The sequence below is a fragment of the Bos indicus x Bos taurus genome, chromosome 7 (genome assembly GCF_003369695.1).
Source record: "Bos indicus x Bos taurus breed Angus x Brahman F1 hybrid chromosome 7, Bos_hybrid_MaternalHap_v2.0, whole genome shotgun sequence".
In the NCBI taxonomy this organism is placed as follows: Eukaryota; Metazoa; Chordata; class Mammalia; order Artiodactyla; family Bovidae; genus Bos; species Bos indicus x Bos taurus.
Window position 1 is genome coordinate 58,695,033 of NC_040082.1, and position 266,010 is coordinate 58,961,042.

General features: G+C 40.4%; 1 protein-coding gene and 3 pseudogenes across 17 annotated transcripts; 1 reads left to right on the forward strand and 3 right to left on the reverse strand.

The window, feature by feature from the left end:
* Positions 1-6,491: 6,491 nt before the first annotated feature.
* LOC113895258 (protocadherin alpha-C2) lies at positions 6,492-216,460 on the reverse strand. 17 transcript variants are annotated; one of them, XM_027546238.1, is made up of 5 exons: positions 201,047-203,590; positions 44,260-44,318; positions 40,927-41,015; positions 9,105-9,206; positions 6,492-8,664 (listed from the first exon to the last, which is right to left on the reverse strand). In XM_027546238.1, exons 1-5 carry the CDS (start codon positions 203,429-203,431, stop codon positions 8,594-8,596), a joined length of 2,706 nt encoding a protein of 901 aa, XP_027402039.1. In that variant the 5' UTR covers positions 203,432-203,590; the 3' UTR covers positions 6,492-8,593. The 17 variants fall into 17 exon arrangements, with proteins under 17 accessions (XP_027402039.1, XP_027402037.1, XP_027402025.1 ...); XM_027546236.1 differs by lacking the exon at positions 201,047-203,590 and adding an exon at positions 128,429-131,630; XM_027546224.1 differs by lacking the exon at positions 201,047-203,590 and adding an exon at positions 55,746-58,967.
* LOC113895260 lies at positions 66,691-69,171 on the forward strand (annotated as a pseudogene).
* Positions 216,461-224,747: 8,287 nt separating the features above from the next.
* LOC113896258 lies at positions 224,748-225,372 on the reverse strand (annotated as a pseudogene).
* Positions 225,373-226,128: 756 nt separating this feature from the next.
* On the reverse strand, positions 226,129-226,792 carry LOC113895261 (annotated as a pseudogene).
* Between the last annotated feature and the right edge of the window lie 39,218 nt (positions 226,793-266,010).

Below are 266,010 nucleotides of genomic sequence, written 5' to 3' on the forward strand. Positions count from 1 at the left end.
GAATCCAGACTGGAAAAGAAGAAGTAAAACTCTCACTGTTTGCAGATGACATGATCCTCTACATAGAAAACCCTAAAGACTCCACCAGAAAATTACTAGAGCTAATCAACGAATATAGTAAAGTTGCAGGATATAAAATTAACACATTGAAACTTCCCTTTAAAACCTCGTCCTCTAACCTGCAACTTGGAGATGATCTTAGGACATTAGTCCACCATAATCCCAGGTTGCTGGCTTCCCAAATAAAACAACTTCATCATTTCTACTAACACTTGTCTCTCGAGTATTGACCTTTCAAGATGAACAGTGAGCAGCTGAACTTGGGTTTGGTTACCAATCTCTTCCAGTTACACTAAAACCCATACAGAAAAGGCTCCAAGTCTGCTACTTGGGGAGTTAGTCAAACTTCTATCAATGTGCCCAGAGAACCAGGATCAATAACATGTGGGCTCCTTTTCAGAAAAATGGAAGACAAAATCTTGTGTGCTCTGGTTTGGCCTATAGTCACTATGAGGACTGAAGGGTGGAGTTCTGAAAGCAAGGCATTCAGCCCACTCTTCTGGATGATTTCAAAGCTCCTGATCCAGCAAGCCCTCTGGGACACAGGCCTAATGCACTATGTTCCTTCTATTGAATTGTCAAGTCTGCATTTATTACAGTAATTGTCCATCGCACAAATATATGGACTGAACATCGATTCTGAGCTCACACGTTGTAATCTACCTAATACATCTGCCGGGCCAAATAACACCATCAATTTTTCACTCTGTTTTGAAGCCAGACTTGCTGCTCAGATTCTTAAAGGCATCTCATATTCTGGTAAATAACTGACACCTGTTTCCTGCCAGTCTCAGCCTATCAATAACCACTGTTGTGGCTGGGCCAGCCCTTATGGTACTTATTATGACTACAAGACACCCTCAGCAATAGTCACCAGGAAACCTTGAGGGGGAAAGGCTTAATACTTACAGATCCTAGAAATCACATAACTAGGGCCACAGTGAGAACAAGGGAAGAGAGAGAAAGCAAAAAACATATGTGCACCTTAGCATTCTGATTTTATTGGAGTCAAGGGTAGAGGCCTGGGGTTTCTGAGCTTACTCTTTATTGGTAAATTTAAAACATAAGGAGGGAATTGAAAGCACAGAGGTGGAGGAAACTAGGCCCAAACGGTCAGTTATCAAAATTGACCAAGATCTCAAAATCGAGAGAGGTAGGGGGCAACCTGTCTCTTTAGTCAAGTGGCTGCTGCTGCGTTTACTCAGGACAGGCATCTTTGAAATGGAGGCCCCTTTAAAGTGGATGCCTCTGCAATCAAAGCTGAAGTCAGGCACCTGTCAGGGTTTATACCACAATGAAGTAAATCAGACCAGTCAAATCATCATCTTCTGATAGAAGAGATGGGGGAAAATTGCAACTTTATGGTAATCAAAGAAATACAGATTAAACAACAATGTTTTGCTTATATTTTCAAAAAAACGAGAATGACTGATAACATTCAATGTTTAGCCAGGTGTAGAAATTCTTTTTATGTTACTTTTTTAAACTTTATTACTTTTTATACATGTTGTTGTTTAGTCACTAAGTTGTGTCTGACTCTTTAGGACCCCATGGACTGTTGCCCACCAGGCTCCTCTGTCCATGGGATTTCTCAAGCAAGAATTCTGGAGTGGGTTGCCGTTTGCTTCTCAGGGGATCTTCCCAACCCAGAGGCTGAACCTCCATCTCTTGTGTCTCCTGCACTGGCAGGCAGATTCTTTACCACTGAGCCACTAGGGAAGCCCCAGAAATTCTTATCAACTGTTGGTGGGAGTATACTGCAATTCTAAGAGCCAATTTTGTAAAATATATAAGAAGTTTCATGTGTATATTTTTTACTTAGTAATTCCACTTTTTGGAACTTGTGCTGAAGGAAAATTGGACAATATGCCAAATGTGGTAAAAGAATATTCATTAGAGCTCTGTTTACAGTAGTAAAACTGAAAAACCTTTAATATTAACAGACTGGTTAAATAAATTAGTGTAGTTATATCATAGAATATATGCAAATAACTTAAAAGATTTATATTTATGTGGGAAAAAGCAAGTTACAGAAAGACTAGTATGACCCTCTAAAATATACATACATATTTATGGGAAAAAAATGCATCTCTCACTCTGAGTGTTCCCTTCTGTGCAAAGGGAACCTAGACGCAGTCTTACCTCTCTATACTCCTATATGCATGCTTCCTCGTCGAATTGCAGTGATTCATTTGATTGGCAACGTGGGGAAGTTAAAACTGACAGGAATCAAACTTTGGTCCGCTGATCAGTAAGCAGGAATGCCAGCCTACAGGCACCAGGCTGTAGTGAAGGAAAGAACGATGCTCAGCAAAGACACTGAGCAGTTAATGCTCAAAAGAAGGGTCTGGAAAGAGTTTTTAAAGGCAATTAAGGGGGGGGGGGGGGGAGGTGCCGTAGGGTGCATGGTCAGCTCGTGCATAGTTCTCTGATTGGTTGATGGTGAAGTTACAGGACGGTGTCACAGGTGTTTACCATTATCAATCTTTGGTTCCAGCCAGCCTGGGGCCAGTGGTCATCAGGCAGTTAACCTCTCCCATCTGGTGAGGGTTTCAGTAGCTGCACAATAACTCAGGAATGTGCATCCAACTGTTTTCTGTGTCCTTCTGGGGCAACAAAAAGATTCTGTGACGGCTATTTGGCTGATTTAGTGTTTAAATGGTTACCAGTACTCCTGACCCCACTGCTATTTTTTATTGTTACTATCTGTTCACATTCTTTTAATCATTAACTCTTGAGCCAGCCTCTTGTGACTCAGGGGAGGCCTGGGAAAGGAAAACTTTTTTACATACAGCAGGCCGGTGGAGGACATGGTGGATCTGTCCTGAGAAGGCCCTGTAATGTCCAACTCAGATACAATACTTGACTCAACTGTGCCCCTTTTCTGCTTGGAATTGTGCTGCCTACTGGGAATACCACCTCATTTCTGCTCCTCCAGGTTGTCTCTCCTGCCTGATACTAGGAGGGAAACCCTGAATAATTCCGGAGTTCATTTAGCAGTCCCTACTCTGGCACCCACACTAATCAACATCCTCTAATTCATCTTTACATGAATCAGAGTAACATTTTTGCCTTCTATTCGTCTTATTTATAAGTTTATTCATTACTCTGGACAAGGAAGAAAGCCGCTGTTTATCAGGTACTTTCAAGCACCAATATGCATTGAAAAAAGCGTGGAAGAACAGACTTCAAACTCCTTAATGGTGCTCTCTGTAGATACTTTACTTCCTAAATTCTTGGCTTCTGCATATTTTATTTTAAAAATATATGTATATATAATTGTGTTCTATTTTCAGAACCAATAAAATCAGTATTAATGTTTCTACTTTGATTAAAAAGAGGAATAAAACATATAAGGATGATATACTACTCTATGTGAAATAAGCTTTCTATAAGCTTCCCAGGTGACTCAGTGGTAAAGAATCCACCTGCAACGCAGGAGACACAGGTAGAGTCAGGTTTGATCCCTGCCCTGGAGAAGGAATTGGCAACCTACTCCAGTATTCTTGCCTGGGAAATCCTGTGGACAGAGGAGCATGGCGGGCTACAGTTCATGGGGTTGCAAAAGGGTTGGACATGATTTAGCGACTAAACACCAACAAAAGTGAAATAAACATGGCCTCCCTAAACTATACTACTTATGACTGTCAAGAATATAATGAAATAGATAATGTTATTCACTCCTGGTGGCCTCTGGTCTTTCAGTCCATGGTAATAGAATAATGACTTTGCTTTGTCATTGACTAGCTATGTGACTTTTTGAAAGAGTCATTTCCCTTCTTCAATTTTCTCATTTATTAAATAAGTTCCCTTTAGGCTCTAAGGTGCTATACACTGATGTTTAGTATATATTTGGGTAATTAATGTCAGCTGTTAGCAAGCTATTAAAATTGTGTCTAAGTGTCTGACTCTTCTTTATGGGGAACTCTTTCCCAGCCATAACCCACTGGCCCATGGCTGATGGGTCCAAGAGTGGCCACCTGACTGAAGGTGATCCAATCAAGTTTTCTCACCATGAAGAATTTACAAAGGGGATTTACAAAGAGAAGGTAGGTTTTTGTGGACCACTAGAATCAAGGGTAAATAAATTTAGAAGCTATGGAAATGAAAAGAAGAAAAAACTGGTCTGTAGAGATAAGGAAGAATAAAACAGACTATGAAAAATAATTAAAGATAAAGTTAAAAAAATTTTTTTTAATATTTCTTCTGGCTTTCTAGTCTCTGGTCCCTTCTGGAGGCCCAGCTGCCTTCCTATTCTTAGTTTCAGTGAGGCAAACTTGTAGCCTCATACTAGACAGTCCTTTTTATCTTAAATTATTAATAGATAGAGCTAGTCTTTTTAACCTGCAATCAAAGAATCTTTCCTACAATGTACATCTAACCAGCAGAAACAGACTTGATCTTTAGCCTCTTGGCCCTAGCATCCCAAATTTATGCAAAGAAACTAAAATTACTATCAGATTTAAACTCAGTCTATAAAAACCCACCTCCCTGTCCTACAAGCAACCCTAGGCTTGATCCAGTACTGCTCATTCCAGCTGTACTGTGTGCTCAGTCACTCAGTCATATCCGACTCTTTGCGACCCTCTGGACTGTAGCCCACCAGGCTCCTCTGTCCATGGGGATTCTCCAAGCAAGAATACTGGAGTGGATTGCCATGCCGTCCTCCAGGGGATCTTCCCGACCCAGGGACTGAACCTACATCTCTTAATGTCTTCTGCATTGGCAGGTGGGTTCTTTACCAGTAGCTTCATGTGGGTAGCCCCCATCCCAGCTATAGCTCCCTAACAAGCCCAACATCAGTGTTTCAAAACTGGTGCAGGGGACAAAATTTTCCACCCAGAATGCATCTCTTTGGCATGGGGATTAATTTAGGCTGATTATTTTTAAGAAACTGAAGACTCAGGAAGTCTCTTTTTTTACTTCCCACTTAGCTGCCTAAAGAATTTAGATATAACAACATTGTAAACCAACTACACTTCAATTAAAAAAAAAAGATAAAGGGCCTGTTTGCAGAATAGTACTGTCATCAGACATATGCAAAGAAAAACTAGGGGGAAATTGGGCAGGGCCTAGATAGAGATTTCTAGATAGAGATTAGAGTCCATTCTGTGTCCCATTGTCTCTGCAGGCCCAGCAAATATTTGTTTACCAAACGTTTGCTTTTCTATCTCCATGTGAATTGCCTTCCTCTCCTTTAAAGTCCCAAACCGCTACCCCCAACATCCTCTTTTGTCTTTAGCCAAAGATGGTGTTTAAGGTGAGGGTTCTGGGCATTTTAGTGAGTTACTCAGTTTTCCTGGGTCTCTCCCACATAGACCTGGTATTAAACTTCCGTTTGACTTTCTCCTGTTAATCAGTCTCATGTCGACTTTGTTCTTCGATTAGCCAGAAGAATGTAGAAGGATAAAGGAAAATTTCTTCCTCCTGGACACATGCATTTCAATCTACAATTGGAAGAAGAAAAGTCTTGGGGTGAAATGGAGCTCCTAGGAAATGATTTTGCATAAGTAGATGAAAACAATTCTTTCTCACCTCTCTTTCTTGTGAACGTCTATTCTGTTTTTCATCAGTCATCTATATAAATAGAGCCATAATCGACTGCTCAGTGCTAAAAATAAGTGTATGTTCAGATAGAGGACTGCAGTTATTGCAGGAGTCATGTAATAGTCATAAAAGCCTTCCCCATTTCCTCTTTGGGATACACCTAGACCAGGTTTTATAAAGTTCGGCAACTAAATTTATCATTGCATATAAGTGCTATTTGTTGTTTCTAGTAGCAAAAATCTGGATATAACCCAACTGTCCATTAATAGAGAAAAAAAATGAGTACATTATGACATTATGATCTGGCTATCATATGGGATTTGTACAGGAATTAAAAAGAATGACTTAAGAGTTGACCTGGAGGAATCTCCATGTTATTGTCAGTTTTTTTTTTTTTTAAAGCACATGCTCATAAAATTTTAACTACAGAAGGAAAATATCATCTATTTGTTACAAAACATGTACTATGAGCCTACCTATTACACAGGCTGGCATACACCTGTACTCAATAAAAGTTCATTTCTTGGGGGCATTATTTGATTTCCCAATTGTGGAGAGATGCAAGAGCTAAACAAAATATGAACTAGATGACTGGAGGGCTCTAGTGATTAAAATTGGTTTGTTGGAATTCTTATTAGAGAAGACTGAAATGGTATACTGGGATGTGACCCAGAAATCTCCTGGCTGCCTGTTCTGGTGATATTGTGGAATTTGATTCTTGATTCCATTGGGTGTCGTGCCTTAGTAATAAACATAATAGCCAGGGAGACAGCCAGAGAGTGATACAGTAAGTTTCACACTGCAACCTTCTTCAATAATAATAGCTAATGATAATCAGTGTTCTATTTGCTCCTACTTTTATACTTAGAAATGACCACCATTTCTTTCATACCACCATTTTCCATTTATTAGCAATACAGAGGAAATACCAATAGCACCAATCAAAAATGAATCCACATGATGTGTTTTATCCTTACAGCTGTAATAACTAGTAACTAACATGGATTGGAAAGCACTTTGCAAATGTAAAAAGTGCTGTACACATACATTATAATTATCATCATTAATAAATTAGCCCGATTCTCCTAGTATTCAAAAGGCACGTAAGGTCAGATACATGGGTTTCAGTGGGGCAAAATGATCACAACCTACAATGTAGCAATGATTCACATGTGTTAGCAATAAGTTTTACCCCATGCAATCCTGCAGAGCTGAAGTTACACACCCTTCAAAAAATGGGAGAATGAAGCTAAAAGTAGACAAAACAGGTTTGTTTTTTTTTTAGATTTAATGCTTTTGCTTTAATAACAGACTCCTACCTCTTTTATGTTAACTTTTAAAAGATAATATAGTTCATCAAACTTCTTAAACCATACATTTAAACAAAATTAAAATTTCTTATTTAAGGTTGGCAGTAAATTTCATTATTTTCTATGAGCTGATATTCCAGGTATTGTTAGAATTTCAAAGCATTCTGCAACTTCAAAGAGGTCAAATTGGTAAATTTTGTGCTTGCACACACCCTCAGGGAATATCTTCAGTATGTATTCCAGAATTGTTACTAGAAAAAAACAGCTTTATCCATTCCCTTGCCAGCCAGAGTCTTGGCAAGAGATGGCACTTGGCTGACCACAAATAAAATTCCTTGAATCACCAGTATCTTGATTTAAGAAAGAAATTTTACTGTATCTTTCATACACAAAAGCTGATTAACAATGGTTAAAAAAACACTACTCCACTTTTTTCACAGGTGTACAAAAGGAAATATAATGGAATTACATTCAACAATAAAGCTTAAAGTTCACTCTAGGTAATAGTTGCAATAACATTCACATACACAAGCACAGAGTAAATATATTTCAGGAGTCTTATAATAGCATACAGCATACATATGGGAGATTGAGTTCAGGTAATATCATAGGTGTTAGCAAGATTAGCAATTCAGAGTGTTATAGAAAAGGAAAACTAAACCAAAGAGAAGGTGTTGGCTAGCACTCCAAGACAAATCACAGAATTCGAGGATTGAAAAGTCTGCTCACTGTTATGTACGAGAAAACAATATTTTTCTTCAATTTCTGGGTCTTGATAGAGTTGGCTAGAGAAGGTTGTGTATTCAAAGTGCACATAATTGTGTTTTAGAAAAGAGAGAGAGAGAGAAAGATCCTTTTATTTAGTAATTAATACATGCAAGAGGCAGCCCCAGAGTGACCTGAAAGAGTAAAGCTGTGATTGGCAGGTGGCCGGTATAATACAGATGTTTCAGGCAATTCTCTTAAAGCACTTCTGTAGCAGCAATGATCATTTAAATGGCTGTAGACGGAATTCTCTTTCGAGGATAGTTTAGGGGAGTTGTATTAATCATATTTCTCTTTAAAGATTTATAGTTATAGATTTGCTCTTTTTTAAATAAATCTATCAAACAACAAACAGCATAAAGTGAGGTGTTGGGGTTTTCTTTTGCTTTTGCATATGTGTTGTTGGAAAAGGACCTGACCTTTTCATAACATTGTGTGCAAAAGAATTTTTAATAAAGTGAGCACAAGGACATATACAGGAAACACATCAGATCTGCTTCTGTTGCCCTGGTTGGCCCCCCATGGAACACTGAACTACAGGCTTGTAGGTAAAAATGCAGGTTTTAGGTATAATGACACCACAGCCAAGAGACTTAGGGACTCCCAAAGCCTTGTCAGTGGAGGGAATTTTGTCTGCTAGAGGGTGGCCACCACCTCTTGAGTTGTAAAGATTTAGAAAGTCTGGTCCTTTTTCATTTCATCCTTCCCATTGTTGATTTGCCTTTGTTTCCCAACCCTCCTAGTCTAACCTGGCCCATCCCAGCCAACATCTGACACTCACCTATCCCCGGTGGCCACACATACCCAGTAGCCACAGACACTCAAGCTGCTCAATCTCAAAACCTTTCAGCCTGCCCTGCAAGTGTCATCAAGACAGGATCCCCGGAGCACAGGGCAGAGAGTCCAACCTCTCACTGGCGGGGCTGGGAAGCCTCTCCTTTGCGGCGGAGGAGAAAGGAAACTTGGGTCTGCTTTTTAGGTTCTGCAAACAAGCCAGAGTGGAGAGAAAGAGTTAACACCAGACTTAGCAAAGCTTTTAAGACAAAAACCTGTTAAATGTGATCTAGACAGACACAGGGAACTTTCTGCAGATTTCTGAGGTCTATAAGAGAGGGTCTGTGTGGACAGGAGAAAGGAGTAGGGAGTTGCTACATGGGAGAGATCTGCCATTATTACAAAAATTGGCTAAGTGGCTTGTTTCCATTAGATGACCTCACTGGTCACTGTTGTCAGTCGTGCTGTTCCCTTTCTCTTTTTTCTCCTGGGTCTTGTTACCCTTCTTCTTTTTCTTCTTTTTCTTGGTCTCCTCCTTTTTGCCGAAGGTTATGAAGTCACTTTTGTCAATTTGGCTGTTAGTAGGCTCCTGCCGGATGGAGATGATTGCAGGAGATCCTGGGATAATGAATTTGTCTGGCAACTCACCGGGACCAGATTGTTTGGGGTTGCCTGGTCCATATTTAAAGGTCCAGCTGTTGCTGTTGACACCAGCCCCGACTGGAGGGGACACCTCTCCTGCCTCTGGTTCTGCAAGACAAAACACTGCAAGTCAGTCACAGAGTCAACATATGTCTTCCATGTGCCACACTGAACACAGGAGAGGCTGCACAGACAGGCACAGCACCCATGAAATCATGGGTTATTTCTTCAAGCCTAGGGCAAGGCCAGTGTTTGGAAACAAGCAGGAAGGCAGATTTTTTTCACCACTGGGTCCATAAATCTAAGTTTCTAATAACATATTTTTGGTTCTTTGTGAAGAATTCCCTAAAGAATATCTAGTTGTGATTATCCTGCCTGGGAGTGGGGCAAGAAATGTACTGGATTAAAGTAGAATATGCAATAAAATACCCAGGGATAAATTTAACCAAGAAGATGAAAGACTGATATACCGGAAACTTTACAACATTTATGAAATAAGTTGAAGAAGACAGAAACAAGTAGAAAGATATTCCATGCTCATGGATTAGAAAAATTAATATTGCTAAAATGCCCATACTACTCAAAGCAATCTATAGATTCAAAGCAATTCTTATCAAAATTCCAATGGCATTTTTCACAGAAATAGAACAAACAATCCTAAGATTTGTATGGAACCACAAAAGAACCCAGTAGCCAAATTCTTTGTCTTTGTTTGTTTGTATTGTATTGTTTGTTTGTATTGTTTTTGCATTGCATGGCATGCAGAATCTTAGTTCCCTGACCACAGATCAAATTCATGCCCCCCTGCAGTAGAAGTGCAGAGTCTTAACCATTGGACTGCCAGGGAAGTCCCAGCCAAAGCATTCTTGAGAAAAAGAACAAAGCTGGAGGCATGAAGCTTCTAAACTATATTATGAAGTTAATTAATCAAAACAGTATGACATAAAAAGACACAGAGATAAATGGAAGAGAATACAGAGCCCAAAAATAAACTCAGGCAAAAATGGTCAATTGATGACAAACAAGCCAAGAATATACAATAGGAAAAGAACAGCATCTTCAATATGATGCTGGAAAAAATGGACAGCCACATACAAAAGAATGAAACTGGGCCTCTATCTTACACCATATACAAAAATTAACTCAAAATGGATTACAGATTTGAACATAAGACCTGAAACCATAAAACTCCTAGAAGAAAACATAAACAGTAAGCTTTTTACCATCAGTCTTAACAATGATTTTTTTAAATCTGATAACAAAAGTAAAAACAAACAAATTATATTACATCAAACTAAAAAACTTCTGCACAAAGAAGGAAGCCAACAAAATGATAAAGGCAACCTATGGAATAGGAGAAAAAAATTGCAAATTCTACATCTGATAAGGGGTTAGTATCTAAAATATATAAAGAAGTCATAGAATTCAATATCAAAATAATCCCAAACTATCTGATTAAAAAGTAGAAAGATGATCTAAATAGACATTTTTCCAAAGAAAACATACAGATGGCCAGCAGGTACATGAAAAGGTGCCCAATGTCACTACTCATCAGAGAATTACAAATCAAAACCACAATAAGCTATTACCTCACACCTGTTAGAATGGCTGTTACCAAAAAAAAAAAAAAAAACTAGAAATAGCAAGTGTCGGTGAGGGTATGGAGAAAAGAGATCCCTTGTGCACTATTGGTGGGAGTGTAAATTGGTATAGTCACTATGGAAAAGAATATGGAGGTTCCTCAAAAAATTAAAAATAGAGCCAGCATATGATCCAGCAATTCTACTTCTGGGTATGTATCTGAAGAAAGCATAAACACTATCTTGAAAAGATATATGTACCCCATGTTCATTGCAGCATTATTTACAGTAGGCAAGATATGGAAGCAATTTAAGTATCTACTGGTTCATGAATAAAGAAAATGTGATGGATATAAAGTTCAGCCATAAAAAAGAATGACATCCTACCCTTTTTGACAACAGGAATGGACCTCAAGGGCATTATGCTAAGTGAAATAAATCAATACTTAAATATTTGACAAAATAACACAGAGAAAGACAAATACATATGATCTCACATAAATGGCATATAAAAAAACAAAGCAACTAGCTTATAGATACAGAAGACAGACTGGTGGTTGCTAGAGGTGGGTGCAGTGATGGTGGCGATGGTGAGGGTGCCGAAAGGTACAAACTTACGGTTATAGTATAAGTTAGTCGTGGGGATGTGATGTACAGTAACTATAGTTACTAACACTGTATTGCATATTTGAAAGCTGCTGAAAGATGAGATCTTAAAAGTTCTCATCATAATAAAAATGTTTTTGTAACTATGTGTACTGACAGAGGTTAACTAGTCTTATTGTGATCATTTTCCTACATATACAGGTAGTAATCCATATTGTATACCTGAAATTGATACAATATTATGTGTCAATTATATCTCAATTAAAAATAAAAGATATATATGGGTGCTGTGCTTAGTCACTCAGTCATGTCCGACTTTTTGTGACCGCATGGACTGTAGCCCGCCAAGCTCCTCTGTCCATGGATATTCTCCAGGCAAGAATACTGGAGTGGGCTGCCATGCCCTCCTCCAGGGGATCTTCCCAACCCAGGGATTGAACCCAGGTCTCCCACATTGCAGGTGGATTCTTTACCAACTGAGCCATCAGGGAAGCCCCAAAGTATTATAGGACTGAGAGGCAAAAATCATTAATCACACTTGAGAAATTCAAACAAGATTCCAGAAGAGAAGTGAAATTTGTGCTGATATTTAAGGAAAAAGATTATGCATCCACAGGGGTTCCCAATGCAAGAATTTCCCAAGAGTCTTCTAGTGGAAGACACACCTAAAGTACACCAAAGACATCTAGAAGAGTAGAAGTCAGTGCTGGGGAAGAAGAGTAATGGTCTGTCTGGGCAAAGTGATCCCAAGGGCCATGACACTGGAACTCTGTGGCATCACAGAAGGCTCATGTATCTGACAGTGCTCCTTTGGAGAAGCCATGAACCACCAGACAAATGGTTTATGTTTGACTGTAGCTTGGGATTCTCTACGTGTGCTATCTCCATCTCCCTACCTCCCATCACTTGTCAATCTCCTCTAATTTGGCATCCTTGAGCACTGCTTTTCTAACACTGCTCACAGCAAGCTCACTAATTGTATTATTTCCAAAGCCAGTGATCACATTTTAGTCACATCTTATTGAACTTCTCAACAGCATTAGTTTCAAACCTTCTTGAAACATTTATTTATTTATTGGCCATGCTGCATGGCATCCAGGATCTCCGTTCCTTGACCAGGGTTCAAACCCGTGTTCCCTGCATTGTGAACACAGAGACCTAACCACTTTCCCACCAGGGCAGTCCTGAAAGACTTACGTTTAATGAGTTGTGGCTCAGAGGTTAAAGCGTCTGCCTGCAATGCGGGAGACCCGGGTTCGATCCCTGGGTCGGGAAGATCCCCTGGAGAAGGAAATGGCAACCCACTCCAGTATTCTTGCCTGGAGAATCCCATGGAGGGAGGAGCCTGGTAGGCTACAGTCCATGGGGTCACAAAGAGTCGGACACAACTGAGCGACTTCACTCACTCAGTAAAACTATTCTCCTGACCCTTCTCTCGGGCTGTTAGTTTCTTCACAAGATACTCATCTAATACGCTTGGGTTTGGCCCTAGACTTTTTCTTCTTCTTCTTTTCTTCTTCTTTCTCTTCACTCTCTCCTTTTGGGATCTCAGCCTGTCCATGGGTATACACACCATCTAAATATGCTGATGAGATACAAACTTAAAGTCCACAGGTCTCTCCAATCTCATGTATCCAACTGCCTGTCTGGTATCTCCTCTTGGCAGTCTCATGGGCATCTCAAACAGAAGCAATCTGAAATCAAACTCATGATTCTTCTCCTCTGTTCCCTTCTAAATCTCTCATCTCAGTCGATGATACTCCATTCACTCCAATGCTCAAAGCAGAAATTCCAGAGTCATTATTCATTTGTCTCTATTCTTCATTCTTCATTTATAATATACCAACACTTGTCATTTCGGCCTCCTAAATGTAACCAGTGTCCTCTTCTCCCCAACTTCACTGCTGCTACCTTTTTTCAAGATACCACTACTCTATCTTGCTTGTGAATTACAACAATTACAGCCTCTTCCTTGCTCAAACTGCTTCTACTTCTGCCTCTCTCTAAGCTTCCACACAGCCCGAGTTACCTTTATTCCTTTAAGTCTTTCTCCCTTTTAAAAGTACTGAAGTATAATATACACACAGCAAAATCCTTTAAAAATAGAAATTATTTTATATCATTCCCCTTACTTAAAATTATTTGAATGTTTTCTATTGCCTTGAGAAAAAAAAAATCAAACTCCTTAACATGGTATATAAGGCCCTTCAATAACCTGTTATTTTTTAATTCTCCAATTTCATCTACAAATCTCCTTCTTACCACTATCGTCCAGCCACACAAGTTTTCTTTAAATTCCTTAATACCCCTTGGGATTGTTATTGCCTCAAGGCCTGTACACATATGGTCTCCTTTTGCCTGAATGATCTCCCCTTCATGCTTAGACTCTCATTCTTCAAGTCTGCGCTTAATTGGAACCTCTTCAGACAGGCACTGTACAGTCATCCTAGCCAAGCTGCACCTCCCTTCACCTCTATCTCTATCACTGTAAAGTCCAGAGAAGCAGAAAATATATCTGTTTTATTCACCAATGTGTAGCCAGTGTCTAGCACAATTCCTGTCCCATAACAGGTAGTTGATAAACACTTGCTAGATGGATGAATGAAAGGACTGATGTGAGAAATGGAAGTGGTGCCAGTTCCTCAGGAGCTCAAACAACTTCCCTCTGCCACACTTGGGAGTCCCTAAAGACAATCAGGAAATGCATGTGAAATGCCGAGGCTGTCTCCAATGTAAGAGCCCAAAAAATGGAATCACACACAGGCAATATACAAGGCACAGCTCTCAGGGCTAGAAGGGCAGGGTAAGGATACTGCAGATTTAGTCCAAATACCAGCAGACAGTAGGGAAAGGGGATAGAAGAGTTTCTTCTAGCCCATAAACTCCTGTGCTTCACCATGCTTCCCTGACAGAGCTGACAATATAGCTCTTTGGAAGAGGGCATGTGTGTGTGCAAAGTCACTTCAGTTGTGTCCAACTCTTTGCCACCCCATGGACTGCAGCCCACCAGACTCCTCTGTCCATGGGACTGTCCAGGCAAGAATATTTTAGTGGGCTGCCATTTCCTCCTCCAGGGGATCTTTCTGGCCCAGGGATGGAACTTGTGTCTCTTACACTGGCGGGCAGGCTCTTTACCACTACTGCACCTGGGAAGCCCGTTGGACAGAGAGCAATAGATACTTTGTCCCCAAGACTAATTTCTCTGATTCACCGAAGATAATCAGATCTGCAATTGCGCTCACCCAGAATCTGCCTGTTGACCTTTCAATTACAGGCCTACCTCTGAGAGACTGAGACAAAAGTGGGAAATGTATTTAAAAGCCCCTGACTTGGTGTCTAAGAGAACTGGGTTTCAACACCACTCCATAGTCCTTCAATTGCTCTCAAAGCCTAGGATGGAAATTTTTTCTGACCACAGCCAGGACCCTGCATGAGGCCTTCAGGATGGTCATCTGGAGAAGCCAAGCTCAGAGATATTTTTATCTTGTAGAGTTAAGGGACCTGAAAGACCACGCCTATTGGCAGAGACAGCTCCTCATAGCCGGACTGCTAAGAGTTAATGAGCTTCTTTTATATGTCACTGAGCTTCTGCGCCTGTGCTGGGAGTCTTGGTTGGGTCTGACTCAGCCTCCACACTAAGAAGCAATCAGAGAACCATTCAGGTACATCCTCCCATATTCAGCTTCTGCAGAGCAGAACAGGATCTGGTTTCTCCAGCGTCTCCCGGGTCCTTGTACTCAACCTATTCAGGCCAATGTATGCGCAAACATCTCTGAGGGTTCGTTTGGATGAAATAACGGCTTAAAGGATCTGACAAACAACATTTACTGACCTCTTCATTTGAGTCCCTTTTGACCAAGAGCACTGAAACCCTTGGCTGACTTTTTTTTATAAAATTCTGTGACTTTGGGGGCAGAATCAAGGAGATACTTGAGGACAGTATCTCATGAGACAGATGAGAAAGGAAGATAAGTAAAAGATGAGAAAGGAAAACATACCTTTTCTGCCCCTAACCCCAGCCCAGGGCCAGTCCCAGGTCAGTCAAAGGAATGCTTCCTCTTTCTGTACTGTCTCCCTTCCCCTTCCTGGGACCTCCCACAGGTCCCCTCCCCTCTGCTCCCAGGGACCCAGCACACTGGCTAACAAAGACAAGACTGAGACAAGCCACAACCCAAATTAATGGATCTACTAGAGTCTTAAAATTTTTAAAGAGATGGGAATACCAGACCACTTTACTTTCCTCCTGAGAAATCTGTATGCAGGTCAAGAAGCAACAGTTAGAACTGTATATAGAACAGACTGGTTCCAAATTGGGAAAGGAGTATGTCAAGGCTGTATATTGTCACCCTGCTTATTTAACTTATATGCAGAGTACATCATGCGAAATGCCAGGCTGGATGAAGCACAAGCTGGAATCAAGATTGCTGGGAGAAATATCAATGACCTCAGATATGCAGATGACACCACCCTTATGGCAGAAAGTGAAGAGGAACTAAAGAACCTCTTGATGAAAGTGAAAGAGCAGAGTGAAAAAGCTGGCTTAAAGTTCAACATTCAAAAAACTAAGATCATGGCATCCAGTCCCATCACTTTATGGCAAACAGATGGGGAAACAAAGAAAACAGTGACAGACTTTCTTTTCTTGGTTCCAAAATCACTGCAGATGGTGACTGCAGCCATGAAATTAAAAGACACTTGCTCCTTGGAAGAAAAGCTACAACCAACCTAGAAAGCAGGAGACAGGAGGAGAAGGGGACAACAGAGGACAAGATGGCTGGATGGCATCACTGACTTGCTAGACATGAGTTTGAGCGAGTTCCAGGACCTGGTGATAGACAGGGAAGCCTGGTGTGCTGCAGTCCATGGGGTCACAGAGTCAGACATGAGTGACTGAACTGACCTGAGTCCTCTAAAGAGGGCTTCTGACAGACATCAGCCCTTCCCTGACATTCAGATTACAACCTAATGGAATTTAAAAGTTTAATAGTGAAAGTGTTAGTCTGCTCAGTTGTGTCCAACTCTTTGCAACCCCCATGGACTATAGCCCACTAGACTCCTCTGTCCGTGGAATTCTCCAGGCAAGAAGACTGGAATGGGTTGCCATTTCCTTCTCCAGGGGATCTTCCCAACCCAGGGATTGAACTCTGGTTCCCTGCATTGCAGGCAGATTCTTTACTGCCTGAGCCACCAGGGAAGCCCCAAAAGTTTAACAGAGTATGATCATAATTATACGTTAAATATAGGTTTTGCTTTTTTTTTTTTTAATTGTCTGGTTTATCCACAATAGGTAGGGATACTTTAAAAAATTCAAACAACACACTTTTTTTTTTTTTTTAACACAAAGACATATAGATCTGCAACTTTAAAAAAAAACTGCCTTCTAGGGGTAGCTGACCACTTCATTTAATTCATTAATCCAAGGGGAGTTAGGCACTCCCCTTAGGTAAGCATTTCCAACTTTCTTCTTTCATGCTAAACTAACTCTGACTGGAGTTTAGCCTCAGTGACTAGGAACGATTAAGCTGGAGGTTTTGCCAATGCAGATGCCAGGGAAGGTCCTAAAGATTGTGAAGCAAATGCCAGACTTGTAAACTCACCCCCAACTCCCATTCTAATCTGTTTGTACAATCAGTTAAGGCCAGGAGCAGTTTATCTGATTTATACTGACTTTCAGTTCAACTCAGTTCAGTTCAGTTCAGTCGCTCAGTCATGTCTGACTCTTTGCGATCCCCTGAACCGCAGCATGCCAGGCCTCCCTGTCCATCACCAACTCCTGGAGTCTACCCAAACTCATATCCATTGAGTCGGTGATGCCATCCAACCATCTCATCCCCTGTCATCCCCTTTTCTTCCTGCCCTCAATCTTTCCCAGCATCAGGGACTTTTCAAATGAGTCAGCTCTTCGCGTCAGGTGGCCAAAGTATTGGAGTTTCAGCTTCAACATCTTGGATCTCCTTGCAGTCCAGGGGACTCTACTTAACAGAACCACCCACAGTCATTTTGACTATGCATACTACTTTCAGGAAAGTTCTTAGAGGGGCAAACCTGGAGAATGTTGGAGGGATTTTAATTCTCTTTTCCTCTCTTCCTCTTGTTTTGCTCTTCTAAACTGAGGGCTTGCTCTGGTTCTATCACTTAAAGGTACCTGTGTGTGTGTGTTTATCACTCAGTCATGTCTGACTCTTTGCAACCCCATGGCCTGTAGCCCCCTAGGCTCCTCTGTCCATGGAATTCTCCAGGCAAGAATACTGAAGTGGGTAGCTCCATTCTCCAGGGTATCTTCTCAACCCAGGGACCAAACCCAGGCTCCTGCATTGCAGGCAGATTTCTTTACCATCTAAGCCACCAGGGAAGCCCTTAAGGGTACCTAGTCCTAGGCAATTTATAGAAAAAACTCTGAGCATCAGGTGCCTCAGGCATAAAATGGAGGTGATCACCTTTCTGTCTCTATCAGTCATGAACTAGTTAGCATTTACTCTGCCTTCCTCTGTGTGTGGCACCCAGCTAAGCAGATTTGCATGCAATATAATTTCTACTCTTCACAAGAACCACAGGAAGTAGATATGACCAATATCTATGTCTGCTTTATAAATATGTCGGTTTTATAAATGAAGATACTGAAGATCAATCAAGAGTTACTAACCGTGGAGCTTTGGACTCAAATCTAGGGAGTCTCACTCCAGTCATGAGACCCACATGCTGAGCTGTATAGGAATGCTGTGTGAAAACCCTGAGGCATTATACAAGTATAGCAATTTCTACGGCTATATCTGTTTAGTCACCCGCTTGAGAGATGGCGATGCAGGCAGGAGCTTCTCTCTAAGCGAGCAGAAGTGGAAAGACTTGTGCAGCTGGGGGGAGGGGTGCCTGCGGGAGTGAGGGCTCAGCTCAGGAAAATCACCGCCCAGCCTGCAGGTTTCAGCCCCTCCCCTCCGCGCCCCATTCATCCTTTTGTTACCATCTCTGGGATTCTGGTGCTGAGGTTAATAAAGAGCTTCCAGGAAACCCATCATTTTGATTAAAGCCAGGGACTATCTTGCCAGACAGCACTCTGGAGCCTGCCTACCGCCTACTCCGTTCTGTCGGTGCAGCCAGCAAAGGCTATTAAATGATTACAGGCGTTTCCGGCTCCGCTAGACAACTCCCCTGGATTGCTTGTTCTCCCGAGGGCTTGGGCTGCTGCTGCTGCCTCTGGCTGCCCAGGGAAGGGTCAGGGCACAGAAGGATGCGCAGATTCTGGGTTTGAAAGTGAACATCCAGGCTTTCTGCACAGCGACATCTCGCTTCTCCTGGACTTCTTCCCCACCCCTCCAGCCACTGAGGCCTTTCAAGCAGCTCCAATTTCATTGGAGCCTTCTGCAGCTTTGACCAACCATTCCATCTCCCTCTCTCTGTGTGCCTGTCTTTCTATGTGTGTGTGTGTTTGTGTGTGTGTGACAGAGAGTGTGTCCGTTTGTCTTTCTCTCTCTGTCTCTCTCTCTCTACCAGAACTTGGCAGATTGCAGAATTATACATGTCCAGCCTGAATACATGCTCAGACCAAAAGGCAAAAAGTATCTGCCAGCAAACCCACTGAAAGATTAGGATGTAAAACATCTCCAGCTCCCTCCCCACCCCCTACTCCACCGTCAGTGGGGTCTATGAATTGCTTAGACAAGCTCCACCTCCTCCCCCTTGCTGGATCCTTTATGAATTGGACAAAGTAAATCTGAGTAATTACAGCCCACAAAACACAGGAGAATGACGGTTGGAAACTCAAATCCTGTCCAGAATCATAGAGAGGGGAAGAAAGCTGAAACCACCTGGGCGAGCACTAACAGCATTTCCCCACAGCTTCTTCGTCCTTCAGTTGACAGTGGAAGGAATTTTCCATGGAAACTGGAGAATGTAAAAATATTCTTCCCTCTTCTCTTTAAGACTTTAGGCTCTATAATCAGAGTACTAGGTCTAAATCTGGCTACATCATGTAAATTATGTGATGTTTAGCAAATTATTTAATTACCTCTGGGCTTCAGTTTTCATGTGTAATAGCATCTACCTCATAGGGCTGTTACAGGATTAAATGTAATTATCCTTGTATGTGTGTTTAGCTGCTCAGTCATGTCTGACTTTTTGTGACTCCATGGACTATACCCTACCAGGCTCCTCTATTCATGGGATTTTTCAGGCAAGAATACTGGAGTGGGTTGCCATTTCCTTCTACAGGGGATCTTCCTGACCCCGGGATCAAACCCTCATCTCCTGTGTCTCCTGTGCAGGCAGATTCTTTATCTGCAGAGTCATCAGTTATCCTTAGCACATAACACAGTGCCTGGCACAAAGTAAAAGTCCATCACCATTTTACCTGTTAGTAAGACCAGAGTAACAGAAGACTGATGTGTTGAAGGAATATCAATTGATTGCTTACTATGGGCCAAGTACTTTATTAAGTACTTTGCATATATATATATATATATATATATATATATATATATATATATATATATAAGATTTTCAATTTATAGATAAGGAAACTGAAGGCTTAAATTACAGCAAGATTATCTGCCTTAACTCAAACAGCAATTGGGTAACAAAGCTGAAAAATTATTCTTGTACTGATTCCCCAGCTCAATAGTAGAATTATTAATGTTTTTACTTTTATTAAAGCCTTGGGGATGGGGGAGAAGACAGAGCTGAGCTGATTCACAGGCCTAGCATCCTGATCCCCACAGTAGCTGGCAAAGGATGGTGTGCTTGTGTGATCAGAGAGTAAGCTTGGTGATGGAGAACTAATCTGATAGCCACTTCCCAGAGGCTGCCACTTCTGGGTGTTTCAGCCGCTCTGGGTGGGTTGAGAAGACTGTGTGGCTGTTTGGTGCCTCAGGCCACAGCTGGGCTAATTTTCAGTAATCTTGAAGCGGAAGAGATAAATACAGTGGCATATTTTTAAAGCCACAGCTCTTGCTTTGTGCCCAAAATAACTCTGCCATTTCTAGGTTAAGACTATAAAGACATCACGTGCTGAGAACCCAGATTCAAAAATTGGAATGGCTGGTCTCAAATCTCCCTAGCTCTCCACAGTCAGCTAAAAAATAAATAAATAACATTTCTTCTGTGACCCCCCTCACCTAAGAGGGCTCAGACTACATGGTTTTCTCTACCTTATTTTCTCATCACTAATGTCCTCCAGGGTCTTGGGAGGGCAGTTTCTTCTTACAATGCCCCCTGCTTCAGCTTCTGTTATAACCAAGGGTAGCAGAGTGCTTGAAATGAATGTTTGGGGGTCACATATTTTGAGTTGAATCCTAGTTTTAGCACTTATTTGTTGTATAACCTTGAGCAAGCCACTTGGCCTCTCAGTATTCTTTCACATGTAAAACAAAGATAATAATATCCATCTAATGGGACTGTGATCAGTAAAAAGAGACACTGCTCATAAATCACACAGAATAATATTTAGCACACAGAAACTGAAATAAAGGATACATATCATTACTACATGGTAGTCCTCTAAGGAATCTGACTCTTCTAACAACTGACTCCCGGATGCAGAGCTTCCTGAAACTCTTTTCCAAGGGCCTTCCTCTCATCAGGCTCTGCCCCTCCCAGGGATCATTAAAACCAGCTAGCTGTGAAGTCTTCCAGCTTAGAAACGGTTGCTAGGTAGGGAACCATTCTCCAGAGCCTCTGAAACAGGCAGAATGGAAGCAGCTTAGACAAGGTGGATGGCACCTTGGATTAGGTATCAAAAGCCTTGGGTTCACATTGCAGCTCTGCTATTCTGCTTCCTACTATTTTCTACTACACTATGTGGGTGACACTGACTTGTAATTTCATCTATAAAATGGAAATAGTAGTGACCTCCAAGAGGCACTGTTATCCATTCAACTAAATTTATTTATTACATACAATAAAGCAGATGTGGTGCTAGACATTAGGGTATAGGGTTATGAATAATACTTGGACAGGTACCCTCCCCTCAGAGAGTTATAGTGTAGAACAAGACAAGTAAATGAATAAATACAATATTGTTTTAAGGAATAAACAATGTAGAGAAACTCTGACATTGTTATGGCATTAAACTCTCTAGAGAGAGTGTGTGTAGAGGTTAAGAGCACAGGCTGAGAAGTCAAAGAGCCTTGCTTTGGATCTTGACATTTACTAGACAGATGTGTGACCTTAATTAACGCTAGGTGTCTCAGTTTCCTAAATATTAAAATAGGTGTAATCTGCTATCGGAGAAGGCAATGGCACCCCACTCCAGTACTCTTGCCTGGAAAACCCCATGGACAGAGGAGCCTGGTAGGGTGAAGTCCATGGGGTTGCTAAGTCGGACACAACTGAGCAACTTCACTTTCACTTTTCACTTTCATGCATTGGAGAAGGAAATGGCAACCCACTCCAGTGTTCTTGCCTGGAGAATCCCAGGGATGGGGGAGCCTGGTGGGCTGCCATCCAGGGGGTTGCACAGAGTCAGACACGACTGAAGCGACTTAGCAGCAGCAGCAGCAGCAGCAACCTGCTATATTTAAAATCAATAACCAACAATGTCCTACTGTATAGCACAGAACTCTGCTCAATGTTACCTGGCAGCCTGGATATGAGGGCTGTTTGGGAGAGAACGGATACATGTATATGTATGACTGAGTCCCTTTGCTGTGCACCTGAAACTATCATAACATTGGTAACCGGCTATACTCCGATAAAAGGCTTTTAATAAACAAAATAAAATGAGTATCATAACAGACTTATCTCTGAGGTGGTTATACAGATTAACAGATTTAATACATATAAAGTGTTTCCTGGTAGCTCAGCTGGTTAAGAATCACCTGCAATGCAGGAGACCCCGGTTTGATTCCTGGGCTGGGAAGATCTTCTGCAGGAGGGATAGGCTACCCATTCCAGGATTCTCAGGCTTGCCTGGTCGCTCAGACATTAAAGAATCCACCTACAATGCAGGAGACCTGGGTTCAATCCCTGAGTTGGGAAGATTCCCTGGAGTGGGGCATGGCAATCCACTCAAATATTCTTGCCTGGAGAATCTCCATGGACAGAAGAGCCTGGCAGTCCATGGGGTAGCAAAGAGTCGGACACAACTGAGTAACTAAGCACAGCACAAAATATTTAGAACAATACGTGGCTTGAGTGCATAAAACATGGTATAAGTGCTCAGTACAAGTGAGCTGTTACTACTGTTAGTCACAAATAAATTCTCTCCTTTCTCTGCTCCAGGATTCTCAACCCTGAGGGCTAAGTCCCTGGAAGATGGTACCAATGAGTGAAGTGACACAGAGGTGAGGGTTAGTGGGAGTGTATAGCCTTTGACTGTGTGGATCACAATAAACTGTGGACAATTCTGAAAGAGATGGGAATACCAGACCACCTGACCTGCCTCTTGAGAAATCTGTATGCAGGTCAGGAAGCAACAGTTAGAAGTGGACATGGAACAACAGACTGGTTCCAAATAGGAAAAGCAGTACGTCAAGGCTGTTTATTGTCACCCTGCTTATTTAACATATATGCAGAGTACATCATGAGAAACGCTGGACTGGAAGAAGCACAAGCTGGAATCAAGATTGCCAGGAGAAATATCAATAACCTCAGATATGCAGATGACACCACCCTTATGGCAGAAAGTGAAGAGGAACTACAAAGCCTCTCGATGAAAGTGAAAGAAGAGAGTGAAAAAATTGGCTTAAAGCTCAACATTCAGAAAACGAAGATCATGGCATCATGAAGTCTTTTACTTCATGGGAAATAGATGGGGAAACAGTGGAAACAGTGTCAGACTTTATTTTTGGGGGCTCCAAAATCACTGCAGATGGTGACTGCAGCCATGAAATTAAAAGACGATTACTCCTTGGAAGGAAAGTTATGACCAACCTAGATAGCATATTCAAAAGCAGAGACATTACTTTGCCAACAAAGGTCCATCTACTCAAGGCTATGGTTTTTCCTGTGGTCATGTATGGATGTGAGAGTTGGACTGTGAAGAAGGCTGAACGCTGAAGAATTGATGCTTTTGAAGTGTGGTGTTGGAGAAGACTCTTGAGAGTCCCTTGGACTGCAAGGAGATCCAACCAGTCTATTCTGAAGGAGATCAGCCCTGGGATTTCTTGTACTTTGGCCACCTCATGCGAAGAGTTGACTCATTGGAAAAGACTCTGATGCTGGGAGGGATTGGGGGCAGGAGGAGAAGGGGACGACAGAGGATGAGATGGCTGGATGGCATCACTGACTTGATGGACATGAGTCTGGGTGAACTCCAGGAGTTGGTGATAGACAGGGAGGCCTGGCATGCTGCGATTCATGGGGTCGCAAAGAGTCGGACACGACTGAGCGACTGAACTGAACTGAACTGAACTGATAACAAGTGCAGTCAACCCCAGATATGAGAGTGCCAATTTGATATGTTCATACCCTATCCTATATATACCAGGAGCACAAAAAATATGCATAAGAAAGTGTACTCTCAAGAGGGAGAGGATATATGTATACATATACATATATATGTGTGTGTGTATATATATATATAGCTGATTCACAATGCTGTACAGCAGAAACTAACACACCATTGTAAAGCAATTATCCTACAATTAAAAAATATTTTTAAACTTAAAAAATAGAATGTGTACTACCTTGTTTGAAAAACATATATACCAAAGGGAAATTTGATAAATAACTTATAATATAGACATACAACACAGTATGCTCTTATTAAAGAACAGTGAGACAGGTCTATATGTAGTGTCTTGGAAAAGCATTTGTTAAAAAATAAAAATAAGCTACATACTCAACAGATCAGATCAGATCAGATCAGTCGCTCAGTCGTGTCCGACTCTTTATGACCCCATGAATCACAGCACGCCAGGCCTCCCTGTCCATCACCAACTCCCGGAGTTCACTCAGACTCACGTCCATTGAGTCAGTGATACCATCTAGCCATCTCATCCTCTGTCGTCCCCTTCTCCTCCTGCCCCAATCCTTCCCAGCATCAGAGTCTTTTCCAATGAGTCAACTTGTCGCATGAGGTGGCCAAAGTACTGGAGTTTCAGCTTTAGCATCATTCCTTCCAAAGAAATCCCAGGGCTGATCTCCTTTAGAATGGACTGGTTGGATCTCCTTGCAGTCCAAGGGACTCTCAAGAGTCTTCTCCAACACTACAGTTCAAAAGCATCAATTCTTCAATGCTCAACCTTCTTCACAGTCCAACTCTCACATCCATACATGACCACAGGAAAAACCATAGCCTTGACTAGACAGACCTTTGTTGGCAAAGTAATGTCTGCTTTTCAATATGGTATCTAGGTTGGTCATAACTTCCCTTCCAAGGAGTAAGTGTCTTTTAATTTCATGGCTGAAATTATCCCATTTTGCTTTCTGAAAGCCTACCTATTTTTAATAAACATAGAAAACACATTCATACATCAATTACGTAACTAAAAATTAATTTGAAAGATATTTGGAAGACTGAACTCTAGTATTAATATAAACTATGGACTCTGGGTGGTGACAATGATCTGTCAGTATAGGTGTAACAATGCACGGCTCTGGGTCTGGTTATCAATAGTGGGGATAGTGCAGTTTGGGGACAGAGGCATTTGGAAACCTTCTGTACTTTCCACTCAATTTTTCTAGGAACCTAAAATTGCTCTAAAGAAATAAAGTTTATTCAAAAAATATCTTTGGAACATACAGACACAACTGTTAATGGTGGTTGCCTCACTGAAGGGGAGTGGGTCTGAGGGAAACGTGAATATTTTTGCATAAATGATGCTGCGTTGTTTAATATTTACATCAACAATGTAAATGCACACTGTTTTATAATATAGTACTTTATAGTTAACAAAAAATCTGGGGGATACACACTAAAAGCATTTTTAGTGGTTATTTCTGGGGAGAAAAGGAGTGAGGTGCTACTCATTTTATTTCAGTTTTTACAGGTTTAATTTGTTATCATTTTTGTCCTTTTATAATTAGAGAGAGAGAGAGATTAAAAAGAATACTAGGGCTTCCCTGGTGGCCCAGTGGTAAAGAATCTGCCTGCGAATGTGGGAGACACGGGTTCGATCCCTGACCTAGGAAGAGCCCACATGCTGCAGAACAGCTAAACCCCTGCACCACAACTTCTGAAGCCTGAGGGCCCTAGAGCCTGTGACCCGCAACAAGCGAGGCCACCGTAATGAGAAGCCTATGCACCCCACTCGCTGCAACTAGAGAAAAGCCCATTCAACAACAAAGACCTAGCATGGCCAAAAATAAGCAAATAAATAATTTTTTTAAAAACAGAATACTAACCCACTCTACTTGATCAGTTGCAAGTTCAAAAACTAGCTCAAAACACTAGCTGAGACAAAATATCCCTGCCCCAGGTAGCCTGGACCCAGGACCAGCTACATAACTTGCAGGGTTCACTGCAAAATGAAAATGGGGGCCCCTTGTTAAAAAAAGATTAAGAACTTCAAGATGGCAAAAGCAGAGTATTAAACCCAACAGGGCCTTTTCCAAGTGCAGGGCCCCACGCAGCAGCCTTGCCTGGACCCGAGTCCCTTACTGGGCTCCTCCTCCAGCACCACCAGCTGGCAGTGACCCCTCACAGTGCCTGTCCCACCTGAAACTGTGTGAGCCACCATCGTGTCGCTCAGCAAGAACACTGCTTCTGGTTTTCAGATTTTTCTTCTCTGCCTCCCTTCCTTACTTTGTCACAATCTGCGCTTCTTAAAACTTGGCAGCAATCCCAGGCTCTGTGTTGCTGTGTCACTTTGCAGCCTTGAGCAACCATTTCTGGACAGCCGTGGTATCTCTGCACTGAGGGTGTAAAATGGAGGTGCTGTCTGAACACTGCAGGGAGGAGAGCAGGGGAATGACTGTCATCGGAGAGAAGCCTCTCCTCTACCACCATCTCTGATTCTGTGCACTCCAAGACCAATCCATTTCCTTTAGCAAAGACACTGGGAATCCTATTTACTGTGCTAAGTGCCAGGAGTATTAAAATTGAGAAAATGGTAACACTTTTCAGTGCTTACCATGAACTAAGCACTGTGCTAAGCATTTCACAGGCATCATCTCATTTAATCCTTACAGCAGCCTACAGTCTTTCCTTTTTTACATATTAATAAATCTGAAGCATAATGATGAAGTGGTCCCACAGGGAGCAGAGGGACTATGCAATGCCACACTGCCTCCCTTAAAAAGCTAACACAAGGCAAAATTTAAACAAGCCTTCCCTTCATTCCACATTTTCTTAGACATAATTAAACCAAGTCCAGGAGAATTACCTAAGAACATTTCCAAGGACAGTCCCTTTTACAAAAATGCTGCATTCATTACCCTCTTGGTCCCACATTTCTAGACACTCAAGAGTTTCTAACTCCTGGTTTAGGTGGAGAAAAACATTAGGTTGATAGCTCATGAGTTTGTCTTGACATATTACAGGATAGTTTTTGCAGATTCAGCAGAGCTAAGAGGCTCAATAGAGGCTCTATTCTTAAAAAGAAAAAAACAGACCTTGAGGCGGCTCTCCACTGCTAGCAACTGAATGAAAGTTCTTCTTTAGCAGGATTGTGGAAGCCCAAGAAAATCTGACTCTGGTCTTTCTGATCTCATTTCCCAACAGTCTTCCACGCCACCCTTTCCATTAAATGTATTCATTCTGTTCACCAATATGCATTCTGGTTTGGGGGCACATGTATTCTTTTCTTTGTCTGGAACTTTCTTCCCGCAATCTATGTACCATCCTTCAATACAGTATTGAATGTCACATACTTTCTGACCTGGTCCCCTAAATTCCCAATTCCATCTTCTGGGCTCCCACAACATATCTGCTATTCATGGTTGCTGAGGGAGGGTTTGGGCTCTGTTAAATAATTAGGAGATCCCTCTCAGGAAACATGAACCAGCTGACCATGTTTACATAGGGTTTGTATGGATTACAACACAGATAGTCTCTGGGTCCCATCCTGGACTGACAGGCCCTGGTGGTTTGTCCCAGCTTCCTTCCCCTCATTGTACCTGCTATACATGGCACTCAGAGAAGGCAATGGCACCCCACTCCAGTACTCTTGCCTGGAAAATCCCATGGATGGAGGAGCCTGGTGGGCTGCAGTCCATGGGGTCGCTAAGAGTCAGACACGACTGAGAGACTTCACTTTCACTTTTCACTTTCATACACTGGAGAAAGAAATGGCAACCCACTCCAGTATTCTTGCCTGGAGAATTCCAGGGACGGGGGAGCCTGTTGGGCTGCCGTCTGTGGGGTCGCACAGAGTCGGACACGACTGAAGCGACTTAGCAGCAGCAGCAGCAGCTGCATCACCTAGAACAGAGGCTGGCCTTAAGTAGGTACTTAACAAATGCTTGTTTAATGACAATATAGGAGGTTCCAACCAAATTCTATATTAAAGCCAAGCCAAGGAAAGTTTCATTCGACAGGATAGTCTAATACTTCTTTGTGTGTGTGTGTGTGTGAGTGTGTGTGTGTGTATGTGTGTGTGAGAGAGAGAGAGGAAGAGAAAATATGAATGGATGAATGAAAGAATGGGCATTTTAAAAGAGAATGCCGACAGTGGTGGTGGTTAATGGGAAAGTTCTAGGGACCTGTCAGGTGGGTTTTGTAAGGACCTTCCTAGTGCCCTTCAAATCACAACCATTTAGAACATTAGTACCCTGGAGGAAAGGTTGTGACCTTGAGTGAGAAAAGACCAAGGAAGCTAATTTATATCTCTAAGTGCCTAGAATTTGAGAGAGCACACTGAAAAGCTCATCTTCCCTATAGAGATTTCCCCCAGGCAGATATTTAGAATGAATTTACACTTGGTCCAACAGAGGAAAACTGACATGACACTGATCGTTGGCTAAACACAACGCCACTGGCTGCAGATTGAGGGACAGCAGTCAGATCAACATCTTAGTGACACAAGGAGCCTCCAGGGGATGCTGGCCTCCAAGGCGGCTCCTCCATGGGTCTCCTGGCTAATCACTGTCAGAGGCAAGAGGCTGATTTAGTCTCCAGTCAGAGCTGCTGAGGGTGCCAGGACACTCTAGGCTTTGGAAGTGCTTAGCCTGTTAGGATCTCAAGGAGGTAGCTAGTGTGAGAATAGATTTGTTATGCAAAATGCTCCTAAAAAACAAACAAACAAATCCTGAGTGCATGTGTATCCACAGAATTGGCCTACAATCACCCTGACCCCTGCTCCTGACACAGGAGGCATCGCTGAGGAAAGGTGACATTTAGAAATAGTGACTAAAGTACCCCTTCCCGCCCACAACCCCCAACACGTACATATACATGGATCAGGCTCTATACTTTCTTCTTCAAGAAAGTCCTAGATATATATTTTAATCTGCTTTCACCTAGACACAGATGCTAGATCCATACAGGGCACGTGATGGGCAGTGCCCTGCCTCCTGGCATCACCCTGGGGACAGTGACTTTTCTGCCAGGGCTTTAATTGACTCTTTCCTGTGAATGACCCAAAGAGGCCTGTCTTCTGACTGCTCCGTGACTCTTAGGAAAATACTCTTAAGCCTGGGACAAAACAGTACATCAAATCCCTTAACATAACAATGGATGGGGACTTTCCTCCTCTCTCCACATTTCCAGCTCTTCCCACAGAGGAGGAAACACCCACCAACCATCCTTCCAACCTCACAGCAATGTGCTAGGAAGGGACTTTTCACGTTTAGCTCTACTTCCTTACTTACTCTTCTCAGAAAAGTTGTCTCATTGGGGAGATTATCATAAGCTAAAGTTTAAATGCATTATATTTCCTTTTTTTTTTTTTTTTTTGGTTGTGCCGCAGGCCACAATGCAGGATCTTAGTTCCCCAAGCAGGGATCAAATCAGGCAGTGAAAGTACCAAGTCCTAACCACAGGACTGCTGGGGAATTCCTCAGATTGTGTTTCCTGATTGGGCCAAGTTAACATCAACAGTTAGTTTTCTTTAATGACATAGTGAAGTGAAGTGAAAGTCACTCAGTCGTGTCCAACTCTTTGGGACCCCATGAATAGTCCATGCAATTCTCCAGGCCAGAATACTGGAGTGGGTAGCTGTTCCCTTCTCCAGGATCTTCCCAACTCAGGAATTGAACCCAGGTCTCCTACATTGCAGGCGGATTCTTTAGCAACTGAGCTATCAGGGAAGCCCTCTTTCATGGCATAGCTCTTACCTAATTTTTTGTCTGCTCCAGCTCAGCCTCCGTTTGGTAATCAAACCAGGACAGGTGCCCCTCCTCACCAAGGGAGAGTTCTTCCATTCTTGACTTTCTTCGTTGCATTCAGGAGCTTGGAAGCCCTGTCACAGTCTCCAGAACTTCTTTACCAATAATACGCCTGATTCTGAACTTTGATTCTCTCAGTTGGTCCCATGCATCTATTCCTAATTAGCCAAGATTTGGAGAGGGAGGGGGTGATGAATTCATCTCCAGCACACTGTTGACAATTGATAGCTTTCAAAAGGCCTTTAAATTCTAGTTCACACTGACTACACCCTCTTCAGGGTCCTAATTTGCACCTAACTTTACCTTCACCTACACTGAAATTTACACACACACAGACACACAGAGCCACCTCTGCCTGCACATGGAAGATCCTGAGATAGGCAGGATAATGGTGCCCCAAAGATGTCCACAGGCTTCCTCAGTGGCTCAGTAGTAAAGAATCTGCCTCCAATGCAGGAGACGTGGGCAGGAGATGAGTGTTCGATCTCTGAGTCGGGAAGATTTCCCTGGAGGAGGAAATGGCAACAACTCCAGTATTCTTGCCTAGGAAATCCCAATCCGTGGGGTCAAAAAAGAGTTGGACACAGCTGGGCAACTAAACAAGAACAAAGATGCCCTCATCCTAATTCCTGGAACCTATGACTATGTTATGTTACATGGTTAAAAAAAAAAAAGAAAAGCACTTTGCAGATGCGATTAAATTAAGGATCTTGAGCAAGAGTGGTTATCCTGGATTATCTAGGTGAGCCCAATGTAGTCACAAGGGTCCTCACGAGGGAAAGAGCAAGGTAGGAGAGTCAGAGAGTGAGGTTTGCAGATGCTCTGCAGTGGCCATGAATATGGAAGAAGGAGCCACTGAGCCTGGAAATGCAGGCAGCCTCTGAGAACTGGAAAAGACAAGGAAACATATCCTCCTTTAGTGCCTCTTTCTGGTTTCCAGAACTATAAGGTAATAAATTTGTACTGTTTTAAGTCACCTAGTTTGTGGTCATTCGCTATGGCAGCCATAGAACTAATATAGATTTTGGGATCTGGAAGTGGGGTGTTGCTGTGAAAATTACCAACAATGTAAAAGTGGCTTTGGAACTGGGAAACAGACAGAGATTTGAGGATTTTGAGGAGCATGGTGAAACTGTCTTGATTACCTTGAAAAGGCTGTTAGTAGAAATATGGACATTAATGACTCTGCTAGAGAGGACTCAGAAGTGAGGACGATGGTAGGGAAAACATACATTGTAAGTGCCACTAGCAAACTGTTGTGGAAATATGGTCTTGAAGATGCTGCCAGTGAGGGCTCAGATGGAAATGAGGAACATGTTATTGGAAACTAAAGAAAGTAGATCCTTGTTACATAGTGCAGGAACCCACCTATACTGTGGCACAGTAAAACCCATTTTGTATGTCTGACCTCCAGAACTGTAACATAATAAATGTGTATTGTTTTAAGTCACAAAGTTTATTGGAACCTATTACAGCAGAAATGGGAAAGTAATTCAGACCCCTACAGTTTACCTGGAGCTCAGACAGTGAAGTTTTCTCCAAATTACCAAACGATTTCCTTTATCTGGCATGTGGGACAAAGGAACTGTGGTGTGTCATTTAAATGCATAGAGTTCAGCAGCAGGCAGACATGGGTTCAAATACTGCCTTAGCCATTGTTATTCACTGATGAGTTCAACAAATATTTATTAAGCACCATCATGTACTAGACAACTAGCTCAACACTGGGAATATAATAGTGAGCAAAAAACACTAGATGTAAGAAAGGATGAATATAAGGAAGTCATTTAATTCCTACAAGCCTCAATTTTCCTAATCTAGAACAAGGGAATGATAATTTCTGTCTTGTTTAAGTAGGCAAGGCATATAAAGTGCTTATCGCAGTCCTCAATAAATAACAGTAAATATCAAGTCTTCCTTTCTCTTGTTCTAAAATACTATTTCCAACAACACAAGGGGGCAACAGGATGGGATTTAAAGACTTTGAAACTTCAATGACAAAGACCCTACAAATGACCCTCCACATCTCCTTACAAATAGGCATTAGCTGAGGGAAGGGGACTTCTTGGCTCATCAAACATGGCTCCAAGCTCCCAGGCTCAAGGGCATCCACCTCAGTCTGTTTACACATCCAGTGACCCCCTTCTCCCCACAAAACTCTGACATGGAGCTTGGCGTGCATCTAACGTAAGTCAATTACATTGGCTGAAGCTTCTAGCCTTGTCACGGGCCTTTAGGTAACAGCAGGTGATCAAGGCAACACATATGACATATGTGTGTGCTTGGATAAGAAAGTATCTATGATGCAGAGTCAAAGAAAATAAAAGCAGGAATGTCACCTGACTGCTCAGCGTGGCCCATGATGCCACCCTAGAGCAATAGCTCTGGACACGGGACTGGGCCAATGTTGGAAGTAAACCCAAGCTGGCGGGCTTTCTTGGACCATCAACAACAAACTTGTTTGTTCAGACCTTCTGTACAGGACAGGCTGTACTTACTTTTGAAGTTTGTTTGGTTGTTTTTCACATGCAATTGCAGCTATAATCTGGAGGCTTAGGGTACTCTGTTTGGTATTCAGTACTTAAAGGACACAACTCTAGTAACAACAGACTTCTCATTATTCCTGTCATGTTATGGATTCAAATTTGGTTTCATGAACGTTACCTTTTCCTACCCTAACCTTCTACAGTTAACCTCTTGAATCTGACTTCTACAAAGCTCTCCATTTCCTTTTTTAATACTAAGCAGAAGCACCTTTTCCCCCTTTATCTCCTTTAGAATTGCCATCACGACTGCCTTCTCCCATCCTTCACCTAGCCCACTGCCTTGGAGTCAGACCCGTCTAGGCAGGGAGCTGCTGAGGAATCTCTTGGTCTCACTGAGCTGCGAGTGACACGGCATCCATCTCTGCTCCTTGTCCTTTCTCTGACCGTGGGTAACAAGCTCTGAGGGCTGAGTCAGAGAGGGGCTCCTCTCCAACCCACAGGCTCACTTCCAGGCCTCCTGGCACTTAACTCTATTATGACCTTCCCCTACCTGGTCTCCAGCCAGTGCTTGACCTGAATGCGTTTCTCCAGATTAGGCAGTGACCTTCTCAACTGCAAAGTTGACTGCCTCTGAGAAAATGAACTTTTCAAGTTCTTTTGGAATCTGGACTGAGTTACTCTGAAAATATTTGTCGTTAAAGATCCATGCTGTTGCTGGGAACTGGCTTTCATTTCTAGTTCACTAGAATCAGTGAGGCTGAGGGCAATGCCTGCTAGAGCTGCAAAGCTGAAAGGCATTACAAGTTATTGCTACCCATCTGCTCTCAACCCTGGCCGTAAATAGGTCTTTCTCATCCAAGCACCTCCCAGGAAGGAGCTCCAAGCCCACCAGTTCCATACAATCCAAGATGAAGTGTGGACTCTCACACAACACTTCTGCTTCCCCACAAAGCTCTCAAACACACAGGTGGCCTGTCATCTTTGAGCCAAGTCAGGCAGCAGAGTTGGTGACACCCCCCCCCCGTAGTCTTTTGACATCTCCCCAGTTTAAACTTCAATTTCCCTTTCGAAAAAGGACTTAAAAGTTCAGCCACCAAGGACAGTGTATAGAGAAAGCTAGAAGGGAAGGTTACTCAGAAAGTCTCCTGTTCCATGCAACACTCAAATAAAAGAAGACTGAAGTGTATTATTTTCTAAAGTCATATGCAAAAATTGTTTTTCACGATCAAGTTTGCAGGGACCAGACTGCACTCCTCCTGAGGCTCGTTGGATGGATCGATGATAACCAAGGGAACTGTAATCAGTCTCCATTTCCTGGCCCTACATTAGCTGCTTCTCTGCATCTGTGGGGCTGAAGGAAACCGTGGCCTAAGGCAACAGATCCTGCTGCTCCTCCCTCCTCAACACACTCTCACTCTCCAAAATACATGCTCAGGATCACACATCTCAGTGCACAAGGGATTCCATTTTCAGGAGGCACAGGATCTGTTGTGGGCCTCTGACATGGAAGAAATTCTTGTACTATGTATCACGGCCCCAACCCTGACTGTATACTGCCTACTGAGCCTGGAAGAATGGATGTAGGAAAATGAGAGCGGTGTGGGGAATACAGAGTGGAGAATAAGAACTATCTCAGAATCTATTTATTCAACAGAAACTTTTCAGAAAAAGAAGGAAGTCTTCCTTCTAGTTTTTAATTTCACTTCAGTCGCTCAGTCGTGTCCGACTCTTTGCGACCCCATGAATCGCAGCATGCCAGGCCTCCCAGTCCATCACCAACTCCTGGAGTTCACTCAGACTCACGTCCATCGAGTCAGTGATGCCATCCAGCCATCTCATCCTCTGTCGTCCCCTTCTCCTCCTGCCCCTAATCCCTCCCAGCATCAGAGTCTTTTCCAATGAGTCAACTCTTCGCATGAGGTGGCCAAAGTACTGGAGTTTCAGCTTTAGTATCATTCCTTCCAAAGAAATCCCAGGGCTGATCTTCAGAATGGACTGGTTGGATCTCCTTCCAGTCCAAGGGACTCTCAAAAGTCTTCTCCAACACCACAGTTCAAAAGCATCAATTCTTCGACACTCAGCTTTCTTCACAGTCCAACTCTCACATCCATACATGACCACCGGAAAAACCATAGCCTTGACTAGACGAACCTTTGTTGGCAAAGTAATGTCTCTGCTTTTGAATATGCTATCTAGGTTGGTCATAACTTTCCTTCCAAGGAGTAAGCGTCTTTTAATTTCATGGCTGCAGTCACCATCTGCACTGATTTTGGAGCCCCCAAAAATAAAGTCTGACACTGTTTCCACTGTTTCCCCATCTATTTCCCATGAAGTGATGGGACCAGATGCCATGATCTTCGTTTTCTGAATGTTGAGCTTTAAGCCAACTTTTTCACTCTCTTCTTTCACTTTCATCAAGAGGCTTCTTAGTTCCTCTTCACTTTCTGCCATAAGGGTGGTGTCATCTGCATATCTGAGGTCATTGATATTTCTCCCAGCAATCTTGATTTCAGCTTGTGTTTCTTCCAGTCCAGCGTTTCTCATGATGTACTCTGCATATAAGTTAAATAAGCAGGGTGACAATATACAGCCTTGACGTACTCCTTTTGCTATTTGGAACCAGTCTGTTGTTCCATGTCCAGTTCTAACTGTTGCTTCCTGACCTGCATACAGATTTCTCAAGAGGCAGGTCAGGTGGTCTGGTATTCCCATCTCTTTCAGAATTTTCCACAGTTTATTGTGATGCACACAGTCAAAGGCTTTGGCATAGTCAATAAAGCAGAAATAGATGTTTTTCTGGAACTCTCTTGCTTTTTTCATGATCCAGCGGATGTTGGCAATTTGATCTCTGGTTCCTCTGCCTTTTCTTTTTCCAGTTTTTCATTTACATGACATTAAAAATAGAAGGTGCCAAGTGTGGTGCCAAGTGCTCTTTAAGAAGGAGCTGAAGAAAGTCCCAGACAGATGGAGCTAGCAAAGACAAACTTCCTGGCTTCTCCTGGGTAGAGGATTCTAATTCCCCTTCTCACAACACCGTGCTCCAGCCCTCCAGGCCAGGTCAGAACACACAAGATAAGCTACACAGAGAACTCCAGCAGACCTGATGAGCTCTACACCACCAAGAGGGTAAAAGTGTATCTTATACAAGGACATATTTTTCTGGCTGCTAGAGACGCTAAGGCAATCTGGCACTCCTGGGCTGTGAGATGCAAGGTGAGAGTGGAGGATACTGATGGGAGGGAGCTGCCCCACCCATATAGATCGTTGATTTCATTTTTTTTTCTCCCTGATAAAGATATGCACACATCTCCCAGGACTATCGTTGCCATGACAACAGCAGAAGTTGAGGGTGAGCAGGTTAGTGGAACAGCATGCTTTTTAAATTCTCGGACAAGGCCTGAGGCTGCAGTCGCTCATGAAGTGGAAAAATTCATGTTGGCAGTGCTCCTAAATGGATTCCCCCAAATTTAAGGATCATGACTTCTTTCTGGGGAAGAATCAAAGATGAAGTCTCTGTGGAGACCTTCTGCGGGGAGTTGATTTTGTCAGGAAGGTGGGAATCCCTAAGACAAATAAGAGCATGAATCTCCCTATGAAACTAGGGCACGTTAACTGTCCATTTTCCACAGAGTAAAGAGATGCAGCAAACCAGGGCAAAAACAATCCCCTAAGGGCACAAAATGGTGCTTTTTAAAGTCTGCTCTATAATAAAGCCTTCCCACAGAGACTACTCAGAACAACTCAGACCTAAATTCTGACGTTGAAAGGTAGACTCATACCTTGAAAAATCCTAAAAATAACCATCGTTTACTAAACATTGCTCTCCAGGCTCTGCAGATGTGTGTACTGTCTCATTTAATTCATGCATCAACCCTATAAGGTAGACACTGTTATCTCCATTTCAAAAAGAAAGAAACTGGGACTCAGAAATAATGGTCCTAGGAACATACAACCTCTGAGTGGAAGAGCGAGATTTCAAATAGGGTTACTCTGACCCAGAGCCTGAGCTCTTAGTTATTGGCTCTTTGATATGCGGAAGGCTTCCTGTTTCTAGTAAGAATCATAAACAGACGCATGAACAGAGGCCTTCATTGCATGGTTTCTGAGCCTCCAAAGGTATGAGACACCTCAGGAATATGCCCTCAACTCTCGACCAGTCCTCAACCTTGGAGGGTTCATCAGGGTCACTTAGAGGGCCCCTTAAAACACAGATGGCTGGGCCTCCGCCCAAGATTTTTGGATTTGATGGGTGTTGTCAGTGTGGCTCTGGGAACCATCCTTGCAGAAGCCCTGTGCAGTCACTCTAAACTAAGCTTGTCTAAAGAAGCCTCAGGGCCTGAGTTGCCGCACCTACCTAATTAACCTTTCACTGTTCAGCCCCAGGTCCCCTGGGGGTATTGCTTGAAAAGCTATAATGTTATCTTTGGCAGTGCTGTGCCTTTTGGAATTCCCTGAGCTCTTTTTGAAAACAGTGAATATCTCCCACTCCAAAAATAATGTACTGTTGCCTTGAGTAAATCCTGAGATCCCATGAAATGTGGAAAGAGGAGCCCGGAAGAACCAGTGTGAGGGCAAAGCAGCCAGGGACCATGAAGCCAGACTGGCTCTCTGGAAGGTACAGACAAGGCTTTTCATAATCTCTTGGGATTCCCTCTAGGAACTGTCACAAGAGGGCACTCATTAAAACCTCTTCAGAGATTGCACACTAAGAACGTTTAAAGGGTTGTAAGCGTGAATGGCTGGCCCTTTAATGCCCCTCCCCCCAACACACTCCTCCATCTGAAGAGGAATTGTGAGCTGTGCACTCCCCACCTCGGCTCCTTTTCTTTCCCTCCTCAGTCTCACTGAGCTGCTAAGGAAATAAGAAGCCTGTGTTCCAGATCTGCTCACACAGAGGTGAGGCTGGAGAAAGGGGCCAGGAATTGGGATTACCGGATTTAATGCCTGCCTTGTTTATCCTGCGGGAAACATCACCTGGTGATGTCCCCTCTGACCCTTTTAGAGCGTGGCATTTTAGCCTCAGCTTCTGGGGACTGTGACAATAAATGAACAGTTTCATGACAAGGCCAAAGGATTCATCAGTGGAGGAAAAACAACTACAAAGAACACATGCAAAGGAGGACTGGGTCACAGCAGCCCTCTCTCTATTCCCACGGCTGTTGCCGGGGTTGGTGTGAGAAGGTGCTATTTCCAGAGAAGCTCTCAGACGCAAGTGTGCGGGGACTCGGGCACCAGGAGGAAGCCTTTTGGAAGCAACTACACCATCATCATGAAGCACTAAAGGCAGCAGAATCTGTGAAAGGCAAGCTCTACCTAGAAATGAAAACAACCAAGCGTTTTGGAGCATGTCGATGAATTCTCCAGGAGGGTGGCTGGGGTGGGGAGGCGAGGTGTAACGGGACTGCACAGATACCAGGATGACCCAGACTACTTCAGAGGCTCTGTATCTGGGCTCAGAAGTGAGAACTACTGAATGCTGCCCACCATGCTACCATCTAAGGCCACAACAAAGACTGCAGGAAACAAAAGTAGGCCAGAAAAAAAAGGAGTGAAAAGATTAGACATTTATTAATACTATATGTCAAGTGCTATATTCAGCTCTGTCTTCTTCAGTTATCATGGCAAAATTGATGTTATTGTTATACCCAATTTACAGATGGGGTAACAAAGAAAACATGAATTTAACCAATTTGTTTATGCTCACCCAGCAAGTAAGTTTGGAATTGGAATTCAATTCAGATCTGACTTTAAACCATAATCTTAAATCTTTATCCCGTGTTCCCTCCAAACAGTGCAGAACTATTTTGAGTCCTAAGACTCTAAAATACCCAAAGAACAGAGCAGAACACAGAGGAGCATCTCTCTAATGTCCCATCACTGGTGCAGAGGTGTGCTGAAAAGTACGGGAGGCCACCCATGGAAGACAGAAGCTCTGTCCAGCTCAGCCCATGAAAACTGACTCATGCGTCAGCAGCCAGGGATCGCCCCAAAGAGAAGGGATTATCCAAGAGGGGTCAGGACAGCAGGGAAGGGGAGCCATGGTGGCTCCTTCTCTATCTTCTGTCAAGAAGATGGGTTCCTTCCTCCTACACTGCTGGTGGGAATGTAAATTGGTGCAATAAGGCAGTTCCTCAAAAAACTTAAAATAGAGTTGCCATATGATCCAGCGATCCCACTCCTCGGCATACATCCAGATAAAACTATAATTCAAAAAGATACTAGCACCCTTGTGTTCACAGCAGCATGGTTTACAATAGTCAAGACATGGAAGCAACCTAAATGTCCATCAACAGATGAATGGGTCAAGATGTGGTGTATATGTATACAACAGAGTACTGCTGCTGCTAAGTCACTTCAGTCGTGTCCGACTCTGTGCGACCCCATAGACAGCAGCCCACCAGGCTTCCCCGTCCTACTCAGCCATAAAAACGAATGAAAGAATGCCATTTGCAGCAGCATGGCTGGACCTAGAGATTATCATACTAAGTGAAGGAAGTCAGAAAGAGAAAGACAAATACCATATGATCTCACGTATATGTGAAATCTAAAACATGACACAAATGAACTTACCTACAAAACAGAAACACATTCACACACAAAAAGAACAGACCTGTGGCTGCCAAGGGGGAACAGGGCTAGGGGAGGAATGGATTGGGGGTGTGGGGTTAGCAGATGCATACTATTATATAGAGAATGGATAAACAACAAGGTCCTACGGTATAGCACAGGGAACTATATTCAATATCCCGTGATAAACCAGAATGGAAAAGAATATAAAAAAGAACGTATGTATAACTGAATCACTTTGCTGTACAGCAGAAACAACCTTGTAAATCAACTATACTTCAATAATTTTTTTTAAAAGATGGGTTTTTAACATTGTTTTGAATTTGAAGGACAATCCTGGGCCAGATGCAGATAAAATAATCTATGAACAGTTCCTATTTCCCACTTGCCTAGGAATATACAGCAACTAGCACCATCAATGAAAGGGAGAATGTATTCAAAGTTAGTTCTGGACTCACCAGCCTGACCTGCAAAGTCTCTATGAGAACAAGAAAAACCCTGAAATGGAGGCAGGATGGTAGGGGTGATTTCATGGCACTGCTTTGATTGAGCAGTTCTCACCTCTCAAATGCCTCCCATCCTGCAACGCTTGGCAGTCTAAAACCACTTCCTCCTCCACCATGTTATGCCATCACTGGCACTGGGGGTGCAAATTTGTCAATGAACTATTTTATGTTCTCCCCCTTGCCATCTGGAATATTAGCTCTCTAATGAATTGCTTTAACTTAGGCATTTGTTTTTTTGACAAATGTGACTTTTAGTTGAATTATACAACATTCATAAATAGCAAATGCTGGCTTGTTAGAATCAACAAAAACTCTTAAGAGCTGCCAGCAAAAATGGGCCCTTAACTGCACATGTTACTTGCACAGCCTAATCATTTGAAAGGCACCAGATTATTTTTGGAAAGAACTTTTTACACATACACTTATATAATCTGTTATATATGTGAATATATATATATATATATATATATATGTTCGAATCTGGGTGGATTCTTGCAAGCCACCCATGCTATGAATAGAAGAACTAGATACACTTGGATTTGAAGTTAGATACACTTAGGTTTGAATCCTGCTAAGTCGCTTCAGTCGTGTCTGACTCTGTGTGACCCCATAGACAGGAACCCACCAGGCTCTTCCGTCCCTGGGATTCTCTAGGCAAGAACACTGGAGTGGGTTGCCATTTCCTTCTCCAATGCATGAAAGTGAAAAGTGAAAGGGAAGTTGCTTAGTCGTTTCTGACTCTTAGCGACCCCATGGACTGCAGCCTACCAGACTCCTCCATCCATGGAATTTTCCAGGCAAGAGTACTGGAGTGGGGTGCCATGGCCTTCTCCGAGGTTTGAATCCTACCTTACCATAAACTATGTGAACCTGGGTATGTTTCTTAACCTCTCTGTGTCTCTAGTTCCTCTTTTGTACACCAGAGATAATAAATCCCATGCAAGACTGTCTCAGGGAGTAAATGAGATCATGCACTGGCACAGTGTCTGGATACAGTGTGTCTCAAAAATTAGTAACTATTATCACCACAATGATGTTCTATTTATAGAGGATTATGCTAGACAACATTTATAATCTCTGTATTTGTTCCTTTCTGAAAATTGCCACCAGGATGTGTCTCCAAAGTCATATTTACATTATATGACACTGCTTTAGTGACTGGGCAAGATAAGGAAAATAAGGAAATGTGAATTTGGGAAAATTTTTAATGCTCACCCAGCCACTGGGTTCTTGATGTCACCTGGCAGATTCTCTTTCCTGAAAGTTTGGATTAGGAATTGGTTCCCACTGGTCCTCTGCACTAAGAAACTGCAAGACTGGTCACATTTGGCAATGTGCATGTCAAGGCAATAAAAGGCAGTCTACTGAAAGATGCAGATGTCAGGAAAGAAGGAGGCCTGACTGTGCCTTGAAGTCAGACAGAGTGGTGCCTTGGTTCTGACAAGTTTTCCACTTCCACGAGAAACTCCATTTCATCAGTCTATCTACTAATCAATCTATCAGTCTCCGTTTTGTTTACTACTTGGAGTGGATTTCCAACATCTTTAACCAAAAGATCTTTGCTAACAGTGTCATCTCTGTGCATGAGGCCACCAGATCTTGTCTGTGTAGCTCAGATAGACTAAGTATTTGACGTGTACCTGGTTATTGCGGAAAAGAAGTTTATGCACACACATGCCCTTATGTTACCTGTTTCCAACCATTGAGGTACATTAAGAAGAAAATCAAAATACTTGTGTATAATCATGTACTTAAGGAAGTCACACATGTAAGGAAAAGAAGAAAGAATTAAAAGAGAGCCAATGATATTCCTGGTCTTACAAAAACAGGTCATCTGATGACTTTCCAGAACTCAAACAAGAAGGGAGAGACCCTGGGTCTTTACCTGGTGTCGCACTGGATACTGTTGGCCACTGCTGATCGGGTCCCCCTGGACCAGCCCGTAGAATGCCAGCCTCCTCCAGGTGCACAGAGCTGAGTAAACACATAGACCCAAATAAAAGTTAGACCACAAATGTCTTTCCAGCTCTCCTTCCACCCTCAGAAAGTGCTTACATCTCTGGAGGCAGGACTGCAGCTAACAATTTCTACTTGTGCTTAAACTGAAGCAATTACTATTGAGCAGTCACCTTGCATAAAATGCAAAAGCATTGCTGACTTACTGCCTGCTACACCATGCAGGAGATAAATGTGTTTTATCTTTATACCAATTTTGGTTTTCATTAATGCCGTGTGGTGTTCATTAAATCTAACAGGAAGCCCATCATAGGGCTAAAAAATGCCATTTTATCATCTTAATGCTAAAGCAGATGAAGAGAGCTTATTTTCAAAAGCCCCAAGTTTCTTTTGCTGGTTCTCTGATTTCTGGGTTTTCTGTAGGGCAGAGGAAAGCACAAACATTATTTGCTGGTAACTACAGTATTATTCCATGGCTTCCCTGATGGCTCAGAGGTTAAAGCGTCTGCCCGCAATGCGGGAAACCTGAGTTCGATCCCTGGGTTGGGAAAATCCCCTGGCGAAGGAAATGGCAACCCATTCCAGTATTCTTGCCTGGAGAATCCCATGGAGGGAGGAGCCTGGTAGGCTACAGTCCACGGGGTTGCAAAGAGTCGGACACGACTGAGCTACTTCACTTTCACTTTCACAGTATTATTCCATACTTAAGGCTACAGCCACCGTAGCCTTAAGTATGGAATAATACTGTAGTAACCAGCAAAAAAAGGAAAGCACAGTATTATTCCAGTTTTGCCCAATTATTCCCTAACTTTATTTTCTGTTTCATCACTCTTTATTTTTCCTCAAAGAAAACCCACCCTACATATCCTGGGACTAGAGAAAGTTTATCATCACCACTCATGGACCCCAATTCAGAAGAGATTAACTCCACATGAAATGCTGCAAAGGAGTGAGACATGAACTGGGAGATCCTTAGAGGTAAGCAGAGATAGCATGTAAACTGTTCATGGGCAGAGAGAACATCATATTCATTTATGTATGTGTAATGTAAGCACATATGAAACTCTCAAATATCTTTTGGATGAAGAAAGGAATGAATAGAACCCTAAGAATAAATATCACCCAAGAAAACCCCCAGCAAAATAAGAGAACTCTCTGAAACTAGACATTAATTCACCTTGGAAATTAAGTTACTGAAGTAAAACTTGAGGACGACTGCCTGAAGGGGCCGTGTGACTCAGCAGAGCAGGCAAACCTGAAATATTACAGAGAAGGTCTCTAAACTCAACATTCTTTTCCTTTTTTTTTTTTTTTTTTGGCCACATCATGTGGCCTGTGGGATCTTAGTTCCCTGACCAGGGATCCACGCGCCCTTGGTGGTGAAAGATCGGAGTCCTAACCATGGGACCACCAGGGAATTCCCAATATCTTCTTACCCTTCGACTTCAAACAACATATCTAGTGGAAATTCACTCCATAAGCTCTGCTCTATTGCTGTTCTTGCCTTCATCTATATCCTAGAATCTTCCCTTTTTTCCAAATATTAATATCCTTCAGGTACTGCTGATGGTGTTGCTGGAGCCTACCAACAAATTACATGGGTTCAATTAGATTCTCTCTGAAGATATAACTACCCTGGGAACCAGCTCAGCTCAAGCAGAATTTTCAAAGGACAGGTATACAGTATCTGAGGCTAGAAAGGTCAGGAAGCCAAGCATATGCATGAAAAAGATGAGTATTACTTAAGTTCACAACTTAACATATGCTCATGTACTACACTGTGAGGAATAAATAACTTTTAGTTTTAATTTTTATTTCCTCTCTTATCCTACTTGAATTTTATGACATCTTAGTTGAAACCTGAATAGAAGCACATATGGCTTTTTTTCATTTGAAAATGGAATAAGGAAGTGATATGTTTTAGCATTTTATTTTAATATAGTTTTAAAGGTGAATCTTATAGCTTTGGTACTTTTCAAATAAAGTACTAATTCAACTGGGAGATAAAGAGTTGGTAACATAAACCATATTTTTTCCTATCATATAGTCTACCACAATAGCTCAGATGCAGGAAAAAGCATAAGATAGCTTCTAACAAGTAGAAAGAATATTTCTGAAACCTAGTATGCTGGCATCTGCCCAAGTGTTTCTGGCCTAAAATTATGACCAGATTCTAGTGCAGTGTCTCACCAAGCCAACTACTGATCTTCAGTCTTCAACTGATCACTTCTTGTTCAGAAAGAGCACCTAATATAAGGATTTCTGCTCAATGTGAAATGGTTGGGAATATACTGACTTATTTGAATTTAATACATTTTTCATGGGTTAAAACCAATTTCTCATTAACTCAACACATACTTTGTAAACTCTCTCTTTAGAAATTGATCAAGGTTTGGTTAAAGATCTACTCAAAAGTTGCCCAGATAACTCTGGAGTTTATTTCCTCTTTAAAACTAAATTATTCTGGTGGTAGTGAACATTAGTTGCTTGGTGCTCTCCATTTGGTTTCCCAAAGACACTCACAAATAATGAATCTTTTATTTGGCCCTGTAGCATGAATACTAGATCAGGTCTGGGAATAATTGTAGCTAATCAATTACTGTCAAAGAGACAAAGTAGAGAAGGCAAAATTATATTTAATCTGAGTCTTAGAGTAATGCTATTACTCTAGGTTAATTTAAAAGTAAGCTTGATTTGGTCTCCAGGTATTCAATAAAGGCCCTTCACGTGGCTCATCCTCTGAGGAGTCCATGCCACTGAGGGCAGGCAATAAGACAGCAACAAGATGGAAAAGATAAGGAAACGCTAATAGGGGTGAACATGGACAAGAATAACAATTATGTGGCTAATAGGATATAACAGTCAATGTGTGATGGAAAACCAAGGTGGACAACATGAGCATATATTATACGATATACTCAAGTCCCAAAGCATCAGTATTAGTTATCATTTTATGGCAGGGTCAGAAAGCATAGATAGAAAAAGGATAAAAGATGTTGAAACTACTTCCTTATAGAAATTTTCATGAGAGAAAGTACACAGCCGCCTGTCTGTGACTTTACAGGGCACTCTTATTTGGCAGCACTAGATAAGCATTTGGCAATGACCACTTCCAGATACGGAGACAAAAATAAGTTCATTCCCCTGGCAAAGCATTTAGGCATCTCAGTTTTGACAGCTGCTTCCGGCCTATGAAGACAAGAGTTTATCTGAATCACACAGTTACAGTAACTTCTGACAGAAGGAGGAGGGAAAGACATACCTGTGCATTCCTGCTCTCAGGGAGGCAGAGTAACGCCAGTCAGGGTTGGGCTGTCGTGGCTGCAAAATCACAAAGGGAGTTTCTGTTAATATGGCAAAACAATGATCTCCTAGTGATGATGTTCATCGGTAAGTTGGTTCTTAAACATCTCCATGCATCTATTGAAAATATTGAAGTTGCCATTTCATATGCAACTCTAAGATAATATCCACACATACAGCACTTCAAAAGAAAATTAAACTAGCTCATCAGGGTCCATGCACAGATTAAATATCATGGAAAACAGAATTTAATGATGCTGTGAGGACCAGCTTTGGCTTTGCCTTGCTCCAAACAGGTCTATGTATTAACATGTATTATGTTAATGTATTAACAAATACACACTACTGTGTCTATATAAAATAGATAAACAACAAGGACTCACTATACACCACAGGGAACTCTATTTAATATCTTGTAAAACCTAAAATGGAAAATAATCTGAAAGAGAATACATATGTATAACTGAATCACAGTACACCTGAAACTAATACAATATTGTAAATAAACTATACTTCCATTAAAAAACAAAACACATGTTCTATGTTCCTAAGGCAGCACTTATGGAAGGACAGTTTGTTCTGAAACAGGAAAAGCTTTCGCTGCTTTTGCCCTCAAATGCCCCATTAAGGCAACATCCCCAGTTTGGTATTCTAGTTTATAACAGGGCACTACACAAGTTCTGCTGGTCTGGCTGGACTGCAGAGCACTGCAATCTGCTGCTGGCTTTGCAGACTGCAGCATGTTTGACCCTGGACGGATGTGCCCAGTCATAATGCCAACAACTGATAACAGCCTCTTCTGCTGATCGAAGAGGAATACAAGGGAGAGGAAAACAAACCGTGGCAGGGTTTGACCTTGTTGTGCTGCATAATCCTTTTCATAAAATTGTACTTGTTTCCTGCTCCTCTGAGTGCTCTGCCTTCTTATTCAATTACTGTTCGCTAAGCTCTGCTTAACAGGGAGCAGCTGAGACCTAAGAAGAACATGACTCACTCTGCACCACCTATGTGTTGCCCTGTGTCTGCTGCTGCTGCTAAGTCACTTCAGTCGTGTCCAACCCTGTGTGACGGCTCTGGGCTCCCATAGACGGCAGCCCACCAGGCTCCCTTGTCCCTGGGATTCTCCATTTCCTTCTCCAATGCATGAAAGTGAAGAGTGAAAGTGAAGTCACTCAGTCATGTCCGACTCTTAGCGACCCCATGGACTGCAGCCTACCAGGCTCCTCTGTCCATGGGGTTTTCCAGGCAAGAGTACTGGAGTGGGGTGTCATTGCCTGCAAACTGTCAATTCAGAGTAAAGGGGACACAGAGGAAAATGTGGGTATCAGAAGACTGTTCTGGGAGTTATGTGCTGAGTAGGAGCTACTCAGGAGTCACTGGGGACAAAATCAATCACCACCACTATTCTGGTAACAACTAGCAAAATTTGTATTAAATAAAACCTGTGACAGATATTCCTCTTGATGTGTTTTCATGAACAGAGATTAAAGTACTCCTGTGAATCTATAAAAATGGTACTGATGAACCTATCTGCAGGGCAGGAATAGAGATGCAGATGTAGAGAAAGGACTTATGGACACAGCAGGGGAAGAAGAAGGTGGGACAAACTGAGAGAGTAGCACTGACATGTATGCACTGCCATGTGTAAACCAGATGGCTAGTGCGGAGCTGCCGTACAGCACAGGGGACCCAGCCTGGTGCTCCGCGACGACCCAGAGGGGTGGCATGCGAGAGGGAGGGCAGCTAAAGAGGGAGGAGATGCACATATACATATAATTATGGCTAATTCACAGTTTACAGTAGAAACCAACACAACATTGTAAAGCAATTATCCTTCAATTAAATTTTTTTAAAGTATTTGGAAAAAAATAATAAAGAAGTCCTGTCACTGAATACTGAAGTCTATTTGAATGGAAAGATGAAGAGATAGAGGTTGTATTTTGTATTTTCCTCTGGACTATAATCATCATGTTTGGTAGACACAAGGCCACAGTAATGTCAATAAACTATTTCTAAATGTCAGTAAGTCTTGATCCTGTCATTCTTATAGTTCATTCAAGGGATACACAGTATCTCATAAACATATTTCTCCACAACATCCAGCGAAGAAGTGATCAGAATCTCAACTTCCAGGCAGACTTTGGGATGGTTAGATGATATTCTGAGATTTAGCCAAGTCAAGGCCCGGACAAAGCTACAACTCTAGGATATTTTTGCCTCAAAAGTTCCCATACACTAACTGCCCTCTCTGGTCCCTTCCATTCTGTTGGCAAGATACGAACATACAAGCTGCTTCACCCTTGATTCTTGAGTTCACAAACTGCTATTGATGTTCCTCATAAAGTAGCATAAAACTATCTACAGATGAAATGAAGGGTGCACATTTTCTATCAGTGGTAGTAGAGGGAGCAACAGAGAAAATAATTGCAACCATTTGGTAAACCTGAAAAATTATCAAAATACTTTTTATTAATCATGTCATCACCAGATTTCCCCTGACAATTGGTAGCACTGGTGTCAGCTTGTCAGCTATGAGACCCTTCCTTCAAGAAAGACTCTGACATCTGTTGAGTAAATGCTGCCAATTTTTCTATGACCGGGTAACATCCATGATGAAAACTGCTGATCTTGGGAACAAAATCACCAACTTCATTTTGCTGAAAGGCACAGTTCTAGCAAGATTGACCAGGAAACTCAGTCCATTACATAATCTCACTTCTTCAGCAACGTGTAATTTGTCATGCTGCTATTTTCTATACTAATTCTTTGGTGACACAATGCTTCTGAGATTTATTTGCCAGAATCATAGTTATGATACATCTTACAGCAATGAGATCAGGCAAGGAAAAGGTAAGGAAGAAAGTGCTTAATATGTTTTATGTATCCACACAATACTAGGCAATGGGATAAGCACTTTATACATATTACTGCATTTATCCTAACACCTTTGTTAGACCATAATCTCTATGAAAGGGATTATATCTTTGTTTATAAAACATACAGATAGTCTCAAATATTCATAATAATAGTTATATCCTCAGAAGCTAGCAAGGTTCAGGTATTGGATAGGCTTTTAAAATCCTTTCAAATAAATTAACTACCAAGCAATGGCAACATTATCATACTTAAATTACAAAAATTAGAAACCTGGAATTTCAGAGATTAAATTGCCTGCCTCATAAGTAGGTCTGGCTGATAGTCATGTTTAGGTATCCCTAATGTGAAAGTCATTATACATTATATTATACAGTGGAAGTGACAAATAGATATCAAGATTTAGATCTGATCGAGTGCCTGAAGAACTATGGATGGAGGTTTGTGACGTTGTACAGGAGGCAGTGATCAAGACCATCCCCAAGAAAAAGAAATGCGAAAAGGCAAAATGGTTGTCTGAGGAGGCCTTACAAGTAGCTGTGAAAAGAAGAGAAGCAAAAGGCAAAGGAGAAAAGGAAAGATATACCCATATGAATGCAGACTTCCCTATTCGCAAGGAGAGATAAGAAAGCCTTCCTCAGTGATCAGTGCAAAGACACAGAGGAAAACAATAGAATGGGAAAGACTAGAGATCTCTTCAAGAAAATTAGAGATACCAAGGGAACATTTCATGCAAAGATGGGCACAAAAAAGGACAGAAATGGTATGGACCTAACAGAAGCAGAAGATATTAAGAAGAAGTGGCAAGAATATACAGAAGAACTATACAAAAAAGATCTCCACGACCCAGATGATCACAATGGTGTGATCACTCACCTAGAGCCAGACACTCGGGAAAGTGAAGTCAAGTGGGCCTTAGGAAGCATTGCTACGAACAAAGCTAGTGGAGGTGATGGAATTCCAGTTGAGCTATTTCAAATCCTAAAAGATGATGCTGTGCAAGTGCTGCACCCAATATGCCAGCAAATTTGGAAAACTCAGCAGTGGCCACAGGACTGGAAAAGGTCAGTTTTCATTCCAATCCCAAAGAAAGGCAATGCCAAAGAATTTTCAAACTACCACATAATTGTACTCATCTCACGCACTAGCAAAGTATTGCTCAAAATTCTCCAGGCCAGGCTTCAACAGTACATGAACCATGAACTTCCAGATGTTCAAGCTGGATTTAGCAAAGGCAGAGGAACCAGAGATAAGATTGCCAACATCCACTGGATCATTGAAAAAGCAAGAGAGTTCCAGAAAAACATCTACTACTGCTTTATTGACTATGCCAAAACCTTTGACTGTGTGGATCACAATAAACTGTGGAAAATTCTGAAAGAGATGGGAATACCAGACCACCTTACCTGCCTCCTGAGAAATCTGTATGCAGATCAAGAAGCAACAGTTAGAACTGGGCATGGAACAAGAGACTGGTTCCAAATTGGGAAAGGAATACATCAAGGCTGTATAGTGTCACCCTGCTTATTTAACTTCTATGCAGAGTACATCATGAGAAATGCTGGACTGGATGAAGCACAAGCTGGAATCAAGATTGCTGGGGAAAATATCAACAACCTCAGATATGCAGATGACACCACCCTTATGGCAGAAAGTGAAGAAGAACTAAAGAGCCTCTTGATGAAAATGAAAGAGGAGAGTGAAAAAGTTGGCTTAAAATTCAACATTCAGGAAACTAAGATCATGGCATCCAGTCCCATCACTTTATGGCAAATAGATGGGGAAACAGTGGTAGACTTTCTTTTTTTGGGCTCCAAATCACTGCAGATGGTGACTGCAGCCATGAAATTAAAAGATGCTTGCTCCTTGGGAGGAAAGTTATGACCAACCTAGACAGCATATTAAAAAGCAAAGACATTACTTTGCCAACAAACGTCCATCTATTCAAAGCTATGGTTTTTCCAGTAGTCACGTATGGATGTGAGAGTTGGACTATAAAGAAAGCTGAGCACCGAAGAATTGATGCTTTTGAACTGTGGTGTTGAAGAAGACTCTTGAGAGTCCCTTGGACTGCAAGGAGATCCAACCAGTCCATCCTAAAGGAAATCAGTTCTGAATATTCACTGGAAGGACTGATGCTAAAGCTGAAACTCCAATACTTTGGCCACCTGATGCCAAGAACTAACTCATTTGAAAAGACCCTGATGCTGGGAAAGATTGAAGGCAGGAGAAAAAGGAGACAACAGAGGATGAGATGGTTGGATGGCATCACCAACTTGATGGACATGAGTTTGAGCAAGATCCAGGAGTTGGTGATGGACAGGGAAGCCTGGCATGCTGCAGTCCATGGCGTTGCAAAGAGTCAGACATGACTGAGCGACTGAACTGAACTGACTGTGAAAGTCTGTGTTTTAAATAAATTTGCATGGAATGACAGATATACTTTTTTCTCTTTTTTACTACTGACTGCCCCCAATATTGATTAATTTTAAAATGATATGAAATTAAAGGTAAAAAAATGTACATGGTTTCATCTGAACTTGGTTAAACTTGGAAAAATTGAAGCTGATAGGTTGACTACTGATATACCTGATACAATGAGACATATGTTTAGTTCTCTAATACTTGGATGGTACATCCCTGGGCTTTGCTTAAGTTCTATAGGTAAAAAGCCCCAGTATGTTGTTTCAAAGAGTAGTCCTTCAGTAGAATAAGTCACAAAATTCCAGAAGTGGAAAAGCTGAATTAAGTAGTTCATGCAGGTGATGTAGTACTGAAAAACAAGAATCCATTTAAATTTCTATCAAGATTATAGCTGAGATTTTATTTGCCCTGTAGTGGTATTATTTATTATTTATACTATGTAATATTTGAGCTACAAAAGGGTGAATCACCTTTTCCAGGACAGATACTCTATGCCATTCATAAAATCATAGGACTACTCAGTGAAGTAAATGCTATCTTCTTATCATGGAAATCCATGAAGCTATCAATAAATGGTTGTCTGAGAAACAAAACTACACGTAGCATCTTCTTTTCCTTCCTAGTAGGAATCTATTAAAGATGTATCCACTGCAAATTTTTCAGTGATATTTTATGAACACTAATATAAATTATGATAGGCAAAACCCAAAAATGGCCTCCAGGATCCCTACACCCTGAGTGAATGCCCTGTATAATCTCTAAGACTGAATATGATGGGCCTTACTCCATGATTAAGTCATACTATATGGCACAGTTGGCTTTGAAAAAAGGGAGATAATATAGGTGGTGATGATCTAATCATTCCAGTCTTTAAATCTGGGTGTAGAGATCAGAGACAGAAATCAGAGACATCTGAAGCATGAGAGGGAGTCCACAAGAGAAAATATTTTCCACTGTTAAAATATTCTCCAGCTCTGAAGATGGAGGGGGCCATGGGGCCCCCTGTAAGAAAAGAGGTCTGTGGGGTCCCCTTCTTTCCCTGTAAGAAAACAGGGAGCTCAGTCCTCAAGGAACTGCATTCTACCCAACAACTTGAATGAACTTGGAAGCAGATTCTTCCTTGGAGTGTCCAAGAGAGAACTCAGCCTGGCAGACATGTTCCTTTCAGCCTTGTGAAAACCTGGGCGGAGAAGCCAGCCCCAATGGGCAGGTAATAATTGAGTATTAGTTTTAACCACTAATCTGTGGTGACTTGTTACAAAGCAATAGGAAATGAATACATAAAACTGTTGGTCATCAAGGCAAAAAGGAATCTAACGTTTAAAATAATCACAAATAAAATAATCACGTTAGTCTTCTCATAAATCAAAATGCAAAGATGATAAGTATGAGATTTCTAGGTGAACTGTGATCACACTCAGTGGCTCAGTCATGTCTGACTCTGTGTGACCCCATGGACTGTAGCCTGCCAGGCTTCTCTGTCTATGGGATTCTCCAGGCAAGAATACTGGAGTGGGTTGCCATTCCCTCCTCCAGGGGATCTTCCTGGTCCAGGGATTGAACCCTCCACTAGTGCCTCCTGAGAAGCCCCTCTAGGTGAATAGTTACTTCTAAAAACAGTCATTTATAACCTTAATCCACAGAGCAGGAAAATAAAGTACACATAACTTTGTACAACAGAAAATGCTAGGTCTGCTTCACTCTGGATGCACAGCCTGTGAGCACAGTTACTTTTTCACTCACAGTTTCACTTCCCTGGAGCCCAGAGTTTTGACCCTGCAAGGCCAGAAAGGAACCAGTGTTGCTCATGTGCCAAGGAACTAATATTCTTCTTCAATTTTTGTGATTTTGGAGATTTCTTCACATTTGTCAAATTCAAATCCTCGAAAGAAAAAAGGTTGCATAATTTTTAGGCTAGCATATTTAAAACACTTCAGAGGAATTCTCTTGACCTTTGATTTTTGAAATCATGCTTTTAGATTAAAATACTCAAAATATTATCATACAAATAAGCCAAATTTATATTCATACTATAATATGCACAGGAACATGGAGCCAGGTGAAATTTACAAAAGTCACATTCAAAGACATCTGTAAATCCCCACAGTTCAGCTAAACCTCTGGCTTGCTGGTGGTAATTTTTCCTCAAACATTTGCAAACTGACATCATCCTGACCTCTCACTGAGAGCAAAACTTGGTGGCCAACCAAGGCAAGTATCCAGAATCGACTCTGCTATTCTGTCAAACAGACAGCATGCCAATAGACAATTTATAATATGCCAGGCTGTGTCCCTGCAGAGTGTTCTGAGTTAGACCAGATGCCCGTGTGCAGGCTCATTCCTGGGTCAGTACAAAGGGTAGGCCAATGACATTCAAGCTACAGTAAACAGATTTCTTCAACAATCAGAATATGTGCAAGATAAAGAGACTGAGAGGAGCTCAGCCATAATTCCATCTGGCTCAGCTGATCTGTAGAAAAGGGGAGGAAGGGGGTAATGAGAATACATTATTGTATTCTTAGACCAAAGAAACCTTTTCTCACAACAGCCCTATAAGCAAAACAGAAGTGGCAAACAAAACAGCCCCACCCATTCAAAAGTGACCATATGAGGATGAGACATTGAAATGGAAGCTCAGACACAATTTCTTTGCCTATTTTGACCACTGTGCGGTTTTTAATGAATTCACTACAATGGCACTTTACACAAAGTGTACATTCTGATCCAGGGCAGAGTCAGTCACCAGCTAGAAGAGTCAGTCCTGTGGGAAATAAATTAGGTGCCACTGAAAGGAGGGTTACTTTCCAGGTTACTACATCTGGAATTAGAGTGAATATGTACATACAGCAGCAAAAATAACTGAAGACTTGGCAACTCCAAATTGCTTTAAAATAAGTGAAAGTGAATGTAAATATACCTTGTTTCTGCTACTCTCTTGTGATTTCTCCATCTTGGGCCAACCAGTCCCAGTGAGGCCCAGCTGGACAATTCTGACCAGAGCGCTCAAAGTGACTCATCAGCAGTCACAAGTGCAAGGACCACAAGTGCACAGAATCCACATAAGCTTTGGTTTCTTTTCTTGGTGATTCTGAAGAGGGTGCCAACTACATTCAATACTAGGTTTTCAGATCTCTCCAAAGAAAAATTCTGCCCCATTGTTAAACAGTTACTCCAAAAACCTCACTGCACAAGTGGCTCATGAAATAAACTCACTGGGGGATAAAATCTACTGAAAGATTAGTCTGGTGTTAAATACTGATATTTAATAAGCAACAAGAGAAACTAGAGAAAGTATGAAGATAAAAGATCTGTCGAACAGGTTTTATCAATGGTAAAACAAATAAAAATATGCTAGTTTGGTAGTAACATTTTTTACTCACTGATCCTCCCATTGGTGACCTACTTTTATGCAAAGAATTCCTCTTTTTCCAGAGCAGTTAAGTGACACTACTAGGTGAATCAGCAGTAGCCTAAATGCCTGAGTATCCCATATCAACAGGAATATAAACAATGAGACTTCTATCTACAACATTTCAAACAGCACAGTCTTTAGAGTTAGACAGACATGACTTAAAATACCACTAGTAGAGTGACTGTGTATGTTACTTAACCTCTGTTTCCTCATATGCTAGATGTTGATAAGTATTTGTTTAATATATGACTTACAGGTAATGAAACCATACATATATTGCAGTACAGAATATTTTTATATATAGCTGGGTGGTCAGTGAGCACAAATTCCTGATTCATCTTTTCCAGTCCCCAACTAATTTTAGGCACATGGAATTAATTGCACCCCAGGACTCTCCTGCCATCTGAAAGGACTGGGTAGAGAAGACAGAAAGCCTAACGTAAGAATTTAACAGGTTGATCTAGCAGTGATGACTTTCAGCGTTGAGTGGTTTCTGTCCCCATTTTGCCATGCTATGACAACATGACTCACTCTCCCTGTGTAACCACAAGTATTCCAGGAGCTGCAGATAGGCAGTGAATTTCCAGAAGTGTCTGGCAAAAATTTGCCATTATTAAAATCAAGCACTCTCCTGGCAAAATCCCACAGGAGTAAGCACTTTTCTGACATAATTTTCTCCCTAGATTAAAGATTTGTGAACCAAAGCACATATTAACACACAGGTCAGTGTGAGACAGAAATAGTTCACATATCAAATTGTCCTATGCTTTGAGTCAGGAGAGGGAGGGTAACAGTTCACTCCCCTCGCTTCTGGCTCACAGCTGGTAGCAAAGCTCGCCTGCCCTGCTCTCTGTAGAGAGGCCCACGACGACTTCTCAGTAATTTGTTCAGCAAATGTCTACAGCATCCTTATTTAAAATTAAGCCCTTCTGCTGCTGCTGCTAAGTCGCTTTAGTCGTGTCCAACTCTGTGCAACCCCATAGACAGCAACCCACCAGGCTCCCCTGCTGCTGCTGCTGCTGCTGCTGCTAAGTCGCTTCAGTCGTGTCCGACTCTGCTACATGCTGCCAAAAGCTATGATCTAAAGAATTCTAGAAACTCCTTGATTCCCCACCCCCTGTTCTTAATCTGCAATCTGCCTCTGGTGACTGCTCAGCATTGGCTAACACCAGGCTCTTCAGATAAATCTACCTTCAATGTACATGGAAATTCTCTCAATCCATCTCTGTTCTACTCTGTGCTTATATATTAATTTCCTGAAGATGAGCATGAATTTAGAATGTGAAACTATGGATAAAAAGACAACAATATGTCAATGAAAACACATCACAAAAATATAGGAGGGATAAATACTATTAATTCATTTTGCAGTACCTCTGAAAGTCCTAGCTACAAAGTAGTTGTTTGGGAAGAAACAATTTATCACTATTTATGAGATAAAATTTTGACTTCTGAAATCCTATTTAAAGTATCACAGAAAATTCATGTGGAGACAAACATACTACACAAAACACATGCAGTATCCAACATAAACATCCTTCATATAATGAGCAAACTAGCCTTAGGCCTACTTAAAACTTAAAACTAGTGTATCTACTAACACCTGTCCTTTGTGTACAATAAGTCCCACTTTCCAAGGCTTTTGTAGCTACATTCAGTAAATGAATGTGTGCTTTGGAATATACTCAAGTATTATTTAAAGTATTATCATTTAAGTGAAAGATAGGAGGGCCTTGAAGAGGCTGCTTCACATCTCATCAAAACCTTAGAAACTGTTAAGAGGGAATCAGACCACACTTACTCTAAACGCAGGGAAATCCTCTTACAATGAGTTCACACAATGCCAAGAAAGGTGACTAAGGGCAGTATTCTTCCCCCCTTTCTTTCTCCCCAACCCCAGCTTGTCCTAGGCTTCACCATACCCTCACATCCCTAGTCCACTCATTCTAACATCTCCATGGCCCAACCAGACAAATTGGTTCCCAGCCTTACCATCATTCATCTCCTCTGACAGCCCCTACAGAAGAGTTACCACAGCAAACAGCCAAAACAAATTTTGACTTTGGCGGGGGGCGGGGGGGGGGTCCACATTCTATGGTCTCATCAACTCTGATAAGAGTTTCTAGCAGATCATATCACATTAGTACAATGCAAAACTAATATTAGAAATATTAACTGGATTAACTAATATGAACTAATATCCAGAAATATTAACTAGATACTTTACATTGTAGATAGTCCAAGGTATAAATAGTATGGAAAGCATACAGAGGCGAACACCATAACCCTGAAGTCTAAGAACTTTGAAAAAACAACACTCCTCTAGGGTTTCAAAAGAGAACTTTCCCTGTAGATGACACGGCACAAGCCCTTCCTCCTTGAGTCTCATAACATCACTCCCTATAGCACCATCTTATTCTCGGGCCTATTCTATTTCTCTACAAAGCTGTGCTTGAACATCACACACTTAAGACAAACCCTCATTTCTCAAACAATTTTATAGTCAAGTCTTCATATATCTGAAGAGAAAGGGGAAATGAAAACAATTCTCTAGTGCTATGTTTCTAGAGAGGAAAACACATTCAATTATAACCCAGTCACAGGTACTACATATACTCAGTTTACCAGATAACCCTTGTCATTGATAATAACTCAATAAAGCCAACCACATGATAGTGGTGGAGGGGGGTGAAAAATGCATGACTTTGTGGAAGACCCCTTGACTACCATCTCACCTCATTTTGAGAAACAGCTTCATTTTTTAGTATAATCAGGTTCCCAGCACTCTGCCCACTTTGGCCTGTGAGGTGCCTCCTGTCACCTGCCGCTGCTTGGGCTCCCCCAGGTCCCGGTCCTGTCTGTGCCCCTGTGTTGTAAAACATGAAGGTATCGCTCCCTGAGCCTGCTGTCAGACAGGCCTTGTAGCAGTAGGTCTTGGTGAGGGAGCCGTTCCCTCGCACTTCGATGAAGTGAGGCTGCACTTTGAGGCCAGGAGGTATCCTGGCGTCAATGTTGTTGTTGGCCTGCTTGTAGAGTTCTGCAGGGCACCTCTCCCTCACTCCACAGAAGCCTCCACAGCACGTGGTGCCATAAGCAGTGTAGCGGTAGCACTTGATGATGCTCAAAACAATGATTGTCAAAAGAAATATAAAAGACACTGTGCTTAGTGCTATTATGAGATAAAGTGTAATTTCAGAGTATGTCCGAGGACTTTTCACGTGTCTCTGAGTGTCAGGGAGGATTCTGGAAACCCTATCCACCACAGCTACTGTAATGGCCACAGAGGCTGACAACGATGGCTCTCCATTATCTCGGACCACCACGGTCAGGTTGAAAGTGGTTCCAGTCTCGTCTCCCATCTTCCTGGTAGTCCTAATTTCTCCTGTGTGGAGCTCTACTTTAAAGAGGTCCAGGTCAGAAATCTGGGACAGATGGTAAAAGAGCCAAGCATTTTGCCCAGAATCTGAGTCCATGGCTATGACTTTAGTGACCAGGTAGCCAGCAGGGGCAGTTCGAGGCACCATTTCAATGGCTACTGATGAATTGGTTGAGGTAGGGTACAGGATGTGAGGGGCATGGTCATTCACGTCCACTACATACACATTGACGGTCACAGTGCTGCTCAGTGGTGGGCTCCCATTGTCTCGGGCCTCCACAATCACAAAAAACTCCCGAAACTTCTCATAATCAAAGGAGTTGACAGCATAAAGGCTGCCACTGGCACTGTTAATGGAGACATAGGAAGTGACTGGCAGCCCTTGAACTTCCCTCTCCAGGAGGGAGTAGGTCACCTCCGCATTCTCCTTTTCATCTGGGTCCGTGGCTTGCACAGTGCAGAGCAATACCCCTGGCAAATTGTTCTCCTCGATGTAGATGGAGTAGGAGTCCTTTGGGAAGCTGGGGGGATTGTCATTGATGTCAGAGATCTCAACCTGCAGTGTCCGCTGGGACGTGAGCTGTGGTACTCCCCCATCAGTGGCAGTCACTGTGATGTTGTAGGCAGCCACCCGCTCCCGGTCCAGGGGTCCACTCACCACCAGCGTGTAGGAGTTTCCAAAACCATTCAGTCGGAAAGGCAGTGCGGCCTCCAGTCCCAGGCTCACTTTCCGGTTGGGACCCGAGTCTTGGTCATTGACACTGAGAAGGGCCACAACAGTGTTGGAGGCAGCGTCCTCAGGCACCGGGCTGTACAGATCCGTGAGCACCACCTCTGGTGCGTTATCATTCACGTCCACGATATCCACCAGCACCTTGCAGTGACCCACCATGGGCACCGGACCCCGGTCAGTTGCCTGCACATAGATCTGGTAGGAGGAGGCCTCCTCGTAATCCAGCGCTCCGCTGACGCGCACTTCCCCCGTGCTGGCGTCGATGCTGAAGAGCTGTCTCTCCCGGTCCGACGTGTAGCTGCTCAAGGAGTACGTGAGCTCGCCATTGGAGCCCTCATCCGGGTCGGAGGCATTCAGCTTCACCACTAGCGTACCTGGGGGCGAGTCCTCTCGAAGGTGGACGCGGTAAGTGGACTGGTCGAAAGCGGGAGAATTGTCGTTAGTGTCCAGGACTCGCACCGAGATCTGCGCGGTGCCGGAGCGGGCTGGGCTGCCCCCGTCCACAGCTGTGAGAACCAGGTGGTGCAAGACTGCCTGCTCGCGGTCTAGGCCCTTCCGCAGCAGCAGCTCCAGCACCTTACTGTTCTCTTGCAGGGGTTTCAGGTCCAGCTCGAAGTGCTCATTGGGGCTGAGCTCGTAGGTCTGCACCGAGTTGGTGCCCACGTCGGGGTCCTGGGCGCTCTCTATGTGAAAGCGCGCTCCAGGGGCCACCGATTCGCTTACCTGCAGCTGGTAGTCGGGCCGCGGGAAGCGGGGCGAGTTGTCGTTGATGTCCAGCACCTCCACCTCCACGGCGCTCACCGCCACCGGGCTGTGCGCCAGCACTTCCAGACTGAGCAGGCAGCGAGGCCGCTGCTCGCACAGCGCCTCCCGGTCAATGCGCTCGTTGACGAAGAGCGCTCCATTGGTCAGGTCCAGCTCCAGGTAGCGCGGGCTGGGCGCACCCAGGTGGTGGATGCGCAGGCAGCCCGGCCCCAAGCGCCGCAGCTCCAACCCCAGCGCACGAGCCACGTTGCCCACAGGCGCGCCGGGTGCCTGCTCCTCCGGCACCGAGTATCGCAGCTGGGAGGCCGCTGGGCCCGGCAGCAGCAGGAGAAGCTGCAACAGCGGCAGCCAGGACATGGGCGGCTGGAGTCGCGGATGCACTGTCTCCCCGGGTCTGATGCCCGCCAGCTCCATAGCCACCGGCCACGGCGGAGGCAGCCGGGCAGGGCCGGAGGCAGCAGCTTCCCCAGCCTTGCTCCACGCCCCGGCCGCGCCTCCGCCTCCGCTTGTGCCGCCCAACGCCCGCTCCCCCACACCTCACGTGCCAGCAAACACTAGCAAATGCCGGGGGCCGCTCCCCTCGTGGGCCCTCCGGAGGGCTCCTGGCCCCGCCGCCAGCCCTGACTCCCCATATCCCAGCTCTTCCGCTCGCCACCGAGTCGCTCTGGCTTCGCTTCCTTGCCGCCGCCGCCGCCGCCGCCGCTGGTCCAGGGGGAGGGAAGAGGAAGCAGAAGGGGAGGGGGAGGAGTGCTCAGCAAGTCCGGCTCCGATTCCGCACCGAGGTGGCGGACGGCGACCGACCCGGTCAGCCCAGTCGCTCCAACCACTCCAGCCCCAGCTCCTGCACGCCGGACCCGCCGGATCCCGGCAGACCGCGGGAACACGGCCACTCCCTTTCTCCCAGCCCCCACTGTCCTGTTCAGCCCGTCTCCACGGTCCCTCGGCTGCTGCACGGGTCTTGTAAGCAGATTCTAGGAAAGACTGCTAAATCTCTAGGACTCGAGCTATCAGCTCCCAGGGAAAGATTTCCAAGCGCAATTCAAGAAAATACACCGAGGGCCTCGGCTAAGTACTGGTATCTGGGCGGCGGCTTCACGTTCAAAGAAACAAACGCCAGAGAGGCACTCTGGAGGATGAGGAGAATTATTTCTCTGACCCCAGCATTTTCCCTGAATACTCCTAAATACTGCAGAAAGTGTTCAACTTCTAGAGCAGAGGGAGGGGGTGGGAAGTGCTGTCCTCTTTCGCGGAGCAGACCTAAAACTAGCATCCTGGGATCCAACACTCCTGGCCGAATGGCCTTTACTTTGAATGTGTGCCTTGGCAAATAACCAATATTTCAGGTTTTAAAATTCTTTAAAATATTGGTTCCATGAGGCTGCAGGCTAAGCTCTTACTTGACCACTTTTGATCATAGTGGGGAGAATCTGGTAAAATTTTAAAGAGTTTCTTCCTTCAAGCTTTTCCTCATTTTACTTCAAATCTTTATCATTTATCACCCAAAACATTTTCTTTGTTCTTTCAAATGATTTCATATTTTTTCTTTAATGAATGACAATGTCAAGAGCCTGCAAAACCATTACATCAAGATTGTTACTCTTGATTTCCCAAGCCTGTCCAGAAGTTGGAATCCATTAATGCTTTGCAGTGAAAAGTCTGCTGTTATTAAGCAAAATGTGGGAGGTTAGGATTTATCTTACACTACCAGGCAACAATTTCAATGGCTGCAGCTCATATTCCATAAATACGAGGCTCCTCTACACCTGCTGGTCTCTGCAGGTGTAATACACACCTTGTATTGCTGCAGAGGCAACAAAAGGATAACCAATTGCCTTCAGTGAACAGAAAGGCAAAAGGATCAGAAAAAGCCTTTCTGTGCTGTGTCATTGCCTCTTCTTCTCTGTTCTGAGCATCCACTTTCCCCAGGCCTTCTCATCTATTCTGCAAGAGTTTAAAACTCATTGCCCCACTTGTTAAAAAAAAAAAAAAAAAAAAAAGCACTCACTCCTCTTCTTTCAGCATCCTCTCACCCCTTGATCTTCTGCTGTGGGTCATTTCCTAGCTATGAACTGCAACAAAACTAGAACAAGACCTGACATTTGACATGCTTTGCTCCTTCAGGGGGTGAAGGGGCCAAGGCACCCAGGTTTCAAAGGCCTGGACTAGGGCATCTCTTCTTCCCACATACCAGGTGCACCCTCTGACAACTCCACAACCTAACTCATTTTATTCCAGAGAAGCTCCCAGCTTCCTTCTATCTCTTCCTTCTATGTCTTCCATGTGTTGCTTCTTATTTGCCCTCTTTGTTCCCTCAAGGGTGCAGAGAGGGAAGCAATTTCCATCGCATTCTAATTCTATCTCCTTTCCTAGGCCTCTGGCTTCTCCCTCTGTCAGCTTCCTTCCAAAATGTCCCTATAGTAACTCTGTCTCTGTTTGCTGTGGTAATTTGATCTCAGAAAGCCTTAAACTTTCAAGTGCATGAATTGTAGGTCTGGCCTATGTCTTCACCCATTACTTATTTCTGAAAATAAATGGCTTATAAGTGGAATCAAGTTATAAGTTGTCAGGAAGAATGACCTTTTCTTCCCTCATCTCCTCCCAGGCTTTCATAGTCACTGCCACCTCTGCCCACAGCTCGGGAACCTGGTCACTAGGCATTGACCATGCATGGACCTGTGCCCCTGACAAGATCACAGGCTCTTAAGGAAGAGATGAAAATGACAGAGGTTTGGTAATGTTTTTAATGGAAGCCCCCAAGTGTCAACTCAGGAGAAAAATCAGGCCTCTTCTCTTAGTAATCTTGTCATCTTCCAGCAAGGACATCTGCCAGGTTGTCCATCTTGATGTGTCAGGATCATAAGCTTCAGCTAGTGCTCACTCCCTCAATGGCTGAGAAGGCAAACAGCACCAGTGCAAATCAGCCACCTTTTCAAAGATACACTGAAGAGATGGTGTACTCTGTATTTGGCACTACAATGATTTAGTTCCTCATATGTTGTACATGTCTCATGCCAACCTTACTAGTTATTGGAATGGGATTGTTTAGACTGCTGGCAGGTGCCCTGTCCATGAATATTAGTACTAATGCCTCAGCCATACCACTATGCACTCCTTCCTTTCCTCAGACCTTCAAGAACCTCTACAGAAAAGCAGAGTAGCACAGTGTAGTAATACAGATTTTGAAGTTAGTCACACCCCTGCCAATGACTAACCATGTGGCCTTGGTCATGTTATATAACTTAAACTTTAGCTTACTCATTATAATTGGGGAAGACAAATTTAAGTAAACTCATAGAATCATTACAATTACATGAAATGATATATATAAAACAATCAGGGAGATTAAAGAGGTACAAACTTCCTCTTATAAAATAAGTCACAGGTATGAAACATACAATATGGGAATATAGTCAATAATAATGTGATATCTCTGTATAGTGACAAATGCTAACTAGACTTATTGTGGTGATCATTTTGTAACACATAGAAATATTGAATCACTGTGTTGTGTGCCAGAAATTAACATAGTGCTGTATGTCAATTATACTTCACAAACACACGAACTCATAGAAGAAGAAATTAGATTTATGGTTACCAGAGGTGAGAGGGTAGGAGAGGGGGAGTTAGATGAAGCCAGTTAGAAGATAGGCTTCATACAAACTGCCAATTATAAGGTAAGTACTAGGGATATAATGCACAAGATGATAAATAATATAATTGATACTACTATATATTATATATGAAAGCTGTTAAGAGAGTAAATCCTAAGAGTTCTCATCATGAGGAAAGAAATTTTATTTTTCTTTCATTTTCTATCTATATGAGAAACTGGATGTTCATTAAACATTGTAGTAATTATTTCATGATGTATGTAACTTAAATCATCATGCTGTACACCTTAAATTTATACACTGCTGTATGTCAGTTATATCTCAATAAAATTGGAAAGAGAAAAACAACCTACATAGTAATTGACAAATGTTATTATTATCATTATTATCAAAATGCAACAACTTCTTATCATCAGATAACCTCCTTAATTGACAGTCTGTATATAGCATGGCCCTTTAAAGTATTGAACAAAGATTAGCACCTGTAACTATGCCAGACAGGAAGTCGGTGATGATGGGGAAGATGAATGTGTACCAAAGTTGACCTTATCCTATATTTTGAAAACAAAAACCAGTCCTTTTCTATATCACCAAAGAAAAGGGACTTACGTCATGAGAATTCCTTCAAGGGATTTGTTTCCTCACAAGAGATTCACCTTTTTTAAGATATGTGAAAATACGCTAGCAACAGAGTACAGAACTGTTGCCAAACATGCTGTAATATCTAACACCCAGTGTAGAGACTGGCACAGAGGTACTTAATAATGTTTCTTGAACAGAACTAAATTTACAACTTCACTGTACAATTATTAAAAATAGCTTCATCTTTTCTCTCCCCCTTTCCAAATCTTATCTATATTTCAAGATCCATCTTAAAACCTACCTAATCCATGAAACATTGTCTATTCTAAACATAAGGTCTTTTTATTTCTCTAAATGCTGACATTCAGAATTCTAAACGTGTCATTTTTTAATTCATCCAAATGCTTTAATATTATTTCTTATATCTTAATTATAACCAACCTACAAGCAGAAGCCATGTTGTATGTGTCTTTATCTTCTTCACAGTGTAGGAAACCTCTCAATAAATAAGTGATGGGTGTTTCCACTTCTTCAGATCCTTTTTTAGCAGATATAAGAAGAGCTATCGCTTCCCTTTTTCCCCCCCAGATCTCATGGTGAGAGGGTTCAACGGTCCACAATGATTTAACTTCCTTTAAAATTTGAAATTCAAAATATTTCAAACCTGGAACTAATTCTAAAGTTGCTGGACTCTTTAAGAAAGGATCTGCTCAAAAGTATTTTATTATCACTCTTTCTACTTTATAATTATAAATTATATATAAAAAAGATATTCCCCATAACAAAGAAAGTGACATGATATGAGAAGCACCACACACACACACACAAAACATGATTTTGTTTACCCCCATGTTAGCCAAGAACTCTGAAATAGCCTCCCTTAATTATATCCCTCAATTGTATCTGTGAAATGCATCTATCCTGAGGTCATTGGACACAGGAGCAAAACCAATCAGAACACAACCCAATTAAGCCTCTGAGAAAATACTGGTGCTTAGTGAACTCTCCTAATTCACATAAACTTTCCTTTATTATTAGTGTCATTACAAATCATTTTACTTTGGGGAAGTAAACAATCTAGAATCTTTTGACCACAAGGTGTTCTCATTAGTTGGATCAGGCTTTGGGCTGACCAATATGGGAATATCTGTCAAATAGGGAAGGTTATAATTTTCAGTTTTAAGGTGTGTATTTATGTTGTTCCACCAACTGAGCACATGACATACAATTTAAAAACAGAGACAAATGAACTTCCCAATGTTTAGTGTGGTCCAAAAGAGTTTAAAAATTCCATCTTATTATAAAGGAACTGCACCTCTGATCTTTATACATCTAGAAAAAGAAAATGTTTACAAATATGATTATAGCATTCTTTACAGGTACAGCATCCAATGACTGGAGAGATAAAAAAAGATTTTTCATTTAACATGATGGTTGAATTTTTTCCATAGTCCCTTTCCTCCAGAGGGAATGCATTAGCTTTTAGGGAAAGATCCTTTAAGTCTTTAGTTCTAAGAAATTAATATACTGTTGATTCGAGACTGAGGCATCTGAAAATTGCTTACAATAAACAAAGGAACTCAAACTATCTTTGGATAAATAATAAAAAGGGAGAAATACACTAAGAGCTTGGGGCAGATAGTGTAATATAACAGATAAAATCAAACTATTCACTTATTAGAGAGCTTTGCTTCTCTATCACTATTTTCAATTGAGATGGCCTACTAAAAATCACAGAATGTTAAAGGTTGAGAGAAATTTAGAAAGTATCTCACCCAAATTCTTTACTTTTCATTGAGCAAAATGTTTAAGTGGAACTTGAACCTCAAGATCAGTGAGGAGATAGGAAACATAAAAGTGCTAAAAGTAAGCCAAGTAATAAATGATCTTCCAGAGTATTAGCGGAACTTACAGATGTGACTAGAGTACCAAATTTCCTATTTTTTTAAAAGTGCCATTGAGTCTGATATAAATTCCTTCAAAACTATTGTTACTAAAGTAACTGTTTTTGAGCACTTAGAGACAAAGGCATTCATACTAGGGACCACTTTGGCTTAACTGAAAACTGGTAACATCAAACCAACCACATAAACTTTTAAAAAAAATCCACATGGGCATTTTAGATTTTCAGTTGCTAGAATAATTGACAAGGAAAATGCTATAGGCACAGTCTATTTGGAATTCATGAAGACATTAAATAAAGTCCCCCAATATCTCCTTACAGACAAAAGGAAGGAAGGAAGGCTATGGACAGTGTAATTAGATGATTTCATAATTATTTGGATAACAGTGACAAAAAGTGTTTATTAATGGAATGTTTCAGCCTGAAAGGAGAATTCTTGTAGGTGACCGCAGAGATTCACCATTGGTCTTAGCAGTTAGTTATTCAACATTTTATCAATGACTCAAACCAAGGAAGCATCAATAGTCCACGCCAATCCAGCAACAAGTTGAGCATTCTGGAATGAGAATACCAACTGCCTGGAGTAAGCCATGTTTCTAATTCACTAAAATTAGAACCAATATTCTATTTGAGACTCAATGCATGCCAGAAATTGGTAAGTTTGTATTTAAGTTAATTCCTGGCTTCTGGTATTGCCATTAAAACCTGTTCCAAGTTTCCATTCATCACTCAAGGCCTTTTATTTTAATAGAAAAACTTGTTTTGGCCCTGTTTCTCCTCTTCAATTCTTGGGATTTTAGCCATAGAATAAAATAAGACGGTAATTGGCACTAAAACAATACCCTTGTTCCCAAGTGGGTTTTAGCCAAAGCAGTCATCGATTTGTACACATTTTTTTTTTAATTTCAAAAAATGTAGATATTGGTGAGGTACCTGGAATTGGAACTGTTTTCCAGGATTGACCTGTTTGGTCTAAACGAAGGTCACAGTGTCTTCTTTCTATACCCATTGTGTTTGCTGCTTAGAGAAAACAAATATACACCTCCACCTAAAAAGGGTGAATTCTCAAAAGTATCTGTTCATATATACAGAGTGTCAAGTAATTATTGGCTTTTTGGTTCCTCCTTGCCATGTTGATGCCTTAGCACTACGTTTATATATTGTTTCTATACACATTATTTCATTTAATGCTCACAAGAGCACAGTCCCCAATCAGGTTGGTACTGATGAAGAAACTAGATACCCAAAAGGTGAAGAAATTTAACAGAATCTTCAGGAAGCTCTTTTCCATGCCCTTTTTTCTTGAGCTAGAAATACCACCTCTGACCACTACACATGCACTCTTAATTAAGAATTATGTTACTGCCTCCAGCAAAAAGTTCCAAGTATTTTATATGAGCTCCTATCCAATTCCTTTTACAACTATAATTTTTTGATCTTTTAGAGACTTCAGTTGGAATACATACATATACACACACACACGTGTGTGTGTGCGTGCTAAGTCACTTCAGTCGTATCCGACTCTGTGCAACCCTATGGACTATAGCCTGCCAGGTTCCTCTATCCATAGGATTCTCCAGTCAAGAATACTGGAGTGGGTTGTCATGCCTTCCTCCAGGGGATCTTCCCAACCCAGGGATCAAACCTGTGTCTCTTATGTCTCCTGCATTGGCAGGCAGGTTATTTACCACTAGGGCCACCTGGGAAGCCTACACACGCACACACACACACACACATACACACGCACACACACACGTACGTGCACACACACACGCACACACACACACACACACACGCACACACACACAGTGGTTGGCCTTAGCAAAACTGCAATACAAAACAGATTTGTGTTTCATTTCTTCTTTCAGTACCATCTTCCCACCTACAATATTGTGCCTAAGTAATTGGGTTTTACAAATGAACCTCTTTTTTGGCCATACTACATGGTTTGCAGGATCTCATCTACAATATTCTGCCTAAGTAATGGGGTTTTACAAATAAATTGGCTTAGGGATCTTAGTTCCCTGACCAGGGGATGAACCTGGGCCCTCTGAAATGGAAGCACAGCATCCTAACCACTGGACGACCAGGGAATTCCCAGACTTTTCTAATATCTCATTAGTGTATTTGTTGTGATGGATATTGTTAAATAAATTCTTCAGCAGTTATGTGTACATTATAAGGTGGGTAAAATATAAATTCTCTAAATTAGCCAATTTAAGATGTATCCTGTGATATGAAAAGATCATTAAGGTATTTTGATGAGCAATTACTGTTATCTAAAACTTTTATCAAAGTTAGAAACCTCTCAGAGTTCCAAGACACTTATAGATTCTTCATTTTTGTGGTATCCTCAGAACTTTTTACAATGGATCTTTTAGGTGGTAAGATTCTAGGACTAAATTCCACTAGCAATTATAGACCCAACTCCACTTGAAGGTTTTTAATCACATCATATGCTTAGGTCATGCACCTAGGGAGGGTCCTCTTATAATAATCCTGCTTGCACCAAGCAAGAGTTCGTGTACAGGTGGGTCCTTTGCCTGAGAGGCCATATTTTGCTCCAGAACAAATTAGTTCAGGACTCCTCTCCCCCTCACTCCCCCTCCAAGGAAAATAAAATAAAACTTTACAGCAAATGGAAAAAAAAATAATCCTGCTTAATGTAAAACCAGACTCTTAAGATTCAAGATCTGGCTCTACTGTTTATTATGTGTCCTTGGGAAAGGTTTTCGCATGCTCTCTCTCTCTCTCTGTAGATCTCAGCTTAGTAAAATAGGGGAAAACAGTACTTACTACCAACAGTTTCTGCTAGGCATTTATTGAGATAAAGCATGAAAAATTTCCATTTTATGCATTTTCAATGATTATTAGCCAGAAAAAAAGAGGGCACAGCATAGGGATAGAAGTCTCATAAAATTATCAAAATAACCTGAAGAGAAAGGAGGGATGAGTGAAAAGAGCAAAACTCCAAGTTTCTGCATTCTCTTTTTGCATTCTTGACTGATGGAATTGAGGAGAAAAATCTAGTACTGAGAAGAAAAATCTAGTAGTGGTTCTATTTATTTAGCGTCTCTGATCTAATGGTCTCAAAGATCTTAAAATCACAGGATCCCCACCAGCTTGCCTACCCTCCATGGCCGACAAGGAAGCAGCCTTTGATGACGCAGTAGAAGAATGTGTGATCAATGAAAAATACAAAATATGGAAAAAGAACACTCCTTTTCTTTACAATTTGGTGATGACCTATGCTCTGGAGTGGCCTAGCCTAACTGCACAGTGGCTTCCAGATGTAACCAGACCAGAAGGGAAAGATTTCAGTATTCATCGACTTGTCCTGGGGACACACACACGTCAAATGAACAAAACCACCTTGTGATAGCCAGCATGCAGCTCGCTAACCATAATGCTCAGTTTGATGCTTCACACAAAAACAGTGAAAAAGGAGAATTTGGGGGTTTGGGCTCAGTTAGTGGAAAAATTGTATTAGAAATCAAGATCAACCTTGAAGGAGAGGTAAACAGGGCATGCTATACACCCCAGAACCCTTGCATCATTGCAACAAAGACTCCATCCAGTGATGTTCTTGGTTTTGGCTATACAAAACATCCTTCTAAACCAGACACTTCTGGAGAGTGAAACCCAGACTTGCATCTCTGTGGACATCAGAAGGAAGGCTACAGGCTTTCTTGGAACCCAAATCTCAGTGGGCACCTATTGAGTGTTTCAGATGATCACACTGCCTGCCTGTGGGCCATCAGTGCTGTTTCCAAAGAAAGGGAAAGTTGTGGATGCGAAGACCATCTTCACAGGGCACACGGCAGTAGTAGAGGATGTCTCTTGGCATCTGCTCCATGAGTCCTCTTTGGGTCAGTTGCTGATGATCAGAAACTTAATATCTGGGATACTCATTCTAACAATACTTCCAAGCCAAGCCACTCAGTTGATGTTCACACTGCTGAAGTGAACTGCCTTTCTTTCAGTCCTTATAGTGAGTTCATTCTTGCCACAGGATCAGCTGACAAGACTGTTGCTCTGTGGGATCTGAGAAATCTGAAACTTAAGTTGCATTCCTTTGAATCACATAAGGATGAAATATTCCAGGTTCAGTGGTCACCTCACAATGAGACTATTTTGGCTTCCAGTGGTACTGATCATAGACTGCATGTCTGGGATTTAAGCAAAATTAGAGAGGGACAATCCCCAGAAGATGCAGAAGATGGGCCACCAGAATTGTTTATTTATGGTGGTCACACTGCCAAGATATCTGATTTCTCCTGGAATCCCAACAAACCTTGGGTGATTTGTTCTGTATCAGAAGACAATATCATGCAAGTGTGGCAAATGGCAGAGAACATTTATAATGATGAAGACCCTGAAGAAAGTGTGGCTCCAGAAGGACAAGGATCTTAGATCATGTCTGCACTTTTTGGACTCCCCTGTTCTTTCTCTCAACTCTGAGACTGATTTAACACTGGTTTTGAGACACAGACTTTGTTTGGTTATCCCTCTATAATAAATTCTATCAACAATGTTATTAGTCCAAACAGAAGGTATTTTCTAAACATTAACTGGTGGCTTCTTGATTCAGCAGAGCCACAGACTTATACTTAAATTTTCTTTAGGAATTTTCTAGTAACAGAGGTCTAAAAGTAGCCACAAAAAAGGGGGAGTATTGTGTGCGGTTATTTTTCTTCTTATGCTATACCCCCAAGTTTTTCAGACTCATTTAAGTAAAGGCTAAAGTGAGTAAGAAATAGAGCCAAGTGAGATAGGTGTCTGAGCCATGAAGTATAAATACTACAAGATGTTGTTTTTATTCAGGAAATAGAGGAGATTCAAGTCATACAAATTCCTACATGCCGAGCTCTCCAGGATGCACATTTTCTTACACAGACCAGTCCCCTCTCAGTTTCTTCAGTTAAGTCAAAACAATGTGTTCCTCCTTCCCCATATATTTTTGCTTGTTAGTGTATTTCTTGAGCTGTTTTAATATTATTTCTTTACTTTCTGTGAAATGGTTTTTTAAAAAAACTTGGGAATACCAAGTTGTAAAGGTATTCCCTTTACAACATGGTTGTAAAACCATGTTTTTACCTGACAGTTATACCACAGGTAGACTGTCCAGTTAAGTTGAGAAGAGTGATTCAATAGCTTGTATTTGTTTTTAAAATTAAATTAATCCTGGATAAGAGTTGCTTTTTTTTTTTTAAGGAGTTAGTCCTTGACCACTAGTTTGATACCATCTCAATTTTGGGTGACCTGTTTCACAGCAGGCCTGTTACTCTCCATGACTAACTGTGTAAGTGCTTATAGTGGAATACATTGCTTTTCTACATTTAAAAAAAAAAGATCTTAATATCATTTAATTTATACATCTACAACTTGAAGTGGGTTAATGCCTACTTTAGCCTTCCAGCCCTGAGTAGAAAAATATGTATACACACATGCATACCAAACTTTCCAATTAGTTAACACTTTAACTTGAGACTTTTTCTTTATCTAAATCTATTGGGGAATTTTTCAATAAACTCAGTAAACCAAAGACAGTAAGGTAGTAACCTTAATGAAGATATAAAACCAAAGCACAGAATGGTTTGATAATTTACTAGAAATAAGAGTTGGTTTCAAGCAGATCAATGGCACCCCACTCCAGTACTCTTACCTGGAAAATCCCATGGACGAAGGAGCCTGGTAGGCTGCAGTCCATGGGGTCGCTAAGAGTTGGATATGACTAAGCGACTTCACTTTCACTCTTCACTTTCATGCATTGGAGAAGGAAATGGCAACCCACTCCACTGTTCTTGCCTGGAGAATCCCAGGGACAGGGGAGCCTGGTGGGCTGCTGTCAATGGGGTTGCACAGAGTCGGACACAACTGAAGCGACTTAGCAGCAGCAGCAGCAGGGGGGAAAATCTCACTTTCTCCCTTTCAAGTTCAACGTTACATCTATTATAACAGAACTGTCACCCTAAGATATTCAATATCCTTTATAATTAAAATTTCATCATAGCCTCCCATGATTGGTTTTCTGCTATACTCTTAAGCTAGACTACTATTCCTCTGATCCAATTATCATAAGCTCATTTGAAATCTCAACTGTATATGAAACATTTATTGGTTCATAAATCAGTGTATACATAGGATATACTAGACAGATATGTCTCCTAGGATATGTAGGTTTAGTGCTCCTTAAGCTAGCAGGAGTTGAAAAATAAAGAGGATTTTCAAATTACAAAAAAGTCCTTCTTTCCAAGTGTCAACAATGATGTGTTAAGAAAGTAGCTGCAACCCTGAAAAAATAAGACCATGAGTTTCCTGAGTGCACATCCCTGGATGAGAAACTAGCTATAATTCTGAGAACCTGGCAATTTTAGGTTGGGGGTAGGGACAGAAAATTAAATTATCATGGATTATTCCCTATGCTTATTTCCCCCCAATATATTTTTTAAAAAATCATGGAGAAATTCAATAATGTTACAATACATAGCCAAATTAAATTATCAAATTTAATTCTCATTAAAGAATTTGTATATGCATCAAGGTTACTGAGCTAACATTAAAAAGCAAATGGAATAAACCTTATAGGCAAGCAGGAGCACTTTATAATCCTCCATCAATCCTCATTCATCATTTATCTTAATGGCAGAAAAGTCTGAATATCCAGATAAAAAAATTTCTTTTGTTCCCTAATTTAGATGAGTTTAGTAATCTTAAACTTTAGCATACATAAGAATTTCTCTTTAAAGTGGTACCAATACAACTAGGGAAAATGTACTTGGAAAGATTTATGTGATTTGCAAGTTTTTACTAATTAAACATGTTATTCACCACACACATACACTTTGGACCCTAACCCTAGAGTAATATGTGACTGCACTGTATTTCCATTTATTTTATCTATATGCTATTTTACTATTAAGGCTCATAATTTGTAAACAAGAAAACTGCCTTATGTTAGGGTGTCAGAATCTTATTTGGAGAAATAATTCAGAGCTGAACAATCTCAGTCATTCTTATTAAAAGAAAAATTCTTTTTTTCTGATATTGGGAACCTTTTCATTCATTCAAAATTTATTGAAAATTTACTTTGTGACAAGAACTAAACACTAAAGCTCTGATGCCCTTTCCTGGTATCTCATATACTTTTAATTTATTTATTATATTAAAGTTATATAATAATCAACTAAGGAAAAAACATCTGGGGATCACTAGCAAGTAAAAGTATATTTGTTATACTGCTGTAAAAAGCTTTTATTGTATATGTATGTGCTTTTTGAATAAGTGAATATAGTATGTCCATACTTTTAGGTTTTAAAAAGATGTAAATTTTGGTTATATTTCCTACATGAAATTTTATTTTTTTCTTGGTTTTCTATTTATTTTATTTAGGTTCAATAACATTAAAAAATACATGCTGCTTGTACAAAACTCAATTCATCCAGAAAAGGCAAAAAAAGTGAAAGTCCCTTCAAATCCCATTCTCCTGTACACTACATCATTAATAGATAATTGTATATTCCTCCAGACTTTTATGTATACATAAATATGTACATTATATATATTGCCCAAGTGTAACCACATTCTACATACTACCGTTTATTTTTACTTAACATTTATGATGTCACCACAGATAACTCTGGGGGGTTTTGTTTATTTGTTTTGTTTTTTGGCCCTGTGGTGCTACCTGCGAAATCCCAGTTCTCTGACCCAGATTGAACCCGGGTCCTTGGCAGTGAAAGCACAGAGTTCCAACCACTGGACAGCCAGGGAATTCCCCAGATAACTCTGTTTTACTCCTGGTAGTGGCTGTATAATATTCAGCCATTATGAATACTTCATAATTTATTTTTACTATATGATTGAATATTTAGGTGTATTTCTGAAAGTGTGTGCATGTATGTATGTGCTTATGTGTTTATTTTGAGAGGTGCTTAGTTAAAAGTATGCACATATAAATTTTAATCAGACATGGCAAAATGCTTTCCTAAATTTCTGTGCCAATTTACACTCACAATCAATAGTAAAAGTGCCAATTCATTACTTCTAATTTGTCTTTAAAATTCTTAGTTCATAATACAGTAAAGAAACACAGAATCATGTTCACAGCAATATTTTGTTTTCCTTATAAAAGGTCTCATAATTATTTCATATTACTCCTATAAATTACACCTAAATTCTCATTGAGAAAGTTAGCTTACTTCTTTGAATTTATTTCTCTTAAGCTGACTTGTTTCATCGTACTGTTTTTACTTATTTATTTTTATCTTTTGGTCGCACTGCATGGCATGTGGAACTTAGTTCCCCAACCAGAACCTATGCCTTCTGCACTGGCAGTGTGAAGTCTTAACCACTGGACCACAAGGGAAGTCCCCACATCACAGTGTTTTTATGTCATTTTTACCCTATATCCAGTAGGGTTAGAAGTTGTTCCTTTAAGAATATACATTCCTTAGCTGTATAAATCTTAATTATATTGAATTGCTTAATAGTGCTTTCGGGTCTACTATATCCTTCTACTTTTCTGTCTGTTCATTCTGTTAATTTTTGAGAGCTGGATATTTAAACTCCAACTAAAAATCTTAATTTATCTACTTAAAAAATAATTATAATATATAGTGGAACTGTATGTAACTTTGTTATGTATTTTCCAAGTCTCTTGTAAATGTGTTATCATACTTTCATAATTTAAAAAATAAAGAATATTTAAGAAAAGAAAATACATTTCTTGATATCTAACTCTCTCAAACATTCATTCAACCCTTTATCTGGAGATAAATAAATTATTAAGTTTAATTCCTGGATTAATGTGATATTTAAGTAAAATCTTTAAAGAAAAGGTCTGAAGCTGAATCCAGTATACCTAACTAAGCTCATGATAGGCCTTCTGAACGAATACATACAGTAACTTTCTGAGGGCTCCTGAGAGTAAACAAAAGCAAGGAGATCTGGTGGGGAGCCAAAATTTGGAGAAAGGGTTTAGCATGGTGTGAGCTTCCTGTTTTTGTTGCTTTGCTCTGAGGACAGGCCATGGTTGTGGCACAACATGAGGAAGCTAGAGCTCTGACAGATAGACCTCATTTTCTCAGGCATGAGGAATTAATGAAGAGTTAGTAGCAACCACAACAATTGGAGGAGAGAAAGATCCTTAAGTGGAGAGAGCCAGATAAAGGGAATTCTTCACACATCTCTGTAGACCCCTTAACACATATAGAAAACCAAGGCTACAGCTAAAAGAACTAAACTTAAATTTGAACTACTGCCCATCACAAGCCAGAGAAGTTTTGTATTTTCAGTCTAATCATTTATTCTCTCCTAAAACAAAAACATGAACACCCTTCAGAAAAATGTAACACAGTACAGAGTCTCCACAACACTTATAATATCCAGGATACATTCAAAATTATGTAGCATACAAACAACTAGTAAAATGTGATGTGTTTTCAAGGGTAAAGACCACCAGGCAATGAAACCTAAGATGATGCAGGAGTTGAAATTAGCAGACCATGACTTTAAGGTAGCTACTCTAACTATATTTAATAACATGAAGAGCACCATGCTGGTAATGAATGAAAATAAAGAAAATCTGAGCATAGAAAATATTAAAAAAGAACCCAGTGGAAATACTAGTACTAAAATATCATGAAATAAAAATTCATTGAGTAGGCTTAATAGAAGAGTGGAGATAATAGAAGAAAAAGTCAGTGAACCTGAAATTAGAGTAAGAGAAATGATCAAATCTGAAGGAGAGAGAGAAAGAATTGAAATCAAATAAACAGAGCCTCACAGACCTACACGACAATGTAAGAATATTCTAGAATAGAATATAGGATATCTAGAGAATATAGGACATATATTCCTATATATGAGGATATAGAAATATGACTATTAAGGACAAAAGTTAAACTCTACAATGATAAAATCAGAAAATATTCAAAAGTTTCATATGTAGGTGATAGAGTTCAGAAAGAGAGAAAACAGAGAATAGAGCCAAAAAATATTTCACTTTATTAGGAATTAAGGACAAAAATTTTTCCAGATTTGGTGAAAGACATAAATTTACAGGTTTAGTAAACTCAGGTAATCCCAAACAGGGTAAATATGAAGAAAACCACAAGCAAGCACATCATAGTCAAATTTCTGAACCAAAGATAAGTAGAAAACCTTGAAATCAGTACACCTTACCCCCCCAAAAAAGGTAACAAAAACAATCGTATCATAGAAAGGTAACAATGACTTAAATGATTGTAGACTTCTCATCAGAAAACACAGAGTTTAAGGTCTTCCCTGGTGGCACAGTGGGTAAGAATCCACCTGCCAATGCAGGAGACATAGGTTCAATCCCTGATCTAGGAAGATTCCACATGCTGCAGAACAACTAAGCCCGTGTGTCACAACTATTAGCCAGCACTCTAGAGCCTGTGCTCTGCAACAAGAGTAGCTACCACGATGCAAAGCCCTTGCACTGCAATGAAGAGTAGCCCTTGCTCTCCATAACTAGAGAAAACCCATGCAAAGCAAAGACCCAGCGCAGCCAAAAATAAATAAAAGAAAACACAGAGGTTAAAAGACAGTGGAATAAAATCTTTAAAATGCTGAAGGAAAGAAAAAACTATCAATTCAGAACTCTTTATCAGTCAAAAATGCAGTAGAAATAAATATATTTTCCAATAAAGAAAACTAAGAGAAATCACTGCAGCAGATACACATTAAGCTTTTTCAGGCTGAAGTGAAAAGATACTACAGGGAAATTAGACTCTTTGGAAGCAAATAACTGCACTGAAAATGCTAAATGTCTGGATGAATAAAAATGACTTTTTATCTTCTTAACTTCTCTAAAGCACATAATGACTAAGCAAAATTTATAACTGTATCTTGTGTCTTGGTTTAATATTGTATAAGTTTAATACAAATGAAAACTATAGTGTAAGCAATGACATGAGAGAAGCTGAACAGTTTTATATGGTTACAGGTTACTATGTTACTATGTTCTATGAAAGTAGACCACAAGTAACTCTAAGTAGACTGATAGAAGTTAAGATACATACTATAATCCTTAGAGCAACAACTAAAATATGCAAATATATTTAACTAAAAATATGTATATCCAAAAATTAAACAGAATTCTAAAGAATATTCAAATAATTCAAAAGAGACAAGGAAAACCAAAAGAACAAATTCATAGTGGAAAATTAAAGACAATATATTAGAGAATACAAATTCAAACATATCAATAATCACACAAATTAACTTCAATCAAAAGATAACAGTTACCAAGATGAATAAAAGAACAAGAACAAAACATATTCTTTCTACAAGGGCACATTTTAAATGTAAAGAAACAGAAAGTAAATGGATGAGAAGAGATATGCCATGCACACAGTAAATATTAGACTGCAATGGCCAATTTAATATCAGATAAAATATACTTCAAAAAAGAGTATTCAGTTCAGTTCAGTCGCTCAGTCGTGTCTGACTCTTTGTGACCCCATGAATCACAGCACGCCAGGCCTCCCTGTCCATCACCAACTCCTGGAGTTCACTCAGACTCACGTCCATCGAGTCAGTGATGCCATCCAGCCATCTCATCCTCTGTCGTCCCCTTCTCCTCCTGCCCCCAATCCCTCCCAGCATCAGAGTCTTTTCCAATGAGTCAACTCTTCGTGTGAGGTGGCCAAAGTACTGGAGTTTCAGCTTTAGCATCATTCCTTCCAAAGAAATCCCAGGGCTGATCTCCTTCAGAATGGACTGATTGGATCTCCTTGCAGTCCAAGGGACTCTCAAGAGTCTTCTCCAACACCACAGTTCAAAAGCATCAATACTTCGGCACTCAGCCTTCTTCACAGTCCAACTCTCACATCCATACATGACCACAGGAAAAACCATAGCCTTGACTAGATGAACCTTTGTTGGCAAAGTAATGCCTCTGCTTTTGAATATGCTATCTAGGTTGGTCATAACTTTCCTTCCAAGGAGTAAGCGTCTTTTAATTTCATGGCTGCAGTCACCATCTGTAGTGATTTTGGAGCCCGGAAAAATAAAGTCTGACACTGTTTCCACTGTTTCCCCATCTATTTCCCATGAAGTAAAAGACTTCATGATGCCATGATCTTCGTTTTCTGAATGTTGAGCTTTAAGCCAACTTTTTCACTCTCCACTTTCACTTTCAAGAGGCTTTTGAGTTCCTCTTCACTTTCTGCCATAAGAGTGGTGTCATCTGCATATCTGAGGTTATTGGTATTTCTCCCAGCAATCTTGATTCCAACTTGTGTTTCTCCCAGTCCAGCATTTCTCATGATGTACTCTGCATGTAAGTTAAATAAGCAGGGTGACAATATACAGCCTTGACGTACTCCTTTTCCTATATGGAACCAGTCTGTTGTTCCATGTCCAGTTCTAACTGTTGCTTCCTGACCTGCATACAGATTTCTCAAGAGGCAGGTCAGGTGGTCTGGTATTCCCATCTCTTTCAGAATTTTCCACAGTTTATTGTGATCCACACAGTCAAAGGCTTTGGCATAGTCAATAAAGCAGAAATAGATGTTTTTCTGGAACTCTCTTGCTTTTTCAATGATCCAGCAGATGTTGGCAATTTGATCTCTGGTTCCTCTGCCTTTTCTAAAACAGCTTGAACATCTGGAAGTTCATGGTTCATGTATTGCTGAAGCCTGGCTTGGAGAATTTTGAGCATTACTTTACTAGCGTGTGAGATGAGTGCAATTGTGTGGTAGTTTGAACATTCTTTGGCACTGCCTTTCTTTGGGATTGGAATGAAAACTGACCTTTTCCAGTCCTGTGGCCACTGCTGAGTTTTCCAAATTTGCTGGCATATTGAGTGCAGCACTTTCACAGCATCATCTTTCAGGATTTGAAATAGCTCAACTGGAATTCCATCACCTCCACTAGCTTTGTTCGTAGTGATGCTTCCTAAAGCCCACTTGACTTTACATACCAGGATGTCTCGCTCTAGGTGAATGATCACACCAATATGATTATCTGGGTCATGAAGATGTTTATTGTACAGTTCTTCTGTGTATTCTTGCCACCTCTTCTTAATATCTTCTGCTTCTGTTAGGCCATACCATTTCTGTCCTTTATTGAGCCCATCTTTGCATGAAATGTTCCTTTGGTATCTCTAATTTTCTTGAAGAGATCTCTAGTCTTTCCCATTCTATTGTTTTCCTCTATTTCTTTGCATTGATTGCTGAGAAAGGCTTTCTTATCTCTCCTTGCTATTCTTTGGAACTCTGCATTCAAATGGGTATATGTTTCCTTTTCTCCTTTGCTTTTTGCTTCTCTTCTTTTCATAGCTATTTGTAAGGCCTCCTCAGACAGCCATTTTGCTTTTTTGCATTTCTTTTTCTTGGGGATGGTCTTGATCCCTGTCTCCTGTACAATGTCACGAACTTATGTCCATAGTTCATCAGGCACTCTATCAGATCTAGTCCCTTAAATCTATTTCTTACTTCCACTGTATAATCATAAGGGATTTGATTGAGGTCATACCTGGATGGTCTAGTGGTTTTCCCCACTTTCTTCAATTTAAGTCTGAATATCTCAATAAGGAGTTCATGATCTGAGCAACAAAGATATATTTCATAAAAATAGAAAGATCAGTAAATCAGGAAGATTGTAATAATCATAAATGTATACATATGCCTAATAGTAGAGCCTCACAATGCATGAAGCAAAAATGGACACAATTAAAGGGAGAACAATAATAATAATAAATACTTTAACACTGCTCTCAGAGCAACTACACAAAAATAAGACCTAAATAATTACTTATAACTTGTAAATCACTACACCTGACAACTGCAGAATACACATTCTTTTAAAGTACATTTGGTACATTCACCAAGATAGACTGTATACTGAGACATAAAAAGAAAGTGAAATCACTCAGTCGTGTCCAGCTCTTTGCGACCTCATGGACTGTAGCCCACCAGGCTCCTCTGTCCATGGAATTTTCCAGGCAAGAGTACTGGAAGTGGGTTGCCATTTCCTTCTCCATGGGATGTTCCCGACCCAGGGATCGAAGCCTGGTCTCACACATTGCAGTCAAACACTTTACCAAATAAACTTCAAAAGACTGAAATTAGGAAGAGTATCTGCTTTGAACAAAACAGAATTGACTAGAAATCAAAAGTAATAAGATAGCTAGGAAAACCACAAATACTTGTAAACTTAAAGACACTCCTAAGTAATCAAAGGGCAAAAGAATAAATCAGAGGGAAATTGAACATATTTTAAAATGAGCAAAAATAAGAATACAATATATCAAAATTTGTTGAATGCAAATAAACAGGTTTTAGAGGGGAATTTGTAGCCTTAATTTTTTCTATTAGAAAGAATTTTAAAATTAGATATAGAATATACCTAAAGGATATAGAAAAATGCACCCAAAAAATGTAAAAAGGAGCAAAGTAAACTTAAAGTCATAGAAGAGTTCAAATAATAAAGATGAAGAAAATAAAACAGAAAGCAGAAAAATAATAGAAAATGCATCAAAAAGGTCAAAAGCTGGCTCTTTGAAAAGATCGACAACATTGATAAACTTCAAGCTAGACTGGTCAAGAAAAAAACAGAACACAAATCATCACTACCAGGAATAAAAGGAATGCTATTACTATAGACTACACAGACATTAAAAGATGAGAGAATACTATTAATAATTTTGTGCTAACAAACATAACAAATTGGAAGAAACAGACAAATTATTTGAAAAATACATCTTAAGACTACCTCAAGATGAAATAAATATATGAATAGTGTTTCCATTTTTAATTTAAAAATCTATCAAAGAAATTGAAGTCTTTTTATTGGGTCAGATAATAGCACAGCCTGACAAAGATATCACAACAGAAAGAATAGAAAAGAAAAAAATGAGAAAATCACATAAAGATATCTTGTGCAAACATGGATGTAAAAATAACAAAATATTAGCAAATCTAATCCAACAATATGCTTAAAGACAATAATCATGTCTAAGGTTTATCCCAGGAATGAAAGGTTGTTTCAACATTCAAAAACAATCAGTATAATTTACCATATTCGTAGGTTAAAGAAGAAAACTTTATTTTCACTTCAATTGATGTGGAAAAAAAGTTTAACAAAATTCAGTAACTACTCATGATAAAATTCTGAACAATCCAGAGGGAGGAATTTCCTCAATTTGATAAAGCATTTATAAAAAATCTATGACTTCCATAATACTTAACGGTGAAATATTGAATACTTTTGCCCTAAAGTTGGAAATAAAGCAAGGATGCCTGCTCTTATCACTTCTATTCACTACTGTACTATAGGTCCTGGTGCTGCTGCTGCTGCTGCTAAGTCGCTTCAGTCGTGTCCGACTCTGTGCGACCCCATAGACAGCAGCCCACCAGGCTCCCCCATCCCTGGGATTCTCCAGGCAAGAACACTGGAGTGGGGTGCCATTTCCTTCTCCAATGCATGAAAGTAAAAAGTGAAAGTGAAGTCGCTCAGTCGTGTCCAACTCTTAGTGACCTCATGGACTGCAGACTACCAGGCTCCTCCATCCATGGGATTTTCCAGGCAAGAGTACTGGAGTGGGTTGCCGTTGCCTTCTCTGAGACTATAGGTCCTAGCCATTGCTATTAAGTAACAAAGAAAAATATTAATGTAATCCTGGAAGAAAGAAGTCTCTATTTCCAGATGATACAATTAGAAAATCCTAAGGAATATTATACAGCTCATTTCCAAACTTAGAAAATTACAATATCAAAACAATTTACTCCTGGTGAAAGAAAAAACATACAGATCAAAGGGATGAAACAGAGTCCAGAATACGGTCAGCAAAATATGGTCCATTGATTTTTGATAAACATGCCATGATAATTGAAAAGAGTAGGTCTTTTCAATAAATGGCCTTTGAATGGAGAAAAATAAATCTACATTACCTCACACCATCCACAGAAATTAGCTTGAATGGCTCACAGAACTAAATCTAAAAGCTTCTAGAAGAAAACACAGAGAAAATTCTTTGTCAACTTGGAATAAGCAAAAGTTTTCTAAGGAGAACACAGAAGACATAAATCATAAAATAAAAAATAGTTTACCATCATCAAAATTTAAAACTTTGGTCTTCAGAGGACATTATTAAGAAAATGAACGGGTAAACGGGAGAGAGTATCTGCAATACGTATATCTGATATAGGACTTGTATATAGATTTTTACAATTCAGTAATAATGAGGCACACAAACCAATAAAAAAAGGGGAAAGTAATTTTAACATACTCCATAGGACAAGACATACAAGTGGATGCACATTTTTTAAAATGCACAAAATCATTAGGGAAATGCTAATTAAAACCACAATTGAATAACGGTTCACACTCATTAGAATGGTTATGATAAAGGACCTTTTTAAAAAAGACTGCCAAACGTTTGTGAAGATGTGGGGCAACTGGAACCCCTATATGGTTGCTAGTGAACATGTGAAATGGTGCACACTTTGACAAACAATGTGTCGGTTTCTTAAAATATAACCTACCATAGAACGTAACCAATCTACACAGAAGTCTTTTTCTTAATAGCTAAAAATTAGAAAAAACATTCCATTGACAGGTGACTAGGCAATAAAAATGTCATATATCCTACAATGGTATACTACTCAATGATGAAAAGGAATGAACTACTGAAAATACCCAGCAATATGAATGAATCTCAAAATCAGTATGCTGAGCTAAAGAAGGTAGATACAAAAACTTCTTCCTGAACAATTCCATTTATACATTATTCTAGAAAATGCAATCAATTTATAGTAACTGAAAGCAGATCAGTGGTTCTTTGAGGCCTGAGTTGGAGGGAGAAATAACTGCAAAAGAACCAGAGAACACTTTTGGGAGTGGTGAAAATATTCTATACCTTTAGGTTAGTGGTAATTTCAAGAATGTACACAATCACTAAAATGCATTGAATCAGGGAATCTAAAAAATAAACTAGTGACTATAATAATAATAAAAAAAAACAGGCTCACAGATGTAGAGAACAAATTACTGGTTAGCACTGCAGAGAGGGGAGGAGGGAAGGGCAAAGTAGGGACAGGTGATTAACAGGGAGAAATTCTTATGTATAAAACAAATAAGCTACAAGGATATACAGTACAACACAGGAAATAGAGCCAATATTTTATAATAATTATAAACGGAACAAATCCTTTAAAAATTGTAAATCACTATGTTGTACACCTGAAAATTATATAATATTGCATATAATAAACCTCAATTTTTCAGAACAAAACTCACTGAATCAAATACTTTAAATGGATATAGCCTATTAAGATATAGCTATATCTATACTATACATTATAACAATACATTATAGTTATTAAGATAACTATAATAAGTTGATAAAAAATAAAGCCATAAAATATCACTATAAAATTTTAAGGTTCTTACACAAGTGTCGCAACTGGCCTTATGTTTTAAGCCTGACCAAATTATCTGGAATACTGGAGTGGGCACTATCCCTTCTCCAGGGGATCTTCCCAACCCAGGGATCGAACCCAGGTCTCCCACATTGCAGGCAGTTTCTTTACCAACTGAGCTACTAGGGAAGCCCGGAAGTACTTGATAACAACCTTTAAAGAAAAAAAGGAATTATTCCCTTTCCTTAAGGGCTTCCCAGGTGGCACTAGTGGTAAAGAACTCACATATAATTAACTGCTTGTCTAAATTTAGATTAATATCTTGGGGGATCCTGGTGATTATAGAGTTTTTGTGTAATATTTTTAATATTATTTTAGCTGTAAAACAAAGTCTATTGATGTTACAAGGAGAAAATAAAATTTTCAAACACAAAAATGTGATTTAAGTTTCTTCTGGTCTTGTATTTCCAAAAACCCTCAAATAAGCTGTTAAACAGGAGAATATTCAGCCATTACATGGACCAAAAAAAAAGCTCTTAAAGTAAATTCCATCAAACCATTCTAGGGCACAACCTTCAATTGGGCATTTCAAGAGAACTATAGATAAAATATTAACTTACAAATGAATCACAGAAGGAATAAATAGTGGATTTCAGAGGAGAGACAAATTAAGTGAGGCAGATGGCAGCTGATATATATGTAAACTGTAGATTAAATTTTCACAATTTATTCCTGTTCATCTAAATAGGTAGAATATCATAGCTACAAATATTAACGTGAACTACTATCAACTCCTCACTTACTATAATGACTTATGTAAATCTTCTTGCTTGGTGATAAAATCTCATATATGAACAAAGTGTTTCTGAGCCCAAGGGTCATAGATTATGAAAGACACCATAAAAGAGGCAAACACTAGTGCTATGTCCTCAAAATTATAAGGTTCTCTGCTTTCCACAGAGGTGAAAAGAGTGCCATGATAATTCAGATATATTTGATTTTCAGTTGAATGAAGGTTGAAAGGCATTGCAAGTCATCAATTGTGATTCAGAATGAATCCAAATACATGACTATAATCTTCTGAGATTATAATCATAATCCTTGATGGTAGAGGACAGGTGCTTGGGAGGAACATTTAGTCTTACACACATTAACAATTAACAGTCTTGCTCAGGCTACTGCCATTAATCTAAAGAATATATCTTTTAAAGGTTTTGATGGAGATATAGAATATGCCCTCCTTTCTAAGAGAAGAAACCAAATGTAAACCCTTTTATCTATTACATGACATTTTTCAAGTCAAAAGAGCAGGAATGGGAAACTATTAGCAGTTATGTTGTTTACATCCTGGGTGTCTGTGTTATTTCTAGTTACTGATCCGGGGACTAGACAAAATCTGGCTCAGCTAATTAATTAACTTGCAATTATTATTGGACATGACTGAACAGTATTTTCCAAAATAGTCCCAAATGTGGCTAGAAATAGGGACAAAAAATAATATGTCTGAGTAAGAATAATTCATGACCCACAACTATTACAGAAATAGATCCAGCAAAAAGAGCTAAAAATACTAATTAGTAATTAGACTTTGAGAAGTCAAGGATTATGTTGTAACACCAAAGATAACCACCAAAATGATAATGAAAAGAATTTTTAAAGTTTAAAAAACACAAAAAATGTCAACTTTCAAGCTAATAGCAGGATGTCTTCTATGCATCTTCCTAAGGAATTTATCTGAAAATCAAGCAAAGATCAATGTACAAACTTGTTCACAGCAGTGACATTTATAATAAACACTAGAATCAAATGTTTAGCATAGGAAAATTATCTGTGATGAACTATCATACAGTCATCTAAAATGTTGACCTCTATAACAAAAAAGAAACAGATTCATAGAGAACTAGTGGTTACCAGCAGGAAGAGAGAAGAGGAGAGGGGCAAGATATGGGTAGGGGATTAAGGGCTACAAACTATATAAAACAGATTAGCTACAAGGATATGTTGTACAACACAGAGAATAGAGCAAATATTTTACAATAACTACAAATGGAATACAACATTTAAAAACTGTGAATTGCTATGTTATTCATCTGAAACATACATTATTATATATCAACTATATCTCAATAAAAACATAATCATTTAAAAATGCCTGTACTTTCCTACATTTTACTATATTCTATAATATATAAGTTATTTATATATTATTTCAACTATTTTTAAAAATACACATGGAACATGGTTTTTTTTTAAAAGAGCTGTAAACATATAATTGTGACTGTACTTAGGTTTTGGAACTACAGGTAATTTCTTTTTATAAAACATCTCAATGATCATGTAGTACTATTTAATGGAAAAGTTCTTTTTAAACCTTTTTCTCAACCTTATCAGCTACATATTTCTTAATGGTAAAATCTGATATTCTAAACATTGAAGAATCTTACCTGATTCTTATTTATTTTTCTAGCCTCAACTTCTTGTTTGCTTACACATATACAATATTTTCTGACCAAATCAAAGTATTTTCAGTTTCTTTTATGCTTTCTCATTCCTCTAGGGCTTTATGGGTTTTGCTCTGCCTGAAATACTCGTTCACCAATCTACCTCCTTGCTTCCCAAATCATCCATTTCAGTTCAGTTCAGTTCAGTCACTCAGTCGTGTCCGACTCTTTGCGACCCCATGAATCGCAGCACGCCAGGCCTCCCTGTCCATCACCAACTCCCGGAGTTCACTCAGACTCACGTCCATTGAGTCAGTGATACCATCCAGCCATCTCATCCTCTGTCGTCCCCTTCTCCTCCTGCCCCCAATCCTTCCCAGCATCAGAGTCTTTTCCAATGAGTCAACTCTTCGCATGAGGTGGCCAAAGTACTGGAGTTTCAGCTTTAGAATCATTCCTTCCAAAGAACACCCAGGGCTGATCTCCTTCAGAATGGACTGGTTGGATCTCCTTGCAGTCCAAGGGACTCTCAAGAGTCTTCTCCAACACCACAGTTCAAAAGCATCAATTCTTCGGCGCTCAGCCTTCTTCACAGTCCAACTCTCACATCCATACATGACCACTGGAAAAACCATAGCCTTGACTAGATGGACCTTTGTTGGCAAAGTAATGTCTCTGCTTTTGAATATGCTCTCTAGGTTGGTCATAACTTTTCTCCCAATCATCCATTAATCCTCTACTATAGAGATATCGTACATGGGAAGATCTCTCTACATGTCCCCACCCTCAACCAAACAACATACTAAGTTAGTTGCTTTCCCTCTGCATTCCAGGGTAGCATATATTTGTTTCATTGTAGCTCTAATCTGTTTGTATTATAATTGATGGTTTACCTGTTTATTGTTGACATATCTTTCACTATTACGGATTATATCTTATCTGTCTCTACATTTTGAATGTCTCATGCTTTAAAAAGTGTGTCAGATGGAGTGACTAGAATAAATAAATATGGAAATTGTATGTCAAGCAAAGTCACAAGTGCCACCTTTAATAAAATTTTATTATCTGAATGTTTTTATTTGCTCTTTATTGAAATATGGTTGATTTACAATGTCATGTTAGTGTCAGGTATACAGCACAGTGACTCAGTTACATAGATGTAATGTGTGTGTGTGTGTATTCTTTTTCAGAGAATAGGTTATTGTCTGAATGTTTAAGTGAAAGCATGTGCTCTCTTGGTTCATAGTAGATCTAATGTACGAATTACTTTTTTCCCCCAAATCAGTAATTGCTGGTTCTTTACCACTAGTGCCACCTGGGAAGCCCAAAATAGTAATAAAAGATTTAAATCCCCCAATGGCAACCCACTCCAGTGTTCTTGCCTGGAGAATCCCAGGGACGGGGGAGCCTGGTGGGCTGCCGTCTATGGGGTCGCACAGAGTCGGACACAACTGAAGCGACTTAGCAGTAGCAGCAGCATAAAACATTTCAATACTACTTAGATGCTAATATGCTGGTGATAAAATTGTATACTATGAAATCTCAGGTAATGGAAGCTTAAATTATTCAGAGCAGCCATCTTACTGAAAGCAAGGAAATATTCTAGATAAAATATTAAAACAATTATCTTAAAAGCACTGAAAATCTGATAAGATAGCGAGAACTGCTAAGACAAAGTCTGGAGGAAACCTAAACCCAGAGAGGCAAGCAGAATTTTGAATTTGCTTTTTGTTTTGAAAGCATCTGCCAACATAAACTTGGCTGTAAATCCAGATAATTTGTAGGATAAGGAAGACAGAAATTAAGGACCAGAAAGTACATAAGAAGAGGAATCTTATAGGATCTCCAAACTACAGTAATCTGGAACCCAAGGACCATACCCTCCAGGAGATGGTGTAACAAAACTAAACCTATCCACTGCTGGGAAATTTCACTTGGAGCCAACCAAAACAGAAGGAAAACAGGAAAGGAAAAAAAGTCTTATAAAGTTGTCATTGGATACTGGATATCCTGTAGATTTTCAGCTGGGTATACATAGAGCCTAAGTCTCCAAAGATCCTCAAATCTTGAACTTAAGGTAGCATACAACTAGTAGCATTCAGACACTGGCATGTGTGTGTTCAGTCACTTCAGTCGTGTCTGACTCTCTGTGACCCCATGGACTGTAGCCTGCCAGGCTCCTCTATCCATAGGATTCTCCAGGCAACAATACTGGAGTGGGTTGCCATACTCTTCCCCAGGAGATCTTCCTGACCCAGGGATTGAACCAGTATCTCCTGCATTTCCTGCATTGCAGACAGATTCTTAACGCCTGAGCCACCTGGGAAGCCCCTCAGACACTAGCAGATGTAAATAAAAATCTATCCTGAAGGTACTTTCATACAAGATCTCAGGATATCCTGAGAAATATTATTTTCAGGGTAATGACCATCAGAAGTCAGGGGAAATCTGCAACACATGGAAATATGGAGCTGTGATAAAAAACTAGTTGATGCAGCACTCAGCAGAAACATACTTTCAGACTGCAGACTGTAGAAATATCAGAGATTTAATATATTTAAAGAAATAAAAAGCAAGTTTGAAAATCTTTTCAGAGAAGTAAAATAAATTTAAAATAACCCAGCAGATATTAACAATCATATTAGAATTTTTAAATGAAAAACAGAATAACTAAAAATAAAACTCAAGGGACACTTCTAGTAGAATATTAGGCATAAAAGAAGACAAAATTAGCAAAATTGAAAGAAAAATAATAAGAAATTACTCACAAAAGAGCACAATAAGACAACAGTGAAACCCAAAAAGTAGGATAAATTTAATGTGCCAAAGTGAAGGAGATGCTTACCTAGAATTCCATACCCAAGGAAAAATATCTATCAAGAATGACATCATAGACAAACAAAAACTAAAACAGTTCATCACCAACAGAAGTAGAGATAGAGTTATTTCATAATGTTAGAAGTTTCCACTTAACAGAAAAATATTACAAATCTAAATTGGGTTAAGTATCTAAATAAAATAAAAAGCCTAAAAATATATGAAATAAAAATGTGACAAAAATCCAAGAAGAAATAAACAGTTCATTTACAATGAGACATTTTAACATAACTTTTTCAGTCACATAAAATAAGCAAATAAAAAGAGTAAAAAAGAATGCAGAATATTTGAACAACACAACTGGCAAAAGACTTAATAGACATATACAGAGTACTTTTACAGGCAATTTTATAATATTACCCCTTTCATAAACACAGACATTCATGAACATTTACAAAAATCAACCATTCACAGCCTGACATGCTGTCAGACACGACTGAGGAACTAAGAATGCATGCAGGAAAATTTGTCATGGATTCATTGAGATTTCTTTTATGATCCAGATTACACTTAATTTTCTTACATACACCACATGCTCATGTGTATTTTAAAGATTTTTCATTTTGCAATTACTGGGTGGTTTTATATGCACACACATACATGCTCATTAACCCCCTTATTCAAATTCTCTGTATTCTCATTGTTGTGGTTTTTTTTTTTTTTGTCTCCTTATTCTGTTTCTGAACAAAGTATGTTAAAATTTCCCATTCTGGTTATAGATTTCTATATTTCTGCTTAAAGTTTAATTGTTTTTGCTTAAGGTACTTAAACATGATGTTATTAACACATTAAATTTTATTATTGTTTTATCTTCCTAATAGACTAACCCTTTTATTATTACATAATGCCCCTATTTATATCCATAAGGCTTCTTGCCTTCAGGTCCACTATGAGTGATACCTGTTGAGTTAGCTATACAGTTTCCTTTTGATAAGTGTTTACACGGTATGTCTCTTTCCATTCTTTTACTTCCCACTTTTTCTTATCCTTTTTGTAAGTGTGTCTCTGATAACTGACATACGGGAGTATAATTTCTAACCAGTATGACCATTTTTGTAATCGGAGTGTTTAGTCTATCTACATTTAACGTAACTACTGATATACCTGGATTTTAATCTCTACTTGTATTTATCTTATCTAATTTGCCTTTCCCCTACTTCTAGCCTTCATTTGGACTAATTAAGTATATTTTTATCCCATTTTCTCTCTGCTACTAACTTATTGGCTACTTTTCTTTACTATCTTAAATGGATTTTCTTAGAAAATACAACATTCATCCTGGACTTATTAAAGTCTAATATAATTTTTACTTTCACTACTTTCAGGACAATGTAACGGCCTTAAACCCTTTTAATTCCATTTACCTCCTTCCATATTTTTGTTGTTGTCCTCATATATTTCAGTTCTTCTTATATTTTAAATTCTACTGTGCATTATTATTGTTTTAGTCAGTAAATATTTACTTCCTCTTCTTTCCTCTTGTTCCCCTTCCTTCCTTCCTATATTTCTGAGCTTCTAATTGGGAAAATTTTCCATAAAGAAATCACTTACTATTTCCCTCAGTGCAGATCTGATTGGGATGCATTTCTTCAATTTTGTTTCATTTGAAAATATTTTATTTATTTCTTTTTCTTAAGGATATTTTTGCTGGGTATAAAATTCTAGGTTTTTCAGGTGTTCTTAGATCCCTTGAAGATGTCATTTCATTGTATTCTGGCTTTTATTTTTCCCTTGAGACTTCAGTTGTCTGTCTTCCTGTTGCTCATTTAAAGGTAATGTTTTCTTTTTATTTTCTGGCAGTCAAAAGATGGCTCACTGAAAAGCCTAATAAAACCAACACATCTACAGCAAAGCTTATCCAAAAAAAAAGAGAAATAAAAAATACCACACTAGCAATACAAAAAGAAACATATGGTTCCTATGATTTCAAAATAATAAGAAGAAATATTATGAAACAACTTTAAGCCCACACTCTATAAATGTATTTTCACATTTATTTGAATGCACAAAATTATTGAAAAACACAATGAAGCAACTGTTATAACTAGAAACAGAAGATCTGTATAGTTTCATATCTATAACAGATATTTATTTATAATTAAAAACTTTAATGCAGAGAATGCTAGTCCAAAAAGGCTTCATTCTGAATTCTTCCAAATGTTTACAGGAAGGGGGAAAAAACCACTGATTTACATATACAAACTTTCCAGAGAACTGGAAAAAAGGTAATACTTCTCAATTTACTATATGAGACCAGCATAGTTTTGATATCAAAACCTGAGAAAAACATTATAAGAATGAAAGATTACAAGTCAATTTCTATCATATACACATTTTTTAAATTCTCAGCAAAATGTTAAGAAACTAAATCTAGTGATATAAAAAGAATAATATATCACAACAAACCTACATTTATGCTAAGAATGCAAGATTGGTTTGTTACTATTAAATCAACCAGTATCTGGAGACAAAAACAAAAACAGTGATCTTAAAATTTATGGGACACAGCAAAAGCAGTTCTAAAAGGGAACTTTACAGAGATACAAGCCTACCTCAGAAAACAAGAAAAATTTCAAATAAACAACCTAACCTTACACTGAAAGGAACTATAAAAGAATAACAAAAAGACCCAAAGTTAGCAGAAGGAAAGAAATCATAAAGATAAGAGAAGAAATAAATAGAATAGAGTCTAAAAAAAATAGGAAAGATGAATGAAACTAAGAGCTAGTTCTTTGAAAAGATAAACAAAATTGATAAACCTTTAGCCAGACTCATCAAGAAAAAGAGAGGAGCCAAATAAATAAAATCAGAAATGGAAAAAAGTGACAACTGATACCACAGAAATACAAAAAATCACAAGAGACTACTATGAACAATTATATGTAAATAAAATAGACAATCTAGATGAAATAAATAAAGCAAAAATAAACAAATGGGACGACACCAAACTAAAAACATTTTGCACAGCAAAGGAATCTACTGACAAAATGAAAAAGTCACCTACTGAATGGGAGAAGATATTAATATTTGCAAATGATATATCCAATAAGTGACTAATATCCAAAATACCTAAAGAACACATATAACTCAATATCAAAAAAATGATCTGATTAAAAAATGGGCAGAGGATCTGAATAGGTATTTTTCCAAAGAAGACATGCAGATGGCCAACATATAAGAAAAGATGCTCAAAATCACAAATCAGCAGGGAAATGCAAATCAAAACCACACTGAGATATCACCTCGCACTTGTCAGAATGACTATTATCAAAAAGACAGCAAATAAGAAAGAAGTATGCATGAGCATGTGAAGAAAATGGAACCCTCATGCCCTGTTCATAGGAATGTAAATTGGTGTACCATTATGGAAAACAGTATGATGTTTCCTCAAAAGATTAAAAACAGAACTACCATATAACCCAGCAATTCCACTTCTGGATACTTTTCTAAAGAAAATGAAAACACTAATTTGAAAAGATATATGGACCCCCTATGTTCATTGCGGCATTAATCACTATTAATATCCAAGATATGGAAGCAACCTAAGTGTCCACCAATAGATGAATGAATAAAGAAGATGTGGTGTGTGTGTGTACACACACACATATATATAATGGAATATTAGTCATAGAAAAGAATAAAATCTTGCCATTCATGACAATCTGGGTAGATTGTGAGGTTGTTATGCTAAGTGAAATATGTCAGACAACAACAAAAACTGCATGATTCCACTTACATTTGAAAAACAAATATTAAAAAGATGAATAAACAAAATAGAATCAAAATCACAGATATAGAGAAGAAACAAGTGGTTGCCAGAAGGGAGGAGGGTGGGAAATGAGTAAACTAGGTAAGGGAAATTAAGAGGTACAAACTTTCAGCTACAGAATAAATGAGTCACAGGTAAAAAATGTACACTGTGGGAAACACAGTCAATAATAATACAATACCTTTGTATGGGGACAAATGGTAACTAGACTTATTATGGCGACCGTTTCATAACATATACAAATACCAAGTCACTATGTTGTGCACCAGGAATTAACACAGCACTGTAGGTTAATTATACTTCAAAAACAAACTCATAGAAAAAGAGATCAGATTTGTGATTACCAGAGGTGGGGGTAGGGAAGAGGGGGAATTGGACAAAGGTGGTTCAAAAATACTTAATCTTAAAAAGCCCTAGTTTTGAAAGCAATTTGAAACAAATGAATCTAACTCTATGTAGTTTGTGGCTTAACTACACAGAGATGAACTATTCCAAGATACTTTAAAACATGATAATTTATACAAGGGGCTTCCTTGATGGCTCAATGGTAAAGAATCTGTCTGCCAATGCAGGAGACATGGGTCCAATCCCTAGGTAGGGAGGATCCCCTGGAGAAGGAAATGGCAAACCACTCCAGTATTCTTGCCTGGGAAATCTCATGGACAGAGGAGCCTGGCAGGCTACAGTCCATGGGGTCGCAAAAGAGCTGGACACGACTTAGCAACTAAACAACAATTTGTACAAGCCTAGTAAAATGCAGCCTACAAATGAAAAGAATGGCAAAAACATTAAACTGTTACTGTAACCACATTGTTGGTGTAGTGCTGGTACTGTTCTCTGAGTCTGTTCTTTTAGTGTGTGGTAATAAATTAGTAATTATGTTGATATAAATGAACACTAAGATTTTTATGGTGGGAGAAAGGAGATACAAATGTAAGTGTAATGAAATTAACTAAAAACCTTATAGTTCTTAACTTGAATTGGAAAGATTAGTATGAATTTGTGATTTTACTTTTTTAAAAACGCATATCCCTTAGTTCGGTAACTGAAAATACCTAGAAACGTTGACTCAGTCCTGTAGGAATGAGCACACCTACCACCCAGATTATATTTCTAAATAACATCTCCCACAAAAAAGAATTGAAGGATTCTTGGGGAATGGTTGGTTCCAGGTCCGAGACAGGAAATTTACAAAATGAATCTGGGTATTTATAACACCAGAGAGCAGACATTCTCTTAAAAATGAATGAAATGAATCCCTCACTGCAAGGAAAATGAATGATAGTATTTGTTGCAAATACTAAAATTTAAGATTTTGAGTGACAGTCATAATTTTGGAAAACTTTCCTCTACCATGGTAAGCCTGTAGCTTCCCAATACTAAAAGACCATCTGATGAGAGCAATGGTGGTATTGATAAATATTATTTTTTATTGCATAATAAAATGTGTCCACATTTGGAAGATCCGTATAACTCAGAGAGCCAACATTTCCCAAACAACCAATAGTTGTTGTTGTTCAGTCATTAAGTCATGTCTGACTCTTTATGACCCCATGGATTGTAGTCTACGAGGCTCCTCTATCCATGGGATTTCCCAGGCAAGAATACAGAAGTGGGTTACCATTGCCTTCCCCAAACAACCAATAAACCTGACTTTAAAAGTATATAGTGGAAGGAAGGGACAAATGGTCTAAGCGCTTTAATATTCACCTTGTAGACTGTTCCATATTCACTTACTACATGAAAAAAAAAAAACTAGCTCAAATCTAGAGTTTAAATTTTAAAAATGAGATATGAGTACATACCACTATAATGATGAAAATGTAAAAGGCTGGTAATACTAGTAATACTAATTATTCAAGAATGTGAAGTAACTAAAACTCTTAAGCTGGTGGGAGAATAACTTGGAACAACTAATTTGGGAAACCACTGGCAGTATCTATTAAAGTTGAGAACACTCATACTACATAAACAAGCAATTTCTACTACTAGATACACTGTTAACAGAAATGCTAATGTGTGCACCAAAAGACATAGGGAAAATGTCCATAGCAGAATTGTCTATAATAACAAAAATAAACTTGAAAAAATGTCCATCAACAGAAACATGGATAAATAAATTGTTATATACTCATACAACACGATAAACAGCAGTTTAATGGATGAATTATTGCTACACACAGCAGGCCAGATGAACGTCACATGTATAATATTCAATTAAACTAGCCAGACACAAAACCATAAGCATACTATATGATCCTATTTTTATGACATTGAAACTCATTACAATAGTGATATTTTCAGATGAGAGTAATGAGGTATTAGTGGTTCAGTCATGTCCAACCCTTTGCAACCCCCATGGACTATAAACCACCAGGCTCCTCGGTTTATGGAATGCTCTAGGCAAGAATACTGGAGGGGGTAGCCATTCCCTTCTCCTGGGATCTTCCCAATCCAGGGATCAAACCCAGGTCTCCGTGCATTGCAGGCAGATTCTTTACTGTCTGAGCCATCAGTGAAGCACAATGATAGAGGAGGCTGAGGGGGGCTTGGGGTGCTGGTAATGCTCTTCTACTTCCTTATCTCTGTGGTGACCACATGATTGCGTTGGCTTTGATTATTCAGCAAGCTGTACATGTATGATATATAAACTTTTATGTATAATAATATATGAACTTTTATGTATGTTATACTTCAAATAAAATTTTAAAAATAAGATTTACATGAATCAGCTAATACTAAGTGGAAATTTTTTGGCTTTAAATCCATAAATCCATACATTAAAAACAACAAAACCTGAAAAACAAAAAGCTAGAAATCAAATAGCAAACTGAATATAAAGAAATATGAGAAGGTAAATAATGTTAAGAGCAGAAGTCAGTGAAATAGAAAGCAAATATACAAGAAAGAGAATCCCCAAAACTTAGTTAGTCCTTGAAAAGGCTAATTTAATAAGTGACTGCCGAGTCTAACCAGGAAAAATGAGAGCTGACAACAACATTAGGATTGGAAAGAAGAATATCACTACAGATCCTGTAAATGTTAAAAGATTACAAAGAGGATATTATAAAAAAAAAACTTTATGCCATATTTAGTGTATATTTTAGCTTAAATATTTGAAAACTTAGCTAAAATTAATGTATTTCTGGAAAAGAGAATTTATAGAAATGAAATAAGAAGAATAAAATAACTAATATTTCTTTTATAGTAAAGAAATGTGATTTCATGATTTTAAACTTTCCCACAAAGAAAACTTAAGGCACAGAGAATATCCTTAGTGAATTCTATGAAGTATTTGAGAAAGATATATCACCAATCTTAACATGACCAGAGACTAGAAAAAAAGGAGAGGAAAAAAGAAAAACACTTCTAACTTGTTTAATAAGGCCAGCATAACCTTGATAGCAAATCCTTAAAAGAAAGGAAAATGACATGCCAATCTCAAGTGATGAATACATTATTAAGATGTCTTTATTGGTTGTTTTTATTTTATAAGAACATCATTTTGATTCTAAACAAAACAGCTATAATCTTTGCTTAAAGATTCCAAAGAGTAAGCATAATGTACCTGAATTCAGAGAGTACATTTTTGAGGTATGTCAATAGAGTTCAGTTATGAAAATAGTGTATGTGTACATGGCAATCAGATGGCTCTAAGAACAGCCAACAATTTGAGTTGGGACAGAAAGACTTTTCTCTTTCTCTGCAGCACAGAAGACTACATGATCTTATATTCATCCCTAGATTCTAAGACAAGTTCCAGATGAATATATAACGACCTTCTGTGTTTAAAGATTGAGGAGGAAATTCTTATCCTAATTATTTTTCATATGGGACTTACCTGGTGGCTCAGATGGTAAAGCGTCTGCCTACAATGCAAAAGACCCGGGTTCAATCCCTGGGTCGGGAAGATCTCCTGGAGAAGGAAATGGCAACCCACTACAGTATTCTTGCCTTATTATTACCAATTATTTTTCATAAATGCAGTATAAAAGAGACATGTAACTTATTTATATCTTGACCCATTCTCTTCTCATCAATTAAAATTGGAAACAAAGTGAGCAACCACCTTTATCATTAAGTTTTGGTTTTAAAGAATAATCCTTACGAATAAATTCTTTACTTCCCATACTTTAGTCAGAATCCTAGATTGTGATCTATATTCATTTGACATTCTGCCAAACGCTATTTCTGATATTCACATTATATGCATTTGAGCAATATAAAAACCTCTTAGTAATTCAGTCTACTTTCATCCCAACCCAGCTAAAGAGTATTTAGTCTCTGAAATATTACTGCAAATATTGAAGTAAAATCAATAGGTCATTAACATTAATGATGAAAATCAATAGTCATTAACATTATCGAAATCAATAGGTCATTGATTGATTTCAATGACCTATTAATCAATAGGTCATTGATTGATTTCAACGAAAATCAATAGGTCATCAACATTATCATATATGCTGTCAAAACTTTCCCACTCATACATCTCCCCAAAGCATTGCTTTTCTCTTTTCTATTCAAGTTATGATGCTCTTCTCTCCTTGTCACTAGTTTGAAGTTTCCATATCATACAAAGAATACTATTGTGCTGTCTCCATATATTTGAATCTGAACATATTTCATATAGCCTGCATGCTTCCTTAGATTCTGCACTCTAAAGTTTTTCAAAGTGTGGTTATCAGCTTCAAAGTCAAAATAGATATAAAGAAATATCCAGTTAACCTATGGGCAAGTCTACTTGGGGAATATATGTTAGCAAATAAAAACACCCAGAATGCCAAAAACAGTCTACCATTTGTCATTAACAAATGACACTGCAAAGGGGAAATATCTTATGCCCCATAGATCCTGGCAAAAGAGAAGTTGCTTTAATTTGGTTTAGTTTAATTTAGACTGGTATGTTAAAAATATAATTTTCATGTGAAATTTTTAATAAAGTCAGTTTATGCTGTTGTGCATTTTTGGGACACTAATATTTACTATCTTTAAAAACTGCCAATGCAGTTTTTAATAGGAAGTAGATATATCACAGATATCATCTAAAAAATTATCAAGAATCTTAACAGAAAAAAATTGACATGAGACTCATATTGCTTAGCTGTTGCACAGTAGGTCAATTTTGTTTCTATCTGTTAAATATTATCAAAGGAGAGATACAGATAAAATGTTTTCCTGAATTTCATAAGCTTTATAAACTATACTAATGTACTCTAAAATAAGAGAAAAGAGCTTAGAGTAGAACAAAATATAAGTACATATGCATCAACATGATTCTGTGTGATTCAGACACAGTTAAAATTATGAAATTGCAGGCTTTTCAAAAGACAGATCATTTCTAAAACTGAAGCAACAAATACCTTATTTCTAGAATTCTGTAGTTGTTCTTAAGGCATTCAATGAACACCATGACAAGCATTCTCTTCTAAAGCATCAAAATACTGGATCAATCTGCACTTGGAGGAAAAAGTAAGTGATAAATGCCTGTGTTGAATTACAAATACTCCAGCTTCAAAGAAGTTATTTTTGTCCATGTTTTTATACAACAAACTTTCTTTATATGTAAGGAAATGTCCAGCCCATAAAAATTAACAATGAACCACCTATAAAGCAAAATATCAACAATGATGGGAAGATTGCTCAACTGGATGGATGAGATGGCACAATAGTCCTCCATGTCTAAACAGTATATATCTCTGTTACTTTATCACTCACATAAATTTAAACATTCTGTGGCAGGGGACATATTCCTCTGTTATTAGCTATATTCTTTCCTTCTAAGTGGATAATTTTCCTTCTCTCAGATCATTGATCTTCCTAATGCTTACTTATGTTTCCTCTGCAGTCTAGTCAAAAGGTTTCTCTCAAACCTTAGTGAATTCTCTTAATAGAAGGAGAGTTTATACATTGTGTTTTGATACCTGAAATACTAATATTTTGTGCACCAATTTTCTCCCTTAAAATTAGCTGCACTTTAATTTTCATTCATGCAAATTTCACAATAATTATGTGCATTCCTGCTAATCACTTTGTCCTCTACAGAAACTGGACTGGTATTTAGCCCCAGAACACAGCATTGATGTTGTTCATGCTAGCTCTAGACCAGAAAATCCCTGTTGTATTGTTTCATGATTATATATCATAAGGAAGAAAATAATCATTGAAATAATGTATTTGAAAAAGGCCTTTAAACTGCTACTACTACTAAGTCGCTTCAGTCGTGTCCGACTCTATGTGACCCCATAGACGGCAGCCCAGCAGGCTCCCCCGTCCCTGGGATTCTCCAGGCAAGAACACTGGAGTGGGTTGCCATTTCCTTCTCCAATGCATGAAAGGGAAAAGTGAAAGTGAAGTCGCTCAGAAGTGTCCAACCCTTAACGACCCCATGGACGGCAGCCCACCAGGCTCCTCCATCCATGGGAGTTTCCAGGCAAGAGTACTGGAGTGGGGTGCCATTTAAACTGCTAGCTATATATAAACATAAAGTAAAAAAGTAAATTTTTATTTATATATTAAACAGTGTTATCACTCAATTCATAGATTCACAAATTGAATCATTTATTCATCAACAAGTATTGACTAATCATATAGTATATAACGGATTCCATTGTATCATGCTGTAAATATTAAATATGCAAAATTATAAAAGGTGCAAATCTATTTTATTTGCGGTTAACATCATTATTTGAAGTAGAGTAACTTATAACCCAATTTCCCCCTTATTATCTGAAATGGTAAAACATTCCCTTCATTCCCTTCCCTAACTTCTGCATACCTCCTTCCCTTGTATCCATGATCTCTATGAGAAGTCACAAAGTAATACTGGAAAATTGCTAATCCAATTGCTCCCACTTCACTTAGAAAGTTTTGAAATACCAAGGGCCACTATAGATGAACTGAAGTATTTGAATAATTTAATCTTTCTTAGGTGCTGCTGCTGTTGCTGTGTGTGCTTGGTCATGTCCAATTGTTGCAAACTCATAGACTGTCAAGTCCCATAGACTACCTGCCAGGCTCTTCTGTCTATGGGGCTCTCCAGGCAAGAATACTGGAGTGGGTTGCCATTTCCTTCTCCAGGGGATCTTCCTGACCCAGGAATCGAACCCGGGTCTCCTGCATTGCAGGCAGACTCTTTACTGACTGAGCTACGAGGGAAGCCTTCTTAGGGGCATTACACCTTAACATGGTATTTTCTTATTTCAAAGTTTACTGGCTTCTAAAATAATAAGAAAATTAAATCCAAGTTGAATGGACTTTGAATGGGAAGTACACCTTGAACACACAAATGTTTCTGACATGGCAATTACGCATCTGTCTTCTTTGTGAAATGCATCAATAAGAACACATAATAAAAGATTGTCAAGTCCTATACCCAACTGTATCATCTTTCTGTCAGTACAAATAAGTGCTCTGAGACATGCTTATTATTTCTATATATTTACAAATACTGTGTGGAACTATTATCTATGTTTTGGAATACCATTATCAAAAAAAACTACTTTGTCAAAATGGTATTCATTGTAAAATATAGCCTAGGGAATATGTTGCATTTTATTAAATGGTATAGCATTCACAATCCAATTCACTGCCATCTCTACGACAAAACCTTCTCTAATTCCCTCTTCTCTGTCTAGATGTTCTCTCTCTCCCTTCTTTGAACATCTGTTATGATTTATTTTTACATGTTTTAGGTTATCATCATGTTTAAATCATGTATTTGTTATGGTTTGAGTAAATGTCTCATCATCCATGATATTAAGTTTGTATTACGCAAAGACTCTTCCATAATTTTCATTCTCACCTTAGGTATCAGAATGCCTTAAACATATCTTTTGCTCAAAATATGTTTTCTAATGAAAGGATATTTATTTCAAGTAATTCCTTAAATAAATTCATAAAAGGAATTATTCAAAGACATCCCAGGTTGTTTATTACCTGTTCCAGAAACTTTGGTGGTTTATTCTTTTCAATTTTAGAACTTTATACTGTATTACTTTAATTGTTCTTTAATAGGTTTGAATTTCTTACCCTGGTTTTTCAAAAATAAACTGTAACCTCCTTCAGGCCAAAAATGATCTCTTTTAACACCTGGATCTTCCCAGAATCCTTAGCACAGGGGATGCTGAGCCAGAGTGTTCAATTCAGTGGATTACATGCTACCAAAGACTCACTGAAATACCTAGTGACCATCTCCTGGTCAAGGGAATCAAATTCCATAAAATATGCTTACCATGGCATTGACATTTGCGTGATCCCCTTTCCTATTCCGAATCTGGAGACAGGATATTGGCACATTCAGTTCTACCCCAGAGGCCAGATTTCTCAGGACAGCAGCACTGTATTCCCCATGCAACAGCAAACTGTTATTATCATAACCAAGTCCCAGGGAGGCCCAATAGAGATAAGTATGAGAAAGTCTTTCGACTGTAGTGACATCTATTGTGGCTGATGACATGCAAGGATTTGAAGCCACCTTGCTTCCATACCTCAGCTCCTCTGGAGAGTGACAGCAGCTCTGAGTGCAACAGCCTGCACTCTGGCTGAACTTGCTACACACAAAGAAAAGTAAACACCCCAGAAATAAAAAGGAAATACAGGCCAGGGCAATTGTTAAATACAGGTTCTGGGCAGAAAGGTGCCCTCCTGTTTCCCAGCCATCTTCAAAGTCTGGAAGGACCTGAGGGGCAGAGCTGCTCAACAGCACACCCAATGTGACAGAGGCAGAAAGTGATGGGTCTCCATGGTCCTGAACCACCACCACCACCTTCTGTTTAACTGCATCAGTGGGAAGAACTAAACGAGCAGTACGGAGCTCTCCCATGTTGGCTGAAATTCTGAAAAGGCTCGAGTCAGAAGCCTTAAAGATGTAGTAGGAAAGCCAAGCATTGGAGCCACTGTCTGCATCTTCTGCTACCACTTTTGTGATCAAGTGTCCTGTTCTGGCAGAGCGGGGCACGATTTCCACTGGGACAGAGCCATTTTTGGGCAAGGGAAACAAGATGACTGGAGCATTGTCGTTCCTATCCACCACAAACAAGTTCACAGTCACTGTTGCACTTCTGGGAGGAAAGCCACCATCCCGGGCTTCCACTTGGAAGTGAAACCCCCTGAGCCACTCAAAGTCAAAGGAAATTTTGGCAGTGATAGCCCCACTGGATGAATCTACTTCCACCAAGCTAGAGGCTGACTGTCCTTCAGAGATAATATCCAACAGCTCATAGAAGACAAGGCCATTCTTCCCCAGATCTGGGTCCTGGGCAAACACATGTCCTAGGGAGGCTCCAGGGGCATTGTTTTCAGCCACAAAAAGTTCCTGTTTCGATTTAGGAAAGCTTGGTGTGTTGTCATTCACATCAGCAACTGACACAGTCAGTGTCCTGCGAGTGCTAAGTGGAGGTGAGCCACCATCCGAGGCAGTGATCAGAACCTGGTATTCACCGACTTGCTCCCGGTCCAGCGGCCCATCAGTCACCAAGCTGTAGTAGTTGCCAAAGGAAGCCTTCAACTTAAAGGGGCCGCCACTGTACATGCTACAGGTGACTTTACCATTGGGACCAAGGTCTTCATCCCTTACATTAAGGAGAGCAATCACTGTGCCAGTGGCGGCGTCCTCGGAAACGGGACTGGAGAGAGTGAGAAGGTTCACCTCAGGGGCGTGATCGTTCACGTCAGTCACCTCCACCAGCAGTTTGGCGGTGCTGGCTAGACTGAAGGCACCTTCATCCCTTGCCTCAATGTATGCCTCCAACAGCGTTTCAGGAGGACCTAGTGAAGCAGCGACTCGCACTTCCCCATTTCTAGGGTGCACGTGAAAGTGGTGTCGCAGCTTGGCTTGGGTGCTATTGCTTAAGGAGTACCGGATTTCCCCATTGGAACCTTCATCCGGGTCCGAGGCTTGCACTCGGAATAACACAGTCCCATTGGGTGCAGTCTCTGGCACCTCGGTGCGGTATACTGAGCGCTCAAATACAGGTGCATTGTCGTTTGTGTCCACCACGACGATGATGACTTGTACCTCACCGGAGCGAGCTGGCAGCCCGCCGTCCCGAGCGGTGAGCACTAGCCGGTGGGTGGCACGTTGCTCCCGATCCAACGCTTTCTCCAACACCAGCTCTGGGAATTCGCTGCCGTCGACCCTCGAACCCATGTCCAGGCGAAAGTGCCGGCTGGGGCTCAGGCTGTAGCTTAGCAACCCGTTGCTTCCCTCGTCGGCATCTTCGGCATTAGGGAGAGTAAAGCGGGCTCCGGGCATAAGGAACTCAGGAATACGGAATTGCACGTCGCCGGCAGGGAAGTGAGGCGAGTTGTCGTTGATGTCCAGGACGTGAACATGGACCTTGTGCAGCTCTAGCGGGTCCTCGAGCACAAGCTCATAGATCAGGACGCAGGCAGCTTTGGCCCCGCACAGCCGTTCGCGGTCCGCCGGCTGTCGGACCACCAAGTTTCCGCTGGCCAGATCAACCCCGAAGTAAGTCTCGCCGCGGCTGGAAAGGAAGCGAAAGTTCCGCAAGGACAGAGAGGCCGCTGACAGCCTCAAGTCCTGGGCAACACTGCCTACGGCTACGCCCCGTTCGGTCTCCTCCGACACTGAGTATTCGAGCTGTCCGGCTACAGAGCCGCAGGAAACCCACAAACATAGAACCGCCACCCTCCAGCCCACCATCCCCCTCCCTCTCGGCGTCCTCGCTCCACCAGCCGTGACCCGGGACCATGCTCCGGACTCCCGGAGAGTGCGAGCCGTGGTAAAAGGAAAAAACCGAAGGCCGGTCGGCCGCCGCTGCCCGCTGGAAGTGCAGAGACAGCCGACGTTCGCCTTCCGAATGCCGTAATTGCCCGGGACCGGCCGGCTGACAGCAAGGCTTGCTAGACTGGAGGTTCAGCAGCCGTCTGGGAAAGCGGAGCCTGCGGGAGCGGAGGAGCGCAGCGCCGCCTAGGGGTGCAGAGGCGAGGGAAACTGCCGGGCTCCGGAAAGAGCGGTCTCGGTTGCCCGCCCACTGGGAACTCGCCCCGCGCCCAGGCAGCGAGCGCAAGGCGGGGCAAAGAGATGCTCCGAGAAACTAACACACCTTCCCTTAAACTGCGTTTCCTAGGACAACGCCCTGACTGCCGCAGTCTTAACGTCTACAAACTCTACCTGAAGACGGCTTAAAACTGGGGCTGAGCTCGGCTGGGCGTCTCTCAGCGATTATTTTGAGAGCTGAGCATCGGATCCCGGGCGCTCGGACCCACTGACTCCCTACAGTGCCGGCAGAGGGAGGAATTCCGAGAGGAACCGCCGGGCCGACACCCTGGGAGGCGGGACCACGACCATGAACCACTACGCCTTCTAGGCTTAAGGAAACAGGAACCCCCAAACCAAGTGCTATGGTGCGTTCCGTGCTGGATTCTCAGCCTCTCCGCTGAGAGTTTAAGTCTCTCCTGCACTTTCTTATATCTCCGGAGACGCCAAGATTTCTATAGCGAGAACCAGTGAGGGGCATATGGGGATCATTCCCCGGCACTCTCGCTTTTCAAGGCACAAAACTAGGCGAGCGCAATTCCGGCTCAACGTTCCCTCTTTTTACCAAATCAGCAGCTTTTCTGTTTTCCCCAGGAGCCCCTAAGGCGAGTGCTCGGCAAGCTCTGGGCGAGGAAAGTGGTTAGAAGCTAGTCAATATCAAGCATCAGAAACTCAGAAAGATTGACAGCTCACCCCCAAACTGGACCTGGATGTACAAAATGAAGGGGGAAATACTGAGATACTCCCCAGAGCGTGACCAGGAAACTGTTCTTTAAATATGCTCTTATTCAGAAAACAGCACTGAATTGGTGTAAGAGCAGACCTGATGCCCGTCGGTTCCCCAGCTTTGTTTTTAGCCGGTCTTCGGCACGGAAATTGGGACAGTGATCTGTTCTATGAAAAACAGCTCTTGGCCACAATACTTCCAAATTCCACCTACAATAGCACCCTACAACCAGTGGCTTCTCCTGAGAGGGTGGAGAGCTGAAAAGGCTTAAACACTAAACACTAAATTCCTCACTCAAATCCTTCTTTTGATACAATTTCAGTATCCAAAGCCCCAAGAACCAAAATTTGAAAGACAAAAGTTGAATACAGATAAAGAAGTGAAGCTCTCAGGGCATTATATTTACTGGTCAGAAAACTGCCTAAACATATGGCTAATTACTGAAGCTGAGTACTGGATACGTGGCGTTAATTACACAATTCTCTCAACTTTACTGTATGCCTGAATATTTCTCTAATAATTTTTTTAACTGTCACTTAAAATGTAGGTGGGGCAGGCAGGGATAAACAGGCACCTCCAGCTTTCTGGTTTTAAGGCTAAGTGGGATTGGTAACTTCACTATGCCGCTAAACACCAATCACCTCCTCTGTCCATCACAAACCCACCCCTTATTTCTTCCAAGGAAGTAGGGCAGGCTGCCTCTTGTTGTTGTTTTAGTCACTAAGTGGTGTCAGACTCTTTGGGACCCCATGGACTATAACCTACCAGGGTCTTCTCTCCATAGGATTTCCAAGTCAAGAATATTGAATGGATTACCATTTCCTTCTCCAGGGGAATCTTGCCAACCCAGGGATTGAAACTGCCTCCCCTGCAGTAGCAGGTAGATTCTTTTACCATTGAGCTACCTATTTATTTTATTTATGAGCTGCCTATTTATTTAATGTATATTATAATTATAACAAAGCATAAATACTTCTATTATACTTCAGTTTTTAAAATAATTCTGCTTCAAAGCCTATCATAAAGTAATCATTGAAATGTGGCATGTCAAAAGTTACTCCTCTGCTATCAAGGACTATAAAATGAAAAATAATATATATCACCCCTGCCCTTGGGTTTCCTTGGTGGCTCAGTGGTAAAGAATCCACCTGCAATGCAGGAGCTGCAGGAGACACAGGTTCAATCCCTGGGGTCGGGAAGATCCCCTGGAGGAGGGCATGGCAATCCATTCCAGTAATCTTGCCTGGAGAATCTCGGACAGAGAAGCCTAACAGGCTACAGTCCATAGCGTCACAAAGAGTCAGACACAACTGAAGCAACAGCACGCACTCAATATTTATTGATATAAACTGTTTTGTGGGAAAGTAATATTTAGATATCTAAATATTTGGATATCCTGAAGATGAGAAAGTCTAAAAACTTTTTTCCTGTGTATAATATTACTGCTGCTGCTGCTGCTAAGTCACTTCAGTCGTGTCTGACTCTGTGCAACCTCATAGATGGCAGCCCACCAGGCGCCCCGTCCCTGGGATTCTCCAGGCAAGAACACTGGAGTGGGTTGCCATTTCCTTCTCCAGTGCATGAAAGTGAAAAGTGAAAGTGAAGTCGCTCAGTAGTGTCCAACTCTTAGTGACCCCATGGACTGCAGCCTACCAAGCTCCTCCATCCATGGGATTTTCCAAGGCGAGAGTACTGGAGTGGGTTGCCATGTTAAAATCATGAATTAACTTCTCTATAGCAGAACCCTTCCTTTCTAATATTTCATTTTGCCAGTTCGTGGGATTTTCTATAGTGTCTCCTAATTCAAGTATTTTCAAGCTTTTAATTAGGTCCAAGTACAACTTTAAGAGGACTCTGTGCAAAAACATTGTTCTGATTTCTGCTTGGGTTCTATTGCAAAGACTATTACTATAAAGCTCTCCCACCAAACTTGGCTGTAATCTGTAAATTCAAGAGATTGCTAGTCATAATGCATGAGTTCATGTTAGAGATCCTGAAGCCAAACAAGAGAATGATCTGAATATCCACCAGAGTTTGTCAGTAAAATGTTATTGTACTTAAGATTTTCTTAGTAATTAAGATTATTCTTTTGGGAGTATATTCTGTACTTATGGGAAGTAAATTAAAAAACTGGACATCACAATCACATTAAAGCAATTTTCATCCCATAATATTGCTTCATGAAGGTTTCAAATCAAGCCTAACAGAGTGTGAATTGTTTGAGGGTAGAGATCTGTATCACTCAATTTTGTCTCTGAAATATCTAGCTAAGCTCCAGGCACATAAACTAAATGGCTCAACTACTCTCAGTACACAACAGCCTATGTCAATCATTGTTTCTTTTTTAACCTGAACACTTTACCAATAGCACATTACTACAGAACTTCTCAAGTTTGTACAAAGTTTTTCTCCATAACATAATATTATATAAAGTGTCTCAGACATTTTTTTCATGAATCTTCACTCTAATTAACTCTATGCTGTGTTTTCTTACTCCTTTTTATAACTATGCTAATTTTTCTAGAATTACCTCTTTATAAAATCTTACTCTATTTCATCTTCAAAGTATAGTCCTCAGAACTTAAAGTCATGCTCCAGATTGGTCATAATATCCAAGAAGATGAGATCTTGCCTTTTCATTCTAAATACTCCATATCAAGTAAGGGTCTAAACTTGCATCTGGTTCTTTAACAGCCACATCACATAACTTTTTTATGATGGATTTAAAGCTAAAATTCATACGTGGTTTTTTCCTAGATATTATTAAGCCACAGATCAAAAAATCCTAGACTTTTACATTTAATTTTTTAAAGTCAAATTGGCTGAATGTCATTGTATTAAGAGCTAGCCAGTCTGGTTCAATCACATATTTTACATATCAAATTTCATATTCCTACATATTTGGTAAGCAGTCACACCAGATCTTCCTTTGAGCTGATGAAAAAAATTTCATCACATGTGGCTGAAAAGGAAGGCTTGCAACCACTACTAATCACCCTATCTGACATCATTTTTATAGGAGTGCCTAACCTAAAATAAAGATCTGACAAAGGCACTATCAACATTCACCAAAAAAGAATCTACATAAATCTCACATTATATTATAGTTTCAAAACAAAGTATTTCCAGATCATAATTATTTATATATTTTTTTAATTTTGATAAAAATTTCACAGCTATCACCCCCCAAAATAGCCATCTTTATTTTAAACAATAAAAATATCAGAATTATTGCCATGAAAAATCATAAGCATAACAGCATGTAATAGCTATTATTCAATACTGACTTGGAAATTCTAGACAACACAAGATAAGGAAGTGTGTGTGCATATGTGTGTATGTTAGAGAGGAGGATAAAATATACTGTCACTAATAGATGATAAATTTTTAGGTAATAAAATTTTCTATTCATAAAGTCCCAGAGAATTAAAGAAAAATAAATAGAACTGAAAGAGAGCTCAATGAGATGACTAAGTTATAAAACATAGTTTTCCTACATATCTGCAATAACTAGACAAAAAGAGGGATTTCAATCAATTATGGATAAATGAAAATGGATTTCTTCTCCATAAAACCTACCAAAAACAACAGAAGAATAGCCAACAAAAAGTAAAATTGTGTCTTTGATTAAACTCCTTTAAGCATTTGAACTTCAACAATAGTATATATGAAGAGAAGTTACCAAGTGCTAAGAAAATTGGACCAAGATGCCAGAAAATGCTGAGAGAGTATTCTTGCCATCTTGGGAAGAGCTGGTAGATTAGAGTTTTCCAAAGTAGTACTTCACAGTGAGATGTAAAACAAAAGATCCCTTATTTGAAACAAAAATATCTAAGTGCCTAAGTTAAATCAGGCAGGGCTTTTCCATAATCCTATTTGTCAGCACAAAATAGGAGAAAAAGCAGGAGTGAAATGCACTAGTGAGAAGATGCACAATTATTTCAAGAGTGAACCTAAGTATGTGCTAAAATTAAGAGAAAACTGTGGAGGACAAATTGCTCTGCAGCTGCCAGTTCTCATTATTGGGAGATATGTAAAAGCTAAGGTATACAGAAACCCCTCTAACAAATGGTAAACAGGAAATGCTCACTTTAGTCCAGAGCACTACTGGCCCATCCATCTACATTTCCACCTGAAGATAGCTGGTCCTAAAGGAACTCCTCTCAAAGATAAATACTAATCAAAAAAGATCCAATGCAGGACCTATATAAATATTACAAGAAGGAATAAGAAAATAAATATGAAACATAACAGATAATAACACACAGATCTCTAAAGGTCTCTAGTTAAAAGATGCATGAAACAATTTTAAAGAGTCTCGGAGAATTAAGAACTCAGGGATACAGAATTTCAAAAAAAAAAATGAAAATGCCACAGAAGACCATGAAAACTGAGCTGATACAACTCATGAAATAAGTGGAAGAGAAATATAAAATCAGAAATAATAGAATATAATAGCAGAAATTAGAGCCACATTGGAAATAGTAAAAAAGTGAACAAGCTCTGCTTGGTATTAATACATAGTCAAGAACAATAAGAAACACTTGAGAAGGCTGAGAAAAGTACGTAGAAAGAACAAACTTCCAGTTTCACCTCCAACACGTAAAGAGCTTAGAATTTATCACTTTTTTTCTTGTAATAACAAGAAAAGCTGGATACATGACTTTTCCTGAACCCATCAGAGAACTGAGTTTACAGGAAAAACCTCTACTATAAAATCTGGAAAGAAAAAAGTGAAAATGAAGTCACTCAATTATGTCCAACTCTTTGTGACCCCATAGATTGTAGCCTACCAGGCTCCTCTGTCCACGGGATTTTCCAGGCAAGAGTACTGGAGTGGGGTGCCATTTCCTTCTCCAGAGGATCTTCCCAACCCAGGGATCAAACCTGGGTCTCCCGCATTGTAGGCAGATGCTTTACTATCTGAGCCACCAGGGAAGTCACCAAAATCTGGAGAAATAAGCAAATGCAGAGAGTCAACCAAGATCTGTTTCCATGGAGCAGAAGCCTCTAGAGGCACAGCCTGGTAGGAACACCTAAATGGAAATTTTGACAAATTGCTGGAGGCTGAGTTGTGGATTATCTTAAGAGTCAGAAACTCATGGAGGTCACAGTTGAGGTGAAGGGGGAGCATGCCTACTTTTATGGACTTTACTTTCAGGAATCCCACTACGTTCTCAAAGTGAACATCCAAGAAAGATCTCCTTGGCTCTGGCAGGGAGAGACGAATAGTACTCCTTCTGAGGTAGGCCCAGAAGCTTCTCCTTTCTTCTTTTAAAAAACCAATTGTATGTAACAATATATATAAACATATTTCTGGGCTTATAATATATAGAAATGAAACAAAATTGCCAATTATAGTACAAAGGAGGTAGATGGAAGAACAGCTGTAATGGATAAGGAAATTCCAATGCAGGGCAATAAATTAACAGAACCAGAAATGGGAAATGAGAAACACTATAAATACATAATTGCTTTCCTTTTTCCCTCAACATCTTTAAAAGACATAAAATTATATAATGTAATAATTGTTAACAATGTACTTACTGTTGGGCTTGTAATATACAGAGATGTGTATTACTTTCCTGTAGCTGCTGCAAAAAAGTTACCACACATTAGGTGGCTTAAAACAGTTTTTCTCATAGTTTTGGAGGGGAGAAATTCAAACTTAAGGTGTTGGCGAGGCTGCACCCCTTCTGGAAACTCTAGGAGAGATTTCATTTCTTGCCGCATACAGCTTTTGATGGCTGTGTTCATGACTCCACTATGCTTCTATCTTCACATGGCCTTCCCTCTGCGTCTGTGTCCTCCCTTATTCTCTCTCTTATAAAAAAACACTTCTCTTTGGAATTAGTGCCCACCTGGGAAATTCAGGATAAACTCCTCATCCCAAGATCCTTAACTTAATTACATATTCAAAGTCCTTTTTTTCCCCAATAGGTCACATTCACAGGTTCCAAGGGTTAGGAAGTGGACATACCTTTTTGGAGGCCACAATTCAACCCACTATAAGATGTAATACATATAATAATAGAACAAAGAAGAAGAAAGAAAAAGAGTTATATAGGAGTAATATCTTTATACCTTAATAGATTTAAGTTAATATAAATCTGAAGGAGATATTGATATTATAATGTATATAATAAACTCTAGAGAAACCACTGAGAAAATAACTCAAAAATACAGTTTAAAACCCATTAAAGGAATTAAAATGTTACATTTGAAAATATTCACTTAATAAAAATATTGGTAAAGGAGGAATATAAAAACAAAGAAGAATTAAGACATAAAGAAACCAAAAGTAAAATGGCAGACAAGAGGCAATTGCAGAGCAGTTTGCCTATATGCACCCCTCTTGTGCCATGGTAGAAAGACTTTTTTCCTTCCCCATTAAAAATAGATACAACAGGCACAGTGGAAAAGAATCCACCTGTCAATGCAGGGGACAAGGGTTTGATTCCTGGTCTGGGAAAATTCCACATGCCCCAGCACCACAACTACTGAGCCTTCACTCTAAAGCCCATGAGCTGCAACTACTGAGCCTGTGTGCTATGACTACTGAAGCCTGCAGTGCCCTAGAGCCTGCATACTGCAACTACTGAACCCTCATGCTGCAAGCAATGAAGCCCACATGCCTAGAGCCCACCAGGCTCCTCTGTCCATGGAATTCTCCAGGCAGGGATACTGAAATGGATTGCCATTCTCTTCTCCAGGGGATCTTCCTGACCCAGGGATTGAACTCATGTCTCCTACATCACAGGGGGATTTTTTACTGTCTGAGCTATCAGGGCAGTCCTACTATATGTAAAACATGGAATTCCCTGGTAGTCCTATGGTTGGGACTCTGTGCTTTCACTGCCAAGGACCTGAGTTTGATCCCTGGTTGGGGAACTATGATTCCACAAGCCACAGTGTGGAAAAAAATAATAATAGATAAAATAAAATAGATAAACAACAAGGATTTACTGTAACAATTTTTACACAGGAAACAATTGTCTATAATGAAAACTAATCTGAAAATTTATATGTATATATATATACACACACACATACATACACATTATGTGGGCTTCCCAGATGGTGCTAGTGGTAAAGAATACGCCTGTCAATGCAGGAGACAAAAGAGATGCGGATTCGATCTCTGGGTCAGGAAGATCCTCTGGAGGAGGGCACGCCAACTGACTCCAGTATTCGTGCCTGGAGAATCTCCATGGACAGAGGAGCCTAGCAGGCTAGATTCTAGTTCAGTTCAGTTGCTCAGTTGAGTCTGACTCTCTGCAACCCCATGGACTGCAGAACACCAGGCTTCCCTGTTCATCACGAACTCATGGAGCTTGCTCGAACTCATGTCTATTGAGTCAGTGATGCCATCCAACCATCTCATCCTCTGTTGTCCCCTTCTCCTCCTGGATTCAATCTTTCCCAGCATCAGGATCTTTTCCAATGAGTCCACTCTTCGCATCAGGTGGCCAAAGTATTCAGGTGGCCAAAGTATTCAGCTTCAGCATCAGTCCTTCCAATGAATATTCAGGACTGATTTCTTTAGGATGGCCTAGTTGGATCTCTTTGCAGTCCAAGGGATCCTAAGAGCCTTCTCCAACACCACAGTTCAAAAGCATCAATTCTTCAGCGTTCAGCTTTCTTTAAAGTCCAACACTCACATCCATACATGACTACTGGAAAAACCATAGCTTAGACTAGACGGACCTTTGTTGGCAGGGTAATGTCTCTGCTTTTTAATATGCTAAGATGGTCATAGCTTTTCTTCCAAGGAGCAAGCATCTTTTACTTTCATGGCTGCAGTCACCATCTGCACTGATTTTGGAGCCCCCCCACAAAAAAATTCTCTCACTCTTTCCATTGTTTCCCCATCTATTTGCCATGAAGTGATGGGACTGGATGCCATGATCTTAGTTTTCCGAATTCGAGTTTTAAGCCAACTTTTTCACTCACCTCTTTCACTTTCATCAAGAGGCTCTTCAGTTCTTCTTCACTTTCTGCCATAAGGATAGTGTCATCTGTATATCTGAGGTTATTGATATTTCTCCTGGCAATCTTGTTCCAGCTTGTGCTTCATCCAGCCCAGAATTTTACATGATGTTCTCTGCATGTAAGTTAAATAAACAGGGTGACAATATACAGCCTTGACGTACTTCTTTCCCAATTTGGAACTAGTCTGTTGTTCCATGCCCACTTCTAACTGTTGCTTCTTGACCTGCAGACAGATTTCTCAGGAGGCAGGTAAGGTGGTCTGGTATTCCCATTTCTTTAAGAATTTTCCACAGTTTATTGTGATCCACACAGTCTAAGGCTCTGGTGTAGTCAATAAAGCAGAAATAGATGTTTTTCTGGAACTCTCTTGCTTTTTTGATGATCCAGTGGATGTTGGCAATCTGATCTCTGGTTCCTCTGCCTTTGCTAAATCCAGCTTGAACATCTAGAAGTTCATGGTTCACATACTGTTGAAGCCTGCCTTGGAGAATTTTGAGCAGTACTTTGCTAGCATGTGAGATGAGTGCAATTGTGCATTGCCTTTCTTTGGGATTGGAATGAAAACTGACCTTTTCCAGTCCTGTGGCCACTGCTGAGTTTTCCAAATTTGCTGGCATGTTGAGTGCAGCACTTTCACAGCATCACCTTTTAGAATTTGAAATAGCTCAATTGGAATTCCATCACCTCCACTAGCTTTGTTCATAGTGATACTTCTTAAGGCCCACTTGACTTCACATTCCAGGATGTCTGGCTCTAGGTGAGTGATCACACCATCGTGGTTATCTGGGTCATAAAGATCTTTTTTGTATAGTTCTTCTATGTATTCTTGGCACCTCTTCTTAATATCTTCTACTTCTGTTAGGTCTATACCATTTCTTCCTTTATTGAGCCCATCTTTGCATGAAATTTTCCCTTGGTATCTCTAATTTTCTTGAAGGGATCTCTAGTCTTTCCCATTCTATTGTTTTCCTCTATTTTTTGCATTGATCACTGAGGAAGGCTTTCTTATCTCTCCATGCTATTCTTTGTAAATCTGCATTCAAATGGGTATATCTTTCTTTTTCTCCTTTGCCTTTCACTTCTCTTCTTTTCTCAGTTATTTGTAAGGCCTCCCCAGACAGCCATTTTGCCTTTTTGCATTTCTTTTTCTTGGGGATGGTCTCGATCACTGCTTCCTTTACAATGTCATGAACCTCCATCCATAGTTCTTCAGGCACGCTGTCTATCACATCTAATCCCTGAAATCTATTTGTGACTCCCATTATATAATCGTTAAGGGATTTGAGTTACGTCATACCTGAATGGTCTAAGGGTTTTCCCTACTTTCTTCAATTTAAGTCTGAATTACTGAAATAAGGAGTTCATGATCTATGCCACAGTCATATCCTGGCCTTGTTTTTGCTGACTGTATAGAGCTTCTTCATCTTCAGCTGCAAAGAATATAATCAATCTGATTTCAGTATTGACCATCTGGTGATGTCCATGTGGAGAGTCTTCTCTTGAGTTGTTGGAAGAGGGTGTTTGCTATAACCAGTGCATTCTCTTGGAAAAACTGTTAGCCTTTGCCCTGCTTCATTTTGTACACCAAGGCCAAATTTGCCTGTTACTTCAGGTATCTCTTGACTTCCTACTCTTGCATTTCAGTCCCTTCATTGCAGATGAAGAGGACATCTTTTTTGTGTGCTAGTTCCAGAACATCTTGTAGGTCTTCACAGAACCTTCAACTTCAGCTTCTTCAGCATTACTCGTTGTGGCATAGACTTGGATTACTGTGATATTGAATGGTTTTCCTTGGAAACAAGCAGGGATCATTCTGTCATTTTTGAGACTGCACCCAAGTAATACATTTCCGACTCTTTTGTTGACTATGAGGGTTATTCCATTTCTTCTAAGGGATCCTTGCCCACAGTAGTAGATATAATGGTCATCTGAGTTAAATTTGCCCATTTCAGTCCAATTTAGTTCAGTTCAGTTCAGTTCAGTTCAGTCATTCACTCATGTCTGACTCTTTGCGACCCCATGAACAACAGCACACCAGGCCACCCTGTCCATCACCAACTCCCGGAGTTTACCCAAACTCATGTCCATTGAGTCGGTGATGCCATCTAACCATCTCATCCTCTGTCTTCCCCTTCTCCTCCTGCCTTCAGTCTTTCCCAACATCAGGGTCTTCTCAAATGAGTCAGTTCTTCACAACAGGTGGCCAAAGTATTGGAGTTTCAGCTTCATCAGCAGTCCTTCCAATGAACACCCAGGACTGATCTCTTTTAGGATGGATTGGTTGGACCTCCTTGCAGTCCAAGGGACTCTCAAGAGTCTTCTCCAACACTAAAGTTCAAGAGCATCAATTCTTCGGTGCTCAGCTTTCTTTATAATCCAACTCTCACATCCATACATGACTACTAGAAAAACCATAGCCTTGACTAGACAGACCTTTGTTGATAAAGTAATGTCTCTGCTTTTTAATATGCTGTCTAGGTTGGCCATAACTTTCCTTCCAAGGAGTAAGAATCTTTTAATTTCATGGCTGCAATCACCATCTGCAGTGATTTTGGAGCCCCCCAAAAATAAAGTCTGACACTGTTTCCACTGTTTCCCCATCCATTTCCCATGAAGTGATGGGACCGGATGCCATTATCTTTCTTTTCTGAATGTTGAGCTTTAAGCCAACTTTTTCACTCTCCTCTTTCACTTTCATCAAGAGGCTTTTTAGTTCCTCTTCACTTTCTGCCATAAGGGTGGTGTCATCTGCATATCTGAGGTTATTGATATTTCTCCTGGCAATCTTGATTCAGCTTGTGCTTCCTCCAGCCCAGGGTTTCTCATGATGTACTCTGCATATAAGTTAAATAAGCAGGGTGACACTATACAGCCTTGATATACTCCTTTTCCTATTTGGAACCAGTCTGTTGTTCCATGTCCAGTTCTAACTGTTGCTTCCTGACCTACATACAGGTTTCTCAAGAGGTAGGTCAGGTGGTCTGGTATTTCCACCTCTTGAAGAATTTTCCAGTTTATTGTGATCCACACAGTCAAAGGCTTTGGCATAGTCAATAAAGCAGAAATAGATGTTTTTCTGGAAGTCTCTTGCTTTTTCAATGATCCAGCGAATGTTGGCAATTTGATCTCTGGTTCCTCTGCCTTTTCTAAATCCAGCTTGAACATCTGGAAGTTCACAGTTCATGTATTGCTGAAGCCTGACTTGGAGAATTTTGAGCATTATTTTACTAGTGTGTGAGATGAGTGCAATTGTGCAGTAGTTTGAGCATTCTTTGGCATTGCCTTTCTTTGGGATAGGAATGAAAACTGACCTTTTCCAGTCCTGTGGCCACTGCTGAGTTTTCCAAATTTGCTGGCATATTGAGTGCAGCATTTTCACAGCATCATCTTTCAGGATTTGAAATAGCTCAACTGGAATTCCATCACCTCCACTAGCTTTGTTCGTAGTGATACTTCCTAAGGCCCAATTGACTTCACATTCCAGGATGTCTAGCTCTAGGTGAGTGATCACACCATCGTGGTTATCTGGGTTGTGAATATCTTTTTTGTACAGTTCTTCTGTGTATTCTTGCCACCTCTTCTTAATATCTTCTGTTTCTGTTAAGTCCATACCATTTCTGTCCTTTATTGAGCCCATCTTTGCATGAAATGTTCCCTTGGTATCTCTAATTTTCTTGAAGAGATCTCTAAAGTCTTTCCTATTCTATTGTTTTCCTCTATTTCTTTGCATTAATTACTGAGGAAGGCTTTCTTATCTCTCCTTGCTATTCTTTGGAACTCTGCATTCAAATGGGTATATCTTTCCTTTTCTTCTTTCCTAAAATGTCAGTGTTCACTCTTGCCATTTCCTGTTTGATCACTTCCAATTTACCTTGATTCACGGACCTAACATTCCAGGTTCCTATGCAATATTGTACCTTACAGGATCAGACTTTACTTCCATCCCCAGTCTCATCCACAACTGGGTGTTGTTTTTGCATTGGCTCCATCTCTTCATTCTTTCTGGAATTATCTCTCCACTCTTCCCCAGTAGCATATTGGGCACCTACCAACCTGGAGGGTTCATCTTTCAGTGTCATATCTTTTTGCCTTTTCATACTGTTCATGAGGTTCTCAAGGCAAGAATACTGAAGTGGTTTGCCATTCCCTTCTCTAGTGGGCCACATTTTGTCAGAGCTTTCCACCATGACCCATTGTCTTTGGTGGCCCTACATGGCATGGCTAATAGTTTCACTGAGTTAGACAAGGCTGTGGTCCATGTGATCAGTTTGCTTAGTTTTCTGTGATTGTGGTTTTCATTCTGTCTGTCCTCTGATGGATAAGGATAAGAGGCTTATGGAAGCTACAGTCCCTAGGGTCTCACACATGCATGCATATATATCTGAATCACCTTGCTATATACCTGAAAATGTTGCAATATTATAAATCAACTATACTTCAATAAAAATAAAAAGAACTTTTTAATTGGAGTTGGATAGGTGCCACATGATGAGCATGCTCCAAGCAGAGCATCCGTTGAGCCTGAAACAGGGAAATGTAGCCCCGCATTGTATATATACCTAGCAAAGGCTGTATGGACTCTTCATCTCTTGATAAGGAAATGTTCCATTCCTTATCAAGACCCATTCTATTTTCTTAGGTATAATTTTTTGTTGTAAGTTCACATATTTAAATAAACAACTCATTTTTGAAAATGTACAAACTGTGTAGCCATAACAATCCCACTTTAAAACAATTTTATTACTTTATAGCACAAATGTTTCTCAAACTTTATTGACTACATTTGACAATACCTTCTTTTTTAAAATAAGTTACATATGTACACCATACTGGTTCGCAGTTATTATAAAATACTGGCTATTTTCCTTGTGATGTGCAATATATCCTTGTAGCTTTTTTATTTTATATATAATAGTTTGTACCTCTACAGACTACTATGTTTGATTCCCTCCCCTGTTCTTATCCTTCCCCATTTCCCTCTCCCCACTGGTAACTACTAATTTGTTTTCTATATCTATAGATATATTTCTTCTTTGTTACATTCATTAGCTGGTTTTATTTTTTAGATTCCTTAAATAAGTAATATCATATAGTATTTTTCTTTCCCTATCTGATTTGTTTTACTTAGTATAATACACTTAAGGCCCATCCATGTTGTTACAAATGGCAAAAGTTCATTCTTTTTTATGGCTTCATCTTCTTTATCCATTCATCTGTTGATGGACACTTAGGTTGCTTCTATTGGCAACTGTAAATAATATGCTACCATGAGGGCTTCCCTGGTGACTCAGACAATAAAGAATCTGCCTGCAATGCAGCAGACCCGGGTTCTACCCCTGGGTCGGGAAAATTCCCTGAAGAAGGGAATGGCTACCCATTCCAATATTCTTGCCTGGAGAATCCCATGAACTGAGGAGCCTGGCAGGGTACAGTCCACTGGGTCACAGAGTCAGACACGACCAACTAATTAAGCACACACACATGCTGCTATGAACACTGGGGTATGTGTATCTTTTTGAATTCATGTTTTCATTTTTTTAAAATATATATCCAGAACTGAAATTGCTGGGTCACATGGTAGTTGTGTTTTTAGTTTTTTGAGAATATATCATGCTGTTTTCCATAGTAGCCACCAACTTACATTTCCACAAACAGTGTACGTGGGTTCCCTTTCCAAGACCCATTTTTATGTAGCTGAATGAGGGTTGAAAGACTGTGCACATGAGACTTCCCTTCTCAACACGTCATAAAACAAGCTTCAATAAATTTTTAAAAATTGATGCCATACAAAGAATATTCTCTGACCACAATGATATGAAACAAGAAATCATAACAAAAGGAAGTTTGAGTAATTCACAAATATATGAAAATTAGATAACATATGCTAAAATAACCAATGGGTCAAAGAAGAAAGAACAAGGAAAATCAGAAAATACTCTTGCTGCTGCTGCTGCTAAGTCGCTTCAGTCATGTCTGACTCTGTGTGACCCCAGAGATGGCAGCCCACCAGGCTCCCCCGTCCCTGGGATTCTCCAGGCAAGAACACTGGAGTGGGTTGCCATTTCCTTCTCCAATGCATGAAAGTGAAACGTGAAAGTGAAGTTGCTCAGTCGTGTCAGACTCCTAGCGACCCCATGGACTGCAGCCTACCAGGCTCCTCCGTCCATGGAGTTTTCCAGGCAAGAGTACTGGAGTGGGGTACCATTGCCTTCTCCAGAAAATACTCTTAAATGACCAAAAATGGAAACACAACATATGAAAACTTATGGGATGCAACTAAAACAATGCTTATAGAGAAACATACAGCTATAAATGTTGACATTTAAAAAGAAAAAATACCTCATTTCAATAACCTAATCTTCTACTTTAAGACACAGTAAAAAGAAAAGCAAATCAAATCTAAAGCAAGCAGCTGCTGCTGCTAAGTCGCTTCAGTCGTGTCCGACTCTGTGCCACCCCAGAGACGGTAGCCCACCAGGCTCCCCCGTCCCTGGGATTCTCCAAGCAAGAACACTGGAGTGGGGTGCCATTTCCTTCTCCAATGCATGAAAGTGAAAAGTGAAAGTGAAGTCGCTCAGTCGTGTCCAACTCCTAGTAACCCCATGGACTGCAGCCTACCAGGCTCCTCTGTCCATGGGATTTTCCAGGCAAGAGCACTGGAGTGGGGTGCCATTGCCTTCTCCGAAAGCAAGCAGAAGAAACAAAATAATTAGCATTAGAGCAGAAATAAATGAAACTAAGAATGGTAAAACAACAGAGTAAGACAATAAAGCCAAAAGTTGGTTCTTTGAAATTATCAACAAAACTGGCAAAACTTTAGCTAGGTTGACCAAGAGAAAAAAAAACAGAAGACTAAAATTACTTAAAACCAGAAATGAAATAAGGGGCATTATTATTGATCTCACATAAATAAAAAGGTTTATAAGAGAATACCACGAACAATTGTATGCCAATAAATAAATAGCTTATATAAAACAGACAAATTTATATAAAATACAAATACAAAACCTGAGTCAAAAAGAAATAGAAAACCTGAATGGATCTATAAAAAGTAAAGAAATTGAATACATAATGATGGAAATACACACAAAACGAAAACAAACAAATAGGGCCAAAAGTTACTATGAATGAATTCTACCAAACACTTAAGTAAGATTTAACACCTGTTCTGTACAAACTCTTTCAAAAATAGAAGAGAAGTAAACACTTCATGTTGAGGGCAATATTACCCTGATACCAAAACCAAAGACATCACAAGAAAAAAACTAGAGACCAATATCTCTCATAAGTATAAAAACATACATTCTCACCATCATACTAGAGAACCATACTCAGTAAAGAAATTATTCACTATCACCAAGCTGGAGTTATTCCAAGAATGCAAGGTTGATTTAACATCTGAAAAATCAATAAATATAATGCACCACAGCCAACATAATATTCAAAGGTGAAAAGTTAGAAGCCTTCCTGCTAAAATCTGGAGCAAAACAAGAATGCCCACTCTGACCACTTCTATTCAACATAGTATTGGAAGTCCCAGCTACAGCAATCAGACAAGACAAAGAAAAAAAAATCCAAATTGGAAGGTAAAATTGTCATTATATGCAGATGACATGATACTCTATAAAGAAAACCCTAAAGAATCCACATGAAAACTATTAGAACTGATAAATGAATTCAGCAAGGTATAGGATACAAGATTAACATACAGAAATCTAGTGCATTTTTTTATACTAACCATGAAATATCAGAAGGAGAAAGTTTTTTAAAATTCTGCTTAAAATCAAATTAAAAAAAAAATACCTAGAAATAAACCTGACAAAGGAGATGAAAGACTTACTCACTTAATGGGAGCTATAAAACATTGACAGTGAAAACTGAAGATGATTCAAATAAATGGAAAGATATTACATGTTCTTCGATTGGAAGAATTAATATTGTCCAAATGGCCATCCCACCCAAAGCAATCTACAGATTTAATACTCTGCCTATTAAATTACCCATGATGTTTTTCACAGAACTAGAACAAATAATCCTAAAATTTATATGGAACCACTAAAGATCTGGAATTGCTACAGCAATCCCAGGAAAAAGAACAAAACTGGTAGCTTAACCCTTCCAAACTTCAGACAATACTATAAAGCTACAGTAATCAAAATAGCATGGTATTGGCACAATATATGGATTAATGGAACAGAATAGAGAGCCCAGAAATAAACCCACACACGTATGGGCAAAAAATCTTTAACAAAGGAGGCAAGAATATACAATGGAGAAAAGACAGCCTCTTCAGGAAGTGGTGTTGGGAAAGCTGGACAGTTACATGTAATCAATCAAGTTAAAACACTCGCTCATATCATACACAAAAATAAATTCAAAATGGTTTAACAACTTAAATATGACACACCACCATAAAACTTCTAGAAGAGAACATAAGCAAAACATTCTTGAACATAAATCATAGCAACACTTTCTTAGATCAGTCTTCCAAGGCAAAAGAAATAAAAACAAAAATAAATAAATGAGACCTAATCAAACTTACAAGCTTTTGCACAGAAAGGAAACCATCAATAAAACAAAAAGACAAGCTATGGAAAGGGATAAAATATTTGCAAACAATGTGACTGACAAGGGCTTAATTTCTAAAATATAAGAACAGCTTATATAGCTCAATATCAAAAAATAACTAACAACTCAATTAACAAATGGACAGAAGACCTAAATAGACATTTATCCAAAGAAGGCATACAGATGGCCAAAGGCACACAAAAAGATACTCAATATTGCTAATTATTAGGGAAATGCAAATCAAAATTACAAAGAAGCATCACCTCACACCAGGCAGAATAACCATCATCAAAAAGTCTACAAATACTAAATGCTGCAGAGAGTGTGGATAAAAGGGAACCTTCCTACAATGTTGGTGGGAATGTAAATTGGTGTAGCCATAAAGGTAAACAATATAGTTTAGTTTATCTAAACACAGTTACCATTGTCATTGTTGTTGTGTTATACAGCAACTAATGTTGTTGTTGCTTAGTCCCTAAGTCATGTCCAACTTTTTGCAATCCCGTGGATTGCAGCACATCACGTTCTTCTGCCCTCCACTATCTCCTGGAGTTTGCTCAAACTCATGTCCATTGAGTCAGTGATGCCATCCAACCAACTCATCCTTTGCTGCCCCCTTCTCCTTTTGCCTTCAATCTTTCCCAGCATCAGGGTCTTTTCCAATGAGTCAACTCTTTGCATCAGGTGGCCCAAGTATTGGAACTGCAGCTTCGGCATCAAACATTCAGGGTTGATTTCCTTTAGGATTGACTGCTTGGATCTCCTTGCAGTCCAAGGGACTCTCAAGAATCTTCTTCAGTTCAGTTCAGTTGCTCAGTCATGTACAGCTCTTTGCGACCCCATGAGCTGCAGCACGCCAGACTTCCCTGTCCAACACCAATTCCCAGAGCCTACCCAAACTCATGTCCTTCGAGTCAGTGATGCCATCCAACCATCTCATCCTCTGTCGTCCCCTTCTCCTCCTGTCCTCAATCTTTCCCAGCATCAGGGTCTTTTCAAATGAGTCAGCTCTTCACATCAGGTGGCCAAAGTATTGGGAGTTTCAGGTTCAGCATCAGTCCTTCCAATGAATATTCAGGACATAGTTCCTTTAGAACTGACTGGTTGGATCTCCTTGCAGTCCAAGGGACTCTCAAGAGTCTTCTCCAACACCACACTTCAAAAGCATCAATTCTTTGGCGCTCAGCCTTCTTCACAGTCCAACTCTCACATCCATACATGACCACTGGAAAAACCATAGCCTTGACTAGATGGACCTTTGTTGGCAAAATAATGTCTCTGCTTTTTAATATGCTGTCTAGGTTGGTCAGTGGACATGAGTTTGAGTGAACTCCAGGAGTTGGTGATGGACAGGGAAGCCTGGAATGCTGCAATTCATGGGGTCACAAAGAGTCGGACACGACTGAGCAACTGAACTGAACTGAACTAGGCTGGTCATAACTTTCCTTCCAAGGAGTAAGTGTCTTTTAATTTCATGGCTGCAATCACCATCTGCAGTGATTTTGGAGCCCCCAAAATAAAGTCTCTCACTGCTTCCACTGTTTCCCCATCTATTTCCCCATGAAGTGATGGGACCAGATGCCATGATCTTAGTTTTCTGAATGTTGAGCTTTAAGCCAACTTTTTCACTCTCCTCTTTCACTTTCATCAAGAGGCTCTTTAGTTCTTCCTCACTTTCTGCCATAAGGGTGGTGCCATCTGCATATCTGAGGTTATTGGTATTTCTCCCAGCAATCTTGACTCCAGCTTGTGCTTCATCCAGCCCAGTGTTTCTCATGATGTACTCTGCATATAATGCTTGCTGTTCCACATAATGCATGCTGACTCATAGCTCAGTTGGTAAAGAATCTGCCTGCAATGCAGGAGACCTGGGTTCAATTCCTGGGTCAGGAAGATCCCCTGGAGAAGGAAATGGCAATCCACTCCAGTATTCTTTCCTGGAGAATCCCATGGACAGAGGAGTCTGACAGGCTACAGTCCATGGGGTCGCAAGAGCTGGACATGACTTAGCGACTAAACCACCCACCACCACCACCACCACTTTGCATATAAGTTAAAAAAGCAGGGTGACAATATACAGCCTTTGACGTACACCTTTCCCAATTTGGAACCAGTCTGTTGTTCCCTGTTCAGTTCTAACTGTTGCTTCTTGACCTGCATATAGATTTCTGGGAAGGCAGGTCAGGTGGTCTGCTATTCCCATCTCTTTAAGAATTTTCCACAGTTGGTTGTGATCCACACAGTCAAAAGCTTTGGTTTAGTCAATAAAGCAGAAGTAGATGTTTTTCTGGAACTCTCTTAATTTTTCAATGATCCAATGGATGTTGACAATTTGATCTCTGCTTCCTCTCTCTTTTGTAAATCCAACTTGAACATCTGGAAGTTCACAGTTCACGTATTGTTGAAGCCTGGCTTGGAGAATTTTAAGCATTACTTTGTTAGTGTGTGAGATGACTGCATTTCTGCAGCAGTTTGAGTGTTCATCAACAACTTAAGTGTTTATCAACAAATTACTGGATAAAGAAAAGGTGGTATAAATATATGCAGTGGAATGTTACTTACTCAGCCAAGAAAAATAATAAAATAATGCCATTTTCAGCAACATGAATGGACCTAGAATTTGTCATACTTCGTAAAGTAAGTCAGATAGAAAAAGACAAACATCATATGATATCACTTGTATGTGGAATCTAAAAAAATGATACAAATTAACTTATTCACAAAACAAAAACATTCTCACACAGAATACAAACTTATGGTTACCAAAGGGGAAAGGCAGGGATAAATTAGGAATTTGGAGTTAATAGATATATACTACCATATATAAAACAGATAAACAACAAGGACCTCTGTATAGCACAGGGGACCATATTTAATATCTTGTAATGTTGCTATCCAGTACTTTGGCCACCTCATGCGAAGAGTTGACTCATTGGAAAAGACTGATGCTGGGAGGAATTGGGGGCAAGAGGAGAAGGGGATGACAGAGGATGAGATGGCTGGATGGCATCACTAACTTGATGGATGTGAGTCTGAGTGAACTCCAGGAGTTGGTGATGGACAGGAAGGCCTGGCGTGCTGCGATTCATGGGGTCTCAAAGAGTTGGACATGACTGAGCGACTGATCTAATCTGATCTGATCTGAATGTTGCTATTAGTCACATCTGACTCTTTGCAACTCCATGAACTAAAGCCCACCAAGCTCCTCTGTCCACATAATTCTCCAGGCAAGAATACTGGAGGAGATAGACATTCCCTTCTCCAAAGGATCTTTCTGACCCAGGGATCGACTCAGTCTCCTGCATTGCAGGCATATTCTTTACTGTCTGAGCCACCAGAGAAGCCCATTTTATTTTCTTGGGCTCCAAAATCACTGTGGATAGTGACTGCAGCCATGAAATTAAAAGACACTTTCCCCTTGCTGTCAGAATAGAAAGTCCCAGCCCTAATTCACCCACAAAAATACTAATTAGTAATGATATGTGTAATGAAATACCCTTACAAGAATTCCATAATCAAGTTAAGAAGTTGGAGTACCCAAATGAGTTTAAAACTTAAACAGCTGTATTGGAACAAATAAGAAGAGTAATTTTACTTTACTCACATCAGCCCCTCCCAGAAATTGGCATAGCTCAGCACCAGGAAAAAACACCCTGGTTCACTCTCCTATCATCAAGGGGAAGGAGAAGAGTAGAGCGTGCGTCCAATGCTTCAGCTCCTTGGAGAACTTCATGAGGGACTAGTTTCTATATATGGCCCTACTCAGAGAACTGATAGAACTGGCATAGTTTGGATGCCTGGGAGTCATGAAGAATAAGCAACTTCGCTGCTAGCAAAAAGGCAGCTAGCTCCTTTAGGAAGGAGGGAGAAAGGGTGTGAATCCAGCCCTTCTGGGTTCTGGAGGGCTGCTCAAGGAATTAGTATCTGTCCCACTTGACTTGAAACTGTCCGGGAACCACCATAGTTTAGATGCCTAATGGCCACTGAGAACAAACAAGAGTAGCTTGCTGCTGTAGAACCAGAAAATTTGAAATGCTACAGAAAGACAGTAGAAGGAGCAAGACAGATCATTTAAAAATATCTGATAAAGAGATGTAAAAAGAAAGAAAATAGTGAGCCCGCACTCTAGAACCCACAAGCTGCAATTATTCATCCCATGTCCTGCAACTACTGAAGCCCATGCACCTGGAGCCTGTGCTCCACAACTAGAGAAGCCACTGCAATGAGAAGCCCACAAACTGCAAGTAGAGAGTAGCCTCCACTCGCTACAACTAGAGAAAAGCCCACACAGCAACTAAGACCCAGCACAGCCAAAGATAAATAAATACCTTTTTTAAAAAATGAAGAAAGAATGGTGAGAATTTCCCAAACCTGGAGAGGGGTTTGGACATCCAAGTCCGTGAAGCCTCTAGGTTACCTCAAATTTTCAATGCAAGACAATCTTCTTCAAGACAAATTATAATAAAACTGTATAAAATCAAAGAAGCAGCAAGAAAAAAAAATTATCTTATATAAGACAACTCTCATAAGGCTATCAGCAGATATTGTAGCAGAAGCATTGTATGCCAGGAAAGAATGGGAGGATATATTCAAAGAGCTAAAAGAAAAAATGCCAACTATGAAAACTTGACCCTACAAAGCTGACCTTCAGAAATGAAGATGAGATAAAGACTTACCCAAACAAACAAAAGCTGAGGGAGTTCATCGCCTACTATTAGATGTGCCTTACAAGAAATGCTGAAAGGAGTTCTTCAAGCTGAAATGAAAGGCAGCTAACTAATAACATGAAACCATATGAAAATACATGATACACTGGTAAAGATAAGTATATAGTCAGATTCAGAATAATCTAATACTGTAATATGATGGTGTGATAACCATTTAACTCTAGTGTAAGGGTTATAAAACAAAGGTGTTAAGAATAAATATAGCTACAATAATTTGTTTATGGTACAGAATATTAAAAAGATGTCAATTATGGCAACAAAAACAAATTAAGGGGAGAGGAAAAAGAGTAGAGTTTTTTAATAAGATCAAAGTTATCAGCTTAAAATAAACTGTTTTATCTGTAAGATATTTCAAGTAAGCCACAGGGTAACTACAAAACAAACAAAAAACTATAGTAGACACATACACACAAGATAAAGAAAAGGGAATCAAAGTATACCCCAATGGAAAATCATCAGTTCACAAAAGAAGATAGCAAGAGAGGAAGAAAAGAACAAAGGAACAATGAAACAACCAGAAAACAATGAACAAGATGGTAATAGTAAGTTTTTACTTATCAAGAATTACTTTAAATGTAAGTGGATTAAATTATCCAATCAAAGGGCCCAGAATGGCTGAAAACGTTTAAAAACACACACACACAACTACAAGCTGCCTCCAAAACATCCACTTCAGCTAATACCCAGGCTCACATTCTCCAGGACAGATCAGATACTAGATCCAAATCAAGGGTAAGCAAATTTTAAAAGACTAAAATCATATGAAGTATCTTTTCCAACCACAATGGTTAAATATGTGGAAATTAAACAACACTTTTCTGGAAACCAATGGATCAAAGATGAAATCAAGGGAAAATTCAAAAATATCTTGAAACAACTGAACATGAAAACACAACATATCAAAACTTATGAGGTGGGGTTCCCTGGTAGCTCAGTAGTAAAGAATCGATGTGCCAATACAGGAGATTAGGGTTCAGTCCTCGGTCTGGCAAGATCCCACATGCTGCAGACCAACTAAAGCCCCTGCACCACAACTACTGAAACTACTGAAGCCGCCATGCCTAGAGCCCATGCTCCACAACAGGCGAAGCCATCACAATCAGAAGCCAAAATGCTGTGACTGGACAGTATCCCCCACTCGCTCACGCAGCAACAAACATAAATAAAAAAATAAAATCATATTTTTTAAAAAACTTATGAAATACAGCAAAAGCAATGCTAAGAGGGAGGTTTATTGTGATAAATGTCTATATTAAGAAAAAATGATCTCACATATGTGGAATCTAACAAACTTATAGATACAGACAACAAATTAGTGGTTGCCAGATGCAAGGGGTGGGTGCAATGGGTGAAGGTGGTCAAAAAGGACAAACTGACAGTTATAAAATAAATAAGTCCTAGTGATATAATGTACAGTATGGTGATAAAGGACAGAAATGGTATGGACCTAACAGAAGCAGAAGATATTAAGAAGAGATGGCAAGAATACACAGAAGAACTGTACAAAAAAGATCTTCACGACCCAGATAATCACGATGGTGTGATCACTGACCTAGAGCCAGACATCCTGGAATGTGAAGTCAAGTGGGCCTTAGAAAGCATCACTACGAACAAAGCTAGTGGAGGTGATGGAATTCCAGTTGAGCTATTCCAAATCCTGAAAGATGATGCTGTGAAAGTGCTGCACTCAATATGCCAGCAAATTCGGAAAACTCAGCAGTGGGCACAAGACTGGAAAAGGTCAGTTTTCATTCCAATCCCAAAGAAAGGCAATGCCAAAGAATGCTCAAACTACCGCACAATTGCACTCATCTCACACACTAGTAAAATAATGCTCAAAATTCTCCAAGTCAGGCTTCAGCAATATGTGAACCGTGAACTTCCTGATGTTCAAGCTGGTTTTAGAAAAGGCAGAGGAACCAGAGATCAAATTGCCAACATCCGCTGGATCATGGAAAAAGCAAGAGACTTCCAGAAAAACATGTATTTCTGCTTTATTGACTATGCCAAAGCCTTTGATTGTGTGGATCATAATAAACTGTGGAAAATTCTGAAAGAGATGAGAATACCAGACCACCTGATCTGCCTCTTGAGAAATTTGTATGCAGGTCAGGAAGCAACAATTAGAACTGGACATGGAACAACAGACTGGTTCCAAATAAGAAAAGGAGTACGTCAAGGCTGTATATTGTCACCCTGCTTATTTAACTTATATGTAGAGTACATCATGAGAAACGCTGGGCTGGAAGAAACACAAACTGGAATCAAGATTGCCGGGAGAAATATCAATAACCTCAGATATGCAGATGACACCACCCTTATGGCAGAAAGTGAAGAGGAACTAAAAAGCCTCTTGATGAAAGTGAAAGAGGAGAGTGAAAAAGTTGGCTTAAAGCTCAACATTCAGAAAATGAAGATCATGGCATCCGGTCCCATCACTTCATGGGAAATAGATGGAGAAACAGTGGAAACAGTGTCAGACTTTATTTTTGGGGGCTCCAAAATCAGTGCAGATGGTGACTGCAGCCATGAAATTAAAAGATGCTTACTCCTTGGAAGGAAAGTTATGACCAACCTAGATAGCATATTAAAAAGCAGAGACATTACTTTGCCAACAAAGGTTTGTCTAGTCAAGGCTATGGTTTTTCCTGTGGTCATGTATGGGTGTGAGAGTTGGACTGTGAAGAAGGCTGAGCGCCAAAGAATTGATGCTTTTGAAGTGTGGTGTTGGAGAAGACTCTTGAGAGTCCCTTGGACTGCAAGGAGATCCAACCAGTCCATTCTGAAGATCAGCCCTGGGATTTCTTTGGAAGGAATGATGCTAAAGCTGAAACTCCAGTACTTTGGCCACCTCATGTGAAGAGTTGACTCATTGGAAAAGACTCTGATGCTGGGAGGGATTGGGGGCAGGAGGAGAAGGGGACAAAAGAGGTTGAGATGGCTGGATGGCATCACTGACTCGATGGATGTGAGTCTGGGTGAACTCTGGGAGTTGGTGATGGACAGGGAGGCCTGGCGTGCTGCAATTCATGGGGTCGCAAAGAGTTGGACACGACTGAGCGACTGAACTGAACTGAACTGATGGTGATTATAGTTAATAATGCTGTATTATATATTTGAAAGATGCTAAAGAAAGGATCTTAAAGGTTCTCATTGAAAAAATTTTTGTAACTATGTATAGTCATGAATGTTAACTAGATTTATTGTGGTAATCATTTCACAGTATACACAGATACTGAATCATTACATTGTACACCTGAAATTAATATCAATTATACTTCAGTTTTTTAATTAAATTAAATTTAAATGTTTTTAAATGAATTAATTAATGAATGTTCAGTATAAAACTTGGGAAGATATCCCTAAATAAACTTAAGAGACTTTAAAATCCATAACAGGAAACAGAGAAATTTTAAAAATACTTTTATATGGCAAAATATATCCTAAACAAATCAATATATAGGAGGAAAAATATCTGTGATATAGATGGGAGATAAAAGCTAATTATTAACAAAGAACTTTCCCAAATTGAAAAAACAACCAAAAAATTTAACTGACAAATCAATGAAAACCAAATGCTGATGACATTATGCTCAGGAATTAAAATTAAATAAATAAAAAAAATAAAATACAGGAACTAAAATTAAAGTAACAAAGATACCATTTTATATATATCACATTGGCAGAATGTAAGGCCTCTATTGCTTTTAAAGATAAAAGGGAGAGTGCTCAAACTTCTTGGTGGAGATGAAAAGAAATTCAAAATTTTGGGAAAGTAATCTAGAAACATATATTTAAATTAAAATTATTCATACTCTTAGATTCATCAATATCTGAAAATGAATTTTATACAAATAAAGGCACAAATATTTTAGGAATATGTAAAATGATATTACAGCATGGTTTGCTGTTGCTAAGTCGCTTCAGTCGTGTCCAACTCTGTGTGACCCCATAGACAGCTCACCAGGCTCCCCCATCCCTGGGATTCTCCAGGCAAGAACACTGGAATGGGTTGCCATTTCCTTTTCCAATGCATGAAAGTGAAAAGTGAAAGTGAAGTGGCTCAGTCGTGTCCGACTCTGAGCAACTGCAGCCTACCAAGCTCCTCCGTCCATGGGAGTTTCCAGGCAAGAGTACTGGAGTGGGGTGCCATTGCCTTCTCCACAGCATGGTTTATGAGGGCAAAAAAACACAAAGTACTCATCAACTGGTGAATAACTGATAAATTATATAAATGATATCATATAAATGGTACATCCACACTATAGAGTACTACACAGCTATTAAATGAATCAGGGATTTCCACAAAGTACTGGTGACTGTGAAATGTAAAATGCAGTATCTATGCTAACAAAATTTCCAAAAGAAACAATAATAAAAACCCACCACATGTATGCATGTATGTGAATAATGTAACTGCAAATAAAAATGTTAAAGGAAAATCATAAAGTTTTTCAGATTGTATACAGACAGGGGAATGGTGATGTGCCAGAGTAAAATAAGGAAGGAGCAAACAAAAAAGATTCTTTAAGAAGGAAGAAAAATGCATCTTTAAAAAAAACTTTATGTAAAAAGTTATGGCCACATTCAAAACAAAATCTGTATGTGGGCATATCTATAAATTTTAAAGACACAGATTTTAAAATGTTTAATTATGGTTTTCTAGATGCTTAAGTACTCACAATGTGGAGTTTCTTGAAAAATGCTTATGTAAGCAATAAATATTTTTAAACTGTCAAGAATTCAACAAAAGCAAATAATTAGCATTATGACCAATACTGTGTTTTTTTACTAATATTTAATTTGAAGATTAATGGAACTCATGATGTCAGTAACACTCATTAAAACCATAATGACAAGTAAATTAAAGAATGACCTTAAAACTGAGATTGAAGAATCTTAAAACTGTGAGGGTGGCTAAAACAGCAAGAAAATTTAAAATATGACCTCACCTTTTTCAACTGCTCTAATTCTGCTTCTATTTCCCCTGGTCCCTCCGCAGAACTCAGACAAGGAGGAAGACTGGGGCTGAAGGCCATGAGGTCGGTCTTGGGAGGCCCCTCCCCAGAGCACACCCTCTGTCGCCTCTCCTGCGAGTAAGACCAGCTCCCCACCGCGCTGGAGCACACCAGCCTGGGCTTCACGGGCCCGCACGCGCCCTCGCTGGGCGGCGCCGAGCACCGCAGCGCCGTGTACAGCAGCAGCGTGAGTACCAACAAGCTGGACACCGCGCAGATGGCGATGATCAGATACACGTTCACATCCACTAACGCCGTCTCTGCGCCAGCTGCACCAGACAACGCCCGCGAAGAGGCCTTGGGCGCCTGGCCGCTGTCTTCCAGCGACAGCAGCACGGTAGCCGTGGCCGTCAGCGCCGGCTCGCCGTGGTCCTTCACCAGCACCAGCAGGCGCTGGCGCGGCGCGTCCGCCTCGTCCAGGGCACGCGTCGTGCTGATCTCGCCGGTGTACAACCCCACGCGGAACGGGCTGCGCGAGCCGCCCGCCGCCGGCTGCAGCTCGTAAGACAGCCACGCGTTGTAGCCCGAGTCAGCGTCCACCGCGCGCACCTTCGCCACCACGTGGCCCGCGTCCACGGACCTGGATACCACTTGGCTCACCGCGCTGGGTCCTCCGCTTGGCCCAGGCGGCAGCAGCGCGGGCGCGTTGTCGTTCTCGTCCAGCACGAACACCTGCAGCGTCACGTTGCTGCCCAGGGGCGGCACGCCCGCGTCGCGCGCGCTCACCTGGAACTGCAGCAGCTCCAGCTCCTCGTGGTCCAGCGGTTGCAGCGCGTACACCTTGCCGCTCTCCGCGTGCACCGACACGTAGCTCGACAGCGCGCGCTCGCCCACCCGCCGCTCCACCAGCGAGTAGGACACCAGCGCGTTCTCCTGCGCGTCCGCGTCCCGCGCCGAGACCGTGAAGATGTGGCAGCCGGGCGGGTTGTTCTCCTTCACGAACACCGTGTACTCGGGCTGCGGGAAGGCGGGCGCGTTGTCGTTCACGTCGGCCACCTCCACGGACACGCTGGCGGTGGCCGACAGAGAAGGTGAGCCGCCGTCCCTCGCTGTCACCACCACCTCATAGTTCGACGCACTCTCGCGGTCCAGGACGCTGTCCAGCACTATCGAATAGTAATTCTTGAAGGTGGACACCAACTTGAACGGGTTGTGAGCCATCAGGGAGCAGGTCACCTGCCCGTTGGCGCCGGAGTCACGGTCGGATACGCTGACCAAGGCGATGACAGTGCCCACCTGAGCGTCCTCTCTCACCGGCAGAGCCAAAGAAGTGATGGTAACTTCTGGAGCATTGTCATTTATATCTACTATTTCCACCAAAATGGTACAATGACCCGCCATTGGAATATTCCCCTTGTCAATCGCTTCCACGGATATTTCGTACAATTTATTTTCTTCGAAATCCAATTTACCTTTTGTCCTAATTTCTCCACTGTCGGGATTTATGTAAAACGCATATAATATTGCAGGTGATACAGGTCTTCTAAATGAGTAGGTTATGTCTGCATTTGTACCATCATCAGGGTCTGTGGCATTTAGTTTGATCACTAATGAGCCATTAAGTGAGTTCTCTAACATTCTCACTTTATAAATTAATTGGTCAAATTCTGGTGCGTTGTCATTCACATCCAGGATTGTAATCAGCAGCTGAACTGTGCTGGTCAACTCGGGTTTACCTCCATCACTAGCTGTCAATAATAAACTATGTTCCTGAATTTCCTCTCTGTCCAATGATTTCCTTAACACAAGTGATAACGAAGACATTTGTTCACGACTGTTTTGTGTGTCCAAAGTGAAATAATCGTTGGGATCGACTCGGTACGTCAAGGCGGAGTTTACTCCAATATCTGCATCAGATGCGCCATCTAGCGGGAACCGAGTTTCCGGAGGTCTAGATTCAGCAATGATTATTCTTTTTTCACTTTCTGGGAACACAGGCGGGTTGTCGTTAATATCTGTAACTTCCACCTCCACATGGAACACCTGCAGCGGCCGGTCCACGATCACCTCCAGGTGGATGCTGCACTCCGCGCTCCGTCCGCACAGCTCCTCCCGGTCGATCCGAGAATTCACAAACAAAATGCCATTCTTCAGGTTTACCTCCAAAAGGTCCCCGCGGCCTTTGGACGCCACCCGAAACAGGCGGGGCACCAGCTCCGCCAGCTCCAGTCCTAGGTCCTGGGCGATGCGGCCCACGAAGGTGCCGTGTTTTGCCTCCTCGGGAACCGAGTAATGGACCTGGCCCCTCCCCGACTCCCAGGCTGCGAGAAGCAGAAGCGAGAGCAGCAAAAGCCGAGCTCCTGGGCCTTCTCTCCAGGAAATCAGCATGGTACACTCAAAAGCCTTTAAAGATATCTGAAGTCTATAGGCTACCTTACTTCAAATGCCCCTCAAGGTCTAATTTTACGGCCTTCTATTGCGGGAGGATTCGCGGAGGTTTTCCACTATCTGTCCAATTTTCTCCAAGAAGGAAGGAGCGGAGGCGCTTTCTTCGCGGAATTGTTTTCAGTGAAGAGCGACACCATGCGCATGAATGTGTAAGTGTAATAACGACTCAGTTCATAATTTCCGTTGCCGTAGGGGATTTATTTTTTCTTCTTGCATTTCATGACATTTTTCACTCTAAATACGTAATGGAAGATTAAATGTTTTTCTCTCCAGCAACAGTAAATCACTGTATTCTGTTCAGCATTGGCTTCTAGTTGAAATCGGTTGATGAGTTCCATCTTTCCACAAAAACATTTTTGCATGTGTAAAACGTGGTGCAGAATTTGTAAAAAGAGGTAGTAGTCCACATTCGCTTTTGGAAATCAGACTCTAGTTCTTAATAGCTTTGTAGATTTTGGTGGGACTGTCCTTTTCCTGTAATATTTTTGAGACCTACTCACACAACTCCCTTGACTCCAAGCAGAAACATAACGAATCACATAAGAATGAAATAAATGAACATGGAAAATTCGGTAACTGATATACCAGATTTTAAATGATACAATATTTTTAACTTTCCCCAAACATGATTGTAAATTTGGATAAAATATTTGTAGTGAAAGAAAATGTCCATCAATGTAAATATGAGTTTGTATGTGAGTGTGTATGTACATAAACACACAATATTGACCATTTAGATATAACAATACTTTGAAGTCCTGGATTTTCTTTGTATAAAACATGCCAAGAACTAGTATCTCATGTATTTGCTATAAATGGAATTACTACCAGTAGGTTAAACTTCCCCTTTCTTTCTCCCTAACTTATACCATTACTGGGGAATTTCCTACTATCATTTAAGTTGACTCTGATTTTCCAAGTAACAACAAGTAGATACAGATGTTAACAAACCTCTAGCAAGGAAGAAAGGGAGGGAATCTTACTTTTATCTTTACCAAGTCACCAAGTTCCATGCCAACAGGGCTAGGAAAGAAAAAGTATAGCTCCATAACTCTCTTGCCTGTTTTGTGCCCAACTCTGCAGGAAATAAGAGTTGGGTTCATTTCTGAACCTTTGCTCGCCTCTGAAAATGTGAGTATTTGATACTCTCTCACCATCATTCTCCTCATTGCTCCATTACTTTTATTAACACACCTTTACTTTTATAATGGGAATAGTTTCTTGATTCTAATTGTTCTTGTCTATTAGGCCCTACTTTGTCTTTTTTACCTCTCCATCTAACCTAGAATACACAGTCAACCATTTAAAACATGCCTTTCCAATGGTTCGGGAGTTTGCTATTGACATGTACACACTGAAATATTTAAAATGGGTAACCAACAAGAACCTACTGCATAGCACAGGGAACTCTGATCAATATTATGTGGTAGCCTGGATGGGAGGGGAATTTGGGGGGAGAATGGATACATGTGTATGTATAACTGAATCCCTTTGCTGTCTACCTGAAACTATCACAACATTGTTTATTGGCTATACTCTAACACAAATTAAAATTTTTAAAATTAAAATAAAACATGCCCTTTCAGATACCCTATAGGTACATATCTTCTTATATCACCTCTCTTTAACATTGTCTTTACCTTTCAATACACAGCCTAACTATTCATTTTCTCAATGCTTTCTATTGAACTCCTCAGTTCATTAGCCACTTAACATTACTATATTCTCTACAAGTTTATGCTCACCTTTACCTCAATTGACCCCTCAAGTGAATTCATAATTCCTGCCCATAGAGATTCTTCCATACTTTCTTCTTTTTTCTCAAATTCCCAACCTCATTCCAACCATGTGGTTCTCAGATGACTTACCCAGAAAGATAAGTCATCAAATACAAACTCAATGGCTCTCTTCTTATGTTGACATTTCTCTTTATATTCTCTATTATTCATTCACTACTAAGGAAAAATCGTGCCACTTTTAAGGCCAACCCTACTGTCTTAATTTTTTTCTCTATTCTCATTCATATGTTTCATCTTCATCTTCATTCCTTCTCTGCCTGTCTGATTTTCAGTATCTCCCTTTTTACTTACTTCTTTCCCTCACATTAAAAAACACTCTGGAAAGGCTTTGTGTGGAAGAAAATTACAAGATGTAAAATACACTTTTAGAAGATTCACCCAATAATTGTATCAGAGCAGTAGCATGCCATAATGGGTTGGTGATCCTCCAAAACTGGGTTTGTGTCACTTTGCCTGATCTATGTGGCTTAAGTTTCCGACTTCTTATCAGTAGAATGCTAATAATAAATATTATACCTGCACTGTAGGGGTGATTTCATAACTAAATGAGATAATACAATTAAAGATCTTAGAACAGGTCCTGGAAAAAATAGGGGGTGATAAATATTCTTTGGTTGTGTTGGGTCCCAGACCAGGGATCAAACCCAGTCTTCCTGCTTTGGGAATGCAGAGTCTTAGCCACTGGACCACCAGACAAGTCCTGAATAACTATTCTTATATTTATGGAATCAAATCAATGTTACTAATTGTAAGATGTGTCATTATTTGTGTGCTACCAAGAAAAAGAATCAGTTAAATTGTTATAAACTATTAATTATAAGGTGCATCCTGCTTTAGATAGATATTACAATATTTTAAATGGCATATTTTATGTAAATAACAACAGTACTGCAGCCAATCACAATGGAAAGAAAGGTACTCTATGGGAGCAATAACAAATTACTCATTTTAGAATTGATAACAATTTTTATTATTGTTATTATACTTGAAAGGGGATTGTACTGCAACTAGATTGGTGATCAAGAAGACTATTTTACAAGTCTATGCATGTAAAGAGCAGTAAAGGAATCTAGTTTATGATATCTGGGAACTCTCTACACTAACCTTGCAAATTTCATTTAATTATGAAATTGAGTACAAATTAAAAATAAATTTATCAGAACTTAGTTTTTACTCAAATGTACTTATTTCTTTTAAGGCTAGAAATTCATAGATAATATGAAAAATTATAGAGCCAGGAAACTTTAAATCTGGTTATCCATGGCCTCCATTTTATCCTCTCCAATTATTTAATGCTTGAAATGCTGAAAATAATTGGAAAAGATTAAATGGAATGCTGGGAAAGAGTGAAGGCAGGAGAAGGGGACGACAGAGGATGAGATGGTTGGATGGCATCACCGACTCCATGGACATAAGTTTGAGCAAGCTTTGGGAGCTGGTGATGGACAGGAAAGCCTGGCATCCATGGGGTAGAGAAGAGTCGGACGCGACTGAACTGAACTGAATGCTTGAAAATTTGGGCTAATACATGAAACCTACAAAATGACTAACATACTTAAATGATACCAAGGACTTACTTCACTGGAAGGATTTAAACAATCTTCTCCAGACGCTGGAAGACAGGGACTGAAGGCCATGAGGTCGGTCTTGGGAGGCCCCTCCCCAGAGCACACCCTCTGCCGCCTCTCCTGCGAGTAAGACCAGCTCCCCACCGCGCTGGAGCACACCAGCCTGGGCTTCACCGGCCCGCACGCGCCCTCGCTGGGCGGCGCCGAGCACCGCAGCGCCGTGTACAGCAGCAGCGTAAGCACCAACAGGCTGGACACCGCGCAGATGGCGATGATCAGATACACGTTCACATCCACTAACGCCGTCTCTGCGCCAGCTGCACCAGACAACGCCCGCGAAGAGGCCTTGGGCGCCTGGCCGCTGTCTTCCAGCGACAGCAGCACGGTGGCCGTGGCCGTCAGCGCCGGCTCGCCGTGGTCCTTCACCAGCACCAGCAGGCGCTGGCGCGGTGCGTCCGCCTCGTCCAGGGCACGCGTCGTGCTGATCTCGCCGGTGTACAACCCCACGCGGAACGGGCTGCGCGAGCCGCCCGCCGCCGGCTGCAGCTCGTAAGACAGCCACGCGTTGTAGCCCGAGTCAGCGTCCACCGCGCGCACCTTCGCCACCACGTGGCCCGCGCCCACCGACCGCACCACCACCTGGCTCACCTCGCTGGGTCCTCTGCTTGGGCCGGGCGGCAGCAGCGCAGGCGCGTTGTCGTTCTCGTCCAGCACGAACACCTGCAGCGTCACGTTGCTGCCAAGGGGCGGCACGCCCGCATCGCGCGCGCTCACCTGGAACTGCAGCAGCTCCAGCTCCTCGTGGTCCAGCGGTTGCAGCGCGTACACCTTGCCACTCTCCGCGTGCACCGACACGTAGCTCGACAGCGCGCGCTCGCCCACCCGCCGCTCCACCAGCGAGTAGGACACCAGCGCGTTCTCCTGCGCGTCCGCGTCCCGCGCCGAGACCGTGAAGATGTGGCAGCCGGGCGGGTTGTTCTCCTTCACGAACACCGTGTACTCGGGCTGCGGGAAGGCGGGCGCGTTGTCGTTCACATCGGCCACCTCCACGGACACGCTGGCGGTGGCCGACAGAGAAGGTGAGCCGCCGTCCCTCGCTGTCACCACTACCTCATAGTTCGACGCACTCTCGCGGTCCAGGACGCTGTCCAGCACTATCGAATAGTAATTCTTGAAGGTGGACACCAGCTTGAAGGGGATATGGGGTGGTGTGAGTGAGCAGGTCACCTGTCCATTGGCGCCGGAGTCACAGTCGGACACGCTGATCAAGGCAATGACAGTGCCCACCTGAGCGTCCTCCCGCACTGGGAGCGATAGCGAAGTGATCATTACCTCAGGGGTATTGTCATTCAGGTCTAGAACTTCCACCAGGACCGTGCAATGACCAGCCATGGGCGGAATCCCTTTATCAATAGCGTTAACCTGGATTTCATACTCATTATTCTCTTCAAAATCCAGTTTCCCGTAAATTCTAATTTCACCTGTTTGTGGATTTATTAAAAACATACATTTCTCACTCAGTGGCAGAATCGTTCTGATTCCATAGGAAATTTCTCTGTTTGGTCCTTCGTCTAGATCAGAAGCATTTAGTTGAATGATTCTGGTGCCGTTTGGGACATTTTCAAACAGCACCACTTTATAGCCAGGCTTATCAAACTCAGGAGCATTGTCATTAACATCCAGGATGGTTATTTGAATCTGAACAGATTCTGTTAGCTGGGGTTTACCGCCATCCAGAGCGGTCAGCAACATATTAAGTTCTGGTATTTCTTCTCTATCCAGTGACTTCCGAAGAATGAGTTCAGGCAATATACTTTTGTCGGTTTTCGTTATTAGTTTAAGAGTAAAATACTCATTTAGACTTAACCTATAGGTCAGAAGAGAGTTTAGGCCGATATCCGCATCAGAAGCGCCCTCTAGAGGAAAACGAGTCTCCAAAGGCGCAGATTCAGAAATGAGTAGCTTTTGTTCTCCTCTGAATACTGGCGGGTTGTCGTTAATGTCCTTCACCTCCACCTCCACATGGAACACCTGCAGCGGCCGGTCCACGATCACCTCCAGGTGGATGCTGCACTCCGCGCTCCGTCCGCACAGCTCCTCCCGGTCGATCCGAGAATTCACAAACAAAATGCCATTCTGCAGATTTACCTCCAGAAGGTCCCCGCGGCCTTTGGATGCCACCCGGAACAGGCGGGGCACCAGCTCCGCCAGCTCCAGTCCTAGGTCCTGGGCGATGCGGCCCACGAAGGTGCCGTGTTTTGCCTCCTCGGGAACCGAGTAATGGACCTGGCCCCTCCCCGACTCCCAGGCTGCGAGGAGCAAAACCGAGAGTAGCAGGCTCCGAGCTTCGGAGCCTCCTCGCCAAGAAAGCACCATTGCAGATAAAGAGATCTCTGAGGTGAGACTGTCAGTTTTAAGGGATAGTTCGCCTGCCAACATTTATGACCAGTCTCCCCTTCCGTAAGTATATCTTCAGTAAATTTTACCCAGCCTTCCGGTCAATATGGAGTCTATCCTATTTTGTGGATTGTTGGAATCTGGACTTGGAGACAGTTTTCCCTTTTCACCTTTTGAGTATACAGCGACATCATGTGACTGATTATGTAAGTACAAGAAAGAGCCTGAGGTTCTTTTTGGTTTAGCCACTTCTTGGTTCACTTTAAATCTGTTTCAACTTTTTGGGTAGTTTAATGGATCATTTGCAAATACCTATTTATTTAATATATATAATATTCTTAACAAAGCACAAATACTTCTATTATACTTCAGTTTTAAAAATAATTCTGCTTCAAAGTCTATCACAAAATAATCATTGAAATGTGGCATGTCAGAAGTTACTCGTTAGCTAGCTCTCATGGAAAATAAAATGAAGAATAATATACATCACCCCTGCCATTGGGCTTCCCAGGTGACAAAGTGGTAAAGAATCCACCTGCCAGTGCAGGAGATGCAAGAGACTTGGGTTTGATCCCTGGGTGGGGAAGATGCCCTGGAGTAGGAAATGGCAACCCACTCCAGTATTCTTGCCTGGAAATTTTCATGGACAGAGGAATCTGGCAGGCTACAGTGCATAGGGTCTCAAAGAGTCACATGACTGAGAACACTGCCCTGGCCCTTATATTGCTTACAATTCACATTCATAATGATTTTTATCCTTCACAAGCACTTCATTCTAAGTCTTTATGAGAAAGCCAAGAATTTCCTTGTCTAGTAAAGGAGAAAATATTTCATTCGTATAAATTATTTTATTCATAAATATGGCCAATATTAGAATTCATCATAAATACGGAAGATGTTATTTTTGGTTCCTTGATGCTCACATGTGATGACTTTTCATACAACTGCTCTCATTCTTATAATATGTTGAAAAATGAATTGTGGGTGCAGATTCTAGAATATTTTACTCTAGCATGATTAAAGCATTTTCATGTAAAATGTTGAGTCAAAACCTCCAAATTTCACGGTATTCTGAAGTGGTAGTAGAGCACTAATCTGAAAAAGATCTTATGAAATGTTTTGGAGCCCAATCTCATTAACTAAAGTCAAAAGAATATGAACTTCATAGTGACCATTTTGTTTCCCTCTATATCCTTCCTTCTAGGCCAGTTAGTAGTTATATAAAATAAGCTTCTCTTCAGAAGACCACAATGGTGACTATGATTCAAGGGAGAATCAAAATATTTCCAATAATTTTATTCAGTAATTCAAGACTAGCTTTAAGGGAAAACAAAACACAGATAAGATCCTACAGCTAGTTGTAAAAAAAAAAAAGTAAGCATATTATTTAGAAGTTCATCTAAATTTAAATCAAAATCTTTAAACCAATAATTTCTCACCATTCTTTAACGCATAATAAAGGAAACTGAGAAGTGAAACTTTTAAAGAGCCAGAAAATAATAACCAAGAATGATTCTACAAGTATAAAATAACTTAAATCAACTACCACACTCACTCTGAATTAATGAAACACATATTTGAATTTTGATGCTATGGGACTATTCAAACTGTCTATCACCATCAAGCTTATTCATTTTATATCTTCCATTTTCAAAAATGTCAATGTACCATAATTCACAAGGAACCTTATTGTAATGTATTCAGGAGACCCAATGCATTCTCACTCACTGTTAGACATAACTAAATGATTAAACAGATATAAAAATCCAAAGTTAGCTCAATACTTAAACAATCAAACTACAAAATAGAATGAAATAACAATTTTGCATTCTAGAATGTAATCCTGAAATTTAAATTAAGTATAAAAGACACTAAATTTGTAGAAATTCATCCACATAACTTGGAATTATCTAAAATGTGTATTGATTACTTATATATTATGCAATAGTAACAATTTGCAAACTTTTAACCTGTACTTAAAACATTCTAATATGTTTTATATTAAATTAAAATGATGTTGAGTCATTCCAAGAAGTTAGTTTGGAAATGGGTAATAATACATGCCCTACAAAACATTCACATTTATTTATATTTACAAACTTTCATAAATGATATGATTAATTACTTTTGAGCCTGAAATAGTTTATATTTTAATCTTATTGACTAATTTCGAATAAAGAATGTTTTTAGACAATTAATCTTGACATACAAAGTTTCATAAACAGAGGCCCAAGGATGAGCTTCAGCATGGAGTCCTTGACTATTATGCCAAGTGGGTTGCTGTGTAATTTTAAAGGGAGAATGACTTTCATCAGCTTCTCAAAAGAGGTCAGCAATTGCACCATCCTACATGTGGCTAAGAACCACTGAATTAGAAGGATGACCTAGAGGCAAATGATTTTTGCTAGAATCTTCAGATGTGGTACACGGGCATGTATATACATGGGTATACTACATGGAAAGAAACTTTTACAAATGCCAGCAATAAAGCACTTAAGGATAGGAAATTTAAAATGAAAGAAATTGATAAATGTCAATAGGCTTCACTTTGATAGAATTAACTTTTTCTGTCTAGATAAATCCAGAAACTAGGAAATAATGCCAACTAGCATAGAAGGCAATGGCACCCCACTCCAGTACTCTTGCCTAGAAAATCCATGGATGGAGGAGCCTGGTAGGCTGCAATCCATGGGGTCGCAAAGAGTCTGACATGACTGAGCAACTTCACTTTCACTTTTTACTTTCATGCATTGGAGAAGGAAATGGAAACCCACTCCAGTGTTCTTGCCTGGAGAATCCCACGGACAAGGAAGCCTGGTGGGCTGCCGTCTATGGGGTCTCACAGAGTCCGACACAACTGAAGTGACTTAGCAGCAGCAGCATATATTGCAGATGTTAGAGGCCTATATGCATGCCTTTAGCAAGTTTGAATGACTTGATTGAGGAATGTTAATAACCTTATTTGCCTAGTTACTCTGGCAGCATAAACCTGGGAGCTTTGTTTAAGTATATAGTAGATAAATCTCTCCCCATTTCAGAGAACAAAATTAAAAATGGACAGAAATTTTAGTTATATTATTTCAATGAAATAAGCACACTAGAACAAAAGACTGCATTCTTTTACCACAAATAATATGAAAACAGGTTTTATCTTATTGTTAGAGTTAAGACTGAGGATTATTTAATGGACAATAGACGTATGATGAACGCCAAAGAATGCTCAAACTACCACACAATTGCACTCATCTCACACACTAGTAAAGAAATGATCAAAATTCTCCAAGCCAGGCTTCAGCAATACATGAACCGTGAACTTCCAGATGTTCAAGCTGGATTTAGAAAAGGCAGAGGAACCAGAGATCAAATTGCCAACATCCGCTGGATCATAGAAAAAGCAAGAGAGTTCCAGAAAAACATCTATTTCTGCTTTATTGACTATGCCAAAGCCTTTGACTGTGTGGATCACAATAAACTGGAAAATTCTGAAAGAGATGGAAATATCAGACCACCTGACCTGCCTCTTGAGAAACCTACATGCAGGTCAGGAAGCAAAAGTTAGAACTGGACATGGAACAACAGACTGGTTCCAAATAAGAAATGGAGTACGTCAAGGCTGTATATTGTCACCCTGCTTATTTAACTTATATGCAGAGTACATCATGAGAAACGCTGGGCTGGAAGAAGCACAAGCTGGAATCAAGATTGCCAGGAGAAATATCAATAACCTCAGGTATGCAGATGACACTGCCCTTATGGCAGAAAGTGAAGAGGAACTCAAAAGCCTCTTGATAAAAGTGAAAGAGAGTGAAAAACTTGGCTTAAAGCTCAACATTCAGAAAACGAAGATCATGCCATCTGGTCCCACCACTTCATGGGAAATAGATGGAGAAACAGTGGAAACAGTGTCAGACTTTATTTTGGGGGGCTCCAAAATCACTGCAGATGGTGATGCAGCTATGAAATTAAAAGACGCTTACTCCTTGGAAGGCAAGTTATGACCAACCTAGATAGCATATTAAAAAGCAGAGATATTACTTTGCCAACAAAGGTCCATCAAGTCAAGGCTATGGTTTTTCCAGTGGTCATGTACGGATGTGAGAGTTGGACTGTGAAGAAGGCTGAGCACCGAAGAATTGATGCTTTTGAACTGTGGTGTTGGAGAAGACTCTTGAGAGTCCCTTGGACTGCAAGGAGATCCAACCAGTCCATTCTAAAGGAGTGTTCTTTGGAAGGACTGATGCTAAAGCTGAAACTCCAATACTTTGGCCACTTCATGAGAACAGTTGACTCACTGGAAAAGACTCTGATGCTGGGAGGGATTGGAGGCAGGAGGAGAAGGGGACGACAGAGGATGAGATGGTTGGATGGCATCACCGACTCAATGGACATGAGTCTGGGTGAACTCCAGGAGTTGGTGATGGACAGGGAGGCCTGGCGTGCTGTGATTCATGGGGTCACAAAGAGTCGGACACGACTGAGCGACTGAACTGAACTGAACTGAATGTTCAAAACCAAAAAAAAAAGAAAAAAAAGAAAGAAAAGAAAAATCCTTTCAGAACTAATTAAGAGTGTTAAATTTTTGATACAAGCCTGAAGTGACAAGAATCATTCATCTAATAATGTGAAAATCTCAAACCTAAAGCTTGTTTAAAAAAGCAAAGAGGATGACTAAAATTTTAAAAATCCATAGTGATTATCTACAATAATTAGGACTAGAGATGATGAAGTAATTTGGGTAGATGAGTTGAAAGTAAGAAATTATTTCTAATAAAGTGATGATAAAAATGTCATTCTTGAATCTTTTTTTTAAACATGTTCTAACAAAACATTAGGAGAAATACGATATTTACTGGCTATAAAGCCTAATACTTTATATGATTAAACTGGATATGTGTATCATTTGGCATTTCGCTAACAAACGTTCTTTAAAAAATACTCAAAGTATAAGACATCCATGAAATAAACTGGATTTTTTTAAACAATCAATATAAACTTCAAGAAGAGGGAAAGGATTTATAGAACTCACCAGACCAGAATGGTTTGATCCTGCCTCCTGCCTTTCTTCTCCGACTTCTCTATCCAGGCCCGGAGGTAGGCTGGGGCTGAAGGCCATGAGGTCGGTCTTGGGCGGCCCCTCCCCAGAGCACACCCTCTGTCGCCTCTCCTGCGAGTAAGACCAGCTCCCCATCGCGCTGGAGCACACCAGCCTGGGCTTCACCGGCCCGCACGCGCCCTCGCTGGGCGGCGCCGAGCACCGCAGCGCCGTGTACAGCAGCAGCGTGAGTACCAACAGGCTGGACACCGCGCAGATGGCGATGATCAGATACACGTTCACATCCACTAACGCCGTCTCTGCGCCAGCTGCACCAGACAACGCCCGCGAAGAGGCCTTGGGCGCCTGGCCGCTGTCTTCCAGCGACAGCAACACGGTGGCCGTGGCCGTCAGCGCCGGCTCGCCGTGGTCCTTCACCAGCACCAGCAGGCGCTGGCGCGGCGCGTCCGCCTCGTCCAGGGCACGCGTCGTGCTGATCTCGCCGGTGTACAGCCCCACACGGAACGGGCTGCGCGCGCCACCCGCCGCCGGCTGCAGCTCATACGACAGCCACGCGTTGTAGCCCGAGTCCGCGTCCACCGCGCGCACCTTCGCCACCACGTGGCCCGCGTCCACGGACCTAGACACCACCTGGCTCACCGCGCTGGGTCCTCCGCCTGGCCCGGGCGGCAGCAGCGCAGGCGCGTTGTCGTTCTCGTCCAGCACGAACACCTGCAGCGTCACGTTGCTGCCCAGGGGCGGCACGCCCGCGTCGCGCGCGCTCACCTGGAACTGCAGCAGCTCCAGCTCCTCGCGGTCCAGCGGTTGCAGCGCGTACACCTTGCCGCTCTCCGCGTGCACCGACACGAAGCTCGACAGCGCGCGCTCGCCCACCCGCCGCTCCACCAGCGAGTAGGACACCAGCGCGTTCTCCTGCGCGTCCGCGTCCCACGCCGACACGGTGAAGATGTGGCAGCCGGGCGGGTTGTTCTCCTTCACGAACACCGTGTACTCAGGCTGCGCGAACGCGGGAGCGTTGTCGTTCACGTCGGCCACCTCCACAGACATGCTGGCGGTGGCGGACAGCGAAGGCGAGCCCCCGTCCCGCGCTGTCACCACCAACTTATAGACAGACACGCTCTCACGGTCCAGGGTGCCGTCCAGCACTAGTGAATAATAGTTCTTGAACGTGGACACTATCTTGAAGGGGACGTTGGGCGTTAGAAAGCAGATTACCTGTCCATTGTCACCAGAGTCTCGATCAAATACACTGATCAGCGCAATAACAGTGCTTGGCTGAGTGTCCTCTCGTACTGGTAGAGACAGGGAAGTGACAGTGATTTCAGGGGAGTTATCATTGGCATCTAAGATTTCAACCCAGACTGTACAGTGACCTGCCATTGGGGGATTCCCCTTATCTGTGGCCTGTACTTCAATTTCATAAAACTTGTTTTCTTCATAGTCTAAAGTTCCATTGACCTTCACTTCTCCGTTATTTTCATCTAGTGTAAATAAAGGTTTTCCCTTGGGCTTAATTGACATCAAGGAGTATGTTACCTCCCCATTGACTCCTTCATCTTGATCTGTGGCATTTAACTGTATCACAAGAGTTTCTTTAGCTGCGTTTTCCATCAACCTCACCTTGTATTCTGATTGTTCAAATTCCGGATCATTGTCGTTAATATCCAAGACGCGGACGAAGAGTTCAACAGTGCCAGTGAGCTCCGGTTTCCCTCCATCTACAGCCGTCAGCAGTAAATTAAATTCCGGAGTTTTCTCTCTGTCTAGAGACTTCTTTAACGTTAGTGACAGTTTTTTAGTCGGCTTACTATTTATTAGTAATTCTAAAGAAAAGTACTCATTTTTACTTAGTCGGTAGGTCAATTGAGCATTCTCTCCTATATCCGCATCAGAAGCTCCCTCTAGAGGAAAACGAGAGTCAGGTTGTTTAGATTCAGAAATCAGCAGCTTTTGTTCTCTAAGAGAGAACACGGGCGGGTTGTCATTTATGTCCTTCACCTCCACCTCCACATGGAAAACCTGCAGCGGCCGGTCCACAATCACCTCCAGGTGGATGCTGCACTCCGCGCTCCGCCCGCACAGCTCCTCTCGGTCGATCCGAGAATTCACAAACAAAATGCCATTCTGCAGATTTACCTCCAGAAGATCCCCGCGGCCTTTGGATGCCACCCGGAACAGGCGGGGCACCAGCTCCGCCAGCTCCAGTCCCAGGTCCTGGGCGATGCGACCAACGAAGGTGCCGTGTTTGGCTTCTTCAGGGACGGAGTAGTGGACCTGGCCGCTCCCTGCCTCCCAAGCTGCGAGGAGCAGAAGCGACAGCAGCAGTCGCCCATTACCCAATCCACTTCTTTGAGTCGCGGACATCTCATATACTGACTTCCAAAATATGATACTTTACACTTACAGTACCATAGACTCCAGTTCCGGGTGAAATATCTTGCTGAATCTTTGAGAAGTTTCAAAGGATCCTTTAACGGTAGCATCCGGCATGACAGAATCTTTAAATGGGGAGTTCCTGGCAGCTCAGACTAACCCTTGAATGAACTACTTCCTCCAAGTAAAGAGCGACACCTTGTGCCTGAAATTGTGAGTATTGTACCCTACATTCAACACCATAGAATTTTACTTGAAGAGAAAAAAAATAAGTTCACGTGTTTCAAGCTATTTTATCTCCCAAATATTTCCAAAGTGCTTATTTGTGGAGCATTCAGATTTTAGGTCATATTGAAATTGATGGTATATGGAAAATGGCGTTTTTTTCTTGATTAACATCAAACTGAAATGTTTGTTCCTATGTTTGATTTAGAGTGCTTTTACTTATCTACACGTATACACACTGAGAGAGAGAGAGAGAGAGAGATCAATTCTATTGGTAGCTTTATGAAAAAAGAGTCAAACATTTCCTCATATAAAAATTGTTTTACTTCTAGTCTCCCTTGTTACTTCAGCTGCTAGGAAACTCAAAGACAAATTTGAAGCTTTAATAACAATTCTTTAGTCTTTAGGCCTACATATTGTATTTTTATCTATGTGCACTATGTGTACTTGCTTTCTATTTATATTTTTCATTAGTTCTTATTCTTTGTTGTTATTTACATTTAATTGTGTTCCTGTTACAAGAAACTTTATATCCAGTAAAGAACAACAAGAAAAACAAAAATATATTTCAAATTTGGTGATTTAAGACATGGAATTCACAAGAGAAAAGTCTATTGATGTAAATGAAATTTATATTTGGCATATATGATTTCTCATGTAAGCTGCATTGCTAACAATATAATAACAGGTTATCAAAATGATTACTTTGTTACTTTATGTAATGGTGTCAGTATATGAAAGACTACTTCTTTCATACTGAACTTTTTTACCATTCAATGACATAAAAATTGCCATGAAAACTTCTGTGCCATATTGGTATTTCCACTCAACAACACTGGCTTTTATATATTTATCAAGATATAGTAATGAAAATAGCTGACCAATTTCTTCTTTTAAAAAATTCTGGGTTTGAGATTGTAAGTTTATCCAAAATAAGGGAAATTATTTTTAAACACTTTGTCTCTAAGTGCCTAATATTGTGCTAAAGAAAACAGAAAATAATCGATTTAACCAAAAGCTAAATGACCTTAGTGTTAATGGAAATTCAATTTCATAAAATATCAACTAGAAAATTGGAACTGATGAATTTTCATTGCCTGAAGTTGTAATTTAGTTACTTGTCCTTTATTGTTTCATATTACTTTGAGATTTGAGGAAGGAAAAAAGGGTACAGTGAAAGCTGAGAGAAGAAAGTGATTCAGGATAAATATCACTCTAGCTTGAGTATTTTGTTGTACAGTTCTGATGGTTCATATCCAATCTAAAAATACTACAGTGAAAAAATTGCTAGTATTTGTATTGTTAACATTTTCTTTTATCTTGAATACACACATATGTTCTATTGCTAATTTCAAATCTTGTTTCATTTATTTCAAATTTGTTCTTTTCCCAACATTATTATTCTGCTAGAACTGTCTTTAAAGTAAATTTAAAATTCCTTCTTAAAAAACTAACAAAACAGACTGATGACCGTTTGTGACACTGAATTCTGTTATGCATCTATTAATAGAAAACAACCAGTCAAACAGGCCTATTTTCAAAGTATACCATTAGGCTAGAGAAGAGTAGATCTAACATGATATTTGAAGCCTGTCAGATTTGGCAGAAGAAAGAAGCAACGGACTTCCAACCACTTCCCTAAGTAAACTTGAGATTGAGATGTTACATGCAATGTGAAGTTTTTAAAGGTAGAGAAATAAATATGAGAAAGTTTATCTGAGAGATTATATTACATGTCTAAATTCAAACCAGATGTTACACAAGTATATTAAGTGACACTGGAAGACTACCAAGTCATAAAAGAGTTGGATATATCATATGAACCAATGTCACATCTTTTGCATTTTGTCTGTGATACTTCAGATTTCATCAACTAGCTCCTATAGAATAGATTATTGTATCTTTGAACTCATCTTTGGGAATGGGCCTGAGATCTGGTAACAGGCTGGTGCCAAGAAATCGCATCTATATAGTTAACATTGATTTTGTAAGATTGACTGAAAAGACTAAGGAACTTTGACCCTGACCTTTTCAAAATCAATATGGTTAGTCTTAAATTCCAGCTGTATGTCCTGCTAGTCAAGTATGTTCTGCCAGTCCTCATCATCCACTAATATTCCATAATATATCTAGTACTACTATTTATTGAAAACATAGAACCAAAAATAAATCTTGAAGCCACTCTTGGAAACCAGTAGGTTTTTCAAAATTAATGGATTAGAAGTACCATTCAGCATTGAATCTACAAAACTACAGAACATAAGCAGTGATGTTCACTCTGTGCTATCATGACTCACTGAAATATACAGTTATTTGATCACAGATTATTTGTTCAATTGGCACAGTCTCTCAGGCAACAGTAAGACTGAAGAAGAAAGAAAGACCCACACATGTTCAAAGATTTTTATGGGAAATATACACCTTTAAAGCTATTACTGAAGTATACAATTTTGGAAACACTTACTGATCCTTCACTGGTATTTAGGATCCAAGAAATAATCATATTACCACATATATGTGTCAAAACATAATTATTGTTGTATTAGTATAAAAAGGATAAGTATGCGTGTGTGTATGTATGTGTGTGTATATATATATATATACATATATATACATATATACATATATACATATATATATATATATATATATAATTTGGGTTTGGTGTTCTGCAAGACTGTAGCAGAGCACAGTCTTCTGCTTTTCCTTATATATTAAATGATTTTGCTTATTTATATCACTTCCAAACAAGTGATTAACAGTGCTTATTGGACAACCCTTAATTATTAATAATGTAAATCTCCTATCTCAATATGGCATTGACTAAGACAAATGATTATGATGACCATGAACATTCTGAGAAAAGAATCACTTACCAACATAAAAAAAAAATCTTAATTCCTACCTCAGTTATGGTATTGTTCCCTGGTGGTTCAGAGGTTAAAGAGTCTGCCTCCAATGCAGGAGACCTGGGTTCGATCCCTGGGTCGGGAAGATCCCCTGGAGAAGGAAATGGTAACCCACTCCAGTATTCTTGCCTGGAGAATCCCTTGGACGGAGAAGCCTGGTAGGCTACAGTCCATGGGGTCACAAAGAGTCAGACACGACTGAGCGACTTCACTATACTATAATCATGAAAATAATCATGGAGGTTTTTCCTAAGTAAAACAGGAGAATTAACATGTATACAGCTTGTGCTTGATTTTTCTAGCCAGAGCTATGGTTGGATGGCATCACCAATTCAATGGACATGAGTTTAAGCAGACTCTGGGAGACTGTGAAGGACAGGGAAGCCTGGTATGCTGCTGTCCATGGGGTTGCACAGAGTCAGACACAACTGCACAACTGAACATTAGATGAAAGATTTACTCTAAAAAGTTGTACAGTTAATAAAAGAATGGCTCTTTAAGAGATGTGCATTTGAATATCATCTCCATCATATATTAACTGGATGGCAATGGACAAGACAGACAAGCATCTCACCATCTCTTATCTAATCTTTAGAACTTGGATAGTTGAATGTACTTTACAAGTTGCTGTAAGATTTAAATAAAATTATTATTTAAGCCCTTTATATGATATCTTACAAATAGAAATATCTCAAATAGTGGTGGTTGATTATAGTTAGTGACCAATGTTGTATCCTTGACTCGTGTAGTCTGTAGCTGTGGATAAAGAAGATTCCAGTTCCATAAACCAAGATATGACTTTTCCTTTTCTGAAGATTTCCTAATGTTCATCTTTATGGAAATCATCCTACTTTCTGGGTAGAAAATAGCTATCTCAGAATTTCTATTAACTTTACCCTATCTATAATGTGGTCCTCCACCTACATGTAAATATATCATATATAATTTATTTCTCCATACCATACAATTAAAGAATCTCTAGTCTGCACAATTAAGCCAAAAAGAACAAAATCAACTTCCACATTATTTGATTCACACCCTTACAGCTCTAATTTCAAGTTCTCTGTGACCTCTTTAGGGAAAACCATTCACATGAATATAGCATTGGAGCAAAAAAAAAAAATTTGTATCAAACGTATCTAAAGTACACAATGTTTAAAAAAAATTTAAGTACACAATGTTAAATTTTGAAATGTTGTCAACAGCACCATTGTCAAGTGGAAGTGCCTTTATAGATATTCCATGATTATTAGGCTTAAGTTATTTAAAGCAATGTTATTTTGAAGTCCAAGCTGCTTGGTGAACATGGACAGAAGTATCACAGTTCTGCAAGTACGAGAAGACATGTTTGAAACTCAAAGGACAAAGGAGTATGAATTTTCCCATGGCCTCACTATAGGTACCATGAATGCAAGAAATAGAAGTATAATAAATGCTCAAATAAATCTTCCAAATAAAAATCAACAAATTAATGTGGAGGAGAGCAGCAAGCTATCGGGCAATTAGCAAACCCATCATTATATTAGAAAAAAATTTAGTTTGTATATCTCAAGCATTTGAAGACTATGAAGAAAGGGAGTTTAAATCATGAAGGAATTAAAGGCAAAAAACTAAAATCATACCCAAAAGAAAGGCTAAAATTCTACCTACTTTATGAAAGAAGCATGCTATTGATTATAAAGAAATGAAATTATTTATAAAATTAAGCCACCTTAACAGCCCATGCCTGACAGTAATACACAAATTTATAGAAAGGTAAGAATTCTACCATGTTTAAACTCAAATTAACCAAATTATGGAACTATGCATTATTATGGAAAATTTGAAGGCACAAACATTAGTGGAGGGCACCAAATAATATAGAATAAAAAATGAACAGGAAGAATGAACTTACTGCAAAATTGAGAAGTAGAATATTTGAGCCTCACCCACATGCTCCATTTCCATCAGTGATACTTTCCTTCTTGGCTGACTTAGCCTTGCTCATTTACAGGAAGGTGTGACAGTCTACTTCATTATTACTATTATTATTATTTCCAACAACTAAATAATATTCTCAAGTGTGTTTAAGAAGATTGTGGTGAAAAGAAATAAAAATGACTGGACTTCCATTGTGCTTTAGAATAAACCATCACAAGAAAAAGACAACAAATATTTCAAGCAATGGACTTGTAGTAATTTGTTGGTGAACTACTACGTGATTGACATTAATAGGCATGATACGTCCCAGAATTACTGTACTTACATTCTCGCAAAACTCCTGTTGGTCTCCAATATCTCCAGAATTCAAACCTGGGGGAACACTAGGACTGAAGGCGATGAGGTCGGTCTTAGGCGGCCCCTCCCCAGAGCACACCCTCTGTCGCCTCTCCTGCGAGTAAGACCAGCTCCCCACCGCGCTGGAGCACACCAGCCTGGGCTTCACGGGCCCGCACACGCCTTCACCGGGCGGCGCCGAGCACCGCAGCGCGGTGTACAGCAGCAGCGAAAGCACCAACAGGCTGGACACTGCGCAGATGGCGATGATCAGGTACACGTTCACATCCACTAACGCCGTCTCTGCGCCAGCTGCACCAGACAACGCCCGCGAAGAGGCCTTGGGCGCCTGGCCGCTGTCTTCCAGCGACAGCAGCACGGTGGCCGTGGCCGTCAGCGCCGGCTCGCCGTGGTCCTTCACCAGCACCAGCAGGCGCTGGCGCGGCGCGTCCGCCTCGTCCAGGGCACGCGTCGTGCTGATCTCGCCGGTGTACAGCCCCACGCGGAACGGGCTGCGTGCGCCATCCGCCGCCAGCTGCAGCTCATACGACAGCCACGCGTTGTAGCCCGAGTCAGCGTCCACCGCGCGCACCTTCGCCACCACGTGGCCCGCGTCCACGGACCTAGACACCACCTGGCTCACCGTGCTGGGTCCTCCGCCTGGCCCAGGCGGCAGCAGCGCAGGCGCATTGTCGTTCTCGTCCAGCACGAACACCTGCAGCGTCACGTTGCTGCCCAGGGGCGGCACGCCCGCATCACGCGCGCCCACCTGGAACTGCAGCAGCTCCAGCTCCTCGTGGTCCAGCGGTTGCAGCGCGTACACCTTGCCGCTCTCTGCGTGCACCGACACGTAGCTCGACATCGCGCGCTCGCCCACGCGTCGCTCCACCAGCGAGTAGGACACCAGCGCGTTCTCCTGCGCGTCCGCGTCTCGCGCCGAGACCGTGAAGATGTGGCAGCCGGGCGGGTTGTTCTCCTTCACGAACACCGTGTACTCGGGCTGCGCGAACACGGGCGCGTTGTCGTTTACGTCGGCCACCTCCACGGACACGCTAGCCGTGGTGGACAAGGAAGGCGAGCCCCTGTCCTTCGCGATCAGTGTTAAAGCATATTCTGACACTTTCTCTCTGTCCAGGGAACTGTCTAGCACTAGCGAATAGTAATTCTTGAAGGTGGACACCAGTTTGAAGGGGACATGTGGTGTTAGTGAGCAGGTCACCTGGGCATTGCTACCTACGTCACGGTCGGTTATACTGATTAGAGTGATGACGGTCCCTAGTGGAGCATCCTCTGGAATAGAAAGCAACAGTGACGTCACTAGTAACTCCGGAGCATTATCATTGATGTCCAAGACTTCTATCAAGACTGTGCAGTGACCAAACATTGGAGGATTTCCCTTGTCAACTGCTTCTATTTGAAGTTTCCATAATTTAGTTTCTTCGAAATCTATTTTCCCATTTACTCTTATTTCTCCGCTGTTTGAATCTATGCGAAAAGAGGCTTCTGTATTAGAGGAAACATCAGTTGCAAAGGAATAAAGAATGTGGCCGTTTGAACCCTCGTCCAAATCTGAGGCGTTAAGTCTAATAATCAGTGTGCCATTTCTTGCATTTTCCAGTAATTTTATACGATGAACTGCTTTGTCAAAAACTGGGGCGTTGTCATTTGCATCCAGCACTGTGATGTTTATCTTCACAGTGCCTGTCAGTTCAGGTTTGCCCCCATCCGTTGCTTTGAGCACCAAGAGAAGCTCTGAAGCGACTTCTCTGTCTAAACGTTTTTTTAGTACTAGTTCGAGCGGTTTTTCCTGCTCATCGTTGCTCGGTACTTCCAGAGAGAAATACTCGTTGGGGATCAGTCTGTAAGTCAACAGAGCGTTCTCCCGGATATCTGCGTCGGAGGCGCCCTCTAGTGAAAAATGAGACTCAAGAGCCCTAGCTTCGGAAATAAAAAGATTTCTGTGTGTCGCTGGGAACACAGGCGGGTTGTCGTTAATGTCCTTCACCTCCACCTCCACATAGAACACCTGCAGCGGCCGGTCCACAATCACCTCCAGGTGGATGCTGCACTCCGCGCTCCGTCCGCACAGCTCCTCCCGGTCGATCCGAGAATTCACAAACAAAATGCCATTCTGCAGATTTACCTCCAGAAGGTCCCCGCGGCCTTTGGATGCCACCCGGAACAGGCGCGGCACCAGCTCCGCCAGCTCCAGCCCGAGGTCCTGGGCGATGCGGCCCACGAAGGTGCCGTGTTTGGCCTCCTCAGGGACTGAGTACTGGACATGATTGCTCCCAGTCTCCCAGGCTGCGAGAAGCAGAAGTGAGAGCAGGAGGCGCCGGGCTCGCCGGCCACCAGATCCTGAAGCTAACATCGCTCCTGGTTAGTAAATCACATTTTCTGAGTAGAAATATGTAGTCCTTTCGAGATCTTTCTTTTGAGTCTTAGTCCTGATATCCCAACTAATCTTAACAATTTGGGTGTGTGTATAGTCTTTAAAGCACCGGAACAGTGACGGGTCTTTCTGTTCCGGGAATAATCTACTTTTTTCCGTTAAAACAATCCTCTCCTTGGAGAACAACGACATCCTGTGGGTCAAAGTGGAAGTGCGTTTGGCGTTCATTCCATTTCTTTCACTTGCTTGGCTTCTTCCTTGATTCCTTCATATTAGTCTGTTTTTGTCAGCCTTTAATTCTTTCATTCCTTGTGTGTGACCACTAACTCTTTAAAGGTGGTTTGGATTTAGAAGTTAGAATTCCAAGAAGAGTTCTATTTTTGATATAGACATCTAAGAGAATATACTACTGCACTATTACGTATATGAACGTGAAAAAAATCCGTGTTTGTGAGTTACTAGTGATACGGTTTTTTAAAGACTTTCAGAACTTGATAATTTTGAATGGCCTCTTACTAAGTTTATTTAATTGCTAACACTATAATTTTCTACTGCTTAAACCTTATACTGTGTTAAATTACTCTAAACATTTAGTCCAGTTGTGTACAAGATAACTCAAAATGCCAACTGTCTGTTACCTTCTCAACATGATGATGTTTGGAATCAATGCTAATATGCAACTTCTTCTAAGTTGTCCAAAAACTTACTTACTCTGATGTTAATGAATTCACCAAATACTGACTCCTGGAAATATGAAACATGTTTATCTTTGTCTCATTTAAAAGTTTTTTTCAATTACTAAATCTGCCCAGGGTGAATGTCATCATCTCCATCCTGAAGGTCAACTTAAATTTGTGTTATATCCACTGTTATCTGTAGAAATAATCTTTCTAATCCCCCCTAAAACCATACTGATCAGAAATCCAAATTGTATTTGTCACTTTGTTCATACCCATTTTATTCCAAAGTTGGCTTAAGGAGACTAGGGTGTAAAGAGCATTCTAAATATCATGTAATCAGTCAATTTTGTTTTCCTCTTTTATCTCAAATTTTTTTAAAACAATGAAATTTGCATAACAATTATTCATCGATTGCAATAAAGCTTATCAGTGTTGTTTTAGAAAAAATGTTTTAATCATTCTCAAGATTGATAAGGAGCTAACTATCCAATATTTGAAATCTTTCCAGGAAGAGGACAGTCATTTGGAAAATCCCATTTCTCTCCTTAAAAAAATTATAAGTGGTTATGCAAAGAAATCTCACATTTCATGTAAAAGTGAGCTACAATATTTATTCTGAACATATTATAAAATAGTGAGTCAATAATTATAACTCTATGCCAAAGATTTTTCATTCTAATTACTTCTCTTTTATTAATTGTGGAAACCATAAATTCAAGACCAACATATTTACCTAGAAGACAGCAGGAAAATTTTAGCATATAGGTGTGACTAAATTCAGAAAGAGATATGACAAGGAAACAAACCTCTGCATATTTGCTGATAGAAATACTCCAGTTCCTATGGGAATGACTCCATGCTGAAGATCTGTTCCACTTTTGGCTTCAAGAGTTGCTTCATTGATTAAGAACATATGAAAGATAGCTTTTAAAGCTCCCACATATCAAGGTTATCATATAGCTAAATCACTACAGTATATTAATAAACCTGTGGGTTCTTCACTCATCTTGAAACAGGCTATCACAAATGCTAAGCCATTGAGAGCCAGGAATACTAATAATTTGCCTCATTTTAATGCCATCTAATACAGAGCATGTTAAACAGAGTTATAAAAATAAGATGTTATAGTTTCAAAACAAATGGACTAACTCCTTTTTTGGCAAGAATGTTAAAAGCAATCCTTGGGGATTTCCCTAGTGGTCCAAAGGTTAGGATTCAGTGCTTCCTCTGCAGCAGGCTCTGGTTCCATCCCTCCTGGAGAAATTAAGATCCCTCCCTCAAGCTGGGTGGCTCCCAGAGGGAGGGGATGAGAGTAATCCTTGACTCAGGAAATTTATATGACTTCATTCTAAAATGTCAGTCCTTCTGAATTGAATGAAAGAAACTGTCCACAAAGTTGTTAAAAATATTTATGTTGGGCTTCCCTGGTGGTTCAGTGGTAAGGAATCTGCCTGCTAATATAGAAGATAGGGGTTCCATCCCTGGTCTGGGAAGATTCCACATGCTGCCAAGCAACTAAGCCCCTGCACCACAACTACTGAGCCTGTGCTCCAGAGCCCTGAAGTGGCAATTACTGAGCCCATGTGCTTCAACTACTGAAGCCCATGAGCCCAAAAGCCTGTGCTTTGCAAAGGGAAGTCACTGCAATAAGAAACCCATGCACAGCAATTAGAGGGAAAGCCCTAATCACCACAACTAGAGAAAAGTCTACACAACAACAAAGACTCAGTACAACCAAATATTTAAAAAAATAAAAAATAGATTTATCTTAATAACAGAGCCACTGGAAGACATTGTCACATTAAAATTTTAAATCAGTAAAAAAATAAATAAAAATGAAAAATATTTTGAGTCCAAAACACTTAATTCCATTTATTAGGACATATTTTATGAACTATCTCCCAGTCTACATACTCCAAGGTGTAAACACTGAAGTTCAAGTATGCATTAAAAGTTATGTTGCACTACACATATTCTTTATTTAAGGAGCAAAACCCACATTTTTATCACAGAGGGAATTAATCATAGCAGTCTTTTTGTTAATGCAATAGAGTTATTTAAATTTTAGATTTAATAATAAAGTACTTTTCTTACAAATATTTGTAACATTAAAAGATACTGGTTTTTGGAAAAAAACATTAAAACCTGCAACACACACCAAATATTTGTACTGGAAAATATAAATGAATTTAGTATACATGGCATTTACTAAAAATTGAAGTATCAATCAAAAGGTGATGCAGAGGGCACTGTAAAGAAAATATAAAGTGAATTTTTAGAAAAAAAACAATATTACAAAACTTATTACAAGAAATCTTTGAGATATTTTATAGAAAGATATGTTCTTTAGACAAAAGAAAGATACTCCAAGAAATATATTTGAGGCGGGGAAACGGGATAAAATATTCACGCAGCAAAGCATGAAAATAAAAAGCAATAACCCACCTTGATAGAGTGGTCGCCTCCAATAGATTGTTCTTCCACTTCCACCTCTGGTTGCGGACACGGAGGAAGACTGGGACTGAAGGCGATGAGGTCGGTCTTGGGCGGCCCCTCGCTGGAGCACACCTTCTGCTGCTTCTGCTGACAGTAAGACCAGCTCCCCACCGCGCTGGAGCACACCAGCCTGGGCTTCACCGGCCCGCACGCGCCCTCATTGGGCGGCGCCGAGCACCTCAGGGCCGTGTACAGCAGCAGCGTGAGCACCAACAGGCTGGACACCGAGCAGATGGCGATGATCAGGTACACATTCATATCCACTAACGCCGTCTCTGCGCCGGCTGCACCAGACAACGCCCGCGAAGAGGCCTTGGGCGCCTGGCCGCTGTCCTCCAGGGACAGCAGCACGGTGGCCGTGGCCGTCAGCGCCGGCTCGCCGTGGTCCTTCACCAGCACCAGCAGGCGCTGGCGCGGCGCGTCCGCCTCGTCCAGGGCACGCGTCGTGCTGATCTCGCCGGTGTACAGCCCCACGCGGAACGGGCTGCGTGCGCCACCCGCCGCCAGCTGCAGCTCGTACGACAGCCACGCGTTGTAGCCCGAGTCCGCGTCCACCGCGTGCACCTTCGCCACCACGTGGCCCGCGTCCACGGACCTGGATACCACTTGGCTCACCGCGCTGGGTCCTCCACCTGGCCCGGACGGCAGCAGCGCGGGCGCGTTGTCGTTCTCGTCCAGCACGAACACCTGCAGCGTCACGTTGCTGCCCAGGGGAGGCACGCCCGCGTCGCGCGCGCTTACCTGGAACTGCAGCAGCTCCAGCTCCTCGTGGTCCAGAGGCTGCAGCGCATACACCTTGCCGCTCTCCGCGTGCACCGACACGTAGCTCGACAGCGCGCGCTCGCCCACGCGTCGCTCCACCAGCGAGTAGGACACCAGCGCGTTCTCCTGCGCGTCGGCGTCTCGCGCCGACACGGTGAAGATGTGGCAGCCGGGCGGGTTGTTCTCCTTCACAAACACCGTGTACTCAGGCTGCGCGAACGCGGGCGCATTGTCGTTCACGTCGGCCACCTCCACGGACACGCTGGCCGTGGCCGACAATGAAGGCGAGCCCCCATCTCTCGCAGTCACCACCACCTCATAGTTCGCCACGCTCTCGCGATCCAAGACGCTGTCCAACACTAATGAATAGTAATTCTTGAAGGTGGACACTAGTTTGAAGGGGCTTTCAGGTGTTAGTGAGCAGGTGACCTGCCCGTTGGCGCCGGAGTCACGGTCGGACACGCTGATCAGGGATATGACAGTACCTACCTGAGCATCCTCTCGCACCGGGAGAGCCAAAGAAGTGACAACCACCTCAGGTGAATTATCATTTTCATCCAGGATTTCCACTAGGACGGTGCAGTGACCAACCATGGGTAGGTTTCCTTTATCTGTAACATCTACATGAATTTCGTAAGTGTTACTATCTTCGAAGTCAATGGCATCATTGATTCTTACTTCTCCCGTTCTTTCATTAATTAAAAATTTCCTTCTTATGGTGGGTGGAACCAAAGAGCTAAATGAATATATTACTTCCTTGTTTATCCCTTCATCCGCATCAGAAGCATTTAGCCAAATGACTAATGTTTGGTTCGCTGAATTTTCATACATCTTAACTTCGTACACGGTTTGGTCAAATACAGGTGCATTGTCATTAGCATCTAACACCAGGATCTGCAGAGTAACAGATCCGGTAAGTTCAGGTTTGCCTCCATCAGTTGCCGTTAATAACAACCGAAGCTGAGGGTTTTCTTCACGATCCAGCAGTTTGCTTAAAACAAGCACTGGTAATTTGCCTTTGTCCTTTTTGTTTATAATATCAAGAGTGAAAAACTCATTTGAACTGAGTCCGTAAGTAAGCATTGCGTTCTCTCCAATATCCGCATCAGATGCGCCTTCTAGAGGAAATCGAGAGTCAAGCGGTTGAGATTCCAGAATTGAGAGCTTTTGCTCTGAGGTGGAGAAAACCGGCCGGTTGTCGTTAATGTCCTTCACCTCCACCTCCACATGGAATACCTGGAGCGGCCGTTCCACGATCACCTCCAGGTGGATGCTGCACTCCGCTTTCCGCCCGCACAGCTCCTCCCGGTCGATCCGAGAATTCACAAACAAAATGCCATTCTGCAGATTCACCTCCAGAAAGTCCCCGCGGCCTTTGGATGCAATCCGGAAAAGGCGGGGCACGAGCTCCGCCAGCTCCAGCCCCAGGTCCTGAGCGATGCGACCCACGGAAGTGCCGTGTTTAGCCTCCTCCAGGACCGAGTAGTGGACCCGGCCGCTCCCAGCGTCCCATGCTGCAACAAACAGAAAGGAGAGAAGCAGGCGCCGGGTGCTCAGACCGCTGGGTCTGTTGACCAACATCATACCCTTCTTCTGTTTTACAAATCAATAACTGGGTCATCTAGAACACACCCACACGCTCCAAATTTTCCTATTCCGTATCTTACATTCAATTTTATCAAAATGGCTGAGATCTCCGAATGTAGCTCCTTCCTCGTCCTTGAGAAACAGGATTGAGTCTGTTCTGAAAAGCCATTTTTGTGGAAGACAGCGACATCCGGTGGCTTAATGTGTAAGTACAATTCCATGAGTTTAACAACTCATTCGTATCTTTTCATCCTATTTTCACAAATTCGTATCTTTATGAACTTTCAAAGACACATTATGTTTCTTTTGTATATAATAATGATCATTGTCCATATGCAGTGCAGCATTTTCTTTAATGGAAAAGCACCCAGAAGTAATTCCTTCCAACCATGATTGTCATTAGTTAAATTTGAAGACAACTTTAGTATTTGTATAATACTGAGTGTACTAGCATTTTGTTGGATAACGAATTTAACTCTCTTCAACTTCTAACACAATTCACTCTCTTCATCATTATTTTTATATTAAATAAACCTTATTCAGACATTAATTTCAATCATCACTTCTCTGTGAGGTATTTGCAACTTCTAAATGCCAATCATCACTAGAATGCAGAGAGAAGGTCACAGGCTTCAACATCAGAAATTCCTCTCTTTTTATTCCTAGTCTTCAACTTACTAGCTGTGTGACTTAAGGAAAATAATTTAACCTCTACATCTCAGTTTCCACTTTGATAACATTCATAGAAGATTAATAATAATATGGTGGTTGCATGAATTATGATATATTAAGTGCCTAGGATAGTACTTTAAGGAGAGTGAGTGTTTCATAAATGGCTGTTACTCTCAGCTCACTTCAGCCACATTGTATTCATAAGGCTCAAGATCAAAATTGGCTCTTTGGGAAAAACTGTTACCTATAGAATGGTGTCACCCTATAAAGCCTTTACTATTGCTACTGCACAGGCTGAGCAGTGTTCCTATCTTTAAGGAACAGAAAAGTGCTTATATTGAGAAATTAGTTATACTGGGAGAAGTTTCAGTTTTTTATACACATCTTACATGAGCAAAAAATCTTAATTGTGATTTAAAATAAAATAATGTTATACTTTGATTTCTACTTTCAGAGACAACTAATTTCATCCTTGTCATATTTATGTTTTTTCAAACACCCCAAATATAGAGTTTTGGCATTATCTAATAATTTTGTGTTTCAATAGTTTTTCATCACCTGTGGTAAAAATATTTTATCTCAAAATTCCTGGAATCAAATATTCAGTAACTGAAATTCTCAATTAATACATCTACAATAATGATAAAACCTGAAGTTTCTCCTTTTCCAAAAAGGAAAACTTAGGAGTTTTGTCTGATCCAAAGGATAATTTCTTTGACTATGTTTTTATTTTTAAAAGAAATCAATAATTTTGAACTCTTACAGTTATTAAGAGCTGGAAAATAGAATATTTATGAATATGAAAATTTATAGGAATGAGGGTCAGTTAATTCACTGATGTATGTATGCTGCTAAATTCTGATTTTATGGTCCTATACTCCTTTAGAATGATTCTAGTGTCAAAGTCTATTCAAATCCTGATTTTAAGAGTTACTTTTCTTACAAAACATAATAAAAATTTAAATGAGTTCATCTATCCATACATAATAGCAATGTTCAGTGTGAGCTGTCAATACTATCTGGAGTCTAAAAATAAGTTTATCATTGATTAATCATCTCAACACAAGATAATGATATGAGGTAAATTCTATTGCTGTTAATGAGCATTTTTGAACCAATTAATAGCATAAATGTCCCAATATAAATCTCCAATAATGAATAAAAAGTAGTGTAGTTAAGTTACATCTTGTCAAATAATAAGAACTTACTTTCCCAAGCAACTCATTAGGGCTATTGCATCTAAAACTTCAGTTGGATAAGAGTTAACTGGAATGTTTGCTAAAATACAAATTTTACTGGTAATTTCAGAAATTTGAGATGATGTCTGGGAACCAGAACGTTCAGTTTTGAGGATAGGCTGACCACAGACCCCAGTCTGCCTGGATACCCTCTATGTTTGTCTGCATTCTTGTATAAATCTATATAGTGCCCCTTTCACTTTCAAAAGTGTCTAAATGTCATAACTTTAGTTAGCCCTATCTTGACACTACAATTCAGGGACTGGCATAGGGGAGCTTCATTGTTGGTCTCATGATTCTAGCTTAAAGTGAAGAAGGTTACCTATAGATAAACAGAGGGGTAGTTACTAGGCAGGCGAAACACTGAAATGTCTTCCAAGCTCTCACCTCTCTGTTTTGGACTTTCCCCCTGTTTTGGAACTTCCCAGTTCCCTGAATTATACTGTGCTCGTGCTTCCTGTGGAGAAGGAAATGGCAACCTACTCCAGTGTTCTTGCCTGGAGAACCCCAGGGATCGGGGAGCCTGGTGGGCTGCCATCTATGGGGTCGCACGGAGTCGGACATCACTGAAGTGACTTAGCAGCAGCAGCAGCATGCTTCCTGATGACCCGAAAAATCAATTACTAAGATGTTTACTGATTTGAAAAATTTCACACAATGATAACCCATGTTCTGGGAGGGAATAAAGATTAGTATAAGGGACTAAATTACTAATTATATTGATACAATTAAAAATGATAAAGAATAAAATGTATAATTATAGAAGATGTAGTAAGTACTTAATGAATAATATTAGGTCTAAGATACTAGAAGAGTGGTGGGAATTTGGGGGGGGGAGGAAATGACATTTCTAGTATCCCTCAATCCATATAACATAATCAAATACCTGGACCCACATATAGGTGGCATATGGAAACTGAAAAAGTGCACAGACAGAAATAATTGAAACTATAAGTCTGGATTTAAAGTGTGTTATGCCAATAGACATAGGTTTTATGACGAGTTCTGAAAATACTCAAGTTTTGAAATAAATAGGATGGAAAAAAAGTAGATTGCTTTGTTCAGTTCAGTCGCTCAGTCGTGTCTGACTCTTTGTGACCCCATGAATCACAGCACGCCAGGCCTCCCTGTCCATCACCAACTCCCGGAGTTCACTCAGACTCATGTCCATCGAGTCAGTGATGCCATCCAGCCATCTCATTCTCTGTCGTCCCCTTCTCCTCCTGCCCCCAATCCCTCCCAGCATCAGAGTCTTTTCCAATGAGTCAACTCTTCACACCAGGTGGCCAAAGTACTGGAGTTTCAGCTTTAGCATCATTCCTTCCAAAGAAATCCCAGGGCTGATCTCCTTCAGAAGGGACTGGTTGGATCTCCTTGCAGTCCAAGGGACTCTCAAGAGTCTTCTCCAACACCACACTTCAGAAGCATCAATTCTTTGGCGCTCAGCCTTCTTCACAGTCCAACTCTCACATCCATACATGACCACAGGAAAAACTATCACCTTGACTAGACGGACCTTTGTTGGCAAAGAAATGTCTCTGCTTTTCAATACGCTATCTAGGTTGGACATAACTTTCCTTCCAAGGAGTAAGTGTCTTTTAATTTCATGGCTGCAGTCACCATCTGCAGTGATTTTGGAGCCCAGAAAAATAAAGTCTGACTCTGTTTCCACTGTTTCCCCATCTATTTCCCATGAAGTGATGGGACTGGACGCCATGATCTTCGTTTTCTGAATGTTGAGCTTTAAGCCAACTTTTTCACTCTCCTCTTTCACTTTCATCAAGAGGCTTTGTAGTTCCTCTTCACTTTCTGCCATAAGGGTGGTGTCATCTGCATATCTGAGGTTATTGATATTTCTCCCGGCAATCTTGATTCCAGCTTGTGCTTCTTCCAGCCCAGCGTTTCTCATGATGGACCCTGCATATAAGTTAAATAAGCAGGGTGACAATATACAGCCTTGACGGACTCCTTGTCCTATTTGGAACCAGTCTGTTGTTCCATGTCCAGTTCTAACTGTTGCTTCCTGACCTGCATACAGATTTCTCAAGAGGCAGGTCAGGTGGTCTGGTATTCCCATCTCTTTCAGAATTTTCCACAGTTTATTGTGATCCACAGAGTCAAAGGCTTTGACATAGTCAATAAAGCAGAAGTAGATGTTTTTCTGGAACTCTCTTGTTTTTTCCATGATCCAGCAGATGTTGGCAATTTGATCTCTGGTTCCTCTGCCTTTTCTAAAACCAGCTTGAACCTCAGGAAGTTCATGGTTCACATATTGCTGAAGCCTGGCTTGGAGAATTTTGACCATTACTTTACTAGCATGTGAGATGAGTGCAATTGTGTGGTAGTTTGAGCATTCTTTGGCATTGCCTTTCTTTGGGATTGGAATGAAAACTGACCTTTTCCAGATTGCTTTGTAGCATATACCAAATGTGTTCTTTGGAAAAAAGAAAAGCACTGAAGTGTTTTATTTTAAGAGATTTTACTAGCACATTTATGGTTATATGGTGGCTCTACTCTCAAAGCCATTCTGATTTTCCTCTGCTGAATTTTTAATTAAGAAATACCTTGTAAAACACCTGACACAATAAAGAATAAAATCCCTGAGTAGAAATACAAGGTGCATTACACAACTACAATGCAAGAATAAAGGAAGTTTTTAAAATATAAATTAGAAAAGAAAATGAATGTTCAGACTAACCAGAGTATGGAGAACCACCAATTTGAAACTCACAATCCACAATCCAAGAATTGTAACTTTAACATGTAATAAATTTAAAGGTGCACAACCTCATCTACAGACTTCTGTCTTTTGGACTATTGAAAGAAAAAAAAATCCTCTTCTAAACTGCTTAAGTTCCATACAGTTAATTTCAAGAGAATTCAAAGTGCAGAATGTAGAATATATTTTAATGCTTGAGCATTATTATATCACTAACAGAAAAAAATTTAAAAGCAGAAAGTCTTCTTGAGGAAAGAGAGTACTTTTCAGGAAGTATTTTCAATGATAAAACATGACTTTCAGGAAATTTTCTAAGTGGTAGAAAAGATTCTTAACCAACACTTTCTTGTGAACTACATTGTCAGACAATGTAAAAAAAAATTTTTTTAACAAGAGGGAATGAGTTATATTTGAAACACTTACATTCAAAATGAGATTCCTAAAGTAAAGCATCTCTTTTCTAGGCATAGAGGAAGGTGCTCATTGAAGTTACAGATACTAATTATTGCTGACCACCATGTCTCCAAAAAGGTAGACAACTAAAAAGTTAACAAGGTCACGGTTACTCATATACCTGCTATAGTAAAGTAAAGTAAAAGTAAAGTTGCTCAGTCGTGTCCAACTCTTTGAGACCCCATGGACTATAGCCTACCAGGCTCTTCTGTCCACGGGATTTTCCAGGCAAGAGTACTAAAGTGGGTTATCATTTCCTCCTCCAGGGGATCTTCCCGACCCAGGGGATCAAACATTGCAGACAGACTTCACCATCTGAGCTACCAGGGAAGCCCACTCACTATACCTGCTATTGGGTTGCTTAAAAACAAAAGAATTAAGACTACAGTACCATGCGTAGTTTAGAATGGTGTTTCCATTTACATAAAGTGTAACGACTAAATTTGTTTACACCTAATAGTTTTCAGGTAAGGCGGCAACAATGGATCAGGAATTCAATATGACTCCCAGAACAGGTTCTAAATAAAATGAATTCAGTCCCAATAAATATCTGTTTAGTGCATGGTTTATAATAATTCTCTATTAAAGTACAAACAAAAAAACTCAAAAAAATAAATAAAGGTATTCACTTTCTGCAAATAAATTTAAACATTCTGGCAGAACTAGGATAAATGGATGAAAACTATTCTAATATACCTTAGAAGATAATTAAGATATTTTTCAAGACAGAATACAAAAATGAACAAATAAAATATTAGAATAACCCACCTTACCAGAGGAGTCCAAAGAAGCCTGTGGATCATTGGCTACAGATCCAGGACACGGAGGCAGGCTGGGGCTGAAGGCCATGAGGTCGGTCTTGGGCGGCCCCTCCCCAGAGCACACCCTCTGTCGCCTCTCCTGCGAGTAAGACCAGCTCCCCATCGCGCTGGAGCACACCAGCCTGGGCTTCAGGGGTCCACACACGCCTTCGCTGGGCGGCGCCGAGCATCGCAGCGCCGTGTACAGCAGCAGCGTGAGCACCAACAGGCTGGACACCGAGCAGATGGCGATGATCAGGTACACGTTCACATCCACTAACGCCGTCTCTGCGCCGGCTGCACCAGACAACGCCCGCGAAGAGGCCTTGGGCGCCTGGCCGCTGTCCTCCAGCGACAGCAGCACGGTGGCCGTGGCCGTCAGCGCCGGCTCGCCGTGGTCCTTCACCAGCACCAGCAGGCGCTGGCGCGGCGCGTCCGCCTCGTCCAGGGCACGCGTCGTGCTGATCTCGCCGGTGTACAGCCCCACGCGGAACGGGCTGCGTGCGCCACCCGCCGCCGGCTGCAGCTCGTACGACAGCCACGCGTTGTAGCCCGAATCCGCGTCCACCGCGCGCACCTTCGCCACCACGTGGCCCGCGTCCATGGACCTCGACACCACCTGGCTCAGCGCGCTGGGTCCTCCGCCAGACCCGGGCGGGAGCAGCGCGGGCGCGTTGTCGTTCTCGTCCAGCACGAACACCTGCAGCGTTACGTTGCTGCCTAGGGGCGGCACACCCGCGTCGCGCGCGCTCACCTGGAACTGCAGCAGCTCCAGCTCCTCGTGGTCCAGCGGTTGCAGCGCGTACACCTTGCCGCTCTCCGCGTGCACCGACACGAAGCTCGACAGCGCGCGCTCGCCCACCCGCCGCTCCACCAGCGAGTAGGACACCAGCGCGTTCTCCTGCGCGTCCGCGTCCCACGCCGACACGGTGAAGATGTGGCAGCCGGGCGGGTTGTTCTCCTTCACGAACACCGTGTACTCGGGCTGCGGGAACGCGGGCGCATTGTCGTTCACGTCGGCCACCTCCACGGACACGCTGGCCGTGGCCGACAACGAAGGCGAGCCCCCATCCCTCGCAGTCACTACTACTTCATAGTTCGCTACGCTCTCACGATCCAAGGCACTGTCCAGGACCAGCGAATAGTAATTCTTGAAGGTGGACACTAGCTTGAAGGGGACATGAGGCGTCAGAAAACAGGTCACCTGTCCATTTTCACCTTCATCTCCGTCAATCACACTGATCAGGGCGATGATTGTCCCCAGCTGTGCATCCTCTCTGATGGGGAGCCAGAGAGTTTTGATAGTCAACTTAGGAGCATTGTCATTAACATCCAAAACTTCCACAAGAACTGTACAGTGACCAGTCAGGGGTGGGTAGCCTTTATCAGTCGCCTCTACTCGGATTTTGTAGGTTTTTCTTTCTTCAAAATCGATGTGTCCTGTAACTGTAATTTCCCCACTTACAGGGTCTATGTAGAACTTAAATTTTATATCAGGAGAAGCGTCACTAGAGAATGAATAAATAATATCCGCATTCAAGCCTTCGTCTAAATCTGAGGCGTTAAGTTTAATTACCAACGTTCCATTAGGGACATTTTCTGCTAATTTCACAGCATAGAGTGTTCTATCAAAAACTGGAGCGTTGTCATTGGCGTCCAGCACGTTGATGAGTAACTGAACGGTGCCAGTCAGCTCAGGTTTGCCTCTGTCAGTGGCCGTGAGCACTAAATGAAGTTCCGGAGATTCTTCCCTGTCTAAAGGTTTGCGTAATACAAGACTGAGAGGTTTTACCTGTTGGTCGGTGGTTGGTACCTCCAGAAAGAAATACTCACTGGAGCTCAGCCTGTAAGTCAACAGAGCGTTCTCCCCGATATCTGCGTCGGAGGCGCCCTCTAGTGGAAACCGAAAGTCAAGCGGCCTGGATTCAGCGATAAACAGATTCTTTTGTGTCCCCTGGAACACAGGAGGATTGTCGTTAATGTCCTTCACCTCCACCTCCACATGGAACACCTGCAGCGGCCGGTCCACGATCACCTCCAAGTGGATGCTGCACTCCGCGCTCCGCCCGCACAGCTCCTCTCGGTCGATCCGAGAATTCACAAACAAAATGCCATTCTGCAGATTTACCTCCAGAAGGTCCCCAAGACCTTTGGAATCCAACTGGAACAAGCGGGGCACCAGCTCTTGCAGCTCCAGCCTTAGGTCCTGGGCGATGTGGCCCACGAAGGTGCCGTGTTTGGCCTCCTCCATAACTGAATAACGAACCTGGCCACTCCCTGTCTCCCAGGCTGCGAGGGTGACAAACAACAGTAGTAGATTCCGGTTCCCTTGGTTACCTTGACTTGCGCACAGCATTTCAAATAGTCGAGCTTATTTCTTCTTAGCGAAAAATTTCTCAATATTAAGGGAAATCTTCTGATTCCGTCAGTTCCATCCTGCTGTGTTCGTCATCGTTCTGCACTAGGAAACTATAAAAGACTCTAGCATATTTCCTAAGCCTCAAAGATGGCTGTCGCCTTGGATCAGAGAATTTCTCGGCGGAGAGTGACATCACGTGGCCCAAAAAGTAAGTACATACTCCATGGCTGAACATTTTACCTTATCCTAAGAAATTTTACTTCCTTCTCTGAATTTTTTCTTAATCATTAATGAAATAGAGAACAGTATTTGAGTCTTGTTGGAGGCATTCTAGCAAATTAAGTACCTCTAAAAGTTTAGTATAAACCAAAATTGTGAACTTTTGTCATCTGAGAAAACATTCCACACAATTTTAAAATAATCACAGAAATGAAGTAAAAATAAAAATGATCGAACAACCAGGAATTTTAAAGTGGAAGATTCTTTCATCTTGTAATTCAGGATCTTCCACATTTATAGATTTAGGGTTTTGGCTATAAGATTTTGGTGACTATTTCCAGGGTCTCTAGGAAACCCTACCGTTGAGAAAGAAACTCTCACATGTCTGAAAAAATAATTTAGGAAATTGAGCAATTAACTGAGTATTTTCTTAAGTAATTTTATGAATTGAATGTATGTAAAATGAGAACAGAATTTGCTTTATTATATAGTGTACCAAGATACTATTTTATATTTTTATTAGAAATTATATAACTTGTTTCCATAAGTGTGTTGCATGCCTATATCTATATAGTTCAATTTTTCCAAGCCTTAATATTTATGAATATTTTTTTAAAATCCCCAATATAGTTTATATTCTATCTTTTCATAATATATTTTAATTTCATTTTTGTTCATCTTTAGTACTTAGGCCAGTTTCCAGTTTTGAAGCTATGCTTGGGATTCTTCCTTCTTAGTATCTACTTAACAAGGAAAGTTCACTTGTGAATTCTGCTCTCATTTCAAACAGCAAATAGATTACTCGCATCTAGATTTTAGTGCCTCTCAAGAGTAAAAGTGTAAGTCAACTATACTCCAATATAAATTTTTTAAAAGTTTAATTGGTAGAGGAAAAATTATCAGTTTATGGTGCCACTGATGCTTCTATATATCTTTCTTTTCTTTCATATTCCTATAGCAAGCTAAGAAACATTTTTACCTAATGCTGTTATCCTTGATTATTGCAGTAGCTTCCTAGATTTTCTTTCCATCCAAACTTTTGAAATACGATGTTGACTCCTTTGCTTAAAATCTTTTGCTAGCTCCCAACTAACTTCTGAAGAATCCAAATTTCTTAATCTACTACTCAAAGTGACTTAGTCTAGTACTCAAAATTAAGAGATATTTTCATATCACTTTTTTGCCTTTATTTTATGTGAACCATATGTTTTCATCAAAATGGATTATTCCAAGTTTCCAGTCAACTGAGGCCTGTGGGTGTCTTCAAGTTTGCTTAATTTTCTCCTTCACAGAAGTGTTCAGGGGAAATTTACTCGTTTGAAAACACCATGACCCTTCCAAGTGTTCCTTTAAAAATGCAAACAAGGAATGATTTTCTTTCAACTGCAGCCCCACTTTTATACCTGTTTTAATATCTTCTTTTAACTTGTATGACTCATGTGTTTTTTATCTCAAGCTTTTCAAAGTCAGAGGCTGGGTGTTCATAATTCAGTGGTTTCTGGCATGTCATGGTCTTAGAATCCTCTAAAGATCTCTAAAGATCCTCTAAAGATCTATTAATGTTTAATGAAGATAAATAGCTATATTTTAAAAGTTATTCTATAACACTCTATATATAAGGCTTACTTCCTTAGTTAGTAGGACGTAAGTACTACTAATTTTTAAATCATCAATAAGACATATTGTGTATTTCTTTTTAAGGAAAAGGAAGCACTACTAATGGAAAAGAACAAAGATTTCAAACACATTCTCAGACTTCTGATTTGAAGCAATTTATAAGCATGGAAAAATACATCACTGTCCACACAAGATTGTCTAGACTTTCCCTAAGGAGGTTTTATCTAAATAACTTTCTAGATCCAAAAAGATTTTCTATACCCAGAGTGCTAATTGGACTTTCCAAAACCTGTAACAACTGACTTTTAGATGAATTTTTTATTCTACCCCAAAGAATTCAAAGCATTGAGACATTCTAGGTTAATCTGAAAATAACTTCACAAAAGACGATTTTTACATAAGAGTAATATGGAAGGTCATAATGACTTTCAAATATTTTAGTTTTTCCATTTCCAAATATGAACTCCTTGTACTTTTGAATAATAGTAATCAGATTTTCTTATGCACATAGTACTTGCCATAGTTTTATAAGCAATTTTATAAGTATTTACTTATTTGATACAAAAATTCTATGCAATAGAACTCATTCATCATTCATAGGATGTGAAACCAAGGAATTGAAATAACAGATGCTTTAATAAATGTTATATGAAGAAAAATTCATAGAGATGAAATTTTGATACAAGATGCTTCAGGGTTCACAGTATTTAATAACTGAGCTCTGGTGCCTTTCAGTTAAGAAATATTTAATAGCTAAAAGCTCTGCATTAATAAAATAGTGAAAAACATTAAAATACAGATATAGATTTTGACTCCCTCTTTGTGACAGGCATACTTCCAAATTGAAATTCAAATACCAATTAGAGAGTTGGAGGAACACAGAACTAAAATGATTGAAATTATGAGAGTTGTCAAGTAAATGGTAGGTGGTGGAAACAGTCTTTGTTTCTAATTAAGGGATTTTTAAAAAATAAACATTTAGGAGGAGAATTGAGTGATTAAAGTTATACCTGAGAATCAGATAAGCTTGGAATAGGAAATCTAAGAGTACCATCACTTTCACAAGGTTAAAACTCCATACTTGATTCAAGCAGTACAATAAAAATAAGCATATATAACAATACACAGCCATTTAAGTTGAAGACTAAAATTTAATTATTCCTTTTATGTCATGTACTTTTAATAACCAAATATAGGCAGTGATGGCATGGTAAGAAATATAAAATAAACTGCAAAATAACACTGATTTCAGATTACTTACAATTGATCAAAGGAAATAACATGAGATCACAAATTATTATATTGCTGACCATAACTGATAATAAGATGAAGAAATATGTTAATAACAAGTTATAAGAATTGAGAATACCAGAAACCCTTCATTCTGTTCCATTAAATTCCTCCATTTTCTCCAAAGGAAGATGCTCAAAATCTATGGCTGTCTGATTAACATCAAGGCAGGTCAAAGAGTTATAAGAAAAAATATTTTAAAAAGACAAGAAGAAGCAAAATAATGAAAAAATGAAATGGCAAACTAATAAACCTTCTTGGACTTTCAAAATTTTGCTCTATAACACTAAAAATCTTTACTTGAATTAATGGGTCCTAACATCTGCATTGGAGAAGGCAATGGCACCCCACTCCAGTACTCTTGCCTGGAAAATCCCATGGGCGGAGGAGCCTGGTAGGCTGCAGTCTATGGGGTCGCTAAGAGTCGGACATGACTGAGTGACTTCACTTTCACTTTTCACTTTCATGCATTGGAGAAGGAAATGGCAACCCACTCCAGCATTCTTGCCTGGAGAATCCCAGGGACGGGGGAGCCTGGTGGGCTGCCGTCTATGGGGTCGCACAGAGTCGGACACGACTGAAGTGACTTTGCAGCAGCAGCAGCAACATCTGCATATTCTATGTAATGAAAATTTATAAATTTATCAGTTGATCACCAAGAATGGCATTAATACACACTTCTTCTATTCAAAATATTTTTCTAAGTCATATAGAAAATAAAAATCAATGCAAAATATTTTCCCACACTACTCCAACTCATCTACAAAGGGCTGATAGTAGTTTATTCAATATTAATAATTAGAGTTAAGTAGATTTTTATCAGTCTAAAAGCAATTATTTACTATACTTACATCCTCAAAACATATTAAATGATTGACATGACAAAAATTATCTGATAGTAAAGTACATATCTTGAAACGGTAAAACGATCTATTTGATATTGTATTGAGAGGATATTGTATTGTGAGTTTTTTGTGTATTTTCTCCTTGGGGATTTTTTCTTTGTTTGGCTGAGTAGTTTGCAGAATCTTATTCCTCCTATTAGGGATTGACAAACTTGGGTCTCCAGGAGTGAAAGCACTGAGTTCTAAACATTGGACCTACAAGGAATAACCTGATAGTTCCTATTTTTATTATTCCTGTTTTGTATTACCTATTTTTATAACTTCTGGTCTATAATAAATATAGGATGAAAACATTTAAATTTTGAGAAGAAATTATTATTCTTTATAACTAAAGAGATACCAAGGGAACATTTCATGCAAGATGGGCTTGATAAAGGACAGAAATGGTATGGACCTAACAGAAGCAGAAGATATCAAGAAGAGGTGGCAAGAATACACAGAAGAACTGTACAAAAAAGATCTTCATGTCCCAGATAATCACGATGGTATGATCACTGACCTAGAGCCATACATCCTGGAATGTGAAGTCAAGTGGGCCTTAGAAAGCATCACTACAAACAAAGCTAGTGGAGGTGATGGAATTCCAGTTGAGCTATTCCAAATCCTGAAAGATGATACTGTGAAAGTGCTGCACTCAATATGCCAGCAAATTTGGAAAACTCAGCAGTGGCCACAGGACTGGAAAAGTTCAGTTTTCATTCCAATGCCAAAGAAAGGCAATGCCCAAGAATGCTCAAACTACCTTCTCACATGCTAATAAAGTAATGCTCAAAATTCTCCAAGCCAGGCTTCAGCAATATGTGAACCGTGAACTTCCTGAGGTTCAAGCTGGATTTAGAAAAGGCAGAGGAACCAGAGATCAAATTGCCAACATCCGCTGGATCATCAAAAAAGCAAGAGAGTTCCAGAAAAACATCTACTTCTGCTTTATTGACTATGCCAAAGCCTTTGACTCTGTGGATCACAATAAACTGTGGAAAATTCTGAAAGAGATGGGAATACCAGACCACCTGACCTGCCTCTTGAGAAATCTGTATGCAGGTCAGGAAGCAACAGTTAGAACTGGACATGGAACAACAGACTGGTTCCAAATAGGACAAGGAGTCCGTCAAGGCTGTATATTGTCACCCTGCTTATTTAACTTATATGCAGGGTCCATCATGAGAAACGCTGGGCTGGAAGAAGCACAAGCTGGAATCAAGATTGCCGGGAGAAATATCAATAACCTCAGATATGCAGATGACACCACCCTTATGGCAGAAAGTGAAGAGGAACTACAAAGCCTCTTGATGAAAGTGAAAGAGGAGAGTGAAAAAGTTGGCTTAAAGCTCAACATTCAGAAAACGAAGATCATGGCGTCCAGTCCCATCACTTCATGGGAAATAGATGGGGAAACAGTGGAAACAGAGTCAGACTTTATTTTTCTGGGCTCCAAAATCACTGCAGATGGTGACTGCAGCCATGAAATTAAAAGACACTTACTCCTTGGAAGGAAAGTTATGTCCAACCTAGATAGCATATTGAAAAGCAGAGACATTTCTTTGCCAACAAAGGTCCATCTAGTCAAGGCGATAGTTTTTCCTGTGGTCATGTATGGATGTGAGAGTTGGACTGTGAAGAAGGCTGAGCGCCGAAGAATTGATGCTTTTGAAGTGTGGTGTTGGAGAAGACTCTTGAGAGTCCCTTGGACTACAAGGAGATCCAACCAGTCCCTTCTGAAGGAGATCAGCCCTGGGATTTCTTTGGAAGGAATGATGCTAAAGCTGAAACTCCAGTACTTTGGCCACCTGGTGTGAAGAGTTGACTCATTGGAAAAGACTCTGATGCTGGGAGGGATTGGGGGCAGGAGGAGAAGGGGACGACAGAGGATGAGATGGCTGGACGGCATCACTGACTCAATGGACGTAAGTCTGAGTGAACTCCGGGAGTCGGTGATAGACGGGGAGGCCTGATGTACTGTGATTCATGGGGTCACAAAGAGTCAGACACGACTGAGCGACTGAACTGAACTGAACTGAACTGTTAACTAAAGTCAGATATGCAGACGACATTACTCTAATGACAGAAAGCGAAGAGGAACTAAAGAACCTCTTGATGAGGGTGAAAGTGGAGAGTGAAAAGGCTGGCTTGAAACTCAACATTCAAAAAACTAAGATCGTGGCATCCTGTTCCATCACTTCATGGCAAATAGCCATGTGGAAATAGTGACAGATTTTATTTTCTTGGGCTCCAAATTCACTGTGGATGGTGACTGCAGCCATTAAACTAAAAGACACTTGCTCCTTGGAAGGAAAGCTATTACAAAGCTAGACAGTGTCTTAAAAAGCAAAGATGTCACTTTGCCAACAAAGGTCCAGATAATCAAAGCTATGGTTTTCTCAGTAGTCATGTATGCATGTGAGAGTTGGACCATGAAGAAGGCTGAATGTGGAAGAATTGATGCTTTCAAATTGTGGTGCTAGAGAAAACTCTTGAGAACCCCTTAGACAGCAAGGAGATAAAACCAGTCAATCCTAAAGGAAATAAACCCTGAATATTCATTGGAAGGACTGATGTTGAAGCTCCAATATTTGGGCACCTGATGCGAAGAGCCAAAGAGCTGACTCATTAGAAAAGACCCTGATGCTGGGAAAGATTGAGGGCAAGAGGAGAAAGGGACAACAAAGTATGAGATGGCTGGATAGCATCACTGACTCAATGGACATGAGTTAGAGCAAACTCCCAGATATAATGAAGGACAGGGAAGCCTGGTGTGCTGCAGTTTATGAGGTTGCAGAGTTGCACATGACTTAGCAACTGAAAAACAACATAACTAAACTGCTTGATATACCAATAGAGAAACTCTATATAAATACAGGCTTCCCTGGTGGCTTACACAGTAAAGAATAACCCCAAATATGGGAGACCCGGGTTGAAAATAGTACATATAGAGTTGTAGATATATCTGTATATCTATATACCAACAGTAAGAAAGAGAAGAAAATGAAATGAAATGTATGGACTCTGATCTTAAGTGAGTAAATTAAAACTAATCACCAAAAAATACTTCAATATTATCAGAATATACCATGTGAAGGTTAAAAAGTACACACAATATGTAATTATGAAAATTAAATGCTATGTGGAGGAATACATATACACTGGATGTTCTGAGTGTTCATAAAGTGAGGTATTACAAAGGATAAAATCATATCCAATAAGAAATTCATCCAAGGAAAATTTTAATTTGACCAGAAATCTAACTTGGGGAAATAGTTAATAATGTCTGATAGCACTGAGAAATTGCAACTAAATTTACTATATGTATGTATATAAAATTATCATCTTTTACACCTTATGGGTGAAGAAGGCAATGGCACCCCACTCCAGTACTCTTGCCTGGAAAATCCCATGGACGGAGGAGCATGGTAGTCTGCAGTCCATGAGGTCACTAAGAGTTGGACACGACTGAGCGACTTCACTTTCACTTTTCACTTTCATGCATTGGAGAAGGAAATGGCAACCCACTCCAGCATTCTTGCCTGGAGAATCCCAGGGACCGGGGAGCCTGGTGGGCTGCCGTCTCTGGGGTCCCACAGAGTCGGACACGACTGAAGTGACTTAGCAGCAGCACACCTTATGGGGAATGTTATACAACAACTATTTCTCAATAAATCTGGGGAAACTAACGATTAATTGTAGATATTTATAAACCACAATAATGTTTGAATATAGAACTGTGAAATTGGCAATACATTTTAAAAAGAAAATATATGAAATAGTTTTAAAGTAAATTTGAAATTTCATTGTAAATAATTATAATATAAATGTAAATAGACTTACTTCCGTGCAATGATCAACATTTAAGTCTTGCTGTTTGCCTATGGCTTCAGCACCTGGGAATGGAGGCAGGCTGGGGCTGAAGGCCATGAGGTCGGTCTTGGGCGGCCCCTCCCCAGAGCACACCCTCTGTCGCCTCTCCTGCGAGTAAGACCAGCTCCCCATCGCGCTGGAGCACACCAGCCTGGGCTTCACGGGCCCGCACGCGCCCTCGCTGGGCGGCGCCGAGCACCGCAGCGCCGTGTACAGCAGCAGCGTGAGCACCAACAGGCTGGACACCGAGCAGATGGCGATGATCAGGTACACGTTCACATCCACTAACGCCGTCTCTGCGCCGGCTGCACCAGACAACGCCCGCGAAGAGGCCTTGGGCGCCTGGCCGCTGTCCTCCAGCGACAGCAGCACGGTGGCCGTGGCCGTCAGCGCCGGCTCGCCGTGGTCCTTCACCAGCACCAGCAGGCGCTGGCGCGGCGCGTCCGCCTCGTCCAGGGCGCGCGTCGTGCTGATCTCGCCGGTGTACAGCCCCACGCGGAACGGGCTGCGTGTGCCACCTGCCGCCAGCTGCAGCTCGTACGACAGCCACGCGTTGTAGCCCGAGTCAGAGTCCACCGCGCGCACCTTCGCCACCACGTGGCCCGCGCCCACGGACCTCGACACCACCTGGCTCACCGCGCTGGGTCCTCCGCCAGACCCGGGCGGGAGCAGCGCGGGCGCGTTGTCGTTCTCGTCCAGCACGAATACCTGCAGCGTCACGTTGCTGCCTAGGGGCGGCACGCCCGCGTCGCGCGCGCTCACCTGGAACTGCAGCAGCTCCAGCTCCTCGTGGTCCAGCGGCTGCAGCGCGTACACCTTGCCGCTCTCCGCGTGCACCGACACGTAGCTCGACAGCGCGCGCTCGCCCACGCGTCGCTCCACCAGCGAGTACGACACCAGCGCGTTCTCCTCAGCGTCCGCGTCTCGCGCCGACACGGTGAAGATGTGGCAGCCGGGCGGGTTGTTCTCCTTCACGAACACCGTGTACTCGGGCTGCGGGAACGCGGGCGCATTGTCGTTCACGTCGGCCACCTCCACGGACACGCTGGCCGTGGCCGACAGCGAAGGCGAGCCCCCATCCCTCGCAGTCACTACTACTTCATAGTTCGCTACGCTCTCACGATCCAAGGCACTGTCCAGGACCAGCGAATAGTAATTCTTGAAGGTGGACACAAGCTTGAAGGGGACATGAGGCGTCAGAGAACAGGTCACCTGTCCATTTGCTCCAGAATCTCGGTCAGACACGTTAATCAAGGTGATGACTGTGCCTGGCTGAGCATTCTCTGAGATAGGAAGGGACAGGGAAGTGACTGTCAACACTGGAGGATTGTCATTAGCGTCCAAAACTTCCACAAGAACTGTACAGTGACCAGCCAAGGGTAGGTAACCTTTATCAGTCGCCTCTACTCGAATTTTGTAGGTTTTTCTTTCTTCAAAATCGATGTGTCCTGTAACTGTAATTTCCCCACTTACAGGGTCTATGTAGAACTTAAATTTTATATCAGGAGAAGCGTCACTAGAGAATGAATAAATAATATCCGCATTCAAGCCTTCGTCTAAATCTGAGGCGTTAAGTTTAATTACCAACGTTCCATTAGGGACATTTTCTGCTAATTTCACAGCATAGAGTGTTCTATCAAAAACTGGAGCGTTGTCATTGGCGTCCAGCACGTTGATGAGTAACTGAACGGTGCCAGTCAGCTCAGGTTTGCCTCTGTCAGTGGCCGTGAGCACTAAATGAAGTTCCGGAGATTCTTCCCTGTCTAAAGGTTTGCGTAATACAAGACTGAGAGGTTTTACCTGTTGGTCGGTGGTTGGTACCTCCAGAAAGAAATACTCACTGGAGCTCAGCCTGTAAGTCAACAGAGCGTTCTCCCCGATATCTGCGTCGGAGGCGCCCTCTAGTGGAAACCGAAAGTCAAGCGGCCTGGATTCAGCGATAAACAGATTCTTTTGTGTCCCCTGGAACACAGGAGGATTGTCGTTAATGTCCTTCACCTCCACCTCCACATGGAACACCTGCAGCGGCCGGTCCACGATCACCTCCAAGTGAATGCTGCACTCCGCGCTCCGCCCGCACAGCTCCTCTCGGTCGATTCGAGAATTCACAAACAAAATGCCATTCTGCAGATTTACCTCCAGAAGGTCCCCGCGGCCTTTGGACGCCACCCGGAACAGGCGCGGCACCAGCTCCTCCAGCTCCAGTCCCAGGTCCTGGGCGATTCGGCCCACGAAGGTGCCGTGTTTGGCTTCTTCCAAGACCGAGTAGCGGACCTGGCCACTTGCTGTCTTGCAGATCGAGAGAATTATAAAAAATAGCAATAGCTGCCGGTTCCCCAAGTCGCCTAGATTTGAGTACATCTCAAATTATTGGGATTTTCTTCCAATCAGTGTATCTTGTTCCAAAATTTAGAGGAATCTTCTTATCCCCTCTTTATTTTCATGATGTGTTCGCCATTGTTCAACCTCCGAATATTAAAACAGAGTGGAGACTCTTTCCAATGTGACTTAATTCTGTCTTGAATTGAGAGAATTTCACAGTAAAGAGCGACATCATGTGGCCCAAATAGTAAGTACGAATTAAAAAATCAGCTTTGTATTATTAGGACACGAGGTTTTATTTCAACCTCTGAATTTTTCTTTATTTTTCTTAAAGTGTAGGACCATATTTCTCATGCTTGCTTAAGGCCTTATTAGAAGATTTATGTGCCTAATATTTAATATGACCATAATTGTGGCTTCCTCATGCCTTGAAAATATGTTCTTTACAAAACGTTTAAAATTAGGATAAAAATATTAATGACAAATTGAATTATGTTAGCAATACTAAATTTTAAAATCCTTAGTTCACAGTTCAGAAAATTCAATTTTTCTGAAATAAAATTCAATTTATTTTAAGAAAATTCCTGGTCTCTCTAGGGACGCAGGATCTCAAGAATCTAATGGAAGAAAAACTTAGAAAGGTTGTTTGTTTGGGGAAGCAAGGAATATAAGGAAATAATCCACATTCTTTTCTTAAGAAAGCAGACTTTAATCAAGCTTGTGGTGTTTTATCCTTTTTACTTCCACTTAATAGAGTGAGGTGTTTTTTTTAAAAAAATATTTCACCCCTATGTTCCCAATGCAAGTAAAATAATTAACATCTGTATTCTAATGCTTTCCAAGTTTTACCTGTGCCTAAATGGGTTTTAAATATTATTGCTGTCCTGAATTATTGCCATAGCTTCTTATTGTTTCATCTTGTCACAACTCCTTTATCCTTCTCTTAATCCTGGCAGTCATCTTAGTGAAAAACACCTTTTATTCCTATTGATTCACATTTTTTATAGCTTTCAAATAATGAGAGGTGAGTCAAAATTTCTTAGTGAAGTACTCAAATTACCCAAGAAATTTTTCTCACATTATTTTTCCTGCTTTATCGCATACTCTTTCCTATGGGAATCATATGTTTTAACCAAAACAGACTATTCTCTATGTCCAGGCACATTTGGGATTTTGTATGTACTCATTTCTTTAAGTTCCTCTGTTCCCAAGAATACCTATTATACTCAGTATTCTCTCAAAGGAAACTTTTCCATTTACAAACCGCTAAAAATATCATACCTCTTGAAGGGCTTCTTCAAAAAGAAAAATAGGCATTTATTTCTGTTCAATCCACTCAGAGTGATTTACATTTCTTGTACCTGTTATAATATTCAGCCTTCTAAGATGATCATATTTATGTATGACAGGTATCTTTATTTTTCTACCAACTTCTTGAAGCCAGGGCCTGGGTCTTGTTAACTCAATGATTCTTGTCACAGCATCATTTTCAAAACTTACAAAAATTAACACTACTATCCATTTCTTGCATGTAGAGAAATGGTGAATACTTTAAATCATAATACAGAATGAATAATGAAAGCATTAAATTAGAAGAAATAAACTCTCCATGAAAAGGAGCCCACCAAATAAAAGTCAAACATAAATACAGGGTTTTCAGTGTCTAAGAACTCAGTGCACATTTTACATGAATTTACTTGGTCAAGTTCCACATTCTATTAAATTATTGTCAAATATTTGGATCCCTGATAAGCTGAGCAATAACATGGGTATCATATGGTAGTTGAAAGAGTGTGAAATTTCCCCATTCACTTTTTCATCCCAATCAGAAGTATTCTGGGCCTCACTGGAGGCTCAAAGGTAAAGAATCTGCCTGCTAAAGCAGGAGACATGGGTTCAATCCCTGATTCAGGAAGATCCCACATGCCCAGAGCAATTAAGCCCATGAACCACTACTATTGAGCCTGTGCACTAGAGTCCAGGAGCTGCAAATACCGAGCCCACCAGCTCTAGAACCTGTGATCTGCAACAAGAGAAACCTCTACAATGAGAAGCCCATGCTCCACAGCTAGAGAGTCACCCTTGCTCCCAAAAACTAGAGAAAAACCCACACAGTAATGAAGATCCAGCAAGGCAATAAATAAATAAAATTTTTAAAAGAAGGATATTAGTTATCAGGATAACTATTATTATGTACTTTGTCTCTAAATAGTTTAAAAGGCCAACAGTAAATGAGCACTACAGACTCTTGGACTCTTGGAATCACCAGGCCCAAAAAGGGATATAGATTTAAGATATGATGAAGACAGTCATTAAACAAAGTGGATAATCAAAAGTGTTGGCTAAACAGAAGCATCAAAGAAGAGAGATAGAAGGAAAGGAAGGAAGGAGGAAGCTGAAAGATAAAACTATAATAAAGTGATGTTGAAATAATATATCAATTAAAATGAGTGTGAAATAACTCTCCTGAAGTTCAAATGCAAAGTAATCAAAGTCTACAATATTAATAAGGAAAAATACTACCAATGCATTTTTTAATGTATCACAAATGGTTATCTAAGGAAATTTTGAGTTTTGAGACAAAAATCTTGACATGTAGAATGATGTTTTAATAATGTCTGATTCCACTCTACTCAAGTTTAAAAAACCAGAGATTATAATAATTAACGAAGAAGAAAAGATGTATATAATGCAAAATTACTCAATTGGTTGAAATAGGAAAATTTAAACATAAACCCAAGGAAAATAATCAAAACAGTTTTTAAAAATCAACTGTTAATTATGAAAACTCAGACTTACTTTGAAAAGACAGTCATCCTTTAAATCCTGATGCTCGCCCATATCCGCCACTACTGGACAGGCTGGTAGGCTGGGACTGAAGGCCATGAGGTCGGTCTTGGGCGGCCCCTCCCCAGAGCACACCCTCTGCTGCTTCTGCTGAGAGTAAGACCAGCTCCCCACCGCGCTGGAGCACACCAGCCTGGGCTTCACGGGCCCGCACGCGCCCTCGGTGGGCGGCGCCGAGCACCGCAGCGCCGTGTACAGCAGCAGTGTAAGCACCAACAGGCTGGACACCGCGCAGATGGCGATGATCAGGTACACATTCACATCCACTAACGCCGTTTCTGTGCCAGCTTCACCAGACAACCCCCGCGAAGAGGCCTTGGGCGCCTGGCCGCTGTCCTCCAGCGACAGCAGCACGGTGGCCATGGCCGTCAGCGCCGGCTCGCCGTGGTCCTTCACCAGCACCAGCAGGCGCTGGCGCGGCGCGTCCGCCTCGTCCAGGGCGCGCGTCGTGCTGATCTCGCCGGTGTACAGCCCCACGCGGAACGGGCTGCTCGCGCCACCCGCCGCCGGCTGCAGCTCGTACGACAGCCACGCGTTGTAGCCCGAGTCAGAGTCCACCGCGCGCACCTTTGCCACCACGTGGCCCGCGCCCACGGACCTCGACACCACCTGGCTCACCGCGCTGGGTCCTCTGCCAGACCCGGGCGGCAGCAGTGCAGGCGCGTTGTCGTTCTCGTCCAGCACGAACACCTGCAGCGTCACGTTGCTGCCCAGGGGCGGCACGCCCGCGTCGCACGCGCTCACCTGGAACTGCAGCAGCTCCAGCTCCTCGTGGTCCAGCGGTTGCAGCGCGTACACCTTGCCGCTCTCCGCGTGCACCGACACGTAGCTCGACAGCGCGCGCTCGCCCACGCGTCGCTCCACCAGCGAGTACGACACCAGCGCGTTCTCCTGAGCGTCCGCGTCTCGCGCCGACACGGTGAAGATGTGGCAGCCAGGCGGGTTGTTCTCCTTCACAAACACCGTGTACTCGGGCTGCGCGAATGCGGGCGCGTTGTCGTTCACGTCGGCCACCTCCACGGACATGCTGGCCGTGGCCGACAGCGAAGGCGAGCCCCGGTCCCTTGCGGTCACAACCACTTCATAGTTAGCCACCTTTTCTCGGTCCAAGATGCTATCCAGCACTAGTGAATAGTAATTCTTGAAGGTGGACACAAGTTTGAAGGGAACATAGGGCGTCAGAGAGCAGGTCACCTGCCCATTGGGACCTGAGTCCAGATCGGACACGCTAATTAGGGCTATGACAGTACCTAATTGAGCATCCTCTCGGACGGGCAAGGATAAGGAAGTCAACGCAATCTGAGGGACGTTATCATTTTTATCCAAGACTTTCACTAAAACGGTGCAATGACCAGCCATGGGAGGGTGGCCTTTGTCCGTCGCTTCAATACGGATTTTGTATAAATTCATATTTTCAAAATCTAAGTTCCCTTGAATAACTATTTCTCCAGTATTCGCATCTATTCTAAACTGGTTACTAACAGTGGCTGGAACAAGATTATTAAAAGAATATGATATTTCCCCATTCGCTCCTTCATCCCTATCAGAAGCATTCACTCGGATAACTATTGTTCCGTTATCTGAGTTTTCAAAGATTTTTACTTCGTATTCAGATTGTCCAAAACTGGGAGCATTGTCATTCACATCCAGTACGGTAATCAGCAGCTGAACAGTGCCAGTGAGCTCAGGTTTGCCTTGGTCAGTGGCCATGAGGAGTAAGTTATGTTCGGGCACTTCCTCTCTGTCCAAGGATTTCCTTAACACGAGCCCAATTTGTGTACTGTCATCACTGTTTGTTTTCACATCCAGTGCGAAATTTTCGTTGGAAGTGAGTCTGTAGGTTAAAATAGAATTTGACCCCACATCTGCATCCGATGCGCCCTCTAGTGGAAACAAAGAATCTGGCAGCCTAGATTCGGAAATCAACACTCTTTGTTCCTTTACCGGGAACACAGGCGGGTTGTCGTTAATGTCCTTCACCTCCACCTCCACATGGAACACCTGCAGCGGCCGGTCCACGATCACCTCCAGGTGGATGCTGCACTCTGCGCTCCGTCCGCACAGCTCTTCCCGGTCGATCCGAGAATTCACAAACAAAATGCCATTCTGCAGATTTACCTCCAGAAGGTCCCCGCGGCCTTTGGATGCCACCCGAAACAGGCGGGGAACCAGTTCCGCCAGCTCCAGTCCCAGGTCCTGGGCAATGCGACCCACGAAGGTGCCGTGTTTGGCCTCCTCCGGGACCGAGTAGTGGACCTGGCCGCTCCCTGCTTCCCAGGCTGCAAGAAGCAGAAGCGAGAGCATCAAACACCGGGATCTCAGTCGACCTTCAGATGTAATAACCATTTCAAATACTTGCTGGTTTATTTCCATCAGGAAATCTTGTCTAGGCATTAAGATGAAATATTGTATGATCCCGAGTCTGTTAATTCCATTCTTCTGCGACTGCCATCATTCAGCACTCTTGGAAGGATGCAATAATGGGAGGAATGGACTTGAATAACAGCTCGTGTATTCATGGTAGACAGCGACATCATGCGGCTCCAAAGGGTAAGAAATGAATTCATGCTATATATATTATACATATATATGTCTTTTGCCTTACTTTTATAGTAAATCTCCTCATGTTTATAAATATCTCATTTGCCTTATTAGTTTAGAGTAAGAGTTCAGAATACTCAGAGTGAAACAACTTTCCTTCTAGTAATGTAAAAACTGTATCAACCAGTTTAGAAAGTTTAAGTGGGAATTAGAAGTGCAAATTATCCTCCATATTTTGTGTAGAGAACATGTGCATATATTTCTGTCACAAGATATGCTATTATATTTTGCTCTGATAAAAGAATGTAATTTTAAAGTAAAAAATTTTACCCAAATTTTAAAGACCTTATACATGATCAAAGTTCGTTCTTTCTTTGTTCAATGAACATCAACTGCTCCTAATAATGTTTCTTTTATTTAATAATGGAGGATGAAAATTTGGGAACATAATCTTTACAGCATTTCTTAATTTCTCTACAGCTTCCATTAGGTCTCCCCCTCAAAACGTTTTCCTTTGCATACTTCTCCATCACTGCAAAATCTTGTGGAATTTCTACCTATTGTGCTTTGCTGCTTTGATCCTTCAGCTGCTCCTAAATGACCTTATCCTTTTCTTTCGACTTCAAGCTCTTACATGATTTCATTAAAATGTTCTTATCCACTTCCAACATTTCAAGCAAGACTTTTATTGAAGGTATTCCCCAATTCACATCTTCCTTCCTCTTTTCAATGGTTGTGATAATCATTTTTACCTATACATGCTGATAACTCCCAGAAAATAATTTTATTACAATTTAAAGGTTATGAAGATAAATTAATAATACTCCTCAAATTCAAACCCTTAAATTCACCTTTTATTTAATGGCATTAACATTTTACATGTCACCTCTGTGGATTTTTTTTTTAATTACTCCATGTCCCCTACTTGTCCTATTCAAAGTTGTAATATAGCCCATCTGTCTTTTCACATACCACCATATTTATCTTCATGGGTACAGCTTTTATTGGATTGCACTAAACAAATAAATTCCAAGATGTTAGAATCACTTCTATGTGACCTGAGATGTGATCACAAGCCAACATTTCTGGTGTTATTTTTAACTATTTTCCAATATGATCTCTATTTTGCAGACAACATAGATCACTTACTTGCCTTCTTCCTCAATACAATCTTTGTTCAATTTTTAAAAATTATCTACACCTTTACCTGTAAAAAATGCTCCACTCATATCAAAGTCATACCAAAATGTCAATTTTACTATGAATTCATCCTTACTGTCATCAACTGTAGATAATTAAACTCTTTCTCTAAATGATACAATGAAAGTCATAAAAAGATTTTTCAAATAAACACACACCAACACTCACCCTTCTCCAGAATTCTGATATACTTGTATAATCCTCACAGACAACTGTAATACAAAGTATCCCCAACATGAGAACACCTTACATAAATTACATAACATATCCTATATCTAATATTTATACTGATAAGTAGTAGTTCTTATCACTGACTTTCTATTACAATTATTTTTAGTAAGTAAAGAGTTCATTTGCTAACCAATACTAAGCCCCCCAAGCAAAAGATTCCTTTGCTTACAGGAAGATAAGCCTTGACAAAATCTATATTGCCATATAGTCTTGTTAGTTGAAAGTTTTCTATAGTGGTTAAGGTATTTCATAAATTGCTGCCCTAAATGAAGAGTCTCTTTGAATACCAACATCTAACATAGTTAAAGTATCAACTTTCTCTTTCTATTGAAGTTCCTAGCAATTTCCATAAGGTTGCTAATATAATCTGATTAATTGGAAGAGTAGCAATAATTCTATTTATTGGCTCCAGGTAGAAAATTATACAATGTTACTGAAATAATATATGCAAAATAAGTTAATTTGGAAAAGGGAAATACTGGTCTCCTCATAAGAAATATCTTATATTTTTGTTCAGTTATTAACTCAAATAGTTCATCTAGTCAAGGAAAAAGATTATGTACAGAAAAAAAGAAGTTTATTAACAGCTTCCTCCCCAGCAAAGAAAAATTTTAGTTATAAGTCAAAGAGTTTATATTTCAAAACTCAATTAACTTGATTTTTAAAAAGCTGACAACTGGTAACTACAAATTCACACAATGATGAGAATGCCTTCTCCATTTATAGGACTTCCCAAAAGTAATGAGGTATTAGAAATGTTTAAATAATATGTTATAAATATATTTAAGAATTAAATATATGTGAGAATATATAGAAATAGAAAAAGCAATAAAAAGGGAAATTGGCATTTTGTCATATGAAACGTGGAATATTTATTACTGCCTAAGCCCATACTGTTTTTTCAAAAAGTGTAGAAAAATAGTTCTCTGTATTTGATATGAAGAGCACTATTGCCTATATCAGATAAAATGTATGGCTCTGTTGTAAAAAAATATATTAGTAAACAATAAAGTCAAGAGGGATGTTTATATCATACAGTAGTTTTTAATCTAAAAACAAAAGGCAACAATAAAAGCAAATGTCTTCTAACTAAAAAAGAAAAGTTAAGATTTTCCCAGCTGTGGGAATTCACAATTATTTCTCACCAATATAATAATTTGTGAATTGAAAAATAAAAAATAAGAGCATAATTAATCATTCCTCCATTTAACATTGGTGTTGGGAATTATGATACAGCTGCAAAATGGGACAACATGGACTAGAAAAAAGAGTGAAAAATCTCCTTAAGTAATAGACAAACTATATTAAATGAATGAGGAAAGGAAAATCAATACAAACATTATGTTTTAAAGTGGAAGAAAAGAGTTTATTTGTATATAAAAAATTCTCTAGGAGAATAACCAAGAAATTAGAACATTTGAAATATTTGAGCAGGTATATGGTGGAGAGTTCTGACAAAACGTGGTCCACTGGAGAAGGGAATGGCAAACCACTTCAGTATTCTTGCCTTGAGAACCCCATGAACAGTATGAAAAGGCAAAAAAAATGACACTGAAAGATGAACTCCCCAGGTCGGTAGGTGCCCAAAACACTACTGGAGAAGAGTGGAGAAATAACTCCAGAAAAAATGAAGAGATGGAGCCAAAGCAAAAACAATGCCCAGTGGTGGATGTGACTGGTAATAGAAGTAAAGTCCGATCCTGTAAGGTACAATATTGCATAGGAACCTGGAATGTTAGGTCCATGAATGAAGGTAAATTGGAAGTGATCAAACAGGAGATGGCTAGAGTGAACACTGACATTTTAGGAATCAGTGAACTAAAATGGACTGGAATGGGCGAATTTAACTCAAATGACCATTATATCTACTACTTTGGGCAAGAATCCCTTAGAAGAAATGGAGTAGCCCTCATAATCAACAAGAGAGTCAGAAATACAATACTTGGGTGCAACTTCAAAAACGACCAAATGATCTCTGTTCATTTCCAAGGCAAACCATTCAATATCACAGTAATCCAAGTCTATGTCCCAACCAGTAATGCTGAAGAAGCTGAAGTTGATTGGTTCTATGAAGACCTACAAGACCTTCTAGAATTAACACACAAAAAGATGCCCTTTTCATCATAGGGGACTGGAATGCAAAAGAGGTCAAGAGATACCTAGAGTAACAGGCAAATTTGGCCTTGGAGTACAAAATGAAGAACGGCAAAAGCTAACAAAAGAGTTTTTCCAAGAGAACACACTGGTCATAGCAAACACCCTCTTCCAACAACACAAGAGAAGACTTTACTCATGGACATCACCAGATGGTCAATACCGAAATCAGATTGATTATATTCTTTGCAGCCAAAGATGAGGAAGCTCTATACAGTCAGCAAAAACAAGGCCAGGAGCTGACTGTAGCTCAGATCATGAACTCCTTATCGCAAAATTCAGACTTAAATTGAAGAAAGTAAGGAAAACCACTAGACCATTCAGGTATGACCTAAATCAAATCCTTTACAATTATACAGTAGAAGTGACATATGGATTCAAGGGATTAGATCTGATAGAGTGCCTGAAGAACTATGGATTGTTCTTGTACAGGCTCATGTACAGGAGGCAGTGATCAAGACCATCCTGAAGAAAAAGAAATGCAAAAAGGAAAAATGATTGTCTGAGGAGGCCTTACAAATAGCTCAGAAAAGAAGAGAAACTGAAGGTAAAGGAGAAAAGGAATGATAAAAGCAGCTGAATGCAGAGTTCCAAAGAACAGCAAGGAGAGATAAGAAAGCCTTCCTCAATGATCAATGCAAAGAAATAGAGGAAAACAATAGAAAGGGAAAGACTAGAAATCTTTTCAGGAAAAAGAGATACCAAGGGAACATTTTATGCAAACATGGGCACAATAAAGGACAGAAATGGTATGGATCTAACAGAAAGAAAAAGATATTAAGAGGTGGCAAGAATATACAGAAGAACTAAACAAAAAAGATCTTCATGACCCAGATAACCACACTGGTGTGATCATTGGACTAGAGCCAGACATCCGGGAATGTGAAATCAAGTGGGCTTTGGGAAGCATCACTATGAACAAAGCTAGTGGAGGTGATGGAATTTCAGTTGAGCTATTTCAAATCCTAAAAGATGATGCTGAGAAAGTGCTGCACTCAATATGCCAGCAAATTTGGAAAACTCAGCAGTGGCCAAAGGATTGGAAAAGGTCGGTTTTCATTCCAATCCCAAAGAAAGTCAATGCCAAAAAATGTTCAGACTACTGCCCAATTGCACTCATCTCACACACTAGCAAAGTAATACGCAAAATTCTCCAAGCCAGGCTTCAACAGTTATGTGATCTGTAAACAATGGAAACAATGAGAGACTTTATTTTGGGGGGGGGCTCCAAAATCACTGCAGATGGTAACTACAGCCATGAAATGAAAAGACACTTGCTCCCTGGAAGAAAAGCTATGACCAACAAAGACAGCATATTAAAAAGCAGAAACATTACTTTGCCAACAAGTTAAAGCTATGGTTTTTCCAGTAGTCATGTATGGATGTGAGAGTTGGACTATAAAGAAAGCTGAGCACTGAAGAATTGATGCTTGTGAACTATGGTGTTGGAGAACACTCTTGAGAGTCCCTTGGACTGCAAGGAGATCCAACAAGTCCATCCTAAAGGAAATCAGTCCTGAATATACATTGGAAGGACTGATGTTGAAGCTGAAACTCCAATACTTTGGCTACCTGATGAGAAGAACTGACTCATTGGAAAAGACCCTGATGCTGGGAAAGATTGAAGGCAGGAGGAGAAGGGGAAGACAGAGGATGAGATGGTTGGATGGCCTCACCAACTCTATGGACATGAGTTTGAGTGGACTCCAGGAGTTGGTGATGGACAGGGAGGCCTGGCGTGCTGTAATCTATGGGGTTGCAAAGAGTCAGACACAACTGAGTGACTGAATTGAACTGAACTGATTAAGTGGCTTGATGTTGGAGGTGGAATGGACACATTTAAAACATTTTAAATCATGAAATATATTTTATAATAAAAATGAATAAAATTAAGCCACTAGAGCTAAAAATTTTAAATTATAAATATCAAACTCACCATGAATATGCCAAGGCTAACATTTAACAAGACTTAAAAGAGTCATTCAATGCACAAATATTACTAGAAACACTAATTCAATTTGTGTACTGTCACCCTGCTTATTTAACTTATATGCAGAGTACATCATGAGAAACACTGGGCTGGAAGAAGCACATGCTGGAATCAAGATTGCCGGGAGAAATATCAATAACCTCAGATATGCAGATGATACCACCCTTATGGCAGAAAGTGAAGAGGAACTCAAAAGCCTCTTGATGAAAGTGTAAGAGGAGAGTGAAAAAGTTGGCTTAAAACTCAATATTCAAAAAACGAAGATTATGGCATCTGGTCCCATCACTTCATGGCAAATAGATGGGGAAACAGTGGAAACAGTGTCAGACTTTATTTTGGGGGGCTCCAAAATCACTGCAGATGGTGACTGCAGCCATGAAATTAAAAGACGCTTACTCCTTGGAAGGAAAGTTATGACCAACCTAGATAGCATATTGAAAAGCAGAGACATTACTTTGCCAACAAAGGTCCATCTAGTCAAGGCTATGGTTTTTCCAGTGGTCATGTATGGATATGAGAGTTGGACTGTGAAGAAAGCTGAGCACTGAAGAATTGATGCTTTTGAACTGTGGTGTTGGAAAAGACTCTTGAGAGTCCCTTGGACTGCAAGGAGATCCAGCCAGTCCATTCTAAAGGAGATCAGCCCTGGGTGTTCCTTGGAAGGACTGATGCTAAAGCTGAAACTCCAGTACTTTGGCCACCTCATGCAAAGAGTTGACTCATTGGAAAAGACTCTGATGCTGGGAGGGGTTGGGGACAGGAGGAAAAGGGGACGACAGAGGATGAGATGGCTGGATGGCATCACCGACTCAATGGACGTGAGTCTGAGTGAACTCCGGGAGTTGGTGATGGACAGGGAGGCCTGGCATGCTGTGATTCATGGGGTCACAAAGAGTCAGACATGACTGAGCGACTGAACTGAACTGAATGAAATTTCTCAAATAGGGGCTTCCCTGGTGTTCTAGTGGTTAAGAACCTGCCCTGGAGTAAGTAAGCCTGTGGGCCATGACTACTGAACCCACGCTAAACAGCTCTCTAGTCGCAACTACTAAGGTTGGCACATCCTAAAGCCCATGCTCCGCAACAAGAGAAGCCATAGCAGTGAGAAGCCTGCGCACCACAACTAGAAGGTAGCACTCTCAGAAACTAGAGAAAGGCCAAGGGCAGCAAAGAAGACCCACCACAAACGAACAAAATCAAGCAAACCAACAAAACCAAATAATGGATAGTCAGTGGAGGAAAAAAGAGCAAGTTGACACGACATGTTACAATATTTCTATGTAGTTACAATACTGGACGTTGACAATAAATGAAAACACCAAGAATGTATCTTACAAGTATCTTCCTATAACACTTATTAAAATTTGAAAATTGAAATGTTCACTAAAAATTTAATTATGGAAACATTTTCTATGGTGAACTGAAAACCAGTTCATTAACTCAAGCCTTTAAACCTCATAAAAAGGGCATTGTTACTGAAATAAACAATATAGTGCAAAGCAGTTGTCTTCAACAAAGTAAATTTTAATCATAACTGTAAGTATAGAGAAATTAATTAGTACCAAGAGAATTTATACCTAAAAGGATACAATAACTACTTATAAAGCCATACTTTAAAAATGAAAAGAGAAGATAAAGGATATTAAATATTTAATATTAAATACATAACGAAAATCTGGAGAAGGCAATGGCAACCCACTCCAGTACTCTCGCCTGGAGAATCCCAGGGACGGGGGATTCTGGTGGGCTGCCGTCTATGGGGTCGCACAGAGTCGGACACGACTGAAGCGACTTAGCAGTAGCAGCAGCAGCACATAATGAAAATTTTCTATAAGGTTTTTGAGACTCACTGTGTCCGTAGAGATAGGACCCTGAGGCAGGCTAGGACTGAAGGCCATGAGGTCGGTCTTGGGCGGCCCCTCCCCAGAGCACACCCTCTGTCGCCTCTCCTGCGAGTAAGACCAGCTCTCCACTGCGTTGGAGCACACCAGCCTGGGCTTCCCGGGTCCACACGCGCCCTCGCTAGGCGGCGCCGAGCACCGCAGCGCCGTGTACAGCAGTAGCGTGAGCACCAACAGGCTGGATACCGCGCAGATGGCGATGATCAGATACACGTTCACATCCACTAACGCCGTCTCTGCGCCAGCTGCACCAGACAACGCCCGCGAAGAGGCCTTGGGCGCCTGGCCGCTGTCCTCCAGCGACAGCAGCACGGTGGCCGTGGCCGTCAGCGCCGGCTCGCCGTGGTCCTTCACCAGCACCAGCAGGCGCTGGCGCGGCGCGTCCGCCTCGTCCAGGGCACGCGTCGTGCTGATCTCGCCAGTGTATAGCCCCACGCGGAATGGGCTGCTTGCGCCACCCCCCGCCGGCTGCAGCTCGTACGACAGCCACGCGTTGTAGCCCGAGTCCGCGTCCACCGCGCGCACCTTCGCCACCACGTGGCCCGCGCCCACCGACCGCGCCACCACCTGGCTCACCGCGCTGGGTCCTCTGCCTGACCCGGGCGGCAGCAGTGCAGGCGCGTTGTCGTTCTCGTCCAGCACGAACACCTGCAGCGTCACGTTGCTGCCCAGGGGCGGCACGCCCGCGTCGCGCGCGCTCACCTGGAACTGCAGCAGCTCCAGCTCCTCGTGGTCCAGCGGCTGCAGCGCATACACCTTGCCGCTCTCCGCGTGCACCGACACGTAGCTCGACAGCGCGCGTTCGCCCACGCGTCGTTCCACCAGCGAGTAGGACACCAGCGCGTTCTCCTGCGCGTCCGCGTCTCGCGCCGACACGGTGAAGATGTGGCAGCCAGGCGGGTTGTTCTCCTTCACGAATACGGTGTACTCTGGCTGCGTGAACGCGGGTGCATTGTCGTTCACGTCGGCTACCTCCACGGACACGCTGGTCGTGGTGGACAAGGCAGGCGAGCCCCCATCTCTCGCAGTCAGCACCACATCATAGTTCGCCAGGCGCTCACGATCCAAGTCGCTGTCCAGCACCAATGAATAGTAATTTTTGAAAGTGGACACCAGCTTAAAAGGAACATCAGGCGTCACAGAGCAGGTGATCTGTCCGTTGGCACCAGAGTCGAGGTCTGATAGACTGATCAGGGCAATGACAGTGCCCAGTGGAGCGTCCTCTTGCACAGGCAGAGATAGGGAGGTTATGACCATCTCTGGGATATTATCATTTTCATCCAGCAATTTCACTATTACTTTGCAGTGTCCAGTTAATGGGAATGAACTTTTATCAACAGCATCAATATTAATTTCATATAAATTACAGTCTTCGTAATCCAGTTTTCCTGTAACTATTATTTCCCCACTATTAGAATTGATCGCAAATTTAGATTTTACATTGTCAAGAACAAGGTTGTTAAAGAGATACATTATTTCCTTATTAATACCCTCATCTGCATCTGAGGCGTTCAGTTTAATAACAAGTGTCCCATTCGGTGCATTTTCCAGTAATCTGACATTATAAACTGATTTATCAAATTCTGGAGCATTATCATTCGCATCCAAAACATTGATCAATAACTGAACTGTACCTGTTAGTTCAGGTTTTCCTCCATCAATTGCAATCAGCAATAAACGATGTTCTTGCATTTCTTCCCTATCTACTAGTTTCTTCAAAACTAGTTCTAAAAAGTTTGTTTCCTCTTCGTTTGTTTTAACATCCAAGTCAAAATACTCATTTGCTTGTAACTTGTATCTCAATTCTGCGTTTCTTCCGATATCCATATCAGACGCGCCCTCTAGCGGAAACCGGGAATCCGCTCTTCTTGACTCTAGTATAAATAGTGTTTGTTCTTGTCGCAAGAACCTTGGCGGGTTGTCGTTAATGTCCTTCACCTCCACCTCCACATGGAACACCTGCAGTGGCCGGTCCACGATCACCTCCAGGTGGATGCTGCATTCCGCTCTCCGCCCGCACAGCTCCTCCCGGTCGATCCGAGAATTCACAAACAAAATGCCATTCTGCAGATTTACCTCCAGAAGGTCTCTGCGGCCTTTGGATGCAATCCGGAAGAGGCGAGGCACCAGCTCTGCCAGCTCCAGTCCCAGGTCCTGGGCGATGCGGCCCACGAAGGTGCCGTGTTTGGCCTCCTCGGAAACAGAGTATTGGACCTGGCCACTCCCCGACTCCCAGGCTACGAGGAGCAGAAGCGATAGCAGCAGACGCTGAGATCCTGGACTTTTTCTCTGAGAATATACCATCGCAAATTTGTATCAACTTTCAAATACCTATTGCACTACCATATAGCTCTTGGAAATTTAATTCCCAATTTTATACAATTTTGTATTTGCTCACCTTTTATGCTTCAGCAGCAGAGTGAAAAAATGGAGTGGCTCTTTTCCTTTCTCAGGAAAATAAACTCTCTGTATTCCTTTGTTGTTTAAAAAAAGAAAAACACTAAACTTGCGGTTTCCAGCGCCATCATGTGGAGGAAAGGGGAGTTATTTTACTTTGTTATGCTTTATTTACATTACATTCGTTAAATATTTCCCAGTTTCAACGTCTCATTATATTCCTTATCTCTAATCAAATATATAATTAAATTTTTAATAAAATGTATCAAATTTAAGTAAAATACTGCAGGATCAATACTACTCAAGTTGTGACACCCAATCTTTACTAGAATGATTTGTATTGGCCTATTCTGTATATTTAGGGTTTGTATAGTTCCTAATGGACTTTAAAAGTTTTAGATTTTTTATATCTTTCTGTATTTAAATATTACTTACTAAAATTACCTATTTTTTTCTCTACTATTTTGATGGGATGTTTGTATATTAGTCTTTATATCACTCATAAAACAAGTTTATATTCCTATTTGCAATATTTAATATTGGCTTTTGTAATGTTATTTTCAAAGTAACAAGCTATGTGAATAGAATTCGTATCTGCATTCCATTTGGAAGTCTGATTTTCAAATTGATGAAAATTTATTGATTTCCTTTTTCTTTATATTACCTACTTACTTTTAGTGTTAACTCAAAAACTGTAATGTGGACATGACACTATTTGCAACTTAATACATCTAGCACAGGACAGCATACAGACAAGCATTTCTTCAAGTTGCTATTACTGATAAATCAGATTGATATAAATTGTGAAAGCACATATATTTTCTTTTATGTAGCAAATCAAAATCCTAATGTTGTTTGTGAGATATATTATTCTATAAAATATTTGAGTTCCAGTAAAAATTGAAACATGGAAAGAAATCACATTATTAACAAGTTAACTCTGTTAATTTCATCTCATTCTACTGCTCCATTTTATTTGCTACACGGACTTGGACTTCACTTAATAAATATGGCCAATATAAAACAAACCTACTTTTCCTCTTAAAAAAGTTTAACATTCTACTTAAGTATATACTCCCTCAGTTCAGTTCAGTCGCTCAGTTGTGTCCAACTCTTTGCGACCCCATGAATCACAGCACATCAGGCCTCCCTGTCCACTACCAACTCCCAGAGTTCACCCAAACTCATGTCCATTGAGTCGATGATGCCATCCAGCCATCTCATCCTCTGTCGTCCCCTTCTCTTCCTGCCCCCGATCCCTCCTAGCATCAGGGGCTTTTCCAATGAGTCAACTCTTTGCATGAGGTGGCCAGAGTACTGGAGTTTCAGCTTCAGCATCAGTCCTTCCAATGAACACCCAGGACTGATCTTTAGGATGGACTGGTTGGATCTCCTTGCAGTCCAAGGGACTCTCAAGAGTCTTCTCCAACACCACAGTTCAAAAGCATCAATTCTTCGGCGCTCAGCTTTCTTCACAGTCCAACTCTAACATCCACACATGACCACTGGAAAAACCATAGCCTTGACTAGACCTTGAAAAGCCCGGACCTTTGTTGGCCAAGTAATGTCTCTGCTTTTTAATATGCTGTCTAGGTTGGCCATAACTTTCCTTCCAAGGAGTAAGCGTCTTTTAATTTCATGGAGGCAATCACAATTTGCAGTGATTTTGGAGCCCAGAAAAATAAAGTCTGACACTGTTTCCACTGTTTCCCCATCTATTTCCCATGAAGTGATGGGACTGGATGCCATGATCTTCGTTTTCTGAATGTTGAGTTTTAAGCCAACTTTTTCACTCTCCTCTTTCACTGTCATCAAGAGGCTCTTTAGTTCCTCCTCACTTTCTGCCATAAAAGTGGTGTCATCTGCATATCTGATATTATTGATATTTCTCCCAGCAATCTTAATTCCAGCTTGTGCTTCTTCCAGCCCAGCGTTTCTCATGATGTATTCTGCATATAAGTTAAATAAGCAAGGTGACAACATATAGCCTTGATGTACTCCTTTTCCTATTTGGAACCAGTCTGTTGTTCCATCCAGTTCTAACTGTTGCTTCCTGACCTGCATATCGGTTTCTCAAGAGGCAAGTCAGGTGGTCTGGTATTCCCATCTCTTTCAGAATTTTCCACAGTTTATTGTGATCCACACAGTCAAAGGCTTTGGCATAGTCAATAAAGCAGAAATAGATGTTTTTCTGGAACTCTATTGCTTTTTCGATGATCCAGCGGATGTTGGCAATTTGATCTCTGGTTCCTCTGCCTTTTCTAAATCCAGCTTGAACATTTGGAAGTTCATGATTCATGTATTGCTGAATACTGGTTTGGAGAATTTTGAGCATTACTTTACTAGTGTGTGAGATGAGTGCAATTGTGTGGTAGTTTGAGCATTCTTTGGTATTGCCTTTCTTTGGGATTGGAATGAAAACTGACCTTTTCCAGTCCTGTGGCCACTGCTGAGTTTTCCAAATTTGCTGGCATATTGAGTGTAGCACTTTCACAGCATCATCTTTCAGGATTTGAAATAGCTCACCTGGAATTCCATCACCTCCACTAGCTTTGTCCGTAGTAATGCTTCCTAAGGCCCACTTGACTTGACATTCCAGGATGCCTGGGTTTAGGTGAATGATCACACCATCATGATTATCTGGGTCATGAAGATGTTTTTGTACAGTTCTTCTGTGTATTCTTGCCACCTCTTCTTAATATCTTCTGCTTCTGTTACGTCCATAGAATTTCTGTCCTTTATTGAGCCCATCTTTGCATGAAATGTTCCCTTGGTATCTCTAATTTTCTTGAAGAGATCTCTAGTCTTTCCCATTCTGTTGTTTTCCTCTATTTCTTTGCATTGATTGCTGAGGAAGGCTTTTTTATCTCTCCTTGTTATTCTTTGGAACTCTGCATTCAGATGCTTATATTCCTTAAATATTAAAAAATCATCTTTGCTTGTGAATATAAGAGGGGCCAAGAAATCAATAATTCTATTACTTAATGCTTTACATGTAAAGCATAAACTCCAAACACATTTTTTAATGATGGTATAAGTCATATGTGGAATTAGATGTATTATGTGTCCATGTATAAAGCAAATATGGAAAAGTGATACTATAAAAACTAGCTTGGAAAGAAATAAGATTACTAGAAAATACAAAGTCAATTGAAATTAACTTGCTTCTCAGTATTCAAAACAGTAATGTAGGGTACTCTTTCTGCCCCCTTCTGATGCCTATGTCAGAAGCTTTCTCTATCTCCTTTATACTTTAATAAAACTTTATTACACAAAAAAAAAAAAAAAAAACAGTAATGTAAGGACATCAGATAATGTTACTGACTTTGTTTCTGATACAATCTTTAAGAGTACACTTATCATTTCCTTTAGTTTTTGAAAGATTTCTTAGCATTCAGAACATCCAAACACTAAAAAAGCTAAACAGTAATCAAATTTCAGAGCTATTTATCTAAGAGTCACTTACAAGGATAATTTAAAGTATTTTAATATATAATAAGAAAAAATTATAATATCTGAGTTGAAAATATCATCAGTTAATGTTGATTCACCTTCTATTATGAAACCATGATTGATGTGGATCTACAAAATTACAATTAAAAATTTACTGTTGAGAAAAGTAAATATTAAGTATTTGAAAGCCAACTGATAGTGTGATATTAACAATGTATGCATAGTATTTTACAGAATATTTTCAGTAAATATTTAAAACTTTAAAAAATATACTTAATGGAGAAAATGCCATCAATAGTATCATATGCTTCTTTCAGCTTGTAATTTTTTCACATAAATATATACAAGAGAAAATAAGCCTCTTGGCTTTTGAACTGTCTTCATATCTTTTAGATTGCAGAGTTTTAAAATTATCCTTTGCATTTGTCTTTCATTGCTCAACTCTTGTTTTGGAGGTTATTTTTTCAACAAGTGTAGTCTCTTTACTTGTAATTCCATGAAATCTATAAGTAGAGGAAATTCTTTAAATCTTTTTCCAATCCATTCTTTCAATTAAATATTATAGCTTATTACTACATAGTTTCTGGAAAATTTTCAGTTATACTTATGTATGCCCCATGGCAAAACTAAGACTCCTTTCCTGACAATGAATTTAGATTAAGGAAACCAAATAGTATTTTGAGGTATCTCTGCTTAATTTACTGAGGAACATTCAGGAAAACAGTACACTAGAAAATTTAATTTAGTACTGGAGTCTAGATGACTTTCATTTCCTACAAAACTCCAGAATAAAATTTTAATAAGCTATATTTCTCACCTATGTGTAGAAAATTATGTAAGTCTACCACACTGTTGAGATATAACAGGTGAAACTGAAGCAATCTTTTAAAGGTTTGTAAACAGTTCATCCTCCTGCATCAAATATGAACAAAAAGTTTAATTATATGTAGAAAATAATTTATCCAGTTACCTCACATAATATGCATATGGTACATATTTTTACATTACTTTTGTAATGGTTCAACCTCCCAACAAAATATTGTGCTAAAATATTTATGTTATATACACATTCTGAGGAGACCTGAGAGTAAATTTTAAAGTACCTATGAGGGAATAAGGAAGCTAAATTAAGCATAGTTTTTACTCACAATCCTATTGCCTTCATTTTTCCCAAATGAGCTCATTTAAAAGTGGAAAGAGACAATGAGCTAAATTTAAGCACTTTTGGTTCTATTCTATACATTCATATTAATATTCATGTGGCCCCAATTTTTTTGTGTGTCTCCAGGCCACAATTCAGTCTTTATTAAATTGAAAGAAATTACAATCTCTGAGGTCATATCTTTTAAAATTCCAGGTCAAGTGAGTGGAAACGTGATGAGATGCAAGATTATTAGAGCATTAGTAAATATCCAGGATGAGAAAGGAGGAGGGAAACTAAACAGCAAAAAATAAAAAAATTCAGTACGCTTGGGTCTTAGGAACAAAGGAAAGAGGAAAGGAGGACAGAAAAAGGGTTAAAATAAAGTACAAAACCCTTATTCTACTAACTTTGTATGAGACTACAAAATAGACCTTGGGTTAAGTAGAAGAGATAAAAATAAAATCTTCAGAAGATTTGTAATAACAGACATCATTGTAGTAGATAAAAAAGGAAAAGATATAAAATATTACCTCAATTCAGACTTTTCCATAAATTTCTAAATGCATATCTATCAGGTATTTATAAACTCTTTATCCATCTATAGAGTAATATAACTACATCTAGAATAGTTACAGCTTCTCATGTACAATACCCAGAACTCAATACAAAATTATCAGGCTTACCAATAAAGAGAATCATGAGAAAAAATGAACAATAAAACCCACACACAGATGATCCAATTATTACACTGATATGACAGACCATAAATAAACTGTAATTAAGGTACCAAAATAAATACATAATAAATTATTTCACCAGAAAGATAATAATCAATGTTTAGATTCAATTGATGACTTAATAAGAAGAGGAATTTGCTATAGTATAAGATTGGTCAGAATAAAAATATCCTTCAGGTAATAGCAAAAATGATGCTGAAAAAATAGACGGGGGCATAGAAGATACAAGAGATATGGTGAAAAGATTTAACACACCTATTCCTTGACTTAAAGAAGAGAAAGAGAGAAAAACATGAGGCAGAAGGAATATTCGAAGGCAGACTGCTGGAATTTTTCCTATACTGATGAAAGACATCAAACCACATATTCAAGAAGCTTTAAAAACTGCAAACAAGATAAAAATCAAAGAAAACTAAAACTGAACATAAAGCCCTTGAAAGTAAAAAATAAAGAAAAATTTTACAAACCAGCTGGACAGGGGAAAAAAGGTTTTACTACCTGAACAATAAACTTGACAGCTGTCTTCTCAAAAGACTATGGAATGTCATCTTAAAAGCAATGGGGTGGGGGGAAATAAGTTACAACTCAGAACTTGATACTCAACAAAACTATTTTTCAGAAGTGCTGGCAAAATAAGCATATTTCTCATATACCAAATATTAGAGAATTCTTTACCACCACTAAAAAAAATATAAAATAATTTCTTCTTTAGTTCCCCAACCAGGGATCTGGGCCCTCAGGAAGGAAAGCACAGAGTCCTAACCACTAGACCACCAGGGAATTTCCTCATATGTACCATGATTAAAGAAAATAATTTAAACTTAGAGCTGATATTTATTATGATAACAAATGGCAATTATCTAAGAATAAATCTTATGAAAGATGAATAGGACCTCTACACAGGAAATTATAAAATATTAAGAACCATTGTAGGTTATTTAGATAAACAGAGCATGCTCATGAAGTGAATGTCTCATGATTGTAAAGATGTCAGCTGGTTTCATGTACAATGCCCAGAACTCAATACAGAATTATCAGGCTAATATAGCTAATTATCCTGACAAAATTATCAGGATAATTATCTATTATCTCAATAGATACAATACAATTCAAATCAATACCTCACCAAGTTGTTTTTATGGAATTAATATACAAATCTAGGTTGAATTAAAGAGACAGCATGACATTAATGGAAAAAACAGTCAAATTGATTAGAAAAACAAAAGCAAAAAGACTATGGTTATATAAGGAACAACTGTGGAACTAATTATTTTTAATGGTCTTGCCTCAGCTGAACATGTTTGGTAAAAGTTAAGCTTGATCCTTGGGTCTCAGCAAAGACAAAAAATTAAAATTAATTGCATATGAACGTGAACAAGAAAACAAAAGACACAAGAAATTATCTTCAGAGGATAGAATCAAGAAGAAAAAAATGATAAGTTGAACTTAACTAAAATGAAAATTTCTATTCACCAAATGACAAAAGAATGAAAAGACAAGTCACAGTGTGGAACAATGCAGAAAATCAAGAAAGGGGTCATATCCAGAACATAAAACTTTTCACAAAGAAGTAGAAGGAACTTCCTTGGTAGTCCAGAGTTGAAAGTCTGCCTGCCAATGCAGGGGATGTGAGTTGGATCTCTGGTCCAGGAAGATTCTACATGACACAGGGCAAATAAGCCCGTGTACCGCAACTACTGAAGCCCTAGTGCTCTAGGGCTTTACTCTCCAGCAAGAGAAGCCAGTACAATGAGAAGCTCATACACTACAACTAGAGAGTAGCCCCCCTCACCAGAAACCCTAGGTGCACCAATGAAAACCCGGTACAGCAAAAAATTAATTTAAAAAACAGTAGAAGAATATAACAGAATAGGAAAATAGGCAGAAGACTTGAACAGTTATTGCACAGAATAGGATATTAAAATGGCCAATAATAATACAAAAATGTGCTCAACCTCAATTACAAATTGGGAAACATAAGCACATCTAGCAAAATGGCAACAATGTAAATTAACAATGCCAAGTTTTCCAGATGATGACGAGCAACTGAAACTCATACAGAACTAGCAAAAGTGTGAACAGGTAAAAGCATTTGGGGAATTGACATCAATTAAAGATACCAATTGATTGACACTATCAATTAGTGATACCAAGGGTACAATAAAGGACAGAAATGGTATGGACCTAAACAGAAGCAGAAGAGATTAAGAAGAGGTGGCAAGGATATACAGAAGAACTATACAAAAAAGATCTTCATGACCCAGATAACCACGATGGTGTGACCACTCACTTAGAGCCAGGCATCCTGGAATGTGAAGTCAAGTGGGCCTTAGGAAGCATCACTACAAACAAAGCTACTGGAGGTGATGGAATTCCAGCTGACCTATTTCAAATACTAAAAGATGATGCTGTGAAAGTGCTGCACTCAATATGCCAGCAAATTTGGAAAACTCAGCAGTGGTCACAGGACTGGAAAAGGTCAGTTTTCATTCCAATCCCAAAGAAAGGCAATGCCAAAGAATGTTCAAACTACCATACAATTACACTCATCTCCCACACTAGCAAAGTAATGCTCAAAATTCTTCAAGCCAGGCTTCAACAGTATGTGAACCATGAACTTCCAGATGTTCAAGCTGGATTTAGAAAAGGCAGAGGAAACAGAGATCAAATTGCCAACATCCGTTGGATCACAGAAAAAGCAAGAGTTCCAGAAAAACATTTATTTCTGCTTTATTGACTACGCCAAAGCCTTTGATTATGTGGTCACAACAAAATGTGGAAAGTTCTTAAAGAGATGAGAAAAACAGATCACCTGACCTGCCTCCTGAGAAATCTGTATGCAAGTCAAGAAGCAACAGATAGAAACAGACATGGAACAACAGACTCGTTCCAAATTGGGAAAGGAGTACGTCAACATTGTATATTGTCACCCTGCTTATTTAACTTATATGCAGAGTACATCATGCGAAATGCCAGGCTGGATGAAGTACAAGCTGGAATCAAGATTGCCAGGAGAAATATCAATAACCTCAGACACGCAGATGACACCACCCTTATGGCAGAAAGCAAAGAAGAACTCAAGAGCCTGTTGATGAAAGTGAAAGATCAAAGTGAAAAAGTTGGCTTAAAACTCAACATTCAGAAAACTGAGATCATGGCATCTGGTCCCATCACTTCATGGCAAATAGATGGGGAAACAATAGAAACAGTGAGAGACTTTATTTTGGGGTGCTCCAAAATCACCGCATATGGTGACTGCAGCCATGAAATTAAAAGTCGCTTGCTCCTTGGAAGAAAATCTATGACCAACCTGGTGAGCATATTAAAAAGCAAAGACACTACCCTGCCAACAAAGGTCCGTCTAATCAAAGCTATGGTTTTTCCAGTGGTCATGTATGGATGTGAGAATTGGACTATAAAGAAAGCTGAGCACGGAAGAATTGATGCTTTTTAACTGTGGTGTTGGAGAAGACTCTTGAGAGTCCCTTGGACTGCAAGGATATCAAACCAATCAATCCTAAAGGAAATCAGTCCTGAATATTCAGTCCTGATGCTGAAGCTGAAACTCCAATACTTTAGCCACCTGATGCGAAGAGCTGACTCATTTGAAAAGACCCTGATGCTGGGAAAGATTGAGGGCAGGAGGAGAAGGGGAAGACAGATGATGAGCTGGTTGGATGGCATCACCAACTCAATGGATATGAGTTTGAGCAAGCTCTGGGACCTGGTGAAGGACAGGGAAGTCTGGCTTGCTGTAGTCCATGGGGGTCACAAAGAGTCAGACATGATTGAGCAACTTAACTAATCAATTAAAGGAGAAGATAAGTACAGAGCCTATGTTCCACTAATCTCCATCTTAGCTAAATAATACAGAAAAGTTTGTAAATAGGCATTGAAAATTTTACAAATATACTGATGGCAGCATTAGGTAAAATAGATACAAAGAGAAACAATGTGAAATTCTCAACAGAGTAACACATACCCTATTCCTAAAACATACTAAAGAAAGAAAAAAACTATTAGAGATAATAAATTAACTCCAAGTACTTAAGGCAATATGGATGACTTCACAGAATAGTGAATGATAAATATGAACACAGAAACACAAGCACACATACAACACATTTTGTGCAATTCCATTTAGAAAAATTCAAGAAGTAAAAATTAATCAGCTATAAAATTAAAGCTGTGGCTACATATGGGGGGAAGAGGGAAAAGATATTTGGGAGGTACATTTGAGTGTCTTCTGGAGTGAAGGTAACAGTTTTCACTTTCAAATAGTTGATTAAGCTGTAGTATTCTGTGTACTTTTCAATGATTTATAGGCAAATAACAAGAAAATGCTTTCTAAAAGTTGATTACAACTGAAAATAAAGATGAAGATATAAGTCACAAAATTTATAACCCTAGTTATATAAATATGCATTGAATAATGAATATTAAAAACAAAACAACATGTATTGTCTTGGTGTCCTATTCCTCTAAAAGGTTTTAGTTTAAAAGGGGATGAAAAAGTAAACAAATTTAGTTCAGAGAAATTTAGTTTTGAGAAAGTTTTTAAGAAGAAATTGACAGAATTAAAGAATACCCAGACTTCACAGTAAATAAGGATATTTATAAACTAACCTTTGAAAGAGAATCCACAGTTGCTGGCTGCTGATCTTCCCTGTCCCCAGAGTCCGGAACACTGGGACTGAAGGCCATGAGGTCGGTCTTGGGCGGCCCCTCCTCAGAGCACACCCTCTGCCGCCTCTCCTGAGAGTAAGACCAGCTCCCCACCGCGCTGGAGCACACCAGCCTGGGCTTCACCGGCCCGCACGCGCCCTCGCTGGGCGGCGCCGAGCACCGCAGCGCCGTGTACAGCAGCAGCGTGAGCACCAACAGGCTGGACACCGCGCAGATGGCGATGATCAGATACACGTTCACATCCACCAGAACTGCCTCCGCTTCAGCCGCGCCAGACAATGCCCGCGAAGAGGCCTTGGGCGCCTGGCCGCTGTCCTCCAGCGACAGCAGCACGGTGGCCGTGGCCGTCAGCGCCGGCTCGCCGTGGTCTTTGACCAGCACCAGCAGGCGCTGGCGCGGCGCGTCCGCCTCGTCCAGGGCGCGCGTCGTGCTGATCTCGCCGGTGTACAGCCCCACGCGGAATAGGCTGCGTGCGCCATCCCCCGCCAGCTGCAGCTCGTACGACAGCCACGCGTTGTAGCCCGAGTCCGCGTCCACCGCGCGCACCTTCGCCACCACGTGGCCCGCGCCCACCGACCGCGCCACCACCTGGCTCACCGCGCTGGATCCTCCGCTTGGCCCGGGCGGCAGCAGCGCGGGCGCGTTGTCGTTCTCGTCCAGCACGAACACTTGCAGCGTCACGTTGCTGCCCAGGGGCGGCACGCCCGCGTCGCGCGCGCTCACCTGGAACTGCAGCAGCTCCAGCTCCTCGTGGTCCAGAGGCTGCAGCGCATACACCTTGCCGCTCTCCGCGTGCACCGACAGATAGCTGGACAGCTCACGCTCGCCCACCCGCCGCTCCACCAGCGAGTAGGACACCAGCGCGTTTTCCTGCGCGTCCGCGTCTCGCGCAGACACGGTGAAGATGTGGCAGCCTGGAGGGTTGTTCTCCTTCACGAACACCGTGTACTCGGGCTGCGTGAACGCGGGTGCATTGTCGTTCACGTCGGCCACCTCCACGGACACACTGGCTGTGGTGGACAAGGAAGGCGACCCCCCGTCTTGAGCGGTCACCACCAATTTATAGACGGACACTTTCTCGCGATCCAAGGTGCTGTCCAAAACGAGTGAATAGTAGTTCTTGAAGGTGGACACCAGCCTGAAAGGGACGTGGGGCGATAGTCTACAGGTCACCTGCCCATTGACACTGGAGTCGAGGTCAGACAAACTTATCAAGGCAATGACGGTGCCCAGTGGAGCGTCTTCCCTAATTGGGAGTGACAAGAATTTGAATTCCATTACTGGGGCATTATCATTGGTGTCTTCAACTTCCACCATAACTGTACAATGGCCAGAAAGTGGCGGCTGCCCCTTATCAATGCCCTCTACAAGAATTTCATAGGATTTGGTTTCTTCAAAATCAATATATCCCTTTACCATAATTTCTCCAGTAATTGGATCCATGTAGAATTTGGATTTCACAATGGGTAAAATATCAGCTGAGAATGAATAAATAATATTCCCATTCAAGCCTTCGTCTAAATCTGAGGCGTTAAGTTTAATTACCAACGTTCCGTTAGGAACGTTTTCTAGTAATTTCACTTCATAGAGTGTTCTGTCGAAAGTCGGGGCGTTGTCGTTGGCGTCCAGCACTCTGACGAGTAACTGAACAGTGCCAGTCAGCTCAGGTTTGCCGCCATCAGAGGCGGTAAGGACTAAAAAAATCTCCGGAGCTTCTTCTCTGTCTAAAGGTCTCCTTAATACCAGCCCAAGACGTTTTACCCGCTCTTCATCGGACGGTTTTTCCAGCGAGAAATATTCATTGGGACTCAGCCTGTATGTCAGCAGAGCGTTGGCCCCAATGTCTGCATCAGAGGCGCCCTCTAGCGGAAACCGAGAGTCAAGCGGCCTGGATTCAGCCATAAACAGAATCTTTTGTGTTCCTGGGAACACTGGAGGATTGTCGTTAATGTCCTTCACCTCCACCTCCACATGGAACACCTGCAGTGGCCGGTCCACGATCACCTCCAGGTGGATGCTGCACTCCGCACTCTGCCCGCACAGCTCCTCCCGGTCGATCCGAGAATTCACAAACAAAATGCCATTCTGCAGATTTACCTCCAGAAGGTCCCCGCGGCCTTTGGATGACACACGAAACAGGCGCGGCACCAGTTCCGCCAGCTCCAATCCCAGGTCCTGAGCGATTCGGCCCACAAAGGTGCCGTGTTTGGCCTCTTCCAGGACAGAGTAGCGGAGCTGGCCGCTCCCAGCCTTCCAGGCTGCGAGGAACAGAAGTGAGAGCAGCAAACGCCGGTATTCCTGGCCAGTTCCCCAGGAAAACTCCATCTCATGTCTTCAGTGTTTTGTTGTCATGAAGAGAGTCTTGTTTCCAAACGAAGCACTACCTCCTGACCGTTCAGTCCAATGCCATTGTAGCCTCCATTTTTTCAGTGGTGGATGTAGCTTCTTTACCATAAGAACAGGAGTGATTTCTTTCTTTTTCTCTCTCTCTCTCTTTTTTTTTTTTTTTTTTTGCTTTATGGTATCAATTTTACGGTACAGAGCGACATCATGTGGCTCAAAACCGTAAGTAACAGATTCTGGAAATCCATACTATGAACTGCTAAGTCTTCATCTTTCTTTCCGCCTTCCCGTGGATTTTAATGCCCTTGGAGAATAGAATCACACTTTACACTACTGCAGCACACATTTTGCGCTACTAATTGACTGAGTGTGAGTTTCACCACAGGAGCAGACTTCACTTCAGTGGAAATACTTTTTTCATACAAGTTTTAAGTATTTACAGAGACCCAACTGTAGTTAACACTTTATACAGTTGGCAAAGTGTTGACTAGGAAAATTCGTGACATTTTTGTGTTCCTGAGAGTGAAGAAAGGTAGTCATTAATGATGACACTATTCATCATTGGATTTTACATTCTGCTTATTGAAGACTTCAGAGAATACATCTCTAGGAAAACTCTGATCTCAAAGATAGGTAGTTGAAAGGGAATTTCAAAAAATATTCAAACAAGGAAGCAAAGACCATGAGCACTTGATTGAGAGCCTTCCTTAAATAATGTAAGGGCTGAGGGCAATGAAACTTTAACAGGAAAGTAGGATATTGCAGTATACATTGTGTTGGAAAGTATTCCAAATAATTTCATTCCCTGGAACCCATTCACCTCCCATGAACAACACTGGTATTCTCATTTTGGTTCTCATGGTTTATAAACACTTGCTTGTTCTTCAGGACCTAATATGCTTCAACTTCTGTTTCTCCCACAGTGCTCATATAGTCTAGCCAAAGTGGACAATTTCCTGCTTCCAATAACATTTTTTGCTAAACAAATATACTCATTTCATTCTCTGCCTAAGTAATATCCAGCATTTCCAAACTCTTCTAAAAGCAGTCTTCCCCCATGATATAACAACTTAAAACTTCCTTGACCAATAAAGACTTTCACGATTAAGCCAATTGGGCAGGCATCTTTACTTTCTTTTATACTATAGCATCTAGGTCAATCCATTAGCCATTTATTACATTAATTTCTCTTTTGTAGGTATTTGGGTATATGTATCTAATCATAAATTTTTGGAATGTAAACTTTTAAAGAGAATATTTTACCATAATATTTTAACATTCAGAATACTTATTGAGTAGTTAGTGAATATTTACTGAATAGAATAGTTTGGTTTTCTTCTATTGCTTAATAAAATGCATTAAATTAAGGTGATCATGTAGCTAGTTAAGAAAATATGATGTCTCAGCAACCTCTATAACTTTCCAGAGATAAAGGAAATATTTTCCTTAGGCACTGCTCTATGTAAGATATATTTCAATTGCCATATTGAAAACATGGATTTCAGGTTAGTTTTCTTTCCAGTTCTTAGCAAGAATGATCCTTGAGACATTAATAGTTCTGATGGTCAATAAGGCATTCCCAAATAATACAGCACAATATACTCTCCACACACACACATGCACACACACATACACACATACACACACACCAATATAGAAGGACATAATGGTAGTTATTTTCAAACTTTGACTCTTCTGTTCATAAGCCGTGTATTCCATAGTTGTCTAGGACAAAAAACATCAGTCTAGGACTTCCCTGGCAGTCCAGTCATTAGGACTCTTCACTTCCACTGAAGGGAGCAAGGGTTGGATCCCTGGTTAGAGAACTAAGATCCCCAGCATGTGCATGGTGAAGCCAAAAAAAGAAAAAAAAATTAAATCTAGTGAAAATAGCCCTAGGCTCCCATTCTAGGAAAAGCCAGACTCCTCACCACCATCATTTTTTTCTTAATTAAAACATAAATCTGAAAACATAAAACTGAAACTAAAGTAGTTTCAGTTATAGGACCCAACCTGTAGACTTGTGCAAAATGATTGGTATTAAACACTGAAACAAAGTAAAAGAGAATCCTTGACCATTTACTCTATTTTGCTAATAATTAAATAAATAGATAAGGAAAGCAGAGAATAGAAAGGATATTTGGGAACTATTCAGTATTTACCTGGTATAGTAGCAACACATCTCTAAGGGGCAAAATTCAAAAGTTTTAAAAATGTCTTATTAGCTGAGACTCATGTTAGTCAAGAATTTAAAGAGGAGAACTGAACTTGAAGACTGAAGTCTCATATCCTGGAAGACAAGAACTCTGGATGACCCTATTATTTACAACAGGATGAAAATGATACCTAATAAAATAAATAGAGAACTGAGGTTGAACATGCTGTGGCTCACAGTTGATGGACAGGGAGTCACAAAGGACCGAGCCAGAAAGTGGAAATGGAAGTGGGAAAATGCAGGATTTTCTGTTTTATATGTTAGCCGCCCCTACAATGTCATTGAGTATTAACCAGGTTTTACCAATGAAACTTGAACAAGGAAGTAGAAAGTTGTAGAGTACATACCTTGTGTAGAAAAGTATTCCATACAATTAGAATGGAATTCATGGGAACACATTCCCCTCCCATGAGAAAGGTTGGTGTCTTCATTTTTATCTCTAATGGTTTGAGATACTTGCCCATTCTTCAGTCATTAACATGCCTAAGCTTTAGTTTCCAGTGGCAAAGAAACATCAATGGGAGTCCACCAATTTACTAGGAGAACTGAACAAATATCAATGAATGGTATGAATGGAAAATAATTTTACTTCCAGTTATTTGGAACTTTGTACTTACTATATGACACACATTAGTGGGTTGGTATTCAGAGGAGGTCACCAATAATGACATTGAACTTTTTGGATATTAGCATCCTTAATATTTTATGTAAAAGAGATTAATGACAATAAGTTTTGCTAGTAGAATGGCTTTAAAATGAGATGTACAGTATTTTTCCAAAACTGTGCAGGTAGAAAATAATAGTTCTTAACAAGACTAATAATACTCTTCCAAAAGCAACATTTTCTAAATGATGATATAGTAAAGGGAATATTAAAATTTCACTTCCTGTTGATTTCTTAATGCTCTCTAATAAAAAGTAGTAAGAAACTGAAGAAAAAATACAATTCTAAAAGCAATAAATTTACTATTCTAGCTTTTTTGCCCAGTTGGAAAACTAGGAACAATACACAGTATTGCAAAATGTGAGCACAAAAATTAAAACATCATGTTCAAGTAGAAAGAGGAAGTGAGAATCCAAATAAATAGTTAAATGAGTAAAGGGGATCTATAGGAGAGAACAGGTTTAAAAAACTAAATGGGCCAGTGACATTTGGACTAACATCTACTCCAAATTTCAAATGAAAAGTATCATTAGCTATTGAAGCATTGTACAGGAATTAGTACACCACAGTTAAAGTTAAATATTGTAAACAATGCAAAATACCCTGGAAAAATCTATTTTATCTATCCAGACTTTTAGCAATATAATAATCCTCCAGCGATTTTTAAACACTGGCAAATATGGTAGTCACAACTTATTGCTGATTTGGTTCAAAATCATTCATTAGTCACAAGAAATTCAAACATTTTAACAACAAAATCAATACTTGGAAAAGTCTACTGCCAGAAACAAGACTAATTACTGTTAAAAATGCTTCCAAAGAAGCAGAAATAGTCAATCAAGAACAAAGACATCTTTGAAAGGATTTTTTTTAATTACTCACTTTGGCAGGAAGATCAGTCTCCACATCCAGCTGCTCTTCTCTGTCTCCACTAATGGGACCAGGTGGAAGACTAGGACTGAAGGCCATGAGGTCGGTCTTGGGCTGTCCCTCCCCAGAACACACCCTCTGCCATCTCTCCTGTGAGTAAGACCAGCTCCCCACCGCGCTGGAGCACACCAGCCTGGGCTTCACCCGCCCGCACGCGCCCTCGCTGGGCGGCGCCGAGCACCGCAGCGCCGTGTACAGCAGCAGCGTGAGCACCAACAGGCTGGACACCGCGCAGATGGCGATGATCAGGTACACGTTCACATTCACCAGAACGGCTTCCGCTTCAGAGGCGCCAGACAAGGCCCGCGAAGAAGCCATGGGCGCCTGGCCGCTATCCTCCAGCGACAGCAGCACGGTGGCCGTGGCCGTCAGCGCCGGCTCGCCGTGGTCTTTGACCAGCACCAGCAGGCGCTGGCGCGGCGCGTCCGCCTCGTCCAGGGAGCGCGTCGTGCTGATCTCGCCGGTGTACAGTCCCACGCGGAACGGGGTGCTCGCGCCACTCGTCGCCGGCTGCAGCTCGTACGACAGCCACGCGTTGTAGCCCGAGTCCGCGTCCACCGCGCGCACCTTCGCCACCACGTGGCCCGCGCCCACCGACCGCGCCACCACCTGGCTCACCGCGCTGGATCCTCCACCTGGCCCGGGCGGCAGCAGCGCAGGCGCGTTGTCGTTCTCGTCCAGCACGAACACTTGCAGCGTCACGTTGCTGCCCAGGGGCGGCACGCCCGCGTCGCGCGCGCTCACCTGGAACTGCAGCAGCTCCAGCTCCTCGTGGTCCAGCGGCTGCAGCGCATACACCTTGCCGCTCTCCGCGTGCACCGACACGTAGCTCGACAGCGCGCGCTCGCCCACCCGCCGCTCCACCAGTGAGTAGGACACCAGCGCGTTTTCCTGTGCGTCCGCGTCTCGCGCCGACACGGTGAAGATGTGGCAGCCGGGCGGGTTGTTCTCTTTCACGAACATGGTATACTCTGGCTGCGCGAACGCGGGCGCGTTGTCGTTCACGTCGGCCACCTCCACGGACACGCTGGCCATGGCCGACAGCGAAGGCGAGCCCCCGTCCCTCGCAGTCACCACTACCTCATAGTTCGCCACGCTCTCGCGATCCAAGACGCTGTCCAACACTAATGTATAGTAATTCTTGAAGGTGGACACCAGCTTGAAGGGCACATGATGAGTCAAGGAGCAGGTCACCTGCCCATTGGCACCGGAATCGAGGTCCGACACGCTGATCAAGGCGATGACTGTGCCGACTGGAGCATCTTCTAATATAGGTAAAGAAAGTGATTTGATAACCAACTCAGGTACATTATCATTTGTGTCCAAAATTTCCACTAGAACCGTGCAGTGATCTGCCATTGGGGGATTTCCTTTATCTGTTGCCTCTACCTGTATTTCATATAACTTAGTTAACTCAAAATCTATGTCACCCTTTACAATGATGTATCCATTAACGGGGTCTAAATGGAATTTCGACAGAGTATCTGCTGATGTGTCTGTATTGAAAGAATACACAATGTCCTTATTTATTCCTTCATCCAAATCAGAGGCGTTAACAGTCACTACTAGGGTACCATTTGGTGCATTTTCAAATAATTTGACTTTGTAGATCGTGCTCTCAAACTCTGGAGCATTGTCATTTACATCTAGAACGGTGATCTTCAGTTGAGTAGTACCAGTGAGTTCTGGTTTCCCACCGTCAACTGCAGTTATAAGTAAGTGATGCTCAGGAGTGTCCTCTCGATTTAAAAGTTTTTTCAGCACAAGTCCAAGGGATTTAATTTCCTCATCATTTCTTTTTACATCCAAGGTAAAATATTCATTGGAGTTAAGCCTGTAAGTTAATAAAGAATTAGCTCCGATATCTGCATCTGATGCGCCCTCTAGCGGAATCCGAGAACCAGGCGGCCGGGATTCATAAATAAACAAATTTTTTACTGCCATTGGAAAAACCGGTGGGTTGTCGTTAATGTCCTTCACCTCCACCTCCACATGGAACACCTGCAGCGGCCGGTCCACGATCACCTCCAGGTGGATGCTGCATTCCGCCCTCGGCCCGCACAGGTCCTCCCTGTCGATCCGAGAATTCACAAACAAAATACCATTCTGCAGGTTTACCTCCAGAAGATCCCCGCGGTCTTTGGACGCCACCCGGAACAAGCGCGGCACCAGCTCCTCCAGCTCCAGCCCCAGGTCCTGCGTGATGCGGCCCACGAAGGTGCCGTGTTTGGCCTCCTCGGAGACCCAGTAGTGGACCTGGCCGCTCCCGGCCTCCCAGAATAGGAGAAGCATTACCGAAAGCAGTAGTCGGCAGTCTCCCTGACCTTCTCTCCAGGAAAGTACCATTGCAAGCGTTTTCCAAGTATAGGGTCGCTTTTGCAACGATCAAAATTTTGAAAATACTTTTAGTTCCTTATTCTTCATTTCATAAACAATCATTCCATGCCCGTATTTCACAGATGGTGAGGAAAAGCAGCATCTTACTACGTAATGAATGCTGTGTTTCTTCTGTGGTAAAATACATTGCGGTGGACAGCGACATCATGTGGCTAAATGTGTAGGTATTAAATAAATCTATCTTTTCCTTCCATTGAACTTACCTCAATTTTTTTCCTTGTTAATTTCCTTCCCACTCCTCAAAGTCTTCATGTTTTTTTTTTCAAAATATATGCTTAGAACTTTTCTACTAATTCATGACCTTCGATTAGGCCAGTCCATTCCACACAGTTCAATATAGTAAAACAGTGATTATTGTTTTAACAGTAATGGACATCTATTGGAAATATTTCCCCTGTGACAAGTACTATTCCTTTTGTTTTAACAGGGTTATCTCATTAAATTCTCACAACAACCTTCTGATGTAGGTATTAATATGATTCAGTTTTTAGAAACACTGAAGTGGAAACATGTACAGGTTAGTAACTTAAAAAATAATATTGACTTGTGGTGTTGAGTGGGATCTCAATCTAATTCAAGATTCATGACTTTAACCACTTGACCACAAAGTCTACATTTTACATAAAAATCAGGCCTTTGATATTTGTAACCATTCAAACAGCAAGACTGATAAAAATGTGTGTATATATATATATATGTATATATATACACACACACACACACAATTTACTTCTATATTATTATGGCAATTTGTTAATTTATAAATTATGTTCACTCATATTTCTTCCTTTATAGAATGTCTACAAACCATTCTTGTGTCCTTTATCCAACAACTGCATCTTTGTTAGCTGTCTCAACTATTATTTATATAAAGATTTCACAAATCAGTCCTGTTGTTGTTGTTAAGTCATTAAGTCATGTCTGACTCTTTTGCAACCCTATGAACTGTAGTCCACCAGGCTCCTCTGTCCATGGGATTTCTCAGGCAAGAACACTGGAGTGGATTACCATTTCCTTCTCTAGATAATCTTTCTGACACATGGATCAAACCCACATCTCCTGCATTGGCAGTCGGATTCTTTACTGCTGAGCCACAAGGGAAGCCAAAGTCAGTATTTTACAGTACCGTTATTTTGTAAATTTGATTTTTGCTGCATAAAAACACAGCAAATTGTTTGATTTGGATATTTGTTATATTCACATCATACCAGGGAAATTTATATTAATTTTTAAAATCTCTATACCGTTTATACATTTCAATTTACCTGTATGTCCTAAAATGTTCCCAATATGAAATAATTGTGTTTTTAATAATCCTCACTCTGGATGAATTTCTGGCTTCCAATTTGTTAAAAAGTTGTTACTTGAAAGAACTGGTGTTTAGTCATTAAAGAGAGAAAAGTAGTTTTAGAATCTGACTCACTTATTCAACATATGTAAAACTAGGCCATGAATTATACTAAATGTATCTGTGAAGTTAGTAAGATGTGTGCATTCTCTGAGCGTTTGGAAGTTGAACAGAGAAAATTCATGGGAAGAGGCTGAATTTAGAGAGGTAAGAGTATGCCCAAATTTTGCTTATAATCAGACTCTTTTTAAATGAAATCGAACATGCGATTTAAGGGAATTCCTTGTTGATCCAGTGGTTAGGACTCCTTGCTTCCACTGCTGGGAGTGTGACCAAAAACAGTCATTTAAGTATTACGAGAATAGTTCTCATAACAGGTTTTTTCATGTACTCATTGAATGCAACCAACATTGCAGTTTACTCATATTTTATTATTCATATTTAGAATAGAATAAATTATCAATTAAGTTTTAATGAATAAGTGAATGTTTTAAATTAACTTTCTTTAAAATATGAGGTAAATTAAATTAATGATATTTGTTTATATCAAACACATAATTTCTAATTGATTCTGCTATACTAGTTCATGAAAAAGAAGTAAACATTTAAGACTTATTTTGGAAAAGAATTGATCTAGGAAATAATTATAATTATCAGTATGCCAGTAGGTGCTTTGGTGGATCTTTAAAGGCAGTAGCTAGTTTTAAAATGAGAGGCAAAATTAAAATTTTTAAATATCATGGACTTCATTATCAGTAAGATACCTTTCACAGCTTACTGTAATACTATACATTTCATGACAGTTAAGAGTATACTCTCTGCAAAATGGAATGCCATGGGGAATTTATAAGAGAGTAGACCCCATAATGATTATTAAGAGATGAAGGTAATAGTAAAGAAACTATATGAGTTTAGAAAACTGAGCTAATATGTGGATAAAGTATTAGTGAGTAATATCTACTCTCACTTAGACATCTCTTGGCAACTGAATCAAGAAAATGTAAATATAAAATAAAAATTAGTAAGAGCTTATACAATGATCTGTTGTGATTCCTGGAGATATTGACACACCTGGATATAATATAAAAGCTTACAATCTACCTAGAATAGAATATAGTGACTAGACTGCTGGTAGGAGAGATTCCATTTGACCATTCATACTTTCTGCACACAAGTCTCAAGAAAGTAATGAGTAGTGATGACACAACTTAAGAAAGAGCTTTTTCCTCATCTGTTCAAGACATTTGTTTTTCTCTGTAAAGTCTCAGATGAACTTTTCTGATTCCCAGCAAATATATACTCCCTGCATTTTGAGGTATATCAACTCTGAGGTGTTCCTGCAGGAACAGATTATACTTAAATGCAGGTCACTATTTCCCCCACAAAACTCCATTCCTTTAATAACAGATAGAAATGTATATTCTGGCCTATCTGTAAAATGGCTAAAGCTATTAGCCAAGTGATCATAAAGATCACTTAGTAGAAGTTATTTCATGAATCATCAATAGCCACATATATTTGAGGGGGGAAAAGCAAATAACTATGGACGAAAGAGTAGTAAAAGACCGTAATTTCACCCCAAGACATCTTCCTTTGGTTGGAAAAAAAAGTGTTTTTAACATCCTTTCCAAATGTAACATTTACTCACCAAGTTTAGTGTTTAACCCAACATAGTAGTTTCCATTGAATAACTACATTTTCCTTACCTTGTGTGCAGTGCTAAGTTGCTTCAGTTGTGTCTGGCTCTGTGAGACCCTATGGACTGTAGCCTGCCAGGCTCCTCTGTCCGTGGGATTCTCTAGGCAAGAATACTGGAGTGGGTTGCCATGCCCTCCTCCAGGCCCAGGGATCAACCCGAGTCTCTTAAAACTCCTACATTGACAGGCAGGTTCTTTATCACTAGCGCCCTTCCTTATGTTACCTTTTGGGAAAACTCCAACTTCATAGGAATATGATTGCTGCCAGTCTTGGAAAATGTTATCACAGGCATTCTGTGTGGCACCAGAGGGAGGTGGTCAATCTCTGCACAGTGGGAGGTCTACATATATTAACCCAGTGATACACTTTAAGCCTGACTAAACATCCCACTAAATAAAGACTGGGTTATAGTATTCTCCACTTGTATGAAGAAAAAGTCCCACTACCTGGCCACCCCACAATGTGACTTTTAAAAATGATTTTTCAATTAAACAAAGTTGAAAGGGAGCTCTTTTCTCAGTGAACTCTCTATTGTGGCTTAAAACTAAGAATTTTGCAAATGTGAAGTCTTTATTCCAAATAACGGGTTATTTTTTACTATTGAAAGACATATGTAAGATTAGCAATTATTTCTAAATGATGTCATGTGTTGTGATGACCTATGATATGTACTTTGGAGGTCCTGGCATTATAAATTTATTCAGGCTGCTTTTAAAAACATGGAAAGAAAAACTAGCATATTAACTGTTACATAAACAGATAAAGACAAATTCTTGATCAAAGGAATAATTTGGGAAATTTCCAACATATTCTGACAGAATGGATGAATGATGTAAATTGAAAATATATATTCCATAATCATGCTCTAAATTTCCCCAATTGTGATTTTTTAATACAAGAAAAACAATTTACAGGTAATAGTAAGTTTTCAAATTTTGCTGAAGTATTTTTTTCATTCCTTTAATCCTATTATTCATGGTGAAAGGAATAATTTGGAAAATTATTTTGGAATAATTTTGGAATTTATGGAAATTTCAAAATGTAAAAAGATCATCTAAGTAATTTATTCTCAATGCAAGAAATTGATTTCTATTCATATCACATATTGCACAATAGGATAACGATATAAATAAAAACAACTATAAATTAAAATAACTAATAGAATTATAGAGAACAAAGGAAATAAAACAATTTTAGAGATTATGGGGAAAAAGTTAAGACTCACCTTTCCGAATTGTTCTGATTCGGAGAGTTGTTGTCTTTCGTCCGCAGAGCCTGGACCTTGAGGCAGGCTAGGACTGAAGGCCATGAGGTCGGTTTTCGGCGGCCCCTCTCCAGAGCACACCCTCTGCTGCCTCTCCCGCGAATAAGACCAGCTCCCCACAGCGCTGGAGCACACCAGCCTGGGCTTCACGGGCCCGCACGCGCCCTCGCTGGGCGGCGCCGAGCACCGCAGCGCCGTGTACAGCAGCAGCGTGAGCACCAACAGGCTGGACACCGCGCAGATGGCGATGATCAGATACACGTTCACATCCACCAGAACGGCCTCCGCTTCAGAGGCGCCAGACAACGTCCGCGAAGAGGCCTTGGGCGCCTGGCCGCTGTCCTCCAGCGACAGCAGCACGGTGGCCGTGGCCGTCAGCGCCGGCTCGCCGTGGTCCTTCACCAGCACCAGTAGGTGCTGGCGCGGCGCGTCCGCCTCGTCCAGGGCGCGCGTCGTGCTGATCTCGCCAGTGTACAGCCCCACGCGGAACAGGGTGCTCGCGCCACCCGCCGCCGGCTGCAGCTCGTACGACAGCCACGCGTTGTAGCCCGAGTCCGCGTCCACCGCGCGCACCTTCGCCACCACGCGGCCCGCGCCCACCGACCGCGCCACCACCTGGCTCACCGCGCTGGGTCCTCCACCTGGCCCGGGTGGCAGCAGCGCAGGCGCGTTGTCGTTCTCGTCCAGCACGAACACCTGCAGCGTTACGTTGCTGCCTAGGGGCGGCACGCCCGCGTCGCGCGCGCTCACCTGGAACTGCAGCAGCTCCAGCTCCTCGTGGTCCAGCGGTTGCAGCGCGTACACCTTGCCGCTCTCCGCGTGCACCGACACGTAGCTCGACAGCGCGCGCTCGCCCACCCAACGCTCCACCAGCGAGTAGGACACCAGCGCGTTCTCCTGCGCGTCCGCGTCCCGAGCCGACACGGTGAAGATGTGGCGGCCGGGCGGGTTGTTTTCCTTCACGAACACCGTGTACTCGGGCTGCGCAAACGCGGGCGCGTTGTCGTTCACGTCAGCTACCTCCACCGACACGCTGGCCGTGGCCGACAACGGAGGTGAGCCCCCGTCCCTCGCGGTCACCACCACCTCATAGTTCGCCACGCTCTCGCGATCCAAGACGCTGTCCAACACGAGTGAATAGTAATTCTTGAAGGTGGACACCAGTTTGAAGAGGTCTTGGGGGATCAGGGTGCAGGTCACCTGTCCATTGGCACCGGAGTCACGGTCGGCCACCGTGATGAGAGCAATGACACTGCCCAGTGGAGCATCCTCTCGAATGGGTAGTGAAAGAGACGTGATTGAGACTTCTGGTGAGTTATCATTGATGTCCACAAGTTTTACTGAAATTTTACAGTGCCCAGACATTGACGGAGTCCCGTTGTCATACGCAATGACATGAATATCATAGAATTTCACTTCTTCATAATCTAATGGTCCCTTAGTTCTGATTTCCCCTGAGCTAGGATCTATGTTGAACTTGGTCTTTATATCCCGGGACACATCACTGCTAAATGAATACACAATCTCACTATTTGATCCTTCATCTGCATCAGAAGAATTTAATTTAATCACCAAGGTTCCATTTGCCACGTTCTCTAACAACTGTATTTTGTAAACTGATTGGTCAAAAGTAGGTTCGTTGTCATTCACGTCTAATACCTTAACAAGCAACTGAACGGTGCCAGTGAGCTCAGGTTTGCCCCCATCAGTAGCCACTAGTAACAAATTAATTTCAGCAGTTTCCTCTCTGTCCAGAGATTTCCTCAGCACAAGAGACAAAGACTGACTTAGTTCATCATTTGTCTGTATATCTAGAAAGAAAAACTCACTGGAGCTGAGCTTGTAGGTGAGAAGAGCGTTTACTCCGATATCTGCATCAAATGCCCCCTCTAGAGGAAACCGTGAGTCAAGCAGTCTCGATTCGTGAAACCGGATAGTCTTTACCGCCACTGGAAATACTGGCGGGTTGTCATTAATGTCCTTCACCTCCACCTCCACATGGAACACCTGCAGCGGCCGGTCCACGATCACCTCCAGGTGGATACTGCACTCTGCTCTCCTCCCGCACAGCTCCTCCCGGTCGATCCGAGAATTCACAAACAAAATGCCGTTCTGCAGATTTACCTCCAGAAGGTCCCCGTGGCCTTTGGATGCCACCCGGAACAAGCGCGGCACCAGCTCCTCCAGCTCCAGTCCCAGATCCTGGGCGATGCGGCCTACGAAGGTGCCGTGTTTGGCCTCCTCAGGGACTGAGTAGCGGACCTGGCCGCTCCCGGCCTCGCCTACAGCTAAGAGCAGAAGCAGCGGAAGCAGATCCCGGACCTCCACGCCCCTACTCTTAGAAGACACCATCACCAATTCTCAGTGAGTTGATCAAATTAGAATATCGTGTTGTGCAAAATTTTAAATGTTGTTCTCTAATCTATGCTCAAGTCCTGCTGCTTCTCTTATTGTTCTCCTCGCTGGAGTTACAATAGGGTTCTGGGTATTTTTCTTCTTAGAGGATATACTGTGGTAAGACAGCGACATCATGTGGCCAAAATGTAGGCTCTACTGTTGATTGTGTAGATTTAAATTTTAACAATTGTCCAGGCTAAGTTTACTGATAGCTTTCATTTAGGAAAAATACCTATCTTAAACTGAAATATATCACTTCCCCCTTTTACTGTGTTAAAATATATAACAAAATTTACCATATCATCCACTTTTAAGTATACAGTTTAGTTTGTTTTAGCCACATTGTTGTGAAATATCTTGAGAACTTTAATCTTGCAAACATGAATCTCTATACCCATTAGAAAACAACTCCCCTTTTTCACCATACTACATCCCTCTCAGAACCATTCTACTTTCTGTTTCTACAAATTTGACTACTCTAGGTACCTCACATAAGTGAAATCTCAGTTTGGTTGTGACTGGATTATTTCACTAAGGTTCATCCATGTGTAGCATGTGATGAATTTCCTTAGTTATAAAGCCAAACAATATTCTGATTTTTTTATATACCACATTTTGTTTATTCATTCATCCATCTGTCCATGGATATCTGTGTTGCTTCCACCTTTTAGCTATTGAGAATAGTGCTGTTATAAGCATGGGTATGAAAATATGGGCTTCCCTTGTAGCTCAGTTGGTAAAGAATCCACCTACAATGCAGAAGACCCAGGTTCTATTCCTGGGTTGGGAAGATCCCTGGAGAAGGAAGTGGCAACCCACTCCAGTATTCTTGCCTGGAGAATCCCATGGACTGTAGCCTGCCAGGCTCCTCTGTCCATGGGATCGCAAGAGTCAGACACAAGTTGGCGACTAAACCACCACCACCATGAAAATATCTGTGAGACCCTGCTTTCAGTTCTTTGGGATATAACAGATTTTTTTTTCTGTTTCTTCAAGTAAAGCACATAGAAATCAAAGGATATTTTAGTTTATATTTTATAAATTGAAAATATATTTATATATTTAATTTTTGCTTTGGGATTTAATTTTGCTTTCTGGACTGTTCACAGATGTTTGTAAATTAATAATTTATTTTCCTAATCTGGATAATATATTCTTAATTAAGAATATCCTCTTTTCTGCTACATTTGGATTTTTATTCAAGAACAGTACAATTGATCTCTTTTTAGTGTTGAGAATATCTTACTTTAATAATTCTTAGCTGTCCCCTTAATATACAAATGATATGAAAATATGACAAAGATAACATAGGGATAAAACAAAATGAATTGAGGGTAAGTCAGTGTCAAAATGCATAAAAGTTATCTTCAGTTACTCTAAGGAGGTCACAACCACAAAGAAGGCTGAACGCTGAAGAACTGATGCTTTCAAACTGTGGTGCTGAAAAAGACTCTTGAGAGTCCTTTGGACAGTAAGGAGATTAAATCAGTCAGTTCTAAAGGAAATCAACCCTGAATATTTACTGGAAGGACTGATGCTGAGCTGAAGCTCCAATACTTTGGCCACCTGATGCAAAGAGCCTATTCATTGGAAAAGACTCTGATGCTGGGGAAGATTGAGGACATGAGGAGAAGAGGGAGACAGAGGATGAGATGGTTGAATGGCATCACTGACTCAATGGACATGAGTTTGAGCAAACTGCAGGAGATGGTGAAGGACAGGGAAGCCTGGAATGCTGCAGTTCATGGGGTAGCAAAGACTTGGACACATCTTATGACTGAACCACAATAAGGAGGTCACAAACTTTGTTTTCGGCAAAGAGGAAAACAAAAATTAACTGCAAAATTTATAGTGTCAGTAAAAGAAAAAATCCTTGCTAAAGAAAAACTAGCTTTTCCTGGTACTGAAACCCAAGGCTAATTTCTCCCTTGAGTCCAATATCTTAAGATATTCATTCACATCATCTATAAAAGTATATATGTCTATTAATCATATTCTAACAATAAACCCCAAGTAAACTGACTTAAGCAAAAAAGCAGAACATTATTTATTGTTTTATACATGGAAGTGGAAAATTATGTACTAGTTTCAGGAAGAGCTTGGTGTACACACTTTAATAATGCCATAAGAAAATTATCTCAACTTTTATAATACTTTTACATGTGATGGCAAAAATGGTTAGGGTAGCCTTTAGGCTACCTATTTTCAGGCCACATGTAGTGACTCTCAGCAGAAAGAAAAATGCCCTTTTCTTAGTAGCCCAGGAAAAAGTCCTAGACAATCACTTCCTTTGATCCTGTTTAGATGACATATCTTTTCTTTAGTCAGTAGTGGTGATGGTCCTCACACTGGCCAGACATGGTTTGCTTATCTATTCTTAAATCCAGGAGATGAAATCAGGCACACCTAAATTATGGGGACTAAAAACAAGGAGGTTTGTTTTTGTTAAGGCCAGTACAAAGACTCATGTATTTAGTTTCTCCTGGAGCTTAAAGAGATTGCACATAGCTACAAGCTAGCCATTATATCATTAAGTAGTTGCAGTGCAACTGTATATTTGTAATACCCTATGGGTTTTTTTAATAATCAGTGGCCACATACCAGCTACTGTTGACATACTAAGGAATTATGCCTAAAATCCAGATATTAGCTCTAGGAAACATGGCTTGCTTAAAGGGAATTTTTGCAATCCTATAAACTAATTTTGCTGGATTTTGAGAATCATATGTCTGAAGGTATGAGGCACATTCTTCTGTTATTCAGGGTTTCTGAGGACCCGCAATATCTCTCCCCCTCTCTCAGAGAGATAGATTCCCATTGCCAGAAATGCAAGCACATTTCCTCCAATGGGGATAGGAGTCTGAGAAGCCAAGCTTAGCCAATAAGCTTGATACTTCTTTGTATCTATAGTGGTTGGAATAGTAGCTCCCAAAAGATATATCCACTCAGAATCTTAAAATGTGTCTTTATTTGGAATAGAGATCTTTACAGACATAATTAAGATAAACCTAAACTTAGCATTATCCTAGATTTGGGTGGGTCACAAATCCAGTGACAAATATCCTTATAAGAGACAGAAAAAATGCACAGAGGCATTTGAAAGAAGGAACTGTGACCACTGAGACAGAAACTGGAGTTACACTGCCACGAACCTTGGAATGGCTAGAGCCACCAGAACCTGGAAGAGGCCGGGAAGAATTCTCCCCTTACAGTCTTCAGAAAGAACATGGCCCTGCCAACACCTTGTTGGACTTCTGAACTCTAGAACTGTGAGAGAATAAATTTCTGTTGTGTTGTTTCAAGCCCCCAAGGTTGTGGTAATTTGTTACATACAGAAGCATTACAAAACCAATATAGTATCCATTGCTAAGAATACCCTTTGCCCTTACCAAAGCAAACTGTCAATTCCCTACAATTTTATGTCTCTGAGGATTCATTCTTCAAAAATGCCCATTCAAGTCTTTCACAAAACTACAACAAAGCCCCAGAAGGAAGAAAAGAAGAAAGGGAAATGGATGATAGGCAAGAAAAAAAAAAAAAAAAGAGGTGCCTAAAACATTTTAAATTCAGTTTATTTTTCTTCTCCTGATTTTTATATAAAAGAAATCACTACACAATCATTTTTCCATGAAATACAAGTTATCTAATCTACTTAATGGTCAGATACTTTAGTGAAAGGGTCAATAATAATGTTCTCCTATCAGTTGTATAGATTACATGTTGTAATGCTCTTCTTGTAAAATGTATTCTATTCACATTAGCTTAATGGCAGTGGAACCCCAATGACCATGTTGCTGTATATTGACTATTTCCATTTTAAATAAACATGATTTTATCTCTGACTCCTGAAAAGTCCTCTGTGGTTATGGGAGACTGTCTAGGACAGCTTTTCTCCACATGTTGGCTCAGCATCCCAGAATATTTTGATCAATGGCATCTCAGCATCAACCTGTACTTCCACAAATGCTACAATAGGAAAAGACAGCAGGAGGCAATCTTTCACTGGCAATTATCTGTTTCTGCTTGGAAGTGATATACATCATTCACATGTATTTGATCAAAGAAAATCAAAGCTCAGGGTAGCAAGGAAATGAAATCCTCCAGTGTTCCCAGAAGGAGGAGAACAGAAATATTGACAGTGGCTACCAAAATAAACAACTGTTTCTCATTCTCATCCATTTGCATTCTTGCCTAATCATAAGTCTCAAAGGTACTTTGAAGTGATACCTAACTTCTCTAATTATTTACTGTTATACTAGAAAATGGGCTTCCCTAGTAGGTCAGCTGGTAAATAATCCTGCAATGCAGGAGACCCTGGTTTGATTCTTGGGTTGGGAAGTTCCCCTGGAAAAGGGATAGGCGACCCACTGAAGTATTCATAGGCTTCCCTGATGGCTCAGATGGTAAAGAATTCGTCTGCAATGAGGGAGACCTGGGCTTGATCCCTGGTTTGGGAAGATCTCCTGGAAGAGGGCATGGCAACTCACTCCAGTATTCTTGCCTGGAGAATCTCCATGGACAGAAGAGCCTGGCAGGCCACAACCCATGGGGTCGCAAAGAGTCAGACATGACTAAGCATAGCACAGCACATACTAGAAAATAACAGTAAGCTGAATGAATCACAAGCTGGAATCAAGATTTCCAGAAGAAATATCAACAACCTCAGATATGCAAATGATACCACTTCAATAGCAGGAAGTGAAGAGAAGCAAAAGAACCTCTTGATGAAGGTGAAAGAAGAGAGTGAAAATGCTGGCTTAAAACTCAACATTCAAAAAACTAAGATTATGGCATCTGGTCCCATCAATTCACGGCAATAGATGGGGAAAATGTGGAAACAGTGTCGGATTTCATTTTCTTGGGCTCCAAAATCAATGTGGACGATGACTGCAGCCATTAAATTAAAAGATGTTTGCTCCTTGGAAGAATAGCTATGACAAATCTAGACAGCTTATGAAAAAGCAGAGACATTACTTTGCTGACAAAGGTCCATATAGTAAAAGCTATGGTTTTTCCAGTAGTCATGTATAGATGTGAGAGCTGGACCATAAAGAAGGCTGAGCACCAAAGAATTGATGCTTTCAAACTGTCGTGCTGGAGAAGACTCTTGAGAGTCTCTTGGACTGCAAGGAGATCCAACCAGTCAATCCTAAAGGAAATCAGTCCTGAATATTCACTGGAAAGACTGATGCTGAAGCTCCAATACTTTGGCCACCTGATACAAAGAGCTGACTCATTGGAAAAGACCCTGATGCTGGGAAAGATTGAGGGCAGGAGGAGAAGGGGCAACAGAGGATGAGATGTATGGCATCACTGACTCAATGGTCATGAGTTTGGACATGTCAGGTCAATGGTCATGTCAGTGCACATGAGTTTGAGCAAACTAAGGGAGATAGTGAAGGACAGAGAAGCCTGGCATGCTGCAGTTTGTGGGATCACAAAGAGTCAGACACGACTTAGCAACTGAACAACAAATACTAGAAAATAGAATCACAACTCTAATCTTAGAAAGGAAGTTTTCTGAAAAAGAAGGAACATATCAAGAAATAGTCTTCTTGGGTATTATTCCTTATATTTTAGACAATGCTAATTTGTAGTATTCCCCTACAAATTAAATTACATTGTTATTATTATACCAAGGTAACTTGAAAGTATCCTAAAATCATAGTTATTAAATTTAAATTCATTACTGAAATTGAATAATCAAATGATAATAAGGTATGTTTTACCAATATTTTACTGAAAGCAATGATAGGTTTTGTTTCCACTGGGATGATTTTTGGAGCCTTCATAGAAAAATGAGAATAAAAAGTATTAACAGCACAATGATCTCTGTCTAGTTTTTTCAGATGGATGACAAAGGTGTGAAGCTGCCAGCTTTAATGGATAATTAATATTAACCAAAACTAATCAAATTGCATGTGTGCTAAGTTGCTTCAGTTCTGTCCAACTCTTTGCAGCTCTATGAACTGTAGCCTGCCATATCTGATAAGATCTCAGCATATATAAATTTACCTTTTGAAGATATGACCATTTTAAGTTAATACATTTCCCAAATGAATGACTAATTAGAATTGTAAACATACCAAAAAATAAACTTTCCCATAAATCTATATAACACATTAATAAACTTTCCCATAAATCTATATAACACATTAATGATAGCAAAGAATGGTGGAAAAGCTGAAAAATAAGGCAACTGGGTCATCTTAATAAAGAAGAAGAAAGGAAAGAATACATTTCATGGAAGAAATCTTATAAAGGAAGACAAAACTATTGAAAGTTGGCACAAAGATTCTGAATGGCACAAGAATATTAACTACGGCTAATAGCAGTCAGCATTATATTGCCTATTTTTAAAAAGTTATTAATAGAATGAGATTCTCCTTTATAAGACAATTTGTTTAGACAAATAAAACTGAAAAGGCAATATTACATCAAATCCAAGTCTTTTCATAACACAATTGTGATTTTAAATGGGTTACAGTGTGATCACCTTGAAGTCAGGGACTCACCTATCTTGTTTCACTCTTGCTAGGTCCCTAGTTTCTACAGCAGGACTTAGTATGCAGTAGGCTTTCCATTTGTGCTTGTGGAATGGATCCATCAGTAAATATATTGAGTGTCCCTAGAGAAATTCCTAAGCCTGGACGTGGGGACATAGGTAGTGTGAATTAGGGAAGAGAAACTCTTTTGTGCTTCAATTTATCTCTCTCAACTTTATAATCTTGCAAAGTTTACCTCACATTTAAAGGAGCTGGAAACTTGGCAATATGACTTTAAAATTATTATTATTATTAATATTATTTTGCTGATTTTTGCCAAAAGCCTGGAGGGATGATAATTAATATTTGAAAAGTTGCAGAAACATGCTCACCACCTGTTTTTTGAAACACTCTAAGCAACAGTTCTGTATCAGTTCAAATCTCTAGAAACTTAACTACTAAATTATACTAACTTCTTATAGAATGCTTCTAAAAGGGGACTTTCGTAGGACATTTTCTGTATGTTTATTTGAATGTTTGCAGACAAAAATATGTTCATTTAATGCTTGTGTAACTTCAGAATTAAACATAGGAAATAAAGTTTAACATTATGCTCTTGACTTAGTGACTAGCAAGTATAGTATTTTTAACAAATATGTTTCAGCTGGTTTTCCAAAACTGCTATCAAACATACTCTTGAGTATATTGCTAAACCCTTACATAATGATCAGTAATCAACTGTTTGAGTTTATAGCAGAGAGGAGTTGTTTTTTTTTTTTTTTTTCTCTCTTGAAAATTTGGTATAGAGAATTTCCTTTTATTCTTTTTTATATTTCTGTATTTACTTCTAGGAAGATGAGTATTAGGATTTGCACTCAACCTATTACTGATTTTTTGATAAATTGTTCCCACTCTTCTCTTGATCTTTTACTTTGAATTTTAAACAGATTTTAAAAATAATTCTTATAAATATCTTCCATTGTAAGCTACTTTAAATACTTTATACAAGGCAATGAAGTGCATTAGAACAAGCCAATTTTGGATATCCTTGGGAAATTTAGAGGAAACTGAGTAAAAATATTGCACTTAGTTTTTCTGAGCCTCAGCACCTTCATCCACAAAGAGAGACTAAAGTATGCACTTCACAAAGTTATTGGAAAGGTTGAGAGAAATAAAAATAAAGTGTCTTAGAACATTTGTGAGTAAATGGAAGGTGCTCAGTAAGTGTTTCCTAGTCAATGATCCTATAATAACAAAATCATTCCACATCAAGCTTTCTAGAACCAGGAGAACTCAAAGTCATTGGCATCAGGATAGTGACCATAATGGCAATCAAAAAATAACTGTATATTTTAATACAAAAATTAAAATATCACCCTAAAATATATTTTAAATTACTTTTGCTTAAAATGATTTTTTAAATTGCCCACTTTGAAACTTAAAATATTAAGGAAAGGCAGATGGTTTCTAAAAATTTGACTATAATTTTTTGTCCAGAGCTTGACATTTCATTATGAGATATAAATAAACTTGAAAATGTCACTGTATTTGACTACATTAAGATCCTATGGTAAATATGCTCAATACCTCAGTATTTCTTTCAAAAGTATCCTGCTATTTAAACCAAGGAATATGATGATTTGTCCCTATATGTGCTTGTTGTTTGACTCCAAGTTCCATTCAAGATGCAGCCATATGTAATAGAATAAACATCTACAATAAACGGTAAGATTTGTTCTGACTTTAGCGAACACTTGGAATACAGTTTTTAAAGTTACATTTGAAAAGATGGTTAGATAAGTTAAAAAATTTAAAAATTAAACCTAAAGCTTGGAAGTTGAATTTACATTACCAGAAAGATCCGAATTTGTTTCTGGATATTCATTTCCTCCCAGCGTGTTCAGACCTGAACAAAGATGGAGCTGAAAGCCATGAGGTTGGTGTTCGGTGGTCCCTCCCCAGAGCACCCACCCTCTGCTGTGTCTGCTGAGAGTAAGACCAGCTCCCCACCATGATGGAGCACACCAGCTTGGGCTTCGTGGACCACATGCACCCTCGCTGGGCAGCATGGAGCACCACAGCGCCATGTACAGCAGCAGCATGACATCCACAGGCTGGACACCACACAGATGGCGATGATCACGTACACGTTCACATCCATTAACACCATTTCCACTCCAGCGAAGCCCGTCGAAGCCCACAAAGAGCCCTTGGGCACCCGGCTGCTGTCCTCTAGCACGGTAGCCATGGCCGTCAGCGCCGGCTCACCCTCGTCCTTCACCAGCACCAGTAGGCGCAGTGCGTCCACCTTGTTCAGGGTGTGCATCATGTGGATCTTGCCAGTGTACAGCCCCATGAGGAACGCGCTGTGCTCGCCACCCACCACCAGCTACAGCTCATATGACAGCCACGCATGGTAGCCCCGAGTCCTTAAGACAGCCATGTGGTATAGCCCAGTCTGCATCCACTGTGTGCACCTTTGCCACCATGTGGCCCACACTCACCTACCCCACCACCAGCTGGCTCACAGCACGGCCCAGTCACCCAGCTCAGGAGGCAGCAGCCAGGCATGCTGTAGTTCACATTGGCTACCTCCACAAACATGTTGGTCGTGGTCGACAGGGAAGGTGAGCACCTTACAGTCACCACCACCACATATTTCGACATGCTTTCACAGTCCAGGGCTCTGTCCAGCACCAATGAATTCTTTTAGGTGGACATCAGCTTGAAGGGGACATGAGGCCTCAGGGTGCATGTCACCTACACACTGACACCACAGTCACAGTTGGACAAGGAGATGAAGGCAATGACAGTGCAGAGTGAAGGGTCCTCTAACTGGTAAAAAGTATTATCGTTTATATCCAGCACTCACAAAAACCTTGCAGTCATTTGATATTGAGGACCTTCTTTATCAACTGCTTTTACCTGAATTTCATAGGGTTTCATTTCTTCATATTCAGTCTACCAAATAGCCTAATTTCCCCTGAGCTGGAATCATTTTTGAAGCTTTTTGTTTCTTTTTAAGTCAAGAGGGATATCATTGCCAAAGGAAAAGGCAGTTTCACCATTTACCCGTTCATCAGCATCACAGGTGTTTAATATGATCACTAATGTTCCATTTGCTATAGTCTCTAAAAGTACACTGTGTACACGGCCTGGGCAAACAATGGAGCATCAAACACTCTAATCAGCAGCTGAACTGTACCTTCTAGTTCTGGTTTGCTCCCGTCCCAGTGCCTGTCAATCATAAACGAAGTTCTGGTGTTTCTTCTTATCCAGACTTCAATTCAGGTTAAAGTGACTTAGTTCACCACGTGCCTGTACACCCAAAGAGAAATAAACCCTGGAGCTAAGGGTTAGAATAGCATTGGTACCAGGAAACGTGAATCTAGCAATCTAGATTCAGAAATAAATTAACCTGTTTCTCTTGCTCCAAAGACCAGAGGATTTTTATTAAAGCATGCACCTCCACATCCACATGGAAAACCTCAGGTAGCCTGTCCACAATTACCTCTAGGTGGATACTACATTTGGCCCTCTGTCCACATAGCTTCTCCCAATGGATCTAGATATTCACAAACAAAATGCCATTCTGCAAATTCATCTTCATAAGTTCCCTGTGGAACCAGTTCCCCATACAACCCAGAACAGGCACGGCACCAGCTCCGCCAGCTCCAGCTCCAGGTCCTGGGTGATGCTACCCACGGAGGTGCTGTGTTTGGCTTCCTCAGGGACCAAGAACGAATCTGGCCACTGCCAGTCCCTCAGGCTGTAAGGAGCAGAAGTGAGAGCAGCAGGCACTGGTGTCCCTGGCCACCTCTCCTTGAAAATAGCATTGAAAAAGCATTACACCTTTCCTGTCACTCTCACTTTACTTTAAAATCTTGCTTTTTTAAAGCTTCATATTTGAAATAAATTATCTTTTTATAGTTTTTGTCTTCTCTCTGGTGGTGACAAAATGGTTTCCTTCTTTAGTTTTTGGTAATTAGCTTACTCCTTGGAAGGAAAGTTATGTCCAACCTAGATAGCATATTCAAAAGCAGAGACATTACTTTGCCAACTAAGGTCCATCTAGTCAAGGCTATGGTTTTTCCTGTGGTCATGTATGGATGTGAGAGTTGGACTGTGAAGAAGGCTGAGTGCCGAAGAATTGATGCTTTGGAACTGTGGTGTTGGAGAAGACTCTTGAGAGTCCCTTGGACTGCAAGGAAATCCAACCAGTCCATTCTGAAGATCAGCCCTGGGATTTCTTTGGAAGGAATGATGCTAAAGCTGAAACTCCAGTACTTTGGCCACCTCATGCGAAGAGTTGACTCATTGGAAAAGACTCTGATGCTGGGAGGGATTGGGGGCAGGAGGAGAAGGGGACGACAGAGGATGAGATGGCTGGATGGCATCACACACTCAATGGACATGAGTCTGAGTGAACTCCGGGAGTTGGTGATGGACAGGGAGGCCTGGCGTGCTGCAATTCATGGGGTCGCAAAGAGTCGGACATGACTGAGCAACTGAACTGAACTGATATGGAAACATGAGCTTCCTTGGTGGCTCAGTGGTAAAGAATCTGCCTGCAATACAGGATATTTGGGTTCAATTCCTGGGTCGGGAAGATCCCCTGGAAGACTGCACGGCAACCCACTCCAGTCTTCTTGCCTGGAGAATCCCCATGGACAGAGGAGCCTGGTGGGCTATAATCCATAGGGTCACAAAGAGTCAGACATGACTGAAGCAACTTAGCAGCAGCAGCAGCATATGGAAACATAGGCTTCTCAGGTGGCACTAGTGGTAAAAAACCTGCCTGCCAATGCATAAGATGTAGAAGACACAGGCTCCATCACTGCGTCAGGAAGATTCCCTTGAGGAGGGCATAGCAACACACTCTAGTATTCTTGCCTGGAGAATCCCATGGACAGAGGAGCCTGGTGGGCTGCAGTACATAGCATCGTAAAGAGTTGGACATGACTGAAGTGACTTAGCAGGCACGCATATGGAAATATACAGAATCTCAAGGGACCATAAATAGCCAAAACAATCCTCAAAAAGAGCAAAGCCAGAAGACTCACACTTTCTGATTTCAAAACTTAATACAAAGCTACAGTAATCAAAACAGTGTGGCACTGTCATAAAGACAGATGCATAGACCAATGGGATAGAAATAAAGAATCCAGAAAGAAATTCTTACATATATGGTCAAACGACTTTCAACAAAAGTGCTAAGACCATTCAAGGGGAGGAAAAATAGTCTTTTCAACAAATGGTGCTGGGAAAACAGGATATGCTAAGTTGCTTCAGTTATGTCCGATTCTTTGTGACCCTATGGACTGTAGCCCACCAGGCTCCTCTGTCCATGGGATTCTCCAGGCAAGAAGACGAGTGGGTTGCCATGCCCTCCTCCAGGGGATCTTTCTGACCCATGGATCAAACCCACATCTCTTATGTTTCCTGCATTGGCAGGTGCGTTCTTTAGCACTAGCACCACCTGGGAAAACAGGATATCCTTATGAGTTATACCCTTACTGACCACCACATACAAAAATTAACTCAAATAAATCCATGACCTAAATGTAAGATTTAAAACTGTAAAATACTTAGCTGAATACATGGCAAAAGCTTCATGACTTTCAGTTTGGTGATGATTCCCTGTATGTGGTACAGGCAACAAAATAAGAAATGGACAAATTAGACTCCAAAAAAGTTGAAAAATAATTTTTCCATCAAAAGACACTATCAAGGACTTCCAGTCTCTAGTTCTGAATGTAAGAGGCTTTGAAATCACCACTCCATTCTAACAACAAAAATTGAGCAGACTGAAAAAAGTCAACAGCATCTTTTGGATATGTAAGAGAAGAGAGGACATATGGCAAACCACTGCCCCCAAAATAAAAGAAATAGGGAAATTCAGAAAGTCAGAGATTACTGACACAGAGACCCAAGAGCAGAAGCCACTATGGGAATCAGAGCTGGAGCAGGAGTATTTAAATTATAATGCATAAATTGCTTGAGGCTCAATGTGGATGAGTCTCAGAGTTTAAAAATCTAGGGGGAAGCATTTTGAGATGGAGGAAATCGGAGAAGGCAATGGCACCCCACTCCAGTACTCTTGCCTGGAAAATCCCAGGGACGGAGGATCCTGGTAGGCTGCAGTCCATGGGGTCGCTAAGAGTCAGACATGACCGAGCAACTTCACTTTCACTTTTCACTTTCATGCATTGGAGAAGGAAATGGCAAGCCACTCCAGTGTTCTTGCCTGGAGAATCCCAGGGATTGGGGAGCCTGGTGGGCTGCTGTCTATGGGGTCATACAGAGTCAGACACGACTGAAGCAACTTAGCTTAGGGCAAAAATATTTTGAAATTTATCTCCCAGAGCTTGACCAGATTCCTACAGTAAATATCAGAAAAAAAAAAAAAAATCCTCTCATGTTTCTGGCAGTGGGAGGGGAAAAGGAACCATTGTGAAATACCCAGAGTACTCTTTGCTTCTTAAGAGGCCTTCCCTCAGGGGAAACTAATTAATGGAAGTTTAATTATTTATTGTTTATTATCAGAGCCTAACTGACCTTAAGGAAAGGAAATACCCAGTTCCAGCAGACTCTAACCTTCCATAAGAGAGAACAAAAATACCCAATTCCAGGGCATTCTAGCTATCCTGTCTGACCTGTGGTGGAGAGAATGAGAAACACTTGTGAAGTTCATAGTACAGAAGCATAAGGTCACTAAAAGACTGAGACCTAATCATAGGACTATAGAATGTTTCCCTTCTCCCCACACCTCACCACCTCATTATGACTAGACTAGTTATACCAGTTCTTTCTACCAGGTATATCATATCCAGCTATCAACAAAAAATTATGAGGTATACCAAAAGGGGGAAAAATTCCACAATTTGAAGAGCAGAGCAAACAACAGAACCAGACATGAAAGGAATGTTGAAATTATCAGATTGAGAATTTAAATCAACTATGGCTAATATACTAATGACTTCAATGGATAAAATAGACAATATATAAGAACAGAAGAGATGGGCAATGTAAACAGAGAGATGGAAGTCCTAAGGAAGAACCAAAAAGAAATGTTAGAGATTTTCAAAAAATGTAATGGAAATGAAAGATGACTTTGATGACTAACGATGCATTTGATCTTCATTAGTCGATTGGACATGGATGAGGAAAGAATCTCTGAGCTAGAAGATATATCAATAGACTCCTCAGAAAATGGTAAGCAAAGAGTAAAAAGGTTTTAAAAAAACAGAACATAAAATCAAAGGACAGTAGGCCAAATTTTTAAAAGTATAACATGCACATAATGAGAGTACTAGGAGAAGAAAGAGAGAAAAGAAAAACAATATTCGAGATAATAATGACTGAGAATTTCCTCCAAATTAATTTCAGATATCAAATCACAGAACCAGGAAGCTCAGATAACACTAAGCAGAATAAATGCCAAAATATCTACATCTAGGCATATCAGTTTCACATTGTAGAAAATCAAAGATTAAATTAAAATTCTATTATTGTACTACAGTTTTACTCTATTTCATCAGGGGAAACTGGGTGAAAGGTACACAAGATCTCTCTGTATTATGACTTACAACTAAATTTGAATGTACAATTACCTCAAAATAAAAAGTTTAATTAAAAAAATCCTGAAAGAGGCCAGAGGGAAAATACACTTAACCTATACATGAACAAATATAAAAATTATATCTGACTTTTCCTCAAAAATCATAGAACTTTCTCAACTTGATGAAGTGCATCCATGACAATCCTATAGAAAGTTCAGTCCCTCAGTCATATCCAACTCTTTACAACCCCGTGGACTGCAGCACACCAGGCTTCCCTGTCCATCACCATCTCCTGGAGCTTGCTCAAACTCATGTCCATTAAGTCAGTGATGCCATCCAACTATCTCATCCTCTGTTGTCCTCTTCTCCTCCGGTCTTCAATCTTTTCCAGTATCAGGGTCTTTTCCAATGAGTCAGCTCTTCACATCAGGGGACCAAAGTACTGGAGCTTCAGCTTCAGCATCAGTCTTTCCAGTGAATATTCAGGACTGATTTCCTTTAGGATTGACTGGTTGGATCTCCTTGCAGTCCAAGGGACTCTCAAGAGTCTTCTCCAACACCACAGCTCAAAAGCATGAATTCTACAGCACTCAGCTTTCTTTATGGTCCAACTCTCACATCCATACATGACTACTCTAAAAACCATAGCTTTGACTAGATGGACCTTTGTCGGCAAAGTAATGTCTCTGCTTTTTAATGTGCTGTCTAGATGTGCTACAGCTGTTCTTCCAAGGAACAAGAGTCTTTTAATTTCATGGCTGCAGTCACCATCCAAAGTGACTGGAGCCCAGGAAAAGAAAGAAAAGAAAGTCTGTCACAGTTTCCCCTTCTATTTGCCATGAAGTGTTGGGACTGGATGCCATGATCTTCGTTTTTTAAATCTTGAGTTTTAAGTCAGCTTTTCACTCTCCTATTTTACTTTCATGAACAGGCTCTTTAGTTCCTCTTCACTTTCTGCCATAAGGGTGGTGTTATCTGCATATCTGAGGTTACTGATATTTCTCCCAGCAATCTTGATTCCAGAAAACATTATACTTAATTGTGAAGAACTGAATGCATCAATCTCTGATTGGAAACAAGGCCAAATGCTACTCTTTTTAGCATAGTGCAGGAAGTTCTACTCTGTGCAATAAAGCAAGAAAAGGAAATAAGAGGCATATGGATGAGAAAAACAAAGCTGCCCCTAATTACAGATATCACAGCTGTATACATTAAAACCTCAAGGAATTTTTAAAAACCTCCTAGAAAAGTGAGTTCAGCAATGTCACAAAAAACAAACATACAAAAATGAATATATTTTCATATACTAACAATAAAAATGAAAATATACATACCAAAATTAAATTTAAAATACAATACTACTTACATTAGCTCAAAAAAGATACTTAGGTATAAATGTATACCATATTCTGAAAACAACAAAACACTGATGAAAGAAATGGAAGAATATCTAAATAAGCAGGGATTTCTATTGTGTTCATGAATTGGATGACTCAATATGCCATGGGGAGATGTTACTTTTCCCTGAATTAACATATGGATTTAGCACAATTTCTACCAAAACCTCAACAGGATTTTCTATAGACATATACAAGATTATATAGAATGGTAGAGGAACTATAATACCTCAAGCAATTTTTTAAAACAGTAAAAATTAGAAGGAACCAGTGTATCCTATTTTAAGAGTTATTATACAGCTGCAGAAATCAAGTCTGTATTACTGGTACATAAATAGACAGGTAGATCAATCTATGGAACAAAATAAATAATCCAAAAATAGACCCACTCAAATGTCCTGAATTAACTGAATTTGTCAAAGGTGCAAAAGCAATTAATTTGCTTTTCTGGCAAATACTGTTACAGCAATTGGACTTTGTTAGGAAAAACAAATAAAAAGACCCACGTAAGTCTCATATCTTATATTAAAATCAATTCAAAATGTATCATTAACATAAAATAAAACATAAAACCCTAAAACTTTTACCAAAAATAGGAGAAAATCTTTAAGATCTAAGGGTAGGGAAAGAGTCCTTAGACTTGATAGCAAAAGCATAGTCTGTAAAAGGAAAAATTTGATAAATTGCATCAAGATTTAAGAAAGTTTACTCTGTGAAATACCATATTTAGGGTATGGGAATAAAAGCTAAAATTTTGGAGAAATTGTCTGCAAGCACATAAAACTGACAAAGAACTCATATCTAGAATGTATAATGAAAAAACAAAATTCAACAGTAAAAAACTGAATAGCCCAATTATTATTTTTTTCTTTTTTCTTTTTTTAATTTTATTTTATTTTTAAACTTTACATAATTGTATTAGTTTTGCCAAATATCAAAATGAATCCACCACAGGTATTCCTTCTGGCTTCCTTCACTCTGTATAATAGGCTCCAGTTTCATCCACCTCATTAGAACTGATTCAAATGTATTCTTTTTAATGGCTGAGTAATACTCCATTGTGTATATGTACCACAGCTTTCTTATCCATTCATGTGCTGATGGGCATCTAGGTTGTTTCCACATCCTGGCTATTATAAACACTGCTGTGATGAACACTGGGGTACACATGTCTCTTTCAATTCTGGTTTCCTCGGTGTATATGCCCAGCAGTGGAATTGCTGGGTCATAAGGCAGTTCTATTTCCAGTTTTTTAAGGAATCTCCACACTGTTCTCCATAGTGGCTGTACTAGTTTGCATTCCAACCAACAGTGTAAAAGGGTTCCCCTTTCTCCACACCCTCTCCAGCATTTATTGCTTGTAGACTTTTGGATCACAGCCATTCTGACTGGCGTGAAATGGTACCTCACTGTGGTTTTGATTTGCATTTCTCTGATAATGAATGATGTTGAGCATCTTTTCATGTGTTTGTTAGCCATCTGTATGTCTTCTTTGGAGAAATGTCTGTTGTTCTCCAAAGACATTCTCCAATGGGCCAAAGAAAAGTTCTTTGGCCCATTTTTTGATTGGGTCATTTATTTTTCTGGAACTGAGCTGCAGGAGTTGCTTATATATTTTTGAGATTAGTTCTTTGTCAGTTGCTTCATTTGCTATTATTTTCTCCCATTCTGAAGGCTGTCTTTTCACCTTGCTTATAGTTTCCTTTGTTGTGCAGAAGCTTTTAATTTTAATTAGGTCCCATTTGTTTATTTTTGCTTTTATTTCCAATATTCTGGGAGGTGTGTCATAGAGGATCCTGCTGTGATGTATGTCGGAGAGTGTTTTGCCTATGTTCTCCTCTAGGAGTTTTATAGTTTCTCGTCTTACATTTAGATCTTTAATCCATTTTGAGTTTATTTTTGTGTATGGTATTAGAATGTGTTCTAGTTTCATTCTTTTACAAGTGGTTGACCAGTTTTTCGAGCACCACTTGTTAAAGAGATTGTCTTTTCTCCATTGTATATTCTTGCCTCCTTTGTCAAAGATAAGGTGTCCATAGGTGCATGGATTTATCTCTGGGCTTTCTATTTTGTTCCATTGATCTATATTTCTGTCTTTGTGCCAGTACCATACTGTCTTGATGACTGTGGCTTTGTAGTAGAGCCTGAAGTCAGGCAGGTTGATTCCTCCAGTTCCATTCTTCTTTCTCAAGATTGCTTTGGTGAATAGCCCAAATAGAACCTTGATAGACATGAAGAAACATTTCACCAAAAAAGATATACAGATGTCAAAGAAACACATGAAAATATTTTCAATATCAGTAGCATTTGGGTAAATACAAATTAAAACTATAATAAGATATCATTATATGCCTACCAGAATGACTAAAATAAAAAGTTAAAATATCAAGTGTTAGCAAGGATGCAGAAAACTAAATCATTCATAAGTGGCTTCTAAGAATATAAAACACAACAGTCATTCTGGAAAATAGACTTGCCTATTCTTTTGGAAAAAATAGACTTAAAATTGCACTCCTGGGCACTTATCCCAGAGTAGTAATAACTTATGTTCACACAAAAACCTCTAGATAAATGTTAATAGCATTATATGCATTGTTTACACTATCCAAAACACTGGGGGGGAAAACCAAGATATTCTTCAATAGGAAAATGGTATAAAAAACAAACCTAAGGACTTCCCTGGTGGTTCACCAGTAGAATCTTCCTGCCAGTATAGGAAACACATATTGGATCTCTGATCTGGGAAGATCCCACATGCTGTGGAATGGCTTAACCCATGTGCCACAACTCTTGAGCCTGTGCTCTAGAGCCTGGAAGCCACAACTAGTGAAGTTCAAACATCCTAGAGCAGGTGCTCCACAACTAGGGAAGCCAACACAATGAGAAACCCGAACACTACAGCTAGAGAGGAGCCCGCACTTGTCACAACTAGAGGAAAGCCCATGCAGCAATGAAGACCCAATACAACCAAAGATTTTTTTTAAGCTGAAAAATACAATAACTGAAGTGAAAAATTCACCAGAGTAGTTCAACGGCCAAAACTAGTAGGCAGAATAAAGAATCAGAAAACTTGGAAGGTAGGACAATGGAAATGTTTGAGGAACAGAAAGAAAAAAGATTGAAGAAAAGTAATTGGAGCCGTAAGGGACTCATGGGACACCAAGAATTAGAATATATACATTACTGGAGCCCAAGAGTGAGAAGAGAAGGAGAAATGAGTAGAAAGATTATTTTTAAAATATACTGGCCTTCCCAGGTGGCTGCCAGTGCAAGAGATGCAAGAGATATGGGTTCAATCTCTGGGTCAGGAAGATCCCCCGGAGTAGGAAATGGCAACCTGGTCCAGTATTCTTGCCTGAAAAATTCCATGGACATAGGAGCTTGACAGGCTACCATTCATGGAGTTGCAAGGAGTCAGACATGACTGAGCAACAAAGTGCACACATGCATCTACAAATCCAATGAACTCAAGGAAGTCCAAGTAGAATAAATACAAAGAAACCAACACTAAGACATTATAATTCCACAACAGAGATTTCAATACTCCACTATCAATCCTATATGAAATAACCATGCATAAGATCAACAAGGAAACAGAAGACTTGAACAACTGCCTGTAGAAACTAGACAATAGAAACTAGATACAATAGACTTCTACAGAAAACTCCATCAGTAAAATATACACTCAATGTACTCAAATGTACTCAAGTACAATGTACTCAAAATGTACTCAAATACACATGAAACAGTCTCCAGGATAGACCATAACCAAGACATAAAGCAAGTTTCAATAAATTTAAAAAGATAACTCACTAAAGGGTGTTCCCCTTTAATGGAAATTAGAAATTAATAACAGAAAAAAAATTTGGGAAATGCAAAAAATATGTAAAAATTAAATAATACATTACTAAATGACCAATCATCAAAGGAAGAAACATCAAAAAAATAATCAGATCAGATCAGATCAAATCACTCACTCAGTCGTGTCCGACTCTTTGCGACCCCATGAATCGCAGCACACCAACCTCCCTGTCCATCACCAACTCCCGGAGTTCACTCAGACTCATGTCCATCGAGTCAGTGATGCCATCCAGCCATCTCATCCTCTGTTGTCCCCTTCTCCTCTTTCCCCCAATCCCTCCCAGCATCAGAGTCTTTTCCAATGAGTCAACTCTTCATATGAGGTGGCCAAAGTACTGGAGTTTCAGCTTTAGCATCATTCCTTCCAAAGAAATCCCAGGGCTGATCTCCTTTAGAATGGACTGGTTGGATCTCCTTGCAGTCCAAGGGACTCTCAAGAGTCTTCTCCAATACTACACTTCAAAAGCATCAATTCTTTGGCGCTCAGCCTTCTTCACAGTCCAACTCTCACATCCATACATGACCACAGAAAAAACCATAGTCTTGACTAGATGGGCCTTTGTTGGCAAAGTAATGTCTCTGCTTTTGAATATGCTATCTAGGTTGGACATAACTTTCCTTCCAAGGAGTAAGCGTCTTTTAATTTCATGGCTGCAGTCACCATCCGCAGTGATTTTGGAGCCCAGAAAAATAAAGTCTGACACTATTTCCACTGTTTCCCCATCTATTTCCCATGAAGTGATGGGACTGGATGCCATGATCTTTGTTTTCTGAATGTTGAGCTTTAAGCCAACTTTTTCACTCTCCACTTTCACCTTCATCAAGAGGCTTTTTAGTTCCTCTTCACTTTCTGCCATAAGGGTGGTGTCATCTGCATATCTGAGGTTATTGATATTTCTCCCGGCAATCTTGATTCCAGCTTGTGTTTCTTCCAGTCCAGCGTTTCTCATGATGTACTCTGCATATAAGTTAAATAATCAGGGTGACAATATACAGCCTTGACGTACTCCTTTTCCTATTTGGAACCAGTCTGTTGTTCCATGTCCAGTTCTAACTGTTGCTTCCTGACCTGCATACAAACTTCTCAAGAGGCAGATCAGGTGGTCTGGTATTCCCATCTCTTTCAGAATTTTCCACAGTTTATTGTGATCCACAGAGTCAAAGGCTTTGGCATAGTCAATAAAGCAGAAATAGATGTTTTTCTGGAACTCTCTTGCTTTTTCGATGATCCAGCGGATGTTGGCAATTTGATCTCTGGTTCCTCTGCCTTTTCTAAAATCAGCTTGAACATCAGGAAGTTCACAGTTCACGTATTGCTGAAGCCTGGCTTGGAGAATTTTGAGCATTACTTTACTAGCGTGTGAGATGAGGGCAATTGTGCAGTAGTTTGAGCATTCTTTGGCATTGCCTTTCTTTGGGATTGGAATGAAAACTGACCTTTTCCAGTCCTGTGGCCACTGCTGAGTTTTCCAAATTTGCTGGCATATTGAGTGTAGCACTTTCACAGCATCATCTTTCAGGATTTGGAATAGCTCAACTGGAATTCTATCACCTCCACTAACTTTGTTCGTAGTGATGCTTTCTAAGGCCCACTTGACTTCACATTCCAGGATGTCTGGCTCTAGGTCAGTGATCACACCATCGTGATTACCTGGGTCGTGAAGATCTTTTCTGTATAGTTCTTCTGTGTATTCTTGCCACCTTTTCTTAATATCTTCTGCTTCTGTTAGGTCCATACCATTTCTGTCCTTTATCGAGCCCATCTTTGCATGAAATGTTCCTTTGGTATCTCTGATTTTCTTGAAGAGATGTCTAGTCTTTCCCATTCTGTTGTTTCCCTCTATTTCTTTGCATTGATCACTGAGGAAGGCTTTCTTATCTCTTCTTGCTATTCTTTGGAACTCTGCATTCAGATGCTTATATCTTTCCTTTTCTCCTTTGCTTTTCGCTTCTCTTCTTTTCACAGCTATTTGTAAGGCCTCCCCAGACAGCCATTTTGCTTTTTTGCATTTCTTTTCCAGGGGGATGGTCTTGATCCCTGTCTCCTGGACAATGTCATGAACCTCATTCCATAGCTCATCAGGCACTCTATCTATCAGATCTAGGCCCTTAAATCTATTTCTCACTTCCACTGTATAATCATAAGGGATTTGATTTAGGTCATACCTGAATGGTCTAGTGGTTTTCCCTACTTTCTTCAATTTAAGTCTGAATTTAGCAATAAGGAGTTCATGGTCTGAGCCACAGTCAGCTCCTGATCTTGTTTTTGCTGACTGTATAGAGCTTCTCCATCTTTGGCTGCAAAGAATATAATCAATCTGATTTCGGTGTTGACCATCTGGTGATGTCCATGTATAGAGTCTTCTCTTGTGTTGTTGGAAGAGGGTGTTTGCTATGACCAGTGCATTTTCTTGGCAAAACTCTATTTGTCTTTGCCCTGCTTCATTCTGTATTCCAAGGCCAAATTTGCCTGTTACTTCAGGTGTTTCTTGACTTCCTACTTTTGCATTCCAGTCCCCTATAATGAAAAGGACATCTTTTTTGGGCATTAATTCTAAAAGGTCTTGTAGGTCTTCATAGAATCATTCAACTTCAGCTTCTTCAGCGTTACTGGTTGGGGCATAGACTTGGATTACTGTGATATTGAATGGTTTGCCTTGGAAATGAACAGAGATCATTCTGTCGTTTTTGAGATTGCATCCAAGTACTGCATTTCGGACTCTTTTGTTGACCATGATGGCTACTTCATTTCTTCTGAGGGATTCCTGCCTGCAGTTGTAGATATAATGGTCATCTGAGTTAAATTCACCCATTCCAGTCCATTTCAGTTCGCTGATTCCTAGAATGTTGACATTCACTCTTGCCATCTCTTGTTTGACCACTTCCAATTTGCCTTGATTCATGGACCTGACATTCCAGGTTCCTATGCAACATTGCTCTTTACAGTATTGGACCTTGCTTCTATCACCAGTCACATCCACAGCTGGGTATTCTTTTTGCTTTGGCTCCATCCCTTCATTCTCTGGAGTAATTTCTCCACTGATCTCCAGTAGCATATTGGGCACCTACTGACCTGGGGAGTTTCTGTTTCAGTATCCTATCATTTTGCCTTTTCATACTGTTCATGGGGTTCTCAAGGCAAGAATACTGAAGTGGTTTGCCATTCCCTTCTCCAGTGAACCACATTCTGTCAGATCTCTCCACCATGACCCACCCATCTTGGGTTGCCCCACGGGCATGGCTTAGTTTCATTGAGTTAGACAAGGCTGTGGTCCTAGTGTGATTCGATTGACTAGTTTTCTGTGAGTATGGTTTCATTGTGTCTGCCCTCTGATGCCCTCTTGCAACACCTACCGTCTTACTTGGGTTTCTCTTAACCTTGGGTGTGGGGTATCTCTTCACGGCTGCTCCAGCAAAGTGCAGCCAATGCTCCTTACCTTGGACGAGGGGTATCTCCTCACCACCGCCCTTCCTGACCTTCAACGTGGGATAGCTCCTCTAGGCCCTCCAGCACAACATACCAAACGTTAATGGGAAACAAGTGCTTAGAGGGAAATTTACAACTGTAAGTTTAAAAAGAAGAATGATCTTAAATTAATAAACTCCTACCTTAAGACACTGAAGGGAAAAAAAGAAGAGCAAACTAAACCTAAATCAACCAGAAGAACACAAATAGTAAGATATAATAGATATTGATGAACTACAGTACAGGAAAAATAAAATATCAATAAAACTAAAAGATAGGTCTTTTAAAAGATCAATAAGATTGACAAACTTTAGCTAGATTGACAAAAAGAAAAGGAATAAAATTACTAGAATTGGAAATGAGAGAAAGAACATGACTACTGACCTTGTAGAAATAAGAATCATATATGATAAGGTTATATTGTGAACAAGTGTGACCAACAAATTAGATAATGTAGATGAAATGGAAAAATTCCTAGAAAGACACAAACTACCAAAATTGATTATAGAAAAAATATAAAAATCTGAATAGACCTATAACAGGTGAAGAGATTGAGTTAATCATAAAAAGAAAATAACTTCCCACAAGGAAAATCCCAGGACCAGATAGTAATTTAATAGAGGTTTTGCATCACATCTGCCAAAGAATAGAAAAAGAAGGAATATTTCTCAACTCATTCTATGAGACCACTGATAGTAAAAGCAGACAAGATATTATAAGAAAAAAAAGAACATATAGAGACTTCCCTGGTGGTCTAGTGACTAATAAGGCTCTTCGCTCCCAATGCAGGGAGCCTGGGTTTGACTGTGGTCATGGAACTAGATCCCACATGTCACAACTAAGAGTTTGCATGCAGCAGCCAAAGATTTCACCTGCCACAACAAAGATCAAAGATCCCACAAGCCTCAACTAAGATCCAGTGCAGCCAAATAAATAAACATTTTAAAAAACCTACTCATACCTCTTATGAATATAGACAAAAATACTCAACAAAATACTAGCACATTGAATCCAGCAAAATTTTGAAAAGATAAAGCATCATGACTAATGGTGATTTATCCCAGTAACGCAAGGTTGTTTCATCATCTGAAAATCTATTAGTGCGATACTCTAAATCAATAAAAGACAAAACCACATAATCATCTTAATAAACATTTTTCTTTTTTATTTTGGGCTATGGGAAGTCCAAACAATGGCACAGAAATCCAAACATAGCTACATGTTGAAGTCTTTCCCAAGTAAGAACATAAAATTTAAGATGCAGTAATGAGGGTTTTGTAAGTTGAGGAAAAGGAGGAGGAGTAAAAGTAAGGAATCAGTGGAAATTGAACAAGGTCCTGGAAGTGGAAGATGGGTAAGGGAAAAGTAGAAAAGATATGGAGGGGAATGTAATGGGCTTTTGTGGATCTACAAATAAGGCATTTCTAATTTTCTCATGATTTTAATTTGCTTTAAGCAATTATTATATCAGACAATTTTAAAGTCCAGTTTCAAGGTGGAAGAGTCCTCACAGAAATTAAATAAAGCACTCCACTGGGAAGTAGAAATATTATTTCCTTTGTGCCTCAAAATGTACAATCTAGTCCATATCAAAATTTCTCCAAAGTAATTATTATAATTCCAAATTATACCTGGTAAAACTGCACCAGTAAAAGACATAAGAACATAAATTAGCATACGGAGTTTCTACACTACCCATTTTGTTTCTGGGATAGATATTCTGATTATCTACAAACAGAAGTATAAAAAATGAAGGCTTTCTTTGTTAATTAAATTATATTATGAATTACCCCAAACTGAGAAAGATGTAAATGTTGCCTAAAGTTCTTCCTAAGTTCCTAAAATTTGTTGTTACCAGAATGAATTACTTGATGAAAACTAAGATATCTAACATGAATAAAGGTCTTCCCACATACCATGCATTCATAGAGTCTCCAGTATGAATTCACTGAAATTGAGTAATCTGATAGACACTATTTTGGGCTTTGCCACATATTTTATATTTATAGAATTTTCATCATTATGAATTCTCTTTTGCATTATCAGGATGTTTTCTTTGATTAAAGGCTTTCTCACATTCCGTATATTCATAATAATTCATACCAGTATAAACTCACCAACATGTGTTAAGGATTGAATTATATCTAAAAGCTTTCACACATTCCTTACACTCAAAGAGCTTCTTGCCAATATGAATATTATCAAGGAACCTGTTGATGCATGCTAATAGTTTTCCCATTTTAATTACATGCAGAGGATTTTTTGGCCAATATTACTCAACTGGTATTAAGTAAGTTGTTCATGCACAGTAAAGACTTTATTAAGTATTTTATAGTCATAAAGCTTCTCACAGTATGAGTTCTCTAACATATAGTAAGGACTGAATTAAGTCTAAATGTCTTTCCACATTTTTTAAAATTTGTATGCTATATTGGAGAATAGTTGACTTCCAATGTTGTGTATATACTTATATTCTTTTTGAAATTATTTTCCCATTTAGGTTATTACAGAATATTGAGTAGAGTTCCCTGCACTATACAGTAGATCCTTATTGCTTACCTATTTTTATTTTTTAGCATACCTATTTTAAATATAGTAGAGTGTATATGTCAATTCCAAACTCCCAATTTATCCTTCCCCTCCCACACCTTTCCCTTTTGGTAACCATAAGTTTGTTTTCTAAGTCTATGAGTCTTTGTTTTGCAAATAAGTTCATTCATATCATTTTTTTAGATTCTGCATATAAGCAATGTCATATTACATTTGTCTTTCTGTGTCTGACTAACTTAGTATGAAAATCTGCAGGTCCATCCATGTTGATGTAAATGGAATTATTTTACTCTTTTTACAGCTGAGTAATATTCCATTGGGGGCTTCCCTGATAGCTCAGTTGGTAAAGAATCTGCCTGCAATGCAGGACACCCTGGTTCAATTCCTGGGTCGGGAAGATCCACTGGAGAAGGGATAGGCTGCCCGCTCCACTGTTTGGAGACTTCCCTTGTGGCTCAGCTGGTAAAGAACCTGCCTGCAATGTGGGAGACCTGGGTTTGATTCCAGGGTTGGAAAGATCCCCTGGAGAAGGGAAAAGGTACCCACTCCAGTATTCTGGCCTGGAGAATTCAATGGAATTGCAGAGTTGGACATTACTGAGTGACTTTCACTTTAACTATTCCATTGTATATATGTACCATATCTTCTTTATCCATCAATCTGTTGATGAACATTTAGGTTGCTTCCACATCTTGGTTATTGTAAACAGTGCTAAAATGAATGTTGGGATGCATGTATGCTTTTGAAACACGTTTTTCTCCAGGTATATGCCCAGGAATAGGATTGATGGATCATATGCTAGGTCTATTTTTAGTTTTTTGAGGAACCTCCATACTGTTCTCCATAGTAGCTCTACCAATTTACATTCCCACCAACAGTGAAGGAGAGTCCCCTTTTCTCCACACCTTCTCTAGAATTTATTGTTTGTAGACTTTTTAATAATGGCCATTCTGATTCTTGTGAGGTTCTATCTGATTATAATTTTGGTTTGCCTCTCTCTAATAATTACTGATGCTGAGCATCTTTTCATTTCTTGGCCATCTGTATGTCTTCTCTGGAGAAATGTCTATTTAGATTTCCTGCCCATTTTTTTGATTGGGTTGTTTGGTTTTTTGATATTGAGCTGCATGAGCTGTTTGTAAATTTTGGAGATTAATCACTTGCCAGTCAACTGTTTGCAAATATTTTTTCCCATTCTGTGGGTTGTCTTTGCACATTTTAAAACCAATTTATTTTTAATGGAAGGATAATTGCTTTACAATATTGTGTTGGTTTCTGCCATACATCGGCATGTATCAGCTATAAGTATATATATATCCCCTCCCTCCTGAGCCTCCCTCCCATCTCCCACCCCATCCCACACCTCTAGGTTGTCACAGAGCCTCATTTTGAGTTCCCTGAGTCATATAGCAAATTCCCACTGGCTATCTATTTTACAAACAGTACAGTATATGTTTCCATGCTACTCTCTCAATTTGTCCTACCCTCTCCTCCCCTCCCCATGTCCATAAGTTTGTTTTGTATGTCTGCATCTCCACTGCTGCCCTGAAGATAAGTTCATTAGTACCATCGTTCTAGATTCCATATATATGCACTAATATATTTGTTTTTCTATTTCTGACTTACTTCACTCTGTATAATAGGCTCTAGGTTCACCCACCTCATTAGCACTGACTCAAATGCATTCCTTTTTCTGGCTGAGTAATGTTCCATTGTATGGACATTTAGGTTGATTACCTGTCTTAGCTATTGTATTAGTGCTGCAATGAACATTGGGGTACATGTATCTTTTTCATTATGGTTTTATCAGGGTATATGCCCAGTAATGGGATTTGGGGGTCATATGGTAGTTTTATTCCTAGTTTTCTAAGGAATCTCCATACTGTCTTCCATAGTGGCTGTATCAGTTTATATTCCCAGCAACAGTTTTACACATTTCTTATATTAATCAGATATCTCACCAGTATGAATTCTCTCATATTAAGTCACTTGTACAGACACAATAATGACATTCTCTCATTTCTTACATTCATACAAATTATCATCAGTATGAATTCTCTGACTTAAAGAGTGAACTCAATTCAGTCTAAAGTCCTTCTTTTATATTCCTGTGATTTCTCACCTGTATGAATTCTCTGATGTTGAATAACTTGTCCACACATAAAGGCTTTCCTTCACTCCTTACATTCATAAAATTTATCACCAGTATGAATTCTCTGCCTTGAGGAAAGAATGCAATCAAGTCTGTAGATCTTCCCACATTCTTTATATTCCTATGATTTTTCACCTGTATGAATATTCTAATGTGGACAAATTGTCCACACACAGGGAAGGCCTTATCACATTTCTAATATTCATAAAGCATCTCACCAGTGTGAATTCTCTAATACATGGTAAAGACTGCATTAAGTCTAAATATCCTTCCATATTTCTTACATTCATTGGTTTCTCATCAGTATAAATTACCAATGTTAAGTAATTTGTGTGCACATAAGAAAGGCTTCCCCACATTACTAATGGTCATAAAGTTTATCACCAGTATGAATTCTCTGGTTTACAAAAAGAACTCAGTTAGTTCTAAACTGTTGGGAGCCGGCGTGAGGACCTCCACCCATGGCAAAGGTCATGAGGAAGGAGGCTTGACATACACAGAGGCGGGATCAAGCCTCAGGAGTCCCCCTGGAAATTCTTGAGCATCTACCCCCATAACCAGAGCCTGCCTACTTTACTACTTTGTGCTCTCACCTACACCTCTGACTTTACAGGGGGCTGTCCCCCACCACCTCTTTCGGAGAAGGAGTTAACTTAGAGCTCCAGTTAATAAAAACTCCTGGGCGTGACAGGAGTGTTTTAACCTACAAACTCCTCTGAAGGTTCTCTAGCCTGCCTGACAGGCTTGTCCGGCCACATGTGATTGCTCACAGCCTCCCAACCATGAGAGGAACGAGACACTTTAAACCTTCTAAAAACAGATTCCTTAGAAAAGTTAGAAAACCATTAGTATAAGTATAGTGGGCTGATTAGAAATTGTATTGGTGAAGGGTTTTTCATTTGTTGAGCGAATGTTTGTTGTTAAGTCTCCATATCCCCTGCCCTTACACACATTAATGAATATATAGAAGAAATAAGTATTAACCTTTGATATTAATCACATTAGACCTTAGGCTAAGTAAATTCTTTCCTTAATTAAAACCCACTACACCCTCACCCTATAGGAATGTAACTTTATCTGGTACCTTCGGAAGGTGGAGTCTTTTTTAAGAATAATCACCCCTGGAGAAATAAGTGTCCTGGTTGACTGACCGCTGTCACAAGGAGAGGGTCATAAATTGTCAGCAGGCCCCCTGGCCAGAAGATGATGTAACACCCCTAAGACCTCTGTATACATTTGTATGAAGCACCTGACTTTGATAAAAGTCAGGACTGCTGACCCCGCGTAACTTTTACATAACATCTCAGTGTATAAAAGTAGACCATGGAAATAAAGAATTGGGATCAGTTTCTCGAAATACTGGTCTCCCCATGTCACTCTCTCTCTCAAACTCTGGCTGAGTCTCCACCTGGAACGTGGAACCCACCAAGCTTACTAATTTTGCCTGGGCTTCTAAGATCCAACTGGGGAGGCCTCAGTGTCTCCTCTCCTTTGGGAGAATGGAAGGACGCCTGCGGCCTACATAAGTGGTGCAAACTTCTTGTCTTGAAGTTTTATTGGTCTCCCGTGTAAATCAAGCTACTCAGCCTCTTTTCTCCACTGAATTTTCCTACTGAGCTATCCTCATTCTATTACTCTTTACATCTCTAATTAATATCTAATTGAAGCTATTGTATCCCGATCCTCGCCGACACCGTCCCCACTTTGAACTCCCTGGATCAGCCGGGGCTGGACCTCGGCACTAAACAACTTCATACATTCCTTATATTTACAAGATTTTCCATCAGTATGGATTCTCTGGTATTGACTATATTATCCACACAAATAATGGCTTTCTCATATTCTTCTTTTTATAATTTTATTTATTTATTTAGGCTGTGCTGGGTCTTCACTGCTGTGCAGGCTATTCTCTAGGTGTGTGGGCGCTACTCTCTAGTTTTGGTGCATGGGGTGCTCATTGTGGTGACTTCTCTTGTGGAGCACTGGCTCTAGGGCATGTAGGCTTCAGTGGTTGTGGTGAGTTGGCTAAGTAGTTGCAGATCCCAGGCTCTCGAACACAGTCTCTATAGTTATGGCACGTGGGCTTAGTTGCTCTGTGGCATGTGGGATCCTTCCAGACCAGGGATCAAACCCGTATCTCCTGCATTGGCAGGTGGACATTCCGCCACTGAACCACCAGGGAAACCTTCACATTCTTAACATTAGTAAATTTCTAACCAGTATGAATTCTCTATGGTATGGTAAGGACTGACTGACTTAAAATTAAACATCTTCTCACAGTCATTGTGTTTTCACCATTATGAGTTCCCTGATGTCTTTTTGTTTTGTTTTGCTTTGAGTTCCCTGATGGTGAGTAAACTGATATCTACTACTAAAGATTCCACATTCTTTCTGATTACATTATTTCCAATTAGAGCATGTTTTCTGTCAATTTTGATAAGGGTTGGATTTATGTTATTGATTAAACAGAATTTCTGTCTGAGTTATATGTTATAAAATGAGACAACATGATCATTTTTGTAGCTATTTTGTTGGTGCAGAAGTAATTGCAGTTTTCCATTGTTGAACTCTGCCATTTGATATTGGAATACATTCTTAAATGAATGTGGTTATGTTATACATCATTTTAACATGTGTTTCTCACTTTATGTTTTTTTGCTAATGATATATTGTTGTTGTTGAGTCGCTAAGTCATGCCCGACTTTGCAACCCCACGGACTGCAGCATACCAGGCTTCCCTGTCCTCCTTCACTATCTCCTGGAGTTTGCTCAAGTTCATGTCATTGAGTCAGTGATGCTATCTAACCACTTCACCCTCTGCCACCCACTTCTTGTTTTACCTTCAATCTTTCCAAGCATCAGGGTCTTTTCCAATGAGTTGGCTCCTCACATCTGGTGGCCAAAGAAAGTACTGGAGCTTCAAAATCAGCATGAGCCCTTCCAATGAATATTCATTTCATTTCCTATAGGATAGACTGGTTTGATCGCCTTGCTGTCCAAGGGACTCTTAAGAGTCTTCTCTAGCACCACAATTCGAAAGCATCAATTCTTCTGTGCTCAGCCTTCTTTACAGTCTAACACTCATATCTGTGCATGTCTACTGGACAGATTTGCTGACATATTGAGTGTAGCATTTTAACAGCATCATCTTTTAGGACTTGAAATAGCTCAACTGGAATTCCATCACCTTCAATAGTTTTGTTGGTAATAATGCTTTCTAAGGCCCACTTGACTTCACACTTGAGGATGTCTGGCTCTAGGTGAGTGACCACACCATTGTGATTATCCTGGTCATTAAGACCCTTTTTGTATAGTTCTTCTGTGTACTCTTGCCACCTCTTCTTAATATCTCCTGCCTGTTAGATCCTTACCGTTTCTGTCCTTTATCATGCCCATCCTTGCACAAATGTTCCCTTGATATCTCCAGTTTTCTTGAGGAGATCTCTAGTCTTTCCCATTATATTGTTTTCCTCTATTTCTTTGCACCGTTCATTGAAGAAGGGCTTCTTATCTCTCCTTGCTATTCTCTGGAACTCTGCATTCAGTTGGGAATGTCTTTCCTTTTTCCCTTACTCTTCACGTCTCTTCTTTCCTCAGCTGTTTGTAAAGCCTCCTCAGACAACCACTTTGCCTTCTTGCATTTCTTTTCCTTTGGGATGGTTTTGGTCACTGCCTTTTGTGCAATGTTACAAACTTCTATCCATAGTTCTTCAGGCACTCTGTCTACCAGATCTAATCCCTTGAATTTACTTCTCACCTCCACTGTATAATTATAAAGGATTTGTTTTAGGCATATCTGAATGACCTAGTGGTTTGTCTCCACTTTCTTCAGTTTAAGCCTAAATTTTGCAATAAGAAGTTGATGATCTGAGCCATAGTCAGCTCCAGGCCTTGTTTTTACTGATTGTATAGAGCATCTCCATCTTTGGCTGCAAAGACTATAATCAATATGATTTCAATATTGACCATTTAGTGATGTCCAGGTATACAGTCATCTCTTGTGTTGTTGGAAAAGGGTGTTTGCTATGACCAGTGCATTCTCCTGTCAAAACTCTGTTAGCTTTTGCTCTGCTTCACTTTGTATTCCAAGGCAAAACTTGGCTGTTACTCCAAGTATCTCCTGACTTCTTACTTTTGCATTCCAAAATAGATATAGCTACAATAATTTCCTAATGGACACACAATATAAAAATATGTAAATCATAACATCAAAAATATAAAATGTGTGGAGCAGAGTAAAAAGGTAGTTTTTGCATGTAATCAAATTTAAGTTGTTATCAGCTTAAAATAAATTGTTATATCTATGTTTCAAGTAAGCCACAGGATAACTACAAAAAGACAAAAATCTATAGTAGATACAGAAAAGATAAAGAAAATGTAATGAAAGTACAATTGATCCTTGAACAACACAGATTTGAATTGTGCAGGTCCATTTATTCACAGATTTTTTTTTCTAAAGTAAATACTACAGTACTACACAATCTGCAGTTGACAAATCCTAGGATATGGAACTGAAGATACAGACAGATATGGTGGAACTGCATATACAGAAGGCCAGTCATAAGTTATATGTGGATTTTTGACTGCATGGGGTGTTGTCACCACAAACCACTGTGTTGTTCAACTGAATACCACTAACATGGAAAACCATCAATTCACAAACAATGATAACAACAAAGGAAGAAAAGAACAAAGAACTACAATATGGCTAGGAAACAATTAACAAGATGGGAATAATAAGTCCTTGTTCCAGAAAACATCTATTTCTGCTTTATTGACTATGCCAAAGCCTTTGACTCTGTGGATCACAATAAACCATGGAAAATTCTTCAAGAGATGGGAATACCAGACCACCTGACCTGCCTCTTGAGAAACCTATATGCAGGTCAGGAAGCAACAGTTAGAACTGGACATGGAACAACAGACTGGTTCCAAATAGGAAAAGGAGTACGTCAAGGCTGTATATTGTCACCCTGCTTATTTAACTTATATGCAGAGTACATCATGAGAAATGCTGGGCTGGAAGAAACACAAGCTGGAATCAAGATTGCCAGGAGAAATATCAATAACCTCAGATATGCAGATGATACCACCCTTATGGCAGAAAGTGAAGAGGAACTAAAAAGCTCCTTGATGAAAGTGAAAGAGGAGAGTAAAAAAGTTGGCTTAAAGCTCAACATTCAGAAAACGAAGATCATGGTATCCGGTCTCATCACTTCATGAGAAATAAATGGGGAAACAGTGGAAACAGTGTCAGACTTTATTTTGGGGGGCTCCAAAATCACTGCAGATGGTGACTGCAGCCATGAAATTAAAAGACGCTTACTCCTTGGAAGAAAAGTTATGAGCAACCTAGATAGCATATTCAAAAGCACAGACATTACTTTGCCAACAAAGGTCCGTCTAGTCAAAGCTATGGTTTTTCCAGTGGTCATGTATGGATATGAGAGTTAGACTGTGAAGAAAGCTGAGCGCTGAAGAATTGATGCTTTTGAAGTGTGGTGTTGGAGAAGACTCTTGAGAGTCCCTTGGACTGCAAGGAAATCCAACCAGTCCATTCTAAAGGAGATCAGCCCTGGGATTTCTTTGGAAGGAGTGATGCTAAAGCTGAAACTCCAGTACTTTGGCTACCTCATGTGAAGAGTTGACTCATTGGAAAAGACTCTGATGCTGGGAGGGACTGGGGGCAGGAGGAGAAGGGGACGACAGAGGATGAGATGGCTGGATGGCATCAATGACTCGATGGATGTGAGTCTGAGTGAACTCGAGGAGTTGGTGATGGACAGGGAGGCCTGGCGTGCTGCAATTCATGGGGTCGCAAAGAGCTGGACACGACTGAACTGAACTGAACTGAACCTACCAATAATTATTTTAAATAAATATGGATTAAAATCTCCAACCAAAAGGCAGACTGGCTAAATGGATTTTTTTTAAAAAGACCTTGAATATGTGCTACATACAAGACACTCACTCTAGCTTCAAAAACACACATAGGCTCAAAGAAGATATTCATGATTATGGAAACCAGAAGAGAGCAGGGGTAGCTATACTCATATTGAACAAAATACCTTAAGTCAAATACTGTAACAAGAGACAAAGAAGGTCATTGTATAATGATAAAGGAATGAATTCAAGAGGATATACAAGTTGTAAATATATACATACCCAACATCAGACTACCTAATTATATTAGGCAAATAATAACAGATATGAAAGGAATAATCAACAATAATAATTTCCAACTTTTTCCAATTTTATGTGTGCTCAGTTGTTAATTGACTCTGCAACTGCATGGACTATAGCCCCCCAGGATACTCTGTCCATGAAATTTTCCGGGCAAGAATACTGAAGTGGGTTGCCATTTCCTCCTCCAGGGGATCTTCCCAACCCAGGAATTGAATCCACATCTCCAGTGTCTCCTGCATTGGCAGGTGGTTTCTTTACCACTGTACCACCTGGGAAGCACCTAATCAACAACAATAGAAGACTTTAATACACAAGCTTCTACAGTTGATAGATCAGCCAGACAGAAACATTGAGCTATGCTTTAGATCAAATGGACCCAACAGAAATATATAGACTATTCCATTCAACAGCAGTAGACTATACATTCTTTAAAGCATACCTGGAACATTTTCCAGGATAGATCAGGTGTTAAGTCACAAAACAAGTCTTAGCAAATTTTAAGATTGAAATTATACCAAGTATCTTTTCTGATCACAATGGCATGAAATTAGAATTCAATAACAGGAAAAAAACTAGAAAAATCACAAATATGTAGAAATTAAACAACACACTCCAGAGCAATGAATGGGTCAAAGATGAAATAAAAAATATCTTGAAATAAGTGAAAATAGAAACACAACATATAAAAACTTACAGGATAAAGCAGGAGTTCTAAGAGTAAAGTTTACTATAACTACATTAATTTAAAAATGAATGCTGTCACATAATAATTAAAATTTACACCTTAAAAAAAACTAGAAAAATAAGAATAAATTAGGCCCAGTGTTAGTAGAAGGAAGAAGATAACAAAGATCAGAGCAGAAATAAATGAAATAAAGAGAAAAACAAAGAGAAGATCAAGAAAACTTAAAAGATTTTTAAGATTAAATGAAATTGACAAAACTTTAGCTAGACTTACAAAGAAAAAAGAAAATTAAATAAAATTATACATTAAAGAGGAGATATTACAACAGATACACACAAAGATAAAAAGGATTATAAGAGATTCTACTACTAAGTCGCTTCAGTCGTGTCTGACTCTGTGCGACCCCACAGACGGAAGCCCACCAGGCTCCACCGTCCCTGGGATTCTCCAGGCAAGAACACTGGAGTGGGTTGCCATTTCCTTCCCCAATGCATGAAAGTGAAAAGTGAGAGTGAAGTCGCTCAGTCGTGTCCAACTCTTCGCGACCCCATGGACTGCAGCCTACCAGGCTCCTCCATCAATGGGATTTTCCAGGCAAGAGTACTGGAGTGGGTTGCCATTGCCTTCTCCTTATAAGAGATTACTATATCCAATTATATGCAACAAATTGGAAAACCTAGAGGAAATAAATATATTCTCTATCAACTGTGAATCATGAAGAAATAAAAATCTGAACAGACCGAGAACAAATAAGGACACTGAGGTCAGTAAAAACCTTCCCAATAAGCAAAAGCCCAGGACCAGAGGGCTTCATAGGTGAATTCTACAAAAAAGTTATAGAAGAATTAATATAAATTCTTCTCAAAGTCTTCCTAAATTTGGAGAGAAGGAAACAATCTCAAATTCATTTTACAAGGCCAACATTACCCTAATATCAAAGCCAGATAAGGATACTTCAAGAAAGCTACAGACTAAAAAAAAAAGAAGGAAAGAAAACTATAGACAAATATCCCTGATGAATACAGATGCAAAATCTCTCAACAAAATACTAACAAATCAAATTCAACAGTACATTAAAAGGACCAAGTAACAAGAAAAAAAAGAACCAAGTAGAGAAATTCCCTGGCCATCCAGTGATTAGAACTCTGTGCTTTCACTGCTCAGGGCGCATGTTCAGTCCCTGGTCAGGAAACTAAGTAAGATTCCCATTGGCTATGTAGCACAGCCAAAAAAAATATCAAATGAGATTTACTCCTGGGATGCAAAGATGGTTCATCATATGCAAATTGATAAATGTGATATTCCATACAAAATGAAAGACAATAATAATATGATCATCTCAACAGAAGCAGAAAAAGCATTTGAAAAAAATTCATTATCTTTTCATGATAAAAACTCTCAACAAATTAAGTATAGAAGGAACATACTTCAAAATAATTAAGGTCACATATAACAAGCCAACAAGTAACATCATATTCAGTGGTTAAAAGGTGAAAACTTTCCCTCTAATATGAGGAACAAGACAAGGGCGCCCACCCTTGCCACTCCTATTCAACATAGTACTAGAGTCCAGCTAGAGAAATTAGGCAAGAAAAAGAAACAAAAGGCATCTAACCTGGAAAAGAAGTAAAACTGTAGATGACATGGTCTTATATATTTAAAAAATCCTAAACACTCCACTCAAAAACTGTTAGAACTAATCAATGAATTCAGTAGTTTCAGCATTCAAAAACAATATTAAAACATCTGTTGCATTTTTTCCACACTAACAAACTATATGAAAAAAATCCCATTTAAAATAGGATCAAAAACAGCAAAATACTTAAAAATAAATTTAACCAAAGAAGTACATGAGTTATACAATAAAAGTTATATGACACTGATGAAAGTGAAAAAGGGAAGTGAAGTGAAGTCGCTCAGTCATGTCCGACTCTTTGTGACCCCATGGACTGTAGCGCACCAGGCTCCTCGATCCATGGGATTTTCCAGGCATGAATACTGGAGTGGGTTGCCATTTCCTTCTCCAGGGGATCTTCCCGACCAAGGGATTGAACCCAGGTCTCCCGCATTGTAGGCAGATGCTTTACCATCCAAGCTACCAGGGAAGCCCGGAAGAAAAAAAAAAAAAAAAAGGGAAAAGACACAAATAAACAGAAATACATCACATGTTCATGAATTGGAAGAGTTAACACTGTTTTAAAATGTCCATACTATCCAGAGTCACCTATAGATTTAATGCAATCCCTAATAAAATTCCAATGACATTTTTCACAAAAACAGATACAATCTCCAAATTCATATGGAACCAAAAATGATTCCGAGTACTGAAAGGAATCCAGAGAAACAACAACATGAGGCATCATGTTTTCTGATTTCAAACACTATTACAAAGATATAGGAATCAAAATACTATGGTACTATCATTAAAACTAAAATACAGACTGATGGAACAGAATTAAGAACCTAGAAATAAACCCATAATTATGAGGTCAGCTGCTTTTTGACAAGGAGTGACAAATACTAAATGGGGAAAGTATATTCTCTTCAATAAATGGTGCTGAGAAAACCGAATATTCACATACAAAAGAATGAAATTAGACCAAGCTCCTTTCTTACACTATTCACATATATTAACTCAAAGTAAACCAAGAGATTAAACGTAAGCTATGAAACCATTAAAACCCTAGAAGAAAAATAGGGCACTATCTCCTTGACATAGATCTTGGCAATGATTTTCTGGATATGACACCAAAAGCACACACAAGAGGAAATATCAATGAGTGATATTTGTTGATATTTATCAAACTAAAAAGCTTCTACATAGCAAGAAAAATAATCAACAAAATCAAAAGGCAACCTACAGGGTGGAAGAAAATATTTGCAAACAATATATCTGATAAGGAGTTAATATGCAAAATAGATAAGTGGTGAGTACAACTAATTAAAAAAAATTTTTTAGTGGGCAGATTTCTTGACTAGATGTTTTTCCACAGAAGATATACAAGTGGCCAACATGTACATGAAAATGTGCTTAACGTCATTAATCATCAGGAAAATGGAAATAAAAAACATAAATATCACATCTACTATAATAGCTATTATGCAAAAAAAAAAAAATATAAGAAACAAATACTGGAGAGGATGTGGAGAAAAGGGGGCTTTGGGGCACTATTAGTTGAAACGTAAACTGGTGCAGCCACTACAGAAAATATTTAGTATGGAGGCTTTGCAAAAAATTAAAAATAGAACTACTATATAATCCAGCAATCCCACTTCTAGATATATTTTAAAAGGAGATGAAATCAGTTTCTCCAAGAACTATCTGCATTCCATATTTATTACAGTATTATTCACAGTAGCCAAGACATGGAAACAACCTAATTGCTGCTTCTCTCTCTCTCTCTCCTCTCATCTTTTATTTATTTATTTTCAGCCTAAAAAATTAAAATCTGCCATTTGTGACAACATGGATAAACTTGATATTATACTAAGTGAAATATTATACTAAGTGAAATATAATAAGTGAACTGAAATATTATATATATAACTAATATATATTATATATATAACTAATATATATATATATAACTAATATTATACTAAGTGAAATATAATAAGTGAAATGAAATATTATATACTAAGTGAAATACATCAAACAAAGAAATACAAATGCTGTATAATCTCTCTTATAGGTGGAATCTAAAATCATTGAACTCATAGAAACAGTAGAAAACAGTAGTTGCCAAGTGCTGAGGAGTAAGGGAAAAGGGGAGGTGTTGGTTCAGTTCAGTTTAGTTCAGTTCAGTCACTCAGTCGTGTCCAACTCTGTGACTCCATGAATTGCAGCACACCAGGCCTCCCTGTCCATCACCAACTCCTCGAGTTCACTCAAACTCACGTCCATCGAGTCGGTGACACCATCCAGCCATCTCATCCTCTGTCGTCCCCTTCTCCTCCTGCCCCCAATCCCTCCCAGCATCAGTCTTTTCCAATGAGTCAACTCTTCACATGAGGTAGCCAAAGTACTGGAGTTTCAGCTTTAGCATCATTCCTTCTAAAGAACACCCAGGACTGATCTTCTTTAGAATGGACTGGTTGGATTTCCTTGCAGTCCAAGGGACTCTCAAGAGTCTTCTCCAACACCACACTTCACAAGCATCAATTCTTCAGCGCTCAGCTTTCTTCACAGTCCAACTCTCATATCCATACATGACTACTGAGAAAACCATAGCCTTGACTAGACAGACCTTTGTTGGCAAAGTAATGTCTCTGCTTTTGAATATGCTATCTAGGTTGGTCATAACTTTTCTTCCAAGGAGTAAGCGTCTTTTAATTTCATGGCTGCAGTCACCATCCGCAGTGATTTTGGAGCCCAGAAAAATAAAGTCTGACACTGTTTCCACTGTTTCCCCATCTATTTCCTATGAAGTGATGGGACCGGATACCATGATCTTCGTTTTCTGAATGTTGAGCTTTAAGCCAACTTTTTTACTCTCCTCTTTCACTTTCATCAAGAGGCTTTTTAGTTCCTCTTCACTTTCTGCCATAAGAGTGGTGTCATCTGCATATCTGAGGTTATTGATATTTCTCCTGGCAATCTTGATTCCAGCTTGTGTTTCTTCCAGCCCAGCGTTTCTCATGATGTACTCTGCATATAAGTTAAATAAGCAGGGTGACAATATACAGCCTTGATGTACTCCTTTTCCTATTTGGAACCAGTCTGTTGTTCCATGTCCAGTTCTAACTGTTGCTTCCTGACCTGCATATAGGTTTCTCAAGAGGCAGGTCAGGTGGTCTGGTATTCCCATCTCTTGAAGAATTTTCCATGGTTTATTGTGATCCACAGAGTCAAAGGCTTTGGCATAGTCAATAAAGCAGAAATATATGTTTTTCTGGAACTCTCTTGCTTTTTCGATGATCCAGCGGATGTTGGCAATTTGATCTCTGGTTCCTCTGCCTTTTGTTAAAAAGCATCAACTTTCAGGGGACTTCCCTGGCCATCCAGTGGTTAAAACTCCATGCTTCCAGTACATGGGGCACAGGTTCAATCCCTGGTCAGGAAACTAATATCACACAAGCTGCCTCAGAACAGCTAAAAAAATTTTTTTTAATTTATTTATTTTAATTGGAGGCTAATTACTTTACAATATTGTGGTTGTTTTTGCTGTACATTAACATGAATCATCCATAGGTGTACATGTGTCCCCCAGAGAGGGGAAGGGTACGAACTTTCAAGTGTAAGATGAACAGGTTCTAGGAAACTAATGTACAACATGGTGTCTAAAGTTAACAATAGTGTATTATATACTTGAAAGTTTCTGAGAATATTCTGTAATGTTCTCACCATAAAAACAACAAACTGGTAATTATGTAATATCAAAATGTGTTAAATAACTTAACTGTGATAAGCATTTTGTAATATATACATGCATCAATATCACACACAACAAAGATCGAAGATCCCATGTGACCCAGCACAGTCAAATAAATAACTAATTTTTTTAAAAAACTCAGATGTAATCTTAGGATTAAAGAACACTTCCCTCCTTCCCATACACCTTACCACCACATCTTTAGGGATCCTGTAAAACAAAAGATTGCAACTGAAAAAAACACATATCAGATCTTACTTAACAAGTCTCTACATAGAACTAAAGACAACAAGGAAGACAAAAACAAGAACACTAGAGGAAATTTTAACCTCTCACACCTACAGCTATGGGTAAAAACAGATTAACCCCCAGCCAGATGAACAAAACTTCACACAAACAAATCTATTTACCTCATTTTCTTTTAACTGGTACATCATGTTCCGCTTTCAACAAAAAACTACAAGCTATATTTAAAGGGATAAAGACACAGACTGAAGAGACAGAACAAGAATCAGAATCAGATATAACAGAGATGTTAGAATAATAAAGACTCAAAATTTAAAATAATTCTGTTATTTATGTTGTTTAAAATAATTATGTTAAGGGCTCTAGTGGAAAACATACAAAAACAGATGGTAATGTAAGCAGAGATACAGAAACTCAAAGAATCAAAAGGAAATACAAGAGATGAAACTGAAATCAATTGCATGTAACTTTTTCTAAAGGAAAATCCAAACAAAACAAAATTTCTCTCCAATTATCCCAGAAAATTTTGCTTGCCACAAAGTGGCTATTGATACTGTTGCAATACTATCAACTAAAATTAGAATCTTTCATGAATTTGAAGATGCTATGAAAAAAAGCACATACAAGCCTTTCTTTAACAGAAACCTAAAATGAGACCCAGTATCACTTCTTTTCCTCTTTCCTCATGGATAAGTTTTTCCCAAGTTATCCATGTAAAATGTCTTAGACCTACAATAACCTATTTTTGAACTGTGGTGTTGGAGAAGACTCTTGAGAGTCCCTTGGACTGCAAGGAAATCCAACCAGTCCATTCTGAAGGAGATCAGCCCTGGGTGTTCTTTGGAAGGAATGATGCTAAAGCTGAAACTCCAGTACTTTGGCCACCTCATGCGAAGAGTTGACTCATTGGAAAAGACTTTGATGCTGGGAGGGATTGGGGGCAGGAGGAGAAGAGGACGACAGAGGATGAGATGGCTGGATGGCATCACCGACTTGATGGATGTGAGTCTGAGTGAACTCCAGGAGTTGGTGATGGACAGGGAGGCCTGGTGTGCTGCAATTCTTGAGGTCGCAAAGAGTCAGACACGATTGAGCGACTGAACTGAACTGAACTGAACTGAATAACATAATTTGATACTTCAACGTCCTCTATTATCAATATGGTAATTATTTCAGGTGATAGATTGAACTTTCAAGATTTCATGAAGTAAGTCTGACAATTCACTCTGCCACTTGAAAAAAAATTATCAACTACATAAGGATGAGAGCAAGATGACAGGAGTCTGTTTTCAGGCTTGGTAGTTCCAAAACCAAACAGAATCCAAGTGACCATTATCTAATGTTATGCTGGAATCGTGTTTCAGCTCTTGCTTGAGGCTGGAATATAACAACCTTGAAATTGTGTTTGGAGGGAAATAAATTCTAAGAAGTGTTTATTTTTCAAATATGGATTTTAAAAGGGAAATAAATGTTCTAATTTACAAAAAAAGTAAATGCTAGAAATTAACAACACTACAAGAGAAATGATGAATGCTCATCAGTAAACTGGGCACAGCTAAGGAAAGAATCACTGAGCTTGAAGATATTTCAAAATAGAAACTCCCAAACTGAAAAACAAAGAAAAGAAAACAGTAGGGTGGGGGGGATGAAGAGAATATCTAAGAATTTGGGAACAATTACAGAGAAATAGAATCAATGGAATAAGTATAAAATAGAAAAGTATTTATTTTAAGAAATTGGCCCATTCTATTACAGAGATTGGCAAGTCCAAAATCTTCAGAGTGAGCTGTCAGGCTGCAGACAACAGAAGAAATGATGCTTCTGTTTGGATCAGGTCTGAAAACCATCTCCTGGCAGAACTTACTCTTCCTAAGGGAAGATCAGTCTTTTCAAAGGATTGATGAGGTTCAGACACATTGTGGAAGACAATCTGCTTTACTCAAAGTCATTGACTTAAATGTTAATATCATCCAAAATATACCCTCACAGAAATACCCACAAAAGTATTTGACCACATATTTAGAGCTTGTTACACAGCCAAGCTGAATTAGAAAATTAGCCATCAAATCAAGCAAACAAGAATAGAGCAGAATGGAATATTTTAGATGTTGAAAGAAAAAAACCCATCAACCTAGAATTCTGTATCCAGTAAAGTTACTGTTCAAAAGTGAAGGAGAAATAAAGACTTTCTCACAAACCAATCACTGAAGGAATTTATCACCTGTAGATCTGCCTTGCAGGAAATATTTTAAAAGTACTTCAGAGAGAAGAAAAATAATATAGATCTATCTAATTAAAGGAACACCATTTGATAAGGAATAATGTAGCCACACGTTGACCAACACCCAGTGGCCAGTGAAGTTTAAATGCTCAACAAGGACCAGCAGTGGGACACCCAGGGCACCAGGCATGTCATTCAGCCATGTCGAGTGGCTGAAGGGTATGTCCCTGCTCTTTAGGGCCTGACAAAATGTGGTCCACTGGAGAAGGGAATCGCAAACCACTTCAGTATTCTTGCCTTGAGAACCCCATGAACTGTATGAAAAGGCAAAAAGATATGACACTGAAAGATGAATCCACCAGGCTGGTAGGTGCCCAATATTCTACCAGGGCAGAGCAAAGAAATAGCTACAGAAAGAATGAAGAGACCAAGCCAAAGCAGAAACGATGCCCAGTTGTGGTTGTATCTGGTTGTGAAAGTAAATTCTAATGCTGTGAAGAACAATATTGCATAGGAACCTGCAATGTTAGGTCCATGAATCAGGGTAAATTTGATGCAGTCAAACAGGAGATGGCAAGAGTGAACATCGATATTTTAGGAATCAGTGAACTAAAATGAACAGGAATGGGAGAATTTAATTCAGATGACCGAGGCTTAAGGGCAGTCTCCCTTCCTGATGCCAGGCATGCAGCCAGTTTCCCAACTGGCCCTGCACTCTGGTTGCTGATCAGGACTTTAATTCTTTGCTGATCCCAAGTTAGCTAGCTGGGGTTCCTACCTCTTACTAAGAGTTTCTTGTACTAGGACTTGTGCTTGACAACATGTATTGTTGTCAAATATCAATATTTGTGAGGAGTGGGTGTTACAAGGACATTCTCCCCAGTTAAAACCATGTGGAAGGTGAAATGTCTGTTCTTAAAAGCTATGAAATAATGCCACCCTAACTTGGCAGGGAGAGGCAGCATGTGATGAGGGAAGAAACACAAGCTACAAAGCCAAGGCATGAATACCATGTCTCAGCAATAAACTCTACAAGAAAAGTCTCCATCAAATCCCTCATGGGAAACACGCCTACAGAGTGAGTGGCTGCCGTTAAGGGAGCCTGGGGCTAAACTGAGACTGATGTTACACTGATTCCCATCTAGGGCAACATTTTCTAAACATACCTGACTCTTCCTAACAACTTAGGCAACAAAAGAATCCAAAATGCAGTCCTTGGTTGCAATCTCAAAAATGACAGAATGATCTCAGTTCATTTTCAAGGCAAACCATTCAAGGCAAACCATTCAACATCACAGTAATCCAAGTCAATGCCCCAACCTCTAATGCTGAAGAAGCTGAAGTTGAACGATTCTATGAAGATCTACAAGACCTCCTAGAACTAACACCAAAAAAAGATGTCCTTTTCATCATAGGGGACTGGAATGCAAAAGTAGGAAGTCAAGAGACACCTGGAATAACAGGCAAGTTTAGCCTTGGAGTACAAAATGAAGCAGAGCATAGCCTAAGAGAGTTTTGCCAAGAGAACGCACTGGTCACAGCAAACACTCTCTCCCAACAACACAAAAGATGACTCTACACATGGACATCACCAGATGGTCAGTACCAAAATCAGATTGATTAAATTCTTTGCAGCTGAAGATAGAGAAGCTCTATACAGTCAGCAAAAACAAGATCTGGAGCTGGCTGTGGCTCAGTTCTTCAGATCCTTATTGAAAAATTTAGACTCAAAAGAAGAAGGTAGGGAAAACCAGTAGGCCATTCAGGTACAACCTAAATCAAATACCTTATGATTATACAGTGGAGGTGACGAATAGATACAAGGGACTAGATCTGGTAGACAGAGTGCCTGGAGAACTACAGATGGAGGTATGTAACATTGTATAGGAGGTGGTGACCAAAACCATCCCCAAGAAAAAGAAATGCAAGAAGACAAAGTGGTTGTCTGATGAGGCCTTACAAATAGCTGAGAAAGGAAGAGAAGCAAAAGGCAAAGGAGACAGGGAAAGATATTCCCAACTGAATGCAGAGTTCCAGAGAATAGCAAAGAGAGATAAGAAAACCTTAAGTGACCAATGCAAAGAAATAGAGGAAAAAAATAGAATGGGAAAGACTAGAGATCTCTTTAATAAAACTGGAGATACCAATGGAAATTTTTATACAAATATAGGCATAATAAAGGATAGAAATGGCAAGGACCTAACAGAAGCAGAAGAGATTAAGAAGAGGTAGCAAGAATAGACAAAAGAACTGTACAAAAAAGCTCTTAATGACCCAGTTAACCAGGATGATGTGGTTGCTCATCTAGAGCCAGACATCCTGGGGTGTGAAGTCAAGTGGGCCTTAGGAAGCATCACTATAAACAAAGCTAGTGGAGGTGATGGGATTCCAGCTGAGTTATTTCAAATCTTAAAAGATGTTGCTGTTTAAATGCTGTACTCATTATGCCAGCAAATTTGGAAAATCAGAAGTGGCCACAGGACTGGAAAAGGTCAGTTTTCATTTCAATCCCCCAAAAAGGCAAAGCCAAAGAATGTTCAAATTACTGTACAACTGCACTCATTTCACATGCCAGCAAGATTATGTTCAAAATCCTTCAAGCTAGGCTTCAGCAGTATGTGAACTGAAAAATTCCAGATGTACAAGCTGGATTTAGAAAAAGCAGAGGAACCAGAGATCAAATTTCCAACATACACTGGATCATAGAAAAAGCAAGGAAATTCCAGAAAAACATCTACTTCTACTTCATTGACTATGCTAAAGCCTTTGACTATGTGGATCACAACAAACTGTGGAGTGCGCGGAGCTGCCCCTGAGAACGGGGTCTTGTCCGAAGGACACAGCTCTGGAAGCTGCCTCAGTCCTTGAGGGTTTGCTTGCAAACATAGCTCTCTGTCCCGCCACCCCAGAGATTACGCGCTTATTTACTGCAGGCACCTGGAGTTCTGTGCAAACTTCTCACGCACAGAGAAATGTTATCTGGTGTAAGAAATAATAACAGGGAGCCATTCCCATGCTCTCAAGATTTCTTGTGACTGTTTGTAAGATGTATAGGCCAACCAAGAAAAAATGTCAACTGTCTTGTCTTTCTCACGCTTTTCTGTATAAATATGAGATGTTGAATAAAGTTGGTGTCAGACTGCGTCCCTTCGTGGTGACGTGTCTGAACCTCTCGACCCCATCTTTGTAGTCTCTTGCTTTAGTTTCTTTCTTAGCCCCGCCGTGCACGTTCTCGGGACCTGATCGACTTTGCCGGCTGGCTCCGGCAGTGGAGTATTCTTAAAGAGATGGGAATACCAGACCATCTTATCTGCCTCCTGAGAAACCTGTATACAGGACAAGAAGCAATAGTGAGAACGAGACATGGAACAATGCACTAGTTCAAAATTGGGAAAGGAGTATATCAAGGCTGTATATTGTCACCCTGCTTATTTAACTCATGTGCAGAGTACATCATGTGAAATGCTGGGCTGGATAAATCACAAGCTTGAATCCAGATTGCCAGGAGAAATATCAACAACCTCAGACATGCAGATGATACCACTTTAACAGCAGAAAGTGAAGAGGAACTAAAGAGCCTCTTGATGAATGTGAAAGAAGAGAGTGAAAAAGCTGGCTTAAAACTCAACATTCAAAAAACTAAGATCATGGCATCTGGTCCCATCACTTCATGGCAAATAGATGGGAAAAATGTGGAAAGTGTCAGATTCCTTCTTCTTGGGCTCCAAAATCACTTTGGACGGTGACTGCAGCCATGAAATTAAAAGATCCTTGCTCCTTGGAAGAAAAGCTATGACAGACTTAGACAGTGTATTAAAAAGCAGAGACATCACTTTGCTGACAAAGGTCCATATAGTCAACGCTATATTTTTTTCCAGTAGTCATGTATGGATGTGAGAGTTAGACCATAAAGAAGGTTAAATGCCAAGAATTGATGCTTTTGAACTGTGGTGCTGGAGAATACTCTTAAGAGTTCCATGGACAGCGAGGAGATCAAACCAGTCTATCCTAAAGGAAATCAACCCTGACTGTTCATTAGAAGGACTGATGCTGAAGTCAAAGTTCCAACGCTTGGCCATCTGATACAAAGAGCTGACTCACTGGAAAAGAACCTGATGCTGGGAAAAACTGAAGGCAAGAGGAGAAGGGGGCAACAGAGAATCAGATAGTTGAATGGCATCACTGACTCAATGGAAATGAGCTTGAGCAAACTCAGGGAGATAGTGATGGACAGAAAAGCCTGAAGTGCTGCAGTTCATGGGGTTGCAAAGAGTCTGACACGACTTAGCTACTAAGCAATAACAATATAAAATATATATTTTTCTTATTCTTAATTGATTGCAGGCTGCAATTTGTTCAAAATAAAACAAACGATATACCAGATGGTGTAGCTGATGGATAAGTGGTGATATCAATGTTAGAAAGGGACAAGAAGAAATGGGGAAGACTTTGATATAAGGTACATAATTACCCATAAAGTGATATAGTGTTATTTGAAAATGAATGTAAGACTAGTTTTAAATGTAACAACTGATAAATTTTAGAAGAAAAAGAATCAATATACTAAGAGAGGTCAGGAACTGAAATCACATAAAATGCTCAATTAAAACCAGAATAGGCAGAAAAAGAGTGAAAGACAAAAGGGTGAACAAAAAACAATGGCAACAAATACAGACACAAATAAGGTAAATATTAATCCAGCTATATCAATCATGACTTTAATGTGAATGATCTAAATATACCAATTAAAAGATGATATAGAGTAGATAAAAAAATAAGACCAAACTATATCTTGTCTACAAGAAACCCACTTTAGATATAAAGACATATATAGGTTAAAAATAAATAGATGGAGAAAGATATGCCATACTAACACTAATCAGAAGAAAGCCAGAAAGGCAGGGAACCCAGAACTGTGCTCTGGGACAAGCTAGAAGGGTAGGATGGGGAGGGAGGTTCAAGAGGGAGAGGACATATGTATATCTATGGCTGATCATGTTGATGTATGGCAGAAACCATCACAATATTGTAAAGTAATTATCCTCCAATTAAAATAAAAATTTTAAAAAGAAAGCTGGAATAGTCATTTTAATTTCAGATAAAGCAGATTTTAGAGCAAAGAAAATGATCAGTGACAAAGGTAGACATTAAGGTGGGAGGGGGGTTCAGGATGGGAGACACATGTACACTCATGGGTGATTCATGTCAATGTATGGCAAAAACCTCTAAAACAGTGTAAAGTAATTAGCCTCCAATTAAAATAAATTAATTAATCTTTTTTAAAGGTGAACATTACATAATTTTAAAAGGGACCAATTCTCTAGGAAGACATAACAATTCTGAATGCACATGTCCCTAACCACAAGCATTAAAATACATGAGGCTGGGGCTTTCCTGGTAGCTCAATGGTAAAGAATCCTCCTGCCAATGCAGGAGATACAGGTTCAATCCCTTGTCTGGGAGGATACCACGTGCTATGGAGCAACCAAGCCGGTTTGCCACAACTACTGAGCATGTGCTCTAGGGCCCAGGAGCCACAACTACTCAGCCCACATGCTGCAGTAACTACTGAAGCCCCTGCACCCTAGAGCCCTGCTCTGAAAAAAGAGAAGCCACTACAATGAGAAGCCTATGCAATGTAATTAGAGAGTAGCCCCCACTTGCCACAACTAGAGAAAAAACCCATACAGCAACAAAGACCCAGCACAGCAAAAAACAAAACAAAGCAAAAAACACACCTCTCACTAACATATAGGTCAAAGAAGGAGTCACCAAATAAATTTTAAAATAACTTGAACTATCATGGGAAATAGATGGGGAAACAGTGGAAACAGTGTCAGACTTTATTTTTTTGGGCTCCAAAATCACTGCAGATGGTGACTGCAGCCATGAAATTAAAAGACACTTATTCCTTGGAAGAAAAGTTATGACCAACCTAGATAGCATATTCAAAAGCAAACATTACTTTGCCAAACAAAGGTCCGTCTAGTCAAGGCTATGGTTTTTCCAACGGTCATGTATGGATATGAGAGTTGGACTGTGAAGAAAGCTGAGCGCCGAAGAATTGATGCTTTTGAACTGTGGTGTTGGAGAAGACTCCTGAGAGTCCCTTGGACTGCAAGGAGATCCAACCAGTCCATTCTAAAGGAGATCAGCCCTGGGATTTCTTTGGAAGGAATGATGCTAAAGCTGAAACTCCAGTACTTTGGCCACCTCATGCGAAGAGTTGACTCATTGGAAAAGACTCTGATGCTGGGAGGGATTGGGGGCAAGAGGAGAAGGGGACGACAGAGGATGAGATGGCTGGATGGCATCAATGACTCGATGGATGTGAGTCTGAGTGAACTCCGGGAGTTGGTAATGGACAGGAAGGCCTGGCGTGCTGCGATTCATGGGGTCACAAAGAGTCAGACACAACTGAGCAACTGAACTGAACTGAAATGAAATGAAAATTTAAGTATCATATATCAAAATGTGTGGGACACAGGGAATTCCCTGGCAGTCCAGTAGTTAGGACCCCATGCTTTCACTGCTAAGAGCCAAGGTTCAATCCCTGGTCAGGGAATTAAAATTCCACACCTGTGGCATAGCTCAAAAAAAAAAAAAGTTATGGGATACAGCAAAAGCAGTACATAGAGGGAAATTTACAGCAATAAAACATATACTATTAAAGAAAGACCTAGAATCAATAATTTAAGCTTCCATCTTATGAAATAGAAAAAGAACAAATTAAATCCAAAGCAAGCATAAGAAATCTTTAAAAGTAATTAGAGGAGATATACTTAAAATTTGAGTAGAAGTCAATGAAATTGGAAACAGGAAAACAATAGGCAAATTCAATGAAACTAAAATCTGGTTGTTTGAAAATATAAATTGATAAACCTCTTGCCAAGCTAACCAAGAAAAGAAAGACAGAGGATACAAATCACAAAGTCCACTGGAAATGAAAGAAGCATTATAATTATTGATCCCTCTGACATTAAAAGAATAATAAAAGAATGGTAAGAACAATGCTGTCAAGGCTGTATATTGTCACTCTGCTTATTTAATTTATATGCAGACTACATCATGTGAAAGGCTGGGCTAGGTGAAGCTCAAGATAGAATCAAGATTGCCAGGAGAAATATCAATAACCTCAGATATGCAGATGACACCACCCTTATGGCAAAAAACAAAGAGGAACTAAAGAGCCTCTTCATGAAGGTGAAAGAGGAGAGTGAAAAAACTGGTTTAATACTCAACATTCAAAAAACGAAGATCATAGCATTGATCCATCACTTCATGGCAAACACATGGGGAAACAATGATAACAGTGAGAGACCTTATTTTCTTGGACTTCAAAATCACTTTGGATGGTGACTGCAGCCATGAAATTAAAAAGATACTTGCTTCTTGGAAGAAAAGCTATGACAAACTTCAGTTCAGTTCAGTCGCTCAGTCGTGTCCGACTCTTTGCGACCCCATG

Coding starts and splice junctions, on each gene's coding strand:
- LOC113895258 (XM_027546220.1), bottom strand. CDS start 58,298: ATGGAGCTGGCGGGCATCAGACCCGGGGAGACAGTGCATCCGCGACTC. Junction 41,016..44,259: donor CTGAGAGCAGGAATGCACAG/GTATGTCTTTCC, acceptor GTGTTTACTCAG/CTCTGTGCACCTGGAGGAGG. Junction 9,207..40,926: donor AGTATCCAGTGCGACACCAG/GTAAAGACCCAG, acceptor TTTGTCTTGCAG/AACCAGAGGCAGGAGAGGTG.